Genomic DNA, 220,854 nt, shown 5'->3' with positions numbered 1-220,854 from the left:
GCCCTCTTTCTTTTCCCATAAAGGGAGTTCCTCCATCAGAGGCAATTTGGTGGGACATCCATCGTGCTGTATGAGGCGTCCGGTGGGTCCCTGCCGCTGTCGGGTCGGGCTCTCAGCAGTGACGGTAGCCAGGTCGGCGTTGGTGAGGGCAAGTCCGTGAGCTCGAGCACGCCCTCGGCCGCAATCCCCACCACCGTGACCACGTCGTTCTTGAGTCCAAGCAACAAGACGTGCGGTGGGAGGGGCTGAAGGGTGCCTGACATGTGCGGGCACGGAGTTACCTTACTCCCAGATTCCTGACAGCCCACCTCTGCTGTAGGTCCTTTTGGTGAGCTTCCTAAAGAGATACAAATATTCCCCAACTTCAGGTCCGTTCTGAAGGTCCATCCACATACTCTCCCACAGGCCTCCGTGTTACCCCCACCTCCCCCATCACATTGCTGCTAAGCGCCAAGCCCCTTATCATGCAGCCAAGTCATCAGCTACTTGCCTGTCCCTAAGGGTGTCTGTAGTTCCAGGTAAAGCGGTTGTGATATTGCGTCTCCAGGGCTGCTAGCTGGGGAAAGCCATCTCCTTACTGTCCTTCAGGGCCACTCGTGAGTGAGACAGCAACACCACAGCCATCTGCCATCTGGATATGAGCTGTTTAAAAACAGGACTCCGTTTTCCTCCTCTTTGGTCAGTTGGCCACATAAGACTCCCCATGAGATCACAAATAGGACTTGAGGAAGGCACATGTGTTCAGGGACAGTGCATCTGCCCCTGTCCCTGCTGCCATCTGCTCCACAGAGGGCCGCACATACATGAGGGAGCCCAACCGAGGGCAGACGAATCATCCAGACATAGACTCGTGGGCAGTAACAAGTATTTATTGTTTCAGACCATGAAGGTTTGGGGTGGTTTGTGATACAGAATAGGCTAACCGAAACCCACCTGGAGTGTCAGCATCAGGCAAACTCTGACAGGGCTGGGGGACTAGGGAAGATCTGTTTTTCCAAGGGAGCTAGGGACTTGTCAAAAAGGGTTATAGCTTTGTTCTGAAACCTGAGGGACTTCTGACGTGAGATCTCACTGGAGCTTGCCACAGGCTTCCCCAGAATTCTGGTCCACGGGGGCATCTTAAGCACGAGGGGACTCTCTGGGTCACGGGTCTAAAAGGCAGAACTGCCTGCCATGCAGCTGGATGGCCCATGGTGTCCTCTTGCCTTAGAAGACTCTCCGAGCCGGCAGTCGTTCTGGTTCGGGCACATGGGTCAGAACAGCATATTCAAGGGTGGCCAATGTGGACTCCAAAATCAAGAGGGTCACCATGCACTGTGTCCCCTTTTCAGGGGTAAAAGGCCCAAGGTATAGCAATTTTCCCGTCATCTTTTGGGGGTAGAAAGACCATCTGTTTTGCTGTTAACTATAAAAGCAACATACATATTTAGGGGCGCCCGGGTGGCTCACTCGGTTGAGCAACCGACTTCGGCTCAGGTCATGATCTCCTGGTTCGTGACTTCCAGCCCCGCACTGGGCTTGCTGCTGTCAGTCTGCTCTGGATCCTCTGTCCCCCTCTCATATGCCCCCCTTCCTGCTCATATGCTCTCTCTCTCTCTCATAATAAACAAACTTTAAAAAAATAACAAAACAAAAGCAACACACGTTTATACAAAGAGGATATTCATATGATGCCCTCTTTACCTTCGTGGCCAACAAATTTGTGCAGTCACTACGTCATCATGCCCTTGTGACGGGAAGTATTTTTCCTTCGCTTTTATTTACCAGAGTGAAATTTATATAAAGTGTACAAACCTGAGATGTACAGTTCAATGGATTTTTACCTATTTACACACTGTGAAAATAGCACAACGACCAGCACCCGCAGAGACCCCCGTGCACTCTCTTGTTCAGCAGCCCGAGAGCCTCTCCTCTAATGAGTATCATAATTGGTTAGTTTTGCCTGGTTCCCAATCCATCTGGGTGTAATCATAGAGTATGTCCTGTCTTATGTCTGCCTTTCTCTGCTCGACATAATCTCCCGGAGATTCACCCACTGCTGTTACATACAGTCGTGGCTCAACTCTGTTATTGCTGGGTAGGGTTCAGTTGTACGAATATACTAGAAACTGTTTACCCATTACTCTGTTGGTGGACTTTAGGGTTATTTTCAGTTTTTAGCTATTATGAATAGAGCTTCTATGAACAACCCTCTGTGTGTCTTTTGGCAGACGTATCATTTCTCTTGGGTATATACCTGTGGGTGGAATTGCCAGATTCAGGAGTTTTTGTATGTTTAGTTTTCCCTATCAACACAGTGTGAGACATCTCTCTTACTTTTGACGACATGTCCCAACTTGCCCCAGACATATGAGTCCCAGAAATGTCATTGACATGGCAAGTCATTGGGTTTCCATGGGGTTATCTCTCACCGCACCCCCCCCCCCCCCAACACACATATATTTTATAAAGGCACGAAGCTATATCCTGTTTCTTAGGTCCTACTTACATCCTGACTGCCACAAGCTTTGGTTCTGATCAGAGGGCCACAGTGGAACTCTGGGTCCCTGGGGATTAGTGTACCCAGAAATTCCAGGAAGGTCTGGGTATTTTTCCTCCCCTACTCCAGTTACACAGGTAACTGGACTCTTTGGCAAACACTAGGAGGAAGATTTATAGTACAAACATGTAATGTTATTGTAGGGTTTTTCCTTTACCCAAGTGGCCCTGGTCTATGAATGAAGACAGGTCTGGTGACTGGGCAAGGGACTAGGATGCTATATTGCAGGGGTGCAGGTTGGGCCCCAATTCACCACAGACAGGGTATTTTGGCCATTTAGAGTGGGACCTTGGTGGGCTTCCTGATTATTTAAGACCTGGGAGACCCATGATAATTAGTACCTCCCAAAGATCCCCGTGAATCAAATCACTCTTATTAGCACAGCATACACACTCAACAAAGGGCTCATAGTCACAATCTGAAACTCCTACAAAATCAACTGAAAAAGACAAACGAGCCAAGAGAAAGCCACAAAAGAAGCTATACAATTATCCAGGGGCCCCTGGCTGGTTCAGTTGGAAAAGTGTGTGGCTTCTGATCTCAGGGTCATGGGTTTGAGCCCACGTTGAGCATAGAGATTACTTAAATAACCTTAAAATTTTTAAGAGAAGCGAAACAGTTGTCCAGTAAAAATGAAAAGGTACTTATCCCACTGGTTATCGGGGGGAAATTAAAATTAAAATCATCAGGAGATACATGCTCACAAGAATAGCTAGAATTTGGGGCACCCGGATGGCTCAGTTGGTTTAGTATCAGACTCTTGGTTTTGGCTCAGGTCACGATCTCACAATTTGTGAGTTCGAGCCCCACATTAGGCTCTGCGCTGGCCGGGGCACAGCCTGCTTGGGATTCTCTCTCTCTCTGCCCCTCCCCTGCTCTCTCTCTCTCTCTCTCTCAAAAACAAAAAAATAAACTTAAAAAAATAAAAAGAATAGCTAAAATTTAAAAGGCTAGCATTACCATGTGAATACAGAACAGCAGGAACCTTCATACACTGCTTGGTAGGGAACTACTTGGGAAATCTCCCTGTAGTGAGATTTCTAAAGCTGAACCTGTACCTACCACATGGCCCAGCAGTTCCACTCCAGAAACATACCTCTGAGCATCAAAAGACACATCCAAGGGTGCTTATCTTGGCGGCACTATTTGTAACAGCTCCAAACTGGAAACAGCCCCTGTGTCCATCAGCACCAAAGTGGACTAAATAAACTTACACAATAGCAATAAAGCAATGAAAAGAAACAAACTACTACTATGTGTGAAGACATCTCCCAGTCATGGTGTTACGTGGAAGGATGTATATGGATAGAAAGGTGTGATTTCATTTACATGAGGTTCAAACGGAGGCCCACTGAATTCCTTGTGCTGGGGAGGGGAAGGAGGGGAGAGGGGCTCCCATCAGGAGGTCTTGCTGGGGAAGGCACGAGAGATGCTTCTTGATCTGGTGTTGATTTTGCACTAGGCTTATTTTGTGAAAATTAGCAAAATATTTAAGATTTGTGCACTTTTAGGTATGTATATTTCAGTTAAAAAGTTTAAAGTAAGAAGTTTCTTGTTCTGAAGAAGAAGAAACACGCATACTTCGCCCTGACTCTCTCACTGAACGCTAGCATGCTATAATTTTGGACAAAATGCGTGGAGTGGCTACCTGAGGACTCTGAAATGTGAACGGTAGCAGGCAGGTGGGGAGGGAGACTGGAATACGAAGTTCCAGGGCACCAGTGGGTGAGCCGACCATGTTTTCCCCTCTAGTACTGTCCGGCCACAACTCAACGTGTGCACCAGTGTGGACAGAAATGATTCCGAAAGTCCTGTCTGGTCTGGGGAGTCAGGATATCGTCTCCTAAAGTCAGAGAGAGTGGGGAAGCTCCCTTTTTTCAGTCCTCACCGCCTGATGCTATGGCAGCAGAAACGACAGCAAAGGTGGAAGCAAAGCAAAAGCAGCGGCGCCCAGACGGGCACTTAACCGTCTGCGGGAGGGGGATGCTTGTGACTGTCGCCCAGCATCGCGAGAGTACTGGATTGGGTATCGCTGGCCTGGGAAAAGAACAAAATTCAAAAGTCGACGTACGGTTTCTACTGAATGTATATTGCTTTTGTACCATTGTAAAGTCGAGCCATCCTGAGTCAAGTACTACAGCGGTCAAATTTTACATTTTTGAGGGTGCTGTCACTGTCTTGATAAGACTGCCCTCTGCTGGAGGTAAGGGGAGCTGCAGGGAAGATCTTGGCCTCTTCCAGAAATTCATTCCCAGTTTGACTATATTTGGTATGTAATTCTTCTTGGCCCATGGTATGATTTGAGGTCGTTCTCTAGTTTAATTAAAAATATAATACCACCCCCCCCAAATAATCACATTAAAAATGAGCAGAGGATGTGAATAGACATTTTTCCGAAGAAGATATACAGATGGCCAACAGACACATGAAAAGATGCTTAACATTACTCATCATCAGGGAAATGCAAATCAAACCATAGTGAGATATCACCTTACATCTGTCAGAATGGCTAGAATCAAAAAGACAAGAAATTACAAGTGTTGGCAAGGATGTGGGGGAAAAAAAGTAACACTCATGCACTGTTGGCGGGTATATAAATCAGTGCAGCCACTGTGGAAAACAGCACGGAGATTCCTCAAAAAATTAAAAATAGAACTGTGTATGAGCCAGCAATTCTACCACTGGTATTTACCCCTAGAAAACAAAACCACTAATTCAAAAAGATGCATGCACCCCTATGTTTATTGCAGCATTATTTACAATAGCCAAGACACGGAAGCAGTCCCAGGATCCATCGATAGATGAATGACTAAAGATGTAAGACACACACACACACACACACACACACACACACACACACCACTGGGATATTACTCAGCCATACAAAAGAACAAAATCTTGTCATTTGGGACAATATGAATGGACCTAGAGGGTATGATGCTAAGTGAAATAAATCAGAGACAGAAAGACAAATACCATATGATTTCACTTATAAGTGGAATCTTAAAAAAAAGACAAAACAAGCACCTGGGTGGCTCAGTCAGTTAAGTATCTGACTCTTGATTTGGCTCAGGTCATGATCTCACAGTTCATGGAACTGAGCCCCACGTTGGGCTCTGCAATGACAGTGGGGTGCCTCCTGGGGATTCTCTCTCTGCCCCTCCTTCACTCTCTCTCTAAATAAACTAAAAAAAAAAAAAAATTAAAAAACAAAACAAAACACTCTTAAATACAGAGAACAAATTGGTAGATGCCAGAGGGGAGGTGGGTAGGGGGACGGGGAAAATAGATGAAGGGGAGTGGGAGGTACAAGCTTCCAGTTATGGAATGGATACATCACAAGGATGAAGGGTACAGCATAGGGAATACAGTCAATGATACTGCAGTAGCCTTGTATGGGGACAGACGGCAGGTACAGTTGCGGTGAGCACAGCATGATGTACAGAGTTGTTGGATCATTGTATCGTCCACCTGAAACTAATGTGACTTTGCGTGTCAACTATACTCAAATTAAAGCAAAAATAGCATTCAACATGTACTGAGCACTTACTGTGTTCCAGGCACTGAACTTAGCTTCACGTGAATGTCTCATTCAATTGCCACAACAATCTGATGGGTAGATACCAGTATTGTTCCTGTTTTACTTTTGAGGAAACAGACCCACAGAGACTAAGAGATGTTCCCAACGATACTTGAAGTATTAAGAGGGGGATCTGGGATTCAAGCCCAGGCAGATTGCACCAGGCCTGTAACCACTTGCAGCCTTGATTTATTCATATGGATTTCTGGATTGAAGCAGTGAGGGGGGCAATCAGGCAAACCATCTCCTATTTCTTGGAGAATTTTTTTTTTTTTTTTACCAGATCTGATTTTATTTTCATTATAAACTCACAGGAGGGTCCAGGAAGCTAAGAGTGTGACTCAAATGAGCTCAAGTCACCCCCAGATCAGTTGCACCTTAACAGCAGTTAGTATACATGCAAAGATCATCCAACATCAAACACAGATTTAAATTTCACCAGGTCAGGAACTGAAATACTGGAAATTTGTTACTAAAAATTTTCTCTTAGGCTTTGAATGTTACAGGGAGCAACAAAATATCCAGAGGGGAAAAAAAACACGTGTCTCACACAAGGAAGTGACAGTCCCGACGAATGATGGTAAAAGGGGTATAGACAGCTGCTTTCAAAAATACACATTTTAATGATGATTTTTGCCAAATGTTAATTTGGAGATATTTTACACAAAACCCCTCTTGACAAATACAGTTTATACATTATTAGAAGTTGGAACTGAGCTATATTTGTTTTGGACAAAAATTACAAGTGTCAGAATGTTTTCAGATTGGAAACCAAGTGAGTGGGGCACCTGAGTGGCTCAGTCGGGTTAGGGTCCAACTTGGGCTCAGGTCATGATCTTGCGGTTTGTGGGTTCGAATCCGACATCCGGCTCTGTGCTGGCAAAGCCTGCTTGGGATTCTCTTTCTCCCTCTTCTCTTTCCCTCCCTGACTTGTGCTTTCTCTCTCTCTCTCTTAAAATTAATAAACTTAAAACAAAACAAAACAAAACCAAAGAACAAGGGAGTGACATATGGGATACCTGAATACTTAGTTGGTTGAGCATCTGACTCTTAACTTCAGCTCAGGTCATGATTCCAGGGTCGTGGGATTGAGCTCCTTGTTGGGCTCTGTGCTGAGCATGGAGCCTGCTTAAGATTCTCTCTCTTTCCCTTTGCCCCCTGCTTGAGCTCACTCTCTCAAATTAAAAAGAAAAAAAAAGAAAACAACAAACAACCAAGCGATATAGTTATTAATAACTTTTACAGAATTTCAGAAAGTATAAATCCCTAATTGTCAAAATATATTACTGTCTCCAAGTTCATTTCACTTTTTTAAAATTTTATTTTTTTAAGTGATTCTTTTTTAAAAATAGTTATTTTACTTTCGAGAAGGACAAAGCGTGAGTGGGGGAGGGGCAGAGAGAGGGGAACAGAGGATCCCAAGCAGGGTACACGTCGACAGTGGTGGGCCAGATGAGGGGCTTGAACTCGTGAAACATGAAATCACGACCTGCAACCTGAGGTCAGACACTCAACCAGCTGAGCCACCCAAGGTGCCCCTTAAAGTTATTTTAAAAAATGTTTATATATTTATTTTAAGAGAAAGAGATAGAAAGGGGGGGGAGGGGCAGAGAGAAAGGGAGAGAGAGAAAACCAAGCAGGCTCCACACCCAGCACAGAGCCCCAACACGGGGCTTGACCTCATGACCAAGAAGAGATCATGACCCGAACCAAAATCAAGAGCTGGACGCTCAACTGACTGAGCCATGCAGGTGACCCCATTTCACCTTATTTTTAAAAAGTCCCTGCAGGGGCGCTTGGGTGGCTCAGTTGGTTGAGTGGCCCACTTCAGCTAAGGTCATGATCTCATGGTTTGTGGGTTCGAGCCCCGTGTCAGGCTCTCTGCTGTCAGCATACAGCCTGCTTTGGATCCTCTGTCCCCTCCGTCTCTCTGCTTCTCTCTCACTCATGCGCTCTGTCAAAGTAAATCTAAAAATCTTTTTAAAGATTGAAAGAAAAAGTCCCTGCAGTACAATTCTGCAGAGCTCGCTCCACATACTGTAAGTTGTGACAAACAGTGCCGCAAAGTTGTTCATCCATGATCCTCAGTTCCACAGGCGGCTGGAGGTCTGCACACCATATGCCCACACTTCCTTGCCAGCTGGCCTCCGTTAGGACAATAACCTAAAAGTCTCCGGCAAGGTTTGTTCTTGCGGCCAGAGGAAGGGTGAATCCACATTTCCCCTCAGCATCTGGGTCATCTCTTGCAGCCACAAGTGGCTCCTGCTTTCCTGCACGAGACTACACTTCAACAGCAACAGCAGCAGGTCCGCCAGCACCAGCCCCTGTGGGCTTGGGGTCTGGCAGGATGGGCAAAGGTGCGGTAGCCATGACTGACATCCACATGTCAAATTTCGTTTGTGTCTCAAACTCACAAGACCTCGACCACCCACCCGTAGGACATCACAGTGGCTATGGAATCCGTAGGCACAAAATCCCACTCCTGGACCATCTCTTTCCCCCAGGGGCCAGCAATGAAAAGAAAAAATAAGAGTGTGAAAGAGAACACAACTTCCCAGAGACTTTCAATCCCTTACCTGTGTTTTTACCCTCAGCAACGGGAAATGCCAAAGCATTTGTGGGTGATTATTGGCTCTGTGACCCACAGTGCCACTGTGGAGTACTGGTGAGGGTGGGGCCTATGCAGCTCTGACCTTGTCACTTTACTGAGGCCTTGGAAGCAGAACTATGAATTGGACCCCATGTTTTGTTTCTTGACATGGATGTTCACTTTTATGGATTATACACTTACTTGCAGTGAGGAAATACTTATCAAAGCGACCAAGAGAAACGCTGGTCTCGGGATTTGGGGTTGTAAATATCGCTTTTGACTTCCTTCCTGGGAAGGCAAGGGAGTTGCAAGTTTGACTCTTCCTGCTGGAATCCAGAATTGCCTTATTTCAGCAGTCTGCAGGGCTTATTTCCCAGGGAGCCCTCTCACCTCTGCACTTGTCAGGAAAACCACCACAGGGTTAAGTTCCGGAGGGAACCTCCCAAAGATTTCAGGGAATATTGGATACCTGTAACTATATTCCACACAGAAAATTTGGAGTATACTGGAAAAATCTGGGGAATGACCTTAAGCTTGCTCAGGTCTAGTGTGGTCTCCTTGATAGAAGAGATTAAGGCGGCACCCGGTGCCCATCCGTGTGGCAAATGCACTCTTCTCTTTTCCTGCCCACTCGGACTACCACAAGCAATTTGCCTTTACCTGGCAGCAGTATACCACTGCCACCCAGCCCAAGATGTAACTCTGCAGTTTTGTGGGCTTTTTGTTTTTAAGATTTTCTTTTTAAGTAATCTCTACACCCACCGTGGAGCTTGAATTTACAACCCCTAGATCAAGAGATCAAGAGTTGCACATCCTACTGAGTCAGGCACCCCAGTAAGTCCGAAAATTTGCTCAGCCTAATCCTCAAGACCTTGACCACCCACCCCAGGACATCTTGATGGTCCACTTCACTGATGTCATGTTGCTGATCTCGGAGAACTGGAAGGGGCAGTAATCCAGGTGTAAAACATTGATGCTTGCTTGGGGAGGTAAGTCCTAGGGAAAAACTGGCCACCCAGCAAAGTTCCCCGGGCGGGGGATTGGCATACTTACTGCCACCCCCCACCCCCAGCCAAGTGAAACACAAATTGCACTTGCCCCTCAAACCACCCTCACTGCCCCACTGTGCACAGAGCATGGTAGGGAGGCAGGCCTCTTCAAATCTTGGCGAAAGCACTTATGTTTGGGTATTGTTACCCAAATGCATTTACTGGGTAGCCCTCAAATCTACTATGCTCAGGTGGGGCCTTGAGCAAGAGAAGATTCTCTAGGAGATCCAGGCTCACATTGTGTATAGCAGACCCAAGGCATATTTGGAACTTGAGGTAAAACTCAGAAGAGCCCCTGGTGTCTTTGAGGCCATCAGGCTAACTATCAGGGTTCTATTAGAGATTAGGCATTCTTCTGAGGGACACCACATAACTGCAGTCTGGACCAGGCAGGATACGATAACTTCCCTACGCACCTAATGACACTCTATGATCCATTAGATATAGGTACAGATGGGACTGGGCTTGATTTAACCTGAAGGTACCAGTAAGCTGCCTATCGGCGCCTATACCAGGAAGATGGGTGAAAAATAAAAACACCGAAGCTTGGTTTACAGGTGCTTCTGCATGACATACTGGCATCAGCAGTGAATGTTAAGGAATTACAGCCCCATGCAGGACCCTAAAGGACAGCTGCAGCCCAAGGGAAATAAGCAGCCCAAAGACAGAGCTTCAAGTGTGATACACTCTTCTCTGGTGAAGACAGACCGCTTGTGTCTGGATCCTGGTGCAGAAGGGCAGGGACTTAGCAAGAAGGAAACCGGATTTCCTCACACAGGCCATGTCCCATGTGACAGCTTACCAAAGGCTTCCACTGCAGAGGACCAGATGGTCCACTTCTTACCACAACAAAGCCCAAGGCTATGGGCACAGTTGTCAACCCATGGCCCACAGTGTGCACCCATCAGCTCTCACCTCAGAAGTTACACTGAGCACCTGAAATCAAGAACTGCACTGTCCTGTGCCTGGGCTCATTGCCAGGGAAAACATTAATCAGCCTGAGAAGGGAGGCCATTGCTGTCAGGGGTGCAAGGCCCTGATGGGAGCTGGGTACAAGGCGATATAACCACTGGCCCTCTGCTTATACCTCTATACCTGCTTCCTCACCTAAATGTTGAGGGATGGCTCATATTCCCTAAAACGCTATCATGTCTTAGGTGTTTCCAGATCGTCTCAGCAACATGGGAGCTGGGGAAAGAAACTAGGATTCTATTCATTTTCCTCTGGCGGTAACTGGGCAAGTTCAGCTGAATGGTGACAAAGGGGCACAGCTCTGGCTCTGAGAAACATGAGGACTTGTGTCTGAATAGGGGCCATAAATCTGTATGTTCACTTATTCCACCTTGTGAACTTCAATTACAAGTATTTCTGGTACCTGTAGGGTTTGGTCCAAGTGCTTGATAAGCCATACTGACCTTGTAAAGGTCAACCAGTACCAATCTGGGGCACGGTCCAAGGAAGCTGGCAGTGCCAGGGTGCATGTGAGCCACTGAGGCCATGGGTAGAAAGAGCCACCAGAAGAAATGGGGTCTCCTCCTTGTCTTGTGTCTTGGGCACACCAGACCCTAGCAGCAAATCTCAGGGTCAGGCAGAAGCAGGTCTTTGGCTAGTGGTTAGCTTGTTTCTCAGGTACTGGGTGATACTTGATAATCTGGTTGGAGTCCTAATGCTCTAGATCAGGAGCTGACAAATTTCTTCTGTAAAAACCCATGTATAAAATATTTTAGACTTTGCAAGTCAAATGTCGCTGTTGCAACTACCCATTTCTGCCGCTGTAGTGTGAAAGTAGTCAGTGAACGAGTGTAGCCGTGATCCAATAAAATTTATTTACAAAAATAGGCAGCGGGCCAAGTTGGGCCCAAGGACTGTAATTTCCCAACCAGTCTTTGATGACACTTAGTAGACGACCTGGCTGCCTGAGGGGACTATGATCCATTCTGCTTCTGTGAGATGGAAACCTCTAAGGTCTGGTGCTTTGCAGAGTTGTACATGGGTGTAGAACAGGGCATTGTGTATGGGAGTTTCTGACCAAGTGGTGGGTGCAGAGGCCAGAATGTGAGGGCCACACCAGAATAGGCTGAGCTTCCTTCTTCGTAAGAAACATCAACTGGTTTATTCCAGATCAGGCCCAACCCTCCTACCCCATACACACATGGTCCCTGGGTGGGCACTGTCCTTACTGGGCCCTTAAGAGCCCTTGTGCTGTGGCCTGACCACCAGGCCCTCTCTGGTGATGGCCCAGTTGTAGCTCTTCGGGGAGTCCAATGCTTCTTCCACCCGTGCCTCCAGGTTCTCTCGGGTGATGAAATTTTTTGCCTCCTCCTATTGTGAGAGAGAAGGCCAGCTGAATGGAAGTCTCCAGCACATGCCTGCTGCCTGCTGGCCTTTTGTCCACTAAGGGAGAGGCTCCAGCTCTCTTTGGATGGATGCCTGGAGCCTAGGACCTCTGTAGAGGAGGATCCCACTACAGCTACGATCCTGCGGACCTTCTAGTGGAAAAATATCAGGCAGCCTTACCACGTTCGTCTTTCTCAGATAAGAAATTGCACCAGTTGTGACAACCTCTGGACCTGCTAGGTGGAATCAGTTCCTCAATGTTGCCTCAATGTCCTTCTTAATCTCTCTCAAACTTGTCCTTCTCCTTCTGTTACTTTAATTCAGACCCCGTCCTTTGTTGCTGGATCACTCCTAACTGGTCTGCTTTTAAGCCTCATACCTGATATCCTAGCCTAGAACATAACTTCAACGACTTTATCGCCCGTAAGGCAAAATACGAATTCCTTGTGGAACCGGGGGTCCCTCCCAGATGCAGGCTTACCATCACCCAGGTACTTGAACACTTTCCAATGTCAACTCTTACTTCTGCGCCTGCCAGGCACTCTCCTCGCACGCCATCTTTCCCAAATCCTCACCTACTTGCTAACTCTCAAGACTCAAGGCTGTTCGCTCTCTTTGCACGCAGCCAGTGCCCCATTTCGCGGCGCCCAGGACTCCGAGCGCGGCCCCCAGGACTCCGAGCGCGGCCCAGGCGGAGCTCCCGCTCTCTAGCCCCAGCCCCTGGAGACACGGCCCACCTGCAGCTGCAACGCTTCCTGCTCCTTGAGCTGCGCCCAGGCTTGTGCCTCTCGGGCCCGCCGGGCCTTCTCCTCCGCCTGCCGCTGCTCCTGCTCCCGCGCTTCCTGCCGCAGCCTCGCTAACCTGGGGTGGAGGGCAATAGGCAGAGACTCAGTGCGGCTGGATCTTCCCCGCGCCAGCCAGCCAGCGGCCCGCCCCGCCTCCCGGCCCACTCACCGCAGCTCGTGCAGCCGCTGGTTCTCCGCCTGGTTCCAGGCCATCAGGTCGCGGTGCTCAGTGGCTTCCTGCAGAGCCTTGCGCTCTGCCAGGACCCCGGCCCGGGCCTCGTGCATCTTCTTCCGCACCTCGGACACGAACTCAAGCCTGGGCGGAGACGCGCCAAAGTCGGCACCCTCTACGCCCGCCCGCTCGGACACACGGCCCACGGCGCAGACGCCCGCCTCCCCTTAAGTCGTACACACCTGAGGGCGCGCACCGTCTGGCGATACTGCCGGTAACGCTCCGTCAGCACGAAGAACTCTACAGGATCCACCGCAGGCGGGGTCGTCACGCGCCCGAGCTTGGACTTGGCCGGCGGGTCATGGCGGGTCTTGCGGCCGCGAACCGGCTGCAGCAGCAGGGCCCAAGGCCCGCACAGGGGTCTCGCGCCCAGGACCCTCAGCGCGCGCAGCATGGCCCAGGATGCCCCGCGTCCGGCGCGCCGCAGGGCATCACGGGGCCCGGAAGCGGGCGCGGGGCACCACGGGACTCGTAGTCCGCGGGCTCCGCCTCCCACCTCCTGGAGCCGGGTCGCGGGGAGCGCACCTGCCAACATCTGCATCTACCCCTCAACGTCTGCGTCCGCCCCTGGCCCGCTGCCTCTGGCTTCGCCCTTCCTGCGAGGCCTGCCATGACCCGCCCCGTGTCCCTCCCGCCGGCGGGCCCGGCCCGCGTCCCTCCAGCCCCCCGCGCGGGGTAGGGTCTCAGCGCGGGTGGGCAAGGGAGGGGACGACTGAGAGATCTCGAGGCAGTAGCTTCAGGGAGTTCACATCGTTATTGGAGGGCTGCAGGGCGCGGCGCTCTAGGTTCGGTCTGCGCGGGGAGGAAGCGGGCATTTTAGCAGACGCCCTGGCAGCCCAGCTGCGACCTTGCCCGCCCCCTCTCCTCCCGACCTGTCCCCGCGGAGCTGGACGTGGCCTTCTGGCGGACGCGCCTTGGCTGCTAGAGGACCCAGCGTGGGCGCTCTGTAGCTCCTTGGGTGTTGCCCACGCTTAACCTGGTATGTGAAAGCCTGAGCTCACACCGACTTAAACTCGGTGATAAGTTTTTGCCTTATGGGAATTTACCACTTTCTCCTTCAGTTAGCGCCCTCCTGGTGCACTTTAAAATAAATTTGCAAAATAGTAGTAATCCATCTCTGCACTTGGTCTTCTGCAATCACTAAGTCATTGCTAGTGCAGTGACCACCTGGTTCTGGGGCCCCTTCTATTAGTGTGAGTTCACACTCCTCATCTCTTCCCACTGGGAGACACACTGGGTTCTCCTGATGATGAGAAAGAAGCCTAGAGGATCCCGCTACAGCTGTGGTCTTACTTATGGAGATTTTAAGCACAATTGTCTCCTCCTACTCCACTAATGACTTCGAATCTTTTACTTTAACATACGTATCTTATCATAAATTGTTCCGAGAATTCTGGGAAATAGGAAGAATAGCAGATGGCATCTGGCTGTGTGCCTGAGGGTGCTTTGGCAGGGGGCGTCTCTCTGTTTTCTCATTACCGCCTCTTCTGTCCACGTAGCCCAAGTCCTTGGCCATAATGGCCCCTGGTGGCCAATGCCTGGGCCTCTCTCTGTACTTACCAGCAGTGTCTGCACCAGGCGCTGCTTCCTGTGGAGGGACCACAAGCCTGTGGTTCTGGCCTCCCAGGGCACACTGTTCTAAGGGGAGCCAGGGCATCGTTTGGGAGGTTATGGGCAGCCTTGTCTGGTCTGCTTGCTGCAGTGCCCAGGACCCTTCCTCAGAAGGGAGCGAAGGCTGTGGCCTGCCCACTACCCCATCCCAGGCTCACGGTAGGTGAAGGAGCCCCACCCAGCACCTTCTTCCTCCCACTCAGGCTGGGGAGACCCTTAACCTACCTGGGAGCCTTGGGACATACTGTGGGTGCTGGGCTGAGCTGGAAGCCCGCTTTCCTCTGGGGTACCAGCCCTGGGACCAGTGCTGAGCCTTCGAGCATCCAGGGTGGGCAGTCAGCAGCAGCAGTAGCAGAAGGCCTAGCCTGCAGCCGGCCATGACAGGGCTGCTCCCACGGATAGTGGACAGCACTCAAGAAGGCGGATACTTCCATCCACACCTCCTTCCTTTTCTTCCAGGGTCCCCTTGGACAGCTGGCGCTTCAGGGGCAGCTTTAGTGGTTCCTAATGCCCTTCCCTCTTCTGCCACTGCTCCTCATCCCAGGAGTCCAGGGATCTGGACCCCGGAGGCTCCAGGCAGCTAGCCTTCTCCAGGACCCCCCCCCCCCCCGCCCTGCCCCAGGGCATAGAGGATTCCAGCCTTGCCAGCTGAGGGCCCTTCCTGGTCAGTCAGGCCTACCCCTCCTCCCGTCAGGGATTCCAGAAGTAGAAGGTTGGAAAAAGTAACAGAGACTCGGGTCAGGGGAGCCCTCCAAGAGACAGGCAGCAGTGTAGGGGCACTGGGGGCACCTGGTGCACAGCACCCTGCCTTTTCTCTGTGGTTTGCCATCTCTCTTCCATGGCAGTTGCGGATGTGGAATGGATGTGTGGTGGTGACAGGGGCAAGTGTTTTTACCCCTCGTCCCTCCCACACTAGAGGCAGCAGGCATAGAAACAGTGTTGGGGAGAGAAAGGGAAAGGGCTCTTTTTGGGGCGTGATTCACGGGTAAGAGGGACTTGGGAGGGAGAAGAGGAACAGAGTGCCATACACCCAGGACAGACTGCCATCCAGGAGTCCCAGCCCTTGGGGGAAAGCAGCCTCTTCACTCACGGAGGGAAAGCTGTGGACGAGGCGGCTCCTTGAGGTGGCTCCTCCAGGTGACAGTGGGATCCCCAGGCAGCCAGCTCTGGGATTTATGGTGACTCCTCCCCCTGCTCCTGGTCCAGACTCCAGTGACGTCTCAATGAAGGGAGGGGGAGTAGCCTGCCACCCAACACTCTTCCCTTCCCAGTGCATGTTCCTAGCCACTGGCCCTGGGGTCACCAGACAGATTGCTCCCGCTCCCTGTCTTCCCAGGGATCTGAGGTGGTAGGACTGCTCCAGCCGGGCCACGCCCTGAAGAATCCTCCTCCCACTTCCCGGGTTGCATCCTCAGGCTCCTGCCCTTAGGCCTACAAAGCCCTCAGTCTTCCCTGACCCTAAAAGGAAATTGTGGCCCGGAGGCGGCAATGGCTGGGGACCTGTGTCCCACCCAGTTGGCAGCCTGAGTGGGGAGTCAGCAACCTGTGGAGAGGTCTGGGGGAGGCCATGGGGACCTAAGGGCTTGTTTGCTCAACTGTAAAAGGGGGTGGATGGAATGAACCTCATCCACACACCTGAGCACCAGGGCTGGGTCGCTCTAGATGGAGGTAGTTTTGGGTGGGGCTTCTCTCTCCTCCCTGCAGGCCCATGAGAGGGGGCTCAGCTAAGGGGGCAGTGCAGCATCTGTGGGCCTATGAGCAGGGGGTAGGAATCATCTTTCCTCTCAAGGTTCCAAGCCTTCCCCATCCTGTGCTCAACCCAAGACTATTCATGGAGTTTGGCACAGCTCACCTAGACACTTGAAACATGCCCCTGCCTCTCATTCTGTGTCAGCTCAACTTTCCACCACGGACCAGCTATTAGCTTTCCACCAGCTATTCGCCTGGAGCGGGGGCGGCGGGCAGAGGCCTGTTTACAGGGTTAATAGGCAATTTCCGCATTTGGGCTGAACAGCAAATGCAAGGGCCAGGGTCAGGCTTGGTGGCGTGGTGGCCAGTCATTAGGAGAGCAGGTGCGTCAAATCCGGAGGCAAAGAAGGGGGAGGGGATGGCACAACAGGCACCAGTTATTCATGGGCGCCTGGACTTCAGCTTCCCATGCAGGAAGGCACACATCAATTTCCAAACAACGTGTGGATTGTATGTTCAGTGAAACTGTTTTGGAAAATACTTCGTTCCTATATGTGTTGGTTAACCAAGTAATTTTTAGGAAAAACATTTGTTTTATGGTTTAGTGAAAATGATTCCTTTGAGTTCAGTAAACTAGCTTAGTTCTGGTTTGGGTTTACAGAATGTTTTATTCGAAGTCCCTTGTGTTTATTTTAAAAGAGGAATGGGGAGCCTTTATTTTTTCTGTAGTTTGTGGTTTTTCCTAAAACATCCAAACCAGAACTAAGCTTCCCAAAGGATGCTCTTGTTCCTTTCTTTCTGGCCACATACATAGCTTTTCAGGAACGTTTGCTGTCATCTTCCAGACTGTAGACTCTGGAATTGATCCTCATATCCCTCTCAGCAGGACATAGAAAGCCATGTGTTCACCACTGAGCAACTAATGCTTGGTCCTGAGGATAGGACTTCATTCCAGTCTGGGAACTGCTTGTAGCCGGCTGGGAAAGCAGAGGCATAGAGCAGCGTGCTCGGGTGCTGCTGGAGCACAGAGGGGCACAAAGCCCTGAGCAGATGGTCTGGATGAAGGATGACAGAGTTAGCTGGAGTCCGCACACAGGGCAGCAGCGGTGCTCCAATATAAGGAACAAAATGGAGAAGAGTCAACACAGGAACTGCCGGCAGGTCTGGATCTGTGGGCTAGGGGTGGAGGGAGGGAGGCGCAGAGAATGCTGGAAGGCTGGAGGAAGGGACCGAAGACTCTGGAGAGACAGGGTGAACCCCTGGGCATTGGGAGTGTGAGACAGATGCCTGTGGGTCACCGCGTGCAGTCACGTGGCGGGAAGCCGACCTGGAGCTCAGGGTTGGAGAAGAGCTAAGGGGGCAAAACCTACAGACCACAGGAATGGCCAGTCTCTGAAGAAGGAGAAAGGAGGAGCAGTGGCTCCAGAGTGAGGATAAAGTCAGAAGGGAGGAACTAGTGGACAGAGAGTGGATCCTCGGGAATTGGAAAGAAAGGAATCTGTGGGGATGAACTATGGAAGAGGTGAGAGTGAGTCTATCATAAAGGCAGAAGACTTTAGGCCTGGGGGAAGTGGTGTTTGTTTTTTAAATTTTTAAAATGTTTATTTTTGAGAGAGGGAGAGAGAGTGCGTAAGTCAGGGAGGGGCAGCGAGAGGGGAATAGAGGATCCAAATCAGGCTCTGCTGTCAGTATGGAGCCTGATGTAGGTGCTTGGGCCCACGAACTAGGAGATCATGACCTGAAGTCAGATGCTTAACTGACTGAGCCACTCAGGCACACCCCCCTCTTTTTTTAAATCAAAGACTTGTACATTTGGTGGTGGTCAGAGGGGTGTTGAGGGGAACTGAACGCCCAGGAGGGTGCTGACTTGATGAAGTGAGGTCTGAGCACGGTGGGCACTGGATGCCTCGCCCTCCCCCTTCTGAGAAATCTGCACTGGCTCACACTCCCTGGGGCATAGCTAACTAGCTGGGAGATGGGCAATGGATGAAGCAATCACCCTTGCCATTCTCACACGACTGTGTGGTGTGAGCCCTGATACACTGCTCTTTAGCCTCGACTAGTTCCCGTTGGGTTTATGTCTCTTGCAACCGTGCAAGGCCTGCTTGAAGATGTCTGTTAAGCAACCAGTGGTATTTAAAATACTGGCCTAGCCACCAAGCAAATCAGCGTGGACTCCAGCAGAAAGCTGCCAGCCCACACTGGTGAGTTGGTAGAGGTACTCAGTCCTTCTGTAAAAACCCTTGTAAGCACTGGTGTGTAAGCTGCTCAATGCCAGCCCGAGCAACAGGAGGTAGGCAGCCTGGTGGGGGTAGCGAGGCAGCACAGGCATGAGAAGGGCTCTCCTATAAGCTGGCTATGTAGCTTGTTGACCCCAGCCTGCCCTTCTCCATCTGCCAGGAGGTAGCCTGCAAAAAATCAGGGTCTCCTTCCCAAACATGGCACCTCTCCTCAGAAATCCTTCAGATTCTGTCTTTGCTTAACTTACTTATGCTTCTTTGAAAACCACTGAGTTTTAATTTATTGCCCCTTGGAGTTCCTTAGTTCTTACAGAAGGACCGAGTACTTCTGACACATACTCACCTCATAGAAACTTCCAGAGGTTGTCTGTCATGGTGCCCCTGCCTCCTGAGGATATCCTGAATATGTGGTGAACTTGGCTTCCATCTTGGAGCCAATCCATCTGTTCACCTGGGCTCTGAGGCCTTCTGTAATGTGGCTCTGTATGACTTTGCCTCCTTTTGCTCATCCAAATTCCCAGCATCCCTTGGGTAGCTCAAGTCCCATCTCCGCCAAAAAGCACACCAGCAATGACCTGAGTGTGCCTCCACGGCCCAGGATGGAGTGCCACTTCTCACTCCTGACAGCCTGAGTAGCCCAGGGCCTACCCCTGCTTCTTGAAAAAGGCCCCACAGGCCACAAGACTCTCTCAGCCTCGCACTGAGGCTGTCGCAGCTGTGGCAACCAGTTTACGTTCCCATCAGGAGCTGCTCATGAGGATGAGAGGCAATGAAGAGACCCACCCTCCCAGCTGTGCCAACCAAAGACTACGTTTCCTAGCAATTCTGTTGTCCTATGGTACAGCCTAGGACTAAGTTTTAGCCAATGGGGTATGAGTGCAAATGGAAAGAAGGCTGTAGGAAGCTTCATGTCCTTAGAAATGAGGTTGCTTGCTCTCCATCTTCTTTCTGCTTCTCCATGGGAAAAGACGGTGATCCGGCTTCAGCCACAAGGACAAGAATAACATCCTAAAGGGACACTGGGACCACAAGATGGGAGGACACTAGGTCTCTGGACTGGGCACACCGTTACATGAGAAATAAATGAAACATCCACCTTATGTAAGACACAAAAGTTAGACGCTTTTGTGTAATACGTCAGGCTTGATACCAAGTTGGGATCGAAGACTCCCATCACCCTGGTCTCTGGGTCTGAGGCACTTCTCATAAAAAAGTCCAAATATGAAATGAAGTGAAATTTTGTTAAATTAAATGAAAGCTATTTAACCCAGTAAGTGTGGATATAGAGGCTTATCCTGGACAAAGCAACACAATCCAGAGTTTTGTAGCACAATCCAGATTGGCCTTACTTAGCCAGCTACCTCCTCTCTCTTCCATGCCCCGCGCTAGGCAAACCGTGGGGACCCTGGCCATGTTCCTAGGGAGCGAGGCTGGCTGGGATCACCACACCAAAGATGTGCTGAGAAATGAGACATGGGTCCTGGCAACTAGCCAAGAGCTGGAGAGGCTATGCGGGTCCGAAAGGAGTCGTCGAGAAGACTACGGCTTCTGAGACCAGCTGAGACGGCACACTGAGAGCAGGGCCAGGAGTGGCCTGGGAGAGCCCTGGCTCAGCTGCCCCACCCCAGACAAAGGGAGACGCTTCCTTAGGGAGTCAAAGCTTTTATTACCTGATAATCCCTAGTGTGGTGCCAGAGATACCGCTCTGGTCCCCTTACTCCCCACAGTGGGTTGTGAGTGGTGGGGGAGGGGGTAGAGAGGGGAGGGATTATTTACAGAACGGGGGGTGGGGGTAGGCACCAGGACAACCAATTTCCTCAAGAGCTCTGAAAACTTTGTGCTTATTTTCTTAGTTGACACTGAGCTACCTGGAATGAGTTTTGTGTTTCTTCTTCAGGAAAAGATGTCTAAACCAAAGAATAATACAGCCCAATTTCCAGGCAGAGGATTTCACGATATCAATCCAAACATCACACTATTTAATTCCCCAATAAAACATTGGAAAAAGGACTATCAGTGCTAACACATTTACATATAAAATCTCCACCTAATAGGTAATAGAAGCCTATGTACCAATTTCTAAAACAGTTATAAGATATATACACAATTTTGGGTATATTAACAAAACAGAATATTACAAAATATTAAAGGCAATTTTCCTGTCCACCGGGTCTCATCGCCTCTTACTTGAAGTTGGCATAGTCTGAAAATGCGTCAATATATTCCTGCACCACCTTGTAGCAGAACTCATACTGTTCCTGGAGAGCACAAGGAGGGAAAAGCCAGGGTTACTGACAAGAACAAGGTACCTGCAGTTCCTGACAAACCTATTTTACAAAAAATGGAAAACTGAGAGGAAATGAACGTTCTTGGACTTGCACCTGAGCCCTGACCTGCCTGTACTCTCCTTCTGGGTTGAGTACAGCTAATTTCCTCTGGATGGAGGTGAGCTGAGAGGAAGATGTCGTCCTAGGCCTACAGTGGTCAGACGTGAGTGTGTCGGGCTGGCAAACCACGCAAGCAGGGAGACGGCTCTGTGGGGCCCATACCTCACCATGGTTGCCAAGCTGCAGGCGCCCTGGCTCTCAAAACCTCACCAACTCCCCGAACTCTTAAAATGTATTTTTCTTTCCCCTTCAGACATGTCTCTCGGAGGTTCAGGGACCCTTTTGGATGCTTATCCCCATACTCGGTGGTTACTGGTCACCGAGACGGTCAGGAGCCTGAACCAAAGAAAGGAAGCACTCCTGAGACTTCCCACGCCAGGACCCATGGAGCCCCGTGGGGCACCCAGGCACCCCCTCTAGCCTTCATAGAGCCCGCTTGGTTCTCTTACTGGTGGCAGGGCTGTGCCCCTCTGCTCTCAATGTCCGCAAGGCTCATTCTGTATGGGGCACCTTATGGAAGGAGGGGCTGCTTGGAAAAGCCTCCCCCTGAGATGGCCCCGACAAAGAAGGGCTGTAGATGGGGCGGTGGTGTGGGCAGCATACCAGTGTCTGGACCATGTGTGGCCTCTGTAGCCGCAGGCTCTTGACGGTCTGGAAGACGTCCAAAATCCCCTCTGCTTTCACCCGTTCCAGGACTGTGCTTAGGGCACAGAAGGTCCCCGTCCGTCCTGCCCCTGCGCTGTAATAGAGCAGATGCACTTACCACATCTGTTACAGCCCACTGTGCTGATAAGGTGAAGACAGTGGCAACGAGCACATAAAGGCCGAGGGAAATGGTGACAGCTCCTGGGAAGGGCTGTCATCTAACGGAGCTGCTGGGGTGGGTTGGGGCAGGAGGCCCATTTGCTCCTCTCCAAGTAAGCCACATGCTCACTCTGCTCTGAGGAGGAAGTGGCACCCCAGCTGTCCTTCCTGCACGGCCCACTTTGCCTGCTGAGGGACTTGCCCACAGGACAGCGAAGAACCTCACACATACCCCCCTCCTACCCAGCACTGAGCCTTCACTGTCTACCTGCAAATGTGCCTAAGTTGCCCTGACCCGCTGCTCACTCATGTTGGGATTCTAGTCTTGTCTTTCCTCTCCTGAGAAACCCTGCCCCTCTGTGCTGGGGTGTGTGTGTTGATTCTTTTCCGTGTCTCTCATTTGCTTCCTAAGTCCCAGGAATCCAGGCTCTGACCATGATATTATCTGCCCTGTTCAATGTCATCAGTTGCTTCAGCAGACCTTTCCTGAGTGCCTGCTGTGTGGCAGGGGCTGTGGAGGGGAGCAGTATCCCCAGACAATATGATATGCAGTGTGGGAAGGAAAAAGAGGAATAGGAGTTCTAGGCAGGGTGGTTGGGGAAGGTTCTCTAGTAGGAGGTCACATGAGCAGAGACCTGAAGAAGGCGAGGGCCAAGGCCCAGTAGCTGTCTGGGAGAGGAGTATCTTAGGCACAAGGCAGGATGTCCAGGTGTGGAAGCTGTGTAGCTGGATCTAATGGATGGATGGACGGACAGAAGGAAGAAGCGTGGTCGGGGTGAGGTGAGAGCCCTCAGATCATGTTGGGATTCTGAGTGATGTGGCCTGACTGAAGTTTTAAAAGGGTCTCTCAGGCTGCTGTGTTGAGAACAGGTAGGAAGGTGGGACAGGGAAATCAGCGAGGCCAGTATAAGTACTGGGAAGAAGGGGTGGTGGCTTAGAGAGGTGCTGGTGGAGGGAGTGAGAAATACTTGATTCTGAAACTGCTTTCCATGTAGAGCAAGGTCGAACATGAGATGTGCATGGGTGAGGAAATAAGGAGAACAGTATGGCTCCAAAGCTTTTCATAGGAGTTAGCTGGGGGATGAGATGCCACTTACTGACTTGGGGGAAGGCTGTGCAAATAGAAGGCTTAGAAAAAAAGACCAGAAGTTCTTATCTGAACCCTTTAAACTGAAGATGCCCAAGTGGAAATGTTGAGTAGGTAACTAGACATATAAATCTGGAGTTTAGGGGAGAGGGTGAACCAGTGATGACATGTGGGAGTTGGGATGAAAGCCAGGTGACAAGATGGGCTCACAAGAGGTCCAAGGACGAGGCCCTGGACCATGGATGAGGAGGAATCAGTCAATGAGGACACAAACCAGGAGAGAAGTTATGCTGAAAGCATTCCACGGAGAAGTGAGTGGTCAACTGTGTTTGATGCTGATGAAGGTCAAGGGTTATGAGACAGAATGATCTCTGGACTCAGCAACGTGGACGTCACAGGTAGCCCCCACTGGGGCAGCTGTAATGGAATGTGGGAGGAAAGGGGTTAACTGGAATGGGACAGAGAGAGAGAATGAGGAGAGAGGACTTGGGGCGTTAGTCTGGACAAATCTTTTGAGAAGCTTTATTATTAAGGAAAACAGAGAAACAGAGGGCTACCTGGAAGAAATTAGAGGTAAGAGTTTTGTTTCTTTAAAAAAAATTTTTTTAATGTTTATTTATTTCTGAGACAGAGAAAGACAGAGCATGAGTGGGGGAGGGGCAGAGAGAGAGGGAGGCATAGAATCAGAAGCAGGCTCCAGGCTCTAGGCTGTCAGCACAAAGCCCGACGCGGGGCTCGAACTCACAAACCATGAAATCATGACCTGAGCTGAAGTCGGTTGCTCAACCGAATGAGCCACCCAGGTGCCCTGAGGTAAGAGTTTTTAAAATATTAAGATGGGAGAAATTATAGCACATCTATATGAAGATGATAGTTATCCAGACAGTTATTCAGAGGAAAACCTGATGATGTAGGATACTGAAGTCAAGTCCTGAGGAGACAAAAGCGGATGGAACTGATATCCAAGTGGAGGGTGTGTGTGGCAGACAGGCCTCACCATGGCCCCCACGATCCCCCACGATATCTTCTGTTGTTCATGCCCTCGTGTGATCTCCTCCCCTTGGGTGTGGGCAGGACATGTGCTGTGCTTCTAACCAACAGATTTATAGCAAGCGTGATGGGATGTATATAACTACACGTATATGATGTTACACGGGATCATAATGCCTGTTTTGCAAGGAGACACTCTCTCTTTTGCTGGTTTAGAAGAAGCCAGCCGCCACACTGGGAAGGTCCATGTGGCATGGAATTTCAAACAACAGAGGCCCTCAGTACAGCCGCCTACAAGGAACTGAATGCTACTAACAACCAGGTGAGCTCAGAAATGGATCCTTCCCAATCGAGCATCAGATGGGACCGCAGCCCCAGCCAAAACCTTGCCTGCAGTCTTGTGAGACCCTGAAGCACAGGACTCACCTAAGATGTGCTCAGACTCCTGACCACAGAGACCGTAAGCTAAACATGTGTTGTTTTAAGGTGCGGAGATTAGCAATAGATGGTTAATGTAATGGGCTACAGAGAGAGCTCAGACAACTCATCCACTGGACAGGAGGGATGCAGGGTCCACAGCACCACGGCAGGTGGATTGGCAGCTGTGGTGGTGGGAGCCTGTGGGAGTTCGGATTGCTTCTCTTTTCTTCGTCAAACAGAAATCACCGTCCTCTCTTAAGCGTGAGGACAGAAGAGGCAGTGGTGGTTTTAGGTTTGAGAGGAGGTGTGAAATAGTCATACAGGACAAAGTCTGGCAAGCTTTTCTATCAAGGGCCAGATAGAATACATCATAGGTTTTGCTGAGAAAAGACAAAATCAAGATGTAACAGCGCAACTCTGACTTCTTATGTGCTGAGCAGCAGTGTGAGGTGAGGAGAGCACCACGTATGGTCTCAACTCTTTTGCTGGAGCACCAGAGCAGCCAGTACAGAAACAAATGGGCACAGCTGTATTCCAATAAAACCTTATATGGGGGCACTGAAATCTGAATTTCAAGCAATCTTCAGGTCATAAAATAGTCTTCTTTTGAGTAAAAAAAATCTTTAAAAAATTTATTCATTTGTTTTTGAGAGAGACAGAGCACGAATGAACGAGGGGCAGAGAGAGAGGGGGAAGGACTGTAGAGCCCCAAGTGGGGCTCGAGCTCAGCTGAACTTGGGGCTTGAACTCACGGACTGTGAGATAGATCATGACCTGAGTCGAAGTCGAATGCTTAACTGACTGAGCCACCCAGGCGCCTCTAGTCTTCTTTTGATTTAAAAACAAAAAAACCAAAAAACCAAAAAAACAACATTTAAAAATGTAAAAACAGTTCTTAGCTTGCAGACCCACATAAAACTAGGTGGCAGGCCAGATATGGCAGTGGGTCCTAGTACGTCCAGCCCTGGTCTAGAAGCGTGGAAGGTGCAGAAGGACAGCAAGGCAGCGCTCAGGGCCCACCATGAGACCAGTGGTCAGGAACATAAAATGAGGCCTGTAACCCAGTGCTTTTCTTCAGCCACACTCAGCTGCACGGTGCAGACGCAGGGTAGCTAGAGAATTTGGAGTTTGCCAAGAGAGGGTGACCAAGGGAGAGAAAAAAGTGTAGGGAAAGAAGTGTTCATCTGGGCAGGCCAAGAAATCCTTTTTCCTTAAAATTTTTATTTATTATTTTCTAATTTAATTTTTAAAGTAATCTCGAAACCCAACATGGGGCTTAAACGCACAACCCTGAGGATCAAGAGCTGCATGTTCCGCCAACCAAGCCAGCCAGGCGCCCCACCAAGGAATCCTTTTAATTTTGCCAAAATCCAGTGGATAAAAAGCCATGCTGCACTATTTTCATCCTCATTTCTCAGAATATTACTAGTAAAGTTTAGCATCTTTTCATGTTTACTATCTGTCTGTAGTAGCTGGTGCACTTGGCCACTTCTTCCTTAAGATTTCTTTCTTTTCTTCACTTTTTTCTTTTCCTTTCTTCTCTTTTCCTCTCCCTTTCCTTTACCTCTTTCTTTCTTTCCTTTCTTCCCTTTCTCCTTCCATCCTTCCTCCCTCCCTCCCTTCCTTCCTTATTTTGAGAGAGAGAGAACAAGTGGGAGAGGGGCAAAGAGAGAGGGAGAGACAGAATCCCAACCAGGCACCATAGTGTTAGTGCAGAGCCTGATGTGGGGCTCAAACTCACAATGCATGAGATCATGACCTGAGACAAACTTAATAGTTGGATCCTTAACCAACTCAGCCACCCAGGCGCCCCTTTATTTTTACTTTTTTTTTAAAGTTTATTTTGAGAGAGAGTGTGCACATGAAAATGCAAGGGCAGGAGGGGCAAAGAGAGAGAGAGAATGTGAACGGGGGAGGGGCAGAGAGACAGGGACAGAGAGAATCCCAAGGGACTCAGGGCTCGTTTTCATGATCTCGAGATCATGACCTGAGCTATGCTTATCTGCCTGAGCTGCCTAGGTGTTCCCTTCCTTAAGATATTTTTAGGTGATCTCTACACCCACGTAGTGCTCGAACTCAGGACCCTGAGGTCAAGAGTCTCATGCTCTACCCACGGAATCAGCCAGGTGCCCCCCAACAGAAACCTACGTTCTTTCCCTATCTCTCATTTGCCTTGCTCACAAAACAGTAAGTCTAGAGGATTAACCCATACCCAGTATATAAGCAGACTCCTCATTAATCTTTGCAGCTCTGTAGCATGAGATGCATCAGAGCTTATGGAATCAGTCCCCTATTAATGTTTAGATAATTTACAACCTTCCTGAAGCACATTCACTGGATACATTCCTAGGAGTTCCTTTGCTCATTTTTCTATCTTTAAAACTAATTGGCAGGGATTTATACTCTAGTTTTCCTTCTAAGAGTTTTTTTTTTTTTTCTTCCTAACTATAAAAGCAATACAAACTCATGGTAGATTTTTTTTTTTAATAAAATGCAATCAAACATGCCCCAAACAATTCACCTTCACCACCCCCGTCTCAAATGAGTCCCCTTACCATCTTCTGTCAGTGACACCAACTACTATCAGTAACCCCGTTTCACACTTGGGATGTATCCTACACCCTGGACTCCTCTTCTCTTTCACAACTATGTTTTTAGTTTTGTTCATTTTTCTTCAAACTGTTTGAAAATAGTTGCCCTTTTCTCTTTTCCTGTGTTTCCTTTTTTTTTATTAAAAACATTTTTTAAATGTTTTTATTTTTGAGACAGAGAGAGACAGAGCATGAGCAGGGGAGGGGAAGAGAGAGAGGGAGACACAGAATCTGAAGCAGGCTCCAGGCTCTGAGTTGTCAGCACAGAGCCTGACATGGGGCTCGAACTTACAGACCGTGAGATCATGACCCGAGCTGAAGTCAGATGCTTAACTGACTGAGCCACCCAGGTGCCCCTCTTTTCCTGTGTTTCTTAAGGAGGCCAGACCCTCACCCCCACATTGTCCAACTGGTCTCTCCACTCTCAGTCTCCCCTGTTGCTCTCCTGTATCCCATCACGCTCTCAAATCCTCCCCCTGCCCAATATCTTAATGTCACCGATTCCCTAGCACTTAACGCGAAGTTCAAACACCAAGACGCTCTTATCATCTGGCCCCGTGCTGGTCGTCAAACTTGACTGCCACATGCTCACCGGGATGCTCACGGTCGCCTCCCCTGCCTGCCTCTCGTCACTTTCTCTGCCCCTCAGAGGGCTGGGGAGAGTGGTACCTGCAGTGCACAGTGATGGGGTGGTTCCCTGACTGCTGCTGCTGCTTCTGCACGGCTGCGATGATGCTGATCATGCCCTTTCCGTCGCTGGGGATGCCCACTTCGGGCCAGCCATGGAAGTGGAACTGCCGGATCTGCCGGCTCTTGTTCTCCTTTGGAAGAAGGGGGATCAGAGATGCAGGGCACCGTGGCTCTCCCCATGGGAGGAGGCGCACCCACCGGCCACCTTACCCTGGTGTTGGTAACTAGGAGGTCTCGGACGGTGTAGCTCTCACATTCCTCCTCCTTCTTCAGCTCTACTGTGATGTCTCCATAGGACACTACTCCATCCGAGGGCCAGTACTGGGCACATTTCTCCTGGAGAGACAAATGGGAGAGGTGAGGCCCTTGGGATATGATGTGTGGCAGAGGCAGGGCTGCCTTCTGAGCTGCCTGGTCCCTTCTTAGCCAGCTCTTACTGGACACACTTCATCTCCAAGGTACCAAAACCTCAGTGCCATTACATTACTTAATATCACTCCAATTAACTTCTGATCCTCACTAGGACATCTATAGCTGACCCTTGAACAACACGGGTTTGAGCTGCATGGGCCCATTCATATACAGCTTCTTCTGGATAAATACAGTACAGTGCAAATGTATTTTCTCTTCCTTACAATTTCCTTAATGCCATTTTCTTTTCTCTCTAGTTTATTATGAGAATACAGTATAGAATATGTAAAACATACAAAATATGTGCTAATGGTTTATGTTACCGATAAGTCTTCAGGTCAGCAGTAGGCTATTCATTACATTTTTTTGTTTTGTTTTTTTACTTTTTTTTTGAGGGCAAAGGGAGAGGCAGAGGGAATTTTTTTAATGTTTTTATTTTATTTTTGAGACAGAGAGAGAGAGAGCATGAGCAGGGGAGGGGCAGAGGGAGAGGGAGACACAGAATCCGAAGCAGGCTCCAGGCTCTGAGCTGTCAGCACAGAGCCTGACGCGGGACTCGAACTCACGGACTGTGAGATCAGCACAGAGCCTGACGCGGGACTCGAACTCACGGACTGTGAGATCATAACCTGAGCTGAAGTTGGGACACTTAACCGACTGAGTCACCAGGAGCCGCTATTCATTACATTTTTGATGAGTCAAACGTTATAGACAGATTTTTTTTTCTCAAAAAAATTTTAAGTTTATTTATTTTGAGAGACAGAGCAGAGGAGGGGCAGAGAGAGAGGGAGAGAGAGAATCCCAGGCAGGTTCTGTGCTGTCAGTGCAGAGTCTGATGTGGGGCCCAAACTCATGAACTGTGAGATTGTGACCCGAGCCAAAGCCAAGAGTCAGACGTTTAATCGACTGAACCACCCAGATGCCCTGGCAGATTTTTCTTTTTTTAATTGAAGTACAGTTGACACACAGTGTTAATTTCAGGTATATAACACAGTAATTTGGCACATCTATACATTATACTGTGCTCACCCAAGCATAGCTACCATGGTAGCTATTACGATACCACTGACTATATTCCATATGCTATAGCTTCCATCCCTGGGATATACACAGATTTTTTATTTTAAATGTTTATTTTTGAGAGAGAGCAAGCGAGCAGAGGAGGGGCAGAGAGAGAGGGAGACACAGAATCCGAAGCAGGCTCCAGGCTCTGAGCTGTCAGCACAGAGCCCAATGCAGGGCTCGAACCCACAGACCGTGAGATCATGACCTGAGCGGAAGTCAGATGCTTAACTGACTGAGCCACCCAGGTGCCCCTACAGATTTCTGACTGCACCAAGTGGGAACAGGGTGCTAGGGGTTGAACAACAACAACCCCCATGTTGTTCACGAGTCAAATGTAAATTTAAAAACTTAATTCCCTTACTGGACATAATCCCTTAACGTTTTGGTGTTACTTACAGTCTAATTTGCAATATATTACAGTATCTCTGAAGAGCTCTGACCATCACCTCAGCTGCATCCAACACTCAATGGCAGGGTGGAGAGAAATGTCTTTGCTCCAATGCCTCTCCATCCCTTGTTCCCTTGGGGTGTTTCCACATCTTACAGATGTTTACATATGTCAGACTGCTAAGCCAGAGAAACTGACCCCAGTGACATTCCCACCCAGCCATGGTGCTTCACACAGCACAGGCCACAGCACCCTTCATCCCCTTCCTCTTTTTTTTTTTTTAATGTGTATTTATTTTAAAGAGAGAGAGACAGAGAGCAAGCAGGGGAAGACAGAGAGAGAGAGGGAGACACAGAATCGGAAGCAGGCTCCAGGCTCTGAGCTGTCAGCACAGAGCCCAACGCGGGCTCATTCATGAGATCATGACCTGAGTGGAAGTCAGATACTCAACCGAGCCACACTGGCACCCCATCATCCCTTCCCTCTTTATCTTGTTTTTGTTCTTTTTTGAGAGAAAGAGACAGACTGGGGGAGAGAGAGGGAGAATCGTAAGCAGGCTCCATGCTCAGCACGAAGCCTGACACGGGGCTTGATCCTACAACCCTTGGACCATGACCTCAACCAGTCGGCTCAACTGACTGAGGCACCCAGGAGCCCCTCTTCTTTATCTTTTGATCCTGCAATGGCACCCGCACTGCTGTCCTTGCTAGCGAGCAGGAGATGGTTTATGGCCTGTCTTGCTGGCATCTGGCTCAATTTCCTCCACAGTTCCTTGTGGGCAGCGACTGCCACTTTTCATCTTTGTCTCCCCGGCACCTTGCACACTGCCTGCATGTGGTAGGCTCTCAGTATCTGGTAAATGAATTTGTTCAATGCTTGCAGAATGAGTCAGGCTATAAATACATAAATAAAACAATATAGTTATACTGTCCATTTCTTCAGAGCATTTCGGTGAAGATCTCGGATACTTCACTACTGGCAATTTTAAAATCCTCAACCACAAATGTATTTTACATTCACTGGGAAAATTATGAGAAGTAGAAAAATAAAAATCACCAATAGTCTCTCAGTCCAAATAAACTAATCATTCAAGTCCATTTTAGTGACTCTTCTTGCTTTTCGTATGTGTAATCATTCATTACCCACTTTATAAATGATGTTGAGCTCATTCTAAAACACAGAATTATTAAAGTGGTGGATCACAGCAAAGTCATAGACTAGTGCTTTTCCACAATGTGCCCACTGGGGGCCCTGGGGATGCCTTGGGGGTTGGGGCCCTGGGACCTCTTCTCAAGAAGAACAGCTTAAAAAAATTCTAATTAAGGCTCTTAAACAAGAGATTATGTTGGTTTTTAGGGCATTAGTGAGTGGAATGAGTTTTGCTGCCATAGTTCCCTCCCAACACTGCCTTTACACAGCTTACCAGCTACGAGTGAAGACTGGAACTTTAAAACCATTACCAGTGCTAAGATCCAAATGGGCTTGAGAGAAATGAAGTGTATGAGCTAGAATCACAGTATGACTAGAAAAAGAAATAGTACGGATCCACAGTTGATGGCTTTCAGGTATTTGAGACCTTAGTGGTGAGGCACCACGGAGAAGAAAAGGAGCAAACTGGAAGGAGGCCTCCAGGGATACAGAGTTAGGGAACTAAGTTTTGAGGGAGAAGGCTCTGGAGTACACAAGAACAGCTCCAGTTTAGAAATCTCCTGGGGTGACTTTTCTCTGGGCCAAAAGAGAGGAACCCCCTTCCTTAAGCAGGCAGAATGGGGACCTGAGGAATCCAGAACAGGGGCCAGCAGCCGTACCTACGGATGCCCAGAGCTACAAAGGCCTTGGGATCCTGCTGAGGAGGGAGATGTGAGCTGGAGACCAGGCCTGTGCAGAACACAAAGCAAGGGCAAAGGTGGGACCCCCCCTCGCAGGGATTGGCTGTGACCCATCTCAGAAGCCATGCTCCACTCAGCAGCTAGAGGGCAGAAGGGAACGAGGGAAAATGGAAACTGTATTTAAAATGAGCAAGGGAAACTGTGAGGAAGAACAATGTAATTCAAGTCTTGGGACTGGATATCAATATGAAAGGTTCCTAAATTTTGTATGCATAGGTAAATTTCCCCTCAAGATCTCAGGAAGCCCCAAATGGACTTTAAGCAGTGGCCACAGTTAGGTTTATGTTTTCAAAATGATCTCCGGCTGCCATGTGAGGTGACTAAAAGTGGGTGGAATGGAAGCAGGTAGACGGGCTGCCAGGCTACTTCAGTGGTGCAGGTGAGGGGACGATGGTTTCTAGGACGGGTCAGTAGTTACACTAGAGAGAAGCGGATATGGTCAGCACAGGTCAGACCTCACCGGTGTGAGGAGTGAGGAAAGGGGAGCGATGAAGGGAACTCCTAGACTTCTCCCTGAACAACCGGGTGGAAGGCGGCACCACCTACTGAGATGGCAAGACTGGGGTGGACTAGTATGGAGGAAGGAGGAAATCAAGTTTCATCTGGGCCAGGTGGAGTTCGAGATCCTCAACGGAGAGCCATGTGAAGATATCGGGCGGGTACGTGGATACACAAGTGGGAAGAGGGGGCTGGGTTAGAGACACAGATTTGGGGAACTCTGGCGTATAGACAGCATCTCAAGCCACAGGACTAGATGAGGTCCTCAAAAGATAGTGTGTTAAGACAAACTACAGAGGGTGAAGGCCTGAGTCGAGGACACCTCAATGATTAAAAGGTCATGCAGAGGAGGAGGTGGTCACAAAGAAAATGAAAGGAACTGCCAGGCCAGTGAGGGGGTGATATTATAGAATTCAAAGGAAGAAAGTGTTTTGAGGAGGCGGGAGGCGTTGAGTGTTCAGATGCTGCAATAAAAGGACCAGAGAGACAAGAGAGAAGAAAGGCCTTTGGAAGGGCAAGAAGGCAGTCACCAGTGATCCTGACCGAGAAGGAACAGGATGAGGACAGAAGTAGAAGGGAGGAAGCCAACTCCTCAAAGGAGTTGTGCTGGGAAGGAAGGGGTACAGAGAGACGGGGGGGGGCAGAGGGAAGGAACTGTGGGACAGGAGAGAGATTTTCATCTTGTAAAGACAGGAAGTGCAACAGCGCGAAGGCTGGTTGGCATAATTGGGTCGGAGAGCGCTGCAGCAACACACTTGAGAAGGCGGGGGGAGGGGGGGTGCCCGGCACAGTGGACAGGTGGACAGAGAGGGGCAGGGACCCTCTCCCGCTGCAACAGGAGAGAAGGAGAGAGAATGCCTACAGATCTGAGAAGGCTGGGTGCTTGCAGGAGGGAAGATGAACCTGCTCTTGTCTGATTTCTTAGAGAAAAATGAGCCAGGCTGAGAGATAAGGTGCCATGAAAGTAAGAGACCGGGGGGAATAACAGATGTTAGCAAGGGAAGGATTATAATAATGACAAATCACAAAAACTCTAGAGAGAGTAGGGAGGAAGGTGAGAACATGAGTGGGGAGTCCCAGGCTGAAAAGTGGAGGAGTCGGTGGCTCTGGAAGAGGATTTTAACCACTTCCATTTTGACCTCAGTCTGTACTTTCTGATTAATTTTCTTTCCAGCTTCTCTCTTAACGCAGGCAAAAGATCCGGCAAGCAAAGCATCCAGGGATGGGAACTGAAATTATCCCTGAGGCAATAATGACTGCCATGACTTCAGCAAGACCCCACATGTCTGACCATGATCGACCTGACCTTTTTGCCCATCTGCACGTACCCACTGAACTTTGTCCCACAGCTTCCTTACATGAACCTAGAAATATTTTCAGCACTTGGAGATAGTCTTTGAGACGTTAGTCTGCTATCGTCCCAGTGTCGGCCTCACTGAAATAAATTCCTTTCTTGTTTCACCTCCACTCGTGTCTCTCGGTCTGTGGATTTTGTCAGTGGTGAGTGGTGAAACTGTCTGTGTCAGAGATGTGGAGCCAGGTGCTCTTATGCCCCCGGGCCCTGGTCACAGCTCTAGAGATTTGGTGGAGAGAAAAACTTAACTGGAGTAAGAGGAGGGAAGTAGTGAGGTTGGCGATCAGCAGATGGTAAGCAGGGCGGGACCCAGGGTTGAGATCTCAAAGGCAGCGCAGATATTGGCAGGGACAAGGCTGTGATTTGACGGGGTGGCTGAGGGAGCCGAGAGGTGGAAAGACCAAGAATAAGTGGGTCGCCCACGTGGATACTTACGCCTTCAAGAGCAGAGGCAGGCATCAGGCATAGGGGCCACTAACGGGCAATAAGGCAGGTGTTAAAATCATCAGTAGCAGAGGATGGGAGATTGGGAATAGATGTGCTCAAGTCCAGCAGCAGAATACTTGGGAACAGGGCTTTAATCTCAGATTTATGTTTTCGGGTTATGGATTCTGGAAAAGATAGCCTAGAGAAGCTACAGCAGAAGCTTCTGTGTCTTTTCTCCTGCTGTCTTTTAACTTCCTCCCCCTGGACAGCAACTAGTCTCTAGCATGGTCCGAGGCTGACAACGGTTATGGGGACACACACTTTATGGCAGGTGCCTAATGCAATCTCATTCTGCCGACACTGGGTAAGGGGCACACAACCTTGGGTTGGGCTGTCCTCATGCAGAAACTGCTGGAACTGCTCTGCCCACTCGGATGAACGGTCCAACTTACAGCCGTTGAGGGCACCCAGGCCTCACAAGCATCTTGGTGGACCCCTCCGGTTAGGATAGAAAGAAAAAGAAAACAGGGAGAAGAGGACTCTGGATTTTAAGTTCTAATTCTTTTGAGATTTTAATGTCTATAAAATTTACATTTTGGAATTAAGACTTTTTCCTTGGGAATTTAAAACCAGGCGTGGGCAGTGGTGGTGTCATGTATAAATGTATCAGTTAGGCTTACTGTGTTTGCCTCCCTGGAGGCTACACTTGACAAGACGAACGGGAGATGGAACAGGAAGCGGAATTAGGTCTTAGGGGGGCAGTGAGGCCTTGTAAAGAATGTTATTAATATCCTGTTCTGATTCATTTCAGAAGCTTCTGAGGGCAAGAGCTGCTACCTGTCTCCCTGGCCCTGCAAAGACAGAGGCATAAGGCCGAGTTGTAGGTAAAGGGGAACGGGCCTCAATCAACTGACTAAATCCCTATGTATTTAGTGAGGTATTCACTGGGCCACATTTCCTTCCATGGCAGTGGATGGAGACAGGATATTGTGCTTGCCATCCTGGCTCTTCTGCCTGCAGTGTGGTCCTGTCCATCATAGATCTGGAGGCAGGGGGCGTGGGGATAACCTCGTGCAGGTCTGTGGTTTACGTGCACATTCCATCCTAGCTTGTCACAGAGGGCCAGGAGACACACACCTAGTTCCTGATAACACAGCAGCTCACTGCACAACTGCAGAGCCAGGAACTGTGCCCCAAAACTCCACTTCATCAGTATTTCATTAATGATAGATGAAGACCCATGAAGTATGTCTGTTGATTAGAGACGTGATGGAAACCTGGAAAGAATAGCCAATGAGCTAAATGATTAAGTCTGAAAAAATTCTTGGCGCACAGAACAGCTGGGTGTGCAAATATGTATAAAACTGTATCAAGATTAAAATAAACAAACTGTACAAGTACAGAACGGGGAAGATGTAGCTGGTAACAACTAATGTAGGATGTATTTAGTAATTTTTATTTTTAATTGGTTGCAAATTCAGTGAGTCATAAGTGGGTGTCATCCTTAATTCTTCACCCTGCCCAGTCCATGCATCTCTTCACTATCTTTTGGGACAGACCCCTTGTCACCATCCCTGAGTCTAGGCCACCAGCAGTACTGCCACGACTTCCTCTCTGCCTTTGGTGTGCTCGTTTCTGATCTGTCCTCACTCAGCCAGAAGGACTTCAAAAACCCCCCACAAATCTGACATTGTCAAGGGCTCTTAAACTGCCCTATAAAGTCTAAACTCTTCACTGTGGCTCAGAAAGATCTTTATCACCAGGCCCTTGCTGGCTTCTCTCAATTCTGATGCCTGTTAAGTCACGCGTCAGGCATAACGAAGCAACCATTTACTGCACTCTAACCACAGCAGAGAGAGTTTTTAAGATCAGAAACACTGTGTGAACACACACTGGGCCACCCAGCAGAGGTGGGGTGGGGGTGCGCAGAGAAAGAGCGATCTCTGAGATTCAAAGTGCTCAGCAGAGGCTGCACGGTGACTCAGGAACAGTGTTAAGAGAACTCCTACAATGAATGGAGCTGACCTAAGGGGGCTTCTATGGTCCCTTATATTCAGAGTTCCCAAGCAATTCTACTTTTTAAATGACTAGAGGACATTTTTCTTTAAAAGATTTCCTTGTTGGGGCACCTGGGTGGCTCAGTTGGTTAAGCGACCGACTTCAGCTCAGGTCATGATCTCACGGTTCTTGAGTTTGAGCCCCGCATCGGGCTCTGTGCTGACAGCTCAGAGCCTGGAGCCTGCTTCAGATTCTGTGTCTCCCCCTCTCTCTACCCCTCCCCTGCTCACGCTCTGTATCTCTCTGTCTCTCAATAATAAATAAATGTTAAAGAAAAAAAAATTTTAAAGATTTCCTTGTTAACTGAACGTTAACTTATAAATATCCTTCTGTTGTTGCTGTTATTTCTCAAGTTCCACTGTTTCCTTTACTGTGAGGCAACTCATCTTCCCACAGTCCTTTGGTTCATTTTTTTCTGGCCTGGAAGGCACCCTCTTCTTAGGGACACTCAGGAACTCCAAATCAGAGCCTCGGTCTGGGTCTGCATCCCTCATTTCACCAGCTCTGTCCCTGCCTGGGGGGTGGGAGGAGGAGGTGTGCACAACGCTAGGCTCGGGGCGAACTGTATTCAGGACAGAAGTAAAAGGGTGGGAACTGTCTGGGGACTCAGATCACACTGCCCTTCCAGTCCTGAGAGAAGCTCCAGACTGCCCACATATCAGCTGCTTGGATATGGCTCTTTGGGCAGTTTATGCCAAACATATCTTCTTAGCTCCCCTCCACCCCTTTTCCTGTGGTCTCTTTCTCCCACAGCCCAGGACCTCTTTGAGCTCACCTGGCCTCTCTCCTCCAGTTCTGTTAGCATCACGATAGAGCAGGATTTCCACTCCCAGATCATCCGCCAGAAGTCCTCAATGGTGTGGAGAAGAGGGCCCTGGCTGGCGATGTAGGAGTCCTTCTGTCGGTAGCCCTATGCAGTCCAGGTCAATGGTAGGAGTAAGGTGGTTTAATCAGGGAGGGGAGAGCAAAGAAGACAGGCCACTAGGATGGGATGGGGCTGCTTGGAGGCAAACTCATCCCAGGCAGAGCTCCCCTTTGGCCAAACCCTGTGTGACACGCTAGTCTCTTTTTAGGAGGGTGAGGGATGGGGGTTTGGAGCTGGGATGAAGAGAACAGATATGGGAAGGACCAGAGGCTTTTAGCCTTTGGTGTGTGCTATGAGCTTTCCCTCTAGCTATCACTCTGGTGTGTGCCCTCTGTTTCCTCCCCACCTTCTGCTCTCTGGGGCCTGGAAGACCTAGTGTACAGGTTGGTATGAGTTCTGTATTTGTTGACTGACTCAAAGACAACCCTCCCAAGCACTGGGAGGGTGGCACTGCGAGGCCCAGCTGAGTCTCCATGGAGGGTGGGGAGCTCTGGGGACACAGCCACCACTTACATCAATGAAGGATGCATTCACGTAGTCGGTGTTCTCCTCACCCCTCTTAACTGGAATGATCACTCTGTTGAATTCATCTGCAGGAAGGACAGCAGCTGTGGCTCCCCAACATCACCTCCAGGCTCTCTTTCAATCTCTCCTTCCCACCCATCCCAGCTGGGCAATAACATGCCTGTTCCCAGCGCAGGAGGGAGAAACCCTTTGGCCTTCATGCTTTTTCATTTCCAGAAGCCACTGAAGAACTGAGAGCGACAAGAGGCAGTGCCCTAATTCTTGTCTCCAAGGTGATCATTAATTAGTACCTGAGAAGTGGAAGGGGTGAAGGGGAAGGAGGGAATGGGACACTAAGGCTTTGGGATGGGGAGAGGGCTCTTACATGGAATGATCTGTAAAACCCGGTTCTTCTTCATGTTGGCTGGAAGGTTTCCAGTCCGCATCTTGTCATTCTGGATTTTGATTGATGTTAATTTCTGAATTGGGAAGGAGAGGGGAAACATTACTGCGCCCCATAACTTGGCAAGATGATGCCTTCACTGGACCTGCATCTCTAGGCTACTCTGGCGTCTACTGCTCCTCACTAGAGCCCTGACATCCATTTCCACATTTTCTTGCTGGAACCCAGTTCCTTCTGTCATAAGCTCAGTGAAGAAGCCAAGAACAAGTGTTTGGGAAACACTGCCTTGAGGGCTCCTGTGGACCCTTCTGGGATTCCCTGGGGCTGGAACTTTATGATCCTGGAGCAAGGATCCTAGCTTCATAGGAAGGAGTGTGCCTGCCTTTCCTCTCTCCCCGCTGCTCTGCCAGAGGAAGACTGGACTCTTTAGAAAACTGTATTCAAATGCAAATGTTCCCTTCTCCTGATTCTGAGGCTCCTTCTAGATCCATACTACTCAAAGTGTAGCCCAGAAACCAGCATCAGTCTCACTGTGTTAGAAATGAAAAATCTTAGGCCCTAACTCTATTTCCCCCTGCTGAATCAGAACCTGCACCTTAACAGGATCCCGTGGTAATCTGTGTGCCATTATAGTTTGAGAACTGCTTTAAGGGATGTGGTCTTTCCCACTGCAACCCAGAAATCTCTTCTTCTGGGAACACTTGTATTGACAAGGGTGTGACATATTCCTTAGGTGTGCTAAGAACCATTGTCCAATGGCACACAGCAGAGGTCAGCAATCTATGCTCCATGGGCCAAGTTTGATCTGCTGCCTATAAATAAACTTTTATGGAAACACAGCCATGCTCATTTGTTTACATAGCATCTATATGTAGCTTCTTTTATGTTACAGCAACGGTTTTAAGTAGTTGCAACAGAGACCACATGGCTTGCAATGCCTAAAAGATCTACTCTCTGGTCCTTACAGGAAAGGTTTGCTGTTCTTATGCATTATAATCACCTGTGTGTGGGGGTCGGGGGGCAGACTTGGGGACTTAAAAAAAATATTGCCTGTTTTTTCTTTCCTCCTAATACCACCAAGTGATTTTAACATACAGGATGGGTTGAAAGTGACTAGGGTATGAGTAAAGGACCAGAAACCCACATAACCCCTTAACCACCCACATACCTCACAAGGGGATTCCCCAGAGCACGTGAATCCTCCAGTCTGAATGAAGGAGTTCAGCTCCAACTCACCTTAAACTCCTCCTCTAATCCATTGTTGCTGGTCCCTGGGATTTTGTTGTAAATTTTCTGCAGATGTGTTTCTAGAGAGGTCACCTCTAGTTCTGTATCTCCGTACAGATAATGCTCCAGAAGGGCTTGGTATATGAAGACATACTGCATCTGAAATGCCACGATGCCCGAGTTCTCAGTTATACACAACATAGATCACACCCTCCCACCTCCAGTTCACTCCAGTCCACTTCTCCTTTGACCCTAGCAGGAATAAAATCATTCACTCTCGTCCCGGGGCAGGACCTGAAATGCATGAGTCCCTCTGGGGGTGCTTCACTTAGGAGGGAGGGTCCTACTCTGGCAGCCTCCTAGACTGGAAGCCTGGAGAGAAGGACAGATCCAATTCCTGCTCATTCTGACAACACACATTTAATAGTCTGAAGGGGTTGTCAAAATCTGGTGACACACAAAACCTCTGCCAGGCTCCCTTCCAGTGCTGTGCGCTTTGAACCCCATGCCCCAACTACAGAGCGGATTGCTGCTCTGTGGACACGGCCACTGCTGCTCCTGGACATGGCCAAGCTGTGTCACAACTCTGTGGGCACTGGTTCTCTCAGCTGCCTGCATGCTTCTCTTAGGACCTGTTCCTTATCCTTAGGAGTCTAGTGCAAATGACACCTGTGTTCCCAATTCCCGTAGGCACAACTTCCTCTATGCTCCGTGTCTCTGATCATTTACAATAACCTAGGAGCTGAGTAATCCATGAGGCTAGCAGATGTTTGGTCTTGGAATGTGCCCCCCCCCCGCCCCCCGCCCCACCTTACCCACAAATCACTCACATCTGTTTGCACCATCTGGCAGCGCTGTGCCCGGATCCGGCTCACAAAGCCATACACGTCCACTTTCCGCTCTGTATGCATCATGTCCAGCATGGCATCAATGACAACAAAGGTACCTGTACGCCCTACACCCGCACTGTAGCCAGAGAGCAGGGGTGTTACTGGGACGGACAGCATGCCTTGTGGGAACATACAGGGAGGGGGCAGCATAGGCCAGGGCTCTTTCTTCAGGCCACTAAATTCTAATTCTGAGTGATGACTAGCTGGAACTCTCATGGAGCCAACAATCCCACTGCACCCCGGACTCTGTACCTTTACTTATTAGGACCAGGGAACCTCGACACTTAGAAAGGTCAGAAGGCTCCAAGTACACAAAGCAGCACTCAATCTAGCTTTCTGGCTTCATAGCAGTGGTCTGCCCATCCCCAGTCTTGGAGGACTACCCTTCCCTCTTTCCTCAAACGCTCTATACCCAGCACCAAAACTTGAGGAGTCTCTTTGGCTGCTGTCCCAGGACCCTAACAGCTGACCTGCTCTGTGCGAGCCCCCTCTCCTCAGCCAGGGCCCCCGTGCTTTCCCCTGCTCTAACCGTGGGAGAATATGGTATATGGGGAGCCAAGGGTCAGCCACACTGACCTGCAGTGGACCACGATGGCCCCTGCATACTGAGGGTTACAGGCTTTCACCTTCTTGAGGAACTTGAGCATGCCGATCGGGGTGAAAGGCACCCCAAAGTCTGGCCAGCTGGTAAAGTGGAACTGAGTGATGAGGCGCTGTGGCTTCCTGTTGGTCATGTCGCCCACCTGTGGAGTGAGGAGATCTTGTGTGTTGGCCCTGATAACCTGGGGTAGGGGAGTGCCAGGGGAGGGGAGGGGAGGTGAGGCTTGGGGGCCAGGGCAGCTGTGGTGGTCAACGACAATGGGAAGATGAGAGTGAACCCACGGAAGTGTGAACTACGGAGACAGGATCTCTTCCCAGGAACCCCATGGAGGTAGGCAGGGCTGTTACTGTTATTCCCAGCGGACAGGTGTGAAACATGAAACTCCGTGAAGCTGAGTGACCCCGTCAAGGTCTCAGAACTAGTTAATGGCAAGATCAGAACTAAAATGCAGGTCTCCCAACTCTTGTTAAGTCCCCTTTTCATAGCACCACACCACCCCGCAGCTCTGAAGGCAACTTTTGCTCAAGCCTCCAGGGTCACTCTGGAGGACCAAGAGGAGGGCCCACCATATCCTTGATGTCAGGAGACTTTGGAGTAAGAAAGGAGAAGGTGGGTCAAGTCCCCAGAAGATTATACCACCTCCTGATGCACATACATCATCTCGATGATGATCAAACTCCATCTCAATAATACTTTTTTTTCTCCCAGTCATGAAAATGCTCCTCCCTTAGCTTTGACAAAGTTCCTTGGGAGCCCAGATCTCTAATCTCAGAGTCCAAACATACCTCACACTCAGTGATTCCTGACCACCCTGGATAAGAGGGGGGATGACCCAGTTTGTTCCACTCTCTTAGTGGTCAGCAGATCCTAAATACGAGAGGAGAAAGGAGGAAGGAGGCCGTACCTGCTGAATGCAGAACTTTCGCACTGTGTAGTCCACCAGGACGGTCACATCCTCTACTGACACTCGGATATTCCCATAGGTCCAGCAGCCTTGGTCTGGCCAGTACTGGGCACACTTACACTGGAAAGGAACAGACACACATCACCTGATGACCTCAGACCTCCTGCCCCCAGCAGATGTGAAGGACCTGAAGGAAAGGAGCACAAAAGCCCAGACAGAAGTTCCCAGAGAAGGCCTCTTCTCTCACCTCTGTCAGCTGCAGACTTACTTAACTTCTTTTTTCAAGTCCCTCAGCTTCCATCCTGTTTAGCACTATCTCTTAAATTATACATAGCCCCAGCCCTATACTTCTTGCTCTTTCCCACCCCTGTTCCCTCAGTTCAGGGCAAATCAAAAGCTACTTTACCTACAAAATGTGCCCTTCCACTATGCCAGGTCATGGTCTAGGGACAGGCCTGCCTGATTCCCTGGAGCCAGCAACCTGCTAAGGGGGTAACCAAGGCAGAGTGATGCCTTCTCTGGTGCCTGGACCTTGAACAGCTTCTGAGAGTCAGAGGTCAGGTTGGAGGAAACAAACCTACAGCCCAGCCCTAGTACCAACCCTCCTAAGCACTGTGCAACTGCTGATTAACACACTCAACACCTCAGAGTGGGGATCAAGGTAATTTAAGGGCCATTCTAGGAAAAGACTGTCATGAATGGGGGTTATTCTCTGGGGCTTGATCTAGAACTCAGGACTGGTTTTAGCCATGGTGCAGTGAAGGGCCTAGCCAGGCATGGACTTGGCAGCCACAGACACAAAAGGAAAAGGATCAGTCAGAAAGTTGAGTGCATGATCAGACCAGGGCCTCTGATTCCCTTGCACCCCACAGGGTCTCAGTTCATAGTTTCCTCTGTTGACTCAGAGAAGGTGCAGGAAACCAGGGGAACGAGGGATTGGAGAAGCCACGGGGGAAAAAAGCTCCTCTGTAGCTTTTCTTGGCAAATGGCCCAACCTTTCCTTCAGGTTGTTTTGAAACCAGGGTGAGTTGTCTGACTATCAGACATAGGCAACATGCCCTAGGCACACCCCTGAAGTTCATCTGAGACTTCCAGGCCATAGGAAAGTCTGGTAAGCACAGTGGCCTGGGCTTTGTCTGATCGATGACTGGCACAAGAATCACAAAGGGTAGACAGCCCAGGCTCAAACACAGAGGAGTTCCTCTGCTAGTCATGCTGGTCTATCTAATGTCTCCACTCACCTCCTTTCTCTCCTTCAGGTTGGTCACCATGACAATGGTGGCTGTGTTTTGTTCCCAGATCATCCTCCAGAAATCATTCACTGTTTCTTCTTTTGGTCCTAAAGTAGCCAATAGCAAAGATGAGGAGAACACACACCAAGGGGAAGAAATCTGCTGGGAAATTGGGAACATTCATTCCTGACTTTTGGAAGCCTGTGCCCATGTGTCCCCAGCTAAATATCCAATCCATCAATCCATCCACCCACCTACTAACTGAACATTTCCCATCCACTCTGTATGTGCCAGGTACCTCACTAGGGAGTGAAGTGGGGGGTGGGATGTTGTCGAAATGTAAAGGGAACATAAATAATGTCTCCCAAGGGTATTATAAATGAGGATTAGAAATCATGACTGCTTGCTAAATATCTGTGTTACTGGCCAGACAGTGAGCTAAGTGCTTTGCATCTCATTTACTCCTTCCTATCATGTTCTAAGGTGGGTGTCGTTAGCCACAGAGAGGACAGGTTGATTTGCTCAGGCTAGAATTTAAAATTTACCGCAGTCCAGCCTTTCTGGGAAAGCCCCTGAAAGATTTCTTCACAAAAATGAGGGCGCAAACAAAGAGAAGGAAATGGGAGCTAACATAGGATAGAGGCTAATGGAATTCCCTGGGTATTGGTGAAGAGAAGGCTCAAGATGGGAGCTCTGAGGCTAGAGGGCAACTGAAAAAAGTTCTAGGAGGATCCCAAGATTAAAATATTAAATTTAAAAAGAATTAAACCTCATGTATCTGAAGGTACTGAGAGAAAATACATACTTCTAGTGGAGAGTCTGGGGGGAACATCATTGAATACTATGTACTTTAGCTGTAAATAATACTAGCACAGTAATAATGATGTAAATAATAAATATTGTCTTAACCCCAAATTGTGATTTAACTCTATTGGGAGGATGGGGAAAAAGGATTTGTGTATGCATGTCTGTCTGAGTGTGAGGTAATCTGTAAGAGGATTAAATAAATTATCTATCCTAAGAAGTCACCAACAGATAAAAATGGCTGAATTAGAGTGAAAGGAAGAGGAAAGGGGGGGGGACATTTTGTTTTTATATGCCTTGCAATACCTTTTTGACTTTCTTAAACTTTATATTCCCTTTGGTTAAAAAAAAATAGTAACAAGAAGAAAAACAAATAATGGCAGAAGTGGACACATGCCAAAAAGATGCACAGAGGCCTTGCCACTGCCTGGCAAGGTCAGGAAAAATCTCCTGGAGGTGGTGACATCTGAGCCATATGTTAGGCTCAGGTGGATCAGGTGGATTGGAGTTTAGAAAGGGGACATAGGGAGAAGAGGTGCTCCAGGCAGAAGCGCAGGGGATAGCAGCAAGAAAGAGCATGAAATGTCCAGGAATTATAAGGAGTTCAATAAGGTGATTGTGGAGGGTACACGGAGTGGCAGAAGATACAGCTTGAAAGACAGGTAAGGTATCAGAATCTAAAGGGGTAGAGGTCAGACTAAGGCAGGCTTGTTCTATAGATAATGGAAAATCGTTAAAGGATTTTCAGGAGTTCTAACAAAAGTTTTGCATCAAGAAAGGCCATTTTCGTGGAAGGAACCCAAGAAGCAAGGCTGGGCCTGGAGGGCCAATCAGTAGGCTATGACAACACAGCTAGAAGAGATGACAGGAGTAAGACAGTGTGACAGAGAAGACAGATTTTGGAGAAAGAAATAAGAGGACCACTCATATTCAGAGAAAGGAACGGGTAGGAGATTTGGATGATCCCAAATCTGGCTTGGTTGATTAGATGGGCTGCATTCCAGTCATGGTGACAGCCAGAGAATACAGGAGAAAAAGCAGTTTGGGGGCTGAAGGAGAGGTATATTTTAGTGAGTTTCTTTTTTTTTTTTTTAGATTTTAAGTAATCTCTACACCCAATGTGGGGCTCAAACCTGCAACTCCAAGATCAAGAGTCACATGTCCCACCAACTGAACCGGCCAGGCGCCCCAAGGCATATTTTAGTTTTTGATGTGGATGGGTATGTGGAGGTATCCAGGTGAAGGGGTAGAAAATTAGTTTGAAAATGTGGCTCAGAAGCTCAAGAGAGGCAGTAGCCAGTCAAACAGGTAGGTATGAGATGAGGTCTCTCAAAGAGAATACAGAAGAGAAGAAAAGAAGGGGTCAAACAGAGAAACCTGGGGATCTGAAGCATTATGCAAGGTCAGATAGAAAAACTTGGGAGGAAGACTAAGGAAGAGCGGACGGAGAGGCAGACCTGAGAGAAATGGTGCCATGAAAGATAAGAATGGAGCTGCAAGAAAGTAGTCATCCACAGATTTGGGGAGAAACTATATCTAAGAGGCAGAATGAAGAAAAGCCAGAGAAGGGATATTTAGAAAAGTGAGAAAAATCAAGAACTGAATGTCAGGGAATAACAGGGGAGAATTTCAAGGAGTGTGAAGTATTGGGGAGGGGTTCAAGAGGATAGGAGTCTGAGAAAAGGTGCATCAGAAAATCATAGGTGACCTTAATTCAATAAATATATTGAATATTGTTCAACAATAGCATCAACAAGGCCCCGTGGCAAATAGAGAGAGGAAGAGACTGCACATAGCTGTTCGTGCTAAAATGATCACTGAGTAGGGGGCAGTTGAGTTGGGCTTCAGAGGGTAGACCTGACCTGATGGGTGGCTACAGAGGGTGAGAGAAAGCAGGGCCTGGTTAGGCAATGGCCAGGCCCTAGTGGGAGACTGCAAGGGCAAGAAGGATATAAGGTTTTTCCTAACCACCTTATTTTACCTCTCTATCTGTTTTATCTCTACCATGGTACTCATCCAATAGAATTTTCTGCAATGATGAAATGTTTCATATCTGTACTAGTATGTTAGTCTCTAGCCACATGTAGCTATTAGGCCTTAATATGTGACTAGTATGTATAAGAAACTGAGTTTTAAATTTTATTCAATTTCAGTTAATTAAAATTTTAATTTTAAATAGCCACATGTGGCTAGTCGCTTTTGCATCAGTATAGCTACTTATCGGAACTTGTTAATTTTGGTGTAAACTGTCCTCTACCAACTAAGGGCCCCAAAAAGGCATGAACCATATCCTGTTTTATCCCTTTACATATCCCCATCACCTAGGGCAGTGCCTGACACATAACAGAGAGTCAAAAAACATTTGCTGAATGACTAAAACAATGGATTTTAATGGACCACCAATAACATCCATTATTTTTTAGTGCTGCAAACATTGAGATATTTTTGCTAGGATCCCAAAGGTGGAAGACATGTGTTAAAACTCTGGACTATGGAAACGTGTGCAGAGCATGTACAAGGCAATGGCACTGGGTCCCTGCTCTGAGGGTTCCTAGACCGCTTTTCTGTGAATAATAGATGAGCTCAGGCTGAACAACTGGGGAAGGAGATGAGCCAGCCTGGACCCTGTGAGGTGTCCAATCCTCTCCGGACACCGAATTCAAATTCAAACTCTTAGCTGCCTGGCCTGAACCTAAGGTTCCCATAGGGCCCCCAAACAGAGGACCTCATCAGACTGTGGGGTGTGTGTGTGTGTGTGTGTGTGTGTGTGTGTAGCCTTTTCCAGTCCTTTTTATGCACATACAAAAAAGGACTACTTTTACAGGACCCCTGGATACTCAGTCATCAAGATGAAGGCCCTTAATTATAAATGTGCAAGGCAGACTGCATTTCTTTCAGGTGACAGTAATTACAGAAAAGTTACAGCATTCTGATTAATCTATTTAGCATTTGGAAGAAAAAGTCCAAGCCCACTAATGAGCTCATGGTTAAGCCTGAAAGTAAAAAATTGTCATTTACTTTACCTTGTGCAGCAATGAATTTGTTCTTTTCTTGGTAGCCCTGAGGGTGGGGTAAGAGAGGAGGGAGGGAGAAAAAGGAAGTGAGAATCAAGAATGGATAGGAATGAAATTCTCCAGACTCCCAACCAGTTAACAAAGCCTCTCTTGTGAAAAGGTCCAGGCCACTAACAAGATTTCCATTCTAGAAATTTCCAAAGGATTAGCTTTGGGTATCAGGAATCAAAGATTACAAAGATCACATGGTCTAGGTAGTCTTCTCAAAGGGAATTATTAATGAACACTGATGTAAGAACATCCAAATACCAACTCGTAGGCTAGACTTTTTTTTTTTTTTTTTTTTTGGATGAATAAGTGTATTATTGTCTTTATCTGAAAAATCTTCATAGAAAACTGTGGTTTGGTTTATTAGCTCTCAGCAGCCCACTCCTCAGCTTCTAAGGAAGCTTGCCTTCTTCTGAGCTACCCCATCTTTCTGCTGGGCAACAGACATTTGGGGATGGTTCCACCTCTTCTTTTTAACTTCTTTCTTAGCCCTGCATCCAAACAGGAGGTGAAGGCACCGGGTTGACCTCAATGCTTTCCACATTGTATTCATCTCCAGTCACTTCTACTTGGCCTTTATAGATCTTATCCATGCCAAACCTATGGAGAAGCCTGCAGGCCAGCAGCAGGCCAGTACAATATGCTGCAGCATAACTTGTCAGGCCAACCTTCACACCACACTTGGGGAGTTCATGAGCATAAGCTGTATAAACTATCATGTCTCCTTCTATATGGGCATAAACAATCTGACAAATGAGATCTCTGTTGGTTACATGAACTATTATTCTGTATTTAGGTGTGTTGTACTTATTTTTATCCTGAATTACCAAGCGTTTCCGGGCATAGTAATCAGTTTTACCCTCTCGTTTTCTTCTAAATTTCACCTGGTATCTCTTGAAGTAAGCCTTATTCTTGACAACTTTAACAAACCCCATCCCGTGGAACAGAGACCCGCGTCCGCGGTTCACCACAGACCAGCAGCTAGACTGTTTCTGATGCTTTCTCAGCAGCTGACAATCTAGGTCTTAGTGTTAATGTTAATGGACAGGACCTCTCTAAGGCAGAAGCATGTGCGGTGGTTCCAGGGATGAAGCTGGACCCTCATGAGGAAGAAAAAGGGGTTGTTCTCTTTTAAGGGGTTATTTCTTTGATAATGCTTTACCCAGGTATAAAAACTTTTGGGGAATAGCCTGTGGGTATGTGGAATAGTTCCCAGTGTTAGACAATGGGGTTCTCCATGACAGGCAGTAGGAGACAAGAAGCAAAGGGGCCTGGGAATGCCATGTAACAGAAAAGGAGCCTCTGAAAAACTAACAGCTGGCAGTAACTTTCTTTTTCAGTCTTTGTTTTAGTTATGTATCTTTTCAACCTCTTGTTTAATGTAGTGTTCACTTACGAAGTCCTAGGTAAGTGAAAATCATCTGATTTAAGGATTGTAAATCACCCTCTGCTGCTCAAAGACAGACATAAAGTGGGCAGTGAGGAAGGAGGCAGCTTCAAAGATGGGACACCATTTCACACCAAGAAAACGGTGTGGAATACAAGTGTGCAAGGCAGTAGCAGAAAAAAGGAGGGGGCCTGAGTCTGAGAAGCCACGTCCTATTCTAGTTCAAACCAGAGCAGGGCAGAGTTCCTTCCTAGCACAGTAGAAAGCTTTAGGCCCAGAACTAGACGTGTTTAGAGTCAGTAATGAGCTTGGTAAAGTTTTTATTGAGAAGGGGAATTCACGTTTCTGCAAATGTTTTTAATCATTGGAAGATGAAAACTGAGAAAGCCTTAACTGGCTGAGAAGCTCTTAGAGTATGTTAAGCCATGTCATATCCCTGCTCCACAAGAAGGTACTGCTAAATTCTCACAGGAGCATGTGGGCCATGAATAGTTAAAAAGCACTGTTGGAGGGCCCAGCCACAAAGTGCTTCCTGTCCCAACCAAGAGTATGCCATATGTCCCCTACGAAAGCATGCTGATATTGTGATATGGCAGCACTGCTTCACCAATAAGGTGTAACTTAGAATGAGGCAAAACTACTGCTTTTCCTTGTGTTATGATCAAGGGAAAGATAAAATGTGACTGCCTGGTTTCTGAGACATCTTAGAATTCTGAAATTCAAAACCCAGCTCGCTCCAGTAGCTACATTCCTATGAGTTAAAAATAAACACTTCTAAAGACCCTATATACTCTTAGACATCTAAGGTAAGACTCCAGGTTGAAAACCCACTTGTCAACTGTGTCACTGTCGGTTTCATCACCTCCTGTGACCAATGTCAGGTTTGCTTTCAGACCTTTGTGCTTTCCGAACCTTAGGTCTCACTCCCCCCTGCTTGCTGCCACCACTCTATGGTTCTGGGAACCATGTCTCTTCAAGACCCACGTTTCATAGCTCTCTGTGAAAAGGGCTTGTTAAAGGGTTGCCAGGGGTGGAAATGGGGGTTAACTGTAAATAAACAATAAAGTTCTTTTTTCTTTTTTTTAAGCAGGCTTCACGCCCAGTGCACAGCCCAACATGGGGCCTGAACTCATGACCTTGAGATCAAGACCTGAGCTGAGGTCAAGAGTCGGATGCTTAACTGAGGGACCCAGGTGCTCCAAACAATAAAGCTCTTATTGAGGCAAAATGTTCTATAAGAGGCAATAGCCAGGGGGTGAAAGTTTCTTTGAGGTTATGAAAACATTCTGAAGTTGGATAGTGATGATTACACACATCTGTGAATATACTAAAAACCACTAAATTGTACACTTTAATGGGTGAAAATTATGGTATGTGAATACATCTCAATAAAATTGTTAAAAATGTTTTTAGGGGCGCCTGGGTGGCTCAGCTGGTTCAGCGCCTGACTCTTGATTTCCGCTCAGGTAATGATCTTGCGGTTCATGAGTTCAAGCCCTGCACCGGGCTCCATGCTGGCAGTGCAGAGCCTACTTGGGATTCTCTCTCTCTCTCCCTCTCTCATTGCCCCTCCCCTGCTCATGCTCTCTCTCTCAAAATAAACAGGCTTAAAAAAATGGGCTTTTTTTAATGTTTATTTTTGAGAGAGAGAGAGAGAGAGAGAGGGAGAGAGAGAGGGAGAGAGAGAGAGAGAGAGAATATGAGTGGGGGAGGGGCAGAGAGAGAGGGAGACACAGAATCCAAAGCAGGCTCCACACTCTGAGCTCTGAGCACAGAGCCCAACGCGGGGCTGGAACTCACAGACTGCGAGATCATGACCTGAGCCAAAGTCGGATGCTCAACCGACTGAGCCACCCAGTCCCCCCACCCCCCAAATATTTTTATAATGCTGATGACAGCAGAACTGTTATCACTGCAATTCTGAATTCTACACTTTAAATATTTACATTTTTGTTGTATAAACTATTCTTCAATAGAGGGAAAAAGTTTGGTTAAGTGTGAATAACTGACAGCCCACAATAAATGTCCTCTATTTGTTTCAGCAAAGGACACTGTTTGCCCCTATACTCCAAGTCCAAAGCATATCTGCTCTTTATTTCCCAGTGATTTCTAACCCTGCTGACAACCTGATGCTTCCTCAATGCTTTCTTTATCCTTTTCCTTCTGAGATACTCTTCTCTCCTGGTCTCCCTCTGTGTCACTCATGAGCCCCTCTTGCTCAGTGTGCCTGGCAGAGGCTGGGGGGGCCCAGGCCCCACTTTTCTTTCACTAATGACTTCCAAGGCCATGGCTTTGGAATATCTCCTCTGAACTCCAGATCAATATGACCAACTGTCTGGTGGATACACCCATGTGGACTACCCTATACTCCATATACGCCCTACAGAGTATCACCCTATAGTCTCTCACATATACAATTAATCACCAAGTGCTAGATTCTACCTTTAAAGTTTTTACTTTGTTGCTTCCTCTCCAACCCTTCCATAGGCCCTCATTATCTGTACCCTGCTACTATCCAATTGGTCCCTCCTAAATCCATGTTGCACATGGTAAACCTAAATGATCAATAAACAAATGTGGCCATGTCACTCCTTGTCTTTGACGCCTTTAAACCTCACTGCCTAGAGAATTAATCAAAACCTTTAGCTGTACTGAAAATTTGCAGATACTGCAAGATGGCTCACTCAGCACCCAGTCCCACCTCCTTGTAGCTGGACTTTCTTACTATAGAGGCTGAGAAATGAAAAGCTATATTCCCCAGACTCCCTTGCAGCTCAGTTCTGTGTAAGATCTAGTTTGTTACTAGCAGATGCTCCCATACCAAATCTGGGGCAGAAGTAAATAAGCAATGTGAGAAGGTGACTGTGCTAGAGGGTCTTTGGCCAAGTATGGCAGCAGAAGCATCCAGTTCTGTAGCACCTGTGCAGAGGTTTTCAAGTCACATGGGATAGCTGGGCTCATCTACAGCTGCTCTGTTCCTTGCTGACAGCACCTTAGCTTGATTCACTGGCTCTCCCACAGATTTTGTGAGCTACCCAGTCAGTATCTTATAATAAACCCTTTCTTGACTATGAGGGTAGATAAAAAGTGGACTCTGTTATCTGCAACTAAGAACCCCAGTGGACACATCTAATATTCAGTGCCTTCTAAGACGCAGTCCCTACCAATTCCCCCATGATTTCCTATCTTTTTTTTTTCTTTTTTTAAATTTCCCATCTTATACCTTATAATCTAAGATTGCAGTTTCCAGTCTCTGACTTAGCTCATGCTTCTCCTCTTGCTTTGAAGTTTCTGCCCATCTTTCTTCTCTTGATCTCAGAGTTACCCTTCAATATTTAGCTCTACTGGATCACCAAGTTGTCTGAATGGTTCTCTACTAAGCCCCACAGAACTTGGCAATACTAGCTTCATACACATTGCTCACTAAAGGAAATGGTCTGTGTGTCGTAACAGGGACCAAATGTTATCTCTGTAACCTTTAAGCCTACCCACACGGTGCTCCGCACAAAGCAGGTGCTCAAAAAAACCCGTGGACCTAAATCTTCTTTAATCCCTGACCCTTACTCATAGTTAACCTTAAGCTTTTTCCTGCCTTTCTACTTTCACTGAGATCATAAGGGTCCGAAATTTAACTCTCTTCATCTAAACTTTCATCTCACCTGTTAATAACTCTTCAGTAACCATCAAAGCATTATAGGATGCCCCAACATGAGCTCCAACTAAGCATAGTCAAAGGAATGGTCTTGTTTCCTCCTAGACCCTTACTCACCACCACCATGAATAAACCCATCTTACTGTTTACCATCTTTAACATCCAACTTTTTTTTTTTTTTTGAGCAGCAGGCAAAAGTTTATTAGAGTATAAGACCAGAAAGGAAGAAAAGTAGAAAGCTCTCAGAAAGGGGACATTCGAAAGTGAATGTCCTTAACATCCAACTAATTTTTGACTGTCTTCACCCTCAAGGCAGGGAGGAGGCAAATTGATTACGGTGATACACAATGCTGGTTACCAACTAAAAAAGCCACTCTTCCCTTTCTTCCTTGCCATCAGAACCATGATTTTGTTTGGATATTTACTTTCCACTGGCTTGTAAGGTGACCACTCCCAGCTTCAGAAGGGTAAATCATGGTAATTCTCAATGCCCTATCTAGTGACTAGAGACAGGTATAAGCATGTGATCCAACCCTGGCCTGCTGACCCTGAAGAGCATGGTGCTGCAGAAGCTTCCGGAAAAGGTCACATTCCCTAAAAAGGGTAAAGCATATGCAGAAATGTTCCCCATCTATGCTGTTTGTTGTATTTATAAGGAATGCTTGGAACTGCTGCAGCCATCTTGTGACCACAAAGATAATGTGGACAGGAAGAAGGTAAGCAAGTAGAAAGATGGAAGCATCTGGGTGCTTCTTAAGAAAGTCACGGACTCAGCCAACGCTAGAACTGGCCTACAACTGTCTTCAGATTATATGAGATAAATACATGTTCCCATCTAGACCACTTTTAGTTGAGTATTCTTTTATCTACACATGGATACATTTTATAGCAATATATTGCTATATTCTTCTGTGTAACAGTCAAGCTGTTCCTCCCATCCCCTTCATCACAATCCTTGAAAGAAGCCTGGGAATCCCAGCTCATCACTAGCCTTTCTTTATTTTCCTTATCTAGCGGCATCCATCATGTCTCTTCTAGGCTGCCTTTCCTTCCAACTATAAACACATGACCATCGTGTTAAAAACATATGAGAATGTCAGCAAATCTACTCCAGTGAGCATGTCTGGACTGCTCCATTTCTGAAGTTCACCCAATAGCCTATTTGTTGGGTAATCTCTTGTTCCTCCATCTTTCTCCTTGTCTTATCCCAAGATTGTTCTTCCACCTTCTCAAGACCTAGAGTTCCTTGACCCCACCACCTTTCCCTAGTGCAGTTCATTCCAAATGTTACTCCGTTTCTCTACTGAACCTCTAGCACATGGCTGACTACTTGAAGCAGCCCCTGTGTCTGAATACCACAACTTCTCTGCATATTACCAATCCTAGGGTACAGCTAGAAAAAAATCACACAACTGAGGCCGTACACATCAATGGTTTCCATCTTGGCCCCTCAGTGCAGCTAGACATGCCCTTTTTTTTTTCTTTTCAGTATTCTTTCTTACTGATCTCAGAAGCTACTCTAAAACTTTCATTACTCTAATGTCACAGTCCAATCCCCTTTCTTCCACCAGATAACCAGCACTTGACTTCTTAGAAAACAGATGTGGGGCACCTAGTGGCTCAGTCGGTTAAGCATCTGACTCCTGATTTTGGCTGAGTCATGATCTCATGGTTCATGACTTTGAGCCCCACATTGGGCTCTGTACTGACAATGCAGAGCCTGCTTGGGACTCTCTCTCTCCCTCTCTCTCTGCCTCAACCCTGCTCGCATACTCTCTCTCTCAAAATAAATAAATAAACTTAAATACCCACATCTACAAACCATCTCTATCTATTCAATATTCTCCTTTACCATCAATCTCAGGGGAACAAATGCCATTTCTCATGTTCAATGCTAATCTCTCCATCAGTATTCTTTAAAAAAATTTTTTTTATATTTATTTTTGAGCGAGAGAGACAGAGATAGAACGTGGGCAGGGGAGGGGCAAAGAGAGAGGGAGACACAGAATCAGAAGCAGACTCCAGGTTCTGAGCTGTCAGCACAGACCCTGACGCAGGGCTCGAACTCATGAGCCGTGAGATCATGGCCTGAGCCGAAGTCGGCTTAACCAAGTGAGCCACCTGGACGCCCCCCATTTTAGCCATTTTTAAGTGTACGGTTCTGTGGTATTAAGTTTATTTTCACTGCTGGGCAACTATTACCACCATCCACCTCCAGAACTTTTTCATCTTCCTCAACTGAAACTCTCTACTCATTAAACAATTCCCCATTCCCCTCTCACCTCAGCCCGTGGCATTCTGTCTATGAATTTGACTACTCTACATTCTGTCTCTATGAATTTGACTACTGCAGGTACCTTGTGTAAGTGGAATCAGAAAATATTTGTCCTTTTGTGGCCAGCTTCTTTCACTCAGTATAATGTCTTCAGAATTGTAATGTGTCAGAATTTCCTCCTTTTTTTGAGACTGAATAATACTCCACTGTATGTATATACATTGTACTTATCTATTCAACCATTGATGGACACTTGGGTTGCTCCCACCTTTTGGGTACTGTGATTAATGCTGCTGTGAACTGTGGTGTGCAAATTCTATCACTGTTCTCTTCACACATCCTGCTTCAGTAGTCAGGTTTGCTCTTGCTAGCTTGCGGTCACTTTCCCTCTCTCTTTCTCAAACTTTCTTTACTGGTTCCTCACAGCCCACAAAATGTACTCAAGTCTCTTAAACCATTTCTGTAAACATTCTCTAAATCGCCACTAAAAAATCCCCTCCCAGTTTCAGCTCTTCCCTCACAGCTAACCAGACTTACCTGGTGTCAGATATTCCTGCCCTGTTCTCCCATACTTTTACTAAAGATAACAAGACCTGCTTTTGTTCTTAGTCATCTGAATAAGTTCAATAAAGGATTCACCGACTCTTATAGAAAAGTACACATTTAGATTCAGATTTCTGCATGGGAAATCTCTGGGAATGATGACAGGGTAAACATAAGAATACACATGAAACTACCTGGTCTTTAAAAAGAATTTTTCGTGGGAATGCAAGCTGGTGCAGCCACTCTGGAAAACAGTATGGAGGTTCCTCAAAAAACTAAAAATAGAACTACCCTACGAGCCAGCAATTGCACTACTAGGTATTTATCCAAGGGATACAGGAGTGCTGTTTTGAAGGGACACATGCACCCCCGTGTTTATAGCAGCACTATCGACATAGCCAAAGTATGGAACGAGCCCAAATGTCCATGGATGGATGAATGGATAAAGAAGATGTGGTATGTATATATACAATGGAGTATTACTCGGCAATCAAAAGAATGAAATCTTGCCATTTGCAACTACGTGCATGGAACTGGAGGGTATTATGCTAAGTGAAATTAGTCAGAGAAAGGCAAAAACCATATGACTTCACTCATATGAGAACTTTAAGGGAAGGGAAACAAAAATAATATAAAAACAGGGAGGGGGACAAAACAGAAGAGACTCATAAATCTGGAGAACAAACAGGGTTACTGGAGGAGTTGTGGGAGGGGGGATGGGCTAAATGGGTAAGGGGCACTAAGGAATCTACTCCTGAAATCATTGTTGCACTATATGCTAACTAATTTGGATGTAAATTTAAATAAATAAATAAATAAATAAATAAATAAATAAATAAATAAATAAAACAAGTTAAATTAAAAAAAAAAAAAGAATTTTTCAGTTTCTTAAAAAAATTAGACTCCTTAGGGAAAACTTGCAATCACAAATACTCCTTCTAATGTGCAGCTGGGAAGGAGCCAGTAGATGGTAGCCAATGGTGATTCAAGGTAATAATGAGAAAAGCTCAAGTTCCTTACATTGATGAATGAAGCATTGATGTAATCAGAATCTGGAACTCCTTCAACTGGTGTCAGATGGACTCTAGAATGATCATCTAGAAAAAAAACTTAACGTTTCAGTTAACGATACAACCACGCCGGTTGAGACATCTGTGCCTATGTGCACAGAGACACACATGTATTAAGATGTCAATGCAGCACTGTTTATAACAGCAAAAATTTGGACACATCTCAGCTATAATTCAGGGACTAGTTAAATAAATTAAGATATATTCACAACATGCAACAGTAAGCAGCTGATAAAAAGGAAAGTGAATGCTTCTGTTTCTTGACAGATGAACTGCCAATATACACCATTAAAAGAAAAAAGTCAGAACAATGTAACCAGGATACCAATTACATTTAAAAAAATTATGTAATATGCATATATTCATATATTAATAAGAAAACTTCAGTATCTATAAAGGCCTAGTATAGTGATCTCTATTATAGTATGTACCCAAAAATACACCAGAAATTTTTTTAAAGGATATTTTTTGAAAAGGCAATTATAAAAACAAAGCACAGTTCAACATTTTGCTCTCCCATCCCACTGGATTATACACACCCCATTTTGGAGACCACTGGCCTAGACAAATGTCTGTTAGGTTATAAATCAACTGACTAGCAATGACTAACTCTGGGAAGGGGTTAATGAAGAGAACTCTGTATTAGGATTTCATTGCGATAAGCACTACAAAAACCTGTAACAACCACATACTTCCTATCTGGTCCTGGTAAAATTGCTCCTCTTGATCCAGAAACTTGAGGCCTATGGGCAAGCTCCTCATTGAACTTGATGAGCACCTGGGGTCACTCTGGGGTCCACAAAGGCTCTCCCAGCCCAAAGGTTTGACCCTACTCTTATTACCAGCTCTCCTATGATCAACCACGAGATTCTTTCCATCCTCAAAAAATCTGGCTAGAGATGCAGTTTCAGATTACACGCCAGGAAACTCTATGAACACTCACAAGGCAAGATGTTGACGTATCGATTTTTTTCCTTGTTTTCCTCCTTGGAGGCAGCTTCACAGGTGGCTTGGATAGGACAAGCAGGGAGAGCCTGAAAGGTTAAGAGAAATTACAGGAAGTTACTAACAGGGATAAATACCAAACATGCCAAATGCTGCACTATCCCCCAACCTGACAGCAAGTTGTACCCTTACTTGGGGGAAAAAGATGGGCCCAGGGAATACTTGCAGCCTAACACAGAGAGTGCACCTCTCCTCTAAATATAGCCTGCAAGCTCCTTAGAGTTTAACACCAAGAATCCCCAGGGGGCAGAATACCCTTTCTGTTACTAAAAGTGCAGCATGCTCTTTATATGATTACTGAGTGGTTAGGGATCTGTTACAATGCTGGGTCAAAATGGGCCACCCCTGTAAACAGGAATGGGGACAGAACTGAAGGGATAGGCCATTTATCCCCATGTTAACCAACATGCAAAGATGAGAAGCATCTCAGAGTGAACCACACAGGAGGGGTCTGGATGGTCAGCTGAGTTAAGCCCTCTCTAGGGACCTGAAGGGTATGGCAGCCCCGTCGCCCGTACCACGTGGCAAGAAAGCAAGGACAAGCAGATGGGTGGGAGAGCATTCACATGGACACAGCAGTTAGGAAGCAGAGGATTTGGGTTAAGTGACACTGAATCTGCACCATTTTAGCACTGGGAAGTGTGTGGGTAGAAATAAATGGTTTGACATGAGATAGTCTGGATTGTATGAACTTGAGAAAATCTGTTGAACTTTCTAGGACATTTCCTCATCTGTACAACTGGGCTAATGATATCTGCCACATGAGGAGTAAATACCATAATCTCATGTCTGGCACAGAATAAGCGTTCAATAAATTAGTTTTACAGGAGTGGGAAGCTAAGTTTTATTAATTGAATTGCTTTCTTCTTACATGCTCCATATATTCAAAATTCAGAAAGCAAAAAAAAGAAAGTTTCAAATTCCAACCTAGATAACCTTTCTGACAAATGATTTGGAAATATGTTTTATGAGCCTTAAAAGTATCCATACTCTTGACGTAGCAACTCTACTTCTGAGAATCTAGCCTGAGGAAATAAAAATCTTTGCTCAAATTATTTACTTTATCATTGTTTGGAACGACCCAAAACTGAAAACAACCTCAGTTTTCAACAGTAGGGGAACAGTTAAGTAAATCATGGTTCATGTACTACTTTTCATTTATTTTTGTTGACAGATATACGTTACGTACCTATTAGGTGCTGGGATAAATACAGAGCCAACAGTAGTGAATCAGTCATATACACAGTCCTTGTTCTCAAGGACAGTACAAACTTGTGAAAGACATTAAACAAATAAAACAAATAAATATAAATTACATACCATGATAAGTACAATGAAAGAACAGAATGTTACTACAGAAAGTATCAGAAAGCCTAAGAAATACCCAAATTTAGATTAAGGGTAGGTCTCGATGAGGAAGGAGAAGTGTGGAAAGTAGTATTCTAGGCACAGAGACCAGCATCTGTGATGACCCAGAGGCGGGAGAAGGCCTGGCTGTGTGAGGCGAATGAAAGGTTAGTGAGGGTATTCGGTAGACAACGTGGAATGTGGTTGGTGAGGATGGCAAGAGGAAGTGGAGGGGAGAAGCTTGGCAAGGATAGTATGTGCAATTCCATGTAAGTCCTTGAACAGAGGGTTTGAATTTTATTTTCAGTGTATGAGAAAACCATGTAAGGCTTTTCAACTGTACTCCAACTTACATGCTAAAGAATCGCTCTGGCTGCTATGTGGAAAAGGGACCAGTGGGAAGGCAAGAATGGGAGCATGAAGGATGATGGTACAAGGAAAGATGCATCTGACACATATTCTGGAGTTAGAATTAGAGATGGGAAGGTGGGTTGGGAAGAGAGAGACAGGAATAAAGGATGGCTCTCAGGTTTCTAGCTTTGAATATCAAAGAAGTGTATCATTAAATAAAAGAAATGCCAGCCTAAACGCAACAAATTTTTCCAGACAGATGCAAAAGCTTTAAGAAGAGAACAAATACACTTCCCAGGAACAAGCAAGATCACGGTAGGAGAAACTAAAGTGGGAGACCCTAACAGGAGTCAGGGTCTCATAGTCCACCTGCCTTCACTCGCTCATGAGAATTTCCTTTCAGAGTTAAAGCCCTGCAGGTTCTGCATGTCATTTTACGGAGAGAGGCATTTCCTTAGACCCTGCGCTGCCAATACCTAAAGGGGAAAAGGGAGTTTCCTGGGCTGGACTCTTGCACATGGAACAGAGACCTGACTGAAGACTGGAATTTCCCAGTTCACCCCCGGTTTGCCTTCTCTTCTTCCAGACAGGCTAGATGTCCATAGGTTTCCACCCTGCTACAGGGCAGGATGAGATACAAGTCCTCATGACAAGCCAGAGACATTATTTTTCCGTACACCCCTTATCTAAAATGATGTAGAGCACAAGTAGTGACAGCAAGACTCTTGAAAATAGGCCTCAGGGGTCAGTTAGGACAATGACCACACCTTATAGTCCAATCAGCATTCCCAGCTTCCCATAGTGACGATGCAGGAAAACTAGGTCTCCAGCAAGGCTGAGACCCCTAAAAGGAAAGTTAGGGAGAAACAGGCACCATTGTTTGGCAAGAGAAAAGAAAGGGCCTGACCCAGAGAACTTGGTGCTACATGCAAAGGGTCACGCTGAAGAATCCAGGGCAGGGGTGAAAACAAGGTGGGGGGCGGGCGGGGAACTCTATACTTTCAGTTTCTACTCTGAAAAACCTAGTTCACAGAGGCACAAGCATCTGAACCAGAAGGCTACCAGATGTTAAAATCTCTAGAAACACTAGGTGGCATCAAAGACCATGTCATCCCTTGCTTAAGCTCTTTCTGGAAGCCAGGCTATGAATGAAATCATTTTTTTTAAATGTCAAGTTTAAAAAAAAAAAAAAATGTTTTCAACTTTTATATTTATAAAAAAGGATATCCATTGCACAATTTAAGTCTATTTATTTATTTCCGAGAGAGAGAAAGAGAGCAAGCAGGGGAGGAGCAGAGAGAGAATCCCAAGAAGGCTCCTCACTATCAGCCCACAGCCTGATGTTGGGCTTGAACTCACAAACCCTGAGATCATGACCTGAGTCGAAACCAAGAGTCAGATGCTTAACCGACTGAGCCACCCAGGCGCCCCTCCATCACACAATTTAACTCAGAAGTTCTCTTTGGGCCCTTCCTCTTCATATCCTCTTCCTTTTCCTCCCACAAGTAAACGCAGAATTTTGTGTTTACCATCACCTTACTTTATTTGTATCCCACACATTCTGTATCTCTGAACATTTTATATTTTTTTGTTCAGTCTTTTTTTTTTTTTTAATAAAAATGGAATCATAATCAAGGGGTGACCTTTTCTCTTGCCCAACATTATATTCTGAAGATTCACTCAGGTTGCTCCAGGTAGCCAAAGTTCATTCACTTCAACTACTTTGTAGCACTCCATTTTGAGACCACACCATTTATTTATCCATTCTACTACTGATGAATATTTGGGTTGTTTACAGTTAACAATCCTGCTTTGAGCACTAATTTGTATGTGTTTCCTCGTGCACATGTGCAAGAGTTTCAGGTATGAGCATCTTTAATCTTACCAGATAAGGCCAAACTGTTTTTCAAGATAGTTGTACCAATTTACACTCCCAAAAGCAACGTGAAGTGTTTTAGTTTTTCTGTATCTTCACCAACATTTGCTGTCAGACTTTAAATATAGCAAATGTAGGTTTAATTTACATTTCCTTGATTATTAATGAGGTTCACCATCTTTCCATAGTTTCCTGGTCAACAGGATTCCCTCCAAGTGTTTCCCCTACTTTTCGACTGGATTGCTTATTTATTTTATTTATTTGTGGGAGTTCTTTATATGTTCTAGATACGCATCCTTTGTCAGTACAACTGTTACAAACATATTTTACAAAGTTGTGGCCTGCGCTTTCGTTTTCTTTGTCATATCTATTTATGGACAGAAGTTTTGCATTTTAATGTAGTCAAGTTTATCAATGTTTCCCTTTATCAACATTTTAAATCTTAAATCCTTTTTCACTGTGAGTTCATAAGTATACTTCCCTCCATTACTATCTCTATGTTTCATTGTTTTTGTCTTTTAAATTACAGTGTCTACACCTTGGTATGAAACAAGAATTCAACTTCATTTATTCCAAAGGGTTACTCAATTGTCCCAGCACTACTCATTGTAAAGACCATCCTTTAAACTGCCATGGTATTTCTGCCATAAATAAGTTTCCACTCATACATGAATCTGCTTTGGGGCTCTCTATTTTGTTCCAGTGGTCAATCCGTCTATCCCAGTGCCAATACAAAACTGTCTTAATTAATTTTGTAATAACTCTTTATATCTGGTAAGGCAGGTCTCCTCACCTTGTTCTTCTTCTTCAGGAATGTCTTGGCTATTCTTGAATCTTTTCTCCTCCATATAAATTTTAGAATCAGCTTGTCAAGTTCCACAAAAAACCTGTTGGGATTTTTATGGGAATTGCATTGAATCTATATATCAGTCTGGGGAGAATTGACATCTTTACAATATTGAGCCTTCTAATTCACTGATCTTAACTCTTCACTGTTTAGGCTTTTTCTTTAATGCCTTCAAACATTTTTATAATTTTCTCCAAAGATTCTGTAAAATTTTGATAAATTTATTCCTTTTGGATGCTACTGTAAATGACATATTTTACAAATTATTTGATTTTCTGATTGTGGCTTATGTGTAGAAATTCATTAATTTTTTATGCTGTTTTTGTATCTATCAACCTTGCTAAAATAACTTATTAATTCTAATAATTTAGCTGATGGGTATTTGGATTTCTCCAAGGACAATTATTCTCTTCTGCAAAAATGCATATTTTGTTTCTTCTTCTCTAATCCTTAATGCCTTTCATTTTTTTTCTTGCCTCACTGTGCTGCCTAAGATCTCCAGATGGTTGCTGGGTCCCATTCTCTTCTAAATCTGAATCCCCTTGCAAACACTCTCACCCAAGCAAGAGTCATCAGTGCCTAAGGACTCTGACACGACAGGGTATCTACTTCCTTTTAAGGCAGTTCATCTCATTGCAACAGTTCTGGTTAGGAGGACCCAACACCCAGACACACATTTCTTTTGTATTTACCTTACACTGACTAGTGGAAAACTCAGAGGTCAGCTGGAGCCTTCTCTGTCCCTTGGACACCCCAAACCCCCAACTCCCTGGCCTCTGAATTCCAAAGCCCCTGACACATTTCCTGTCGATGCCTATAGGTTTCTGACTCTGATTCATTTATTTAGAGATAACTCGGTCAATGTACAGGCTATTCTGCCTTCCCCTTACTCAGATGCCACACAGTTCTGTTGCCAGATCACACACACATGCTTCGCCACTTGGAAGTCCAAGAGTTAAGCTGTCTCTATAAGGATGTAGAGTCATGAGTTGGAGCAGGGAGGGTGTCACATCCTGCTTGCAATGTGACATGGCAGATCCAGACCATCTCACTGTCTCCACTCTTCTCTCTCTTCTCTGTCACTTTTCCTCTCAGAAGCTAACTAAATTTTGTCTTTTTCTTTTAAGCCTTGAACATGCTTTAGGGACCTCAATAAGTGGCTTTTCAGAGTGTTTCTTTTAGATAAATTCAATGCTTCTAAGACAAATGCTGGCCAATTTAAAACGTCTAGCTTATACCTCTAGGACGAAGGCCATCGCCTAGAACTTTCAACCATTGTTGGGTTTCATAGAAATGCTACACACTCTCCTTTTAGCCTCAAATATCTGAAAACAGCTGTCATGTCCTATGCTTATTATCCCTTCAGCTGTTCACCTCCATGGTCCAATTTTTCTCCACAACAACTTCCCATTTGTGATATTCCTTTCCAAAGAGACTGGATCACAAGACTCCTGGGCACAGTTCAAGCTGGGACATCAACTTTTATTCCACATGTTATATATCCATTAAAGTACAGTGGATATTATGCTAAAGCTAAGCTCCATTAGTTTCATTTACCATGTTAAAAAACTCTACTTTTTAAAATGTTATGAAAAGAATATGCTTATAAAAAAAGTCAAATAATTCAGTAAAAAGTGAAAGTTCCCTATCATGTCTCTCCTATATTCTACCCTCCTTGTAGTTAACCACTGCTCATAGCTCACAGTATTTTTCCAGACTTTAAAAAGTATTTTTGGGGGCAAATGGCTGTCTCAGTCAGTAGAACATGTAACTCTTGATCTTGGGGTCATGAGTGTAGAGATCTTGGGTGTAGAGATTATTTTAAAAAATAAAATCTTTAGGGGATGCCTTGGTGGCTCAGTCGGTAAGGCATCGGACTCTTGATCTCAGCTCCAGTCTTGATCTCAGGATCATGAGTTCAAGCCCACATTGGGCTCCATTCTGGGTGTGAAGCCTACTTAAAAAAAAAAGATAAAACCTTTAAAAAGTAAGAAGTATTTTTTAAAAATGGGATTATACCATGTATAGTCCTCTGCAATGTGTTTTCTCCCATAACAATGACTTAGAAATCTAGGTCAAGACATTTTTTATTATTTTTAATTTTATTTATTTTTTTAAAAAGTTTATTTCTTTTGGGTCGGGGGGGGAGTATGCATGCACTCGTGTGAGCAGGGGAGGAGCTGAGAGAGGAGAGAGAGAGAATCCCAAGCAGGCTCAATGCTGTCCGCGTGGAACCCGATGCAGGGCTTGAACTCATGACCCTGAGATCGTGACCTGAGCTGAGGAGAAGAGTCGGACACTCAACTGACTGAGTCACCCAGGTGCCCCTCTTTTTTTAATCTTTATTTTAAGTAAGCTCCACACCCAATATGGGGCCTAAACTCATGACACTGAGATCAAGAGTCGCATGCCCTACTAAGTGAGCCAGCCAGACACTCCTAGAATTTCATAATAGATGCAAGAAATAATTTAGCCATTCTGTGATTTGACAGGTATTTGCCTTTCATTTTATTTTCTTTGCTATTATAAATAATGCTGTAATGAACAACCTCGTACAAATACATACTTGGTTTTCTGTTAGAGTCCCAGAAGTTAGGTCAGATAGTATAAACATTTAAAATTTGATTGATATTGCCAAATCATCCTCCACTGCTATCCCAATTTAAACTTGCTCTACCCATGCATAAGCATATCTGTATCCCAATACCTTTGCCCATACTTCATCAATCTTCTTAAATTTTCAAATCTAACAGGCCCAAAATAATGGTTAGTTTTAATCTGGATTTCCTTGACTACTATATGTAGTTGAGCTTTTCATATGTTTATAGACCATTTGGTTTCTTTCTATGAACTATTAACTTTTCTACTGCACTGTTTACTTTTTTCTCACAGGTTTATAGAAGCTCTTTGTGTATTATGAAAAATTCTCTACTTGCAGCAAACCGTTTCTAACAGTTGGCCATTTTATGACATCATTTTTCATAGGAACATTTAATATTTTAATATATTTATTATCCTTCAATCTATTCCACTGTGGATTCTGAATCTTGTGTTTTGCTTAAAAAGGCCTTCCTCACCCCATGATCATATTATTCTGACAGTAGACACAAGCTGGTATGTTTGCCCTATGTGTTACTCCTTCTCTTTCCAGCCAGGGCTGACTGATGTGGGCACAGTCACACCTGAGCTGCACTGTGCCAGACCAGATTCTCAGGACTGTGATACCAAGAAAGGAGCAGAGGCTTCTCTAGAGAGCCCCAGAGCCACCAGGATAGGGCTTGTTCTGCCCCAGGGCTAGTAGTCCACATCAGCTTTTGATTCTGCCAGCTTCCCTAGCTTGATGCTTCCCAATTAATGCTTTGGGTTTTTGTTGTTGTTGCTTAATTTGGTTGAGTTGACTTCTGTTTTTAAACAAAAAACCTTAACTGACTTAGCAGTTTAGTATTAGACAGGGCTGTGGTGGAGAGACCGAGGGGGGAAATGAGGGCGATGTACCCCTGATCACTGGGTTCAGACGAAGGGAAAGGAAATATCAACCAAGTTACAGGATGAGAAAGAGCAAGTCACCCATAGTTCCCGACTTCAGTTACTGCTTGCAATCGCCTGGGATATTTTCTCACTGGTGGTAAAGATGCGGAAGAATCCCAATTAAAAGGAAATGAGAAACATTAAAACCAAGGTGTGGGGTAACTTCCGACACTATTAGATAATAAGAAAAAGCCCAGCTCCAACATCAAATGTTTATGTCCAAAAACAGCACAAAACTTAGGGCCTTTCTATGACTGTGCCATGCATTTTGGTGAGCCAAATGTTAAGATTTCAGTATTTTGCTGACTGCTGAATGTTAATGCTAATGGAATTTACATCTTTCCTGGGTGGCTCATGTGAAAGACAGGGCCTTAAGTGAGACAGTGAAAATGATGCCGAAACAGAGGAGTTGGGAGAAAGCCAACTTCTAAAAATCTTTATTATGCTCTCCACTGCACCCTACTTTTATGAGGAAGAAAACTGCCCCATAACTCAGCTCTCATCGCTCACGGATAGCCAGGATATAAGCACAACACAATTTGGAGGTTAAAATACATAAATAAAAAGAAAAGAAAAGAGCTAATACTTAGAGGAAACTGCAGGAATTCATGGAGTTGGATCATCAAAAATCACATAGGAATAGTTGTTGATACAGATTTTAGAGATTTCAGACCAAGGAGGGAAGAGCATCATTCTTGGATAAGGCCAAATTTCTAATTTCAAATTATAATATGGTTAAGTGAACTTCTGCAGGTAGTGTAACAGCTCAGGAGACTGGCCACAAAATGGCAGGCTAGGTTGGCCAGTGGAAACCTGGACTGAATGCTAAATCCAGCTAAATAACAATGAAAAGCCAGAAAGCCTTTGGCACAAAGTGTGGGTTATCAGTACTACAGGGGCTCCCAGAGGCTCAACCTTCTGAGTGACACCTTCACTGTGTCCCTGATAGGATAACATTTGCCTTCCCAGAGAGTGCACGTGTGTATGGAAAGCACTGGAATCTTTCAGAAGTGCTTTCCAGTCTTTACCAGAGTCAGATGCTGGTGGAAGGGACTGGCTTCAAAATGAGATTCGTGATGTTAGTGGGATGGAAGAAGCCTCAGAGGCCATAGTCACCAGGGCTCTGACATCTCTAGTTGTGGATAAATCATTGTGAGGCTCCTAATAATAAAAATGGGAGGCAGCTAGCCTAGGTCAGTGAAGGGGGACTGCCTAGACCACTAAGGTACAGAAAGGGCTCCTTTGCATCCAACTCCTGGCCTGGGTCAGTTCACGATCCAGAACCCTTCAGTGTTAGGCATATGTAAGGAAGAACTCTGCCCCATAACATCAACACTCATATACCATGAACTTCCTCTTCATCTTCCCTTAAGAATCCACAGCCACCTACCATGGTAGCTCCCTGGGGTAAAGAGAAATACACTGTTTGGGATCTATTAGGTTCTGGCCTTGAGCTAACTAATTCCTGGGAACCCAGAATGTCACTATTTTATGCTAGTTAGAATGGACCCTTTGCAGGCCAGGAGATGGAAAGAGTTTTGGCCCAAACTGCACACATTAGGAACTACCTATTTTTCCCAATGTATGGTTGGAACAGCTATCTAGAGAAAGTGATAGAATACCAACACTGGTCTCTTAATCCAATGGATAAGGAGGACCATTAAAATAGCAAGAGCAAATGCAAGCTTTGCCAAAAGGCTAAGTCTCTAGGTGAGTTACAGAGGTCTGAACTGCTACAGAAGATTATAAGTTGCAGGAAAATGAGATACTACATCTCCATGTGTGAGTTTAGTGATGGCATGAAGCGAGTGCTCAGTTAACTATACTAGTATTAGCTATTCTGATGATTCCTATTACCACCTCCCCACATGCAAACTACAAAATAAACTAGCATAAAAGACTGGCAGTGTTTTAAGGATGTCAGATTATAATATACGAATCGTGCAGAGGTGCCGATTTACAGGTGCTTTTCCAGATGCACTCTCCTTTCTACAAATCAGCATAACTGCTGGAATATAGCTATTGACTAATAGCTGTTTTTTCCTCTACCGTGCACAAAGACTACATGAAGCAGTTCCCGTTCTCATGGCAGGAGCAGCCTCAGGGATTAATCATCTTGACCTCTCTCTGATGTGATCTGGTTCATGAGGATTTTGTCTGTTTCACAGGGCATCACCCTGACAACTATGCTGATGACATCAAGCTCACAGGACTTGAAGGAATTATGTACCTTAGCTGTTCAGGCTGGACATCAAAAATATGGCCTGCCACTTCTGCCAAATTTTCTGAAAGTCAAAGACCTGTGGCATGTCAGGATATCCCCTCCAACATAAAGGACAAGTTGCTGCTCCTTGCCCATCCCCCTCCCTCCTTAGGAAGGACTGATGCATGCTGAGCCATTTTAGATTTTGAAGACAGCCTATACCACATGCATGCTGGTGTCCTGTTCTGATTCATTTACTGAGTGATCTGAAAAGAGAGAAGGCTCTCTAGCTAACCCAGGCCACAAAGAAATTGGTTCTGGTTGATTCTGTGGGACCCTAACTGTCTGTGCTTAAGGCTGAGCAGAAAAATCATAATGAAAAAGTTTAGGATTTGGGGACAAAACCATGATCCTGTCAGCAAGTTTAGCTGGGTTGCTAGCTTAGCATCGGGCTCTGGTAGAGACGATAAGCCTGACCATGGGTAACTAGATATTCAAGTGACTTCAGCTGCCCATTATCAGCTAAGTAGTATATGACTTAACAAGCCACAAATTTAAACATGTCCAACAAAATTCTACCACCAGATGGAAGTGATGTGCACAGAACACCTGCCACCTAGCCACTCTAGACACACCTAACTTCCCAATGATATCAACAGTTAACAGAAGAAAAAAGTCCAGCCTAGTGCACAAATGGCTCTGTGAGACATACTGGCCCATTCTGGAAGTGGACTGATACAGGATAATCTACTTAAGGGATGTTCTGAATGAGTACAGAAGAGAAATCCTTCCAGGAAACAGAACTTCAAGCAAGGTATCACACTACCTCACTGGAGGTCAGGATCTAAGCCGATCCCTGGGTGGTGGACAACTGGAACAAGAAAGACAGGAAATATTTATGCTTCACCTGTATGCTCACCAGATAGCATTCACCGTTAAAAACCCAAGAGATGTTGCTCGGCCCTTTCCTCCACTACCTTCGGTGCTAGCCCAATGAAACCATGAACACAGTGGCCATGGTAGCATGGCAATTGGCTCTCACCACAATATCTGTTTAAATCTGCCTACCACGCCTCTAGGAATACCACCTCCATCCAGGGATTTACTGGAATGTTTTATCTCAGGCAATATTCCTCCAAACAAAAAACTCATTTCACAAAAAAAGACATTTGGCCATGAGGTCACAAACCCTATTACCTAGAAGCAGTGGGCACTATAGATTATGAAACAGTAGAGTGGCTATTTGGGACCTAGCTATGGTATTCAGGCTGGGTGCTATCTTCGGGGATGAGGTAAATGTTCCCAATCAATAATGAGCACTACACAATGCCATTTTTCCAATAGCCAAAAAAGAGTCCAAGTTACTCCATTAACTCTTGCCCGGTAAATGGTCTCCTGCTTTAACTCTTGCCTCTTTCCTATCTATTCTCCACATCATTGCTAATGATTTTCTCAGAGTGCAAAGCTGCTCACATCACTCTCCACTCCTCTAAGCCCTTCAGTGATAAAACAGGTATGAGTGGTGACTCACCCACCCAATAACCATTCTTCCCTTCCCCCTTGCTACTATGGCTTCCATTCTGTGGGCTTGTCTGCCTAACCCCGACACGACACAGGAAAAATCTGGACTGATCTCAGTCAGTTGCAGTAAGCCTAATTCTCCCTTGCTTGTGATTGATTTAAGAAAGAGCATGTGACAAGGGAAGTCTTCAGAAGCTCTTGGGAAAGTTTTCCTCACTGATAAAAGGAGACACACAGGAAGAAACAGTCATCCTTTTCCCACTGGACCTTGTTATACCTCCATGTGGCACTTAGAACTGAGGAAGACGTTTTGGCAACATGAGGGGAGTCAGCCTAAAAGACAAAGCTGACACATGGCTGAGTAGGAAGATGTGAAGGAGACTGAGAGTTTAACAATGCCCCAGTTGATGAATTAGCCAACTCTGGAACTGTTCCTCTCTGTCCATCCCCCTCTCTCTAATCATTACCATCTTTCGTCAACCTATCAGCACCTTGGCACTTAACAACTGCTGCAGCCCCTAACTGTACTCCCTGCATCCATTCTGGTCTCCCTATGGGCTCTTCTCTATTTAGCTGCCAGAATGATTTTTCTCAGAATATAAATCTGGTTGGTCCATGGCTTTCTCTTCTCTCATCACAATCCACAACATCTACAGCCTGGCCCAGTTGCCTTACACAGTTTCGTATCTTACCACTTCCCCAAGTCTCTGCCCTTTAGTCACACACAGCCCTTCTTTATTTTTTGGATGTGCTCTTCCCTTACCCACCCTTACTAGTGATAGCTTGGCTCCTGCTATTTCCAGTGCCTGCAATATTTCCCACACCACTTTTACCAATGCCCTCGCCTATGATTAGGTCTCAATTAAAACATTTCTTCAAGGAAGTTCTGAACTGGAATCAGAACTGGTGGCTGGGAATATCAACTGGTAGATCCACAAACGTGTTCAGCTTCCTTAAGGGAGTTACAAAAAAAAAGTACAAATCTAAATACCCCAAATGAGGCCTGTGCTCAGCAGTCTTTCATGGTCTTCATTTCTATACTGACTTATTCCTATTGTCTATTGCTTAAGACACTCTGCGACCCCTGTTCCAGACTCTAAAAGGCCACCTCTTAATATAGGCTCCTACAACTATGCACCAGTCCTTTATGTCTTATATTACTGTCTGAATTTATATATTTTTGTTCTTATTTATGGGGGTTTTCCTACTGGACAGTGAGTTCCCTGAGTGCAGGGACTGGATCTGTTTTTGCTCCCCAGCAAATCCTTGGTACCTCACACATATTAGATGCTTGGTAAGTATTTATTAAACAAACGAAGTAACAGATGCGATGATGGATGGATGGATGGATGGGTAGATGAGAGAGGTGAGGCAAACCCTATTTCATTTCCTGTCTATGATCACATAGGAAAGGAGTCAGATGAACCTGGTAGAAAATTTCTCACCTCTTAACCCGTTAGAAACCTGTTTTCTACCCCGTGACTCAAAAGGCCCGACCTTCGGTCTGCCTTCCTCCCTGCTGACACACCAGCCTCGGCAAAGAACTCACATTGAATTCCTCTCTGAAGAGCTTATTGTCATCAGCCATTCTCCGGTTAATCTCCTCTTCCAGCTTGTCCACGGGTAGGGGTGGATACTTCCTATTGGTGCTTGGAGACCTGGCCAGAAGTGGCACACTCTGGGGTTCTGCAGTATACAAGGGGGAGGAAGGTTGGTCATGGTCAGGTGCTCTGGAGACCCAGCCCTTCTCTGGAGACTAAACTGGGTGTTCTATCTCATGCACCAGGCCTCCAAAAACCAGGACTGCTTTCTTCAAGTCTTCCCCCTCCCTGCCCTTTTAGGATGGGAAACCCCTAATTTCTTGATTTTATTCTCCATGAAGGTTCCCCATGTCATTAAGGGGGGGCCTTACCCACATCCTCAGTGCGGCCATTGGATAAGCGGAAAGAATTGGAATGGCTCCCAGCTTGCTTGTATTTCTTAAACCTAATGAGAAAATGTTCATAGTGAAAAAGCAAGCATAGAGTCAGGAGAGACCAATCACTAGCTTTATGTTTCCATGTATCAATTCAGCATCCTAAATCTCCTTTACCAAATAAACATGTTCTTTTAGAGACAGGTCCTGCACATGCTGAGGCAGCTCCATTACAGGGTGATCGAGTGCCTCAGGATGTTCCTGCTCATCCTCAGCACACTAGAATTCAACCCAGGTGCCATAACAGTATATTCTGGCTTGTATGGCTCCTCTGTGTGGCTCCAGTTCCAGGACTGACTGGAGATGACAGCCACACCAGGTGGAGAAGGGGTAAGTGAGTAGAATACAGTGGAGGGGAGATAAGAATATCCCTATTAAGCTAAAATGCTGGTATTTCCCCGGTGCAATCAGGGAGAAGCCCGGAGCTTCAGACTGGGTGGGCACAGGTCTGGCTACAAGTCTCCTGCAGAATGGTGGAGACACATGACAAATTGTAGGGGTGTGTAAGGTTCCCTTCTCTTTTTCCCTGCAAAAGAACAGAGGGAGCACAGAGCAGCTTAAGCCAAAGATAAGGGCAGAGTTAATCCCAATTAGCCAGGGCAGTAACTTTAGCAGGAAGAGGACAAATGCATCTCTCTCTTCTCTCCCCTGGCTTCCCCTTGCTTGCTTTTCCTTCCTGTTTGATGAACAATATCTAGAGGACCCTGAAGAAAGTCAGAAGGGGGAACTCTGTAATTCACGCCGTTCAGTTCAGCACACCAGGGTCAGGGATCCTAGATCTTAGGTGTGTCCCCAAACCCCCAACTAGAAATATAGGTCTCTAGTCAGCACACCTTCTCCATTCAGGTACTTTTAGGGGTTGCTACAGTAGGGTTAGATCTGAGGATCTTAACCCACCTAACAGCAATGACACAGATTATATCTTTTCCCTCAACCTCAAACCACCATCCTGGGCTTTAGGTTAAACTGGAGCTGGGGACTGGATTTGGGCAGATGGAAGCAAAGCGGAGGGGCTGGGTCTTGAGGAAGACCATGTAGAGCTTTTAAACCATTACTACGTAGAATTTTAATTTTAGTATCACAGGCAGTCCCCTCTATCCTATTCACTGTTCTTATCTCACTATCTTCTGGACTGTGTGGGCATACTGAGACCCTGGGGTATTGAAACAGAGTTCAAGAGAACGTAGAAGCTGTAGCATGCTCACCTTAACATGTACAGAACTATGATAATAAACACGATCACGAGCAGAGAGGACAGGGCTACCATCACTGCAATAATTGGCGTCTCATCTGAAATGGAGAGAATACGTCATTACCATCGTATGCAATGGAGAGCTCACTCAATGCTTCTGTAGATGGCAGGCCATGGATAGTGAGTGAGAGACAGAACATGTTCCACTGCCACCCCAGGGCCAGTGTGGGTGGAAGGAGAGGCAAAAGGTAGGGTGAGGACCCAGAGTGACACGCCCATCCCATCTCTGATTTGGACATTTGTTTACTGGCTCCCTGCATTAGAATAAAAGCCCTATAAGGCAGAGACTCTGTTTCTTTCATTGCTATAGAGCCTAAAACAGTGCATAGCGCGTGCGCGCGCACACACACAGACACACACAGACACACACACACACACACACACACACAACAAGAAACAAAAACCAAAAAACCCTCAAATATTTGAAAGCATGAACATATCAATCCTGATGGCAAGCTAGGTGTGTAGGGCCATCAGTGCACTCTGTCCTAGTCTCAATGGGCTCCATCTAGAGGATAGGAGAGGAAGGTAAAAGGGCAGTTTTCCTATTGTAAACTCAAATGGTTTCCTGGCATAGAGAATAATGTTCCTGATTAAAGCAACGGACATTAGATCCTTAAGCACTACATATCTAAAAATGCCGGGTACTCTTTTGTACCTCTTTGCATGGCTACCTTTTACCAGGAGCTCAACTACAGCAACATCTGGCTCAGAGACAGAACAACTCCTCCCTTCATTCCAAAGGACCTGGCTTCCTATCCACCCAATACTTAGCCTCCTTTCTCATGGCAGCTAACCAGGTGCCGACTCATCCTCCTCCAGTCCCACACCCCCACCACGAACCATACAACTAGTCTGTGTTTGTAACTAACTTCACCATTTCCGTTTCGCTAAAAGGGAGGGCGTGTCCCTCCCATGCAAAGGTCAATCCTGTCACATATGGTCTGGATTACATCCATTATTGTCACCTCAAAGACTTGTCTTTTTTTTTTTTAATTTTTTTAACTTTTATTTTTTATTGAGACAGACAGACAGAGACAGAGCATGAGTGGGGGAGGGGCAGAGAGAGAGGGAGACACAAAATCTGAAGAAGGCTCCAGGCTGAGCTGTCAGCACAGAGCCCGACTCGGGGCTTGAATTCGCAAACTGCAAGATCATGACCTGAGCTGAAGTTGGAGCTGAAGTTGGACTGAGCCACCCAGGTGACCCAAAGACTTGTCTTCTTGATCAGTAACTGTAGCGAGGCACTGTTCCAGACTCTGAGAACAGAGAAGTCATAAAGCAGACAAGTGACTGAGAGCCTACAATCTGGGGGAAGTAGGGGCATATTATTCACAAACAAGTAAACATACAATTTCAGACAAGGGCAAGTGTTATGAAGAAGAGTAAAGGGAGAGACTGATGGGCTAGAGGGGGTTATTTTAGAGTAGTTTGGGAAGGTCTATAGTGCTTACACTCAGCAGAGGTCTAAATAATGTGAAGAAGTAAACCATCAAAGATCTGCACAAGGAGCTTTCTAGGTACAGAGAACAGCAAGCATAATCTCCCTTAGCAACTTGGCAGGTTCAAGAAATAGCACAAAGGCCAGTTTTAGTACAGGATGTGACTGCAGAGGTGGGCAGGAGCCAGAAGACTTGGGGCTTTGTAGGCCATGGTAAGCAGTGTGGATTTAATTTTGAATGTGATGAGAAGCGCTATGTGATTGGAGGGCTCTGAAAAGGGAAGAAATATAACTGGATTTACATTCTTTTAAAAGATCAGCCAGCTAAACTGACTCATAAGCAGCAGTCATGAGATGGGAAGTAATCTGGCAGAATATGGCATCATAAAAGCCAAGAAAAGAGTGTTTCAAGGAGGGAGTAATCAACTCAATCAGATACTGTCAATAGATTTTAAGTAGGTGAGTTTCACAGAGAAGTGAAACAAGATATGACAAGACAGCAGCTATTGGTGACTTTTTTTTTTTAACGTTTATTTATTATTGAGAGATAGAGAGACAAAGAGCGTGAGCAGGGGAGGGGTAGAGAGGGGGAGACACAGAATCCGAAGCAGGCTCCAGGCTCCGAGCTGTCAGCACAGAGCCCGACGCGGGGCTTGAACTCACAAACTGTGAGATCATGACCTGAGCCGAAGTCGGTCGCTCAACCAACTGAGCCACCCAGGCACCCCTATTGGTGACCTTTCAAAGAGTGGTCTCAGTTGAGCAGTCGGTGAGAAAGCCGAAAGGGAGTGAAATAAAGATGGAAAGAGAAGAGAGTGAGATACTACCTCGTCTCTGAGGTGAGGACTTTGACCATAAAGAGGTGCAGAGAGAAGGAACAGCAGCTGGAGGGAGATGTGGGATGGAAAGGTTTTTTAAAAGAGATGGGAGGTATACCATGCTTCTTTGTTGATGGCAATTTTCTTTTTTTTTTTTTTTAATTTTTTTTAATGTTTTATTTATTTTTGAGACACGGAGAGACAGAGCATGAACAGGGGAGGGTCAGAGAGAGAGAGAGGGAGACACAGAATCCGAAACAGGCTCTAGGCTCTGAGCTGTCAGCACAGAGCCCGACGCGGGGCTCGAACTCACGGACCGAGAGATCATGACCTGAGCCGAAGTCGGCCGCTTAACCGATGGAGCCACCCAGGCGCCCCATGTTGATGGCAATTTTCAAACACACCCTGGTATGTGGCTCCCATATGAAATGAGCATTCAAACCAGCTACGTACTCCCTCCTTTTTGAAGAACTTTCAACTCTTGGTTCCCAAAACAAAGCACTCCTCTGATTTTCTACCTCTTGGCTGCTCCACCTCATTTTAACCTTACTAGCTGTTCCTCTTCCAAAAACAGGTCTCAAAGTGTCTGACTTCCTCAGGGCTCCGTCCCTGGCCTCTTTTCTTTTTCTTTATTTAAATTCTTTTAATTTTTTAAATGTTTATTTATTTTTGAGAGAGGGAGAGTGTGAACAGGGGAGGGGCAGAGACAGAGGGAGACAGAGGATCCCAAGCAGGCTCTGTGCTGACAGCACAGAGTCCGATGTGGGGCTCGAACTTACAAACGATGAGATGATGACCTGAGCGGAAGTCAGAGGCATAACTGACTGAGCCACCCAGGCACACGCTGGCACTCTTTCCTGACCTCTATCTAGCCAATCTGATCAGACAGATGGCTGTAAGCACAAATGATATGCTAGCAGTGCCCACATTTGCACTGGTTGGTCAGACCTCTCTTCTGGGCCTATATGCCACCTCCACTTAAATTTCACAGGCAGTGAAACCTTCCGTGTCTAAAACCTTTCCCTCACCATTCAGTAGTCAGCACTACCACGCACCCTGCTGCTCAAGAAACGTGGATATCCCCTTGATTTCTTCCTCTTGCTTATTATCTATATCCAACCCAGCTACAAGTAATATGTTTTAGGGCTAAAATCAATGCCTCAAATTTGTCTGCCTATTTCCATCCTGTTGCCATCACTGTAGTTTCAATCCCCATCCTCTCTCCTCTGGACCACAGTAAGCCTCTGTCCACTGCCAATCCATTCTCCCCAAAGCAGGCAGAGTGGTCTCTAAGAAAGTGAGTCAGACCATCTTCTCTTATAAAACCTTTGGATAGTTTCCCAAGCCTTTAGAAGGAAATCTAACTCCCTTACCCTGGCGTAGAACAACCTCCCCCGCTGGCCCCTGCCCACCCTATCCCCTGCTACACTTTGCTTGCTCACTCCACTTCTGCCTCTAACACCCTTCATGCTGAGTTCATTCCCTCCTTAGGCCTTCAAATATGTTATTCCTTCCTGTTTTACATAGCCTCTCTCCGTTCTTTGCTTGGCTACCTCCTAGTCATTCAGTTCTCATTTTAAGTGTTACTTTTCCCAGAGAGGTCTCTCTTGACTTCCTAAAACTAAATTAGGATCTGAAGTCTTAGTTTCCTTATCTCTAAAATAAGTTATCTGCAGATTAAATGAGATCATCCATGTAAAGTTCTTGGTGCAGTAACCAGGTACGCACGGTATGTATTCAGTCAGTATTGGCTGCTATCTTCCTTGTTATTCTCACAAAGCATTCTGTTACTGCTCTTGATAATACTTCCCACACTTTGTAGTTATATACTTATTTGAGCGTAGTTGATTAATGAGTGTCCGTCCTTTACACCATAAATTCCACAAGGGCAAGAATTATGTACCTGCTTTGTTTCTCACCACATACTTAAAACCCAGACAGAATTTCACATACATTTGGCACTAAACAAATACTAGATTAATGACTTATCGCTAAATATGGCTTTGTTAAATGTCAATCACAAAGGGCTGTCCACCACGCATAAAAAGAAGGTAATTAGAGACATCTGGCTCAAGAGAGTGAACTGAATCCATAATCTTACTTCTTTCTCTTCCCAAAATTACATTGAAATGATAGAAGAAATATAAAAATACTAATGAATCAAAAGCAAATCTGGAAGGCAACAAAGAGTGGCATTAGTAGACCCGAAACAGGGATCTGCAGAAGACAACGCAGAAGGACTGGACTACTGGAGAGATCAATCAGAGCCAAAGAGCCTCCAGTTGAAAGGTTAAGTACTAGCTCAACAAGTCTGGGCCTGGAAACACCCCAAGCTTAGAGTCAACCAGGCCCACCCGTGGATGAATGTAGGCCTTGGGGTAGCAGGATGGTATTTAACCAAAGGTTTGTCAATGCAGGGCCCGTACACCCACAGGCTGGGTAACAAGCTGTGTGCCCCATTCAGACTGAGCTGGGAAAACAGCACTCTATATAGAGTAGAAGTTCTGTCAGAGAGTGCTGATGGCTTTTTTTTTTTTTTTTTTAAATATAAGTTGCACATATATTTTTAAACTTCGTATTATGGAAAACTTTCAAACTTACATAAAGAGAACACTACAGCAAATTCCTGTGTACATATCACTTCACTTCCAACGTTATCACTATATGTCAGTTTTTTAAATCTCTACCAGGGCTTCTCAACCTCACACTACTGACATTTTGGGCCAGATAATTCTCTGTTGTGGGGGGACTGTCATATGCACTGTAAAATGTTTAACAACATCCCTAGGCTCTACCTACTAGATGCCAGCAGAAAACCTCAATTGTGATGACCAAAGTCATCTGCAGACATTGCCAAATGTCCTCTGGGAGAAATCCACCCTGAGTTGAGAACCACTGGTCTATACCCACTCCTCTGGATTATTTTATTCTTTTTTTCTTTTTTGAGAGAGACAGAGCGAGAGAGCACGTGCACACGTAGGGGAGGGGCAGAGAGAAAGGGAGAATCTTAAGCAGCTCCACACTCAGCATGGAACCTGATTCGGGGCTTGATCTCACAACCATGAGATCGTGACCTGAGCTGAAATCAAGACTCAAAGGACTGAGTTGCCCAGGCGCCACCCCTCCCCCACTGGATTATTTTAAAGCAAAGCTGAACCTATCATTTCAGCTGTAATTATCTCAATATGTAACACTAAGAGACAAGGATTCTTAACGTATCCAAAATACCATTAACCTATTTATAAAGCAACATTAATTCCTTAATCTAATCTAATATTCACTTACTGTTTAAATATCCCCGATTGCCTCATAAACGCTTTTTTCTGGTTTGGTTAGAACTGGCACCCAGAAAGGGTTTTTACATTGCACATGACTGCTAGGTACACTGGGCCCATAGAGAGTTTCCTGGGTCAGCCCTGATGACAGAGAAAGGGCAAGGATTGGGCCTGAGGTAATTCTAGGTGGCCACAAGACATGAAGAAGGGGAAAAAAGAAAGGAAGGCAGCTCCACCTACAGGAGAACTGCGTCCAACTTCCTAAACCATGACTGAACCCCTAGTTTAGGATACGTCCCTGTTTGTCCTCCTGAAGCGATACCTACTGTGAGCACATTCTAATCCACTCAATGTTCCAGGGTAAAGCTCAACCAGAGCTCTGTAAGTGACCTTCACAGATACCAAGGACAGCGATGGCAGTCCTGGGAAACAGACACAATACAAGAAATAGAATATTTCTTTAAATAGAATAATCTTTAAAAATATACTGCGGGGCACCTGGGTGGTACAGTCAGTTAAGCGTTCGACTCTGGCTCAGGTCATGATCTCATGGTTCGTGAGTTTGAGCCTTGCGTCAGGCTCTGTGCTGACGGCTCAGGGCCTGGAGCCTGCTTCAGATTCTGTGTCTACCCCTCTCTCTCTGCCCCTCCCCCACTCATGCTCTCTTTCTCTCTCTCAAAAATAAATAAACATTAAAAATATACATATTAAAAAATATATATATATTGCAACAGCACACTGCATCAATTTTTTTAAAAGGCCACTATAAAACAAGGAGCAATCTCACACCTATCAGGGACTGCTGCTATCAAACAAACAAACAAATAACTCCAGAAAATAACAAGTGTTGGCCAGAATGTGGAGAAACTGGAGCCCTGTGCACTGCTGGTAGGAATGTAAAATGGTACGGCTACTGTTGAAAACAGTATGGTGGTTCCACAAAACATTAAAAATAGAATTACTATATTATCCAGCAATTCTACTTCTGGGTATATGCCCCCCCCCCCCCAAATTGGAAGCGGGATCTTGAAAAGATATTTGTATTCTCATGTTTGTAGCAGCATTAGTCACAACAGCTAACATGCAGAAGCAACCACATGGCCACTGGTGAGTGAACAGACAAGCAAAATGGTGTATACACACACAATGGAATATTTTCAGCCTTAAAAAAGGAAGGAAATTCTGACATATGCTACAACATGGATGAACCTTGAAGACCTCATGCAAAATGAATAAGCCAGTCACACAAAGACAAATACTGTATGATTCCACTTGTACCTAGCGTAGTGAAATTCAGAGTCAGAAAGTAGAATGGGGGGGTGCCAGGGGCTGGAGGGAGGGGGGAATGGAGAGCTACAGTTTAGTGGGTATGGAGTTTCAATTTTACAAGATGAAAAGAATTATGGAGGTGGATGGTGGAGATGATTGCGCAACAGTGTCAGTGAACTCAATGCCAGTGAATTGTACACTTAGTAATGGTTAAGATAGTAAATTTTGCTATGTGTGTTTTACTACAACAAAAGAAATGGGAGGGAAAGGAGCAATTTGAAAATTAAGAAAGTTCTTAGAAACTAAAACACGACTGGGGGAGAAACAATCTCAACAGAAAGGCTGAACAGGAGAACACATGAAACTGAAAAACCAATTAGTAATGTGAAAAACCACATCATGGAAGTTCCCAAGACACAAAGCAGTAAGAGTGAGATAGAAACTGTGACAGTAAAGAGACAAACTGGACAGATCTAGGAGTTCCCAAAGAAGAGAACAGTAAGGTAGGAAGGAAAGAAAGTATATAAGAAAGTCTGCTCAGTTATCAGGCCAAAAGGGATCATCAAGTTTGAGTGGCAATACTGAAAAAGGAGATTTACCTAGATACATCCTGACCAAGCTTTTAAAACTTTGGATTGAAATCAACCAATTAACCAGAAGCCACCCTTAAAAACTTCCAACGGAAGAAAAAAGTTTCCCTGTAATAGAGAAACAAGAATCAGATTTATGTATGACTTCACATCTATAATACCATCGCCAAAGCCAATGGTGCCCTGTCTACCAAGTTCTTAGGAAGCACTTTGAACCTGGAGTTATTATCTAGCCAAATTTTCATTTCAGCAGGAGGTCAAAAGAAAGCCATTTCCAGAGCATGGGGCTTTAGGGTCAGACAAACCTGAGAGTTCAAATACCTATTACCCTACTTAGTAGTAGTGTGACAACCTCTTGGAAACTTTGTGGAATGCCTTATGAAATACAAACGTATTATCACTCTCCACCTCTTCCAGTTAATGGATGATTTAAAAGAAGAAGCATTTGCAAAGTGCCTGATGTCAAGGGAAGACACTTGGCCTTGGCATCCAAAAGTTCACATATTAGCAGAGAACCTCAGTCCAGATTTTGGGCTCAGGCAAGTCTCTGTCTAAAACAGGAAAACTACAGCCCAAATGTAGCCCACTGCCAGCTTGTATAAATAAAATTTGATTGCAGCACATCCGTATTCATTTACACACTATCTATGACTGCTTTTGCACTACTAAGGCAGGGTTGAATAGATATGACCAAGATAGTATGATTGCAAAACTGAAATTATATATTATCTGGTCCTTGATACAAAAAGTCTGCCAAACCCTGATCTAGAATGTTATTACCACCTCTCCACTTATACAATTCCAGATCAAATATCACCTTTTGTGAGTAACGGCTCATTTCCTGTACTTCCATAACACTATGTACCTACTCTGCTACAACACTAATCACACTGAATCAAAGTCATTGACTATATGCCCATTAAATTACAAATTTCTTGAAGGCATGGATTCAAGATCACACTGAGATATCCCTGCACTCAGCATTTATTCTTTCATTCAATAAATATTTGAGTGACTTATTGTGTCAGGCAGGTCTTGAGGGTACAGTAATGAATAAAATCAAAATTTCTTACCCTCATGAAGCTCACATTCTAGTAGGGAAGAAAGAACAGGTAAGTAAAGAAATATATAATACATGTAGTTATGAGTGCTGTGAAGAAAAATAAGGCAGGGTAAAAGAGGAAATGGAGGAAGCATTCTGTGATGTAAAGTGGGGTGGTCAGAACAAGTCCTGAATGAATGGATGGATGGAACAAGTCCCAGGAAGCAGTGCAGTATTGTTTATGACCAATGCAACAACTGCAAGCAATGTGACAAGAGACTCAGCTGGCCTGATAACTTAGGAATTAATAAAAAATTATTACAGTGAGTATTTTTGCACTTCTATAGCAGGCACAGAGCAAAGCACCATGCACATATTATATCACTCAATTAACCTAAGAACCCTTAGATACCATTATTAGCCCTGTTTGAATGGGTGAGAAGACTAAGCACAGACATTAACTTGTCCATAAAAAGCTGCCACTCTAAAGCAAAACCACGAAGTGACACTATTCTCCAGGCTCTTCATAAACTACAGGACAGCACCACTTTAACTATTCCATGCTTTTAGGCCAGAACAGTCCTCTGTCACAGAAGCAAGATTTTACCTTTTGACATACGAATTATATCCATGGTTTTTGGGTTTTTTTGAGAGTTGGACACACATGGACATGAGCGGGGGATAGGCAGAGGAAGGGAGAATCTTAAGCAGGCTCCATGCCCACAGAGAAGCCAACACAGGGCTCAATCTCATGATCATAAGATCATGACCTAAGCCGAAATCAAGAGTTGGGACACTTAACCCACTAAACCACCCAAGTGCCCCTACACCCATGTTTTTGATATGGTTAAAAACAATACAGATAGGAAAGACATCTCCACACTGCTGTGAGGGAAGGAGACTCAGATCTATTAACAAAAGAGGAGAGAACTTATAGCTCCCTGTATCAAATCTCAGACTTGGACACAGACTCAGGATCAAGGCACTCTCCTAGAGTTCCTCCATAACTGGATAGACTTGTCATATCATGCTAAGGCATGTCCTGGTCTAGGTCTTCCAGAGAGGTGGCCTTGCATGATACAGGCTGGCGTAGTAGGCAAGGCAAGCACATTGGTCTACTCCTTGCCCTCCCCCACCTCCTATCCACTATCCATTCTAGCAAAATTTCACTTTTTAGACTCTGACTATGGGACAGAATTTCTAATTTTTTTTTTTTTAACATTTATTTATTTTTGAGACAGAGAGAGACAGAGCATGAATGGTGGAGGGTCAGAGAGAGGGAGACACAGAATCTGAAACAGGCTCCAGGTTCTGAGCTTTCAGCACAGAGCCTGACGCGGGGCTCGAACCCACAGACCGTGAGATCATGACCTGAGCCGAAGTCGGCCGCTTAACCGACTGAGCCACCCAGGCGCCCCTATGGGACAGAATTTCAAAAATACTAAAATGATATTCTGGGACAACAGACGTCTATTTGCTATCTCCCTTTTCCAAGAAAACAAAGGGTCATGTTATTCTAAGGGTTCACATGTAGACAGGTGAGTCACTTAAAGACTCAGACACACCTTGGCCAACTACAAAAATAACCACTGAAGTAAAAGTCATACTCCTCTAGCTCAATTCCTGAGGTCCATTTTGTGTCATCTCTACACTTTTTGACAGAAGTATTTATCAGTTCTCAAAGGCAGAGTTAAAATGTTAAGTCCTTCCTATTGGCTCTAAAAACAGCAAAAATCATCAGGTTGCCTCAAGAGCCCAAACCACTGGGCTGAGCCCAATCTTGTCTAGGGCCAAACTATTACTGAGAAACTAATTTCCATTGCCTACCTATCTTCCCTAAGGCCTCTGGCGTTATCTTTCTAAAACAAAAATCTGACTATGTCATCATTTCCTTCCTTCCCATCACCAAGAGACACCCTGACCCTTGGGCCCACTGTACCACCGGGTCCATTGTGCCGAGGCTAGATCTGGCCACTCCCCAACTCATGCACATCAACGGTGCACAGTTCCTCATACACCTGACTTACTCTTTCACCCTACCTGGTGCATCTTCATTTTCCTCAGTCACCATATTAATTTAAACTGCCTAAAGCTCATCCTCATGCCTCCTTCCCACTCTCCAGGCACAAGTGTTTTCAAGCTCCCTGGCAGCACTTTGCATGGTATATCCAAATACACTTTGCATGGTATATCCAAATAGTGTGTAGCCAAGTGGGCTCTGATGCTTGGTGTTCACGAGTTTCTTCCATGAGACAGGGAATGTATATTTTTTTCTTTCTGGAATCCTCACATCTAACAGGTACTGAATGAATATATGATTACTTAGGGAAAGCCATTAAAAATGGAGTTCACAATAATGTCACTTACTATGATGATCAAAAAAAAATACTTCTTTAAACAAGAATGTGAACCTCTTTCTAGATTCCAACTTTAGCAAAGTATGAAAGCCAGGGGGAGCAGGTGATCTGATGAGAGCTGAGAAACTTGAAGGAGCCTCTGTGGTTCAGTAGAATGCTTACTGTGTCTGGTTCTAGAACTCTGTAGTTCAAGGGCTCCTTCTTCACAAATGTTTAGAGGATACTATTTCTGGATATAAAAAAAAAACAACCCAGTTATATAAACTATTACACCTAAAATAATCTAAAGTATGATTACAATAGCTTTACCTTGTGTTCTTGCTATTTAACAATTATCAGTGATAAGGTCCTTATGTAAAAATCCTATTATTAAAAAAAACTATTAAAATAAAAGGTAGGAGGAGATGCGTTTATGCAGAACCTTGTTTAAAAGGTACAGGGCAGGGGCGCCTGGGTGGCTCAGTCGGTTGAGCGGCCAACTTCGGCTCAGGTCACGATCTCACGGTCCGTGAGTTCGAGCCCCGCATCGGGCTCTGGGCTGATGGCTCAGAGCCTGGAGCCTGCTTCCGATTCTGTGTCTCCCTCTCTCTCTGACCCTCCCCCGTTCATGTTCTGTCTCTCTTTGTCTCAAAAATAAATAAATGTTAAAAAAAAATTTTTAAATAAAATAAAATAAAATAAAATAAAAGGTACAGGGCAGAGGAACAGCTAAATGTCTACCGTTATAGTGGTACCGTTGCAAGATGGATCCTGCCTTGGGATCTGTGCACACACCAGCCTCCAGGAGGCCTACGATTGCCCCTGTTTCTGTGAGTCCTGATTGACCAACTGAGATTCCTGACCTCCTTAATCTCCCATCAACTGTAACAATAACAGAATAGTAGGAGTAGCAATGTGATAGCCAGCACTTGCTGAGCAACTGCTATGTGCTGACCCAGCACTAGGTCAAGTACATTATATGTGTTACTTCATTCTCCAAAACAACCCTATGAAAGACACTGTGTTCCTATCTGATTTTGCAAATGGCAGAAAGAGTCACAGGAAAGTTAGACAACTATCCCCCCCTGCTAGTAAGTGGTTAAGAGTCAACACACAAACCCAGATGGTCTAGCTCCAGAGCCCAGGCTTTTAACCAGCATACACTGCTTCTCTGAACATTCCACTATGCCACTCACTCCCTAGCCTTTATATATCAAGATCATTCAACAGCATTTTCTCACACAAGAAAATCTCTAAATAGATGAATGAGAATATGCATCACCACCTGCTCAAACTTCCTGAGAACAGGAGATGTTATAGATTCCCCTTCAAGACCAAAGAACCCATTCTCCTAGCTGCTAGGAGGGTTAGTGGCTAACAATTCTTAGTCAAGGGCTTTCACAGGAACTGCCCTTGGCCTACAAGAGTAGCCTGGCCCTGGGGTGCCTGGGTGGCTCAGTCGGTTAAGCTTCTGACTTCAGCTCAAGGCATGATCTCACGGTTCGTTGAGTTCAAGCCCTGCATTGGGCTCTGTGCTGACACCTCAGAGCCTGGAGCCTGCTTTGGATTCTGTGTCTCCCTCTCTCTCTGCCCCTCCCCCGCTCACGCTCTTGTCTCTCTCTCTCTCTCTCAAAAATAAACATTAAAAAAGAGAGAGAGAGAGAGAGTAGCCTGGCCCAGGGAAAAGCTCTTACAACCCCATTCCAGCTCCCAAGCTCCCTGCAGGATTTGAGGCCTTTCCTACCTTTGCTCTTGTGGCATCTCATGTCCTGTCTCTACTCAATACTACTGCCTTTACTGCTTCACAGGTGCCAGAGAGAGAAAGTACTCTCCAGTAAACTTGCTGCATGCAAATCTGTCTCAGAGTTGGTTTTCTCTAGAACAAAACTAATAAAATTGTTATGTAAAATTAGTGAAGACTAAATAACAGCTGGAGAGTGTACTAGTGGCCAGGGACCTCATGGTGAAAATGTACTTAAAAGATAACACCTGAACTGCACTTAATGCATTACTATATATTACACAAACCACCCAAATTAACACCAGTACGAATGTTTTAAAAGAAAAGCTGGTTACAAAAGGAAAAATATTGCTATGATTCCACTTAAATTAGGTATCTACAATAGACAAATTTATAGAGACAGAAAATATAGTAGTGGTTACCAGGGGCTGGGGGAAGGGAGAAACGGGGAGTTAGCGGTTTTTGTTTAAAAAATTTTTTTTCTACATTTATTTTTGAGAAACAGAGTGAGACAAAGGTGAGCGGGGGAGGGGCAGAGAGAGAAGGAAACAGAATCTGAAGCAGGCTCCAGGCTCTGAGCAAGCAGTCAGCACAGAGCCTGATGCGGGGCTTGAACCCACGAACTGTGAGATCATGACCTGAGCCGAAGTTGGACGCTCAACTGACTGAGCCACCCAGGTGCCCCGAGGAGTTAGTGTTTAATTTGGGATGTTTCAGTATGGGATGATTAAAAACTTCTGGAGATGGATGGTGGTGATGGTTGCACGACAATGTCTTAATTCCACTGAACACAGTAAGAATGGCAAATTTGATAGGAAGTATATTTTTACCATAATCAGAAAAAAAGCTAGTACTACTAAATAATGAGGGATACATTAAAAAAAAAATACACATGAGAAAACAACCAGTTTCTTAGACTTCAAAAGAAAGGAAGCAAAGCTGCCTGCCTCCCTTCCTCTCTTTTTATTCCTTTCTGTTTTGACAATTAAAACACCAGCCACTGCTGTTCAAAAGCACCCCATCCCAGAGACCAGTGCAGAAAAGCTGGTAATTTAATTCATCTGCATATGACATACTTCGCTTAGCAAACCCATTATGATGCAAATATTTTTTAAAAATTTGCCTCATTTCTCAGAAAGCACTTGGCTTTACAATTAGAATGTGATATCAAAATTTATAGAAATACTTCTAAAGATCTGCTCTGGTAAAAGTGTCATTACATTTGGGGCTTTAGATATTGCTGAGAATATGTATATGTCTTCATTTTCCTGTTTGGTCAAAAGCAATTATATAAAATTATTTTTTTCACTTAAAAAGGATATGGGCTAGTACATATAAATAATGTCACAATTAGCAATAATCTAGATAATCAAGGTAATTTTATTTCTTTTTAATCATAATATTAAAACTACTCAAATCTTTATTTGTTACCTAGGTAAAACAGGGATAATACCGGGGGGCAAGGAAAGGCTAAATATTAAGAAAATACACACTATGTAGAGGAAGAAATCAGAGAGCTATATGTTTAGTCTTCAAGCTTACACCACTTGGACTTTTCGGATTGGTTAAAAGAGTTTTAAGGAGCAAATATAATTATCTATTGCAACATAAATCTGTTAAGTTCTACATCTGATAGTGAAAATCTAGTAAGCAAATGTGAATAGCAAAGACACTACTTAATAGAATCCAGTTCCTGAGTTTAAGAAAGTGAGAGCTGGATAATCAAAAGACATGTGTGCACAGTATAACACCTCACTAATCCTCACCAAATACATTGGCAGATGGACAACACATAAAGGGTTATATATCTAGTTTTCTGATTCAGATGCTTTCTACTTAGTGGGAATTCATAAGCCTTCAAATGTTCCATTACTTAATTATGCAGGAAAAATTGTGCATGGTTAAATAACAGAGTAAGAAAACAAAAAGCCTCAAGAAGTCTCATTTAATAAAGTAGGTGACATATGAGAAAAACTGGTTCACAGATTAATATTTCGAAACTCAAATGTGATGATCATTCCTTAGATTTTGGATGATCTCTTTCTCTTACACCCTCTGATGACAGTCTTACTACTCTCCTAAGCAAAATGTGTCACTGCACACGAGTGCTCCCATATCTGTTCTCTGGTGACCAGGGATCCGGCAGTCCTGCTTAGACCACTGACACAGCATCTCCAGTCACAGGGATGTCACGCTAGAGGGTGAAAACCCATAAAATCCATACAAAATGACAAAGGGTCGATGCTTTATAGACTAGGGAAAACAACACAAAAAACTAGGATGTTTATAGGCAATTATGGACTAGACATTAGGAATTAGCTCTGGTGTAGAAATAATGGCTTAATATCACCAAAAGGTGATATTAGCAAGGTGATATGATAAAATAAGATACAGCTGTTTTATTACTTGTTAAAAGATCTAAAAGATATCATAACTGTTAGAATCCATAATCTGTACTTGAAAACATAATGAATACTTGTTTCCGTTACTCTTGTGAACGAGGTTAATATGGAAACAATTTAAGGGAAAGTAAACACACAACCGTACAGATGCACAAGGTTACCAAGACTGAGCAGAGGAAACATGATGAATACCGTACACTGTAAAAGGGACAACAGACATAAGGTGACTGGCTCACCTCTTCTGTCCTTCGAGTCAGAATTACCTGTGTAGTAAGTGAAAAATAGAAACATTCACTCAAATTAAAGAAAAACATTACTATTCAACCTAAGTTAAGACAAAATCAGCTCTTTCTTTATGTATGTTGGAGCTAGAATGAGGTACCCTCCAACAAATGGGAAACAAGATTGCCCAGACCCACTAAACTTTAACCAGTGGTTTGTCCTCTCAGAGCACAAAGGCAACGCAGCACCTATAAGAAGGCAAAGAGAAATACAAACATAACTGTATTACAGGCCTTTATGTCTTTTAGGTCATTCATGAAATACAACAGGGCAAAATTAAGTTAAAAATATAAAGGACTTAAAATGGCAACAGGTAATAAAATCTAACCAGTGTAGACCAAATTCTATATACTAACAGAGAAAACTTTTTCAAAGTTTTGTCTACTTAAGTCACTGAATTTTGGTCTGTCTTTATCAGAATATTTAGAATGCACCATAACTAATATAACTACCCACAGGAACACTTATGGGATATGGCTGAAGCTGTGCTTACAAAAATTCATAGTATTAAATATATTAATTAACTGGGAAGACTGTAAACAAGTCAAGCATTCAACTCAGGAAGAAAGAAAGAGCACAAAATAAATCTAAGAAAAGCAAAAAGAAAGAGTAAGAATTGAAAAGAAATTAATGAAATAAAAACTGAAAAATAAAAACTGAAAAAAAAAACCCCACTCTTTGGAAGGAAAAAAGCAACAAACTGTGAAACAGATAAATGGTTAGCCAACTTAAGCATGAAAATGGACACAAGTATGTAAGATAACAAATATTAACACTATGTAGGAAATTAATCTTAAGAGATGACTTTTCTTCAAACCCATTCAAGTAATTTTGAAAACATGAATGAGATGCACAATTTTCTAGGTTAAGTTCAATGATTTCTGTGAAGCAAAACAAAACACTGACAACTAAAAGTTATCGAAAATAGCACACATACAATTAAAATTAAAAAACAGCACACATATAAAGGAAAGATATAAACCAATTTAATTTAGAAATAACTTACAAATTATCAATGGAAAAATCCCAAATAAAGTAATATCAAACAAATTGCTACAGTTCATTCAAGAAAAATACAACATGACCTAGTATGATTTTTTTTGCAGAAATGTGAATAAAGTTAGGAAATCTATTAAAATGATTCACCATAGCGTATTATAAAAAGAGGGAAAAAATCAGAAAGATCTTGCTCATTGATGCTGAACAGGCAACTGGCAAAATTTGACATATATGCTCTTCAAAACAGGAATAAATTAATAAATCCTAAACATGATAAATATGTTTATATCTCAACCCAAGAGTCAGCGCCGTATTAATGGAAAACCACTAAAAGCATCCTTGAGAGTCAGGTACAAGACAAGGCTGACTTTTACCATTGTTTTCTAACCTTGTTCTGAAGATACTCATCAAATCATTTAAAGACAAAAAGAAAGACTAATTTGAAGGCATGATAATTGAAGAAAATTATGTCAAACACTGAGGAAATTTATTTTTTTAAGTTTACTTATTCACTTTGAGAAAGAGTGAGAGAAAGAGACAGAGGAAGGGAGGGAGAGACAGAGAGAGAAAGAATCCCAAACAGGCTCCACACTGTCAGTGCAGAGTCCAATGTGGGGCTCAAACTCACAAACCGTGAGATCATGACCTGAGCCGAAATCAAGAGTTGGGCGCTTAACCAACTGAGCCATCCAGGCACTCCAAACATTGAGGAAATTTATTAAGATGATCAGGATAAAATATACCTACAAAACCCAACAGCTTTATGTAGTATACTCAAAACTAAAATAATGATGTATGTCAAAAATGACAGTAAAAATAATGACAGTAGCAGAAGCCTTCACAGCCCCGACAGCAGCCAGTTAGAGGACACAGTGGAAGAAAATACTCCATTTATACTAACAACAAACAAAGCAAAACACCAAAGTAACAAAGAACCCCTCTGAAATATCTAGAAATGAGCTGAACAAAACATGTGCAACATCAGTGGCAAAAACTTTAACACTGCCAAGAAATACAAAGTAAGAATTCAGCAAATGGAATACACTGCATTCTTAGATAGACTTGAAGACGTCAATTGTCCCTGTTAATCTATAAATGTGACATGATCAATAGAAACTTTTCTCCTGCTATATAAGTTGATTCTAATGTTCATAAAGAAAAATAATCAAGAATTGCTAGCAAAATTCTGAAAAATAAGATTAACAAGGGATGACTCACTTTATCAAATACTGATTATTTTAGTTACAATTATTAAAACGGTGGGGTTCTGTACAGAGAACAGAACGGTGGGGTTTCTGGACAGAGAAAACGATTAATAGAAAATAAAAATGCCAAGAAATCGAACTCATATAACAAATGAGAACCTAAATACACATCAGATATCAGAATTCAATATATGATAAGGTGGCATTTTGAATCAGTGAGGAAAAAAACATTATTCATTAAAGGGTACTGACATAAAAAAACACCAAACTAAGAAACAAAAAGAGGCGGGCGGGGTGGGGGGGTGGGGAGGGGGGGCATGCCTGGGTGGCTTAATCGGTTAAGCGTCCGACTTTGGCTTAGGTCATGATCTCATGGTTCGTGGGTTTGAGCCCCATGTGATGCTCTGTGCTGACAGCTCAGAGCCTGGAGCCTGCTTTGGATTCTAGGTCTCCCTCTATCTCTGTGCCCCTCTCCTGCTCACGCTCAGTCTCTGTCTCTCTCAAAAATAAATAAACATAAAAAAAAAAAAGCTAAAAAAAAAAAAAAGGTATTGGGACAGGGGCGTCTGGGTGGCTCAGTGAGTTAAGCTTCTGACTCCTGAGTTCAGCTCAGGTCACGATATCACAGTTTGTGATGAACACCTAGTACAGCTCTGAGCTGACAGCACAGAGGCTGCCTGGGAGTCTCTTCCTCTCTCTCTCTCTCTCTCTGTGCCCCTCCCTCTCGTGTTCTCTATGTCTCTCTCTCTCTCTAAATAAATAAATAAATAAATATTTAGAAAAAAAGGTATTGGGACAAGTCATTAACCATTTGGGGAAAAAACAGATCCATAGTTCACACTTCACATCAGAATACATTTTAGATCGATCAAAGATTTATGCACACACCTGCATGCACACAAATGTACATATACAGAAGAAAGAAACCATAACTCTAGGAGAAAACATAAGGAGAACTATTTTGTAATACTGGAGTAAGGAAAGCCTTCCTATATATGATCTAATACCTAGAAAATATTTAGTTAAAATAAACTGACAAATTTTTTAATTAAAAAAATTTGAAATTGCTTATGATAGCTTCTGCAATGCAGAAAAACTAGATGAGCAACTGGGGGAAAATATTTGCAACTTTATCACAGGTACACAAAGTTTCCCTAACATTTAATACAATTTTTTAAATGGTTGTTTATTTTTGAGAGAGAGAGAGCGTGTACACGCGCAAGCAGGGGAGGGACAGAGAGAGAGGGAGACATAGAATCCAAAGCAGGCTCCAGGCTCCAAGCTGTCAGCAGAGAGCCCGAAGCAGGGCTTGAACCCACGAACCGCGAGATAATGACCTGAGTGGAAGTCTGACTGTTAACTGACTGAGCCAGGTGCCCCAGGGTTTCCCTAACATTAAAGAGCTTCTATAAGTGAGTCAGAAAAGCCTAACATTCTAATAAGAAAAACGGGCAAAGGATACCAACAGAGTTCTTAGAAAAAGAAATACAAGTGATCTTTCCAAATATGGAAAGATGCTCAACCTCACTCAATGAAATGCAAATTAAAGCTACACTTGAGATGCTAATTTTCACCTGTTAGACTGGCACAGATCCAAAAGTTTGATAATTTACGGCACTAAAGACAGCAAAGGAAAACAGGCACTCTTACACACTATTTATAGGAATAAATTTCCCAACAGAGGAAAAGCTGGCAATATCCACCAATTTACAAATGGACACTTAAAATAATTTATCCTACCAATATTCTCGTGTATGCTTGAAATGACAAATTGTACTGTTTCTAAGAGTACTCTGAAAACAACCTTAACGAACACTGATAGGGAAGACAGATAAATATGTTAAGGTATATCCATACAATGAAGCAGTTCTTTACTGTAATATAGAACAAGCATGACAGGCTAATGGAAAAAAGCAATGTGCAGAAATGTACACAATCCATATGTGTATAATTTGTGTTATAAACACAAGAAAAAGGAATATATACATACTTGCTTATTTTAAAAAGGAAAAGAACAGAGATTCAAAGCAAAGATCAATGGGAGAGAAAAATGTAAAAGATTAAAGAATTAATCTAGGATATGTCTAATATCTAAATAATAGGAATTTTAGAAGAAGAAAACAGAGAAAATGGACAATGGAAGAAAATTTCCAAATATAAGAAAAATCTCCCGAACTGAAGAACCAAAAATTTCCAGAATCAAGAACCAAGGCTCCAAAAACCCTATCAAGCACCCAACATAATGAATGAAAAAGATACACATCAAGACACATTTCTGTAAAATTTCAGGACATGAATGATAAAGGAATGATCTTCCCAAAACACACAAAGTGTGATTAAGAATCAGGATAGCAGTAGACTCCTCCATGCCTGGAAATGAGGAGTCAGGGCAATGTTTTAGACATTCTGGGGAAAACAAATACATCCTCAAATTCTATACGCAGCCCTATAGCCATTTTTAGACACGTAAGGTCTCATGCAATGTACCTCCCTTGGACCTCTCTCTCAGGAGGCTACTGGAGGATATGTTCTACCCTATGATGGAGTAATCCAACAAAGATGTCAATATAGAAGCCAGGAAACAAAGGAATTCACAAAATAAAAGAGAAGGGAAATCCCAGACCAACACCTAGGCAGCAGCCCTGACGATCAAGCCCAGATTTGAGTAAGACAATGGAGGACTCAGGAGGAAAATCTGTAGGAAAAAACAAAAAACAAAAAACAGATTACCTGACAGATCTGACTTTGTTGAAACTATATCGAGAGTCTATGGAAAGTATGAGAAGAACTGGCTGGCGATAGGCAAAAAGAAAACTAAAACAGAAACATAAGGCAATTATAAAATCCAGGAAAAAAAGTGTACAAGAAAAGAAAAATGATCACATTACACCTATAGCTCAGCAGGGAATAACATCACAGTTATAGTAAGATAAAGCCTTAAATACTGATTTAACCAAAAATTATTAAGTAACGATTATGGGAGGACTGGTAAGAGGGTAGTGATGAGAAGGATGAGGGGTTCAGACTGTGACATCCTGATGTACCATAAAGGTTTCCTTGAGTTTTACTCATCTTGAAAAAGTCACCAGTGAAATGTAGCCTCAGTCTCTCCTGAGACATGAAATGTGTTAACTGTATAATAACTGGTTTCTTAGGTGTGGCATAATTTGGACCTAAGGCAGATTATGGAAAATTCGTTTCCTTAACAGCAGAGTGGAAAGACCACAAGAGTGAGAAATAGGCCTAACTTGCTACCTGCTGGCTCTGAGATCTAAGACAAATCACTTAACCTCTATAGTCTTACATTAAAGCATCTATGAAAAGGAGAGAATTATCCAGTCATCTCACAGAACAGTTAAATGAAGACAGAAGCGAGGAACACAGGCTGCAGAGTCAGCCAGGCATGGGTTACTGGCTCACCTTTCCCACTCATTCAGTTCATACGAGTTATTTCATACGTTATTTCGTCTTCCCTCCCTAAGCAACAGCCATAACTCACAGCAAGAAATATCTTTTACACTGTTACTCAGTATGTGCTTCTGTATAACTGAAATTAAAGTTTCACAAAATAATACACATTACATAAAAAGAACAGAAAATGGAACAGGACCATCCACTTAAAAAACAAAGAAACAAATCACTCAGGATGGCCCACTGAAAATGATGTCATGAATTGGTCACGACCTTTACTTTGAAAAACACTCCTGGAGTTAGTTTCATCATTGTAAAACTCCTTCACCTGCAAAACAGAAAACAGAACCCACCTCATGGGATTCATAGGATACCTCCGTAAAACTCTTAGTACAATGCCTACCGCTTAAAAATAGTGCCTCCCGTGTGCAGGTGTGCACTGTAAATGCTTTCCCTGTATCAACTCATTTAATCCTACTAGTTCCTGAGCAAGGGAAGTATTATTACTATCACTTGTTCTCATTTTACAGATGAAGGAACTAAGGTACAGAGGTGAAATAAACCTGCCTACGGTCACACAGCCAGTGTACAGCAGAGATGGGATCCAAACTCAGGTAGCGTGGCTCACCAGACTGCTCGTAACTGCAAGTGCTGCATAGCCTTTCCAGTGGAAAACAAGGGATTAAAGCAGGCAAGTGCAGGGTCTGGGTTACACAGTCTAGCTAAAAAATGTCATGTGTAGTAACCGAATGAGATTCAATTCAGCAAATACTTTCTGAATGCTCTCCATGAGCCAGACGTGATTCTAATCTAGGGGCCCTCACCATCTAACAGGGAAGAAATATGAACCAAAGGGGTGAGACCACAGAAAAGGGAACAACGGGGCGCCTGAGTGGCTCGGTTGGATAAGAGTCTGACTCTTGATTTCAGTTCAAGCTACATGTTGGGCTGCACATTGGACATGAAGCCTACTTTAAAAAAAAAAAAAAAAAAAAGGCACCTGGATGGCTCAGTCGGTTAAGCATCTGACCCTTGATTTTGGCTCAGACCATGATCTCATGGTTTGTGAGTTGGAGCCCCACAGTGGGCTCTGCACACACAGTGCAGAGACTGCTTGGGATTCTCTGTCTCCTTCTCTCCCTGTCCCTCCCCAGCTCTGTCTCTTTTCTCTCTCTCTCTCTCTCAAAAATAAACATTCAAACAAAACAAAACAGAGGGAACAGTGATTTTTGCTAGGAAAGGAATGACAGTTACACAGCTGTCGGGGGACAATTTCCTTTACTCTTCACAGAAGCCATCTGAGGGACCCCTTCTCTCTTATAGACCAGGACCCTGACTGAGGCTCAAAGGGGTCAGAAACTTGCCCTACCCGACCTGGTTTCTGACTCAAGGCTGATTCTATTTCTGGTGCCACTTGCAAATCAACTAGTGATGAACTGAAGGAAAGAAGTGGGCAGGGCTGACGCCCTGAGCAAACTGGCACTGCAACTTAACTGTTTCCTGAGCTCCTCTAACTCCACCCCTAGCCTGTGGATTCCTATCCTATATCTGTTATGCATGTCCAGACCCATTCGCCTTCCCATGATCTCCAAGGGTCCCTTCTGTTCAAGGCTAATCGTGTCACGCAGCTTCTGCACCCTTTCATCTTTAGCTTCTCGAATTATCAGTTAGCTCCCCTTTCTCTTGTATTTTCAAACTTTTTCCTCCACCTTTGACACTTAAGCCTCCCTGGTCTAACCGGAATGTCAGGCAAAGCAGGAGAGCCTCCGGAATATCTCTTCTTTCCTCTTAACTCTATGTTAGCCAGATATTCCTAAGAATTCTCTATATCTGCTAACATTAGTTTGCAATGTTTATTATTTCAAGAAATCTTATAGCTAGAAAACACAAAACAATAAAATGGTGAGGAACTTCAAAGAGAAAAAGAAAAAACAAATAGAAACCATCTCTAGTACCTGAAGGAGGGAAAGTTTCTGGGGTGGTTGCCGCGGTGCTGGAGTTCCCCTCCCAAGGTTCTGTGCTGGCATCTGTGAGCTGGTTATCTGGAAGCCACGTTCCATTAGGTGAAATTGTAGTGACTACAGAATCCGTGCTTGCTGTTCTTGTGGTCCCATTGTCAGAGTCTGAAGAATTGACAGTGGTTACATAGGTGGGTCCCAGTGTTAGATTTGGGCTGAATGTTGGTGCCACAGACAGAGAAGTTACTGAAGAAGCAGGACTTGAAGTTTTGGTCTCTTCTTTAACTGATGCTGTTGTTGATGTTTTCATAGATCTTGTAACGCTTACTGAAGGTGAAACTATAAACACACACACACACACACACACACACACACACACACACACAAGAAAGAAAACAACCCATGAAGAATGTGATAGCTTGAAGTTGTAAGGCACAAAGCAGCAAGCCTTAATAAACTCTTAAACACCAGGAGGCCAAAGAAAGACCTCTCCCTCTCTCTCTCTCCCCAACCCCCCCCCCCCACCCCACACACACTTTTATCTAATGGTGGGCCCTTTCTAGCACTTCCAAAGGACTACTGTTTAAGGGAAGAAGAAAACTGGATTCATTACTTATTTCCTCAGAATCAGTATACAGGAATCTTAAGTAGCAACATTTTAAAAAAAATTTTTCAGGAATGAACATATAATCTACTTCTTTAAAGTAGTATATTGTATATAGAGCAATGTTGAGCATTCACTACAACTCAGATTTCCAAAGATATTTACTTTATACCATCACTTTAAAGTAAAACTTTAGTATTTTTTCTTTCTTTAATATCACCTAGGTCTCCAATTTTAGGTCATTAAATGTGACAGCAAAATTCCATTTTGAATGCCAGCTTTATTAAATGACAACTTACCTGTGGTTGCATTGTTGGCACCTACACGTATCAGACTACTGCCAAGCAGAACAAGAATGAACCAGGAATCCATGCTGGCCTAGAAAACAGACAGCCATGTTAGATAAGGCCCTATATTATTGTTAACCATGTCCAAAATACTCACCAAAGGAGTATGTGGAGTAAAGTCTTCCCAGCAATAAAATGTGCACATAGGACCAATGATCTTTTGGGAGTCTGATATGCACATTTCCCCCCAAATCCAACCACTTAATTGAATCATTATATCAATACAAATAATACTTAATAAGAACCTACTTTTTAAAGCATGATTCTCAACCTTGACTGCACTTTAGAATCACCCAAAGAACTTTAAAAAATTCCCATAGCAGACTGCATCTCCGGGGGTAAGAGCCAGGCAGCAGTCCCGTGAAAAGCTCCTCTCATGCTTGCCATGTGCAGCTTTAGCATGTTCAGCATGAGAAGTTTGGAGAAGGTAGGGTGACTGTATGAATGTGATGCCCTTTGAAACAGACCTTATACAGCTGTTCCCAACCTTTATTTCATCACAAACCGCATCAGAGGGCTGTGGCACATTCTTACTGGTAATAGTGGCTCATTGGTCCATTCGGATTTTTGTGCCCTTCAGTGAACTAGGTACTAGGGAAAGAACCAGGGAGCAATACACTCATACATTCCATCTTCAGGAGCCTCACAGCCTGGTGGTAACTAAATATGGTCGTGATGCTCAAGGGAAGCAAGGGGTACTTTCCAAGGGGTACATGAGAACCTCTGAGGAAGGGTGGGGAGATGGAGGTGGTTTGTACACATCTCAGGAGTTTGACTCTGGTACCAGCAACATGCCTAGTAGGGAAATGGGGTTAGTAATGCCTCCCCCAAGGTGCAGCCATACGAGATTTGATCACTTCTCCACTATTCCTACCTGACCATAATCTAAAATTGGGAAAGCATACAATTTCCTACAAAAGGGTTAGAAAACAAACTGGAAGGCTGATTACTATATATGTGTACATGTCTATTCTTGATAGGAAATGGTTTGGGGGAAAAATAACTATGTATTTAGGGGGAGAAGGTTAGACTGTCACCTCATTCCAAATACCAAAAATAAAATCCAGATGGGTAGAAGAATTAAATGCTTAAAAACACATTTTTTTTTTTTAATTTTTGAGAGAGAGAGAGGGCACAAGTGAGCAAGAGGCAGAGAGAGGGAGAGAGAGAATCCCACGAGAGGCAAAGAAAGAAGGGGAGGGAGAGAGAGAAGTGGGACTCACTAGCGGTAGGGCTCGAGCTTGCCCAATGCAGGACTTGAACTCATGAACCATGAGATATGACCTGAGCGGAAGTCAGATACTTACCAACTGAGCCACTCAGGTGCCCTAAAAACACATTTTAAAAGGAAAGAAATGAACATTTATGTGAGCTCAGAATGAGGAAAGATTTTCTAACGTAAGAAACCACAAAGGTAAAATGGCATATCTGATGATAGAAAAAATAAAAGCTACTAAATGTAAAAGAAATCAATCATAAATATGTTCATGAACAGGGAGACTCGATATTGTTAAGATGTCAGTTCTTTCCAACTTGGTCTACAGACTCAATGCAATCTCAATGAAAATCCTAGCAAGTTATTTCGTGGATTTTGACAAACTAATTCTAAAGATTATACAGAGAGGCAGAAGACTGAGAAGAGCTAACTCAATACTGAAGAGGAGCAAACTTGGAGGGCTAACACTACCAGACTCAAGACTTAGCATAAAGCAACAGTATTCAAGTCAGTGTGTTGGGAATGCAAGCTGGTGCAGCCACTCTGGAAAACAGTATGGAGGTTCCTCAAAAAATTAAAAATAGAACCACCCTACAACCCAGCAAATTGCACTACTAGGTATCTATCCAAGGGATACAGGTGTGCTATTTTGAAGGGACATATGCACCCCAATGTTTACAGCAGCACTATTAACAATAGCCAAAGTATGGAAAGAGCCCAAATGTCCATTGATGGATGAATGGATAAAGAAGATGTGGTATATATATACAATGGAGTATTACTCGACAATCAAACAGAATGAAATCTTGCCATTTGCAGCTACGTGGATGGAACTACAGGGTATTAGGCTAAGCTAAATTAGTCAGAGAAAGACAAAAATCATATGACTTCACTCATATGAGCACTTTAAGACATAAAACAGATGAACATAAGGGAAGGGAAACAAAAATAATACAAAAACAGGGAGGGGGACAAAACAGAAGAGACTCATAAATATGGAGAACAAACTGAGGGTTACTGGAGGGAGTGTGGGAGGAGGGAGGGGCTAAATGGGTAAGGGGCACTAAGGAACCTACTCCTGAAATCACTGTTGCACTATATGCTAATTTGGATGTAAATTTAAAAAATTAAATTTAAAAAAAAGTGTGGGATTGGTGAAAGAATAGAAAAATAGAGCAATATAACAGAAGAGAGAGCCCAAATACAGACCCACGTAAATATAGTCAACTGACCTCTGACAAAGGAGCAATGGCAATACAATGGAACGAAGACAGTCTTTTCAATAAATTGTGCTAGAACAACTGGGCATACATACACAAGAAAAAAATGTGGACACAGACCTTATACTTTCACAAAAACTTATTCTCACAGACCTAAATGTAAACACAAATTATAAAACTCTTAGAAGATAACATATGAGAAAGTCAAATGACCTTGGGTATGGTGATGACTCTTTATTTTTTTTTTAATTTTTTTAACGTTTATTTATTTTTGAGACAGAGAGAGACAGAGCATGAACGGGGGAGGGTCAGAGAGAGGGAGACACAGAATCTGAAACAGGCTCCAGGCTCTGAGCTGTCAGCACAGAGCCCAACGCGGGGCTCAAACTCACGGACCGTGAGATCATGACCTGAGCCGAAGTCGGCCGCTCAAAAGACTGAGCCACCCAGGCGCCCCTTTTTTTAATTTTTTTTTTTTAAGTTTATTTATTTTTGAGACAGAGAGAGACAGAGCATGAACGGGGGAGGGTCAGAGAGAGCAGAAGACACATCAGCCCAGAGCCTGACGCGGGGCTCGAACTCACGGACCGCGAGATCGTGACCTGAGCCGAAGCCGGACACTTAACCGACTGAGCCAGCCAGGCGCCCCTGGTGATGACTCTTTAGATATAACACTAAAGGCACGATCTATGAAAGAAATAATAACCTGGACTTCATTCAAATTAAAAGCTTCTGCTCTGTGAAAGACAATCTCAAGAGAAAAAGAAGACAAGCCACAGGCTGGGAGAAAATATTTGCAAAAGGCACAACTGATAAGGGACTGTTACCCAAAATTTATAGGAACTCTTAAAAATGAACAACTAAGAACATAAACCAATTAAAACATGGGCCAAAGGCCTTATTAGACACCTCAATGAAGAAGATAGATTGCAAATAAACATATGAAAAGATATTCAATAACATGTGTCATTAAGGAATTGCAAGTTAAAAGAATGAGACACCACATCTATCAGAATGGCCAAAATCCACAGTACTGACAACAGCAAATACTGGTGAGCCTGTGGAGCAACAGGAAGTGTCATACATTGTTGGCAGAAATGCTAAGTGGTACAGCCACTCTGGAAGACAGTTTAGTGGTTTCTTACAAAACTAAACCTTCTCCATAGGATCCAGCAATTGCGCTCCTTGTTATTTACCCAAGCAAGTTTAAAACTATGTCCACACAAAAATCTGCACACAGATGTTTACAACAGCTTTATTCTTTAAAAAAAAATTTTTTTTAATGTTTATTTTTGAGAGAGAGAGAGAGACAGAGTATGAGTGGGGGAGGGGCGGAGAGCGAGGAAGACAGAATCTGAAGCAGGCTCCAGGCTCTGAGCTGTAAGCACAGAGACTGACATGGGGCTTGAACTCACAAACTGTGAGATCATGACCTGAGCTGAAGTTGGACACTCAACCGACTGAGCCACCAAAGTGCCCCATAAAGCCCCAGCTTTATTCTTAATTGCCAAAACTGGAAGCAACCAAGATGCCCTTCAGTAGGTGAATGGATAAGTAAACTGGACTCCATCCAGACAACGGAATATTATGCAGCACTAGAAGGTTATGAGCTATCAAAGCACAAAGAGACATGAAGGAACTTTAAATGCATATTAGTAGGTGAAAGAAAGCAATTTGGAAAAGCTACATACTGTATGATTCCAACTATAGGACATAATTCTTAAAAAGGCAAGGCCCTGGAGACAGTAAAAAGATTAGTGGCTGTGGAGCTAGGAAGGAGGGAGGGAATGAAAAGGCAGAGCACAGAGGATTTCAAGTAAAACTATTCTGTATAATAATACAATGGTAAATACATGTCATTATATATTTGTCCAAACCTACAGAATGCACAACACCAAGTAAATCCTAATGGAAACAAGATGATAACGATGTGTCAATGCAGATTCATTTGCTGTAATAAACGTACCATGTGGTGCAGGATGACGAGCGTGGGAGGTTGTGCATGTATGGGGCAGGGAGTATTGGGAAACTCTAATTTCTGCTCAATTTTACCATGAACCCAAAACTACTCTAAAAAATAAAGTCTATTTTTTTAAGGGAAATAAACTAGGAAAATTGCCACCAATAAGACAAAGCGTTAAAATAAGAAGTCATATCAATATGGAAAACACGAAGACCTCAATTTTGAAAACCCTAAAAATCCTAAACAGGTAATTTACAGAAGAGAAAAACAGCTAAGAAAATACATGAAAAAGTGCTAACCATCCCCATTAATCAAAGGAATATAATAACGAGATAATATTTCTACCTTCCAAATCAGAAATGATCAATTATATGAAGTATTCAATGCTAGCAAGAGTCTCATGAAAAGGAATCAGACACTGGTCGGAATGGCCAATAGCCTGTAACAACAAATGCCTTCCCAGAAAGATTATACAAGGATCTTAAATGTGTCCATATTGTTTTGTGACCCACTTCCAAGGCTCTATTCTAAGTAAAAGTAAATTATCTGAAACTCAGGTGAAAATGATACAGAGATATTCATTAAATGGAAAAGTAGAAACAATCCAAATATCCAACAGCAGGGAAAATAGGAAAAAGCTGAAATAAGTACTATGTTGCTGCTATTCAAGATGATATACTGTTACAATTCAAAGAATTTAAGAAAATGGAACAAGACCTTCATTTTTTAAGCTTAAAAAAAACAGATCAAAACTGAATATACCATATGACCTTAACTAGATTCATGTATGTGTATGAAAGTATATGCATGAAAATAAAACTGGAAGGGAAAATCTATAAACATTTAGCATGGCACTTTATGATTTTTATTTTCTTCTTTGTATTGTACTTACCGTTCACTATCAGCATAGATATCCTGTAGCCCCTCTCTCTGCCCCTCCACTTGCATGCAAGTGCACGCATGCTCTAACATAAATAAAAATTAAAAAAATAACCAATCAAATTAACTTAAAAAGAAATCGGATTTCACTACAGAGCATGAATATATGAATCAAAAAGAAGGAAACTGCAGAAGAAAGACAGTACTTCATGTGAAAGGCTGCAAGGGGAAAGAAGTGCACAGTGAATGGCAAGTTGGAGAGGATCTGTGCGTGTAAACTAGGCTGTGAGAGGTATGTTAATGTAAAAAGATCCATGTCGGTAACAAGGTGTAGCTATAGACCACAACCAGGAAAACCACAGTCAAGGCCTCATTCTTCTCAGAGAGAGACTTTATAATATATTATAAATTTGTATTATAAAGTCTCTCTGGCAAATTCCTGTGACTTCCTGCCTCCCAGACTAAACTGCATGCATACCTGTGCTTGCTTCCTTCCTTCCTCTTCCAGTCTCCAAATCTATTCCAAGTATCCCAGAGCTACATGTCACCAAGGAGAGTTGAGGTTTCCTCACTCAAGGATCTCATATGCAAACCATTCTTCCTAGAACCTGTTCTAATGGTCCCCATTCTTGAGGGCTTTTTTGCCTAATAATTTGCTAGCACTCCCTTATCACTGAAGAGACTGCAATGTGGCTCACAATTTTCTTCCCATCCCCCAGTCCTGATATTCTCCTGGAAGATGGTTCAACATCCTCACAGATGACAGCCACCACAATTCACATCCGGGCCAGCCTATGAATTACTGGACTTCCTCAACTCCAAGAACCTTACATCTCTACTCCACTTGGGCCAGCCTTGACAATGGTTCTGTCATCACCAGGAAAAACTCAGACTGAGGCTTACCTTCCCACTCTCCACCACACTCTCTATTCCTTACAGTTCCCTCTCTTTTATGTCTACACCTGTTCTCTGACCTCACCTAGGCTTCTGGTCCCTTGAACCTCTCTCTAATTTTCTATCTAGTATTTCTGTCCTATTTCCTTCTCTACCCAAGAAAGCTTGGTGTCAATTCCATCACTACCTTGCTAACATCCTAAATTCTTTTGCTACCCCTGTTCTATTCTACTTACATGGGGAAAAACAAAAACAGTCCAATCCTAAACTAATCCAACCAACAGCCCCACATTTGGGACTGCCAAATGCTGCTTAAGAAAACCAAACAAGCCATAAGGCTGATACTACTTCTGCTTCGATGGAACTCCAAACAATTTCTGCAATGTTTCTATATTTCCCTCCTCAGCTCTCTCCAATTCTCCATAGCAGTGATTTCAAAGAACCTCCTCTCCTCTCCAACCACCTCCTCCCACACTCTTGGCTGTTGGCTTTGCCTTCACTTGAGAAAATAGAAGCCACTGGACTGCATGACACCCTTAACTCCCAGTCAACATATTTACACATTTCCTCCTCATCTACAGTTCCTCCTAAAAATCTCAATTCATTAGGAATCCTGTCCTGTAGATCCCCTACCACCACCTCCACGCTTTAACTTACAACAGCATTTAGACATAAGAATTTAAAGGAAAGGGAGAACTCTTTTGACTCTACATCAATCCTTCAGCTAGCATTCTCTCTACTCTACTTTGCAGCCAAATTTCTAGGAAGAGTTGTCTCCATGGCAATCTGGCTTCTTTTTCCACCATTCCACTAAAACAACTACTTCTATATTTTTAAAGAATGAGCTCTTCAAAAATATTTCCAACTCATTCACAAAGGTCTTATTTCCCTAATGTATAAAGGATTCCTACATATTAATAAAAGGGAACCACCAATCCAAAAGAAAAATGGGCAAAGATATGAAACTGACAATTCACAGAAAAGGAAACTGTTCTCTTATATATATAAAAAAATGCTTAAACTCAACTCATGATTAGAGAAAGCCAAATTAAGGCTACACCATGATATCAGTGTTTGCTTATCAGATAGGCAAATATAAAAAACTTAACAACAATGTACTGGGGTAAAGATTTGAGAAAAAAGGTACTCTCATATGATTGTAAATATTTAGCAGAATTGCAAAAGCACAATCCCTTTGACATAATTCCAATTGAGAATTTTAGATATATATACTCATACCTTAAAAATGCCCTATGTACAAGGATATTCAATGCAGCACTGTTTGCAATAGAAAAATATTGGAAATAACCTAAATGTTTATCAACAGGAGAGAGAAATATGATTAAATAAATGATGGCCTATTCATAAAATGGAATACTATGAAGCCTGTTAAACAGAATGAGGCGGCTCTCTGGAGATCATTTTATTTCAATATACAAGACACCTTTTGGTTTTGAACAGAATGAGGAGGCTCTCTGGAGATCATTTTATTTCAGTATACAGGACACCTTTTGGCTATCTTAAAAATAAACTTTGCAAAAATTAAATTAAAATTCATGGGGGAGGGGAACCATTGGTATTTCTCTCTCCCTCCCCTGCCCCTCTCATTCTCTCTCACATACACACACAACCTCTTTGTTGTTAAATCCCTCAACCTCCTTCTATCATATCTGATTTACTGACACCCCATACATTCTCAAATTTATCTCTTCCCCACACCTCTCTCTCCGAATTGATTTTAAAAGCTGGTTCTATGATGAAGGTCTAGCCTTTGATGAATACAGATACAGATGAATGGTTACGAATACAGATGAATGGTTAAGTAGTTTGAATCCAAAGGAAATATGTACTATGAAATGTCAGGCGGAAACCAGAACTGCCAGCTGTAGTCTGCACAATGCCAGGAACCCAGTGCACACATTCTAATAGTAGGAATGGTTTTCCCTGTCACAGAATGGTTTCTAGGATGGGCTACTATTTGTGAAATTTTTATTTTATTTTTAAATGTTTATTTTGAGAGAGAGCAAGTACACACACACACACATACAGGCATGCACAAGTAGAGGAGGGGCAGAGAGAGAGGTAGAGAGAGAATCCTAAGCAGGCTCCATGCTGTCGTCGCAGAGTCCAACACAGGACTTTATCTCACAAATTGTGAGATCATGACCTGAGCCGGACGGACACTTAACCGACAGAGCCACCCAGGTGCCCTGTATTTTCATTTTATTTTAAAAATCAGTTTGTATGGCAGCTTCAGGTACCCCTGCAGGTACCAGCTTCTTATAAAACCAAATATATACCTACTTCGTGATCCAGTAATTCCATTCCTATACATTTACCCAAGAGAAATATAAACATATGAGCACAAAAAGACTAGTACAAGAATATTCATAATAACAGAAAACTGAAAACAATCCAGGTAACCATCAATAAGAAATTATATAAACAGTGGTATGTTCTCACAATGGAATATTACTCAGCAATGAAAGGAAAGAATTACTGATATGACAACATGAATGAATCTAAAATACATCATGCTGAGTGAAAAAAGCCTTACATAAAAGAGCATATAACATATGATTCCATACATGTGAAGTTCTAGAACAAGCAAAACTAATCTATAGTGGAGGGGCGCCTGGCTGGCTCAGTCAGTAAAGCATGTGACTCTTGATCTTGGGGTCGTGAGTTTGAGCCCCACAATTAGGCAGAGAGATGACTAAAAAAATAAATAATTGAAATTAAAAGAAAATTCAAAATAAAAGATTAAAAAACTAACCTATGGTGGGAAAAAAATCAGAACAATGTTTGCCTATGAAAGAGATGAAAGGTTTACTGGAAAAAAATATAAGTGTATCTTCCTGGACAAGAGAAAAACTGTTTTCTTTTTAAAATTTAAATCCAAGTTAGTTAACTTACCGTACAATAATGGTTTCAGGGGTAGGATTTAGTGATTCAACCACTTACATAGAACACCCAGTGCTCATCCCAACAAGTGTCCTCTTTAATACCCATCACCCATTTAGCCCATCCCCCCACCCAATACCCCTCCAGCAACCCTCAGTTTGTTCTCTGTATTTAAGAGTCTCTAATGGTTTGCCTCCATTTCTGTTTTTATCTTATTTTTCCTTTTCTCTCCCTATGTTTATCTGGTGAGTTTCTTAAATTCCACACGTAAGTAAAATCATACGACTTCTCTTTCTCTGATGGACTTATTTTGCTTAGCATGATACTCTGTATTTTGATAGGGAAATACATTTGTACATTTGCACATAAATTTCACCTCTGAAGACAATTCCACCCATAAACAAATAGAAATGATATGCATGCTTAAGTATTTGGGAAGAAGTATCCTGATATAAGCAATTTACTTTGAAATACATTAAAAACAATATGAATGATGAATGAATATGAATGAACAGAGGAATGGCAGATAGATGGACAAATAATTTGATAAAACAAGTATAATAAAATGTTCATTGTTGGGTCTATGTGGTGGGGGTGGGTAAAAAATGGTCTCAATTTTTCTCTATATTTGAACATTTTTATAATAAAAGACTGATAAAATAACCAGATCAGAGAGAAATGGCATTTTATGGTACTGAATTTTATAATCCTGGGACACAGTATTCTCCCCACTTATTATTTTTTTTAATGTTTACGTATTTTGAGAGGGGAGAAAGACAGAGAGGGTGTGTGGGGCAGGAGCAGAGACAGAGAGAGGGAGAGAGACAATCTCAAGCAGGCTCTATGCTCAGCACGGAGCCTGACACGACCATGAGATAATGACCTTAGCTGAAATCAAGTCGGACACTCAACCAACTAAGCCACCCTGGTGCCCCTCCATTTACTTTTTCAGAAAATGTTCCTTAAGGTGTTACTGTATTTACTCATTTTTTTTGTCCTATTCATGTCTTCTTGCATTAATTCCTGATTATATTACGCTGCCACTGTGAAAGGAATCTTTTAATTTTGGCTTTATTGAGGTATAATTGATATATAAAATTATGAGATATTTAAAGTATATATTATGGGAATGGCATTCAAATCAGCCAGGAGGAGGTCAAACTTTCACTCTTCACAGATGACATGATATTCTATATGGAAAACCCAAAAGATTCCACCAAAAAACTGCTAGAACTGATTCATGAATTCAGCAAAGTTGCAGGATATAAAATCAATGCACAGAAATCGGTTGCATTCCTATACACCAACAATGAAGCAATAGAAAGAGAAATCAAGGAATCGATCCCATTTACAATCACACCAAAAACCACAAAATACTTAGGAATAAATCTAACCAAAGAGGTAAGAAATCTATACACTGAAAACTATAGAAAGCTTATGAAAGAAATTGAAGAAGACACAAAAAAATGGAAAAAGATTCCATGCTCCTGGATAGGAAGAACAAATATTGTTAAAATGTTGATACTACCCAAAGCAATCTACATATTCAATGCAATCCCTATCAAAGTAACATCAGCATTCTTCACAGAGCTAGAACAAATAATACTAAAATTTGTATGGAACCAGAAAAGACCCCGAATAGCCAAAGCGATCTTGAAAAAGAAAACCAAAGCAGGAGGCATCACAATCCCAGACTTCAAGCTACACTACAAAGCTATAATCATCAAGACAGTATGGTACTGGCACAAAAACAGACACTCAGATCAATGGAACAGAATAGAGAACCCAGAAATGGACCTACAAATGTATGGCCAACTAATCTTTGACAAAGCAGGAAAGAATATCCAATGGAATAAAGACAGTCTCTTCAGCAAGTGGTGCTGGGAAAACTGGACAGCGACATGCAGAAGAATGAATCTGGACCATTTTTTTATACCCTACACAAAAATAAACTCAAAATGGATGAAAGACCTAAATGAAAGACAGGAAACCATCAAAATCCTCCAGGAGAAAGCAGGCAAAAACCTCTTTGATCTTGGCCGCAGCAACTTCTTAGTCAACATGTCTCCGGAGGCAAGGGAAACAAAAGCAAAAATGAACTATTGGGACCTCATCAGATAAAAAGCTTCTGCACGGTGAAGGAGACAATCAACAAAACTAAAAGGCAATCGATGGAATGGGAGAAGATATTTGCAAATGACATATCAGATAAAGGGTTCATTTCTAAAATCTACAAAGAACTTACCTAACTCAACACCCGAAAAACAAATAATCCAGTGAAGAAATGGACAGAAGACATGAATAGACACTTCTCCAAAGAAGACATCCAGATGGCCAACCAACACATGAAAAGATGCTCAACATCACTCATCATCAGGGAAATAACAAATCAAAACCACAATGAGATACCACCTTACACCTGTCAGAATGGCTAACATTAACAACTCAGGCAACAACAGATGTTGGCGAGGATGCGGAGAAAGAGGACCTCTTTTGCACTGCTGGTGGGAATGCAAACTGGTGCAGCCACTCTGGAAAACAGTATGGAGATTCCTCAAAAAATTAAAAATAGATCTACCCTACGACCCAGCAATTGCACTACTAGGCATTTATCCAAGGGATACATGCCTTGTTAAGGAAGAGTTAGCTGTATATGATTTCTTCCGCTATCCCACATATCATTTTTGATTAGACAAGACTAGCTGAGTAGAGACAGAATTACGTATTTCAGGAAAGGCAAAATAAGGAAGAAACTCAAATCTATACTTTGGTCATTTTTCAAAAAGCACTTGTGAACCATAATCCTTTGGTTAACTGTGAGTTACAGAATAACTGAGCAGGGAGGCTTTGGGAGATGAGTCATGAACTCTGGGCAGTTCCCTAATTTATTAGACACAATGGCACACACATTCTGTTTTCTCTCCTACTCTACCACACCCAGAAAAAGGGCGAATATACAGTCCTTATTTCATTACAAAAGCATTTCTTAGTTAAAAAAAAAAAAATCAGTTCCATTGCACATACATTAGAGTGTTGGAAAGTTTAACATTCAAATAACAGAGGAAAACCAAGATGCCACTGGCAATACTTAAAAGCCCTAGGATATATGACAAAGAAGTTCTGAAAAATTGTAACTATCGTTTTCCTGATATCTGAGGGTCTAACAACATTTTCTAAATGTTATTAAAATCTGAATTCAGTGTAGATCTGAGACATTCTCTAGGGATACATGTGGAGGCTGTATACTCAGTGGTGGGGACAGTGGGCAGTGTCCACTAACTGTTAAATCACTCACACTTGCCGTCCTGTCTCAAAGCCCCATCTGCACTGAGCACTTTGTATGCCTCCTCTCACTTAATCCTCCCCAACCCTATGACGCTGATAAAGGCGTTACTGCAACTTACTGTGTTGTGCACCTTTGGAAGCAGGGGTATTTCCCTTGAACTACAGAAATCTTGGATTTTAACTTTATAAGCAAGCGATTATAGATGCTTACATGCATTTCAGGGGTAAATTATTTGAAATATACAACCTGTATCATTACAGTCATACTGAGTATCTGCTAGAGAACGATTCCTTTGGCTTCAGGCCAAAAAGAAATAGTTCTTGATCAAACATACACTCCCTGTCAGTGGACCCTGAGAGGTCCTGAGAGACATGCCATCTTCATTTAAGAGGAAGAAGGGCGAAAACTGGTGGTAATAGTAAGGAGAACACGCCCCCTTCCTGAGCTAGTTGTGGACAAGTGATTCAATTCTAGCCAAGAAATTATAAGCTACAGTGTATGATGAGGTTTCTAGGAAGGTGGTTTTAAAAGGAAGTTTTTTTCTCCTATCCTCTCTCCTATAATGTGGAATTTAGATGTGATGATTAGAGCCCCAGCAGCCATTATGGACCCTGAAGTGACATAAAATAGCAGAATAGAGAGTTAGAAAGAAACTGAGTTCTCCGATGACACTGACCAACGGGTCATACCAGTCCTGCTTACTTTCAGATTTCATATATATGAGAAAGAAAGAAACCTATTTTATTTTCTGATATATACAACCAACCCCAATCCTGATACATACAGCTAGTTATAAGGAATAAGAAGACCAACTCTTAAATGTTATGACTTGTGATCACCTAGGATGGGAATGATAAAGTGCTCTGGAATGTATTTTTCTCAGCCCCTTTGCCAGCAAGTACAATGCTGCCTTCACTTGCTAGAGAAAAAATGTTTCAGGAATCAATATTGTGAAGCCCCCACTAGCAAAGGAGAGTTTGACGAATCTACCCAGAGTGTAGACTTTGGTTGTGATAGCTTCTATTAAGAGTACACCTATTCAAAGTTATGCATTCAATATTCAATACATTAGTACTGATAAAATATGATGAAGCATCAGGTACAAATTATCTCAATATGTGGCATTTTATCTCAGTTAAATCTCACAGCAACTCTACCAGTTACATACTCTTCTTAACTCTCATTTTGCAGATAAAGAAATTGAGAGACGATCACATAGCTGGTAAATTGTGGAAGCAGAATTCAAGTCCAGGACTATCTGACTTCTCTTTACAAATCTTATCACCACTTGACCCTTTAAAAATGTAAAGACTAATGGAGAAACAGATAAATCTTTCTAATACCAACGAAAACTAATTGATGATTATTTCCATTTTATAGATTTCTAAGTAATGGGGCAGTGACTGACTTAAATGTGTTCACATTAATCAATCACTGATTTTCAGATATTCAATATAGATGACCATTTAAGTACTAGCCTTGATTTTAAGTAAACTCACCTTTTTCACAGAGATGAAGCTCTCTGTGAGAAAAGTAAGTATTCAACTCTCAGCCCTGCTGAGGAGGTCTCCCAGGTGTGGGAGAAACAAAGAAGTGGCAGCTAAGAATGTCAAACTCTGCCTGGGCCTTCTCCTAGAGCTGTTCAGGTTCTTGATTTGGGCTGGGCTGGGGCGGGGGGGGGGGGGGTGGGGGGGAAGCCCCTTTCTCTCTGCCCCTCCCCAACTCAGGCTGTGTCTCTGTCTCTCTCAAAATCAAATAAACGTTAATTTTTTTTTTTTTTTAAAGGGGTGCCTGGGTGAATCAGTTGGTTAAGCGTCCGACTTCAGCTCAGGTCAGGATCTCCCAGTTTGTGGGTTCGAGCCTCGCATTGGGCTCTGGGCTGACAGCTCAGAGCCTGGAGCCTGCTTCAGATTCTGGGTCTCCCTTTCTCTCCACCCCTCCCCAACTCATGCTGTGTGTGTCTCTCTCTCTTTCTCTCTCAAAAATAAATAAACGTTAAGAAAAAAAAATTTTTGGGGGGGAAAAAAAAAAGCACCTAGAAGGAGGTTTCAATTCCTTCAGCTAACAGTTCATTCAATCAACATTATATCATTTATTATTAAGAACAAAAACTACTTTTACAACTACAATCCACGGTTGCCTGATAGGTGCTTAGCACTAGTACTAGGCATTCTATATACTTTAATCAATGTAATCCTCAAAATGAGTTAGATACTGTTCTTCCACTCCAGAGATGAAGAATCTAAAGATCACAGGTTAAGGAATTTCTTCAAGGCCACATACCTAATGAGTGGCTATTAGGATTCAAACTCAGGGCATTTAAAACTCCAAAGCTCACGTCCTTGCCTTCACACTTTACCTAACATTGGGAATACCAGAAAGATTAGATAAAACATTGTCGTCCATATAGTTCCCTAGCCAGCTGTGAGGCACAAAGAAACTATTTCTTCAAACCCTGAATCATCACCTGCCATAAATAATGCTAGCTGATTAACATTAAGGTGAGGTGGTGAAACTGCAGAACCAGAAGGAATTTTCAGAGGAGGTAATTCTTGAACTGAACTTAGGAGGATAAAGAGTAAGTAGTGAGCCAAGAGAATGGCAGAAACAGTCTTTCGAGCGAGAGGACTCAGAGGCCTGAACAAGCCTATCTGGTTCCAGGAATGGCAAAGAGCTGGGTGAGGGCATCCAGCAGGACCTCAATAAACATGCATTAAATGAGTATGAAAATGACAGACACGAAAGACTGGGGTCTGTGAGGATGTGTGGAGGTAACGCAGGTGGTGAGGTAACAGGAAGCAGTGATCAGATCAGACAGGGGCTTCCAGGCCACAATAAGAAGTTCTGATCTTGCATGGAACACACTCAAGACCCACCAAAGGCTTTAAGCACAGGGAGACTGACTGGAACAATTTGATTTTAGAAACCACGACAGCAGGAATGAGGATCAACTGGGGTGGTTTGAGGTTAGAAGGCGGCTCTGACCAAAGGTTTCAGAAGTCACCTAGCCAACAAACCAGGAGGACCTCAGGGCAGGGCAGGAATATCTAGAGGAATCTGATAAGAGAATTGACAGGGCGTGACACTGTGATTTATAAGAAATATATACAAATGTACAGACTTGTTGAATCTCAATGTTGTACACTTGAAACTAATGTAACATTGTGTTATATATTTGATCTTTATTCACAGCTCCTGGCTCACAGCTCCCAAAACCCTTAAAATGTCCTGAGAGACAGACAGGGACAAGGGGAGCATCTTTTGTTATATTTGGTCTCTTGCCCTCAGTTCCCAAAAATGTTCAGAGCCATAAAGATGAAATGTGTGTTTCACTATTTATAATAAACCTATTCACCACAACTGGGTTTATATTAATGAAGGTGACTTTTGCAAAGCACCTAAGAATGGACACTGGTTATCATGGGAACCAACCATGAACAGAAGATTTGAACTTTCAGTCCCACCTGGATTTCCTGGGAAGAGGGGCTACAGGTTGAATTAATCACCAATGACCAACGAGTTAATCAATTGTGCCCATGTAATGAAGTCTCTATAAAAAACAAAAAAGAAGGGGGTTCAGAAAGCTTCCAAACTGGGAAACTAGAACACTTCCATTTGCCACTGTGCCAAGCCCCAAGTTCCACAAAGACAGAAGCCCCTTGTTAAGACCTCGCCTATGTATCTCTTCATCTGGCTGTTGATTTGTATCCTTTAATATCTTTTGTAATAACAAAATAAAAAATCTAGTGAGTAAACAGGTTTTCCTAAGTTCTGTGAGCTCTTACAGCAGATTAATCGAACCCAAGGAGATAGTCCTGGGAACCTTTGATTTATAGCCAGTTGGTCAGAAGTACAGGTAAGGACCTGGACTTGCAGCTGGCCTCCTGAGTTGGAGGGGGTTACTGGAATCACCAATTTGTAGACAGCCAGTCATCTGAAGTAGAGGGAGGTCTTGGGGGATTGAGCCCCTTACCTGTGGAATCTGATTCTATCTCCAAGTAGACAGTGTCAGAATGCATTTGAGTTCTTGAACACACTGGTGTCCAAGAATTGCTTGTTGGTGTGGCAAAGCCTACACACGCACACGCACACACACACACACACACACACACACACACACGTTGGAACTGGGTCCAGGAAGCCTTTCATGGGGGTAGAACTGAAGACTTAACAATAAGATGCCAAAGGTAAGGAAGGCCCAGCTATCTCACTTAGGTGAGTCATAATGCTATAAACAGGAGGATGACCACTTTGGGGACACGGCATACCACGGGGAAGGTGATAAAGCTTAGTTGTGAACACGGAGAATGTACATCACACACCTACGTGGGGCAGGGATGCAGGGTATGAGGGTAGGAGAAGGGGCAGAATGGCAGACAAGCAATGACAGAGCAGCTGCCACGGAAGTCAGGCAGTAGCCAAAGAAAGGAAGAAGACAGCTGTAAGAGTGACAATAGCAGCAATGGGAGAGCCAGGCCAAGAGACATCTGACAGGAGCAGGAGGCAGGAGTAGGTGGGTGTGGGTGAGTAGAAAACTGATACATGCCATTAAGAGAGGGTGGGGTGGGAACAGCACACTGAATACTTGCCATGGAGCTAAAACAGCTTGAAAAACGGCCAAGGGCTTGTGAAGCAGTCCTAGAACACCAGAAATCAACTTGCGTTACTACAGGTCTTCTCTCGAGAAAGGCAATGTGGTAGAGAGGTCCAAAATAAAAGGAAGAGGAGCCCCCTGCCCCCACTAAAACTAGTAAAAGTCTGAGGCCCTGAAGAGATGCTCACTTCCATACATGAAATGCAGGACCACCAAAGCTATAAAACAGATGGTTAAATTCTACTGCCTTTAAGTTATACCTAAGGCAAGGTTCAGTTTGGGGCCTGGAGAGAAATAAGCCTGGAGGCAAGGAGGTCAATCAGATTACTTCCACAAACAAACAAACAGTTTGGTATACATTTATATTGCAGTTAAGACAAAGAACAATATGGGAAAATATCTGCTGTTTAAATACACTGGAATAAATTACTGGATATATGAAACCAAAGTATAGTATAGGTTACATGTGTAAAATAAAAAATAAAAACAAACCAGGGGCAACTTTGAAAAAGAATAAAATGGGAGAAATCCATTTACCCAGTGTTAAGGCTCAGTATACAGCTACCATAACTAAGACAGTGTGAGATTAGCAAAGGGATAAATGTATAGACCTGTGAAATAAAACAGAACTAGAAACAAATCCACACAAATATACTCAAATAATTTTTTGACAAGGGTGCAAAAGTGGAAGGAGGACAACCTTTTCAACAAATGGTTCTAGGAAAACTGGATACTGTCTCCACATGCAAAAGAGTGAAGTTGGCTCCCTACCTTACACCATATACAAAAATTAACTCAAAATGGATCAAAGACCTAAACATAAAGGTTAACACCGTAAAACTCTTAGAAGAAAACATACGGGGAAACGCTTCAAGGCACTGGATTTGGCAATGATTTTTTAAATATGATGCTAGAATCTGTACAGTTCAACAAAATGAAAAAATAGGTAAGTTGGACTTCATCAAAATTAAAAATGTCTGTGTATCAACGGTCACTACTAACAGAATAAAAAGGAAACCAACAGATGGGAGAAAATGTGTGGAAATCACCTGATAAGGGATTGAAATCAGAATATATAAAGAATTCCTACAACTCAAAAACCGAAAAAGTCAACCTGATTTAAAAATGGGCAGGGGTTCCTGGGTGGCTCAGTAGGTTGAGCGTCCAACTCCTGATCTTGGCTCAGGTCATCATCTCGCTGTGTGATCAAACCCCCACGTTAGGCTCTGCGCTGACAGCACCGCCTGCTTGGGATTCTCCCTCTCTTTCTCTCTCTGCCCCTACTCTACCCTGCTGGGGTGTGTGTGTGTGTGTGTGTGTGTGTGTGTGTGTGCGTGCGCTCTCTCAAAATAAATAAATAAATGTAAAAAAAAAACTTCAAAAAAAATGAGCAAAGGACTTGAACAGACACTTCTCCAGGGAAGACAGACAAATGGCCAATAAGCATATGAAAAGATGCTCAAATCACTAATCATTAAGGAAATGCAAATCAAAACTGAGACACCACTTAATACCCATTAGAATGGCTATTAAAAGAAAGAATTAGAGGGAGGAAGGGAGAGAGAGAGGAAGGAAGGAAGGAAGGAAGATAGGAAGGAAGGAAGGAAGGAAGGAAGGAAGGAAGGAAGGAAGGAAGATAGGAAGGAAGGGGAAAATGACAGGGATGTGGAGAAATTCAGACCGTGTGCACTGTCAGTGGGAATGTAAAATCGTGCAGTCACTGCAGAAAACAGTAAGGTGATTACTCAAAAAATTAACCATAGAATTACCATATGACAGACCAATTCCACTTCTGAGTATACAGCCAAAAGAACTGAAAGCAGGGACTCACACAGGTATTTGTACACCAATGTTTACGGCAGCATTGTTCACAATAGCCAAAAGGTAGAAGCAACCTAACCACCAAGGGAAGAACGGATAAACAAGATGTGGTATATACATACACTGGAGTATTATTCAGCTTTAAAAAGTAAGTTCTAATACATGCTACCACATGGATGACCCTTGAAGACATCATACTAAATGAAACAAACCAGTTGCAAAAGGACAAATATTGTATGATTTCATTTACATTAAGAACACAGAGTAGTCAAATTCATAGAGACAGAAGGTAGAATAGTGGTGACCAGGGGTTGTGGGGTGGTGGGGGGAGGATGTGAAGAGTTGTTCAACAGGTATAGAGTTTCAGTTTTGCAGGATGAAAAGTTTTAGGGATGGACAGTGATCATAGCTATCCAATAATGAAGAAACTTAATGCCATACTGTAGACTTAAAAATGGTTAAAATGGTAAATTTTTTTATATAGACAGCAGTCAGAAAACAAGGATCCCAAAAAAATAATGGGAAAAAAATCTGAACATTTTCACCAAAGAAGATATATGTGAGGCAAACAAGCACATGAAAGATGCTACAAATCATTAATCATTATGGAAATGCAGAGTAAAACACAAAATGCCACACTCAAGTGGCTAAAATTAAAAGATTTTTAACACCCAGTATGGTCAAGGATATGGAGAAGTCACAACTTTCACATGTTGCTCACGGGAATGTAAAATAATATAACCCCTTTGACAAAATCATTTGTCAGTTTCTTAAAAAAGTTAAACATAAACCTACCATACAATCCAGCCATTCCACTCTTGGGTATTTATCCAAGAGGAATGTATGTCCATACAAAAGCTTGTTGTACATTAATGTTCACAGAAGCTTTATTTGTAATAGCTGACTGGAAACAACCCAAAATTCCATCAGTGGATCAAGGGATAAATAAATTTTGTTATACCCATATAATAGAATACTCAGCAATAAAAACGAATGTTTTTATTCATTCACAACACGAATGAATCTCAAAATAATTACGCTAAGAAACAAGACAAAAGAGAGCATTACTTGTTTTAAAACATAGGTTTTATTATTATTCAGTTATGAGACCAAAAAATCAGATGACTGCCACTGAAAAGACAGCTTGCTATTCACAATTCCCAAGAGGAGGTGGCATGCCATGCCACACAGGGGCCACATGGGGAAGCACTAGGTTGGTTAGAAGGCAGGGGGAGTGAGGGGCAAATACCAGTAAGAAAACTTTATATTGTGGTTTCAGCAGGAAAACACGGGCAGAGGCAAGGCAAACAGGTTTGGGATTAGCTAATCTGAATAATAACAGTGGGCTCTGGGGTTTAAAGGCTATCCCTAATTGCCTAGCTCCTGGTTGGGGGTGAAATCAGGCAGACAGTGACCCAGAGTGTGAAAGCCCTAAAAAGGAGGTGGTTGGGGTGTGGGCTCTGGATTGGTTGGTTTGCATATGAAAGGCACACCAGCAGGTGAGTTGTTTATCATCTCTAGAAATTGCTTAACCCTGAGAGGGGCAGTCTTTCCAGGGTGAGTAAGGCCCCAGGGGTCAAAGCATCAGAAACACATAGTACAATAATGCATGATTTCACTTATATAAAACCCTAGCAAATACAAAGTAATTTATAGCAACAGAAAATAGATCAGTACTTGCTTGGGGACAAAGGTATAGGCACCAGCACGAGGGAAGGATTATAAAGGTACACAAGAAAAACTGGGGGAATGACGGATATGTTCATATTCTCTTGACTGTCGTGATAGTTTCACCACATACACATGTCAAAACTTAATAAACTTTATACTTTAAATGTGTATACAGTTTTATTTTATATCAATTATAAAGTTGTTTAAAATTATAGGGACCATCTGGGGTGCCTGGGTGGCTCAGTTGGTTGGGTGACCAACTTCGGCTCAGGTCATGATCTCGCAGTTTGTGAGCTCGAGCCCCGCGTCGGGCTCTGTGCTGATTGCTCAGAGCCTGGAGCCTGCTTCGGATTCTACCTCTCTCTACCCCTCCCCTGCTCACGCTCTGTGTGTCTCTGTCTCTCAATAATAAATAAACGTTAAAAAAATTTTTTTAATATTAGGGACAATCAATGACAAATGTAATAACACAAAATATATACAATAAAAATTAAACAAGGCTCAAGGATAGTTCCTTGACAAATCAACAAAAGATAAAAAGAGAAGGCACAAATATAAGTAGAAATAACTACAAATATAGCAGATGAAAACTGAGACTATTATCAACAACTATTACCAACAACAACAAATAATTTTGAAAACGTAAAACAGACAAATCTCTAGAAAGAAAGAACTTAAAAATCAACTCAGAAAGAAATTAAAAAAATGGAATATTCTTATATTAAAGAATTTGAACCAAAAGTTAAAAATTTTCTCACAAAGAAAACACTAGGCCAAGATGATAGATGAGAAAAAAATAGGGAATAATCCCCAACTCATTCCAAGAGGTGAGTGAAAATTGGCACTAAAATTAAACAAAAACATTACAAGAAAAGAAATCATAGTCCCTCTTCCACTCAATAATCAATACAGGTCAAAAATCTTAAACAAGGTATTAATGAAGTCATTCTGGTATTTAAAAAAGATAAACCACAATCAATCTGTGTTTATCAAAGGTATACAAATATGTTTTGATATAAAATCTATACATATAATTCACCCATATTAAAGAAGAAAGATCATAAAATCATTTCCATTTACACAGAAAAAATACTGGATAAAAACACATGAATTCATGATTTAAAAAAATCCTTCTGAATTAGGAATAGAGGGCTCCCTTAACCCGATAAAACAGTTCCTATTTTAAAACAGTAACACTATCTAGTTACTCTTTTCAATAGGGAAACACTGAAAGCATTCCCTTAAAAATTTTTTTTAATGTTATTTATTTTTGAGAGACAGAGAACGAGCAGGGGAGGGGAAGAGAGAAGGAGACTCAGAATCTGAAACAGGCTACAGGCTCTGAGCTGTCAGCACAGAGCCCGACGTGGGGCTCACACCCATGCACCGTGAGATCATGACCTGAGCTGAAGTCGGATGCTCAACCAACTAAGCCACCCAGGTGCCCCTAAAATCAGGAATAAGACAAGATGACCCATTATCACTTCTATTCAATAATTTATAAGAGGTCCTAGCCTTGGCAATAAGAAAAAGAAATCAGAATAAAAATTAGATAGGATAGGATTATTTGCAGGAAATGCAATCACTTACATAAAAAATCCACAACAACCTACAGGCAAATCATAAGAAATAATGGCGGGATAGGGTATCAAGGTAACTAGATAGAGGATTTTTATATCCAAGCAAAAATGGCCACTGATTTGCACTCAAGAAAGGGTTTGTTAGGTTAAGAGAAGACTAATCAAATGCATATGCTGATGAGGACTCGGAAGACAAAAGAGAAAGAACAGGAAAAGTGAAGGAGCTTCAGTTTGACATCTTTGAGATTTCTTGTGATGTAGAAAAGTCAAAGGCTAAAAAAGAGGGGGAGACAGTGGAATAAACTTTCAAGAAGTGATAAGACTACTGGGGTGCCTGGGTAGCTCAGTCGGTTAAACATCTGACTTGGTTTCGGCTCAGGTCGTTATCTCACAGTTCATGAGTTTGAGCCCCTCACTGGGCTCCACACTCCTTGGGATTCTCTCTGCCTCTCTCTGTCCCTCCCCGACTCACTCTGTCTCTCTCTCAGAATAAATACAAAAGAGAAAGAGAAAGAGAAAGAGAAAAAGAGAAAGAGAAAGAGAAAGAGAGAAAGAAAAAAGAGCAAAGACTAATAGTGCTGCTACAGAAAATGGCAAGAAATCAAAGAAAAGGACCCAGCTGACATGAGACTTATTTTTCAAGACTTCTTTTCTGGGGACACCTGGGTGGCTCAGTCGGTGAAGTGCCCAACTCTTGATTGTGGCTCAACCATGATCTCACAGTTTCATGAGTTCGAGCCCCGCGTGGGCTAAGTGCTGACAGCATGGAGCCTGCTTGAGATTCTCTCTCTTTCTCTGCCCCTCCCCCACTCACATTCTCTCTGTCTCGCTCCAAATAAATAAATTTAAAAAAAAAAGAATCCTTTTCCGGAAAACTTCTCTAAGCAGTGATGGTTTGGAAAACACGGTATTAAGGTTTGCTGGCTGAATGTAACAGAACTATAAGGAACAGGGTTGAGTAATGGCAAGAGAATAGCTGAACTGCTGAACCAGAGTCTACCTTTGATAGGAAACGATGGTAGACATTAAAGATGATTCGAAAAAATAAAGGACTTAAGTGACTAAAATCAAAAGATGTCAGAGTATCTTATAGTGGCAACAACAGAGCAGGCACCTGGAAGGCCCCAAGAGACTAATTTCACCAGAATCATTTGGAATCTATTATAACAGATAGGCCTTTGTCCTTGAAAAATCAATAAACATCATTAACTCTCTACAGTTATAGTTGCCTTGAGATACGGATCTTAATACCAGTACCATGCAAACCCTTTACTACCTTCAGATTATGCCACAAGCAGCTTGCTAAATGCCCCTCCATAATTGTGTATTTACTTTCTTCTTCTATTCCTGCGGACAAAACTTACACTTGCAGCGCTGCTTCTCTTCTTTCAAAAAAATGATGGGTATGTAGGTTATTTGAAGCATTCATCAGCCTCCTATCCAACTGCTTAGACGGAAATTATCTAGAGGCACATTTTATTTAAAAATCATTTTAATACAGACATTTAAATTTTGGCCTATGAATTTGGCAAAAATTAGGCTGCCAAGTCAGTATATTAGTTCCTGGCAGACGCTGACTTCCATGCTATGGCACTAGCCAATACTGAAATCTCTTATCTGGAAGGAGGACTGTTCATATACTCGGTGTCTGCAAGAGTCCCTACTGAGCTGCACACAGGGCAGTGTGTACTCTACGAAAGAGTCCATGAGGCAGGCATTGGGGGGGGGAGGGTAGTTTAATTCTTTCACAAAGCCTGTGGAGAGTCTGGGAGTGATGAAAGCCTAGAAAACTAATGAAAGGCCCTTTTATAACCGGGGTGAATGTGGTGCACAAAAGCAAAGTCAGATGACCTACTTAAAGCTTTGCATTTACTGATGAGAATTAATTCTCATTCCACATTAGTCTCTTTCTAGAAAAAGAAAACCTTACATAATGGTTGGAAAGTTAAGATACAGGGAGTATAGGTCTACTAAGTTCCAATCTTTCCCTCTCAAATATCAGCTCAAGACCCAGAGTCTGTGGCCAGAAATAAAATATACTTCATAAGGCTCTGAGAGGTATGCTTTTGTTTACCTCAGTGTAACAACGTGTTCTCTGACTGCTGGGCTTTGAGGAAATTTAAGTTCTATAATCCACTGATCAGATCAGAAGTTTGGGCTAATAATATTATGAAAGGAAATAGTTTCTTAATCTCTTCTTGGACCTTATACAAAGCAAATGGATGGTAAACCTGTCTTGGGAGGTAAGAACAGCCTACGTTCCTTCAAAGCAGAGAACCAATCATTGACTCATTTGTTCAACTAAGTTCTTGTCTTGTGCCAGGCAAGGATGCAGAGAGAGAACCTCCTGCCCTTGAGGAGCTCACATCTCAAGTGTTTTCTTACCTACCTTTCTTGTGTTACCCAAAACATTTCAGGTTAGTCGGTAGAACTCCTATCGTACATGAGGGTAGATAAATACGGTCTTTCTTCATCTAGACTCATTTGCTCTCTTTTCCTTAAATGGAGGAATAAGGGATACCTGGGTAGCTCAGTCGGTTAAGTATCCGACTTCAGCTCAGGTTATGATCTTGAGGTCTGTGAGTTCGAGCCCCGTGTTGGGCTCTGTGCTGACAGCTCAGAGCCTGAAGTCTGCTTTGGATTCTGTGTCTCCCTCTCTTTCTCTGCCCCTCCCCCCACTCATGCTCTGTCTCTCAAAAATGAATAAATGTTTAAATAAATAAATAAATAAATAAAGGAATAAGATGGAAAATTTTTATCTCGTTTTTCTATGATTTCCCATTAAAAAAAAATTTCTCATCTGTTCTAATTTTGTTAAATCAACAGGCATTTACAGAAAGCTTACTATATGTGCCAAACTGTGTAAACACTTATGAGGAATATGAAGAAACCTAGTACGGTCTCTCTCCTCATGTACTTCTTTCATTACTTCCCATCCCACTACCATGTGAAGTCCTCACCTTCCTCCCACAAGCCCCCCCTTTTGCTTTGAATGAAGAATCAGGTAACTAGTATAGGACCACACAGCTAGATCTAGAGGCTAGACTGATCAATTCTTAATTCACTAATCTTCTGAAGGAAACTAGGAGAAGAATGGTGAGGGATGAGGGACAACTCTAAATCTCAATTCTCCCTCCACCACTCCCCCTGCCATTACCCCCACTTCTTTCTGGTGTCATTCAGTCTTTATATTGACAAATGCTTCTGCCTGGAAGCTTCTGGTTCCAGTTCTCTCAACATCAGCCAGGTCTCAGCTTAAATGAAACATGCTGAAATTAAGTTATGGTAGGACCATTCTCTATACCCTCCCCACTCTAAATATTCACTACCATAGCAACCTTTTCGTTGTTTTCACAGAACTTGACTGTATATACATCCATCTGTCATTTAATCAAGATTCTGTGCTCAAATGTAGATCAAAGACCATGTGTGCTCTGCTCACAGAACCTACCCAACACTTGGCAAAGTGTCCCACACGTAAAAGGTATCTCAGGCAGTGGACTAAAGTAGGACTAAAGTCCTATTTAAAAGAATCTCAACCCCTGAAACTGTATTAAAATGATTTAAGAACTTTAGGCAAGGTGAGAAACAAATCTAAATCCTGTCTAGAAAAGGATATCATCCTAAGTCTCAAAATACTTTTACAATTTAAAAAATACAGTGTCTGGTCCATGAGGAAATAACACGATAATCAGTAGAAAACAGATGAGAACAGTACCACAGCATTAAGGATTTCAGCTAAGAATCAACGCTATTAAAAAAAAAAAAAAAAAAGGTCAAATAGAAATTCTCAAACTGAGAAAATACAATAGCTGACATAAAGTCTCAACAGATGGATTTAAGAACTGCTGAAGAGAACTGGTGAAATGGAAGGAAGTATCTATGATAAAGGAGAGGGAGGCAAGGGGATAAAAAATACAAAAGGGAAGGTAAGAAAATACAATGAGATGATCTAATCTACAAGTAATTTGAGTCCCAGATAAAAGGAAGAAGAGAAATAAGACAGAAGAAATACTTGAAGGGACAAAGGCTGAAAATTCTCCAAAACTTACAAAAGACATCAAGTCTCATATTCAAGAAATCCTAAGAACCCCAAGCCAATAAAAGAAATGGAAATCTGTGTCTTTACATACCACAGGATTATTTCTGAAAACGAAGAATTAAAAAAAAATTTTTTAAGCAGTCAGAAAAAAAGACAATGTGGTAGATTGTGAAGATGGCTACAAAAATTCCTACTGATTCTGCACACACATCTTTTATAATGAGAATCTGGCACTCCTATCAAAAGGTGGAGCTTATTTCCCCATCCCTTGAATTTGAGCTGGCCTTGTGACTTGTTTGAACCACCAAAATGCAGCAGAAGTGATGGTATAACTTTCAAGCTGACACCTCAAGAGACCCTGCGCTTCCATTTTGCTCTCTGGAAACACTGCTGCCGGAACATGAAGCAGCCCTGGCTGACCTTTTTACATAGAGCGGGCCAGCAGACAGCCAACACTAACTGCCAAACATGTGCCTGAGACAATCTCAGCCCCCAGACTAACCAGGAGCTGGCTACAGCTGCACAAATGACTCTAGTCAAGACCACACAGGAACCAAAGAGCTAACCCAGCACAGTTTGCTGATTCAAAGAAGAGTAAGCTAATTAGATGGACGCTGTTTTCAGCTACTAAGTTTTAAGGTCTTCTGCAATAGAAAATAGGCAACAATAGAAAATAGATACAGAAATATTTTATTCAGGGAATAATATCAGATTAAATAGCTGATCATAGTACTCCAGCATTGTTAACTTTACATCACAGTATTTAGGCTACAGGTTATCAAGAAGAAAAGTAAACATCATCCAAGGGCCTTACATCTTCTCCTGGGGAAAAGGTTAGTGAGTTTTTGGTTATAGGAAGGATAGTTATCTCATGTTAGGTGGAAGCAAGACCTTGTTACTGTCTTTATTCAGAGATTAAATATGGTTTCAGGAGATACATATGTGTGACAAGTTGACATGGGATAGACCTGTGATGATTAATTTTATGTGTCAACTTGGCTAGGCCACATGTTACTCAAATATTAGTTTGATGTTTCTGTGAAGGTATATTTATGAGATATACATTTAAACCAATGGACCTTGCTCTTTCCACCATCTTGGAACCTGTGGAGGCCTCCGGGGAACAGGACTCCCTAAAACAACAAATACGTCCAAGGCCAACTTTGCTGGGTATAAGCAGGGTCTTCAGAACCAGAGGGAGCACACAGCTCTTCTTAAAATTGAAGGTGATTGTGCTCGAGATGAAACTGAATTGTATTTAGGCACGAGATGTTGGGGTTGGCACCCTGCTTCTCTTAGCACTCTAGGGAGGTCAGGGAGCCGTGCAGGCACCCAACCCTGGCAGCTAAGAAGCAGTGACCGGGATGCAAGTTTCGGTGACTTGTGGGATGGTCTTGACCCTGTTTTCGTGTGTTTGTGTGTACAAAGCAAAGAACAACACAGTGACTCCTGGTGGCAAACCAAACAACACCAGAGTAATGTGGGGGAAAAGTAACTCAAACTCATGGAAACAGTGGCATGATTTGGGCCAAATTCCGAAGCAACCTTCCTGCTAAAGCTATGGGCCACAGAATCTGTGTGATGCTATAACCCTGAAGGATTTAAACTTACTGAAAAGTAAATAAATATAGGTGTAGATTTGTTCTCTTGTATTTTGTTAAAAAAACTAAACTAAACTAGTGGACTCTGAGTAATGCAGACTGGCCTTCATAATATGGGCAGGCTATATCTAATCAGTTGAAGGCGTGAACAGGAGACTGTTCCTCCTCCAAGCCAGAGAAAATTCTCTAACAGACTGGTCTTTGAACTGCAACTTTTTCGAGGCTCCGGCCTGCTGGTGCTTTACTTCAGAAATTTAACCATGATCTATTATTAAGAAACATTGGGGCACATGGGTGGTTCAGTCAGTTAAGAGTCCAACCCTTGATTTGAGCTGAGGTCGTGATCTCACAGTTAATGAGATGAAGCCCCATGTCGGACACTGCACTGATGGTGCGGAACCTGCTTGGGATTCTCTCTCTCCCTCTCTTTCTACCCCTCCTCTGTTCCCTTTCTCTCTCTCTCAAAAGTAAACATTTTAAAAAAGAGAAACATGTGTTAATAAAAATCCTCATTAAAATAATGCAAAATATGGGGCGCCTGGGTGGCGCAGTCGGTTAAGCGTCCGACTTCAGCCAGGTCACGATCTCGCGGTCCGTGAGTTCGAGCCCCGTGTCAGGCTCTGGGCTGATGGCTCGGAGCCTGGAGCCTGTTTCCGATTCTGTGTCTCCCTCTCTCTCTGCCCCTCCCCCGTTCATGCTCTGTCTCTCTCTGTCCCAAAAATAAATAAAAAACGTTGAAAAAAAAAAATTTAAAAAAAAATAAATAAATAAATAAAATAATGCAAAATACTAAAAAGGCACATGATTACCCTGACCGATGCTAAAACAGCTGCTGGTAAAACTCCTGATTAAAAAAAAAGAAAAAACGCATTTGTTAGAAAAAAAATTTATTGATGGGGTGCCTGGGTGGCTCAGTCAGTTGAGCACCCAACTCTTGATTTCAGCTCAGGTTATGATCTCACGATTATGAGACTAAGCTCCCGCACTGGGCTCTGTGCTAGGCATGGAGCCTGCTTGAGATTCTCTTTCTCCTGCTCTCCCTCTGCCCCTCCCCCACTCATTCTCCCTCTCTCTCTCAAAAGAAAAAAAAAAAAAAAACACAAAAACAAAAAACCCCAAAAAACCAAAAAAATTTATTGAGCATTTACTATGTGTCAGGCCCTGTTCCTGGCACTAGCAATGACACATTAACAAGCAAAACCTAACTAAATCCCTACCTTCATGAAACTTACAGTCTAAGAACAAAAAAATGACATTCAACAAATCACCTCATGGACAAATGTGACTAGTATTAGGAGAAGAATTATAGGACTCCAAGAGCCTATAAAAAGAAAACCTGACCTAGTAAGAAAGCTCAGTCAAGGCCTCCCTGATGCACTGATTCCTTGAACTGGAATGTGAAGAATGAACAGGAGTTAAACAGGAAAGGAGGACAGGAGACTCAATTCTAGCTAGTAGTCTCAGCAATGGTGGGAGCAGGGCCTGAAAGAGGCCACTGTATCTGGAGCATGAAGAGCATGGTACCAGAGAAGGTTGGGAGATGTATGTGGAGCAGGACCATGTAAGGATGATTTTTCTTTTTTTTTCTTTTTTTTTTTTTTTAATTTTTTTTTTAACATTTATTTATTTTTGAGACAGAGAGAGAGCATGAACGGGGGAGGGGCAGAGAGAGAGGGAGACACAGAATCGGAAGCAGGCTCCAGGCTCCGGGCCATCAGCCCAGAGCCTGACGCGGGGCTCGAACTCACGGACTGCAAGATCGTGACCTGAGCTGAAGTCAGACGCTCAACCGACTGAGCCACCCAGGCGCCCCCCTTTTTTTTTTTTAATTTTTTTTTTTTTAACATTTATTTATTTTTGAGACAGAGAGAGACAGAAGGGATGATTTTTCTTTGTCCTGCAAGCATTCAGAAGCCTCTGGAGAGTACAAGCACTAGAGAATGAACACTCTGGCTAGGGACAGAGGACAGAGGACAGGATCTAAGTAGCCCAGTTAGAAGGTTAGGCTATCGGCAGAGATGTAAAAGCATTCCAAGTAGGCACTATAGGACTTGACAGTGGTGGATCTGCTCTTGAGGTGAGGGAGAGAGAGCTGTCGAGTGCTACTCCTCTTAGGTTTCTACTTTACCTAGCAGGTGGCACTCAAAGAGTCAGGGAAGAGAGGAAAAGAACCATATTTGTGAGGGGAAGTTCTCAGGAATCTCAAAATCAGAAACAAAATAACCTTTCATCTGGAAAGATTATCTTAGCCTAATGGTCAATAACATACTGAAAAGCAGGATGCGCTGAAATATGAAAATACGAAAAGCATGTTGGCTATCACCACTTTGATTTCCTGATCTTCCAAGGGCTGGCATATGGTCTCTGTAGCAACTACTCAACTCTGTTGCTGTCCCATGAAAGCAGCCATGGACAATATGGAATATGACTGTGTTCCAGTAAAACTTTATATATGATACTGAAATCTGAATGTAATATAACTTGTATTTGATATAGTTTGCATATATTATTCTTCTTTTGAGGTTTTTCCCAACCATTCAAAAATGTAAAACCATTTTGAGCTCGTATGTCATACACAAAAAAGACAGTAGGCTGAATATGGGAGGCAGGCCCTAGTTTGACTTTTGTTCTAGAAGTTCTAGCTAAGGGGATGAGAAAACAAAATGAGATGTAATCTTTAGGGAAAATCCTCCCAAAATTTAATTGTAGGTGAAAGACTATGTACTTAGAAAAAAAAAAAAAAAAAAGATAAAAGATTGTGTTCTTAGAAAAAAACTAATGTTCCTTAACTAAAGCTCGTATTTTAAAACTGAAATGGGGTTTTCTAGGTCTTCTAGAGTATGCGTATTCTACCCTATTTCAACATAAACATACCCTAATTACAACAACAACAAAACAAAACAGACAAAATTCAAGAAAGAACGGACAGAAGATCCTGAAAAGTGGAAAAAAGAAGGTGGATTGGCTAGGTCCCATGGACCAAGGGACTGACCGACCAAGCAGAAAGTTTCCTAGTTTTTGTTTGATTTGGTTTGGTTTGACTTCTGCTATGTCCTAGTTTGAGCTCTGGAGAGGCCTACAACCTGCAAACAGTAATGAGCACAATCAAAAAAGTGCCAAGACTGCTTTCTCTAGACAAAGGATCAGGAAAAGGGCAGCTCAGGCAAGATAAAAACATTCTGACCATATATGTCCCACTCCAGGCAAACAACAACCAAAAAAGTGGCACCCCTCCCTCCCCTCACCTCACTGTGGCCCAGAAACTGTGAGCAGAGTTCTGTCTTCCAATCCTGCATTAATGAGGCAGCACTTTTTCTCCCTCCCCATGGTGCAGCTGTGGAGAATATGGGTAGAGCCAGGTAGTCTATCTCCACCCTGGCATAATGAAACGGAGTTCCAACTCCAGCCCAACTAGAGAGTAGGGGGGAGGATCATGGTGAAGAGGGAGTTAGGGAAACAAATTTTCTAAATATGTGTACAAAATACTAGACATACCTCTGAGTGACCCATGTGTAAAAATGACCAGAAACAACACAGCAAAAAGTTTCAGAACTAAACACTGGTCTAAAACAATACCCAGAGGCACCTGGGTGGCTCAGTTAAGCATCCAACTTCAGCTCAGGTCATGGTCTCGAGGCTGGTGAGTTCAAGACCCGCATAGGACTCTGTGCTGACAGCTCAGAGCCTGGAGCCTGCTTTGGATTCTGTGTCTCCCTCTCTTTCTGCCCCTCCTCCACTCACATTCTGTCTCTCAAAAATAAACATACACTAAAAAACATTTTTTTAAAAAAACAAACCTCTCTGGTAATGATACAGGAACAGATTAACAAGTAACAGATTCCATATATGATAAAGCATTTCAAATCAGAAAAAGATAAATATTTATTTAATAAACAGTACTAGGAAACTACTAAACTGGTGTACCTGGGTGGCTCAGTCGGTTGAGCATCCGACTTCAGCTAAGGTCATGATCTTGCAGTTTGCGAGTTCGAACCTCACATCAGGCTCACTGCTGTCAGAATGGAGCCCTCTTTGGATCCTCTGTCCCTCTTTCTCTCTGCCCCTCCCCCACTTGTGCTCACTCGCTCTCTCAAAAATAAACATAAAAAAAACCCACTACTAAATTGATTGAGCAAAAAGTAAATTAGCTCATTTCACGCAATATTCCAAAAAAACATATTCCAAAATGGTTTAAAGTTCTAAGTATAAATAGGGCACTGGGTGGCTCAGTGGGTTAAGCATCCAACTTCTATTCAGATCATGATCTCACAGTTCATGAGTTTGAGCCCCGTGTCGGACTCTGTGCTGACAGCTCAGAGCCTGGATCCTGCTTCAGATTCTGTCTCCCTCTCTCTCTGCCCCTCCCCCATTCACACTCTGTGTGTGTGTGTGTGTGTGTGTGTGTGTGTGTGTGTCTCAAAAATAAACATTTAAAAAGTTTTAATTTTAAGTATAAAGTACAATACTATGTATGTAGTTTATACTAAACATCTTGAAGAAGGCATTTGTAAATATTTGTCTGTTCTTGAGGTGTAGTAACACTTTCCAAAACACAAAAAAAACAAAAATTGAGTAACTTCAAATACATAACATGTTTAAACTCCTATACATCAACAAAACATCACAAACAAAATTTAAATCAAAATACTATGAAAAGCATTTTCAAAATGTTACAGGCTGGGGCACCTGGGTGGCTCAGTCAGTTAAGCATCCGACTTCAGCTCATGTCATGATCTCCTGGTTCATGAGTTCGAGCCAGGCATCGGGCTCTGTGCTGACACCTCAGAGCCTGGAGCCTGCTTCAGATTCTGGGTCTCCCTCTCTCTCTGCCCCTCCCCCACTCGTGCTCTGTCTCTGTCTCTCTCTCTCTCTCCTCCAAAATAAACATTAAAAAAAAAAATGTTATAGGCAAAGGGCTAAATAACCTTTTTAAAGTGTTTACAAATCAGTAAGTACAAACACATCCATGGAAGGGTGAACAAAAAGCATGAACAGGCAATTCATACACAAGTGAAAAAAATTCATCTTTAAATGGGGAAAAAAGAGCACTGGGTGTTGTATGGAAATTTGACAATAAATTTTATATATTGAAAAAAATAAAAAAATAAATGGGGAAAAAAGGCAAATTAAAGTGGGTTTTTTTTTCACCTCTCAAACTGGCACATACTCATAAAAGTGAGAACATTTAAGTATCTATTCTACTCATCCAGCATTTAGTCTATAATGTTATGTGCTATATGATAATTTAGCTTTATACATATACATATATATATACACATATATATATATATATATATATACATATATATATATATATGTATATATATATATATATATACATACACATACATACATTTATATGGATATAAAATCTCTCTCCTCCAGGCAGGAATTTTCCTACTTTGTTGTTTTCCCAACACCTAAAATAAAAACCAACACATAATAGGCATCCAAACTGTTGGTTAATGATATTAATGAAAATTATAAAAGCCTCTGAATCATTGAGGAGAAGAGTGAATAAAAGTACATTTCTGTTACAGACTGAATGTGTTCCCCTCCCAAATTCTCACGTTGAAGCTCTTAATCCCCAATTCGATTTTGGAGATAGGGCCTTCAGGAGGTAACTGGGGTTAGATTAGATCATGGGGTGAGGCTCTTGTGAAAGGATTAGTGGCTTTATAAGAAGAGGAAGAACGATCTCTCTCTCTCTCTCTCTCTCTCTCTCTCTCCTCTCACCCCTCCCCTGCCCCCCACACACCAAAGAAAGGCCATGGGAGGTCACAGCAAGAAGTCAGGTGTCTGCAAACCAAGGAGAGTATTCTCACCAGACACCAATCCTGTTAACACCTTGGTCTTGGACTGCCAGTTCTCCAAAAACTGTGAGAAATAAATTTTAGTTGTTTAAGCCATCCAGTCTATGGTCTTTTGTTATGGCAGCCTAAATGGAGTAAGACAATCTCCATCCCATAATACTTTAATCTACAAAAAAGTGCCATCTTGATTTATGGATTATCCACACCATGTGGTTTCACCATTCCTATCTCAGGCTGCCAACCACAGCTCAAAAGTATCACACTCAGGGTCTCAGTGCAATGCAGAAAACATCCTTTGTCAGTTTCTAGCACAGTAGCTCAAAGCTCCCTCTGGACAGATGGCTTTAGTGACAAGAGGACATCACCCTCCCTTCTCTACAGAGCCTCTATTCTCTGTTTGGACTAGAAGAAGAGATTCCCTCATCCTTTCAAAGACTATTAATCTCTGTGTCCCTGATTCCATTTCAGATCTTTCACCTTACATTATTATGCCCTTCCTTCTGGTACCTTCAAACCTTCCTCTCCAGCTCTCACTTTCCTCTGTTTTACAAATAGGCACAGATGTTCCAAACAGATTTTTTAAAATGCAAACACAGGAGTGCGTGGGTGGCTCAGTCAGTTAAGTGTCTAACTGGTGATTTTGGCTCAGGGCATGATCTCACCGTTTGTGGAATGAAGCCCCATGTTGGACTCAACGTGAGGAGCCTGCTTGGGTCTGTCTGTCTCTCTCTCTCTCTCTCTCTCTCTCTCTCTCTCTCTTTCTCTCTGCCCCTCCCCACTCATGCACTCCCGAGCACATGTGCCTTCTCTCTCTCAAAATAAACTTAAAAAAAAGAAAAGAAACAAAATGCAAACACAATAACTTACCCCATTTAACCCTGCAGCCTCCTGTTTTCCCTTCTTTCCTCATACCACCAACTTGGGTAAGATGTACTTTGCTTTTCTTTCCTCATTTTCCACCTCTCCTTAATGCCCTCATTGTGTTCTTCAAGCCTTCACTCTCAAGTCTACAAATAAATTCTTCAAATCCAATTTTTTCCCCAGAGTTTTCATCCTCTTTAACTTGCACTTGACATGTGATAGTAGTTATCTCCTTTCTCAAAAGTTTCTCAGGTTCTTGGTTCTCTGGACACAATGACAACTAAATTTTAGCTCCCACAGCTTTTGTTCCTCTACTACTCACACACAGGTATTTTATTTGAGTCCCAATTACAGGCAAGGCGTTGCATTAAATATTAGGGATACAGAAAGAAAAAGCCAAAGTTCTTATCCTTCATTTTCCAGTTCAGCCACTCACTTAGCAAACTTTCGTTGAAAAGCCAGTAGGTGATGGGTTTAGAAAGCCAATTATTTTAAACTTACATTAGAATTTTGAAGGTTTTGGGGTAAGTTTAAAGTTGAACTACCTGTCCCTGTCTTCAGGGGAAAAAAAAAAAAAAAAAAAAGACTTGTCCTTGCCTTCAATGAGCTCCTGGCTCATAGGCAAATATCTTCTTTTGTGTCCCCATCATACACTATATACTCCTTGAGAGCAGAATCCAAGTCTACTTCACTAAGACTCCAAAAGTGGTCATACTCATCAAATGCCCAATACATGCAAGGAACAAAGAACTAACAGTGCTCAGGTTAGTGATATACAATATTTTTGATCATACATGAGAAATTAAGAAAGCAATTATTTCCTTAGAGAAGCAACAGGGTAGAGTGACACAAACTTAGCTCTGTGTCCCTACTACAGCCTGGTATTTAACTTTTGAGTTTTCATTTCATCTTTAAAACAGGACTCTCTCCCACCAATATCAGAGGATTGCTGTGAGGACTATAAACTAATATACGTAATATACACTTAAATATATCTATATGTAACAACGTATAACCTCTATCACTGAGTCTAGTATACAGCAGGCACTATCCAAGTTTCCCTCTTCATGTGCTCCTTACTTATCTTTGTATTCACTAACCCTTTACCAGGACCAAAATGATGATTGGTATTCAATTACACATTTCTTATGTAATTGATTTCTAGGACTCAGATCAAGCCATCACCTTAATGTACACCTTCAAGATGAGGAATTCAAGTTCCATATAAATAAGTATCACAAACCCATATTCTAATACTTTACACTTAAACATTTTCCCTAAGAAATATTCTATATGTTCCTTGAGCCTCAAACTTTGCACCTGTAATGACAAGGATGAACTGGTAACACACCTATATCAGTAGTAACAGCTCACTCAGTCCCTCTTTTCCACAGCCACTATGGAATGTAAGAAGGAGCTGAGGGCTCACTCTGGGGCTCCTTCTGCCATAAACTAGAAACCTTCTATTATTAGTGACATTGAGCTTCTTTTCATGTGACTGTTGGGCCATCTGTGTGTCTTGGAAAATGTCTCTTCAGGTCCTCTACCCATTTTTTTTTTTTTAATAGACTCCCTACCCTACATGGGGCTCGAACTCATGACCCTGAGATTGAGAGTCATATGCTCTACTGACTGAGCCAGCCAGGTGCCCCTCCTCTGCCCATTTTTAAATCAGGTTGTTTTTTTGAGGTTGAGTTGTATAAGTTCTTTATGTATCTTGGGTATTAACGCCTTACTGAATATATCGCTTGCAAATATCTTCTCCCATTCAGTTAATTGTTGATGGTTTCCTTTGCTGTGCAGCTTTTTACTTTGGTGTAGTCCCATTTAATCTTTCATTCTTAAAAAAGAAAGAACAGGCAAGTATCACCTGACCAAGATAAACAAACAGGAAAAGAAAATGACTGGAGGAAATAGGGATAATTAAAAACAAAAACAAAAATTCTAAAAACTATCTTCAGAGATAAAACAAAAACTGAATGCAATTATTTTTTTTTAATTTGAGAGAGAGAGAGAGAGAGAGTGAGCAAGCAGGCAGGAGAGAGGGGCAAAGGGAGAGAGAGAGATAATCCCAAGCAGGCTCCACACTCAGAGTGGAGCTGGACACAGAGCTCAATCCCATGACCCTGGGATCATGACCTGAGCTGAAATCAAGTCAGATGCTCACCTGACTTAGCCACCCAGGTGCTCCTGAATGCATTTTTAAATATCAGGACAAGAATCAGTTCTAAAAAAATTTTTTTAATACACTGAAAAAAAAAAAATCAATAGAAAGACTGAGAGATAAAATCATGACAGTCTCCCAGAAAAGAGAAGCTAAGGCACAGAAAACAAGAGTGAATAGATAAGAACATTACAGAACAATCTGAGAGGCCCGATATTAGAAAGTTTCTGACAAAAAGAAAAAAATGGAGGGGAGAACATTATCTAAGAAGATAACTTCATTAAATGTGAAAATACTGGTTTTCAGATTAAGGGGGCCCACCAAGTATATCACTATGAAAGTATAAAATACATGGAATATAAAAGATAAGCTTCCAGAGATGGGAGAAAATTAATTTCCTACAGGAAACAAAAATGAGGCTAAATTTCTACATCTCATAAGCAACAATGAATGTCAGAAAAAAACAGAGCAATGACTTCAAAACTCTGAGGGAAAAGAATCTGCAATCCAGAATTCTATACCCAATCAAATCATCACTCAAACATGAGGGAAGAGCTGACATCAGAAAGTATCAAAGTTTATCTGCCATGTACCCCTTCTCTCAAGAAGTAGCTTGAGAATGAACTATAGCAAAATTTAAAAAAGGGGGGGAGGCGGGAAGATGGAAACCAAAGATCAGTGGAGTGGGTCCAACTCAAAAATGTGGTAAGGAAAATTTCAAGAATGCAGTTGTGCAGATGGCTTAAAAAAAAAAAAAAAAAAAGAGTATAAATGAAAAGGGTCTTCACAGACTAGAATGTGTATGACTAAGATAGGGAAAAGTGAAATAAAAATTCAGACAAGAAAAAAAGGAAATTAGAATCACCAAGAAAAAAACTGTATAAGAAAGTCTAAATATGAAATAAAAATATGACTGGAAATAACTGATAGTTTCAAAAACAGAATTAACTTTTTATTCATTTTCTCCTTTCAATTGCCCAGGGTCCACAACATAAACCTACAGGGAAAAACATTATAAACCCAGAAAACAATGCTTGGCCTGACACTGAATAATATTACTTACCTATAGTAATGTAAATGCTACACGCACGCGCGCGCGCGCACACACACACACACACACACACACACACACACACACACAGAGGAATATTATTCAGCCATAAAAAAGAATGAAGTTTTCCATTTACAATGACATGGGATGGAGCTACAGAGTATAATGCTAAGTGAAATAAGTCAGAGAAAGACAAATACCTTATGATTTCACTTATATGTGGAAGTTTTAAAACAAAACAAACAAGCAAAGGAAAAAGAGACAAACCAAGAAACACTCTTAACTATAGAGAACAAACTGATGGTTATCAGAGCAGCAGGGGGTGGGGGAAATAGGTGGCAAGGAGGAAGGAGTATACTTGTCATGATGAGCACTGGGAGATGTATGGAATTGTTGAATCACTGTATCATACACCTCAAACTAATACAACACTGCGTGTTAACTATACTGGAAGTAAATAAATATGAGAGAAAGAAAGAAAGAAAGAAAGAAAGAAAGAAAGAAAGAAAGAAAGAAAGAAAGAAAGAAGTGCTAGTGAGGATATTGAAAAATCAGAACCCTTGGGCACTGCTGATGGGATTGTAAAATGGTGCAGCCACTGTGTAAAACAGTAGGGTGGTTCCTCAAAAAAAAAAAAACAAAAAACAAAAAAAACACAAAAAACAAAAAACAAAACAAAAACTGAACATTAAATTACCATCTGATCTAGCAATTCCACTTCTAAGTACCTACCCCCAAAGAACTGAAAGCAAGGACTTGAACAGATATTTGTATACCAATATATATTGCAGCACTATTCACAGCAGCCAAAAGGTGAAGACAACTCAAATGTCCACTGAAGGATGAATGAATGAATGAATGAAATGTTATATATGCATACAATAGAATATTATTCAGCTTTAAAAAGGAAGTAGGGGCCCCTGGGTAACTCAGTTGGTTGGACATCCAACTCTTGGTTTCGGCTCAGGTCATGATCTCACAATTCTCGAGTTCAAGCCCCATGCCAGGCTCTGCACCAACAGTGCAGAACCTCTTGAGATATTCTCTCTCCCTCTCTCTCCCTGCTGTGTGCTTTCTCTCTCAAAAAGAATAAACTTAAAAAAAAAAAAAAAAATTTTTTTCTTTAAAAAAATAGTAAAATTCTGATACGTGCTGCAACATGGGATGAACCTTGAAGACAGTATACTAATTAGTGGTTAATTAATGGTCAGTTAAGCATCAGACTTTGGCTCAGGTCATGATCTCGTGGTCCGTGAGTTCGAGACCCGCAGTGGGCTCTGTGCTGACAGCTCAGAGCCTGGAGCCTGCTTCAGATTCTGTGTCTCCCTCTCTCTCTGTTCCTCCCTTGCTTGTGCTCTGTCTCTCTCTCTCTCTCAAAAATAAAGATTAAAAAAAAAAAAAAACCAGACACCAAAAAGATAAATATTGTATACTTCCACTTACATGAGGTACCTAAAGTAATCAAATTCATAGAGATAGAGAGTAGAAAGAATGGTGATTGCCAGAGGTTAGGGGAAGGGAGAAATGGGATTTAGTGTGTCATGGGTTAGAGTTTCAGTTGGGGGAAGATGAAAAAGTTCTGGAGGTGGATGGTGGTGATGGGTGCACAACGATGTGAATGTACTTAATGCCAATGAATTGTACACTTAAAAATGATGAAAACGGTAAATTTTATGTTATGTATATTTTACCAAAAACAGGGGAAAAAAGAAAAAGAAATAAGTATACAAACACAATAACATAAATCTTTTCAGTGCTGCCGAGGCTCTCTCGTACCCTCCTCTAATCATAACCTCCCACTTCCTGCTAAAGGAACTAGTCTGACTTCCATCATATCTCATCTTCCGGTAACTAAACATCTACTTTGTGTCTGGCTTCTTTCACTAAACATTCTATCTCTGAGATTCATCCATGTTGGTATGTGTATTGGTAGTTTGTTCCTTTCTATTGCTGAAAAAAATTCCATTGTATGAATATATCACTACTTATATTTATCTATTCACCTATTTTTGGACATTTTGATCACTTCCATTTTTTAGCTATTACAAACAAAGCTTTCATATCTCAAAGGCAAATATGTAGGAATGGGACTCCTGCATCACTGGATAGATGTCTGTTTAGCTTTGCAGAAAATGCCCAACAGTTTTCCAAAGCTGTAGTGCTGATTTACACTCCCACTTAAAACTTGGAGCAACGGGAATGTTGAATAATAAAAATCCATTTTTCCCTTATTAATACATGTTACTCAATGCTACACATAAGACAGAGTATTGCACTCTTTGCCTCAATGCATCGGTTCTTCAACAAGGATGCCATGTGGATTACTTGTACTCTACCCACAGAAACTTTAATTCAATAAGGGCAAGATGGCAGGGCAAAGACTTCGGTCATTTTTAAAAAAACCATCTCTTTAAGTGATTCAAATTCATGACCAGTTTGAGAGCCACCCTCTCAAAGGATGGTAATTATAATGCTTTTAATCACACAAAAATAAGCTAGTCATACAGCTTAGAAATAAAATGGAGTGGGAGAGAACCGGATTTTAGCTTTATTTTGTGAGGGCACTAACTCGGGTGACAAAGCTCCTCACCACTCTGGTTTTATTTCTCTTACCTTAGTTACTTGAACTGCATCATCCATCACCACCACTCATTGGAATTCCATAAATACCTTTTTGTTTTTTTGGTGTGCCACCTGCAACTAGCAAAGAAAAAAAAAAAAAAAAAACACCTTTAGAAAGACAAAACAGTCCTATTTAAACCCCTGCATTGTCCCCAGGGAGAGGAATACACTCTAACAAGGTGTCTCGTAGAGCTGCGTTGAACCCTGCAGGAGCCACAGGACAAAGCTCCATCTTAAACAGTTCAGATTACTGAAGAGTTCATGAGAACTGAATTCAATGAGAAATCAGGTCCTTCCAGGGAAGGCAGGAGCATTTCTCCCTTATCCCCAAACTATGACTTTTCTACTGCACTGTCCTTCTAGGGAACATCTGGCAATGACTGAAAATACTTTTTGATTGTTCTGTTTGGGTTTTTTTTGTTTGTTTGTCTGTCTGTTTTTAAGTACCCCAGGTAATTCCAATGTGCAGCCAGGGCTGAGAACCACTTCTCCATCCACTTTTCTGGATCTCATCCTTTTTTCTCCATCTATCTCCAGCCTCAGTTCTTTTCAGAACCCTAGATCTATGTATACCCTTGTTAGTCAATGTACACAGACAGTGAGACTTTCTAATCACTGTCTGACTGAATAAAATCAATTGGAAGAGCCAATTCCTTGATATAGCAGAACTTCCTACTCCAAAGACGGAAAACAAAACCTTGTGGCAAATTAAAGGGACACTGCCATGATTTCATTTCCTACTGTTAATAGAGTCACTGCCAGGAAGTTTCATGCTTACTATAGCAACCAATGGTCTTGCTATTCACCAAGTTTCAGCCTTTTTGCTTCCTCAGGAAGTAGATGGCAAAATCAGGCTCCTGATCTCTTTTTTAAAGAGGAGCTGCCATTTAAAAATAGAAATTAATAAATGAATATGTAAAAAGTAGTTTTAGGTTTGGCTGACACCCAATATTTCTGTATATTAAACTCAATCTTTAAAGCACAGAGTCATCTATTTTATTTCACAATACAGCAATCTAGAAAATGTACTAAAACTCTCCAGTTATTATAGTAACTGGATAAATGCTAACATATTTTGAGAAGCTTAGCTTCTCAAAAGAAGCTAAGTAAACAAAACTGCCAGTGGCATGAAACAAAGTATGAACCAAAAGCTAGAGTTGTGGGGCACCTGGCTGGCTCAGTTGGTTAAGTGTTCAATTCTTGGTTTGGCTCAGGTCATGATCTCATGGTTCGTGAGTTCAAGCCCCATGTCAGGCTCTGCAGTGGCAGTGAAGAGCCTGCCTAGGAATCTCAATCTCTCTCTCTCTCTCTCTCTCTCTCTCTGCCCCTCCCCCACTAATGCTCACTCTCTCTCAAAATATATAAACTTAAAGAACAAATCTAGGGGCTCCTGGGTGGCTCAGTCGGTTAAATGTCTGACTTCGGCTCAGGTCATGATCTCACAGTTGAGTTCGTGACTTTGAGCCCCGCATCAGGCTCTGTCTGTGCTGACAGCTTGGAGCCTGGAGCCTGCTTCAGATTCTGTGTCTCCCTCTCTCTCTGCCCCTCCCTCACTCACACTCTCTGTCAAAAATAAATGAACATTAAAAAAATTAAAAAATAATAACGTAAAAGCACCAAAACCATAACAAAAGCATAAACACTCTAAAAAGAACATACGAAAACAGAACTAAATGGCACTTAAAGAATAAAATAGCCATTGAAATCTAAAATTTTATAGACAAGTAAACCACTAGAGAAGACACAGCTGAAGAGAAAATTAATAAACCTGAAAATATATCTGAAGAATTTATGCAAAATGCTGCAGAGAGAAATAAACATACCCTGACCTAGAAAAATAACTGCAGAGCTAAAAGTTGTAAAGCTGATTATAAAATTTATATAGAAATGCAAAGAATGAGAATAGCCAAAACAATGTTGATAAAAAGAAAGTTGGGAGAAATATCTGAGTTCAAAAAGCAAGACCACTTTATGCTTTCTCCCTATAATCCAAACCATCCCAACAAACTTCTTTTAGAAAACTGGGAATTATAAGAAAGCTTTGTCAACCTGATAGAAACTGTCTCTGGAAAACTTAAAGCTAATGCCACATTTAATGGTGAAATATTGAATGCTTCCTCCCTAAGCTCAGAAACAAGGCAAGAATACCTACTTTTATCACTTTTATTCAACATTATATTGGAGGGTCCTAGCCAATGCAACAAAGTAAGAAAAATAAAAAGGTATCTATACTGGAAAAGAAGTAATAAAACTGTATTTATAGAGAACATGATCTTATAGATAGAAAACCTTAAGGAGTCTACAAGAGTTAGTAGAAACAGTAAGTTTATCAAGGTAGCGGAATATAAAGTCAACATAAAATAAACAGATGCAGGGGTGCCTGGGTGGCTCAGTAGGTTGAACGTCTGACTTCGGCTCAGGTCATGATCTCACGGTTTGTGGGTTTGAACACCACGTTGCGCTTTGTGCTGACAGCTTAGACAAATAAGCTGTCAAATTCTGTGTCTCCCTCTGTCTCTCTCTCTGTCTCTCTCTGCCCCTCCCCTGCTCCTCTCTGTCTCCCTCTCAAATATGGATAATAAAACCTTAAAAATTTTTTTTTATAAAAACCATATACATAATAATCAATTGATGAGGGAGCATGGAACAAGCTGAGGGCAAAATACAGGCTGGCACACACCCCCCACTCACCAGGTGGAATATGTGTGATGCTCCTCAGACACTCTTGGCTACCCAAGAACAAAGGAAAGGGGTTTAAGTGCTTGCCATGGTAATGTGGGAAACTAAGGCAAATTAAATTCCCTTACTGCCTACAGCCCATTGACAAGTCCTTGAAACCGGCAAAGTGACCTCCCTCTAGGAGCTCAGTTGTCTGGATGAGGACACTTTGCTAGGGGCAAAAGAGAACTTAAGCTTAACATTATCCCAACCTCGAGGATCCTGTAAGTCTACTTCCTTTATCTTTATCCCCAAGATATATGCTGGCAATCATACTCCAAGCTTATGCCCCAACATACATCTGAAGGGTCTCATGACTGAGGTTTTATTAAATGGTAATAAATGGCATTTCCCTAGCAACAGCTAGCCCCTCAAGGTCCTGGAAACCTTGCTTCCAAAATTCCTTAGAGACTTACTCTATCCCTGACCCCCTCCCAACCTGAGGGTATATAATGAGTTACCTGCCACAACCTCAGTGCAGCTCTTCCTGCCCATGGGTCCTGTCCCCATGCTTTAATAAAATCACCTTTTTGCACCAAAGACGTCTTCAAGAATTCTTTCTTGGGTGTCGGCTCTAGACTCCACAAACCTCCCCCCTCATCTGAGATACAAAACTTCATCCTCAATTGTATCTTTATATATCAGCAGGAGCTGAAAATTTAAACTTCTTAAAGTACCATTTACAATAGGATTTTTAAAACACAAATTATTTAGGGGTAAATATTAACAAAAGATGTGCAAGACCTATACTCTGAAAACTACGAAACACTGCTGAACTTACAGAAGACTTAAATAAGTGGAGAGATATAATCTGTTCGTGGACCAAAAGACTTGATGCTGTTAAAATGTCAATTCATCCCGGGGCGCCTGGGTGGCTTGGTTGGTTAAACATCCAACTTCGGCTCAGGTCACGATCTCACGGTCCGTGAGTTCGAGCCCCGCGTCGGGCTCTGTGCTGACAGCTCAGAGCCTGGAGCCTGTTTCGGATTCTGTGTCTCCCTCTCTCTGACCCTCCCCTGTTCATGATCTGTCTCTCCCTGTCTCAAAAATAAATAAAACGTTAAAAAAATTAAAAAAAAAAAATGTCAATTCATCCCAAACGAAACTACAGATTCAATGGAATCCCAATCAAATTCTCAGGTTTCTTCATAGAAACTGACAAGCTGATTCTAAAATTTACATGAAAATCTAAAGATCTTAAAATAGACAAACCAATTTTGACAAAGAAAAAAAAGGTCAGGAGACTACCTGGCAGGGAATAAGACACTATGCTATGGGTATGCAAACAGACCTAGAAATCAAGAGAATAGGCTAGAGAGTTCAGAAATAGAATAACAAATATATGACCAGCTGATTTTCTACAAAGATGACAAGATAATTCAATGGGGCAGAACAATCTTTTCCACAAATAGGGCCAGAATAATTGGATACACAGACAGGGAAAAATGAACTTTTGCACTCTATTCTCATGCCATACACAAACACTAACTTGAAAGGATATTAGATCCAGACCTAAATGTAACAGCTAAAGCATAAGAACACGTAAGAGAAAACTTCACAATCTTGAGACAGTGTATTAATTTTATATTACTAAGTAACAAATTACCACAAAATTAGAGGTCAGAAGTCCAACTACAGCATGGCTGGAACTTCTGCTAAGGATCTCACAAAGATAAACTCAAGGTATCTACCAGGCTGTTCTCATCTAATGCTCCTCTTTGAAGTTCACACAGTCGTGGCAGAATTCAGCTCCATGCAGTTGTAGGACTAAGATCCTTCTTTCTTTGCTACTTCTCACCCAGGAGCCATTCTCAGCTGCTAGAGGCCATCTGCAATCTTTGCCATAGAGACCTCTCTCCATCTTAAAAGCCAGCAGTGAAAAATCTCCCTCTTATTGAATTCTCATGTTTCAAGTCTTTTGACTTCTTTCTAGACCCAGATTTTAAAGGTTCATGTGATTGGACAGGCCTATCTGTATAACCTCCCTTTAGCTGACTCAAAGTCAACTGATTAATACTTTAATTACATCTTTAATACCCCTTTTGCCACGTAATGTAACATAATCACTGGAGTAAAATCCCATCATATTCACTGATCTTGCCCACACCCACAGGAAGGAAATAATACAAGAGTGCAGGTTGCTAAGGTCCCTAAGGTCTTCTTAGAATTCTGCCTACTACAGATAGACTTCTTAGACTGGATACAAAAAAAACACGAATCTAAAAAAAAAAAAAAGCAATAATTTGCACTTCATCAAAATTACAAATTTCTAACACTTTGGTAAACACCATTAAAAAACAAAAAACCAGGGGTGTCTGGCAGGCTCAGTAGGGGCAGCATCCAACTCTTGACCTTGGGGTCATGAGTTCAAGCCCCACACTGGGTGTAGAGATTACTTAAATAATAAAATTATTTTTGTTTTTTTTAACATTTATTCATTTTTGAGAGACAGAATGTGAGTGGGGGAGGGGGAGAGAGGGAGACACAGAATCTGAAGCAGGCTCCAGACTCTGAGCTGTCAGCACAGAGCCTGACCAGGGCTCGAACTCAGACTGCAAGATCATGACCTGAGCTGAAGTTGGATGCTTAACCGACTGGGCCATCTAGGCGCCCCATATAATAAAATTATTTTGTAAATAGTAAAATTCTTTAAAAAGTATTAAAAAAAAAAAAAAACCAAGCCACAGGCTAAGAGAGAACATCTGTAATACGTATATATAATTAGTGGCTATATCCAGAATATATAAAGAACCCTTACAACTCAAGCATAAGATATTACTTACTACCAAATAATCCAACAAACAATGGGCAAAGGATTTAAAATGACACTTCATAAAAGCAAATACACAATTGGACAGTAAGGACATAAACAGACACCCATCACAGGGAAACACCATTAGTCACTAGGAAAATGCAAATAGAACCATAATGAGACACCACCACAAACCCATAATGGCTAAAAAGTAAAAGGTTGACAATGCCAAATATTGGTGAGGAGGTGGAAGAAATGAAACTCCAACACAGTACTGATGAGAATATAAAGTGTAAAACTATACGGGACGCCTGGGAGGCTCAGTCGGTTAAGCCTCTGACTTCAGCTCAGGTCATGATCTCACAGTTCGTGGTTCGAGCTCCGCATCAGGCTCTGTGCTGACAGCTCAGAGCCTGGAGCCTGCTTTGGATTCTTTGTCTCCCTCTCTCTCTGCTCCTCTCCCGCTCATGTTGTCTGTCTCTCAAGAATGAATAAACATGAAAAATAAAATAAAGATTTTAACACATGTTTCCAGTAGCTTTTTTTAAAAGTTTGTTTTGAGAGCTAGCACACGAGTGAGGGAGGGGCAGAGGGAGAGGGTGAGAGAGAAAGAGAATCCCAAGCAGACTCTACACTGTCAGCTCAGAACTCGATGTGGGGCTCAAATTCACAAACCATGAGATCATGACCTAAGCCAAAGTCAAATGCTTAAATGCCTGAGCTACCCAGGCGCACCCCTAGTAGCTTTATTCATGAGGCAATCAAACTAAAAAAACCTAAGTGCTTATTAACATATGGAAAATACAGTATATTCACATAATGGAATACCACTCAGAAAAAAGAAAAAAGGGAAATGACTACTAATATACCTAACAACATGAATGAATGTCAGAAACATTATGCTCACTCTTCCCCTAAGCAGCCTGAGGTGATTTCTGAAAATGGTTTGCTATTCCCTTGACCCAGAATACCCTGCAAAATGATGTAAATCAAGGGGTTCAAATCTTCACGTTCACTTTAAGAACACACATGATGGCTCAGGCCATCAAGGGTTACGCATCTGTGAAAAGCCAACAAGTATCTGAAGGATGTCACTTTGCAGAAGTAGTGTATCATTCCATTGCTACAATGGCAGAGTTGGTAGGTGTGCCCGGGCCAAACAGTGGGGCTGGATACAGGGTCGGTGGCAAAAAATGAGTGCTGAATTTTTACTACACATGTTAAAAATGGTGACAGTAATGCTGAACTTAAGGGTTTCGATGTAGATTTTCTGGTCACAGAGTACATCCAGGTGAACAAAGTCCCCAAGATGTGGCATAGAATCACAGGGCTCATGGTTGGATTAACCCATACGTGATTGCTCCCTGCCACAGTAAGATGATCCTTACTGGAAAAGAGCAGGTTGTTCCTAAACCAGGAGAGGAGGTAACAAAGAAGAAAAAGATATCCCAGAAGAAACTAAAGAAACAAAAACTTCTGGCCCAGAAGTAAGTTATGCATAAAATAAATGATTCTAGTTTTACAACACTCTAGAAAAGAAATCTAATCTACAGTGAGAGAACAGATCCCTAATTGCCTCGGGCCCAAGAAGGGTATGGAGAGGAATAACTGTGATGGGCACAAGGAAAATTGTGGATGTTAAAGAAATGTTAGGTATCTTCACCATGGTGACAGTCACTTAGGTAGATAAGTTTGGCAAAAACTCATTCAACTGTATAAGAAAAAAGGTATGTTTTATTGTAAGAAGATTGATTATACCTCAATAAAGTTGATTTTTTAAAAAAAACTTTAGAGATCATTGAATAGAAACCAAAACCTTCTCTTTTTTAAAAAATTTTTATTTATTTTGAGAGATGGCATGAGTGGGGGGAGGAAGCAGACAGAGAGGGAGAGAGAGAATCTCAAGCAGGCTCTGCATTGCCAGCACAGAGCCCCATACAGGGCTCAAACTCACAAACTGAGAGATCATGACCTGAGCTGAAACCAAGAGTCAGATGCTCAACCGACTAAATCATCCAGGTGTCCCTCAACAAAGTTGATTTTATTTTTTAATGTTTATTCATTTTTGAAAGAGACAGAGAGAGAGCAGGGGAGGGGCAGCGGGAGAGGGAAACACAGAATCCAAAGCAGGCTCCAGGCTCTGAGCTGTCAGCACAGAGCCTGACACGGTGCTCGAACCCATGAACTGTGAAATCATGATCTGAGCTGAAGTCAGATGCTTAACCAACTGAGCCACCCAGTTGCCCCAATTTTAAAAGATAATCTCATTAATGTTTGATATACTGAAGACATGCCTGCAATACAATCTTGCCAAACAGTCATTCATAATAAACCCAACATACAATGCAAAAGATGAGATAAAACAGAAGCTAACCACTATTTAAAACTCTACGTATTGGTGTTATATACCAATCTTAATAAAGAAGCAAAACACATCATCTCAAAGCAGGAAAAGCATTTAACAAAATCAGACACCTCCTCATCACAAAAACACTTACGATGCTCATAGTAGACAACAACACTGTGCACTATGCAATTTTTATGTTTGTGATCTCACAAATCCACAAATTTACCTACTTTTCCATAGATTCACCAACCACTACAGGTGTTTACCTTAGTACTTTCTAGAGTGACCTCATGTACAGATCGGCAAATATTCTCTTCTTTTTCCTGGATATATCTTTTGTTGTTGTCGTCGTGTTTTAAGTAGGCTCCACACCCAGCGCAGAGCCCAGTGCAGGGCTGGAAATCACAACCCTGAGATCAAGACCTGAGCTGAGACGCTCAGCTGAGTCAGACGCTCAACTGACTGAGCCACCCAAGTGCTCCTCACTGTTGATTCAGTAATACTAAAGTCCTAGCCAGCAGCACTATAATATATGATTGAACAAAGCTTGTCTAATGTGCGTGTGTATGCACACACACACACACACACACACACACAAAGATGGATGCATGTGTAAGGACACACATATGTTTGTGTATGTATATACACGCATATATTACCCAGTTCTGTCCACTGACAGGGCCTAGGGGCAGCAATTCCCCAGTAGAACAACCATACACCTACCATCCAGGCCTGGTTTCTAAATACATTCTCCAATAAAAGGAACCAGGACTCCTTGGTGAAATGACTGGGCTGGGGCAGGAAAAGTACAGGAAGAGACTGGAACATCTTGTGCCAGAAAGTCAGGAAGGGAAGTAATCAAAGAATGATAGAATATGTCAAAAGGATACAAAAGCCAGGTTGAAACCAGGGGCATCCACTAGCCAAATATGAGACAAATTCAGCATCAAAGTAACATATTAATAGATAATAATTCACTGAATAAAACAGAAATGCATAAATACATATTAATATAAATTAATAAACAAACAGGGAGAAAAGGATTTTCCTTATGTCACTGGATGAATGTTACGGAAATGATAAAAGTAGAAAAATCATCATTTGGCAACTGCTGTAGCAATAATCCAGCCAAGAAATATCAATGAAGCTCAAACTAGTAGGGTAAAGTTTGAGAAGGGAGATAGGAAATGAGATATTTACATGGTCTCAAAGTGCTTCCTCCTCATAAAGTACTTACTGACTACAAGGGAAAGAATAGGTAAATTTACAGCAGAGAAAACCAGCAGACCCTATTTTAATCAAGTGATCACGATTAACATCATAAGAAACAAGGCACATGGAAATTGTGTACCTCTGACAGAACAGAGTAAAAATACAGCACCATTTATGTGGTATTCCTGGCAAAATGCATATTCTGAATCTAACCATGATGAAACATCATGCCCAAACTGAGAAATACTCAAAATAATTAGCCTACACTCCTCAAAAATATCATGATAATCAAGTCAAAGGCAAGATAACAAAATGTAATATGTGTTTCTGAACTGGATCCTTTTGCTCTACAGGTTCTTATTGGGACAACTGGTAAAACTTGAATGGGATCTGGGGATTAGCTGGTACTACTGTATCACTGTTAAGCTCTGGATTTTAATGGGTGTATTGTGGTTATATGGGAGAATGTCCTCATTTGTAGGAAACACACACTAAAGTATTCAAGGCTGATGGAGCATCAAGTGAGCAACTTACTCTCAAATAGCTCAGAGAGGGAAAAGGCTCTTTGTACTATTTCTGCAACTTATCTGTAAACTTAACATTATTTCAAAATAAAAAACAAAATGCACATATTAACAACAAAGAAGCACACACCAATGTCTCAGGATTATAAAAACATAGTTCTTCAGTAAAATTTCTAGATAGAAAAGTACACTATTATCCTAACTTTTTATAAGCTTTTCTAATAATATATCTCATTTTCACAGCACTTCCAAATAGAAATTTCTGTGATGGAAATGTTCTACATACACGCTGCCCAATACAATAGCACATATGGCTGATGACTATCATATTGGAAATGCAGGTCTAGAGAATAGCAATAAAAGCCATAAAAGGTTAAAGGGCTTTTTCATTAAAAAATTAGTTTTAATATTAATTAAATTTTAAGACAACTTACTTTACTTTTTCTAAACTTGCTGACAGACTGCCTGTATTTTTAAAAATTCCCTATCTTCTAATGTCTTTTTTTGTTTGTTTACTTATTTGTGTGTGTGTGTGTGTGTGTGTGTGTGTGAGAGAGAGAGAGAGAGAGAGAGAGAGAGAGAGAGAGAAAGAGAAAGAGAAAGAGAAAGAGAAAGAGAAAGAGAAAGAGAAAGAGAGGGGGGCCAGGAGGGAAGGGAGGGGCAGAGAGGGAGATGGAAGGTCCGAAGCAGGCTCTGCACTGACAGTAGAGAGCTGATGCGGGCTCGAATTCACAAATGATGAGATCATGACCTGAGCTGAAGGTGGATGCTTAACGGACTGAGCCACCCAGGCGGCCCGTCTTCTAATTTCTTAATCAAGTCTGAATATCTATCAGAAGTAATCACCTACCTATCTTTGGTTTAAGGGCAGTTTTTTTTGTTTGTCTTTATTTTTTTTTTTTTTTTTTAATTTTTTTTTTCAACGTTTTTTATTTATTTTTGGGACAGAGAGAGACAGAGCATGAACGGGGGAGGGGCAGAGAGAGAGGGAGACACAGAATCGGAAACAGGCTCCAGGCTCCGAGCCATCAGCCCAGAGCCTGACGCGGGGCTCGAACTCACGGACCGCGAGATCGTGACCTGGCTGAAGTCGGACGCTTAACCGACTGCGCCACCCAGGCGCCCCTTGTTTGTCTTTAAACTGCCCTTCCTTTTAGTATACAACTCGTACTGATTCATACTCCTATCTTGTCAACTTTTTGAAGTATATCTTTCTAAAGTCTAGGGACATGTACATGTCCACCCAGTATTCCCAATTTTGGCTCTCACAAAGTTAGATCACAAAGTCACTTTCTCCCAAACTTGTAATTTACACTTTACTTTTACTTTCTCTCATACTCATCTTTCGCTATGTATAGCTGGTACACTGTATGTTAACTGCTATTACAAGTTCATTTCCTGCCATGCTCAGGGTAAGGTTCCTCCTGATCAGATCAGCTTATTTCAATTCCACATGAAATATAATCATCACTTAGCCAATCATTCTAGTATTTTAAACCAAGATCTAAAAGCCAAAATCTAGGGGCACATGGGTGGCTCAGTCAGTTGAGTGGTTGACCCTTGGTTTTGGCTCAGGTCATGATCTCATGGTTTGTGGGTTTGAGCTCCATATCGGGTTCTGTGCTGGCAGCATGGAGCCTGCTTGGGGTTCTCCCTCTCTCTGTGCCTCTCCCCCGGCAGCTCTCTCTCTCAAATAAATATATGCTTTTTAAATAATAAAAGCCAAAATCTAGTTTAATGACATCATCTACATAGACCACAGGAAAAGAAAACTGCATGCTTTAAGCGCATCAAATTCCACAACTCTTGATTTGAAAAGAAAATGCAAAGTAAAATTCTTCTCCTTGTGATTCACCTTGGTAACAGAATGCCTTGAGGGAATGCAATAGCAGTCACCCACCTATAAGGAGGTTCCGTTATTGTTCTTGACTGACTTAATTCAGAACTTGGAAGAAGAAAAAAAACTGGCTTGTTTACAATAGGCCCATGAAGTTAATACCTATGCCAAACATCTTTAGAAACATTTAACAAATCTAGGAAAATCAAGAATTCTACCAAAGACAGGATTTTAAGAGTTGATTTAGAAGAATCCCTCCATCCCTCTTACTTCTATTAGTAACTATTTAGGGGCCCCTGGGTGGCTCAGTCCATTAAGTGTCCGACCCTCGGTTTCAGTTCAGGTCATGATATCACAGATAAGTTCAAGCCCCAAGTCGGGCTCTGTGCTGATAGGGCAGAGCTTGCTTGGGATTCTCTCCCTCTTTCTGGGCCACTTCCCTGCTCTTACTCTGTCTCTTTCAAAATAAATAAACAAACATAAAAAAAAAAAAAACTATTTAAAACAAAAATAAAATTAAAAAGCAATTCAAAATCCCTAATATCAATATTATTTAGAAGATGCATAATAGAACAAATTTCCATCTTCATTTGAAAAAGCAAACCCTAGATTTCCAAGTCAACATGGCATCAATGCAAGCAGTGCCCATTATGTTGGCCCAGTAACGCACTCAAGAACATATAAAAGCTGGACTGGGGTGGGGAAATCTGATGGGGCCTAAGCTCCACATGCTGTCTTCTAAACCAGAGCAACACATATAGCAGAGCAGAGGCAGGAAAGAGAAAGAACACACCCTTTTTTTTTTTTTAAATCTCCATGCAGGAAAACAAAATTTAGGGACCAAAAAACCAAGCAACAGTTGAAAAATTTTATGAGAAAACTTCTGGGCTATTTACAAAAATACTGATAAATGTAGTATCTGATTGCTGTAAAAATCTCAAACAATGGGGCACCTGGATGTCTCAGTTGGTAGAGTTCAGGGTCATGAGTTCAAGCCCCACATTGGGCATATAGCTTACTTACAAAAATAAAAATAAAAGGAAAATTTTTAAAAGAGCAGCTTAAAAAAAAATTTCAAACAATACTAAAGTGTATGAAGTGCAAAGTGAAAGTCTCCCATGTTTTCTTTTGCCCTTCCCAGTTCAGTACCAGATCAACAGTTGATATAATCACTGACATAGATTTTATTTGGTGAACTTTTTACACTCTTTGCCTATTTTTCTAATAGTGTTTTGGTCTGTTTCTTATCTGCAGGGACTCCTTAATACTAGGTGACATCAATCTTTTCCTGATATACGGTTACAAATATGCTTCCGCTGGGGTGCCTGGGTGGCTCAGTCGGTTAAGCATCTGACTCTTGGTTTCTGCTCAGGTCATGATCTCAGGGTTTGTGAGTTCAACCCCGTGCTGGGCTCTGTGCTGCCAACAACATGAAGCCTGCTTGGGATTCATTCTCTCTCCCTCTCTCTGCCTCTCCCTCGTTCATGCTTGCTCACTCTCTCTCTCTCTCTCTCTCTCAAAATAAATAAATAAACTTAAAAAAAATACATTTCCCCAATCTGTAGTTTATCTTTTAGTTTTGTTTATATTATCTTTTTATGCAATCAAATTTTAGTCAATTTTTTCCTTCTTGATTTTGGCCTTGGTGTAATGCTGTATGTAGAATGGAGTAGAACAAACCATCTGTTTTAGTGAGGCTTGCAAGCTAAGAATGATTTTATACTTTAAAAAAAATTTTTTTTTAATGTTTATTTATTTTTGAGAGACACAGAGAGACAGAGTGTGAATAGGGAAGGGCAGAGAGAGAGGGAGACACAGAATCCGAAGCAGGCTCCAGGCTCTGAGCTGTCAGCACACAGCCTGGCACAGGGCTCAAACCCACGCAGGGTGAGATCATGACCTGAGCCGGAGTCAGACGCCCAACCGACTGAGCCACCTAGGCGCCCCACTTTTTAATGGTTGAAAAAAATCAAAATAGTATTTCATGATGTGAAAATTATATTGAAATTCAAACTCTAGTATCCATAAACAACATCAAACATAACTGCATTCACTCATTGACATGTTGCCTATGGATGCCTTCAACACTACAGTGGCAAAATTGAATGGCTACCTGTGTATGTGGTGCTCACAGAGCTGTGCACTGCTGCTCAGTGCACCACAGAGTGGAAATCACACTGAGGAAATCAGCGAAGAAGCTATATAACTCAGCAGCATCTTGACTGCCACATGCGCATACTGACATACTGCACTGTGATAGCTTATTTCTTTGTGTTACCAGTGCATAGTCATCGTATCAAAACAAGAAGAGAAAGTAGATAATGTCATGCTTTTTTTTTTTTTTTGGATAATGTCATGCTTTTTTGGTTTTGATACTGTCATGCTTTTAAGCAAAGTGGATGGAGAGTGTGGATTACCTTGCTATTAAGTCACACGAGGAAGCACTGTGTTTATTATGCAATGACACTGCAGCTGTGCTAAAAAAAATTCAATATACACCAACATTAGCACACTAAGTAGTCACCCAATATTTCTAATTCACAGGAAAAGCCATGATCTGAAAAATCCAAGGCTGATCTATTAGCCAAGAAAAGGAAGTAATTTATTAGTCAATGGTGAGTTGCTTAAGCCATGCTCAGTTCTAGGTGCTGAAGAAGTATATTCAGAGAAAATAAACTTAAGACTACTAGCTTTTCAAAAAGACCAGTTACTCCAAAAGTTGAGGATAAAGGGAGTTAAGATTAATCATTTTAAGAAGGCAAATGTGGGCCGCCTGGGTGGCTCAGCGGGGTAAGCGTCGGACTCTTGGTTTTCAGCTCAGGTCACGATCTCACAGTTTGTGAGTTCAAGCTCCACATCGGGCTCCACGCTGACAGTGTGGCGCTTGCTTGGGATTCTCTTTCCCTCTCTCTCTGCCCCTCTCTTGCTTGTGTGCTCTCTCTCTTTCTCTCTTAAAACAAATAAATAAACTAAATTAACTACCCAACTAAATAAATAAATAAATAAATAAATAAATAAAGCTAATGAGGGGGACCTAAGTGGCTCAGTCTGTTAAGCATCCAACTCTTGATCTCAGCTCAAGTCATGATCTCACGCTTCACGAGATTGAGCCCTGTGTCAGGTTCCACACTGACAGTGTAGGGCCTGCTTGGGATTCTCTCTCTCCCTCTCTCTCTCTGCCCCTCCCCTGCTCGTGCACATGCTCTCTCTCTCTCAAAATAAATAAACTTAAAAAAAAAAAAGAAAAGGCAAATGAGTTCATGTAAAGTCCCTGTTTCTCAATGAGTGGACAGATGTTACCAATACTGCTCAGTTGTTTATTCAAGGAGTCAATGCCAAGTTTAAGCTGGATGAAGTTTAAGCTGGCTGGCTCAGTCTGTGGAGCATGAGTCTTGATCTCAGGGTTCTGAATTCAAGACCCACTTTGGGTATAGAGATTATTACTAAAAAAAGAAATCTTAAAAAAAATTAAGTGAATGAAAAATTGGCTTCCATGAATAGTCTGTTAAACAACTACAGGCCAGAAATTGAGAAAATACTAATTCAGTACAATTTGAATTGCAATCTGCTAAAATGTGTTACAACTGATAATAGTAATGTGGAGTAGAAAAAAGCTTAGTTGGATAATTTGCAAAGTTTGTTAAGATGCAAGGCAGTTATTCAATATATTTTTCATCAGCAGGTACTCTGAAAAATATTTAAATTTATCATGTTTTATTGAGCCAACAGTGCTGATGGTGAACTTCACTCACTGTCATGGTCTTAATTATTGCCAGAAATAAAAGCTGAATAATCTGACTTGCCTGACCACAGAGCAGTTCAGGGACTTTGCTGTTGTAAAATTTGGTGATTTTTAATCTTTTTTTTTAAGTTTATATTTATTTATTTTGAGAGAGAGAGCAAACAGGGGAGGGGCAGAGAGAGAGGGAGACAGAATCCCAAGCAGGCTCAGACCCATCAGCACAGAGTCTGATGCAGGGCTTGAACTCACCAGCTCAAGATCATGACCTGAACTGAAGTCAAGAGTCAGATGCTTAACTGACTGAGCCACCCAGGCACCCCTGTGAATTTTAATCTTTTAAGCTCCAGGTTGAGAATGAAAATTTTCAGAACAATAGACCTCTTTGAGATTATCAAATAATGAATGGCTCTGAAACTTTGCTTTTGCTGCAGATTTACAATATTTAATAAAGTAACCCTGGGGGTGCCTGGGAGGCTCAGTCAGTTGGGTGTCTGACACTTGATTTCTGCTCAGGTCATGATCTCACAGTTTCTGGGGCTCTGCACTAACAGTGTGGAGCCTACTTGGGATTCTGTTTCCCTCTCTCCCTGCCTCCCCTATTCACGCCTTCTCTGTCACTCTCAAAATAAATAAACTTTAAAAAAAGAATTAAATAAATAAATTCAATCTAACATTACCAGGGCAGAACAACACTTATATGTGAAAGTCAAACTACAATCAAGTCATTGAGATAAAAATTAATATCTGAATCATAAGTAATGTCAAGTTGCTTTATACACTTCTCATGCTGTTAAATTTAAAATAAGAAGTGAGATCTACATTCCAAAACAATTTTTTTTAAGTTTTTTTGTTTTTTGTTTTTTCTTGAGAAGGGAAGGGAGGGTCAGAGACTGGGAGAGAAAGAGAATCCTAAGCAGGCTCTGTACTGCCAGCACAGAGCCCGACTCAGGGTCCAAAGCAACGAACTGTGAGATCAGGACCTCACGGTTGGATGCTTAATGAACTGAGTCACCCAGGCACCCCCCAAACAAATTTTCAGAGGACAGATTTTCTTAGCTCAAAACTACAGTTCCAAACAAAACAAAACAAAACAAAACAAAACAAAACAAAACAAACTACAGCTCCAGAAGCAGTTTTAGGACTTCAATGAAAGTGCAAAGAAATTTCCATATTTCAAAGTCTACTTAACAGTGAAATTATGGAGCTTCCATCTAACCCTTAATTGGAAGTAATTAATCTGCTATTTAATGATATGCTAAAAGGCAAATATTAAAAGAATAATATAATTTTATAAATGCTTCTCAAGTGATTAATATGCTCAATTAAAATCATATGCTTGTGGGCTGATACCGATATTTGGCTACACATCTATGTAAAGACATTTTCAAAGATGAAATATGTAAAATCTTATTATAGATCATCATTAACATTTGAAATTAAGAAACAGTAACTCTGAACTCCAATTAAGTGAATGTATCACCTTAAAAAAGAATTCCCTTTTTCTCATTAATATACCTATTGTTACAAAAAGTTGTACTCAATAATTATTATATTTTAATTTCATCAATAAGAAATTTGTGGAAATGTGTTTTTTAAAGTACCTTGAATAGACTTGATTTTGCTTATTGGACCACAAAGCCTAAAATATTTACTCTTCGGCTCTTTACAGAAAATATTTGATGACCCCTGCTTTTGAGAAAGGTTTTCTTTAGCCTAAGCATATAAAAGCATCTCCTCTGTTTCCTGCAGGGACAGGTAAAAACTTTTACCCAACACAAATAGGGATTGGGGCTGGTTGGTTACACAAAAAAAAGCAGTAGATCAGGTAACAAAAAAAATATATACATATGTAACTTAAATATTTGATTTTTACTTAAAACAAATATACATACATTCATTCATCTGCCAATACCCTGGTAGAAAGCCAAGGCCTCTGTGAGTATGGATAATTTATGTTTCACGTGTTCTTTCTTACATGTATCATATCGATAATATATACCCATGGTTTTAAATTTCAATTTCTTTAAAATGGAACAAGGCGGGGCACCTGGGTGGCTCAGTTGGTTAAGCATCCAACTTCAGCTCAGGTCATGACCTCGCAGTTTGTGAGTTCGAGCCCTGCATCAGGCTCTGTGCTGATGGCTCAGAGCCTGGAGCCTCTTCAGATTCTGTGTCTCCCTCTCTCTCTGCCCCTCCCCCGCTCAAGCTCTGTCTCTCTCAAAAAAATAAATAAACATTAAAAAAAATAATAAAATGGAACAAGAGGCACCTGGGTAGCTCACTCAGTTAAGCATCCAACTCTTGGTTTCAGCTCATGCCGTGATACCACAGTTCATGTGTTTGAACCCTACATCGGACTCCTCACCAACAGTGTGGAGCCTGCTTGGGATTCTCTCTCTCTCCCTCTCTCTTTGCCCCTCCCCTGCTCACAAGTACTCTCTCTCTCTCAAAATAAATACACTTTAAAATACAAAAATAAAATAAAATAAAATAAAATAAAATAAAATGGAACAAGTATTCAAACAACTGTGAGACAACTGAGCATAGAATCTTTAACAAGATTTTTATGATTTTTTTTTCTAATCTTCTAAAATGTGCCCACAACCAATAAGATAGTAATTTGGGCAGGGTGGGGAGGGGGCTGGCTCAGTCAGAAGAGCATACAACTCTTTTTTTTTATTTGAGAGAGAGAGAGAGAGAATGCACGAGAGCAAGCATGAAAGGGTGAGGGGTCAGAGGGACAGAAGGAGGGGGTTGGGGGAGAAGGAGACAGAGAGAGAGAGAATCCCAAGCAGGATCCAAGCTCGGCACATGTGGCGCTCGGTCCCACAACCCTGGGATTGTGACCTAAGCTGAAATCAAGAGTCAGACACTCAACTGACTTAACCTCCCAGGCGCCCTGGGCATGCAACTCTTGATCTTGGGGTCATGAGTTCAAGCCTCACGTTGGGTGTAGAGATTACTAAAGAGCAAATAAATAAACTTAAAAAGAAGATAGTAATTCGGGGGGAAAGGGACTTATCTAATCCTTTCAAGACCTTCAACTTAACTTTCTTAAAAACAACTACCTTTATACTCATATTTCATTATACTCACATTTATATAATATTTAATTAGGTTATAAAATTACAGTAAGTAAAACTGGCATAAGCAGGTTTGGAACATATTGACCCTTGAAAGTATAAAATTCAATTTGTGATTGTAAAAGGCAAGGTATACCAGAGTAGTTTATTACCAACCATGAGTGTTCAGTTTAAGAATCATTCCGTACAGGGGCACCTGGCCGACTTCAGCTCAGGTCATGATGTCACGGTTTGTGAGGTCAAGCCCTGCACTGGGCTCTGTGCTGACAGCTTAGAGCCTGGAGCCTGCTTCAGATTCTGCCTCATTCTCTCTCTGCCCCTCCCCCACTTGTGCTCTGTCTCTGTCTCTCAAAAATAAATGTAAAAAAAAATTTTTTTTAAAGAATCATTCAGTACATTCCAGAGAAAAGATGAAGAATGTGGTTAGTTCAGTAATTCACCTAAGTATCCTCTATAATCTGGTGATTATTTGAGCACAGTCTAATTTAGTGGTCTTTACATATTTTTGTTCCCAAACAGCCCACTTTTGCAGGACCATTTATTGAATAGTCCATTCTTTTCTCCCTTTTTTTTTTTTTTTTTTTTTTTAGTTTACATCCAAATTAGTTGGCATATAGTGCAACAATGATTTCAGGAGTAGATTCCTTAGTGCCCCTTATCCATTTAGCCCATCCCCTCTCCCACAACCCCTCCATTAACCCTGTTTGTTCTCCAGATTTATGAGTCTCTTCTGTTTCGTCCCCCTCCCTGTTTTTATATTATTTTTGTTTCCCTTTCCTTATGTTCATCTGTTTTGTCTCTTAAAGTTCTCATATGAGTGAAGCCATATGACTTGTGTCTTTCTCTAATTTCACTTAGCATAACACCCTCCAGTTCCATCCATGTAGTTGCAAATGGCAAGATTTCATTCTTTTTGATTGCCGAGTAATACTCCATTGTATATATATATACCACATCTTCTTTATCCATTCATCCATCGATGGACATTTGGGCCTTTTCTCCCTGATTTTTAAATGCTACTTTTATTATATTCTAAATTCCCACACATATCCTTGTCTGTTTCTGAAATTACTACTCTGCTCTACATGCTTGTCTATTCTAACACAAATGTCAAACTGTCTTAAATATCTTTTTTTTAAAGATTTTATTAAAAAAATTTTTAATGCTTATTTATTTCCAAGTTTATTTATTTTGAGAGAGAGGAAGAGAGAGAGAATCCTAAGCAGGCTCTGCATTGTCACTGGAGAGCCCAATGTGGGGCTCAAACTTGAGAACTGTGAGATCAGGACCTGAGCCGAAACCAAGAGTCAGACGCCTAACTGACTAAGCCACCCCTGGGGTCCCTATGTATTTATTTTTGAGAGAGAGAGAGAGAGAGAGACAAGCGGGGAAGGGGAAGAGAGAGAGAGAGAGAGAGAGAGAGAGAGAATGAGAATGAATCCCAAGCAGGTTCTGCACTGTCAGTGCAGAATCCGACATGGGCTCCACCTCATGAACCATGAGATGACAACATGTGCCCAAATTAAGAGTTGCATGCTTAACTGCCTGAGCCACCCAGGCGCCCCAAGATTTTATTTTTTAAGTAATCTCTACACCCAACATGGGGCTCAAACTTACAACCCCAAGATCAAGAGTTGCATGCTCTACTGACTGAGCCAGCCAAGTACTCCCTGTCTTAAATACCTTTAACTCTGTGATATATTCTACTATCCACAGAGTCAAGTGTCACATACCTTCCCCATTTCTACAGCTCTCCGATTATTGTTCTTTTCAAAAATTTTCAAAATTTTCTCAACTACTGAATTTATTCTTCCAAATGAACCATACCATACAATCTGTCAAGCTTTCAAAAGGTTTACCCCAGGGGCACCTAGATGGCTCAGTCAGTTGAGCATCTGACTCTTGATTTTGGCTTAGGTCATGATCTCACAGTTCGTGGGTTCAAGCCCTTCATTGGGCTCTGCGCTGACAGCACAGGGCCTGCTTGGGATTCTATCTCTCCCCCACCTCTCTCTCTCTCTGCCCCTCCCCTGATTGTGCACACTATTTCTTTCCCAAAATAATACACAAACTTTAAAAAAAAATTAAAAAAAAAAAGGTTTATCCCACTGGGCTTACAAAACAATATGCATTAAATCTGCTGAATAATTTGGAGAGCACTGACATCTATACGGTATCTATAATATTTAAGTCTTTCACATTCAGGAACATAGCATAAATATTGAATTTGTATCTTTAAAAATCCTTCAGTAAGGCTTTATAGTTTCCTCATATTAGTCTTCATATTTCTTAAATTATTTTGTGCTCTCTCCTATCCCCATATCATTTTTTAAAATTTAAAATTCTATTAGTGTAGGACTTAACACAATGTATAAAGAATTAAGTTTTGTAATAAGTCATCTTCACTTCTTCACCCTTCTCCAACTACACCCCTCCAAAACAGGAAGCTCTCTAAGGAAGAGGATGTGTCTCATTCACCTTTGAAATTCCAGCACCTACGTATCATGTAGCAATCAAGCAATCAATGTTTGTCAAATCCACAAATATCTTGCTAAATTGTGTAAACCCAATACTAAATCTTTTAAAAGGGATCTGAAAACAGATGGTTTATCCATTTGCAGTAGGGATGAGATTCCTAAATCCTCCACCACCCTTGTTACCTAAAAAATAATACATATGTCAAAAATGCCTTCCTTCTTTTAAGTCTTTCACAAATGAATTCAGTACAAACCTTCTCTGAATTTATTATTCAGCCTTATTCCTTGTGTATAAATGGAATAGTCAAATCTGTTGAGTGCTCCCTATGAGTTAGGCATGTGACATAACTTAGCTCATTTTCTCCTTATGACAACACAACCCTATGAAGTGGAGGTTATTATCCCCCATTTCATTGATAAGAAAACTAAGGTACAGGGAGGTTAAGTAAATTGTCCTGTGTTACAAAGCTAATAAATAGCAGAGATGGGATTTGAACCACAGCAGTCAGCTTTAGAATCCAAAAAATATTTTAAAGAGCCATTATTTCCTTTTGCATTTCATCAGATTTTATTTTTCCAGTAAAACAGATGAAAACCTTCATTGTGTTAAATAAAGTATAGCTATACAACTCTTAGTATTTTGAATTCATAAGGTTAAAAACAAAAAATAAAATCCTGAAATTAGGAATGTTTTAAAATATCCTAAAAAAGGACTATTAAAAAACATTAATAATTCTGTAATTTTAATCCTTCCAGTTAAACTAGACATAAAAATCTTCAGGTAAATCACTGCAGTTTTGTTTAAAAACCTGTTAATATTTAACTGAATCGCTTTAAGCTATTCAACAAAATTCCCAACCCCTTTGAGATGACCTGGAATCATTTGGCATCAACCTTCTCAAAATGTACTACTAAAGAATCTCATGCTTTTAAAAGAAAAGATCAGACCAGTGCTAGTAGCTGCCAAGAATGAGTTTACTGCCTGGTTTCCATGACTGCGTCAATCTGAGACAAGCATAAGAGAGGAGATGTATCCTTGGAAACCAGCTCTTTGCTTCCCTCAATTAAGAAAGGGAGTAGGAAAAAGAGAAAAAGCTTCAGAATAATTTAACTTGTGTTTAATGTGCCCATTGCACATGACAGTCATGGGCAAAAGTCCTGTCCCAATCAAACCTGTGAGAAAGTTATGTGATGCGTACTGGAAAACTCCAAAATGATTTTACTTGTGACTATCTTATGATGGTCATATGAAACTATCTTATGATCCATATACAATATTTGACTTCAGTCTCTGAAAGAAAAATCTCAGTATTTGATTTCAATCTCTGAAAGAAAAATCACAGAAGCTGTACCAATAAGAACTTCATGAATAATATCTGGATGGGACAATATTTAGTACCCCTTCAATCTCCTTACTATACCACTGTATGCTACCACCTGAATTCTCTGCACACATCATGTAGTGCCCTTTGTTTTAGGCATTGCGAATTGTGAAATTTCAAAATGGAAGATTTTTCCAAATTCAGGAGCAGACTGCATATACTTATGAAAATACCTATACTTCTAAGTCCATTCACTTCAACTACATTTCCAAGGCAAGAACTTCCTATGAAGTGTAAATGAACTCTAATGAAATATAAATAAATGAAGTACAGCCTCCCAGGTTTTCTTAAACCAGGGCCCTCCTTCCTTGAAGCTATAAATATACTTCCTGTCATCAATAGCAATGGCTGGAGCAACCCCTGTTCAAAAGAACTAAAAATACATTATTGTACATATCCTCTTTTCTGCTACCCACCCACTATTCCAAGAGGAACTGACAGAGGGAAATGCAGAGCTGTGTAAAGTTCAGCTGAGAGCAGTACAGAGATGGTAATTTTCCAAAAAAAGAAAGAACAAAAAAGTTACCTTCAACTGAATGATGTCTAGGGAAGTATTAATCTACTACAGGGTCTGAGTAAATTTTAAAATTTTTGGAGAAGCTATTCCAGCTACTCATTATTTGGGGACTAGTCTTGTTTAATTAAACCATGTTAGGGGGGCCTGGTTGGCTTAGTTGGTGGAGCCTGTGACTCTTGACCTCAAGGTTGTAGGTTCAAGCCCCATGTTGGGTGTAGAGCTTACTTAAAAAAAAAAAAAAAAATTAAAAATCATGTTAACAGAACTTCATGCATGAGAACAGTACGAAGTGAGAACTGTCTGTATATAAAAATGGCTCATGGAACTAGATGGGGTGCTCAGCCAGCACTTTCAGTGAGGCTGGAGCCAATGAGATGGTCCTCACAGTCAGGAGATTATTACCTGAGGAGGATGGAGCAAAAAGGACAGAGAGCCAGATTCTCAATGACAGAAAAAGAGGAATAAATTCAAAAAGGGGAAAGACTAGGGAAAAAATGCTGTGGTGTTAGAACGAAATCAGTGAGGGTATAACAGTGAAATCATGGCTTTCAACATTCTTGGGCAGATATGGATGCTCATATATGTTTATATGCATATGTATGTATATGTAAAAAATATTACAAACCCTCCAACAACAATTACAACATCTGTGTTTCACTTCCTGCCTAACAAGGAACATTCCAACAGCTTCCCACGCTATAGCAATAAAGGCTCTCACCCATGCTTTCTTCTTGCTCCTTCTGCCTCCTGCTTCCCCCATGTGGCCCTGCATAGCAAGGTGTACTGCCTCCTGCTTCTGGAGAACTATGAGTAAACTTCCTTCAACGGCACTGACCTCTTCATGGCATCATTCAGTCATACTTATGAATTAAATCCTGGGTACATTTAAAAACAATGTCCTACCTCTGACCTCTAATAGAGCCTAAGAGCAGTGACACCCCAGTAACAAGGAACACATCTGGTGTCTGGATCTTGTTTTATAAATACATCCTCTAACAAAAGAAACCAGAGTTCCTTCATGACATGGGTGCTCCTAGCATTGGGACAGTGAAAGTACAAGATGAGCATAAAAACCTTGTGCCAAAAAGTAAGAGATCAAAGGATGATGAGGACATGAGAAAAAGGCATAGGAGCCAGCTTGAAAGGGTTCCCGCTGACCAAATCAGAGAAAATTCAAGCATCAAAATAAATGCAAAATGTATCAAACAGGAATTTAGGAGTCCATGCTGATATGTTTAAATGATTTTTTAAAAACAGGGAGAGAGCTTTTCTTTACAGGGAAATGCCAAATTATGAATGCAGAAGGGATGATGAAATTTTAAAAATTCACCATCTGGCAACCACTTAGTAATAACTGATTCAGGCACAAATCATCAATGGATGCAAAAACTAGTAGGTGAAAATTTGATGAGAAATGGTCTATTTATATAGCCTCAAAGCATCATGCCACAAAATGTGTATTGTTTACTTATCAGCAAGTGCAAAATACTTTTCAACTAACTTACAGTATAGAAACCTGTCAGATAACATCTTAGCCAAGTGATAAAATTTTACGTAACCAGTAATGGGACAAGTTGGCCAGTGCCTCCTGATATGATGTAGTGAAAAGAACACGACATCATGTCTGTGGTGTTCCTGCCAAAAATGCACAACCTAAATCTATTTATGAGGAAACATCAGACTAACCCAAACTGAGGAACATTTTACAAAGTAACTGGCCTATTCTTCAAAACTGTCAAGATAATTGAAAACAAATGAAGACTGAGGAACTATGCCAAATTGAGGGAGACTGAAGAGACATCATGGTTGTGAATGATCTCTGAATCAGAATTACAAGGAGAATGGGAAAAGGTTTTTCTGCTTTTGTTTCTGGAGGGAGGAGCTGATTTTTTATTGTTCTTTTGGGTTTTGTTTGTTTGTTGGTTGGTTCTGCTGTAAAGAATGTAATTGGGGGGCGCCTGGGTGGCTCAGTCGGTTAAGCGTCCGACTTCAGCTCAGGTCACGATCTCGCGGTCCATGAGTTCGAGCCGCACGTCGGGCTCTGGGCTGATGGCTCAGAGCCTGGAGCCTGCTTCCGATTCTGTGTCTCCCTCTCTCTCTGCTGCTCCCCCGTTCATGCTCTCTCTCTGTCTCAAAAAAATAAATAAAGCATTAAAAAAAAAAAAATTAAAAAAAAATGTAATTGGGAGATCAGAGAAAATTTGAGTGGTGTCTGTGAATTACATAGCAGTACTATATCAATATTTGTTTCCTGATTTTAATGGGTGTGCTATGGTTATATAGTAGAGAATCTTTTTTTTAGGAAACACACACTGACTGGGGTGCCTGGGTGGCTAAGTCAGTTAAACATCTGACTTTGTCTCAGATAATGGTCTCGTGGTTCATGAGTTCAAGCCCCATCGCATCAGCTCTGTGCAGAACCTGCTTGGGATTTTCTGTCTCCCTCTCTGCCCTTCCCCTGCTTGCACACATTCTCTCTCAAAAATAAATAAACATTAAAAAAAAAAAAACAAAAACAAAAACAAGGAGGGGCGTGTGGGTGGCTCAGGTGGTTAAGCATCTGACTTCAGCTCAGGTCATGATCTCATGGTTTTTTGAGTTTGAGCCCCGAGTCAGGCTCTGTGCTGACAGCTCGAAACCTGGAACCTCCTTCAGATTCTGTGCCTCCCTCTCTCTCTGCCATTCCCCTGCTCGCGCTCTTTCTCTCTCAAATATAAACATTTAAAAAAAAATTTTTTTTAAAAGATATTACACACTGATTTAGAGGTGATAGAGCATTATGTCTACAACTCGTTTCTCAAAATGATTCAGAAAACCTGTATAAATAGAAGGATAAAGTGACAAAGATAAGGAAATTATGGTAAAATATTAACAATTTAACATTAACAATGTGGAATCTGGGTGAAGGATATACTAGGCCAAATAGCAAATAAATATTAACAATTTCCAAAGGACTGAAATCATATAAGCCACATCTTTAACCACAATGCAATTAACCTATAAAGCCATGACAAAAAAATGACTAGAAAAACCTCATGTTTGAAAATTAAAAGGCATACTTATAAATAACCCACGGATCAAAGATGAAAACCACAATTTGGGGCACCTGGCTGGCTCAATCGGTTAAGCATCCGACTTCGGCTCAGGTCATGATCTCGCAGTCTGTGAGTTCAAGCCCCATGTCAGGCTCTGTGCTAACAGTTCAGAGCCTGAAGCCTGCTTCCGATTCTGTGTCTCCCTCTCTGCACCACCCCCACCCTGCTCGCATTCTGTCTCTCTCTCTCTCTCTTAAAAAATAAACATTAAAAAAAAATTTTTTTTTAGGATGAAAACCACAATGGAAGTTAGAAAATAGTCTGAGCTAGGGGCGCCTGGGTGGCTCAGTTGGTTGGGTGGCCAACTACAGCTCAGGTCATGATCTCACAGTCTGTGAGTTTGAGCCCCATGGCGGGCTCTGTCCTGAGGCTCAGAGCCTGGAGCCTGCTTCCGATTCTGTGTCTCCCTCTCTCTCTGCCCCTTCCCTGCTTGCTCTCAGTCTCTCTCTCTCTCTCTCTCTCTCTCAAAAATAATAAATAAAAAAATTAAAAAAAAAAACCAGTCTGAGCTGTATTAAAAAAAGTTCTAACCAAAATATTAGTAACCTAATGCCATCAACATATAAGATTTAAAAAGGTAATACAGTACATCTGAGACCCAATTGTGTTTAATGTTAAGAATTAATGAAAGGTAGGGGCACCTGAATGACTCAGTTGGCTAAGCGTCTGACTCTTGATTTCAGCTCAGGTCATGATCTCACAGTTCATGAGTTCAAGCCTGGAGTTGAGCTCTTCTGCTGACAGCATGGAGCCTGCTTGGGATTCTCTCTCTCCCTCTCTCTCTCTGCCCCTCCCCTGCTCATGTTTTCTCTCTCCCCCAAAATAAATTTTAAAAAATACTTCCTTATCTTTGAATAAAGGAAATACAGTATTTATTAAAAAAAAAAAAAAAAAAAGAAAACAAAAAAAGAATGAGAGGAGCCTGGGTGGCTGTCGGTTTAACATCTGACTTCGGCTCGGGCCTTGATCTTGCAGTTCGTGAGTTTGAGCCTTGCGTTGGGCTCTGCGCAGACAGCTTGGAGCCTGGAGCCTGCTTCAGATTCTGTGTCTTCCTCTCTCTCTGTCCTCCCCTGCCCCCACACTCTGTCTCTCTCTCAAAAAATAAACAAACATTTATAAAAATTAAAAAAGAAGAATTAATGAAAGGTAGTTGCTAGGGAATAGGGAAGGGAGAAATGGGAAGTTACTGTTTAAAGGGTAGAGAGTTTTGGGGTTGGGGATGATGAAAATATTCTGGATATAGATGGTAGTGATAGTAGCACGATAATCAATGTGAATGTACACTGATATATGCACTTAAAAATAGCTAAAAGGGGGATCGCCTGCGTGGCTCAGGTGGAAAAGCATCCAACTCTTGATCTAAGGGTCGTGAGTTCAAGCCCTATGTTGCATGTGGAGCCTATAAATAAATAAACAAATAAATAAAAGGGGCAGCTGGGTGGTTCAGTTGGTTAAGTGTCTGACACCGGAATTCAGCTCAGGTCATGATCTCATGAGATCATGAGATCAAACCCCACCCCAAGTCAGGATTCTCTCTCCCTCTCTCTCTGCCCCTCCCCTTGCTCATGTGTGCATCCACTCTTTTCAAAATAAATAAAATAAAATAAAAATAAATAAATAAATAAATGACTGCACAGCATCTAATAGACTCAGTCTCTGTACTAACATCCCCAGGATGCTCTCCCTTACCATGAGACCTTTATCTTCCCTTTACTCTTTTTTTTTTTACGTATATGTGTATAAATTTAAATTTGTCCTTATTGAGTAGATAATCAGGCACAGGTTATAAAATTCAAAATATATAAAAGAAAATACACTGACTAGAAGGCATCCTTTCCAGTGGCCATCCACTACCCTAGCCCCCAGAGGTAATTATTATTATTATTACCAATTTCTTTGGTGTCTTTCTAGAGAACTTCGAAACACACACACAAGCCATCATACATTTCAGGAAATTACTTCAAATTCTCCTCGGAAAGAGCTTGACCGTAAGTACTTCCTTCACTGGCCATAATATTTTAGAAATTACTGTGTTTTCAAATTAAGTAATTTTAGGGATAGAAGGATCTTAAACCATCAAGTTCCTTATCACTTTACAGATGAAGAAATTATGACCCAGAGAGACTTGTGTAGTCAGATGGCTAATTAGTATCACCAGAAATAGAGCTGAAGTCTGCTAATTCCAAATCCCTTTTCGTCCAAGGGTACTAAAGTTCCTCATTTTACTAATGATATTTTCCATAATCATCAGGTGTTTAATCTCTCTTAACCATATGAAAGTGGAAGCAAGAAGTTTCCCCAGCAATGCATCTTTTCTCAGGGGGACAAAACATTGTTTATTTGTGATTAAGTTGTTTAGTCACCATCTGTACACAGATTTGTCCACATCAAATCCAACAACACAGACATCATCACTAACATTCTCGGTAACTTAATTCTCAGTAATAATTAGCAAAGCTGAAATTTAGTGTAGACACACAGTGCTCCAAATCACTAAAAGAAAAAAGTGTTATTATATTCTTGACCTCCACATTTTGTTGTTTTTTTTTTTAATTTTTTAAATGTTTTATTTATTTTTGAGAGAGACAGAGTATGAGCAGGGGAGGCGCAGAGAGGGAGACACAGAATCCGAAGCAGACCCTAGGCTCTGAACTGTCAGCACAGAGCCTGATGCGAGGCTCAGACCCACAAGCCGTGAGATCATGACCCGAGGTGAAGTTGGACACTTAACCAACTGAGCCACCCAGCCACCCCTCCACATTTTGGTTTTAATCAGTACCTGTTGCCTAGTACTTCATTCAATGTTCAACGCAAATGTATTAAACTCTTAATAGAAGACATGCTCATCAATAAATAATTGTCCTCAATAAACTACCAGGAAATTAGACATGAAAATAAGTAATTAAAATACACTGTGATCAACAGTACAGTTGTTATGCCAATCCTAAAAGAAAGGAAAGGTAATCTCTGGGTGAAATCAGGAAGCTTCACTAAGTAGGTGATATATCAGTGGAGTCTAGAAGAATAAGTAATAGTATGGTTAGTTTTGTTTTATGAATTCAATTTCAAAGAGAAAGATAAACTGGATCATATACGTATAGCCTTTGGCAGTTAGAGTGACCGTCACAAACTGGTAGCACAGTGTGTTAAAAAAAAATCGAATGAGGGGCGCCTGGGTGGCTCAGTCGGTTAGGCGGCCGACTTCGGCTCAGGTCATGATCTTGCGGTCCGTGAGTTCTAGCCCGCGTTGGGCTCTGTGCTGACAGCTCAGAGCCTGGAGCCTGCTTCATATTCTGTGTCTCCCTCTCTCTGACCCTCCCCTGTTCATGCTCTGTCTCTCTCTGTCTCAAAAATAAATAAATATTAAAAAAAAATTAAAAAAAAAAAATCGAATGAGGGGCGCCTGGGTGGCTCAGTCGGTTAAGCGGCCGACTTCGGCTCAGGTCATGATCTCGCGGTCTGTGAGTTCGAGCCCCGCGTCAGGCTCTGTGCTGACGGCTCAGAGCCTGGAGCTTGTTTCAGATTCTGTGTCTCCCTCTCTCTGACCCTCTTCTGTTCATGCTCTGTCTCTCCCTGTCTCAAAAATAAATAAAATGTTAAAAAAAAAAATTTTTTTTAAAAATCGAATGTGAACTCCTTTAGGCCATGGAACCTCCAGTGTGGCACAGGACCCGGCAGATCTACTCCTCTCATTCAGAGTGCCCGCCTGGCCTCCAAATACATGTTTGAGTTTGCATCCCCTAACTTCATGCCAAAGATAAGGAGGATGGGAGAAGAAAAGAAGAAAAAGGCATCTCAAAAACCTTCTGAGTTTTGAGGGCATAATAGGGGCTTAAAGTTTCTTGTTTTAAAACTATGTTCCAGTTTTTGGGGCACCTGGGTGGCTCAGTCAGTTAAGTGTCTGACTTCAGTTCAGGTCATGATCTTGCGGTTCGTGAGTTCGAGCCCTGCGCTGGGCTGTCTGCTGTCAGCACAGAGCCCACTTCGGATCCTCTCTCCCCCTCCCCCCCTCCCCTGCTTGCACGCTCTCTCTCTCTCTCTCTCTCAAAAATAAATAAAACACATTAAAAAAAAAAAAAACTTTTCCAGTATTGGAATCAGAAAATAAAACTTACAAAACTAAAAAATGAATAGGAAAAAGCAGGAAATAATAAAAAGACAGCTTTAGATCCTGAAGTGAGGTTAGGCTCACTGAAGAGCTAAGTGAACCCACTTGCTGCCAAACTCAAGGAGCAGGTAACATGAATTTGTGCCTCAGCAAAACTACATATTACTACCATTTTGAACCACCAATACCATTCTAAGAACACTAATCTGCACGTGCTAATGTCTGGATTATTATACAACATAACTGCATGGATTACCACACAATATGGGAAGTGACAGGATATAAGAAATAAGCGCAGGATTTATACCTAGATCAGACTTGAGGCAGTCAGTAAGGCAATGTTGACTCTAGGAGGTAATCCTCATATAAGAAATTATAATGCCAGGCAAAGAGGGAGATGGGCAGTCTAGCCAAAGGCAGACAATCTGAAGAAGTATAGCACAATGGGCACGGGGGGGGGGGGGGGGGGGGGGGGGGGATGGTAAGGCTAAAAAGGCTAAGAGGAGTTGGAATGCAAAAACTTGGTATGATAAGAAGTATGAATTTTATTGAGGATTTTGTTTTATTTTGAGGGGGGAGGGGCAGAGAAATAAGGAGAGAGAGAATTGCAAGCAGGCTCCACACTGGCTCGAACCCATGAACCGTGAGATCATGACCTGAGCCGAAATCAAGAGTCAGATGCTCAACTGACCGAGACACCCAGGTGCCCATCCAGAGGATTTTAAACTGGGGAGTGCTGGGGAGCCTGGGTGGCTCAGTTGGTTAAGTGTCCGACTTCAGCTCAGGTCATGGTCTCGCGGTCCGTGAGTTCGAGCCCCACATTGGGCTCTGTGCTGACAGCTCAGAGCCTGGAGCCTGTTTCTGATTCTGTGTCTCCCTCTCTCTCTGACCCTCCCCCGTTCATGCTCTGTCTCTCTCTGTCTCAAAAATAAACACTTAAAGAAAAAAAATAAAAAAAAACAAACTGGAGAGTGCTATGATTAGACAAGAAAGTCAAAACAAGTACTCTTAGTAGCAATGTGACAAATGACCTGGAACAAGGAAGTAATGAGTAGACATCTAAGAAACCTGTAGCAGTCATCTACGTGAGTAAAAACCTGAGCTAAGGGACAAATGGGATAGAGGAAATTAGGCAAATTTGAGAAATGTTAAAGGTAAAACAGACAGGAACACATCATTAACCACATGAACATTATCATCCAAGTTTCTGGTCTGGGTTACTAGGTTGTGCCATTCATCAAAATAGAAAATATAAAAATAACACATTTAAAGGGAAGATGAGGGCAGTTCTGAGCCTGTTGGTGTCTGGGAAACAGCCCAAGAGAGACGACCAGTAGGTTGTTGGCTATCATCCAGTCTGTGCTGAGGACAAATTTTCTCCTAATTAGCAAGAAGCCGGAAGCTGAAGCCATGGGCCTAGGCATGTGCTTCCAGAAAGAATGTGTAGGATGAAACACAAGAGGGCTGAGGATGGAAATATTTGAGAAGTTCAAGAGTGATTAGAGAAGAGGGGCCTAAGGGAACTGAGGAGTGGCCATAGAGGTAGAGAAAAAAACAGGAGTGTGTCACAGAACTCCTGGAAAGATAGTTAGAGGAGTAAATGTACAGTTTATAACATTTACTCCTTTCTTTTCCCTCTCTCATCCTTTCTACATTTTCCCATTTCTTCCTTAATTGGGTAAATGACATTACAACTCTGGAAGAAAAAGACATGAACAAGATAAGGTATATCATACCCACAGTACTAAGTTTTGGTTAGGTTAGGATATGTGGTTTTTAAATGTTGGTAATTCAGATTCAGCTAATGAAAAGCACTGGAAGTCTTAAGAGAGTCTGCTTTACTAAATTTGTAAGTTTAATTTCTCAGTATTGCTCAAGTGCTTAAGGAGATTCTGCTTATTAAGGTGGTAACCCTGACCTATCAAAGACTGGCTGTACTTGACAGATTGAATGTATAAATGTATTTTAAACATCTAAGGAAATTTAATCCCCTAATAAAGGAATATGAAGGAATTTCATGTTAAGTTTGAATTACATTAATTAAAGAGCAAGTAAAAGTTATTGCTCTTATTTCTGTACAAAAATTACAATGCTTACGAGTACAATAACAAGACCAAAGGAAAACCAAGTTTTTCATTTGCCACTTAAATGAAATGAATATTAATTTAAACCCAAGTAATTTTAAGTAGTCCTTTCTGTGCACAAAAGCCCCACTCAGACGTTAAAAAAAACACACAGATAAGTGAGCTGCTCTGTTAACCACTACCTGCTCTCCAATAGCCTTTAAAGTAGAACCTTTGAAAACTAAATGCAACTGAGTAAGTATGAACTGTGTAAGCAATCTCTCCCACTAACACTGGAGAAACTACTGAACTCCACCTAACCCCCCAGCCAAAGGTAAGAACAGCACACCTCAATTTGCCTTAACACTCACCCCCTTGAGTAAACATAAAACGCCCACAGCCTCCTTCAATGTTAGCTGAAATGTCAAACTTAAGAAACACACTGTATGAGCATGTACTATTTATGGAAGGTTTTACAAGTTTCATAGTACCTGGGGATGCTTCTGAAGAGGGGAACTTGGAAGATGGGTGAGAATTACCTTTTATTGTGTATTTTTAATACTATGGGAATATTTTAACATGCACATGTACTAATTATTGAAATGCATACAAGATTTTAAATGAAGCAGAACTTAAAAATACACTGACTAAAAAACATAATACCATGTTTATTTTTTTTCATTTTTTTAATGTTTATTCTTATTTTTGAGAGAGAGAGAGAGAGAGAGAGCGAGCAGGGGAGGGGCAGAGAGAGAGGGAGACACAGAATCCGAAGCAGGCTCCAGGCTTCAAGCTTCCAGCACAGAGCCCGATGCCGGGCTCAAACTCACAAACTGCGAGATCATGACCTGAGCCGAAGTCGGACACTTAACCGACTGAGCCACCCAGGTGCCCCATGTATTTTTCTTGTTTTTTAAGAAACTGGAGCGCCTGGGTGGCTCAGTCGGTTAAGCATCTGATGCTGATTTTGCCTCAGATCATGATCTCACAGTTTGTGGGATCGAGCCCCAAGTCAGGCTCCTTGTTAACACCACAGAGCCTGCTTGGAATTCTCTCTCTCCTCTCTCTCTGGCCCCCACCCCACTTGCTTGCGCACACTCTCTCTCTCTCTCTGCCAAAATAAATAAACATTTAACAACAACAACAACACTTTCTCAAACTTGCCTCCCCTCCACCATAGACAGCCACTATCAAGAATCACTGCCTGAGAGGTTCACAACTGCTGCCAACAGCACTACTACTAACTGGGTATGAACTACAAGAAGAAAAAGAAATCTTTTATGACTTCTACCAACGAGTAGCAAAACGCTGGGCCAGGCTAGCACCCCAGACTGGGTAAAGAGAGAAACACCAGCTGGAAGTCGCTGTGAATTTAGCCCGTTAACAAAGTAAGCGGGTTCAGTCGGGCAGTAAGGAGCACCAAAGAGCAGTGGTCTCACAGAGAAAGCAGGCAGAGGTACTGAATCGGGGACTGGCCTCACTCCCTGAGAGGTGAGTAAAGCATTCACATCACTGGAGACATGGAAAGGACCACCAGAAGAACAGAAGCATCCCTGTATAAGCTCTGCCACCCCTCCCCCAGTTCCTTTTAGAAGAACAGTCGAAAGTCCTGGAACTATTCCACATTGCTCTGGTAACAGTACTGCTGATACATCAATGGAAGACATTCTCTTTATTAACGGGTAGTATTAATGTATTTACGGCATTGTATTAAGCCACCGGCCAACCAACGTTTGAAAGCTAATTGCTGGTTAAGCTACTTACTTGTCAATCAATATTTGAGAACCACTTGCACAATTCATAGCAATGAGGTTTCAAATTCTTCCCACACACAGAAGCTCAGTTCACTGACAATCATCTCTTCTAAAAAGCCAGGGTTCTGGAACCCTACTAACATTTCTATTGCTTAAATCATACTTACCAGACATTTCCCATCCCCATCTCTATCCCCACTCGCCCTACCCCAAACCATTCCTGAATGCCATCACTCCTGGCTCTAACAACCATCAAATTAGTCTCTATACTCTGTCCAGTTCATTCTCCACAGTAATGACAAACCTTTCAACTATACACCAGCCTATCAACCAATATATACATCCCCAAAAAATGCTCACCTATAAATATGACAACAGTACTAATAAATGTGAATGCTACAAAACACTGATTTTCAAATGTAACAAAGTAATGATCACAATAATGGTTTCTATATGGGTAAGTATAAAAACTATTGCTATCATTAAAATATTAAGTTAATTTTAAAAATATTAGTGTGATCCATATAATCAAATATTTCTCCCTCTGCTTGAAAAACCTCATTCTAATACTTTATGACAGAGCAATCTAAAAGTTGGTCTCAAATCAATGCTTGGCTTTAATGGCTATCATAGCCAGAAAGAAATATGGGTCCAAAAGGAAAGAGCACTATAGCAATGCTTACTAAATCATGGCCATTTATTTTTCCAACCCCAACCATTATACAAACATTTTCCTTTAAATCTCGCTGGCAAATGTCCATCTTCCCTGATGCAATTACTTTTGAAAACTAATCAGAAGATGTTACATTTTTTATTCCTAACAAATGGATTTGCAATCCCACTAAAACTATTCACTTAAGGTATTTTCTTTTTTAACTTTTTACTATAGAAATGTTGAAACACACAAAAGAAGTGCAAACTCTAACTCTTTTATACATATATCCAGCTTCGATAACTATTAATATATGCTAAATCACCTATAAATGACCAAACACAATGAATTATTATTTTTTAAGTTTATTTATCTTGAGAGAGAGAGAGAGAGAGAGAGAGAGAGCACGCACATGCATACAAGCAGGGGAGGGGCAGGGAGAGAGAGGGAGAGACAGAATCCCAAACAGGTTCCACCCTGTCAGTGCAGAGCCCTATGCAGGGCTCGATCCCACAAACTGTGAGATCGTGACCTGAGCCAGACGCTCAACTGACTGAACCACCCAGGTGGCCCCACAATGAATTATTATTTTTTTAACTTTTAAAAAATGTTTTTATTTATTTTTGAGAGAGACAGAGTGTGAGTGGGGGAGGAGCAGAGAGAGAAAGAGACACAGAATCCGAAGCAGGCTCCAGGCTCTGAGCTGTCAGTATAGAGCCCAAGGCGGGGCTCGAACTCACAGAACTATGAGACCATGACCTGAGCCAAAGTGGGACACTGAACCGACTGGGCCATCCAGATGCCCCCACAATGAATTATTTTAAAACAAATTTGAGACATCGCATTATTTCATCCATAAATACTACAGTACTTATCTCTAAAAGAAAACAGTTGGGTTTTTTTTTTTTTTTTTTTTTTTTGAGGTAGGGAGGGGGTAGAGAGAGAGAGGGAGGGAGAATCCCAAGCAGGCTCCACATCGTGGCTCGATCCCATGACTGAGATTATGACCTAAGCCTAAACCAAGAGTTGGATGCTTATCTGACTCAGCCACCCAGGCACCCCAGGAGTCTTGCCTTTTAATGTAACTCCAATACTATTATAATACTTTAAAATAATTAAAATAATTTTTCAAAAATCATCGAATATACAGATGATATTCAAATTATTGCCAATGGTTTCATAAATATCTTTTTACAGCTGGTTTATATGAAACAGGATCTAAACAAGGTATACATATTACATTGAGTTAATGTCTCAAGTCTTTTCTAATCTGTAATAATTCTCCATTTTTTTTTTTTTTGCATTATTTGAAGTAACTGGGTTCGTCTGTAGAATTTCTCACATTATGATCTTCTAATTACATTCTATAAACTTGTGTTAAATCTAGAAATTTAATAAGTCAGATTTGATCTTATTTTGTTTGGGGGAGAATATTTCATGAATGGTGTTATATTTTTCCTACTGTACAACACTGGAGGAACATAAGGTTTAGTTGTATCCATTTTGGAGGTAACATAATTAATCATAAGACTGTCAGTCTGATCTATTATAAACTTTCCTAATGGTTTTAACAACCACTGATGATCAATGTCTAGGTCCTTTATTTAACTAGATCATCTGGACATTTTTTAGAAATACATTTGGAGATTTTTATCAGGTAACAAATTATGTTTCCAAGTTTTTCATGTGTAGAGTTATGAGAGTTTTTATAGGTGCAACAAAATAACAATGACATCATGAATCATCAGAGAAATGCAAATAAAAACCACAATGAGATACTACTTCACACCCACTAAGATAGCTTAATCAAGAACGCAGAGGGGGCACTTGGCTTGCTCAGTCAGTGAGCCCCCAACTCTTGATCTCGGGGTTGTGAATTCCAGCCCCGCATTGGGTGTGGAGCCTACAAAAAAAAAAAAAAATACAGAACAACAAGTGTTGTTGAGGATATGGAGAAACCAGAACCCTGGTACACTGCTGCGAGAACTGCAAAATGGCGCATCTGCTTTAGAAAACGGTTTTGGCAGCTCCTCTAAAAGTTAAAGAGTTATTACCATTTAACCCAGCAATTCCACTCCCGGGGCATATACTCAAGAGAAATTAAAACATATGTCTACGTGGAAACATGTTCACGACAGCATTATTCATAATAGGCAAAAAGTGGAAACAATCCAAGTGTTCACTAACTGATTAAGGGATAAACAAAATGTGGTGTATTCATATAATGGAACATTGTATCACTCAGTTACAAAAAGCAATGAAGTACAATACATGCCCAACATGGAGGAACCCCAAGAACATTAACTAGGTAAAAGCCACACATTGTACGATTCCATTTATATGCTATGTCCAGAACAGGCATATCCATAGACTCAGAAAGGTAACCTGACTGCCGGAGGCTGGGGGATGGGCTGAACGGGGAATGACACTAATGGGTGCATAATTTCTTCTTGGGATGACGAAAATGTTCTGAAATTAGATGGCGGTGATGACTGTACAACTCCAAGAATATACTGAAAACCTCTGAACTGTACATTTTAAAAGGGTGAATTTATGATATGTAAATTATATTTCAATAAAGCTTTTTTTTTTTTTAATTACGAGGAAAAGACTACTCCAGAGCACATTTCTTTTAAGAGAAAAAGTGGTTACTTTTCATTCATTGTTAAGATAACACCTTTACTTGAAGAGACAGACTGAGGATATTGATTTTTCAAATAATATTTGCCAGGTAGCACACAAGAAAAAGTCAACAATTTTTTTTTTGTAAGAGAAAAATGCATAACATCAACTCTACAAGATAGCCAACAAATGATAACCTGCCTCAATAGTCCATGAAGAGGCAGTGAATGAATTTCATCCTTTTATTCAGTCAAAGCAACTTTGTCGGTAGTTTACATTTAGACAATTATTCCACACAGCAGTGTCATTAAAGCAATCATTTACTATTATGTCTTCTCCAGTATAATCTTCCTCCAGTAGCTCACAAAAGATGTAATGGGGGGGGGGGGGGTATTATTAAAAGAAAACCTAGCAAATACTAAGACATGAGAGAAGCTTCTATACTTTTATAATTACATACAGCAAACCTCCCATACTGCAGAATTTGTCCTAATACTGTTCAAACCTTCAGCAACATTTTCTGTTCATCATACAAGAGTATTTGCTGAAAAAGGAATGCATTTTGGTTTCTTGACATATTGTTTTCCATACTTTTTTTTTAAAGCAAGCCTTTTGGTGGGTAGGGCACAACAGGAAGAACCTGTCAATGGTATGTGTCTTTTTGTCTTCCATAAGAACGAGAAACCTCAAAATATATACTTTAGTCACTAGGTTAATAAAGTTGTGTAAAGCATCTCACTGAATAGCCTATAACTTGAAACATCACTGGAAAAAGAAAAATGTAGAGTTTCTCTGTATGCTGTTTTCAGATGTCTTGGTACTAATGACAGGCTTATATTTCATTATTTCATATCTCAAGGTTCTACATACTCTTAAGACAAGATTCCCATCAATGACAGAGGATGTAAATCCATGTTTTAAATAGGCTTCTCTATACTTTCCAATATATTAAGGGCTGACTTATTTAACCTGATTTAGTAGCTCACCAAGAGTTTGTAATAGCTGAACAAGGGTCAGCTATTTGTGCTTGCATTATTCATATTTTCTTCAGTCCCTGGTTTCTTTGCAGAAATTGCTTTAAGTCACTTGTCCATTTTGTGAGGGTTAGTTTAATAAAAACTAACATAAACTGTTATCAATGATGCAATATACTGAAAGCAAATGTATGGTTATGGATCTGCTTGCTCACAGCAGAACTCCCTTGAGGACACCCAAAGTTCTGCAGTTAACACATTAACACTGACTTACAGACCCAAAAAAGATGCCAGTGACAATACCTAAACTTAATGCTTTATCATAAAAATGATAAAAAGCTCTAATTTTCTTCCAGCATCACAGTGAATCATCCTACCTACCCCACTTTGAAAACTACCGCTCCAGATTGCAGCTACAGTGAACTTTTTACAACTGCAAATCTGATTAGTTCACTCTCCTCCTTATAATCCTATAATGGCTTAGCTCTGCCTTCAGGATAAAGTCCAACACCCTTGCATGTCATATAGGGCCCTTCAACTCTGGCTCCTGCCTCTCTCTAGCCCAGGAGTTCTCAGCCCTGGCTGCATACTGGAATCACTTGGGGAGTTAAATAAATATACATTCTCAGGTCTCACCCTAGACCAACTAAATCAAAATACCTGGGGGTGGGGTATTTGCATCCCTGATTTTTTAAGTTCCTCGGGTGAATCTAAAGTGCAGCCAGTGTGAACTACCCCTCTTACTCACAAAGGCCTCAATTAGGCCTTGCTACTCTAAATGTGATCAAGCCACCCACAGCAGTATCTGCCTCACCAGGGAGCTGGTTAGTAATGCAGAATCCCAAGTCCCACCCTAGACCTACTGAATTAGGACTTGGCATTTTAACAAGGTCCCCCGATGGTTCATGTGAACATCCAAGTTAGAGAAGCAATGCCCTAAGTTACTAAACCCCTTCTCAGCTCAGGGCCTTTGTAAATTTTTAAGTACTGTCTAACATTGAATTTCTCTGGCATTAGCTCACAAATGTGAAAGGTCATACATCACATCCATGTTACTCTAGGATATCCCCAGTTCCTGACACAATGTCTAGTATTCTCAGTTAAACAGCATCTAGTCTTATGTTTCATACCTAAATTTCCACAGTATTTCTGACCTATTAACCATGTATTTCCTTAAAAACAAGTTGCCTTTAGGGGTGCCTGGGTGGCTCAGTCGGTTGAGCGTCTAACTTCAACTCAGGTCATGGTATCACGATTCGTGGGTTTAGGCCCCACATCAGGCTCGCCGCTGTCAGCACGGAGCCCCCTTCAGATCCTCTGTCCCCGTTTCTCTCTGCCCCTCCTCTGCTCATGTTCTCTCTCTCAAAAATAAACAAACACTGGGTGAAAAAAAAAGTTCTTTAAATACATAACTCTTGGATAGGATACATAACATAGCACTGTACTTATTTCCAAATCTAAATGAGCTACTGGTCTCTTTCCAGAGAAATGTAAATTAAACCTAATTCAAAGTGCCATTACGTTTTGGTTAAATTAATAAAATCAAATATTAGGTTTTGTTTGTAATACCATTGACTGGATTGTCAGGAAAAAGGGCCACATAAATTGCTGATAATGTTATAATGTAGTTCAACCTTTCCAGATAGCAATTTGGCACTGGAACCATAACCTGACTCAGTGAACCCATCTTAGGAGCAAGAGTCCAAGAAAATAATCCAAAAGAAGTATTTGAAGAAAGGTGCTGAAAAGTACCCTTTATGGGGCACCTGGCTGGCCTAATCAGCAGAGGATACGAGTCTTGATCTTGGGACTGTGAGTTTGAGCCCCATGATGGGTATAGAGATCACTTAAAAATAAAATCTTAACCAAAAAAAAATCTTAACCAAAATCATTTATAATAGCAAAAAGAATTAAATTACTGTTATCAATGCATAGAATACCATTCTGTGATTTAAATCAGATACATAAATGAGGGGCACCTGGGTAGCTCAGTCAGTTGAGCAACTGACGATTTCGGCTCAGGTCATGATCTCACAGTTAGGGAGACAGAGCCCCGTGTCAGGCTCTGAACTGAGCGTGGAGCCTGCTTAAGATTCTCTTTCTCGGGGCACCTGGGCGGCTCAGTCGGTTGGGCATCCGATTTCGGCTCAGGTCATGATCTCGCATTCCGTGAGTTCGAGCCCCGCATCGGGCTCTGTGCTGACAGCTCAGAGCCTGGAGCCTGTTTCAGGTTCTGGGTCTCCCTCTCTCTCTGACCCTCCCCTGTTCATGCTCTGTCTCTCTCTGTCTCAAAAATAAATAAACGTAAAAAAAAAAAAAAAATTTTTTTTTAATAAAAAAAGATTCTTTCTCTCTTCCTCTCCCTGCTTGTGCTCTCTCTCTCTAAAATTAAAAAAAAAAAAATTAATTAAAATTTAAAAATATTTATATATAAATTAGATACATAAATGAGTATAAAATATTTGATGCTCTTCAAAAATACAAAAATCATATTCCATGTATACAGACTATTAAAAAAAGCTATGCCTGTATACTGACACAAATAGATGTGAATTTAAATGTACAAGAGCCTGCCTGGCTTAGTCGGTAGAGCATGCAACTCTCATCTCAAGGGCTGAGTTTAAGCCTCACATTGGGTGTGGAGCCTACTTAAAAATAAACAAAGAAATAAATAAAGTAAATATAGTTTGGGTGGGGGGATGGGTTAAACAGGCGACGAGGATTAAGGAGTGCACTTGTGATCAGCACCAAGTGATGTATGGAGTTGGTGAATCAATATATTGTACACGTCCCATGATCTCATGGTTCTTGGGTTCGAGCCCTATGTTGGGCTCTGTGCTGACAGCTCAGAGCCTGGAGTCTGCTTCAGATCCCTGTCTCTCTGTTCCTCCCCTGCTCACACTCAGTCTCTCTCTCTCTCTCTCTCTCTCTCAAAAATAAATAAAAGATTAAAAAGAATTATAAATGTATGTATATTTTGCACACCTGCAACTAATATAACACTGTATGTTAACTGGAATTAAGGTAAAAATTTAAAAAAATAAAACAAATACAATTTTACATTTAAAATTTTACAATTTAATAAATTCTCTTTTCTATAGAGAGTATATATACATAATTTTGGTAAACTCTATACCCAACATAGGGCTTGAACATCTCGGGCTTGAACCCTGAGAACAAGCGTCACATGCTCTAATGACTGAGCCAGCCATCCTTACAGAGAATATATCAAAACAAATTTTAATGTTGGGTTATTTACGGGTTTGCTGTTCAAGTTTATTAAGTTTGTGTTATATAGTGCTATTTTTGTTGTACTCAGTCTCACTAAAAACATATTTCTTCAGCTTTGGTATTTGGGAACATTTATTAGTTACTGCACTGGAAGTAAAAAGACAAGATTCTGTATTTGGCCAGCTTCCTGCTTATAACTCAAATTCAAACTTCACCTGCATCCCATTTTTTCCACATGAAGGTGGAGAAAAATTATGCAACAATGTTTACAAATCAATTCTGAGTGCCTCCAGTGAAAGGTGCTGGACCAATACAAATATCAGAACTGCTTAAAAAACAACCACCACCCATGCTGACAAATCACACAAGGCACTTATCCTTCTGAGCCTCAATGTCTCTCCCTCCATAAACCAAAAGAAATCAGTTAGAATCACATGGCGGGGGGGGGGGGGGGGGAGTAGGTGAAGGAAAAGTAGGCTTATGATCTCTGAAAAAGCATCGCATACACACGCTGATCAAGATCCACTGAGTCCCATTCACATTTTGGGAGGAGAATGACTGAGTTAGTACAACCCCCTTGAAGAGGTGGTGATTTGGCTATATGTCTGAAAATTTTAAATGCACATATACTCTTTGACCCAGTAATTCCACTTCTAGAAATACATGGTTCAGATCATTTTACACATAAGTTCCTAACAATGTACTATCTACAAAAACATTCACTGTAACACTGTAATAGAAAAACCTGGAAACTTAAATGTTGCTTAACACAAAGACTAGTTACAAACTATGCTGCAGCCATACAATGAAAAAACTTTAAAATGTCAACAGAAAGAATGAACAGCTTTATATCTACAAATATGGAATGATTTTCTAAATGTGCTAAGGAAAAAGGAAAAAGGTGTGACTGGTATGTACCACGGGTGGAGGAACATGGACAGGTAGACATGTGTTTCTAAAGCAACAGTGTCTATGTAAGACCACAGAAACTGGAAACTTCAGCCATCTCTGGAGGAAGCAGGGTAGGAGAGAGACTTATTTTCTTCTCTCTCCCGTTTTATACTGCTGGAGTTTTTTTCTCAGATGTATCAATCTTTTCCCAAACCTGAGGATTCTCTGTAGGCCTCCCTCTGAGTCTAAGAGGCTATCATTCTGCCCCAGTAGGGCTTGGTCATTGCCTCCTAAATTGCAGGGGCATCAGCATCTGGCCTCACACTGCCCCGAAGTGATCTTTTAGAGCCCAGTCAGCCCAGGTCCCTGACGGTCTTTAAAATCCCCCAGTGGCTCTCCACTGCCCAAACTCGAAAACAGCACAAACAGCCCTGCAAGCTCACCCTAATCTCATCTCCCACCCTTCTCCCCTCTACCCAACCCAGTTGTTTAACCTCTCCCTGCTCCCCAAGGATAGTGGATTCCTTCCACCTCCAAGCCCTCCTGCGCTGCTCCTTCTTTCCTACATCCTGTCTACAACACACAAACTCATATGCACCCTTCATGACCCAAACACCCCTCCCAGGAAAGCTTTCTTGGACCTCTCAGGGAAGGAATGCTGTCTATGCAGCGTGGCAGATGCTCTGGAACTAGACTGCCAAGATTCAAATCCTGACTCTTCCTCCATCTGCCCACTATATGGCCTCAGTTTGCACCCTTGTCAAACAGGAATAAGCCCCTACTTGGCTGTTGAAAGATTAAGTCATTCATAGGATGAATTTATTACAAAGTGTCTCACAAGGCAAATAAACTATTATTATTATTATCACATTCTCATAGCACTTACGATGTATTTGTATTCACCTTACCTGTACTATGAGCCCCTAAAAGGTAAAGATTTTACTCCCTTGCTTTTATTTTGCATCCCAAGCACTTCACGTGGCAAACAGAAGGCACATGAATGCCTTTACTTAAATCAGAAGATTGGCTTTTCTGGTTCTGAATTTCATCCAGATGGTAAATAACTCGCTAAAAGGTACCCAGTGAACAGCCTCCTGGATCCCACACGCCCTAGAACGCACATCTGAGCCAGACCACTTGAGGCTCAGAGACCAGGGGGCTTTGAGGCTTTCAGAGACAGGCAGATTGGAGACCAGGAAGGTGTGTGAGACCTGCCGGTTCCTGCTTACTGACTACTTACGGGGACTGGATGAAACGGACACGGGGAGACAGGCAACCAGGATCCTGAAAGTCCCGGGCGTGCCAGGGACTCCACGCAGGCAGGCCTTCAGGAAACACCCAGGAGAAGATGCTCTCAGGCAGTGGGGGTCTGGAGTACACAGAGACAAGACACCCAAGGGGGAAGAGACGGGATGGGACCCACAGGACAACGGAGAGGAAGAATCCTCCCAGCACGGCAGATGGAAAAAGATACACAAGACACAGCTCCTGGCCTCAGGAAGCTTCCCGAAGGAGAAGACCTTTAAAGAAAGAGGTAGAGCTTGGCAGGGAAAGGCGGGGCGGAAAGAGGCTGGCACGAGCAAGGGCGTCCAAAGGCGTCAAGAGGCAGTCCAGCAGGGGTGAGGGCTGAATGGCTAGGGGTGAGGGAAGCTCGGAGTAAATATGAATGGCCAGCCTGTCCAGAGGCTTGTATGACCTGATGGGACATTCTGGGCTTCATTCATCCCGTGGGAAAAGGAGAGCGAGGAGTTTTTAAGTAAACAAGTGACAGCATCAGATCTGTGTTTTCTGAAGGAGTGGCCAGGCAGGAGGATGTTCGCCCATCTTCCACCCTCGCTCGGTTCTCTCCTCGCCCACCATCTTCTGGTTCTGGGGCTCTGCCGTCACAGCAAGCAGGCGGCAGGCGAAGACGCCTCCTGGGAGAGGGGACTGGTCCTGGAGCACGAATCCCAACCCCGGGAACAGGTTTCTGAAGGCATTTACCCTGCCTACGGAGGCTCTGAGCATTCCTCCTCTCGGTCCTACAAACATCACCACTGATCGAAAACACAAGCAGACAAACAACCCTCAGCTCTGCCATTGTCATTTTTATCTTCAGGACATACAATTAGGAACCAATTCTCCAAAAACCAAGGTTGGTTCTATTTACCAAAAGTAAAAAGGAAGGAGATCTGCGTTCCCAATTGGCTCATTTTGAATTCTGGGCAGCTCTGAGCCCCTATTTCCCTTCTTTAAGCAGCCTCAACAGTTGGGAGTGGGCGGAAAAGAGGGGGGCCTGGGACACGGGCCAGGGGGGTTTAAGGGAAAGAAAAGTTGGTCTCCGCAAGAGCAAATTTTCTCATGCCAGGAGCTCTCCTCTGTCTCCCCATTAAATGGCCCTGAGCAGATTCTGGTCTCACCGTTCCAAGTTGCTTCGTTCAGAATGAACTATGGCAGCGCCCTGGCCTGGCCCCAGGAGGACGCACGCGAAGTTCCCGGGCAGTCGAGAGGGGTCGGCGCCCTGTCCGGCACGTTTCCGGGGACCCCCCCCCCCTCCCCGCGGACAGCGCAAGGACGCGGGGGTCCCACTAGAGCCGCCTGATGGCTGCCACCGGGAAAAGAGGGGCTGGGGCTCCGGCCCGCGACCCCTCCCACCCGCGCCTGGGAGCCGCCCCCCCTTGCGGAGCCCACCGGGGCGGCGGCGGCCGCGAGCACTCACCGAGTCCTGCGCTGGGCGGGACCGCTGGGGACGAGGACGGCGGCTCCGCCTCGGCTCCGCGGCGGCGTCTCGGCCCGCCACACGCCCTCAGGGCCGCCGCCCGGCCCGCGGCTCGGAGCTCCGCGGCGGCGGCGGCGGCCTCGCCTCCATGGCGAGGGGAAGCGGCTGAGGGGGCGACTGGGCGGGCGGCGGTGATGGCGGCCGCGGCCCGGGGTCCGAGCTGGCTAGCGCGCGCGCGTCTCTGTCAGCGCCGCACTCGCCGCAGCCTCGCTCCCGACCCGGCCTTGGCTGTAAGGCGCTTCTTCATTGGCGGTTCAGAGACGGGCGCTGATTGGCCCATACCGAAAGGGCGTCTCCGGCCCGCGCGGGCCCCGCCCCTGCGCGCCTCCGAGCGCTCGCTCGCTAGCTCGTGTAGGGCGCTGAGCCTGGGCTCACGGTCTCGCCCGCTCCTACGCCGCCGGGGAGGCTTGAGTGCGCCCCACCGCCGCTCAGACGTCGGGGAAGCCGGAGCCCGGGGGTACTGATGCCGGTGCACCAACGCCTTCCGCTTCTACAGTCCCAGCCCCCTGGACGTGGGCCTTCTTCCCAGCTTACAGATGCGGAAACTGAGGCCAAATGCAAGTTATACCAATGTTTAGCAACCAGGACGGCCTGGAACTCAAAAGCTGCCTTTCCACCCCGCTCTCCAAATGTGTTCCATTCTGACTTTTTACCCTCCCCCCAGTTGCCGCAAGGTACTCAAAAGGACGTAGGCTGTCTCGGGGAGAGGAACCTGCGAAGCCCCTAGAACGGACCTGGCACCATAAGTGTCCTCTTACGCACCCTGTCACCTCACGCCATCCCCACCCAAACCCTAAGGAAATCTCTCCCGCTTTCTAGATGCGCGTACCGGGGCCTGGCTTGCCACCGAGTCGAGTAGAAAAAATACGACACACGGTGCTCTGCGGAGGGGATGTCGTTTGCGATACGCCACGGGGGAGGGGAGGCTCAAACCGCACAGAGGACCGGGATATGCGTTCCGCCCCTGGGGCTGGGGTCAGGGTTGCAGGCGTGGCCCTCCTCCCCAGGGCTCCCTGCCCCACGTGTGGTGTCCCAAAGCTACGCGTACGTCTGTCCGGCCGCAGTGGGTTCCCAGGCTACCGGACTTGGGCGTCCGCAGCTGAAGCCCCTTTACACGGGGCTGGTGTGTGGCGGGTGAGACGTTCTCCTGGTTGTGGCCCCCACACGAGGTCCCTCGAACGCTCCGATCCCCGATCAGGGCGAGTGGTTGGGCGTCTGCAGGCTGGAGACCTATTGCAGAGCGGTGTGCAAACGGAGATTGCTGGGGGGCCCTTAATCCCAGAGCTGGAGTCCGCGCCTGCGGTGGGTGGCGCCCGAGGGGAAGTCTGGCCAGCGGCAACTCTCCGTGACAAGGGGTGCCTGGGGGTACATTTTGGCGCAAGAGTCCACGTCAGCTGCTATTTCCTCGGGGTTGGTGCCCCTATTACCTCCAGTCCCCACCACCGCCTGTTGTTGGGGCGCCAATTTAGGACTGTATATGCACGCTCCCTCCTCCACATTTGTGGAATAAGTGAGTGTATGCTGACCAGAGCCAAGGCCTGGGAATACGAGGTACGGTGGGCCTCCTTCAGGCCGTCCCTTCCCAGGCAGGGAAGTTCCTTCTCTATGGAGAGTGGTGTCTCTTGCTCCCTCTCAGCAGGGCCTGCCCAGAGGGGTCACCAAACTGCCAAACCCTCTGCGCCTCTGCCCAGTGGACACTCTAGCCACATGCCCAGTTTCTGTGAGACCCCAGGGGCAGCCAATGGGGGCAAGTTCTTCCAAACATTTCCCAGAAAGTACCAAGTCAGTCTGCCTGCACAGGGGAAAAGCCTGAACTGAAAGCATTTAGAAACCCTGGGGAAAAAAAAAAAAAAAAAAAAAAGACTGTATGTGCAGGAGGCATGTGGGTGGCTAGGGTAGCAACAGTTCCTTAAGACCAGACCTCACCAGCTTAGTTTTGCCTTGTCTATATCTGACCTACTATTATCTCTTAGTATGCTTCTTTTGGCTGATTTGTTTCTTTACAATTTTACTTACATTACCATAAAATGTTTGACATGCTACTTACACTTTCTAACATATGTTAAAATAACTATTAAAATAAAAAGTGTCGGGGCACCTGGCTGGCTTAGTAGAGCATATAGCACTTGATCTTGGGGTTGGGAGTTTGAGCCCCACGTTGGGGGTAGAGTTTACTTAAGTAAAATTTAGAAAAAAAGTGTTTATCCTCAAGATCATCTGAAGGATACCCCCCTACACACACACACACACACACACACACACACACACACACACACACACAATGTGGTCACACTTGGGAAAATGCTGCTGGTTGGGTGTGAGAGTCACAGAGCCCTGGGGTTCAAGCCCTGGCATTGACTGAGTGACCTAAGTCTCCCTCTGCTACTCTTCCTGGAACGTCCCAGGCCTGGACTGAGAATTATAAGCATGTACAGCTTGGCAAGTGACCCATTCTCAGGAAATGCAGTTCCTTCTCTCCACGAGACAGTGGCCCTGTGGTCAGCGCATTTGTGGTATGCATGTAGGGGTGAGAGAACCTCAGACCAAGGAGAGGCAGGGTCTTGGACATCCCATCCTGAAGACCCTGGTTTGGTTCGGCTCGGTAATCACACAGACCCTGTTTCCAGTGGAGAGGACAGAGTTCCATTCTCATCTGCCCACCTATGGAGACCTGCCCAGCCTCCCCTTCCCATCTGAGGCCCAGGGGTTCCACACTTTTGCCCCATCACCACAGGACAAAGGGATGTCTTCCAAGAGGAGAGAATAAGACAGCAGGCCCGAGAGAGGAAGGCAGGCAGGTTTCCTGTACTCAGGCCCACCCACGTGGGAGGCCAAAGCCCTGCTCCCAGTCCTACTTTAGGCCCTGCCCGCCGGGGCCTACGCCTACACATGTAGGTGCATACACATATAGGTAGGCACTCGTCGTCCACCCCACAGGTGCCCCAAGGAGTCACAGGGTTCACGAGAAAAGGGCTGAAGAGCTGGAGAATTGGGGTAAAGGACTCCTATTTCATTAGGTAGATCACCTCCCCTCTCCGGGCCTTCTTTCTCCATCTAGCAAATGGAACAATGAATCATTCACTCGACAAATACTGAGGGCAAACCATGTGCTGGACACAGCAGGGAATAAAACAGAAAAGGTCTCTGCTCTCAGGAATTTAGATTGTGGATGGGGAGACAGACAATAAACAAACAAGTGAAAAAGAAAATTTCCTAAATGCTGTAATGAAAATAAAGCAAGGCAAAATGATAGAAAGTTGGAGTAAATGAGAGCCAAGTGCCTTTCCAGGCCACTGTTCTACCTCCAAGGGTCATTTGCTTGAGCTTTGTACCTAAAAAAGATTGCAGCCCCCTTATCTTGAGAAGGCCTCCACCCTCACTCCAGGGCTGTCATTGATATCCCAAACCAGAAGAAAGGTTTCCAAATTTTTTGCCCCCAGTCCCAAAATCCTGGTCCTAGGCGCAATCCTAGCCCCATTCATTGGCCAAGACATGGCCCCATTTATGACTGTAGACCCAGGGCAGCGGTGCAAATCTTTCAGAGTAGAAGGCTTTTTACATAAATTTTAATTGAGCAATCTAAGATTTTGGGGGGAAAATACCGTTTTAAAAATATCACTGTAAGTGTATGCATTTGTCAAAACTCTGCAAATGTACACTTAAGATCTGAGCATTATATATAAATTGTATCTAAAAAGAAAAAAATTGCAGATAATGAACTGTAGTTAATGAAATTCTGAAGTATTTAGACAGAAGTGTACCAAGGACTGCAACTTAGTTTGAAGTGCATCTTAAGATGGACAGAGGGATGGATAGATGGAGAAATGTATGATACAGTAAGTATAGTAAAATGCTAACGGCAGAATCCAGGTGGTGGGTACATAGATGTTCAATGCAAATTCTTTCAACTTAACTAGATGTTTGCAAGTTTTCATGATAAAATATTGGGGGAGGGAGGGAATCGGTGTTTAACGTTACAAAAAAGTACACAAAGCTGCCTTTAATTTTCCGACAGCTCTCCCCTGGGACAATTCTGGTGCTTCTCCACATGCATACACCCTGTTATGTAGTCGCCTTGTTTGTATGTCATCGTTATTTCTCACCTATTTCTAAACTTCCTATGTATAGTGCTTAATGTTTGCACATCACAGGAGTTCATATGGGGCATGTTACTTTGGGGGTGCAGGCTTTTTACTGTGTACATTCTCAATGCAGTGCCCAGGGCCGCCTTTCCAGAGAGGGCACACTGGGTTGCAAAATACCAACCCTTTTTCACTGAGAACAGTTAGAGGAACTGGAGGAAACATTTTAAAAAGGCATCGAAGAACTGCCAGGGCAGTGAGCAATTGTGAGGCCAAGGCTGGGGAGGAAGAATTCCAAATGATGAGCCTAATATTGGGATCTCTTTTCCTCTCCCTGGACCTGTCTGCTGATTCTGATAGAAGGCTGATGGGCTGTGCCTAACTGGGGTTCCCAAAACTGGCCACATTGCCGGCTCTGCACACTCTTCCAGAGCCTTGCCTCTCCCCTAGCAAGAAGAGTCTATATGCCCTTGAAACGGGGTGGGAATGTCCCCCCACCTGACAGAATGTGGCAGGTACTCATGGGCCCTATGTGACTTCCAAAGCTGGTTTGGGAAGGCTGCACAGCTCTGTCTGGCTCCCTTGGGAGGCCGTCCTTGGAACCCGGCTGCCATGTTGTGAACTCTCCTGGGTCACAGGTGTTCTGGCCCACGACCCCAGCCAAGGTTCCCGTCAACAACCAGCTTCAACCCCCAGACTTGTGAGTTAGCAAGCCTTCAGATGATTTCAGCCCCCCAATGTCAGGTCACCCCAGCCTTTGAGTCTTCCAACTCATGTCCCAGATATCATGAAGCAGAAACAAATGACTGTTCTATCCTGTCCAAATTCTTGCCCCAAGTGGTGAGCATAACAAATGGCCGCTTTGCAGTGTGATTTATATCCCCTTGGAAGATATTCAAACTTACATTTTTTACAAATTATATGGAGGGAAAAGAAGAAAAAGAAACACCTTACCAGGCTCTGAGTCACTCTTTTCAAGCACTCAATTCAAGTCAGCTCTAGGGGTGTTAAGGAGGGAAAGCCAGAAGCTCCAGTGAGACCTGCCCTCCCTCTGGGCTTTGGTCTCCTTCTTTGTCCTTCTCCTAGACTAAGGGCGCAACAAGAGGAAAAGGAAATGCCCTCAGTGTTGGGTGGGGGCACAAGGGCATGAAGCCAAGGTAACTGGAGTGCAAACTGGAGGCCAGAGATGGGGTCTGGAGGGCCAAGAAGGGCTCCTACAGATGGGGATGAAGCTTCTATTTTGGGTAGGGGAGAGTCAGGGGACTCCAGTTTGTGGTTCTTCCTTGGCAGAATTGAGATCTTCCGTCCTTCTTTTGTCTTCAGCCCAGAGACTACTCAGGAGTTGCTCGCCACGGGGAGGTGGGCAGGTTTGTGGAAGCTTCTCCTCTAACCCTTGAACACGCCGGCCACACGCTTAGCAGTCCTCCAACCCTTACTGTAGTGCAAACGGGGGCCTTGCCTCAGACTCCTCTGCTCAGAGGGACTGATTTTAGTCGTCCTTCCTCTGTCACCACAATAGCCAAGGAGAAGCCCTGAGACCCCCAAAAGCACAACCTGGTTTCAGATCCCAGTTTTGCCACATACTCACTGTTACCAAACCTCCTCGGTCCGCAATTTCCTCTTTTGTAAAAGGGGGTGATGTTACCTATCTCATAGGGCGGTCTTGTGGAATAAAGGAAATAGCAATGGTGAAGTGTTTGGCATGGTTCTTATGTGTATGTGTATAATGCTTTTCAGTGCGGCTCTTGATGAGCTGCTGCTTGAGTTTTGCACAGCCCCCTGTAAGCTTCCTAAGGGCTGTGAGCTTGAGGGGGGCTTCCTTCTGTAATAGTGGAGAGGGGCAAGTCTCTTGTAAATGTTGCTGAGCAGCTCCCCCTTCAGCCCCAAAATAATCAAACACATAGAGTTCTGCTGAGGTACCTGGATGGTTCTGCCTCCAGCATGCTTTTGCTTAGGCTGGACTGCATACGACAAGCACTCTAAAATGTCCCAACTTTATTTACATCCAGACCCCTGGCTCCGACCCCACCCCAGCTCCTCCGCTTAGCTCTGGGGGAGAAGCTGGATGCGCAGTGACGCTTCGGCCAAGGCTAGAGCTCAAGGAGATGTGTGGGGTGAGCCCCTCACTTCTTCTGGGCTTGTGCCCTAGCCCGCTGAATTTTGTCGGCCGTGGCCCCATCTGTGGCTCCAGTGCAGTGGGATAATACAAGGCTCAGCTCTGCTTCGTTCCTGTGCTCGATGGCCACATCTGCGGCCTGAGCCACATCCCTGTGGTTGTGAGCAGGAGAGGAGATGGTGTCTGTCTGCCCAAGGGCACAAACCATGCCCCTCATCAGCCCACTGGCTCAGCCACCCAGCACCCACAGGGCTCTCAGATGACACACCCAACGAGAAGCAAGGCCTTGACCTTCTGCTCCGGACCCACACGGGAGGCATACTTCTTGGCCTCATATTTGTTGTGTTGCTTCATGCAGATCTCAACAAAGGGCTTAAGAGAGGAAGGGGTGGAAAGAGAAGGTATGTCAGATCCTCTCTCTTATGAGCAAAAGTCCAAAGGGCACACTGCCCCTATGCATTTCATATATCCTTCAGTATATATAACCCCATCCCACCCCCTCCCTGACATGTCCAACAGTTGTGATCTCAACATTCTCAGGGCAGAAACCACCTAAACCACAGATCTGTTAGTGCCTTGAGGCTCCACCATCTGCTGCCACCCTCTCACAATAGAAGTCTCTTGACTTCTCGGGGCCTGTGTTTTCTCTCATGGCTGCCCTTATCCCACCTACTGATCCACCTGCCACAGAAAACAAACCTCCTCGGTGTCCTCCAACTGCCTCCCGCACATGCCCTCCCAGTGCCCCTCCACCCCCTACTCAAACAAGACCTTCCCCTTTAGGCCTCCTTGGAGAAAGCAGTTCATTCCTTCTCTCACCAACATCTGCGGCCTAACAGCCTGCTCTCTCACAGATCTGGCCCACAAGTGTGCAGACACGGGAAGCACCTGCTAACTACGTGGGACAGCTGAACAGATGCATGAATGGGCCATCTGCTTGCCTATCTCTGGGCCTGGTTCTCTCCCCAGGACTACCCTGCCTGAAGGTGGGGCACAGGGACGGCCCGTGTCTCACCAGGTAGCCAATGGGTGATTTCTTGCTCTTTGAAAACTTCTCTAGCTCCTCCCAGTCTTCCAGATCGGCCAGGGCAGTCAGCTTCAGCCACCAGAGCCTGCGGGGAAGCTGGGCTTGAAGGTATCGCAGGATGGGCAGGTGGTCCCAGGACCCATCTGCAGCCGGCTGCCCTAACCCACCTCTTGTCAGGAATGCGGAAGTCACGTGCCAGCTGCTCTGCGCGCTTGTTGTGGCCTCCAAGGATGAGGGTAGTGACCGTGTCGTGTAGAGACAAGTCCAGGAACCGGCCCCCCAACTCATCTTCTAGGCGTCGCTGCAGCCGTAGGAGCCTCATTTGATCCTCTGTGGCCTGGGATGGAGATGAGGCAGGATGGGGATGACAGGGACAAGGAGGAAAGACCGGGAGAGGAGGAGAGGGGGTTCTTAGAAAAGAGGAATGAGGGGGAGCCTGGGTGGCTCAGTTGGTTAAGCATCCGACTCATGATTTTGGTTCAGCTCATGATCTCACAGTTCAGAGGCTGAGCCCTGCATCAGCCTCTGCACTGGCAGTGCGGAGCCTGCTGGGGATTCTCTGTTTCTCTCTCTGCCCCTCCCCTGCTGGCACAGGCTCCCTCTCTCCCTCTCCCCCTCTCTCTGAAAAACAAACAAATAAACATAAAGAAAGAAAGAAAGAAAGAAAGAAAGAAAAGAAAGAAAGAAAGAAAGAAAGAAAGAAAGCCAAACCTTGGCTGCGAACTCGTTCTTGGCTTTGTAGAAGGCGTCAGCTGCTGTCTGCAAAGCTGCAACCCGCCCCTCGATACGCTACAGCCACAAGAAGGGAAGCCTGAGCTCACAGCACAAAGGAAATCAGCCATCCTCATTCGGGGTACACTTCTCTCCCCGGTCCCTGTGCCCAGGGTTGCCAGGGCCAGCCTTACCCTCTGGGTGCACCACTCTGGTGTCCCCAGGGGGGAGGCTAGCTCCTCTGGGACCAACCACCATCCTGGCCTCACGTCTTCCCAGAATCTCCCGCAGCAGAAGGACCAGATGGGGCATGTACCAGGAGGCCTAGATCCCTGGAGAAGGAACCTGACCGACAGCCCAGCCCACGGGCCCCACCCGGCCGTGGACCTCAGACCTCCTCTGCAGCATAGCTGGCTCGGATGTGGAAGCTGCCCAGCTCCTGGTGGTTGTCATCCTGATTGTAGAGGTCCTTCAGCGTCTCTAGCTCCTGATGTTTACAGAACTGGGGCCATGGACAGGCAGGCAGTCAGCAAGGCCAACTCAGGGGCTCAGGAGGCTCCAGCCCCACCCCTGCCCAGGGCGCACCTGTCGGTACAAACTCAGGGCCATGGGCTGGTTCCGAAGAGTCATGAAAAAATCTCCTCGATTTAGCTCATTCTTCAGGTGCAGCAACACCGTGAACACTAAAAGACAATAAGGTGATGTAGGGACTCCAGCCTGGCCCCTTGCTTAGCCCAGGGGCCCCAGCCTGGCCCTCCTCCAAACCCTGCTCACCCAGATCAGTGTCCCCACTCTCAATGGCCTTGCTCAGCGCCAGTTTGCTCCTCTTCATCTTTAGGAGAAGGGGTACCTGCTCCCCAGAGCGTGGCTCATACTCCAGCAGCTGTGGGGTGGGGAGACAGGCACAGAGAGAAGGAGCTGGCCTGGTGGCCTCTAATACCAATGTCAGAGCATCTGGACAGGGCTGGGCGCCCACACCTTGATGGCCAGCTCTGTGCGGCCACAGCCATAGGCCCGCGCAGCAATGTCAGAGTAAGAGACGCCAGGCGTGTCCCCCAGCTTCTGGTTAATGGCCCGAGCAACATCCTCGTCGGACACGTCCTTCTGTTGCACCTGCAGATAGAGGGAGTGGTCACATACACCTAGATCTCACCCTTCACCCTACACCCCCACTTGCCCTCTATCACGATCTACTCCTTCAGCTCTACATTTCATATTTCCTATACCTCACCAGGGCCTGGAATCCCCTATATGCCCTTGAACCCCACCCTATATCTTCACCTTGTAGCAGGCCCAGTGGGCCAGGATCCTGCTGACACCCTGCACTTCAGGAAGGCGCAGGTACTCACAAATCTGGATCGCCAGGGGGTAAAGCCTTCGCAACACAAGCCTGGCAGGCGAGGGGGTAAAGGGTACAAGAGTGAGGTGGGATAGAGAGGGCAGCCTGACCCCAGCCTGTAACTCAGGCCTCCCAGATCCCAGAGAAACAGGTGAGGAACAGTGACCACAAGAATCCAGCAGGGGCTGTGACGCCTGCCCACATACAGCCCTCCTCCCAGAATCCTGGGGTTTGCTGTACCTGTCCAGCAGCACCTGGATGGTGAGTTGCTTATATCTGTAAATTACTTGGTTAAGGATCCAGCTGGGGGATAAGCCCTATTTGCCAAGGACTTTCAGGAAGCATCTTCAGTCCCTCCCCCTTCGCCTACCACCACTGGCTGTAAACATCCTTGTAGCTCGCCTGAGGATACTGGCTATAAGTGAGGGGGATCCCGATGTGATAGTCCCGAATGGCATTGAGCACACGCAGGTCCTGACACATGCGCACGAAGCTGTCAGGTGGAAATCTGTCGAGGAAACACTTCCCAAAGGAGGCCGCCTGAGAAGAGCCAGAGGTCAAGAGGTCTTACCCACCCCCACACACACACACCCCTCCTGCCAGCACACCCCCTGCCCAGCACCAGCCCCCCAGCAGCCCCGCTGTCCAGGCCAACCCTGAGCAGGCTCTTCTGCATGTCTGGCCGGTGCTCATGTCCCGCGGCCTCGATGCACTGCTGCACGGCCTGGGTCAGCTGCCCCAGCTCCTGGATCTCCCGTAGGTACTCGTCTGCCTTCTGGCTCTCTTTCTGGGGGGTGGGGGAAGGGTACCAGGGATGGAGTGCCATGACAGAGAACACCCCGTGTCTGGTCCCCCGTCCCTCCGGACTGTGCTTCACATGGGCTGGTTTGGAGGGGCTGCAGAGGCCAAAGCCCAAACCCCTTCAGCCCGCAGTCCACCTGAGGTGCCCATACCTCCCCCCCGTTATCAGCCCACAACTGCCAGCGAGGGGCCCGGATAGTAACACTGACTTGTGCCTGGGCTGAGGTGAGTAAGGGCTCCCTGCGCCTCCCCATCACCACACGGAGGACACTCCAGTGCACCTGAGCTGACTCTCTCCAGCCCAGTGTCCAGCCCGGACTCTTCTCTTGACAAGTGGCACCTGGCTGAGTCCACCATGCCCAGCCAGGGGCACAGGGCTGAGCCAATTAAGAAGGGAAAGGAGAACATCCTGGGGCCCAGGGAGAAGCCCAGGGCTTTACCTCATACTCTTTCTGGGCCTCCAACAACAGTGCTCCAGGGGCCATCGAGGCAATTTTGAAGATCTCCTCGCTGGCCACTAGGGGAGGGAGATGGTGCGGGTTAGTGGGGCAGGGAATCCTCAGCACTCGATGACCTGATCCTGCCTTGGGTCACATGGTGCCCTTGTGAGGGCCTCACCTGGAACCTCATGTAGGAACTCGTGGGTGCTACGAGAGAAGATGCGGACCCCATCCAGCTCAGGAACCAAATAGGAGTCTTCGTCCAGCACAAACCTGAGCTTGGTCAAGGTTCCCAACAGCACCCAGAAATGGGGCGAGGTAGGTGAACCTCCCTCTCTTTCCCTCCCACCCCCGCCCCCAGGCAGTCCTCCAAGGATACTGGATGCTCTCGGGCGCATCACCCACCACCATTAGCCGCCTCTCCCAGGCCACCACAACGGCCCTCTCTTTGCTGCGAGGGCGGCTGCACCTGTGGGCAGCATCACACACATCTGGGACACACAGGACACCGCCAGCCAGCACAGCCACATCTCCCATTCTCCCACATCACTGCTTACACCACTTTGCCTTGGTAGAGCCCTGCACATACGTGCTACCCCTTATCCCGTTCCGATTGACATCTGCTTCCCTCTACCCCTGTGCTGTCAGCTCCCAGGGGCATCTGGGGCCCACAGCGGGGGCAGGGGTTTCCCTCAAGTATGCAGTGGCAGAGAAGACAAGATGCAAGCTCCACCTGGCATGGCCAGTGGACAGGATGAATCCAGGTGTTCCAGGAAACGAGGTTGTGCCCACCCCCAGCATAACACCCCCATCCTCACCAGACCATCTGCTTCGGGGGGGCCCGGATGTTACAGTTGAACTCACACAGCTTCTCCTGAAAGGGCACAGGGAACACCATGGCCTTGTCTCAGTAGTTACCAGTCTGGTTAAAAAGCCCCACCCCTGCCCCTAACAGATCGCTCCTGGACAAGGCACAGTGCCCCGTGTCATCCCAGGATCACACCTTGAGTGATGCTGTCCCCATCCAGATGTAGCCTGTGTCCGTGAAGAGTGCCAGGTGTCGGTAGGTGAAGGAGACAGCCATCTGCAGGAAGCTGCTCACTCCTGGCGCCAGGCCAGAGGGTGTCTGGGGCAGGCGAGGGGGGACACCAGATGTTGATTTTTCCGAGCTTCCCCCCCGCCTCCCTCACCCCTTCCATTTCACTCCCCTGCCGGGGCCCTCACCACTGCGGAGCAGGCGGACTGGTCCAGGAGGTAAAGATCAGGCCCCACAGCCAGAAGAATGTGTGCAACTCGGTCCTGGCAGAGGGCGGTCCAGCACGAAGGTGCACCCTGCAGACCTGTGGCCGGGGAAGAGGACGGCTTCAGGATGACCAGAGCCCACAGCCTCCGCCTCTGTTGGCCCCACAGTCTGGAGGCACATCTGTAGGCACTGAATGGCTGTCTTGGGGATGTCAGGGCTCACCTGGCACCTCTGGCATCCGGCGGAGTTTGAGGTCACTGACATTGGCACTGAGAGTAAAGCGGTGGGCCCCGGTGAGGATGGCCACCCCTGAACCAAACTCAGTATGGAAGATCCGGGCGTCCAGAACCCGGTTCTGGAGCACCTCCTGGGGAGAGGGGCCGAGGGTTGAGGGGGCCACAGAGTCACGGACTGCATCCCTTTCCCCAGCCCCCTGTGGCCCCTACATTGCCCATGCTGAAGTGTCTCCGGAAGTCACCGTGAAGCCCGTACACCAGCACTCCACCATCCTCCTGCACGCAGAGCAGCTCCTCTTCAGCTGACCAGCCTAGGGACACCACGGGCCCACTCTTCCACTGCAGAGGAGAGGGAGGTTCCTGAGGCTGTCCTTGGGGCACGGACCCAGCCGAGCCCCAAGGTGGGTCAGGCATGCTCACCAGCAGACTGGCCAGAGGCAGGCCGGAAGCAGAATAGATCTCAAGCACTGGCCGTACGCTGGCAGCCTTCTCCTTCCGCCACGGGTTCCTCAACAGTGCTGTCGTTTACGAAGAGATTTTCTGTCCAGGTCCCCAGGCCCACCCCATATGAAGCAGGCTTCAGGAGAACCACAATTTAAAGCATCTCAGTAGGGGGTGAGAGGTGGGGGGGGAATCGGAGTGGCACACATCAGCAAGAACCACCCGACAGCAAGGCCCCCGAGAATCATGGACCTTGAGTCCACCCTGTTGTCCCGGAGCAGGCAGTGGCAGACGGGTGACATACCAATGGGGCCCCCATAGGGCGCAGCAGCTACCAGGCAATCCCTGAGTTCCTCCTTCAGGTCCCAGTCCATGCTGTACAGCTCATATTTCCTGCCCGTGCAGAGGCAAGCAGAGATTAGCCTCCTCATGACCCTGCCTCCAGATGGGAGTGAGCCCCAGAAGAACCCCTAAAACCTCCATTCGCCCTTCACAAGGCAGTCGAGGCCCCCCACAGGTGGGAGAGGGTGATGACCAGAAACATCTAGGGCCCCTGACCACTAGTTGCATAGGGACGGCAGGTGAGGGAGCAGACGGTGCTGGCAGTGCAGGATGTGATTCTCCCGTCCAAGGATGGCAGGAGCTCCTGGCACAGGAGGCTGGCTGTGCAGCCAATATCCAGGTAGGACTAGGTAGGTACAAACTAAGGTAGGGCCAGGGTGGGGTGGGCTGGCTTTGTGCCTGCATCAGCAGGAAATAAGACCCTCTGAGAGGGTCTCTCAGGGCAGGCAGACTTTCCTCTATGTCTGGTTCTTAACACCAAATCAGGTTGTGGGCTTTATAGCCAGGGGTCCAGCTCAACACTGGCTGATAATGAACTCCGTTTTAGAGGCATTGAGTTAGCAGTGGCTGAGAGAAATCCAAGAAGAGCTCTTCGGTGAGTCCAGAGCTGGGGACAGAGTCCTGGGTAGATGTCAATCTCTGAACGCTCAGCTTATGCAAGGTAACAAAAATCACAAGCCCGCATGAGATGGCTGCAATCTGAGACATGTGGATCTCCAAGAGAGTGCACACTGTGTGAAGACAGCGTGGGACACCTGACACATGCCGTCATTTGATGGCTCAAGGTGGAGACAAGGGGACAGAGAAGGAACGAGCACTATCCCAGAAAACGAAGAGAAAGCAGTATTTAAGGGGAGTGTTTCCTCCAGTATCATTTCAGGAGTCGTCCTGATAAGAATCAGAAAGATGCCTACCATTACCTTCTATTTGACATTCTTTTCGGGGTTCTAGCCAAAATAATTTAAGAAAAAAAAGAAGTTTTTATTTTGGAGAAGGAGTGAGTTTGCTCTATTCACAAATAATGTGATTGTCTACTTAGAAAATCCAAAGCAGGACGCTTGGGTGGCTCAGTTGGTTAAGCATCTGACTTCGGCTCAGGTCATGATCTCCCAGTTCATGAGTTCGAGTCCTGCATCAGATGACTCGAGCTCCGCTTCAGGTAAACACAAGCCCCACTTCGGGTAAAAAACGAGCCCGGCTTTGGGTGAGTCATGTTTCTCTTTCTCTTCCAGCCCCTCTGTCTCTCTCTGCCCCTCATGGGATTCTCTCTCTCTCTCTCTCTCTGCCCCTCAATCACTTGTGCCCTCTCTCTCTCAAAAAAAAAAAAAAAAAAAAGAAAGAAAATCCAAAGTAGTCTATGGGAGAATGAACAAAAGAGCTCAGTACGGCAATCAACAAAAACCTACATATTTTCTATACCAATAACTTTTCTATACCATAGCAAGAATCAATTAGAAATATAACTCTAAAAGATCCTAATCATGACAGCAATAAAATGACAATAGGCAAGAATAAACCTAACAAACATTTTTACAAAATAAAATCATAGGGGGGGAAAAAAGAGAGGCAAACAAGGAAATAATACTCCTAACTACAGAGGACAAACTTAGGGTTACTGGAGGGGAGGTGGGCAGGGGGATGGGTTAAATAGGTGGTGGGCATTACAGAGGCCCCTTCTGTGATGAGCACCAGGTGTTGTGTGTATGTAATCAATCACTAAATTCTACATCTGAAACTAACATTACACTGTATGTTAATGAACTGTAATTTAAATAAAAATTTGAAAGAAAAAAAATCAAAGGACACAGAAGACATGACGAAACATCCCAAAATGATCTATGAGTACACAAGAATTCCAATAAAAATTCTCCCAATTTGGGGGGGGGGGTACTAGAAGAGCAAACTGATTCCAAAACTCATTTGCAGAAAAAAAAAATATCTTAAACAGAAAATGTTGGAAAATATCTAAAAATATTTTGAAAATAAAACAACAGACATATACCAAATATCAAATACAGTATATAAAACTAAAGTTGATTAAAACTGTTGTTTTGGCACAGGAATAAGCAAATAGATTGATGGAAGAGAAAAGAGTCCAGAAAAAGAACTGGGAATTGAGCATTACTAGCATTACTAGAGATGTCATTTCAAATTGTTGCAAATTGATACTTGAAATGAGACAATGGGCCATATGGAAAGAATTTCCATGAACGCTATTTCATTACTTAATCTCTACAATAAAATATTTTCCAGATGGAATTCAAACTTTGAATGTTAAAAAAAATAAAGCCGTATCAGAACAAATCTTGGTTATTTTCACATTCTCAAAATAGAAACAATTTCTAAGCATGATACATAACCCAGAAGTCACAAAAAAAGAACAACAAATGAGTCTAAATAAAAATGGACTTTTGTAAACTTCTATATAAAAAGGGGTAAAACAATACATGTGCTTTGTATTTGCTTCCATTTGAAGAAAAAGATTCTGGAAAGATTTCTAAGAATCTAGTAACTGGTTACTGGTAGGTGACGGGGTGGAATCCAGTTGAATAGGGACAGGGATGGGAAAGGGACTTTGAGTTTTTAAATCACTTGAATGGTTATTTATTAAAATGATTAACATTAAAAAACTTTCATAGATTTAAAAAAATCCACTGAAGACAAACTATGAAGACAAACAACGATAAGGGATTTTCGAAAATGTCTGTGACATGTGGAAAAGAGGTACTTTTCTTAAAAATACAAAAGGCTCTGAGTCATTTTCAAAAATGAACATAAAACCAAAAGAAAATAAAAATGGTCAAGAGCTATAATCATACTATTTTATGTGAAAATATTTAAAAACTAAACACAAAAACCTTGAGAAAATATGAGCTAATATTTTTATAATGTGAACTATGGCAAAGTCTTTCAGAGCAAGACAGAAAACCTAGAAATTATCAAGGGAAAAAAAGATTTTATTACATAAAAATTAAAATTCTGTATATTGGGTGGCTCAGTCGGTTAAGCGTCCGACTTCAACTCAGGTCATGATCTCACGGTCCGTGGGTTCGAGCCTCGCGTCGGGCTCTGTGCTGACAGCTCAGAGCCTGGAGCCTATTTTGGATTCTGTGTCTCCCTCTCTCTCTGCCCCTCTTCACCTCACACTCTCTCTCTCTCTCTCTCTCAAAAAAATAAATAAATAAATAAACTTAAAAAAATTCTGTATATTAAAAATATGTAAGAGTCAAGTGACCTTTTAGTTCTCCCCCAAATCCTAGAAAAACCCCCTTCAGTACAGTGCCGGTTAAATAAACTATGGGATGCCCATTCTGAGGAATATTATGTGGCCATTAATAAGCTGAGTCTGTGTACTGACATGAATGATTTCTAGATGTCCTGTTAAATACCAACAAAAGGTGCAGCTCAGTAGGAACCATGTTAACCCATTTATTTTATACAAAAACTGAGCACATACTTTTGACAAGCATATTTACATATAATTATATGTAGGTGTGTAAACACATGGAAAAATGCTCAGAGACATGGAGCTGAATTCAGCCAGAGATAGTGGGTACCTGTGGGGAGGGTGGTGAATGAAGGAGGGATGTTGGGGGACTGCCAACTTTTAGACTTTTGCATTATTTGAATTTCTGATAACCCATGTGCATTTTTTGACATTTTGTTACTAAAATCATTCCATGAAAATCTGATGGGAAAATAGATGTTCACACAGACCTACCACGCCAGTTATCAATTTATTGCCTCGTAGCTCCAAAATCACCCTCCGACACTGTTCTGTGAGAACAGACAGCGTGTCTTTATGCATTTCTCCTCCACAGTGTGATCTTAACCTTTCTCAGTAGAGGGCGCTTGGAGGGATGCGGACCGGGCTCTCCTGACTGCTTCCAGTTGGAGTTCACCCGGAATCACCTTCCCGTGGCTCCCTGGTCCAGACACCACACTCCTAGACTCCTGCCCATACCAGGCTCTACTTCCTCTGCTGCCAAGATGCCTGCCTGTCCACTGGCTACCCTGCCTGTGCCCTTAGGTTTCCACCGACCCCCTCCACACACCTGTGCACCCAACCACTGCTTGTGGCTCAGCTTACAGACACCATGTGCTCCTGGCTGCCTCTCTACACCATTACCACCATTCCATTCCATGCCCACCCCCTTGGCCACCAGCCGCAGCTCGCCTGTGTCCCCCTACCTTCTGAACTCCAGAGGGCTGCTTCTTGCTTGCCCAGCAACCGGGGACCAGCTCTGGTCCGGGCAAACCAGTGAACTTTACTCTCCAGTGAGCTGCAATTTTTATTTTCTCCAGCAAGATCTGAATTCCAGCCTGGGGAGGAGATTCCCTTCCAAGTTTGTCATTCTTTGGGTACTCTCCCTCAGCCCTGGGTGATTCACACAAAACTTTCTTTTACCTTATACTTACTCTTTTATCAGTTTAATAATTCTTCATGTTTATTAAACTCTCTCAGTTTAAGTCTCCCAACTGGACCCAAACTGCTATAAACCTGGTGCAGGGAGTGGTGGCAGAAGACAGACTCCTAAAGATGCGATTTGGGGATTGGTTTGGTTGTGCGCTTGGGCTTGAGGGCAGTGCTGAGTGTTTTTTCCCGGCAAAGGGAAACAAATGCTAGTCACCTACTGCATGAAGTGGCACCACAATTAATCAAGCCTGCGGTTTACTGTGGTGAAATGCCAAGTCAAACATGCACCTTGGGGTGACTTCTGGGCTCGAATGTATGGCAGTAATGGTGATTGTAAGGGCTGGGGATTGGGACAGATTATTTTGAGTGCACTTGGACATTTACAAAGAGAAAACGACAAGTTTGTGCTCATTAACTTTCAGCTCAAGTCATGGTCTGAGAAGCAGAAAGCTTCCATTACAGCCCTAACAGAATCTCTTCTTTCTTGTGGCCACACCGCCTCTTACTGCTAAAAATCAAACACAAAATTTAATTGTGTGGGTTGTTAAATCACCAACATACCATTTCTCGTGTGAGAATTAATGGCTCTTATGAGGAAAAGAATTGGATCCTGAAACCTGCAAACAATGGAAGTAGGTTGCCTTCCTATGTCCAAGGAGACTAGCCTTTGGCTGCTTGAAAACCCTATGATAACCTCACTTGGGGTAGATGTCTTGGGAGCCTCCCTACCCAAGGCTGACCTGGCCTAACACTACTGTTGAGTGGCTAATCTCTCTGCCAATAGCAGAGACTAATATCTGATCCCAATATGGCACCATTCCTGGGGGGACCAGCCTGCAAGCTGATTATGTATGACTTTGCAAGGGAGGGGGTGGCCATCAGCAGCCAAACCCACTGGTCAATCAACTTCCCTCAGAGTGGACAATCTGATGTAATGATGCCTCCAGATTTCATGCAGCATAAACACCACAGCATCACCCATGAAATGTTTTTGTCCAAAATGTTCAACCTGAATCTATTCAAGCCTCTAGATCTACAACACAGTTTCAGGAAATTCAGACTACGATAGATTACACAGTTCAAGTTCAAAGGCACCACAAAGAAGTAATGGGACAAATCCAGATAAAACCAATGGTCTATTAAACAGTCAATGTCATGAAAAACAAAAGGTAAGGGTGGGAGTGGGGATAACAATAGTCAAGTTTATGAAAGACTTAATTAAGACAGGTAAGCAAACGAGTAAGTCTAGTTTAGGCCTTGATTTGAACTGGTTATAAAAAGACACTTTGGGGGCACGTGGGTGGCTCAGTTGAGCATCCAACTTCGGCTCAGGTCATGATCTCGCAGTTTGTGAGTTTGAGCCCCATGTTGGGCTCTGTGCTGACAGCTCAGAGCCTGGAGACTGCTTTGGATTCTGTGTCTCCCTCTCTCTCTGCTCCTCCCCTACTCACATTCTGTCTCTGTCTCTCTCAAAAATAAAATAAAAACATAAAAAAAATTTTTTTTTAATAAAAAAAAACATAAAAAGACACTTTGAAGCCAATTGGGTAAGTCTGAATAGGGACTGGTTGTTAGATGATTTTAAATGTTAACTTTGTTAGGTGTGAAATAGTATTGCAGTTTCATAGAAAAGACTGCATTTTCACAGGAAAAAAAATTGTCATTTTTTAAAAAGTAATGCACATTGGGGCGCCTGGATGGCGCAGTCGGTTAAGCGTCCGACTTCAGCCAGGTCACGATCTCGCGGTCCGTGAGTTCGAGCCCCGCGTCAGGCTCTGGGCTGATGGCTCGGAGCCTGGAGCCTGTTTCCGATTCTGTGTCTCCCTCTCTCTCTGCCCCTCCCCCGTTCATGCTCTGTCTCTCTCTGTCCCAAAAATAAATAAAAAACGTTGAAAAAAAAAAATTAAAAAAAAAAAAAAAAAAAAGTAATGCACATTGAAGTTATGTCTGTAATTTATTTTAAAATATAGCAGAAAAAGTATTTGATTGAAAAGATGTGCCTACGCATGCCTGGGGGGTTTAGTCAATTAAGTGTCTGACTTCAGCTCAGGTCATGATCTCACAGTTCATGAGTTTGAGCCCCGGGTCGGGTTCTGTGCTCACAGCTCAGAGCCTGGAGCCTATTTCAGATTCTGTGTCTCCGTCTATCTCTACCCCTTCCTTGCTCACGCTGTCTGTCTCTCTCAAATAAATAAATATTAAAAAGGGTGGGGGGAGGACAGATGAAAAGAAAATAGCAAACTGCTGATACTTATTGAAGCTAGGTGATGAGTACATGAAGATCCACTAAATTACTTTTACTACGTTTATGTATATTTGAACTTAAAAAAAAAAGTTTATTTCTCTTGAGAGAGAGAGAGAGAGAGAACAAGCATGGGAGAGGCGGAGAGAGGGAGGGAGACAGAATCCCAAGCAAGCTCCACCCTGCCGCATGGAGCTGAATGGGGGGCTTGAACCTACCAACCATGAGACCATGACCTGAGCCGAAACCAAGAGTTGGACGCTTAACCGCTAAGCTACTCAGGCGCCCATAAAATATTTAACTTCCAAATTCCTGAAGCAAATATTGTAACATAACAATTTTTAAGCCTAACTGATAGTGCTGGGTGTTCATTCTACTATTCTACTTTGTTGTACACTTGAAAATGTTCACAGTAAAAGGTTAAGTTGTATTTCCAAGAGAGAAGTGAAGATTCATCTCTAACCAGTGTTCCAGGGAGTAAAGTTCAGATGAGGCCTGAGATCCGTCCGCTGAAGTGACAGAATGTCACTAAGAATAGGGTGGTCTGACCAGAGTGAATGGTCAGTGGGAAGAGAAAAAAACAGAACCAAATACAGATGGCAATCTTTAGACCTTTGGCTAGAGCGGCGAGAAGAAAGAAGGGGTGAGAAGGAGGGACCTATGGAATGGAGGAGTTTATTTTTTGTCAGGATGGGGAGATACAGATCACATTTCTAGTACCCGCCCCAGAGATAATGGAGTAGGTTTGGCCACAGAAGCTCATTGTAGCCGGCATCTCAGGTGACCTGGATGCAGGGGGTCCTGGACAACAGCTGGAGAAGCCCTGTGGCTGAGGGAGGCCGTGGGTGGATGGTGCGTGGTTTCTGGGAAGGCAGGGAGACAGGCACATCTCACTGGGTCAGGAAAGACAGCTGGCAGGTTTGGTAGGGGGAAGTCTTAGCCCTTCTATGTGACTTCGAGTTCTCTGGGAAGCACAAGGTGAAGTCAGCTGTTGGGCAGAGGGGCCAAGAAGACTATGATTTGCAGTATTTCGAAATTATTTGAATTGTTGTGTAATCTTTTAAAAGGAAAAGCAGCGGAGCGCCTGGGTGGCTAAGTTGGTTGAGTGTCCGACTTCGGTTCCGGTCATGATCTCGCGGTCCGTGGGTTCAAGCCCCGCGTTGGGCTCTGTGCTGACGGCTCAGAGCCTGCTTTGAATTCTGTCTCTCTCTCTCTCTCTCTCTCTCTCTCTCTGCTCCTCCCCTGCTCATGCTCTCTCTCTCTCAAAAAGAAATAAACATTAAAAAAAATTTTTTTTAAAGGAAAAGTAGAGCCCTTGTGATGAGTGTAGGCTGACCCCACATAAAAGGACTGCGAGGGCCCACTTGAGGCTGGTGGGCACAATTTGCAGTAGTCCCACCCTGCCTGTCTGTGGCCTGCCTGGCAGCACTCAGTAGCCTGGGCACGGGTAGAGATGGTGAGTGGCTGGTGCACTGGGAGGTGCCCCTGTGCCAGGCGGATGCAGCCAAAGGACAAAGGAACAAAGTTGTTGGGGAAAAGGCAAGAAACTGAAACGACTGACTATGGCTGCACTCCAAGCTGGACAGGGAGGGGCATGTGTATAGAAGGGGGCTCTGCACATGATACGAAGAGAACAGAGGGTTCCTGGGATGGGGAGCCCGATGAGGTTGAAGGACAGGTGTATTAGGAGGTATCGGAGTATAGTGAAGACAGGAGCTCATGGTCACAGAGGGAGTTGCCTGAATTGAATGTTTCAGAGGGAAAGCAGTTCTGGAAGAACACAGGCGCCAGGTGGAGGGTGGCTAACGTAAAGTCACTTTTGAAGAACTCATGGAACTATGAAGCCTGGTGGCCACTTAAGTCACCCTGGAAGGTCGCAAGAGCTGGGATGTCCAGGAAGCTGTCCAATCAGTCAGTGGGGGATGTGGTTCAGGAGGCTGGCGGCAGCACAGACCTAGCTGGGAAGAGGGCAGAGCCCCTCCACGGGGTACACGAATTAAGAGTCAGGGAGCGAAGAACAACAAAACATGGACCACCTCCCAAGGCTTTGAGGTGAAGAAGCCTTCTCAGGGACAGTCAGATGACTCAAGCTGTGCCTACAGGGTGGTGGCATGGGGTATGGATAGGCAAGGTGAAAGGCAGCAGGGAGAGCGGCTTCTCAGAAGAGCCGAGGGGTATGGACTTTTATAAGGACAGCCACAGCCTTAATGAGGAAGGCCAGTCCCATATTTCTCCTCTATTCCCGGGTTCCAGAAGTGGGAAATCTCAGCAGCAGTAAACAGACCGTGGATTCTAATACCAGGAAATCACTGAACCTAGCAGCTCTTGCAGCCTCAGTTCCAGCCCCCTCCAGGAAACACTGAAGAAATCCCTGTGGCCGTGCAGCTGAACTCCTGGGAAGTTCCCAGTTCCAAGCATGGTCCGCCACAGTGTGGGAAGAGCCTTGTGTGAAAACAGATGATCTCCAGCCTTTGCCTCAAGGGTCCATGCGGGGCTACTGAACCACTGGGGAGGAAGGGGCACATCAAGTCTAGCCTTGGGGAACAATCTACTTATTCCAAAATCCTCAGGCCTGAAGGAGAGCCCACCATCACCCCTGAAATCCTTCGATTCCAATCTGCCTCAAAAATAAGTACTACTAAAGAACTCTTGTACATTGTTGGAAATGTAAAATGGTGTAGCTGCCATGGAAAAAAGTATGAGAATTCCTCCCAAAAAAATAAACAGGATTACATGTAACCCAGCAGTTCCATTCAGTATCCAAAAGAACTGAGAACAGTCTCGAAGGGATATCTGCACACACATGTTCCTAGCAGCGTTATTCACAACAGCCACGAGGTGGAAGTAACAGAAACAGAAACAGAAAACAGAATGGTGGCAGGGCGCCCGGGTGGCTCAGTCGGCTGGGCGTCGACTTCAGCTCAGGTCATGATCTCGCGGTTTGTGGGTTCGAGCCCCGCGTCGGGCTCTGTGCTGACGGCTCAGAGCCTGGAGCCTGCTTCAGATTCTGTGTCTCCCTCTCTCTCTGCCCCACCCCTGTTCATACTCTGTCTCTGTCTCAAGAATAAATAAACATTTAAAAAAAAAGAAAAGAAAAGAAACCAGAATGGTGGCTACCAGGGCTGGGGGAGGGGGAAAATGGGGAGTTATTGTTTAATGGTTATAGAGTTTCAATTGTGCACGATGAAAAAGTTCTGGAGATTCATTGCACAACATGAATGTACTTACTACTACTGGAATGTACCTTAGAATGGTTAAGGCATGACATTTTATATTATGTATATTTAACCACAATTTTTAAAATCGTTTGTGTTTAGGGGCACCTGGCTCAGTTGGTACAGCATGCGACCCTTGATCTTGGGGGCGTAAGTTCAAGCCCCACATTGGGTGTAGAAATTACTTAAAGACAAAATCTTCAAAGTTCATGTTTACATGTTACACCCCCCCCACCCCCCGCAATCCTACTAAAATAGTCAAGCCCTTTTCTAAGAAGAGTTTTAGGAGAACATAATGTATCTTGCCTCCTTTCTTTTACCATAAGGGATGTTTCTAAAGTACCTGAGATAATGTGCCCCAAATCAAGCTAACCCTTTCCGCACAAAACTCACTCTTCCTTTCTCATTATCTTAAGCCAAAACCCCAATCATCCTCAATTCCTTGCTCTACCTCCTTCCTACTGAGTGCAACCTATCACAATCTCCTTTGATTTTGTCCCCTAAATATCTGATGCATCCCTTTTTCTCCATTTCTACCATACTGCCACCATCAACTTCTCCCTCGTCTATTCCTCCAGCCCCCTCACCAGTCTCCCTTGCCTCCATATTTGCTTGCCCCTTCTAACTTGTCCTCCCTAATGCCTCTAGAAGTTACACACACACACACACACACACACACACACACACACACACCTGTGGCAATCCAGCCACACTGGCTCTCTGTTTAGATGATCGAGGGTGTCCTAGTCTTTCCTGCCTCAGGGCCTTTGTATATGTATGCTCTTTTTCATCACAGTCCCTGCACTTATGTTTACTCATCCCCTGGATGGGGGAATTATATTTCCTTCAGAAAGTTTTCTTTACCTCTAACCTCCAGCCTATTCTATATACTCTCTTAGGACCCTATATCTCTTCTTTATGGTGATTATGATTAAACAAATACTAAGTCATTAATGGTTATCAACTGTCTCTCCTGCTGGCTATAAGCTCCATGAGAGTAGACAGGGTCTGTCTTTTTATTGGTCACACTAAGACACTTTAGTGTCTTTTATTTACACACTAAGCCTGGCAAAGGGTTGAGCAAAATTAATCAACGGGATCAATCCAAGTTTGGTTTTCAGGATAAAAATGGCTAAAATTCTGGAACTCCATAGGAACTAGTAACCATTCCCTCTCCTTGCATTCCCAAATTCAGTGAACTTTCCAAAACATTACTTCCAATGCAAAAGAATCCTATCCTGTAAAAAGGATTTGAAAGGCAATGTCTGCCACTTGTTTATCATTAATTCACTTACTGGAACATATCCTGGCATAAGGCTATGCACAAATATGAATAAAACCAAATAGTTGCATTTAAAACATTTCCACTCTGGGGGAGCCTGGCTGGCTCAATTGCAAGAGTATGCGACTCTTGAACTTGGGGTCATGAGTTGGAGCCCCACATTGGGTGTAGAGGTTACTTAAGTAAACTTAAAAAAAAATTTTCCACTCTGGTGAAGCTAGAATATGCTGTTATATTTTCCTGTTAAAACAAGACAAAACAAAACAAAACAAAACAAAACAAAACAAAACAAAACAAAACAAAAGGAGTACCTGGGTGGCTTAGTCGGTTAAGCATCTGACTTTCGCTCAGCTCATGGTCTCAGGGTTTGTGAGTTCGAGCCCAGAGTGAGGCTCTGTGCTGACAGCTCAGAACCTGGAGCCTGCTTCCGATTCTGTGTCTCCCTCTCTCTCTGCCCCTCCCCCACTCCCGCTCATGCTCCTGCTCTCTTTCTCTCAAAAATAAATAAACATAAAAAAAAAAAAAAAAACACAAAAAAAACCCTATCCTTTAACACATTTAAAGGTTCTAAAAGACTGGATTCAAAGCCTGCCTCCACCGCTTACTGGCTGGGTAACCTGTCTACCTAATCGCTCTGCGTCTCAGTTTCCCCATCAGTAAGATGGGGCTAATGATAACTACCCCATGGGGTCATGAAACAAACAAGTTAATACATATCAGATACTTAACACAGTGTCTAGAACAGAGAATGGCTCAACATTCATTAGCAAAAGTCAAAGGCTTAGACCTTTACCCTTTCTGGCAGTACAGCACAAGTAAGGGGAGGCTAGCCAGACAGGTCATGTCTATGGCACATACTCAACAATGACATTCATTTAAAACTTTCCTGATGCATCAACAAGGCTAAGACTTTTTGTGATAAACAGGAGCTCTGTGGTAATGACGTCTTTTGTCTTCAGCATTCTCGGATTTAACAAACCTGTGTAGGCAATATGTATTTTCAAAACACACAATGTGTGTTTTCATACTTTTAAAAGGGTATGCTGTATGTGTAAACACTAAGTCGTATGGCTACTTCTGTCAAATGATATCCCTTCTCCACAAGAAAAAAAACAGTTGAAATCATTGTTATTTCCTACTGACTTTACTGCTTCTTCATTAAGTTTCTGCATTTTTTTCACATTGTATATGCATATTTACAAGAGATAATAATTATAAATAAACAACAAAAGCAACTGAGCTCTAAAAATTGCCACAAAGCATTTGTCCATCTTGAAAGTGTTAAGAGCTAACATTTTGTGTTATCAAAAATTATGCTGAAAACTTTTAACATGTGAATAAAAATGGTATAGAGTTTCACTAACACAACAGGGTATTTTGTACTGAAATACGACCCCAGTGCAGTATCTTCTGACCTTTAGGTGCAATCAAAAGTATTCTTAAAACTTTATGGGATTACTACACAGCAGGCATTGTTCTAAAAATGCATTGGACATAAAGAGATAAACATAGTCTTGGTCCTCAAGGAACTTAGTTTATACCATAAGAAACCTATGTAAATATTGCTCTACTGTACCATTCATAACAGAAGTAACACTGGGCCCTATGAAGCCCAAGAAAGTCAGCTGACTTAGGACTGGAAGAGCGACGGTTTCAGGAAGAAACCTTGAACCAAGTCCTGAAAGATGAGCAAGAATTCTCCGGTGAGATAAAGAGGGCAATGGCAGTACCCACAGAAGGAACTGAAAGCTGGTGCAAACATCGGGAAGCCATGAAACACGGCGGTGTTTTGGGGTCCTGCAATTCTGTGCAACTCGAATACAAGACTTGGGTAGGAGAGGAGCAAATGGAGCTGGAGACAAACAGAGGCTGACTTACAGATGTTCCAATAGAAGAAGTTTGTGTTTTAACCTACAGAGAAGGGACGCCATTGAAAAATCCTTATCAGGGTAATGATGCGACCGGTTTACACTTCATATCAATAGTTTAGGACTCTACGACTTCCAGGAGAGGGTTACCCCTAACTGAGGGTCCTCACTCGCGCTGCTCCTGAATTCACAAACGACTTGCTCCCTTCTCCCAGCCTGGGTTTGCTGTTACCCCGCCCGCCAGCCGTGCGATCCCGCCTCCCGCGGAGCGCCCCTGTAGTCTGACTTTGGCAGCACTTCGCCGCAGGAGACTAAACACTCGCTATCACCCGCAGGCCGCCTCCCTCAACGTGATCTGAGCATCCTTCCGGAGGCTGACATATCGGGGCTTCAGCGTTAGACGCTGCTCTACTTCTGTGACCGCCGTGCTTGCCTCAGTTTCCCTCCTGGATCTGGGGAAGGCCCGGCCCCTTGGCCATTAGGCGGCTGTGCGTTAAGTGGTGGACGCCGGGGGAGAGCCGGCGAGGGGCGGACCCCAGCGCCCACAGTGACGGGGGCGCGCGCCGCCGGCTCCGCCCGAAGACTCTAGTCGGCGGGCCAGCGGGGTAAGCCGGACCGCGCGCGGGAGGGCGGGGCGGCTCACCGGTAAAAGGCAGAGTCCCCGAGCGGGTTCCAGTTCGCCGTGTAGCAGTCCATGGCTGGTGCCAGAGGCTGCTGGGCAGCGCAAAGGAGACACCCGCCGGGCGCGGGCTCCGGGCCGGCACTTCCGCTTCCGCCCGTCCGGGTCACGTGGTGAGGCTGCCGCTACGGCCATCACCACTGTGGGCAACTTGCGCTCGGCCGCCGCCGCGCCCCCGCCCACACCCGGGCCTCGTGCCCGCCCGGGTGGGCCCGGCCCTGGCTCCTGCTCTCCTCCGCGGCTACCCACGCCGCCTCCTTGTCCCCTCGGGCGCTGGGGGTCGCGCAGGGCGGGACATGGGTGACCGGAAGTGGAAGCTGTGAACGTCGCCGCCCGGGGCGCCGAAGCTCCAGGCGCCGTCGGGGCCGCCGCGACGCACGCATGGAGAGCGCTGGGCTCTGGGCTGCGCACCGACGGCTAACCGGGACGCACGGGTTCTGCCGGGCGCGGGCTGTGCAGAACCGACCGGCCTCTCGGGGCGCGGGAACATGAGGCTAGGCCCGGAGCCCTCAGTGGGCGAGGCGCGCGGTGTGCGGGCCTGCCCCGGTCGCGGGTGAACGGTGCAGAGCCCCGGGACTCGGTAATTGGCACGAACGGGCGCGCGCATGCGCGGGGCGGCGGCGGGCACGTGGCGGGGCTCAGGGCGGCGCCGCGCGGGAAGCGCCTCGGTGCCCAGGCCAGAGACCCCCTGACTCCGGTACCAAGTGTCACCGAGGCACGCGCCACCATGAGTCCCCCTCTGCCGCCGCCACCTCTCCCCTGTAGCCCTGAGCAGCCCTGGAGGGGCCGGCGCAGCTCTCGTTTAGCGGGCGCTGGGCCCGACCTGTCCTGAGTCCCCACGCGCGCCGCGGCTTAGTGGCCTCTCCCCGCAGCCCGTCATTGGCAGCGGCGGCATGGTCTTCTGTCTGGACAACGAGCAGCCACGCCACCCGCTGCGAAGCGCCATGGTCCACTTCCAGGCCTCAGAAGTCCAGCAGCTGCTACACAACAAGTTCGTGGTCATCTTGGGGGACTCAAGTGAGTGCCCTTCTAGGTTCACACTACCCAGCCTCGCACCTTCAGTCTGTTTCCTATGACTGGACCCATTGTCTCCATCACAAATTTCTTTCTACCCTTAGCCTGTTCCAGGCCAGTAGGTTTTCTTTTATTTTCCCACACACCATCCACGGGTTTCCCGACAGATGTAGCCTGTCAAATTTTTTACCCCGTCCTTGTTCAGTATTTCTTTTCCCTGACAGTCCCCCATGGGACTCCTTTTATGGGAGCAGTAGATTGTGTTGTCTGTCTCCTGGGTCTACTTATCTCTGCCAGGTGATCTTGGGTCGCTGTGTACTAAGTTGAGGGTGGTGCGTGGCCAGAAGGCGGAGGTAATACAGGATTTTTTTAACCTTACCTTTTCTCCTATCTCTGTTAACACTCCACAGAGGTAGTGGTGGGCAGCCCTAACCTTGGGAAGATGAGGCCTGGACTTAGGAGGAGCTGGGGTGGGGTGAGGCCTGCCTTAGCCTCAGGATCTCTGTCTCCCTGCAGTCCAGCGGTCTGTGTACAAGGACCTAGTGCTCTTGCTCCAGAGGGACTCCCTGCTCACAGCTGCTCAGCTGAAAGCCAAGGTGAGGGAAGCTCGATAGTCATGCCAGTGGTGGGTGGGCACAGACCCTGGCCTGGCAGGGTCTTCCTCCCTGGCCTGGGTCTGACCAGCTGGGTTGGGGGGGGCGGGCAGGGGGAGCTGAGCTTTGAACAGGACCAACTGGTGGCTGGGGGTCAGCTGGGCGAGCTGCACAACGGGACACAGTACCGGGAGGTCCGCCAGTTCTGCTCGGGTTCTGGCCACCACCTTGTGCGCTTCTACTTCCTCACCCGCGTTTACTCCGAGTACCTCGAGGGCGTCCTGGAGGAGCTGACATACGGGCCTGCCCCGGACCTGGTGATCATCAACTCCTGCCTCTGGGATCTCTCCAGGTTGGGGCGGCGGGGAGAGGGAAATACTGGTTGGGGGTGGAGGTGTGGCTCAGAGGCTCTCCACCCTCTGCCCTCGCCCACCCTGCGTGTGCCATCCGACAGGTATGGCCGCTGCTCAATGGAGAGCTACCGAGAGAACCTGGAGCGGGTGTTTGTGCGCATGGACCAGGTGTTGCCAGACTCCTGCCTGCTGGTGTGGAACATGGCAATGCCCTTGGGGGAGCGCGTCACTGGGGGTTTCCTTCTGCCAGAGGCAAGTGACCGGGGCCCTTCAGGTTGGGGGAGGAGGCAGCCGACTGGTAGATAGAGGGCCTTCCCTCCCCGACCCTGCTTCATTGTGTGGCTCTTAGATGCTACGCTTTCTTACTCAGCTCCAGCCCCTGGCAGGGTCTCTGCGGCGGGATGTGGTTGAAGGGAACTTCTACAGCGCAACGCTGGCCGGGGACCACTGCTTTGATGTCCTGGACCTCCACTTTCATTTCCGGCATGCGGTACAGCACCGTCACCGAGACGGTGTCCACTGGGACCAGCATGCCCACCGCCACCTCTCACACTTGCTTCTGACCCACGTGGCCGACGCCTGGGGTGTGGAGCTGCCCCAGCGTGACTATCCTTCTGGTGAGCCCTACCACAGGGGGTAGGATAGTGATGCAGAGGGGGTTCACAGAGCACAGGGCTCAGAAACAGAACAGGACAGAGGTACTCGGGGGGGAGTAGGGACCTCTTGAAGGACTGTTGTGGCCCCTGAGTGCTCCTTCCTCATCCCGTGGGGAGAGTGAGATCACGGGAGCAACATCCTGATCTGAGCTTTGGTTCTGTACGGTCTAGCATGTAGAAATCTCTGTGTGGGTGAACGAGCTTATGTAACCTTTGAGCACGTAAGGTAGCGGGTCAAAAGACCCCTATCCTACAGGTGAATAGGAAAGAAATGGGGGTGTTTCTAGCTAGGCATGGGGGTGGGGGGTGGAAAGACAGAAGTGGAGGAAGGATAATCATGTGGTGTGGCAGAAGCAAAGAAGCCCCTCAGTTGGTGTCACCAGCCTCTCAGTTCCTGCCTGCTCTTCAAAGGGGGCATGGTGGCTGATTGTTTCCATGTCTGCGTTCCCCCTGGATCATGTCCTCAAAGAGCAAGGTTCCTGCCGTGTTGCCAGCTCATCCTTTTTGGCTCCAGCGTCTAGGACGATTGTGTACATAGCACCTACAGAATTGTGTTTGTTGAGTTGGGGGCACGAGTCATATCAGAAGGCTGTTTGTAGCAGCACTATAGGTTGTGAGGGCAGAGAGAGACCAGGAATGTCATAGAGGTGAACTTGTAGGACTTGGTAGCCAGGAGTTGGAGCCCCTTGGGAGGTGAATTAGGAATTTGATTACATAATGGTTCAGTTTCCTTGTTTTTTAGATGAGAAGAACTAATCCTCAGCAAAGAGAGGGATGCTCTAAAGGTTGTAAGGCTAGTTTGTGGTGGCTCAGGTCTTCCGAACCCGGTTTGGAACTCCAGAAATAGAAATGTGAAAAGGAAGAGTTGGGTGGGAGGATGTGATTGGTGAGTCTGGTGCAAGCAGACCTCTGAGGTGCTGGGGAAATGTGCAGTAGATCTGGAGTCAGCAGGGCCCGGCTGAGCGCATGAGTGTGGACCGTGAAAGGAGAGAGCAGAGCGGGGGCCATGCTGTAGAAGGGAAGAGGGGCTGCTGGAGGAAACAAAAGGAAAAGAGAGCAGAGGCACTTTCAGGGAGGACAGAGTCTATTGGCTGTGTCACGTGACTGTCAGGAAAAGAGGAAGTGGTTGCTTGTAGTCAGAAAAGTGCTGAAGGTGTGGAGTTGGGTTAAGAGGCAGAAGCAATTGATGAGGGAATGGAAAATGGTCAAAATACCCCTTTTGGACATTTGGGAGGCATGGGACTGCTGGGACAAGAGAATGACAGGAAGAACACACGTTGTCCAGAAGGAAGACCTCTTAAGCTCATTTATTGGTCTGTGGGGAGAAGCTGGGAGAGGAAAAAGTTACAGATACAGGAGCTGGGCATACAAAGGAAGAAGGCTCTAGAGGGGAGCAGGAAGTCAGAGCAAAGGCAGATCCGTGACTTTGAGAAAGGTAAGGAAGAAGGACTGTACTCTGGGCTTGGCCTGAAATGAGAGGGAATGAGGAAGACTGGGTAGGAAGCAGAGGGTGCTTTCACCTGGTGGCCCTGTTCTCCAAGAGGAGGGAAGAGAAGTGTGGACAGCCAGATTTCAGGGCGAACTGGCTCTCAGGCCTAAAACAAACAACCATCCCATTCCTAGACCCATGGATTGAGGACTGGCCAGAGCCGGATCATCCGTTCCAGGGGAGCCATGGGCAGCCCCCAGACTTCGGGGAGCAGCTGGCCTTGCCCCCACCCCAGCCTTCTCCTCTGCCCCCTCCCATACCTTTCCCCTACCCCATTCCTCAGCCCTCGCCGCCTCCCCTGTTTCCACCCCTGCCCCAGGACACCCCCTTTTTCCCAGGCCAGCCCTTCCCAGCCCATGAATTCTTCAGTTATAATTCAACAGAAGACTTCTCGATGTCACCCCACTTAGGTAGGTGCCTCCGTGGCCTCCCTTCACACCTCTCCCAGGTTCCCCACGCACCTTCCCCAGCCTAGCCTTTTGTGCCCAGGTGGGCTGAGGAGATGGGTAGCTCCTTGTGCCCCCAGGACTGGGTTCAGTCACTGCTGGGTCTAGAACAGCGTCTGTAGACTCATTAATTAATCCATTGATTGTCACAATTTGCTGGTTTGGAGGTAGGGGAAGTGGTATTGCCATTTTGCAGATGGGGAAACAGAAGCCTCGAGAAGCTCACCCTGGAGGATCAGAGCTGCCTGAAGGCAGAGCTGGCCTCACCTTGGCCACAAGCCCACTCTGATCATGACTGGTTCTTTTGTAGGATGTGGCCCTGGAGTGAACTTTGTGCCTGGCCCCCTGCCACCTCCAGTCCCTGGCCCTGTCCCCCATGGTCAGCACCGGGGCCCAGTGGTCCACCGGGGGATGCCACGCTGTGCTCCCAGCAGCCCCTACCATGTGCCGAGGATGGGGGGGCCCTGCAGGCAGCGGCTCAGACACTCAGACAGACTGATCCACACAAACAAACTGGACAGACAGCCTCCTGCCCATTCGGGGACATGGCCTGGGTAGACTGGATCTTGGGCTGGGGCTGGATGTGCCGATGGCCCTGCAGGGCCTGCTTGCCACCCCCGGTGCTGGGTCAGGGTGTCTGTTATGCCTGACATTGTTCTCGTCCATTGCTGTCACTAAATAAAGGCATGGAAGAACAGAGTGGCATCTTCCTGTGTGAGGGAATGGGTCTCCCAAACCATGATCTCAAGGGTTGGGGAGCTGCCTCTGGATCCTCTCCAACCTTGGACCTTTCACCTTTCACCTCTCACCTCATACTATTTAAAAATCATCGAATGTGTTCTTCTTGCTATCTCACACACTCATTTCCACCCTTACCAGAACACAGGTGTGCTTAAAGATCCTGGAGGGGTCTCCTGTTGTCAGCTGCTCTTTGGGATTGGAAAATAACAAGGGCTGAATTGCAATTGTCAATATTAGGAATTTTGGATGTGGCTAGTTCTCACCCATATTTCCCAGTCTTAATGCCTTCAGCATTCGTTTATTTCTGAGCACATACACGTCCCTCAGTTATCTGCACAATTCTTGGCACAGAGAGGACACTCATTAAGTGGTTCGAACTGTTAAACGAGAAGCTTCCAGACTCCAGTGGAAGGCTGATTAGAAATCCATTACTTAATAGACATATTGTGCAATGGGAGCAAAGTGAACACAGACCAACTTCTTTGGTTGGGGGAAGGTGGCAGTAGAGGAGGAGCTGAGGGAGAATTCCAAGGTGTGGGGTGGGGGGGCGGTTAGAGGCTGTGCCAAACTCTGTAAGTTAAAGAGTACAGGGTTTCAGCCTCAACGAGTGGTGTTGACCCTAGGTTTGTGACTCCTAAGTATCAAGGGTGGAGTGTGGGCCATATGGTGACATGGGTGGGTGTCCCGGGGTTGGGGGATGGAGCATGACAGTAGGCTGACAGGTGGTGTAAGACAGGAGAAGAAGGTGATGGAGACCCGCTAAATCATCTTGAAGGAGAATTGGGTGGAAGAGAGAGACACAGATTTCTTGTATTGAGTTTCCACACTTGTTATTAAAAGTTTATCATGGCAAAGGAGATCGTATCTCACACAAAAGGAGATGAGAGCAGACTAGAAAAGTGTTGGTCATTGATGACAATCAACTAAGTGCAAAAGAAAGGAAGCTATTAAGTTAGCCCGCTGGTGCTGGGGAAACTGGTACAGACGATGTGAGTTAATACGCTTTTGAGAGCAACCTTGACAGGGTAGTTGAGAATTGAAAGATACAAATAAACTTGGTTTTCTTTGGTATAGATGTAAGGTGGAAAGGAACCTACTAAAATGAAAGAAACCCTTGTGTTAGGGAGATAAGATTTTAGATTTTTTTCTCAGAAAACTTATTTTTGTTAATAAAAACCCATCCTTGGAGCAGACCTGCACCTGGTTTGCCTACTCTTTCCTGCCTTTCCACAAAACCCTTTCCTCTGGACACTTTTGCACCTCTGATTCTGGAACTTCTCAGTGTTGCTGGAGAAAACTGTCCACCTGGACTGACTGACATAAGAAAAGAATGAGTTACCCAGTCTCACCTGGCCATCTCTGTTGCTTGCCATCTTGTCCTCTAAAAACTCCTTATTACCTTCCCTGTCAATCCTTCCCTAGGCTTTTCCACTCCCTTCAAATCCCATCCCAATTCTGGAACTCTCTGTTAGCAACCTTGAGACTGTTCAGTGTGCTTCATATCCTAGTCATTCTACCCCCTGCATTTCTAATCACCCCATCTCACTACGTAGCTCCCACTGCCCACGGTTATGTGTCATAACCTTTCCTTCACTTAACATAGACTAGAAATCTATCACAAGAGTATAATGGAGATAAACTATTTTATTTTCAGTTGATCACATAAGCATATAGTACAAGATACTTCTCTGGTATAGGTTTTATTCAGTTGTGACTAGGAAACAAGAAACTTAAAACAACAGCCACATACATGTCATTACATACATTTAAATTGTTTCCTGACCTTTGAGATGTAAAAATGATGAAAATCTTGTGTTTCTCCAGTACATAGGCACACTATTTGCTACTTAAGCATGGCAGAACCCAAACTTCATTGTCTCAAAACCCATTCACGTTTAGTAGACCATCTTACACAGGCTCCCTCTCATTCACGGAATCTTGGTTTTTAAAAAATGGTTCCAATATCCTTTCCTTTGCCATACTTAGGTAGTCCTGAAAGGAGTAAAAGATACATGAGCACGTCAGCTGTGATGCCAGTCTTTATTTTCCAAGGAAAGTAAGTGTTTCGAGAAGAGAAAATCAGTGGAATTTTTTTTTCAAAACATTTTAACCAAACTGGAATTTTCCCAACAAAAGCAGATCGCTTGCCTTCCAGTTCCTTGCATGTTGAGTTCGTCTCAGTGTTTAAGTACCCCTACCATGTACACTGGTAAAAGATAAACTCTGATTGCATGAAAATGGACCTACGCTTAAAAAAAAAACAAAAACAAAAAACCTTGCTTTATTGAGATGTAACTGACAGACGAAAAACTGCATATATTTAAAATGTATAATTTGACAAATTTTGACATGCATTCATGAAGCCATCAGCACAATCAAGATAATGAAATGTATCTTGCCTCTTTATGAACCCTTCCTTCTTTCTCTCCCCACAACCTCACATCTCCCTCCTTCCAACACCAAGGAACCATTGATACTGATCTGCTTTCTGTTACTATAGATCAGTTTGCACTTCCCAGAATTTTACGTAAATGGAATCATTAAATAGGCACTCTTTTTTAAAAATCTGGCTTCCTTTTTTCAAAGTTTATTTTGAGAGAGAGCATGCACGTGTACATAAGTGGGGAAGGGGCAGAGAGAGAGGGAGAGAGAGAATCCCAAGCGGGCTCCAAACTGTCAGCGTGGAGCCCCATGCAGGGCTCAATCTCATGAACCATGAGATCATGACCTGAGCCGAAATCAAGAGTTGGATACTTAACGTACTGAGTTAACTAGGTGCCCATTTAATCTGGCTTTCATTCAGCCTAATTAGTGGGATAAAAGGAAAAACATGCAAATTCATGTTATGTGTATCAGTACCTCATTTTTTACAGCTGAGTCTATGGCTGTACCAATGTTTACCCATTCACCTGTTGATGGACATTTGAGTTATTTTTAGTTATTGCCTATTGCAAATAAAGCTGCTATGGACATTTATGTACAAATCTTTGTATGGACATATGTTTTCACTTCTTTAAAAAAATTTTAACTTTATTTATTTTTAGAGAGAGGGTGCGAGCAGGGATGGGGCAGAGAGAGAGGGAGAGAGAATCCCAAACAGGCCCCGTGCTGTCAGCTCAGAGCCCCACGCGGGGCTCGAACCCACAAACCATGAAATCATGACCTAAGCTGAAACCAAGAGTCAGATGCTCAACTGACTGAGCCACCCACAGTCCCCAATGGACGCATGTTTTCATTTGTGATACCTAGAATGAAATGACTGAATCATACAGTAGATGTATGTTTAACTTTATTTATTTTTATTAATATATTCTTTTTTCTTAATGTTTATTGTTAATTTATTTTGAGAGTGAGAGTGAGCGAGCACTAGCAGTGGAGGGGCAGAGGGAGAATCCCAAGTAGGCTCTGCACGCTCAGCGCAGAGCCTGACGTGGGCTCAAACTCAGGAACCTTGAGAACCGTGAGCCAAAATTGAGAATCGGACGCTTAACCAACGGAGCCACCATGGCGCCCCTGTATGTTTAACTGTTAAGAAACTGACAAAGATTCTCCCATAGTGGATGTCCCATTTTATATTCACGCTAGCAGTGTGTGAGGGATATAGTTCCTCCACTTATTCGCCAACACTTGGTATTAGTCTTCCTAATATTACGTATCACAATACATGGGTGATGTGGTTTTAATTGGCATTTCCGTAATGACTAATGAAGTTCAGCTTCTTTTCCTGTGTTTATTGGCAATCTATTTATCTTCTTTGGTAAAGTTTCGGTTCAAATTGTTCCTCCGCTCCTCCCTCCCCTCCCCCCCCCCCCTTTTTAAAAACTTCTCAAGCTTTGAAAGCTCTTTATTCTGGATTCAAGTCCTTTATCAGATGGGTGGTTTACCAATACTTTTTCCTTCTGTGGCTTGTCTTTTTCTTAGCAGTGCCTTTTGAGGAAGAGACCACTTAAATTTTGATCAGGGGCAGTGTATTTTGGGTTTATACTTTTGGTGACATATCTAAAAAATCTTTACCTAACTCAAGGTCACAACTATTTTCCTGTCTGTTTTCTTCTAGAAGGTTTGGAGTTTTACTTGTAGGTCTGTGATCTATTTTTTTAATATTTTTTTTAAGTTTATTTTTATTTTGAGAAAGAGAGAGAGCACACAAGCAGGGGAGGAGCAGAGAGAAGGAGAGACAGAATCCCAAGCAAGCTTCCAGCCATCAGCACAGAGCATGATGTGGGGCTTGAACTGGCAAACCCTGAGGTCATGACCTGAGCCAAGATCAAGAGTTGGATGCTTAATGGACTGAGCCACCCAGGCGCCCCCTGTGATCTATTTTGTATTAACTTTTGTATATAGTGCAAGGTGATTAATTTTTTTGGCATATGAATATGCAATGATTCCAGTACTATTGTTGAAGGCTATCATTTCTCCACTAAATTCTCTTTGCTGCACCTTTGTCGAAAATCAGTTGTACATATGTTTATAGATCCATTTCTGGACTCCATACTCTGTTCCACTGATCTATTTGTCTGTCTTTATGCCAACACCATTCTCTCTTATTATCACTTTATGATAAGTCTGTAAATCAGGTAGTGTTCTCTTTGTTCTTCTTTATGGAAGTTACTTTGGCTACCCTAGATCCTTTACCTTTCTGTATGAGTTTTAAAATCAGCTTATCTCAGGGCGCCTGTATGGCTCAGTCGGTTAACTGTCTGACTCTTGATTTCTGCTCAAGTCATGATCTCACAGTTCGTGAGTTGGAGCCCCACATTGAGCTCTATGCTAACAGTTCAGAGCCTGCTTGGGATTCTCTCTCTCTCACTCTCTCTCAATCTCTCTCTCTCCCCCCTCCCACACATGCACTCTCTCTCTCTCTCTCTCTCTCTCTCTCTCTCTCTCTCTCTCTCTCTTGCTCTGCTCTCACTCTCTGTCTCTCAAACTAAACTAAACTAAAATAAAATCAGCTTATTTCTACAAAAAATTCTGGGATTTTTATTGTGATTATATTGAACAATATAAATTTGGGGAAAATTGACATCTTAGCAATATTGAGTTATCCATTTCATGAACAAGATATACCTCTTCATTTATTTAGGTCTTCTTTACAATCTCTCAGCAATGGGGTGCCTGGGAGGCTCAGTCATTTAAGTGTCTGACTCTTCATTTCGGTTCAGGTCATGATCTCATGGTCTGTGAGTTCAAGCCCTGAGCGGAGCTCTGCACTGACAGTGGAGAGCCTGCTTGGGATTCGATCTCTCTCTCTCTCTCTCTCTCTCTCTCTCTCTCTTTCTCTCTCTCTCTCTCTCTCTTTCTCTCTCTCTCTCTCTGTCTCTGCCCCTTTGTCTCTCTCTCTCTCAAAAATAAATAAACATTAAAAAAAATCTCTCAGCAACATCTTGTAATTATCAGCGTACTGATCTCTCACATCTTTTGCCAGATTTACGTCTAAGGGCTTTTTAAAAAATTTTAAATGATGCTGCTTTTTAAATTTCTGTTTCTGATCATTCATTTCTAGTACAGAGAAATACAACTGATATTTTCATATGGACCTTGTGTCATAATGGTGACCATGTACACATTTAGTTACTTTGCTAAATTCACTTATTCTAGTAGCTTTTCTTTTTAAGTTTATTTATTTTGAGAGAGAGAGAGAGAGAGAGTGTGTGTGTGTGTGTGTGCATGTTCATGTGCACATGTGTGCACCAGCAGGGGAGGGACAGAGAGGCCTCCCACATGGAGCCTGACTTGAGGCTCAAACTCATGAACCATGAGATCCTGACCTAAGCAGAAATCAAAAGTCAGATGTTCAACCAACTGAGCCACCCAGGCACCCCTCTAGTAGCTTTTTTATAAATTCAATTGGATTCTCTAGTGAAGAAATGGGCAGAAGACATAAATAGACACTTTTCCAAAAAAGACATCCACATGGCCAACAGACACATGGAAAGATGTTCAACATCACTCATCATCAGGGAAATATAAATCAAAACCACATTAAGATACCACCTCACATTGGTCAGAGTGGCTAAAATTAACTCAGGAAAACAACAGATGTTGGCAAGGATGTGGAGAAACAGGAACCCTCTTGCACTGTTGGTGGGGATGCAAACTGGTGCAGTTTCTCCGGAAAACAGTGTGGAGTCTCCTCAAGAAATTAAAAATAGGGGGCGCCTGGGTGACTTGGTCGGTTAAGCGTCCAACTTCGGCTCAGGTCATGATCTCACGGTCCGTGAGTTCAAGCCCCGCGTCGGGCTCTGTGCTGACAGCTCAGAGCCTGGAGCCTGTTTCAGATTCTGTCTCCCTCTTTCTCTGCCCCTCCCCTGTTCATGCTCTGTCTCTCTCTGTCTCAAAAATAAATAAACATTAAAAAAATTTTTTTTAATTAAAAATAGAATTACCCTACAACCCAGCAATAGCACTGTTGGGAATTTATCCAAAAGATACAGGAGTGCTGATTCATAGGGGCACATGTACCTAATGTTTATAGCAGCACTATCAACAATAGCCAAATTATGGAAAGAGGCCAAATGTCCATCAACTGATGAATGGATAAGGAAGATGTGGTTTATATATATAATGGAATACTACTTGACAATGAGAAAGAATGAAATCATGCCATTTGCAGCAACGTGGATGGAACTGGAGGGTATTATGCTAAGTGAAATAAGTCAGGCAGAGAAAGACAGATATCATATGTTTTCACTCATATGTGGAATTTGAGAAACTTAAGACCATGGGGGAAAAAAAGGGGGAAAAAATAGTTTCAAACAGAGAGGAATGCCAACCGTAGGAGACTCTTAAATACAGAGAACAAACTGAGGGTTGATTGGGAGGGCGGGGGAGAGGGGAAAATGGGTGATGGGCCTTGAGGAGGGCACTTGATGAGTACTGGGCATTGTATTTAAGTGATGAATCATAGGAATTTACTCCTGAAGCCAAGAGCACACTGTATACACTGTATGTTAGCTAACTTGACCATAAATTATATTAAAAAAAAAAAAGATTCAATTGGATTCTCTACATAAGCAATCCTGTTTTCTACAAATAAAGACAGTTTCACTTCTTGCTTTCCAATCTGTATGCTTTTTATTTCTATTTCTTGTGTTATTGCATTGGCTAGGATGTTTCTAACAATATTGAATAGAAATGGTGAAAACAAACATACTTATCTTTTTCCTGACCTTAAGGGAAAAGTATTGTTTTTTCACCAAATGTGAGATTAGCTGTAAATTTTTCTTAAGATTTTATTTTTAAGTAATTTCTACACCCAGTGTGGAGCTCGAACTCATAACCCCTAGATCAAGAGTCGCATGCCCCACTGACTGAGCCAGCCAGGCATCCCTATTTTTTAATAGGGATCCCTATTTTTTAACTGTGCCTTCTACACAGTTGAGGAAGTTTCCTTCTATTCCTAGGTTACTGAGAGTTTTGTTTTTAATTAGGAATGAATGTTGGATTTTGTGAAATCCTTTTCTGCATCTATTGAAATGATCACATGGTTTTTAGTTTTTAGTTTAATATGGTGAATTACGTGTGTGTGTGTGTGTGTGTGTGTGTGTGTGTGCATGTGTGTGTGTGTGTGTTAATGTTGAACCACCCTTGCATTCTTGGCTTTAAAAAGGAGAGAGGTTGTACAATTTGAAGGTGATAGAGTAAAGGTGGTATTTCCTCCACCTCTCAGAAATTCCTTAGACACAAGTGAAAATGAGAAACAAATGTAAAAAAAACAAAAAGAGAGAGAGAAACAAATATAAATACCATATCTCATGACCAGGAGAGAGCAGACACCCTACACCATGAATAAGGTGGATAGACTGAAAAAAGCAGTGGAATCACTGCTTGGTATAAATTGCTTTGAAAATCATTGGGCAGGGGCGCCTGGGTGGCTAGGTCGGTTAAGCGTCCGACTTCGGCTCAGGTCATGATCTCGCGGCCCGTGAGTTCAAGCCCCGCGTCAGGCTCTGTGCTGATGGCTCAGAGCCTGGAGCCTGCTTCAGATCTGTGTCTCCCTCTCTCTCTGCCCCTCCCCTGTTCATGCTCTGTCTCTCTCTGTCTCAAAAATAAATAAACGTTAAAAAAAAAAAAAAGAAAAGAAAATCATTGGGCAGAATTTACCGAAGTTGAACATTCACATACTCTATAATCCAACAATTTCACTTCAAAAGAAATGAGTGCCTCTATCTACTCAAAGACTTACACAAGTATATTCATCTAAGTTCTATTCATAGCCAAAACTTGGAAACAAGCCAAATGTCCTTCAACAGGAGAGTAGATAAATAGTTGCCTCCCTTACAGTAGGGTAGTATACACTAATAAAGGAGAACAAACTGTTGATAGATGCAACAACATGGATGAAATCTCATAGCCGCAACCTTGAAAGAATCCAGACACAACAGTACATTTTGTATGAGTTTGTTCTGCATGATTTCAAGAATAGGCTAATCTATGGCGATCGAAGTCACAATAGAGGTTACCCTTGGGGGGAGGTATTGATTGGGAAAGGACAACATGGAACTTGCTTAGATGATGGAAAAGTTCTCTATCTTGATCTGAGTGGTAGTCACATGGACACCCAAGTATATAAAAATTCATTGAGCTGTACCCCGACGATTTGTGCATTTTACTTGCACATAAAATGTGTGTGAATTTGATGTCAGTTAAAAAGGAACAGGATGGGTTTTTTTTCTAGAAAGTTTAATTAATATTAAGACACCTAAAATGCAATTCACCATATAAACAGAGTAAAGCGGAATAACCAAATTGTCCTTGTAGTGGATGCAGAAAAAAAACAATGTCATTCAATATCCATTCACAGTCAAAACTGTTAGCAAATTAGGAATAGAAAGGAATTTCCTTAACTAGATAAAGGTTAACTACCAAAACTCTACAGTAATCCACATTAAAAAAAAATTTTTTTTTTTAAGTAGGCTCCACATCCAACATGGAACTCAAACTCAAGACCTTGAAATCTAGAGTTACATGCTCTACCAACTGAGCCAGCCAGGTGCCCCATCTACAGAATTCTTAATGGTGGCACCTTCGGAGAAGTTCCTTTAAAATCAGGATCCAGTCAAAGGTGCCTATGAATAACAATTCCACATGCCATTATCTGGGACCTCAGCTTGCACAGTTAGATGAATGCAGAGGGAGAGGCCTGATGACATACTGATAACATGTGGCTTTTAGATGGATGTGGTACCCTTCAGTTTAGAGGACTTTTCTACTTTCATATATGTTACAAATATTTTACAAGTATGCAGTATCACATATCAATTTTCAATACTGTGGGGTTTTTGTTAGACATTTAAAGACACAGGCCAGAAAATACGGTAGAAGCAACAGATCTTAAATCAAGTTATTTTATTTTTTTTAGATGGCAAATATTTGAAGGGTAAGAAGACGGTATAAAGGAAGCAAG

At 43.6% G+C, this 220,854-nt stretch overlaps 6 protein-coding genes across 12 annotated transcripts; 1 reads left to right on the top strand and 5 right to left on the bottom strand.

Annotated features, from left to right (window-relative positions):
- Positions 1 to 11,561: 11,561 nt before the first annotated feature.
- MRPS26 (mitochondrial ribosomal protein S26) lies at positions 11,562 to 13,560 on the bottom strand. The gene is made up of 4 exons (XM_042930155.1): positions 13,295 to 13,560; positions 13,050 to 13,196; positions 12,833 to 12,956; positions 11,562 to 12,080 (listed from the first exon to the last, which is right to left on the bottom strand). Exons 1-4 carry the CDS (start codon positions 13,504 to 13,506, stop codon positions 11,946 to 11,948), a joined length of 618 nt encoding a protein of 205 aa, XP_042786089.1. The 5' UTR covers positions 13,507 to 13,560; the 3' UTR covers positions 11,562 to 11,945.
- A 92-nt stretch (positions 13,561 to 13,652) lies between these two features.
- LOC122214949 (progonadoliberin-2) lies at positions 13,653 to 15,867 on the bottom strand. Its single transcript, XM_042930156.1, is given in 5 exon segments — positions 13,653 to 13,904; positions 14,673 to 14,752; positions 14,755 to 14,808; positions 14,949 to 15,109; positions 15,814 to 15,867. Coding segments are annotated over 4 exon segments (327 nt in total). The 5' UTR covers positions 15,103 to 15,109; positions 15,814 to 15,867; the 3' UTR covers positions 13,653 to 13,865.
- Positions 15,868 to 20,610: 4,743 nt separating this feature from the next.
- On the bottom strand, positions 20,611 to 179,663 carry PTPRA (protein tyrosine phosphatase receptor type A). Of its 6 annotated transcripts, none has more exons than XM_042931462.1 (22): positions 179,616 to 179,663; positions 94,707 to 94,785; positions 93,801 to 94,142; positions 86,185 to 86,211; positions 70,988 to 71,072; positions 69,720 to 69,793; positions 69,357 to 69,493; positions 56,073 to 56,163; positions 55,080 to 55,156; positions 46,164 to 46,200; positions 42,346 to 42,443; positions 41,105 to 41,224; positions 40,176 to 40,342; positions 39,540 to 39,675; positions 38,719 to 38,868; positions 37,465 to 37,558; positions 37,089 to 37,165; positions 36,486 to 36,620; positions 27,832 to 27,957; positions 27,601 to 27,752; positions 21,643 to 21,778; positions 20,611 to 20,910 (listed from the first exon to the last, which is right to left on the bottom strand). In XM_042931462.1, the coding sequence occupies exons 2-22, from the start codon at positions 94,777 to 94,779 to the stop codon at positions 20,836 to 20,838; spliced, it is 2,409 nt and encodes an 802-aa protein (XP_042787396.1). In that variant the 5' UTR covers positions 94,780 to 94,785; positions 179,616 to 179,663; the 3' UTR covers positions 20,611 to 20,835. The 6 variants fall into 6 exon arrangements, with proteins under 6 accessions (XP_042787396.1, XP_042787393.1, XP_042787395.1 ...); XM_042931459.1 differs by lacking the exon at positions 179,616 to 179,663 and adding an exon at positions 134,928 to 135,014; XM_042931461.1 differs by lacking the exon at positions 179,616 to 179,663 and adding an exon at positions 110,581 to 110,655.
- LOC122215752 (60S ribosomal protein L5) lies at positions 46,505 to 48,698 on the bottom strand. The gene has a single exon (XM_042931464.1). It carries the CDS (start codon positions 47,135 to 47,137, stop codon positions 46,688 to 46,690), a length of 450 nt encoding a protein of 149 aa, XP_042787398.1. The 5' UTR covers positions 47,138 to 48,698; the 3' UTR covers positions 46,505 to 46,687.
- A 6,074-nt stretch (positions 179,664 to 185,737) lies between the features above and the next one.
- VPS16 (VPS16 core subunit of CORVET and HOPS complexes) lies at positions 185,738 to 206,247 on the bottom strand. Its single transcript, XM_042931455.1, has 24 exons — positions 206,121 to 206,247; positions 192,416 to 192,504; positions 192,091 to 192,188; positions 191,881 to 192,009; positions 191,657 to 191,801; positions 191,416 to 191,531; positions 191,195 to 191,317; positions 191,010 to 191,065; positions 190,571 to 190,660; positions 190,370 to 190,464; positions 190,192 to 190,268; positions 189,606 to 189,737; positions 189,363 to 189,490; positions 189,191 to 189,226; positions 188,893 to 189,001; positions 188,590 to 188,724; positions 188,386 to 188,494; positions 188,197 to 188,294; positions 188,006 to 188,113; positions 187,612 to 187,689; positions 187,068 to 187,237; positions 186,889 to 186,985; positions 186,142 to 186,245; positions 185,738 to 186,025 (listed from the first exon to the last, which is right to left on the bottom strand). The coding sequence occupies exons 1-24, from the start codon at positions 206,171 to 206,173 to the stop codon at positions 185,881 to 185,883; spliced, it is 2,520 nt and encodes an 839-aa protein (XP_042787389.1). The 5' UTR covers positions 206,174 to 206,247; the 3' UTR covers positions 185,738 to 185,880.
- Positions 205,948 to 211,402, top strand: PCED1A (PC-esterase domain containing 1A). 2 transcript variants are annotated; one of them, XM_042931457.1, is made up of 8 exons: positions 205,948 to 206,082; positions 207,029 to 207,173; positions 207,687 to 207,766; positions 207,877 to 208,115; positions 208,218 to 208,368; positions 208,487 to 208,733; positions 210,396 to 210,671; positions 211,018 to 211,402. In XM_042931457.1, exons 2-8 carry the CDS (start codon positions 207,050 to 207,052, stop codon positions 211,263 to 211,265), a joined length of 1,365 nt encoding a protein of 454 aa, XP_042787391.1. In that variant the 5' UTR covers positions 205,948 to 206,082; positions 207,029 to 207,049; the 3' UTR covers positions 211,266 to 211,402. The 2 variants fall into 2 exon arrangements, with proteins under 2 accessions (XP_042787391.1, XP_042787390.1); XM_042931456.1 differs by lacking the exon at positions 205,948 to 206,082 and adding an exon at positions 206,321 to 206,736.
- The last annotated feature ends 9,452 nt before the right edge of the window (positions 211,403 to 220,854 follow it).

The sequence above is a fragment of the Panthera leo genome, chromosome A3, assembly GCF_018350215.1.
Source record: "Panthera leo isolate Ple1 chromosome A3, P.leo_Ple1_pat1.1, whole genome shotgun sequence".
Taxonomy (NCBI): Eukaryota; Metazoa; Chordata; class Mammalia; order Carnivora; family Felidae; genus Panthera; species Panthera leo.
Note: the sequence above shows the minus strand (reverse complement) of the source record. Positions and strands in the feature narration are given on the sequence as shown.

Excerpts from the sequence above, each read along its gene's own strand:
- MRPS26 (XM_042930155.1), bottom strand. The coding sequence starts at position 13,506 with ATGCTGCGCGCGCTGAGGGTCCTGGGCGCGAGACCCCTGTGCGGGCCT. Across the intron at positions 13,197-13,294 it reads CAGACGGTGCGCGCCCTCAG|GCTTGAGTTCGTGTCCGAGG; the intron begins GTGTGTACGACT and ends GTCTCCGCCCAG. Across the intron at positions 12,081-12,832 it reads AGGAAGCGTTGCAGCTGCAG|GAGGAGGCAAAAAATTTCAT; the intron begins GTGGGCCGTGTC and ends CTCTCACAATAG.
- LOC122215752 (XM_042931464.1), bottom strand. The coding sequence starts at position 47,137 with ATGGGGTTTGTTAAAGTTGTCAAGAATAAGGCTTACTTCAAGAGATAC.
- PTPRA (XM_042931459.1), bottom strand. The coding sequence starts at position 134,954 with ATGGATGATGCAGTTCAAGTAACTAAG. Across the intron at positions 40,343-41,104 it reads GAAAGTTCTGCATTCAGCAG|GTGGGCGACATGACCAACAG; the intron begins GTACGGCCTCCT and ends CTCACTCCACAG. Across the intron at positions 37,559-38,718 it reads GATTAGAGGAGGAGTTTAAG|AAATTAACATCAATCAAAAT; the intron begins GTGAGTTGGAGC and ends TTCCCAATTCAG.
- VPS16 (XM_042931455.1), bottom strand. The coding sequence starts at position 206,173 with ATGGACTGCTACACGGCGAACTGGAACCCGCTCGGGGACTCTGCCTTT. Across the intron at positions 188,114-188,196 it reads CCCTGAGTTTGTACCGACAG|TTCTGTAAACATCAGGAGCT; the intron begins GTGCGCCCTGGG and ends CCATGGCCCCAG. Across the intron at positions 186,986-187,067 it reads TTCCGCATTCCTGACAAGAG|GCTCTGGTGGCTGAAGCTGA; the intron begins GTGGGTTAGGGC and ends GCTTCCCCGCAG.
- PCED1A (XM_042931457.1), top strand. The coding sequence starts at position 207,050 with ATGGTCTTCTGTCTGGACAACGAGCAGCCACGCCACCCGCTGCGAAGC. Across the intron at positions 208,116-208,217 it reads TGCCTCTGGGATCTCTCCAG|GTATGGCCGCTGCTCAATGG; the intron begins GTTGGGGCGGCG and ends GCCATCCGACAG. Across the intron at positions 210,672-211,017 it reads CTCGATGTCACCCCACTTAG|GATGTGGCCCTGGAGTGAAC; the intron begins GTAGGTGCCTCC and ends GTTCTTTTGTAG.